General features: G+C 44.6%; 8 protein-coding genes and 1 long non-coding RNA gene across 20 annotated transcripts; 5 read left to right on the top strand and 4 right to left on the bottom strand.

Annotated features, from left to right (window-relative positions):
* Window positions 1–6,062: 6,062 nt before the first annotated feature.
* SELE (selectin E) lies at window positions 6,063–13,813 on the bottom strand. The gene is made up of 14 exons (XM_050307177.1): window positions 13,719–13,813; window positions 13,369–13,447; window positions 12,542–12,928; window positions 11,989–12,096; window positions 11,689–11,874; window positions 10,886–11,071; window positions 10,599–10,778; window positions 9,858–10,043; window positions 9,571–9,750; window positions 9,116–9,301; window positions 8,044–8,151; window positions 7,552–7,573; window positions 7,371–7,442; window positions 6,063–7,009 (listed from the first exon to the last, which is right to left on the bottom strand). Exons 2-13 carry the CDS (start codon window positions 13,403–13,405, stop codon window positions 7,385–7,387), a joined length of 1,824 nt encoding a protein of 607 aa, XP_050163134.1. The 5' UTR covers window positions 13,406–13,447; window positions 13,719–13,813; the 3' UTR covers window positions 6,063–7,009; window positions 7,371–7,384.
* Window positions 13,814–25,908: 12,095 nt separating this feature from the next.
* On the top strand, window positions 25,909–29,103 carry LOC126635713 (14 kDa phosphohistidine phosphatase-like). The gene is made up of 3 exons (XM_050307176.1): window positions 25,909–26,061; window positions 26,460–26,584; window positions 28,911–29,103. Exons 1-3 carry the CDS (start codon window positions 25,932–25,934, stop codon window positions 29,001–29,003), a joined length of 348 nt encoding a protein of 115 aa, XP_050163133.1. The 5' UTR covers window positions 25,909–25,931; the 3' UTR covers window positions 29,004–29,103.
* Window positions 29,104–29,382: 279 nt separating this feature from the next.
* On the top strand, window positions 29,383–51,743 carry FIRRM (FIGNL1 interacting regulator of recombination and mitosis). 5 transcript variants are annotated; one of them, XM_050307156.1, is made up of 24 exons: window positions 29,383–31,033; window positions 35,184–35,219; window positions 35,956–36,044; window positions 37,254–37,358; window positions 37,867–38,007; window positions 38,989–39,151; window positions 39,489–39,573; window positions 40,073–40,211; window positions 40,675–40,755; window positions 41,243–41,307; window positions 42,693–42,841; window positions 43,427–43,535; window positions 44,053–44,239; window positions 44,986–45,068; window positions 45,428–45,479; window positions 45,787–45,876; window positions 46,501–46,686; window positions 47,344–47,466; window positions 48,368–48,463; window positions 48,903–49,016; window positions 49,432–49,536; window positions 49,843–49,923; window positions 50,657–50,770; window positions 51,069–51,743. In XM_050307156.1, the coding sequence occupies exons 3-24, from the start codon at window positions 35,979–35,981 to the stop codon at window positions 51,252–51,254; spliced, it is 2,520 nt and encodes an 839-aa protein (XP_050163113.1). In that variant the 5' UTR covers window positions 29,383–31,033; window positions 35,184–35,219; window positions 35,956–35,978; the 3' UTR covers window positions 51,255–51,743. The 5 variants fall into 5 exon arrangements, with proteins under 5 accessions (XP_050163113.1, XP_050163112.1, XP_050163115.1 ...); XM_050307155.1 differs by lacking the exon at window positions 29,383–31,033 and adding an exon at window positions 34,542–34,682 and having other exon boundaries at window positions 35,180–35,219; XM_050307158.1 differs by lacking the exons at window positions 29,383–31,033; window positions 35,184–35,219; window positions 35,956–36,044; window positions 37,254–37,358; window positions 37,867–38,007 and having other exon boundaries at window positions 39,010–39,144.
* Window positions 31,025–34,487, bottom strand: METTL18 (methyltransferase like 18). Of its 2 annotated transcripts, none has more exons than XM_050307170.1 (2): window positions 34,425–34,487; window positions 31,025–34,009 (listed from the first exon to the last, which is right to left on the bottom strand). In XM_050307170.1, exon 2 carries the CDS (start codon window positions 33,797–33,799, stop codon window positions 32,759–32,761), a length of 1,041 nt encoding a protein of 346 aa, XP_050163127.1. In that variant the 5' UTR covers window positions 33,800–34,009; window positions 34,425–34,487; the 3' UTR covers window positions 31,025–32,758. The 2 variants fall into 2 exon arrangements, with proteins under 2 accessions (XP_050163127.1, XP_050163130.1); XM_050307173.1 differs by having other exon boundaries at window positions 31,025–34,012; window positions 34,425–34,484.
* Window positions 51,744–52,011: 268 nt separating the features above from the next.
* SCYL3 (SCY1 like pseudokinase 3) lies at window positions 52,012–67,502 on the bottom strand. Of its 2 annotated transcripts, none has more exons than XM_050307161.1 (14): window positions 67,446–67,502; window positions 64,449–64,723; window positions 63,478–63,663; window positions 62,706–62,819; window positions 61,892–61,948; window positions 61,096–61,198; window positions 60,421–60,532; window positions 60,001–60,078; window positions 58,466–58,605; window positions 57,536–57,723; window positions 57,056–57,227; window positions 55,091–55,234; window positions 53,783–54,516; window positions 52,012–52,470 (listed from the first exon to the last, which is right to left on the bottom strand). In XM_050307161.1, exons 2-14 carry the CDS (start codon window positions 64,611–64,613, stop codon window positions 52,408–52,410), a joined length of 2,256 nt encoding a protein of 751 aa, XP_050163118.1. In that variant the 5' UTR covers window positions 64,614–64,723; window positions 67,446–67,502; the 3' UTR covers window positions 52,012–52,407. The 2 variants fall into 2 exon arrangements, with proteins under 2 accessions (XP_050163118.1, XP_050163117.1); XM_050307160.1 differs by lacking the exon at window positions 67,446–67,502 and adding an exon at window positions 66,926–66,942.
* Window positions 67,503–73,544: 6,042 nt separating this feature from the next.
* KIFAP3 (kinesin associated protein 3) lies at window positions 73,545–139,329 on the bottom strand. 2 transcript variants are annotated; one of them, XM_050306649.1, is made up of 20 exons: window positions 139,287–139,329; window positions 134,554–134,685; window positions 133,198–133,352; window positions 132,072–132,127; window positions 131,438–131,579; window positions 130,181–130,280; window positions 129,294–129,418; window positions 128,743–128,841; window positions 127,867–128,045; window positions 125,568–125,730; window positions 112,348–112,448; window positions 108,169–108,277; window positions 107,670–107,782; window positions 106,613–106,778; window positions 106,274–106,402; window positions 105,915–106,013; window positions 104,735–104,820; window positions 96,924–97,113; window positions 92,530–92,629; window positions 73,545–73,966 (listed from the first exon to the last, which is right to left on the bottom strand). In XM_050306649.1, the coding sequence occupies exons 1-20, from the start codon at window positions 139,316–139,318 to the stop codon at window positions 73,858–73,860; spliced, it is 2,385 nt and encodes a 794-aa protein (XP_050162606.1). In that variant the 5' UTR covers window positions 139,319–139,329; the 3' UTR covers window positions 73,545–73,857. The 2 variants fall into 2 exon arrangements, with proteins under 2 accessions (XP_050162606.1, XP_050162608.1); XM_050306651.1 differs by having other exon boundaries at window positions 106,274–106,399.
* Window positions 139,330–154,019: 14,690 nt separating this feature from the next.
* Window positions 154,020–171,022, top strand: NTMT2 (N-terminal Xaa-Pro-Lys N-methyltransferase 2). Its single transcript, XM_050306652.1, has 4 exons — window positions 154,020–154,305; window positions 161,412–161,587; window positions 166,981–167,230; window positions 169,696–171,022. Exons 1-4 carry the CDS (start codon window positions 154,152–154,154, stop codon window positions 169,968–169,970), a joined length of 855 nt encoding a protein of 284 aa, XP_050162609.1. The 5' UTR covers window positions 154,020–154,151; the 3' UTR covers window positions 169,971–171,022.
* Window positions 171,023–176,594: 5,572 nt separating this feature from the next.
* On the top strand, window positions 176,595–242,300 carry LOC126635592 (uncharacterized). Its single transcript, XR_007627748.1, has 7 exons — window positions 176,595–176,716; window positions 177,590–177,712; window positions 179,252–179,401; window positions 180,601–180,714; window positions 197,221–197,266; window positions 238,717–238,908; window positions 242,209–242,300. It is a non-coding gene; the product is annotated as an uncharacterized LOC126635592 (long non-coding RNA).
* On the top strand, window positions 242,289–258,124 carry GORAB (golgin, RAB6 interacting). Of its 5 annotated transcripts, XM_050306966.1 has the most exons (6): window positions 242,289–242,313; window positions 242,917–243,014; window positions 249,787–250,138; window positions 251,914–252,015; window positions 253,695–253,835; window positions 256,400–258,124. In XM_050306966.1, exons 2-6 carry the CDS (start codon window positions 242,936–242,938, stop codon window positions 256,860–256,862), a joined length of 1,137 nt encoding a protein of 378 aa, XP_050162923.1. In that variant the 5' UTR covers window positions 242,289–242,313; window positions 242,917–242,935; the 3' UTR covers window positions 256,863–258,124. The 5 variants fall into 5 exon arrangements, with proteins under 5 accessions (XP_050162923.1, XP_050162924.1, XP_050162928.1 ...); XM_050306967.1 differs by lacking the exons at window positions 242,289–242,313; window positions 242,917–243,014 and adding an exon at window positions 249,010–249,081; XM_050306971.1 differs by lacking the exons at window positions 242,289–242,313; window positions 242,917–243,014; window positions 256,400–258,124 and adding an exon at window positions 249,010–249,081 and having other exon boundaries at window positions 253,695–256,392.
* Window positions 258,125–260,865: the final 2,741 nt, after the last annotated feature.

Genomic DNA, 260,865 nt, shown 5'->3' with positions numbered 1-260,865 from the left:
CTCTCTCCAGAGAAGCCTACAGCACCTCTTCAGCAGGGTGAGCTGCACATCTAGGCAGAGGGACCTGCACCCTGGGCCCACCAGATGGATTTTATGAAGATGGTCTGTCCTGCTGGGCCCCTTCTGGGAAGGAAGGAGGTGCTGATAGCATTACTGTGTCTGCTCACTGTCACAGGGACTGGGGCTTGCCTGCACCGGAAACAACACTCTAGGAAAACACACAGACCCTCGTGGAAGCTACAGCAATTAGGTTAATTAAGAGCTGGGGTAGGCCCATATGTTTTCTGATGTGTTGTTTTTTAGGTCCCCTATTGCACCTGTTCCCACAGCATCCAAGCACCCCTAAGGCTTAGATTTTCCCACTCCAGACATGAGAACAGAAGGACGTCTGTCCCACATCAGAGCAAGGCCTGCTTGGCCTCATATCCAGCAGCAGATAGAGAAGCCAGACCTCTGGCTTCTCTGTGTCATGTCATTCCCCTGGTACAGGTGCTCTGCTCTCCCTGGGAAGGTCCCAAAGCTGTTCTCTAAGGAGTCCAGTATCAATCTGACACCATTCCTGGAGGTATTTACAGGATGTGTAGATGTGACACTTAGGGATATGGTTTAGTGAGACTTGGCAGGGTTGAGTTTATGGTTGGACTCAATATTCACAAGGGTCTTTCCCAAACTAAAAGGTGCTATGATTCTATGATTTGCTTTTAGACACGAGGTAGAGGCATGAGTTGCACAGTGCATTTCTCTGAGGCAGAATCACTTTCTGGAGTAACACTTCAATGTTGACATGAAAGCAGAGTATTAGCTGTGTGTAGCCATCTCCATTTCTCCTGCTTATGCAGGAACATGAATAAAGTCCTTTTAAAGTCCGTGGAATCACCATTGCCCATTTCTATCACCAAAAGGCTGACCCGCAAGACTTTCTCCCACTTAGGAAACAGGGAAGGGTGTTGTGAGGCATAATTCACCATTTAATGGGCTGAGAACCAAAATCTGTCCTGTGTGTGTACAAGGAAACAGGAAGGAAAGGTTACAAAAGCATTGACTGATCCATTGTGAGTGTGTGGGTGCATGTGTCTGTTATTAGCTTTGTCTGGCAGCACTTGAAACACTTTTGCCAGCACCTAAAGGAACCAATTCTGAATTTAATGCATCCAAACAGAATGAATTGCAGCCTGGAGAAAATTGGCATCTGTGTCTGACTTCTTGTCAGTGCTTACATGACTTCAGTGAGCTAGATGCTTGTTTATAAGTAATTACAGTTACTTTACCAGAAACTTTATGTTCAGTATGTATTTAAAATGCAGACTTTAAACTCAGTCGTAAGAAAGGCATAGATTTTTTAACATTCTCAATGCCCTCCTCCTAGCATGTCAGCTGGGATTTTACACCAGAAGCAAAACCTTCTGAAGGTAGGCAAAACCTTCTAGAGGCAGGGCAAATCAAACAGGATGCTGAATATTCCTGAAGAAAGAGCTAATAGAGGGAAAGGGAAATGAAACAGCTTGAACTGTACTGCCCTCAGCAGCAATATTCAGCTGTCCCAGTTCAAAAGAGCAGAGTGACAAATGCATTCAGATGAATGGCTGGCCTGCCTTTAGTGCAAATAAACCAGCAGCCTGAGCAAACTCTCTGTGCCTGAGCAGTGCATGCAAAATTCACCCCGGCTTCCCACAGTGCAATCTCCCACAGTGCAAACTGCCACTCTTCTCTCCAAGGGCCTGTGGCAAGGGTCTTTCACCCCCACCCCAAGTGCTGTACCCACCAAAAAGGCCAGAGAGAAAAGCACAAGTGGCAAGTAAGAAGGGTCTTGCAAAACGGAGATGGAGATGTTCTTCCCTGTGGGAAAGGAGGGAGAGCAGTGGGGAACACAGGTTGTCTGCTCCCTCCTGTGTGACTCCATGGCATCTCTGTCAACTGCTCCAGCCAAATCCTCTGCCTTTAGCAGGTTACTGACACAGGTGAATTTTTCTCCACAAGTGCTTTTAACAGAATAGAAGCACCTCAGCTACATCTGGTTGTTTGCAGGGTTTCCATTGGTCAAATACGATTTGCTGTGAAGTGGCAAAGATCTTCATTGTCTGACAATGATCCAGCAGTTCCTTACTCATCTGCAGAGCTTTCCTCTGATGCCTTCAAGGGCCATCCAGATCAGACTTCAGTCTGGGAAGAGCCTGTGACAAACAGCCTACCCTGCTCTCCCCCCAGGGACCAACTTGGGATCCTGTTACCAACAGGGGCAAGGGAGGAGGAGGAAATACAGTGAGGAACAGAGAGGGCCCTTTCTATCTTAGCATATGACTTTTCAGAACTGTTTCTACTGTCTTTCTGCTCAAACTGTACCATTTCCCTATGGGATATCTGGGTTGTTCTTGTGAGCTCAGCACTGCACCATGTCTGATCTTTACGTTATCTGGAGTGCTTGCACTGACTCAGGATGAGGTAAAGGGGGGACATCACTGTTTCATGCTTTGTGGGCTGTGCTATACTTCCCTCTTGGTTTGGGCCAGGCTGGGCTTGATTTTCCAAGATCCCAAAGTGAATACATCCTGCCCAATTGCAGCCCTTCCTTTCCCAGAAATCATCCTATGGAATAAGCCCTGAACAAACCATTTCTTGTATCCCCTTTAACCCTTTTCCTTCCACTCAAGTGCTCCGTGACCCAAGGCCTGCTCCAGAAGGCACAAATTCAGTGCAATTCCCTCGTCCTGCCCACTCAGAGACCGTCAAAAGCCAAAAATGACAGCACTGGAGTGCCAGAAGCAAGCAAGTCACCTGCAATTTCACACCTGCCATCGCTGCTTTCATGGCAGCTGGCGAGGCGAGAAGTTGATGAAGGTCCCACTTGGCCCAGGCTGAAAGTCAAAGCAACTGTTGTGCTTTTCAGGGAATGTCCTTTCCTGAAGTAGGAAGGCAGGTAGAAAACCTGCTGGCAGCTGCCCGGGGGCATCTGCTGCCTGGCTGAGGAGGCATTTGTGCTTTTTGCATGCTGTCCTGTTCTTAGCAGCAGCTTTCCTGAGCTGGAAAAAGTATTAGCCATCATCAGCTGTGGAAACACTTTCTGGGCTGTGGATTTCTTTCTGAGGAGACACAGCTGAACTGTATTGGCCAAGTCTGCCTCCCTTCTAGGTGAGATTTAATAGAGCCAGGTGAGTAGCAAAAACCATCCAGCAGGTTTTGACTCCACTAGTCAAATCTAACCTGCAATTTGGATTGTTTCTCCCTACAGGTGTGCAGAAGAGAGGCCATAAACCAGGCTAGGGAACTCCATAGTACAACTCTGCAAATGTGGTGGCAGGCTGGGCTCTGGTACCTGCTTTTCTGTCCTCCACTCATCTCCTTCTGCCCACTACCAACAGGAGCCTGGCCTGCCTGTCCATGGGCAAGCCCAGGCTGTATTTCTCATTTGATGTGAGAAGTGATCTTGTGGATGCTTCTGTCCCTGGCCAAGAGCTCACAAAACCAATTTTCTCCTCTAAGCCTGTGCACTGAAGACCCCTCACCAAACACCCACCACCAGCGAGCCAGCCCCCCGCAAGAACCAGAGGAATCCATATAGGAGCAAGACTCAGGACAGAAACCAGACTCACAGAGGCTTGAGTATGTTGCATTGCACACAGTCTGGCCTCTTGGCCCTAATATCCTCTGACAGTTCCCAGAGCAGGAGCCAGCAGGTTAGTGACTCGATCACGACGCCAACTCCTGTGGGACCTGCTGCTCCAGAGTCCCCACTGCCAGGCCCCAGCACAGCACGCAAGGAGCTGCAAGGATGGGCAGCCCCTGGGGCCTGGAGCAGTGACTTATCTTCTCGACAGAAGTGCTGACCAAATGCTGGGTCCAGTCCAATCCTTGAAAATTGGAGTTTTGGAAGGCAACTTCAGCCAGGCCCTGGTAAGTGACTGCTTGTTTGATGGCTAATTGCTTATGAAAACAGAAGGCACAAACTCAATCTGTGCAGGTCTTATATCACCAAAGCCCACGGAAATATCCACCTCAAATCAAAAGCTACCTGTCTGAGAGACTTTTAGTAAAATTTTGTTTCCAACTCCCCTTCTGTCAGACTGCAGAAGTGAAAAGCTAAAGCCACCCTGTGTAGCTCAGTTCATCAGGAATGTGTTAAGTTATGCCACAAAACCTCTCCCTTTGCTGCAAAGCAGCAAACACACAGAGTTGTGAAAGGACATGCATGCCTCCCAGTTAATGTCACCTTCACAGCTTCCATAGGTCACAGCACAAGCACATCCGCTCCAAAATAAGATGCCAGGCAAAGCACAGATCCCATTCTGAACAATGCTGTGGGCCCATAGAGAGATGAGAAATTTAAGGGAAGTGGAACAACAGGAAATAAGGAAAGTCCCTCCAGCAAAGACCCTGTGGCCCATCGGTGGTCACTCAGCACTGCATCACACAGAGCAGTGACACAATGGAGTGACTAAAGGACTGCCTGGCAGCCAGCATTCCCATGGCCATTGTTACCAGCACGGGAACTACACAGAGAGCAAACAAGACTGAGTTCCCAGGCACCATGACAGACACATCCACTCCAACAAAATGACTTCCTGAAGCTCCTGAAGGCCTGGACATACCATGCCATCCTAACTGGTAATTCATATCCTGAAGCAGGAAAAACTGTGCCAGGAGGGTATAAAGAGTCAAGCATTCTGGACAGGCACAGGCTGAGGATAGTTGTAACCTGAAAGTCACTGCAAGGAAGAAGACCCCCTTCAGAGAGTCTTTGTCTGGCATAGGGGATATATGGGAGAACTAGAGGACTAATCCCACCCAGTTGTGGTCTCACTCTTGTTGCCTCTAGAAGTAATAAGGGATGTAGGCTTGGAGAAAGAGAGGAGATAATTTTATGGTCTCTTTTCTGGCAATGAAGGAACTGTAAATCCCAGTGAAAACCGCTAGAAGCACCAGCTCTGGTCAGGAAAGGAGAAGCTGGACTGCTTTGGGCATCAGTGTGGGAGCCATGCTGGCCTAAACAACTCTCTGCAGAGGATGTTACATGCAGTCAATGCATGTAGAGGACAACAACAAGGACAGGCTGGGGGACCCATGTGGTGGTTAAGCTCTCAAAACAGCTCCTGCAGGGATTCAGAGCAGGGCGTTCGGGGCTAATCTCTTCGTCCCCTCAGGGAACCTCAGGATTACTGCCCTACATCTGCTCACAGGGTTGGGCCCCACCTTGTCAAGGCAGGGGAGGTGCTGACAGTCACTCTCAGTTCTGTAATCGGTTTGGGATAAGCAGCAATGGGCCCTGTCCACTGTGATGCAGCACCTCTTACAAGTCCCTTGAATCCCTTGCTCACAGCCCCGATTGGCTTCTCTTGAGCCTTGCCTAGGGCAGGAATGCACCTCATGGCTCGTCATCAAGGGCTGGCTCCTGGCAGCAGCTACAGAGAGCCACAGTGCAGCTTCCTTGGCTACCTCACACAGGCTGTCTGGCCATCACTGATACCTACTCAGCATTGGCCCATGGCAGAGTCTTTGGCTACAGCCCCAGCCAGGGTGGGAGTGCAGGTCAGCACTAATCCCCAGAGCTATGCTTTCCCCTGTCAGCCCATGACCCCCACACTCAGCCAACTTCCCAGCAGAAAGGGCTGCAAAAACCTGCATGGGCTGAGGGATTGTACTGTTACTTATACGAGATCACCTACTTGCTTCTCCTGCTCTCCTCTGCCTCCTGAATATGCCTCTCAGAGCTCACTGCTGGACCAGACAACAGCTTCATGGCACACACTGCTGGCCTTTCTTCCTTTCAGGGCTGAGGATGCTGGTTTGGGATCCAGCTCTGGCTGTGCTAGTTCCAGGCACTCAGCTCCATCTGCTGGCTGCTCTGTCGTTGACCACTATGGAAAAATGGAAAGCTCCATAAGGGACAGCCCCACTTTCAGTCAGTCTTCTCCCAGCCCTCACATTCTGCTGTTGAAGCCACAGTCACGCCACTGACCCAAATCACTTAAATGATGCACGTTTCCAAAAAGGGAACATTACATTGAAAATATTTTATTAAATAATGTTACAAACAGGACAATACATATCAGATTAAATCAGAGATTTTTAATTTATAATCATAACTTAAACATAATTTAAGAAAGACTTTCTAGACATACAAATATCAGGCTTCCATTTTATTTGTAAATAATAATCAGACAGGAAATCCATACAAACACCTCCAATTTATTTTGAAATTACTTGGGCCAAGATCAGTGGCCACAGACCTACTCAAGAACAAGTATTTTACATTACAGTTAACAGCACAGAAATATCCTCAGTAAAAGTTAAGAATTAAATACATATGTATATACATGTATTACAGTGCATAATCCCACAGGGATGAGATAATTTCAGATCTACCAGCTGCGTTTAGAAACCAGAGTACCTTGTATAAGCACTATGGTTCCTAGTGCTATTACAAAAAAAAAACCAGAAATAAAAAACAGAGGGACTAAAGTCCCTAAGTTTTTTGGGATATGCAGCAGGAACCCAAATAATTGCCCATATCAGTACAGGCACATTTATTGACTCAGACATCTCCTTAAACTGACTTCCACAAACCAAGATCAGTAGTTTCAAAGCCATTCAATTTTTCATCCTTATTATTCTGTTTCTGCCATCATAACCCATATGACTCCAGAGAAGACACCTCCAGCAGTGTAGTAAGTGATGTGAAATAATGCATGTCTTCACCTCGGTACCTTTGAGTAGAGCAGAGGAGGAACCAGCCTCCTCTTTAGGCAGCAGTGCACTCTTTGCTCACCATCTGGACAGGAGATGGCAAGCTCCCAGTTATCATAACTACATGACTGAATGTAGACAGTATATTGCCAGAAGGCCAGAGTTTTACTCTCTGCTTGTCTTCAGTGGAAATACCCGACAGCTTGAGCTCAAAATTTCTGAGCAAATACACAAGGTCTTTTGTATTGCAAGAGGTAAAAACATCTGGACAGCTGCTGATTTGCATGCAGCTTCATTTTCCAGAAATCTGAGACAAAGGTGGCTTCAATTCCTGCAGAGAGAATAAAATTCCTCCATAAATCAGAAAACTGGCATAGATTTGTATTTGCTCTCATTTCAGAGGAATTTTGTATGCAGCAGGTAGCAAAAAACTGCACAAAAATGTTCCTAATACTATATGCAGCTGGACAGAACCCCAAGCACAATCATCCTTAAGGAGCTGAATAACTATTTCTAATGCAATAAATCCATCAGTCAGCCTTGTTAGGAACGTGCATGCAATGCCAAGATGCATGTTAGGTACCCCAAAGCACATAATGCTGTTTCAGCAATGGTATAGCAATTAGCAGCTCTGATTGCTAGTGTGATACACAGGAAGAGAATTTGGGAGTGCAGCCTTCTCATGCACTTACCTGAAACTCCTGAGTTAGACATTCTGGCCAGCACTTTGGAAAATACCTTCAGTGGCTGTTTCATGCTGGTTACTGTGAAATACAGAATGAAAAGTACTTTAATGACAACAGATTTATATCAAATGGATTTTAGCAAAGTGATGGCACTGTTTTTCATGCAGCTTTTTGAGACACAACTTACCTGAAAGGAATAAATTTCTTTGCTGCAAGAAGAATAAGAAAAGGTATTAGATTTCAAGTCCAAAGCCCTCTCATGCAAACATTTTCTTCTACTAAAGAACTCTGAATATCTAAAAAAAATGTCATTATCTATCAATAAATCTCACAGGTAGTTATTAATGTGTCATTAGCCCCATCTCAAATTCTCATTCACTTTCCCTGGAAGGAGTTACCAATAAATAAAGTGCTGCTTTTTTTCATCTAATTCTTGTTTTCTAAACATTTGGGTTTGACTATTTTTTCCTCTTTTTTAGATGTTCATCCAAAAGCCAGACATGGCACATGTGGGTCCTTGAAAATAAATTTGGAACTTGTCGAAACACAGGAATCGACACTTTTCCAAAAAGCAAGGTATGGGGCTTTGGAGGTTTGGGGGTTTTTTTGATTTCTTTTTCTCCACTGAAAACTTCACAGGAAGGTAAACAGAACCAGTGGCCCCAGACCAAGTGCCCACCTTTTCTCCGGAAGCGTTTCGCCAGCCAAAGGAGGAAGGACGCTGTGGACAACAGGGAGGCAGATGTGGCTGCTATGCCCACAGAGACATAGCTGACCAGTTCAGGAGCTGAAGGGAGGAAAAGGTTTCAGTGAGATCAAGAGGCCAGTGTGGTTTTTGAAACCCTCTCTACTTCTTCCCTTTCCTTGTGCTCTCCAAGAGGAACCAGAATGGCAGCTTGTAACCCATAAGTTTTCTCTTGATGAGACAGGACATATCCTGTGTGTGCACAGGGCAAAAAGCTGCATACTGAAAATTAACCCACCCATTGACAAAGTAACGGCAAGGCAATAAGCTGCCTTCACCAGGGTCTGTCTAACCTCCAGCTTCATATGGCAATTTGTGCTCATATTTTATTTTTCATGTTTCAGTTCATATTTTAACTCCCTGTGTGCTGTCTTCCTCTTTAACCAATAGGGTTGAGATAATGAAATTATTCAAGGACCTAAATTCTGCTCAAGCAAATATAAGTGGAGTTGAGGTTTTAGGACCTCAAGCAAAAGCATTTCAGGCAGACTCAGGGTGTTCTCACTGAGGACAGTGACAGAGCTCTTACTTCCTTGAATGAGAAGGCAAGGCTGAGCCTCCTGTCCTTTGAAACTGCAGCCTGACAGAAAAGCTCTGTGAGGTCTTTTGACTGAGGAGATCATCCAAGAAACTACCACACCAAATTAAAAAACCTGTAAACTTTTCCATGGAGAAACAGATGAATGCAGAGTTTCCCACGAGGTTCTGTTTCTCTAGAAAAGCTTATGCCTTTATTCATATGAAAAAAGCTCAACACGAGAAATATTTTAATGAAAAAACAAACAAAACAACCTGAAATCAGGTTGCAGCTTTTGTTTTTTTGGATAAGAAATCAATATTTTTCACCAAGATCTTTTAGTATTTTTTCCCTCCTCTATTTTTTTCTATTCATGGATTTCACCAGATGTTCTAGCTCACTGGTTGGTATTACCACCACCACCCCTCCCCACCTCATCTGACGAGAAACCCAGTGCCACCTCTCCATGGTTAGTCACAGGTAAAATACCTTCACATGTGGGCAGGCTGGCACTCCAGGTTCCTGAGTGACTGCATTCCAGAACATGGGAGCCATTGAGACTCCATCCTTCAAGACAGCTGAAGTGGCAGGAGGTGTTGTATGTGAACACCCCATCACCGTGTGAGCAATCCATAAAGCCTTTCTCAGGAGAGCTCAGTGGTTCACACTGTACAACTGAAACACAGAAAGAAATGGTTAAGAGTCATTAAGGAATTTCCTGTCTCTGGCACTGTTGTTTGCACTAGTAGATGTACAGTTTATTTTTAAATTCATTTGAGTTTGGGATGGGAGCAGCTCACAGAGCCATGAGCAGGTATTTCTAAGGCAGGGTAACTCACATGGGAGCATAATTTGGTCTGGAGCTGGGACCATAAAAGAATATGGATTTCAATGTGTTCCCCAATGACCAGAAAACTGCCATTTGACAACCCAGTAAGTCTTACCTTTGCATTTTGGTGCTGGCTCTGACCACTGTCCCTGTGCTGTGCACTCAGTGCTGGATGGCCCTTCCAGAATGTAGCCCTCATGGCAGTGGAACTCACAGCGTGAGCCATAGGTGAGATCTGCACGATTACAGGTCACAGAGCCTTCTTCTGGCCACGTTACAGCCTCACACCTCACAGCTGCAACACAAGGATATCAACAGAAATCAGCAGAGAGGCCTCAGGAAAAACACATGCCAGTGCTGAGAGCCCTGAGTGCTCAGGTGAGCAGGGGTAAGGAAAGGTACCTGCACAGGATGGCTGCTGCCTGTCCCAGGTCCCAGAAGACCCACATTGCAGGGTGGCTGGTCCTGTCAGGGTAAAGCCTTCCTCACAGGTGAACTTGCAGATGGAACCCCAGGTGAGCTCCTCAGAGGGAAGGGAGCAGTTCACAGCACCATGGGCAGGCATTTCCAAGGCAGGACAGGTCACAGCTGAAAGGCACAAGAGACAACACAGAGCTTAATTTGGAGTAGGTCAAGATAAACACTCTCCTATGAGCTGACAAGAGCACATGCCCTGCTTGGAACTGTCCCCTACAGAGCCACAGTACCTCCCTTCACACCTAGTGGTGTCTCAGTGATTTCAGCGTGTTACACAGTGCAGCCAGAGCCCCTAGACATGCACCTAAAGCACACAAGCTATCCTGGGAATGGCTCCAGATTATACTCCACAGTGGACTGCATAAACAGACACTGGTTCCCACTTGGGGTTTAGGGAAGAAAGACCTCCTGCCAGAACACTCCACTCCAAAAGACTGTTATCCTGTGTATTGGGGACACCTCTCCCGAGTGTTGTCTCCCTGCACTGCAGTTTCCTCATTAATACAAGAGGTGAAATGACCTTGCCTTTAGATCTGCTTATGAAAAGTGCTCTAGACATGCAGGGATGAATGTTACTCCTTGACTACACTTGAATGAGGAGGTCTCTTCAGATTCCTTGATCTACTCTAAGCCTTAACTGATGGTTTCCAATCCAGTAAGTCTTACCTTTGCATTTTGGTGCTGGCTCTGACCACTGTCCCTGTGCTGTGCACTCAGTGCTGGATGGCCCTTCCAGAATGTAGCCCTCATGGCAGTGGAACTCACAGCGTGAGCCATAGGTGAGATCTGCACGATTACAGGTCACAGAGCCTTCTTCTGGCCACGTTACAGCCTCACACCTCACAGCTGCAACACAAGGATATCAACAGAAATCAGCAGAGAGGCCTCAGGAAAAACACATGCCAGTGCTGAGAGCCCTGAGTGCTCAGGTGAGCAGGGGTAAGGAAAGGTACCTGCACAGGATGGCTGCTGCCTGTCCCAGGTCCCAGAAGACCCACATTGCAGGGTGGCTGGTCCTGTCAGGGTAAAGCCTTCCTCACAGGTGAACTTGCAGATGGAACCCCAGGTGAGCTCCTCAGAGGGAAGGGAGCAGTTCACAGCACCATGGGCAGGCATTTCCAAGGCAGGACAGGTCACAGCTGAAAGGCACAAGAGACAACACAGAGCTTAGCTTGTAACAAATGATAATTTTTTTTCTTTTCTAAAATTTAGCAACATACCCACTAAACAGGAGAAGCTTTAGAATGGGGATCTACTATGGGGATCTACTATGCTGCCATTTCAGAGAACAGATAGGAGGGGCAAGATCTCAAAATGGAAAACTGACTCTTAGGGCAAGTCTGTAAATTCATTTGCAGCTCATAACAGCAACTATTTGCAATCTAAAATCCATTTTGATTCTTGTTTGATGCTTTTATTTGCTTCAAACTGTAGCTTATTCTAAGCCAAGCACTTCAAAAAATAATTCCTACAGTCAGGAGTAACTAGCCTGTTATGAGCAGCCTCACAGGTAGGTCATCTCCATTCCCTGTTCCCACCTAAGAGGTGGAAAAGTCTTTTCCTACAAGCAAACCTAAGCCAGGGCCAAAACATTCATCTTGCCCATTTCATCTCTTCAGGAACAGAGAGACCTGTGTACTGAACAAAAGAGCACCCACACCATGTAATTAGTTACAAAGTAATTGCCCAGTCTTCAATTTGTACCTACTGACAGAGCAAGGAGTTTACAGAGCTGAGTAAAATGCAGAAAGCTCACCTTTGCACGCTGCAAGGGGTGCAGACCAGACCCCAGAGGAGGTGCAGTGTACAGATTGCAGTGCAGTCAGTTCATAGCCTTCCTCACACTGAACTGTGCAGGACGAGTTGTAGCTGAAGTTGCCCAAAGGGTGGTTGCACCTGAGGCTCCCATGATCAGGTTTTTTTAGTGGATCACAACTCTCAACTTCAAAGAAGCACAGGAAGGTGCACAGTCAGGGTCATGAGCAGCTAAATCAACAAGCCAAAATGACCACCAGCCAGCATGAGCTGGTCAAAAAGCAGGATGAAATAATCTTACCAAACTCGCATTCAGGGCCATAGAACCCAGGGTTACAACGGCAGGTGTGACTGTTAATGGTCTCTATACATTCTCCACGGCTACTGCAGAGAGATGGGTTGCAAGAAGCTGAAAAAAATATACAGCAAATTATAAAGGAATCAACAATGGCCACTAAGGAAACATGGCTAGCAATTTGTTTATCTTTCTGACACTAAACAAGCCCTCTGTATAGCAAAATAAAATCAGAGGGTTTTGTACTTAGGATTATCCTGTCTTTTCACAGAAGGGATTATGAAATCCACACTCTTGACAGACTAGTTCACAGTGAAAGGACTCTGCTGCTGGAAACTCCCCAGACCACTTGTTCTCAGGTAGATATTAGCAATATTTAAAATGCAAAAGGAACAATGAATCTAAGTATTAGAACAAGGACAACCTCTACCCTGTAAGCAAGCATAAGTGTACAAGTGCTTACAGGGTCAGGTGGCTAATATGTAAGATTAAACAACTCATCCCACCCACCACCTCATCTCCACAGGGACACACTAGAATGACCTTTATCACACCATACCTGTGTAGCACAAGGCGACCTTCTTTTTCTCACACTGTTCATCATTCCATTTGCCATCATCCTTCCCTCTTTTTATGTAGATTTCCACGCAGTCCTCGTTGTTCCCTTTGCCATTTGGCTCACCTGAAGCCCAGTTTCTTGCTTCTTCTGTCAGTTCTTTGTTAGTTCCAACCCAGGTCCACACATCATTAATTTTTCTGATTCCAATCCAGTAGTAACCCGGGTTATAGGGTAAGAATTTATTGAGATGGTTGATTTCCTCCTTATTCTGAATAGCAACCATGTTAGTATACCTCTTTTTGCACCACTCCTCTGCTTCCCTGTAGGTCATGTTTCTGTCTGAATAATGGTATGTCCAACCATTCACCCCCTGCAGCCCTGTAAGTCCTAGAATGAAAAGATGTCCAAAAGTTGGTGTCTGACTTTTACCTTCCTCTCTCTCTAGAAAAGGGTAAATAAAGCTCTATAAATATTGCAAACTTGTCAATATATGAAACTGAATAAAAAGTAGTGGCAGTTACTTTATAAATAATCAACTGGCAAGTTTCAAACCAGGCATGTCAGCGCCAAGTATAGGGACTTCAGCCTGTGAAACTATGTCTGGCCACCCAAAGCTTTGGGACTTCACAGCAGGCTGGAGGAGCCAAGTATGGATTTGACAGGCAAGCAGGGAAACGTGCCATTGCAGCTAGAGGTGCTTCTGTGGGAATCCAGCTCAGGTTAGTTAGGGCAGGTTCAAAAATTCTGTTTAACGCTGAGCTCAAACAGAACAGTCACATTAATATTACCATCCAAATAGTTTTCTACACAGAGAAATACACACTCACCATAAGTAAGAAGAGATAGGAACCACAAGCAAACCATGTTTGAGCGTTTTCTCTTCTCTATCTTTGAAAGCAGATGGCTCTGAGAGATCAAAGAAACACATTTGTAAAGAACAAACACTGACCTGTTACAATTCAAAATTGCCTATGCAATTTTTTCTACATGCTTTGAAACAATTATTCTAAAAATTTAAATAAAATTTCAATTTTTAGGAAATTATTCATTTTAAAACAGTTCTTAGTATCAAGATATCTTTTAAAAGTGAACAGCTTTAAAGAACACAGACTTGCAGCTGTCCAGCTGTCTTTTAGCTGAGCAGGCAAACAGAACAGCACAGTGCATGTCTACTCACAGGTTGTAGCTGCAGTGTCCCTGGGGCAGAAGTTCGTCTGCAATATTTCTCAGGGGCTCCTTTCCGTGGCTTGGTTGATGAACTCAGACGTGAAGATCAAGTTCAGCTCCAAGTGCCTGGACTCTGTAATCCCATGCCTTTTATTCCCTCAACTAGCCTCTCCTCCACGAGACAGGAAAGACGTTTGGGGAAAAAAAACCTTGGAAAATCCCAGGATCTGGCCCTCCCTCACACTAAAACGGATGTCTTTTCTCCTGACAAATCAACCCTCCAGGAAAAACACCCTGCGCTGACAAATTGCCAAGCGCCACGCGTTACATGCTCTTACTGACAGAAACACACAATTCCAGGATATCAAGGAGGAGGAAGACAGTTCGAGTTGGCTGCATGAATGAGCAGATTCCAGTCTTCCCCCTGGCACAATGGTTTGCACCAAGGAGGTGCCAGTTCTTCCTTATCTCAGCAGGAAAGGCACCGATGCTCAAAGCCGGTTAACTGAGTTTGAGTAAAAGGCGAGCTGCAGCTTTGGGCAAGCCCTTCCTTGTGGACAGCACGCTGTGCAGAGCTCTCATCTGTGGGGAGGTTTGCCAGCCCCAGGATTGTTAATCCTCTTCTACAGTCCTGCTCACAGTACAGGTTCATCAGTCACTTGTAGCAGTCGAGCCTGGAAGGTGGATTTCACTTGGACTATGTGCTCCAGATCTCAATAGAGTTCCAGTTCCTGAACAGGTGCACGTAATATTTCAGGTGGACAAGGCAATACACTGACTACATGCACATTTATTGTGTATAAACTGATTAATTACACTGCTGCATAAAGCTTCACCATTATGGATGAGGTTTAATGAGGCTCAACAGGCAAAGGACTCAACAAGGGTTGTCAGCTGTAGGAGGGCACAGGACAGCACCCAATTCACATCTGTAAGGCATAGTTATAGTTTATACAGCGCATGTTGGAGCTTTTATTTTGGAGCCTCAGCCTCTTCTTACAAAATAAACAACAGTGACTCCTGAATTCCAAGTTAACATCTCAACTGGGACCAATTCCCAGTTTTTTCACAAAAAAAAAAAAAAAAAAAAATTGTCACCTAGCCACATCTTAATAGATCTCTGCCCATCAAAGGAATCCACCTCTAAAAAAGAGCGCCAAATAAAGAGTATATTCCAAAACAGCCTCAGTTACTAACAAAATATGAGACTTAACTGGAACTTGCAAAAAACCCCAAAAAGATCTAGAAAGCAAGTCAAAGTTTGTTACTGAAGTGTGAGGATTAAAACCAAGATACTGCATATTTGTAGGGAGAGGAATACTTCCTAGCAGGTGTGAAGTGGCAAAGCTAGAAACACAAACTGACCATCAGGAAATCCTTGAAATTTGAGGTTAGCTCTTGGCTGGCCTGGGCCAGCCTTGCTTAGAAAAACCAGACTTCCAGAGGCTTCCAGGCAGCATCAGGTCAGGGCTGATACATCTTTAGCCTCTGCTGTAAATTGGGAATGAAAACACTCCCTGTTTGCCAACCCTTCTCTGTTAGGATGGTTTACCATCTGAAGAACGCAGACAGGAGCTGGTGCTTTTACAGTACCTTGTGCAGTAGGGCATAATGTCCCGGGGGTTCTGTAAACATTGTAACACAGACCCATGTTAATGCAGTCTTGATAGGGCAAGCTTTTTTTATTTTCTAAAACACTGATCAGCTGTTGCCACTACAGACATTATACAAAAAAAAAAATTACAGACAACTCAGAACGGTTCTTACCCTCTCAGGAGCCAGAAAACCTTACACTTTTTCCCTGGATATTCCCTTTCCCAAATCATTTAATGAGCTTCCTACTGGTAAGTGCTCATCCTTGTCATGGCAGAAGCTCTGAAGCCGAGCGGGAAAACTTTGGCAGAATTGCTTTGTCAGTGGAATCTCCGGAGGAAGGAAGAGAGTATTTCAGAATTTACAATAGTCTTCCTTCACGTGGGCTGTCTGAGACCTCCTGTCTGCAGCAGATAAAGAACCCCCCCCCAAAAATAACAAAACACCAAAGCCTAAAAGCAATATGCTTGTGAAAATTCCAGACTAAAAAAAGACTGACTCTTTTTGTTGGCAGTATTCCCTTGTACACTGAAATGGGGCTCTTTCTGGTTTTTCCCAGGGAATTCTGCCATTCACCGATTACATTTTTATTTCCTTGCAATATCATGGAAGATGAACACATCCAAAATTTTCAAGGGGAAAAAAAAAAAAAAAAAGCCTGAAAAGTATTTTCCAAAGCACAACAAAGGTTAAAATCTCTTTATTAAAAGGCAAAAGCATTTAAAATTTCAACCCGGTTGTTCAGGAAGGCAGATTCCTCCAAGCTTAAAGCTCATATTGGAAATATGGCATAAGTTATATATCTATTTCAGGAAAAATAACTGTAATACAGTTACTTAGGTTGAACTGTAGATAATCAAGCTGGCAATGCCATGCAGCCTGCCCCTTAATTGCTTTCCATGTTACTGATTTATTCTCTTCTCACAGTTATTTCACATTCATGCTTTTTTCCTCTGTTGCCAATTGATTTGGGAACATAAGAGCCTCATTTCTGGTGCTGCACAGAGCTGGGTGAAGTTGTCCACTGTCCTCTTACATTACATGGGCACAGACACAGTTTCTTAATACAATTCCTCTCTGCCAATAAAAATAGGAGACTCTAAACTTCAGGTAAATTTTTAGAAATGCTGAACAATTTTTTTATACACTCCAGGCTTTCATTTTGACAAGTGAAAGCCCAGCTTTTGATAAGTGAATGGGAATATTCCATATCATCTTTTTCCCTTACAGAGGTGCCTAACAAGGATTATCTAACAGCAACTGATTTTCTAGTTGGAGGGTTTACTTAGCAGGCCACTATGAGTAAAAACAACAAACCCCAGTGGGGTCTGCTATTTAAAGGACAGCGATGGACAGAGGACATGTCAAATGGCATTTCTTTTATACAGAGAAAAGCTGACAGATCCTCACTGCAAAAGTGTTTTGCACCAGGAAAAGAGAACAGGTCAGAGTAGGAAAGACTGAAGACTCTTTATTTTAGTTCCAGGCAATCAAGCTACTGTTTAAGGATCCAAACCCCAGTAAATACCTTTGGGAGGATGGGAAAAGGTGTCAGAGGGCTGGCAAAAACCAAATATTACCCTTCTGTGTCTAGGAAAGGAAGATCGAGGTAATTAGAAGCCGGGTCTTCCACGTGAGCTCCTAGAAAATTACCAGAATAACACTGAAAAAGTGTTAAAGAAAACAACTAAAAAATCAGCAGGCAGCTGCTAAGCTATTCAGAACAGCTGACACTCATAGAGTTGATCTCTTCCTGGCAGATCAATCAAGTTTGTGGCCTAGGCTGAGTCAGGAACAAAGAAACAATAGTGCACTACGGTCTGTTATAATTAAGACTTTTAATAATGTCCCATGAGACATTCCTATGAGGAAACAAGTGAAACAATGTTTAGTTGAAATCACCATAAAATGAGCATATAAGACATGGAATCACTACTCAGAGGGCAGGTTTTCAAAGTTTTTCACCCTCTGTCCAAGGAAACTATTTTATTCCCACCCCACTGTAGAAAAGGGCGATGGAGGAAAGAAATCTTTACCATCTTCTAAAACCTAGAAGTTATTCCCAAGTACTTAGGAGGGATGTGATCAACAATGTTTTATGTCCACTTGGTGCATAACAAGTAGTGGTGGCTTGATTTGTAGTGGCAAAGTTTTAAACGAAAATTTTCCAAAGAAACCATGAAGTGCTAAAACAGGAGTTTTGTAGAGTCTACCTTTCTGTTGGAAATTTTTAAGTCTTGGTTTGAGAAACATTTTTCACTAGCTTTATCAGTAGCTTATGAAAATTCAGTGCAGTGCAAAATTATTTTACACTATCCAAAGTTCTCTGTTGAACTTGCAGAATTCACAAATCCAAGACAAATACAGAATATGGTGGGATCTCAGATAAGCAGAATATGTAGATGTCTATTTGTACATATAAAAAAGGACAAGGATTCATTTTCCATGTCTTCAGAAAAGACTTTTTCTTTACCTACATGGTAAGACTACATCTGCATTTAGGTATTTCTCAGTCTTCCTTTTAAAAACTGTTAATGATGCTGTTATGTCAGCAGACAAAAACCAGAGCATTAAGTACTTCTGAGTAATCCAGTTCCATCTCTCTCCTAGAAGGTAAATTCCTAAATTAAAACACTTGATAACTATTTATATAAAAATGCTTTGTATAATGGGCATTTATCCCATGGCCAAGAGCTGTAGGGCCACTTGAAATTTTGAAGTAATGGAAAAGCCTCCAGCTTCACCCACAGTGACGCTCACTAGAAGAAGGAAAATAAGAGCTTTAGCCAGCCTTGAGGGGAAAAGGAGTTCTGGTGCCAGTAGGGAAGGTGTTTCCTGTTTGGAGAGGAGCTTTCAGTGCTAATTCTTCCGAAATTCAGAGACAAAAGGTTTAAGGCACAAGTTTTCCCTGAGGTCTAGATGGGAAGCAAAGATAATTTCCAAAAACACTCTCATTCCTTCTTAGCCTCTGTGTCTTATTAAGTGTGAATAAGGTGGGCAGTGCAACTGCTATCCAGGCGCTGGAATTTTGCAAGGTTGCCTGAGACAGTCTCCACTCTGTCTGGAGTGGAACCCCAGGAGCCAGAAAATCTCACCTCCCCTTCTTATTTCGGGAACTCTGCTGTGACTCAGAGCTCAATTTCCCCTGAACAGGCAAAAATACCCATTGAAGAATCCAGCCTGAGGCCAGGGATCACTTGCACTGAGCCAGCTGGGATTCAGAGCACTGGAACATGAAAGAGAGCAAAGGAGCAGAGGAAACAACAACTCACACCTTGAGTTAAGATAAAAGCAGGGCTGGCCTTAACATCACACATTGGCTGTCCACGGGTGCAGGTGGAGCTGATCCCATGCAGAACTTGATTATTTCTAATTCCAGTGTTGGAAATCATGGCAGAGAAGGTCTTGGAGCCTTGCCAGCCTTCATGCACACAGGAAAGAATGAGTATATCACACAAGCATTGACCCAGTACTGTGGATTGTAGTGCCCAGCTCTGTTCCACAGCCCCACACTCTCGGCAGGTGAGGTGTCCCACAAGTGGCACTGATGGGAATGCTGGCTCTGAGGAACAGAACAATTACAGCTTGTGGCGAGTGAGAGGAGCGTGGGCAAGTTTCAGGATTAGGAGATTAAGTGGGTGGTTGGTACTGTAAAAACAGTCATCATTTTATATGTTTTTGTTTTGCAGATTCTCTGCATATCTTCTGCCTTGCTCTGTTCCCAAAAACCACTGTTTTGACTTAGAGACCATGTGAACTATGGGCAGCACTGGAGCGCTGACATGACCTTCCATTCTCCATTCGCAGTATTATGAGGGAGAGATTGCAAGAAAGGATGAAGAGGCAGTAGCTTCCCTTCTTTCCTAATACTCCTCACCATTAGTTTACAAATTCCAAGCTTCAAGTCTGTTCTCTTCTGTGATCAAGTCAGTTCGAGGAACATCATTTTTATACATCAATGGACACAGTATTTAACATGTTTGAGTCCATAACTAAAGCAGCATTCAACAACAATTTTTTAGTCATTAAATACAGAAATTTTAATTTCAATGTTATGACTTCTCAGATTTCTCAGTAAGTTTTCAGCCCAAACTGCCCACCCCAAGAGCTGTACTTCTCTAAGGAGGGAGTGTCTACTAAGCAAGCTTCAGTCAAGGACAGTCAGATAAGGTAGTCCTTAATTTTTTTACTGGGAAACAAGTAGTAAACAAACTCTCCAAGTGTTATCTGCAGCAGATCACAAACTAGAGAGCCTCATTTTTTGAAGGACCTAAAAGTTTTGGATCATATATCTAAAAGGTGTTTCAGTGATACTGAGCTCTGTATTTCAAGCCAAGGCCCACAGATTATCATCTCTATCTGATGCCATCTATAAAACCAAGCAGCAGAAAGGTCCATCACCAAAACTGCTGGAATTCTGTGGAATGAGATCTTAATGACTTGGTATCTGAAATCTTCAAGGCAGAAGACCAAAGTACAAGGAACAACTGCACAGGACTGAGAAGTAAAACCCCACTCAGGAACAGCTGGCAAAGGCACATGATTCACACTGCTCCTGATTTTTTACAGAACAGAAGTTCTTGAATTGAGTACTCTTTCAGGAGCACTTTTAGCCACTCCACCGCAAGTTTGCCACAACCACGAATTATTCAAAGTTAGAAATTTATTTCTATCAGCTGGATATGTAATTACTTTTTAGGACAGGCATGTTTAACACAAGGTTATTAGTGGAGAGTACTTCAATTGCTGCAGATAGTTGTTTCAAGAACAAAGGCATCATCACTAACATCGAAAGCAATGGTGTTATATTGCTAAATATTATCACTTCCCAGAGAAAAAAAAAAAAAAAAAAACAAAAAAAAAACCAACCAAAAAACAGCAACATAAGGCTTTTTAAAGTTCCAGTTAACTGGTGTAAAGATAATTAGGACTTTCCTTATTTCCTGAGGCATGAAAACAATACTTTAACTTCCCCAGTGAACATTTTGCTCTTACAATACAATACTTTTAGATTTCTTGACTCATCAGGAAGAAGGGGTGTCACCTGCCCTGAAACTGCTGCACTTCCACTTTTGAGCCTAAAAAGTCAATTTTCTCAAATGCTGAGCATGTACCCCACCCTACAGACCCCATTAATAACCCTTCACCTAAAGGGTTGTCAAGCACTGGCTGCCCAAAGAACTGGTGCAGTCACAATTCCTGGAGACATTTAGGTGCTTAGGGACATGGTTTAGTGGTAGACTTGGTAGTGTTAAGTTTATGGTTGCACTCTGATACTAAGAGTCTTTTCCAAACTAAATGATCCTTCCTGGTGCATATTAGTTGGGGTTTTTTCCCCCTCTCATTTATCAATAGGTATTTACTTATCTTTTATAGCAACACATAATAACAAACAACAGCAGACCCTGATTATTTAGATGACAGAAGTAATAATAAGCTAACTTTCATAATAGGTTTTGGGATCAGCAGGAAGGGAAGGAATTGCCATTTATCATCTATAAAATAATTCTGGGCCTACATGCAACATTCTTATTTAAAGCAGTTAGGAGTTCAGGTTATTTGTACTTCTAAGCAACAAATAAATACAAATACAGAGGGGAAGCTACCCTACTGCCAAAATAAAATGAAAGATCCAGATTATGCTTACTTAAAGATAAGTAAAGTAGTGGTGATGTTGCTCTATACCTTCTACAGTCAAAGACAAAGATTTATTTAAAGGTTAAGTCAAAGGACATAACTTCAGTTTATGTCCAGAATTCTGCAGGTGAGTCTTCACACCATTACATTCCATATTCCTTCATTATGACGTTTTTTCCTAGGAATTGCAGTCCCAACAAAGGAAGAACGTGGCTTCCCTCCAGGCTGAGCACCTCCAGCCCTAAAACCACCGTCCAAACTACCCTCATACCTCTAATCCATGAGTGCAAACACGTGAGTTTAACTTGCAGAAAAGCAGCTGCGAGGCCCTTCTATTCAGGATGCCACAAATCCCACACAAATGAACTCTGATCAATTAAACAACTCATTCACACTGTTTGTCTCTGCAGACCACAGGGTAACAGCTGGGACTCAGGAATCATCACCTGCACACGGCTTCCATCATGCCCCCAACATATGGTGCCAGGCACGGACACGGAGAGCAGGGAAGGACAACCAAAGGACAGCAGAGTCTTGGAAACAAACCCAGTGGGCTGGTTTCACTGAACAGGGGGATTCAAGGCAGGAACACTCCTTCAGTACTTCAAAGACTGACAATCCTGTGACAGGCAGGTGATATTCATGGTTATCTGGAAGGAGAACCAGAAGAATGACACCTCCCGGTAGCAAACTCCAGGCTTTTCAAAGGGTGGTGATATTCCAAGAAGTCCCCTCTGGAGAAATGCTTTTCCAGGTGTCCGTTAGAAATTAGTGTTTAAACCTAGGGAAGAGGGAGCAGCTAGGAAGGCTCAGAAAGGATGCAACAGGCTCAGAAAAGTAAACAAGTTTTCTGTATATAAAGGCATAAGGTTAGTACAAAAAATCCCAAAGGGATACAAACCATCTGTAAATACAGACCAAAAATTAGGGGATGTTTCCAACCAGCAGAGCAATGAGGTTGTAAAACTGCCTTCTATGAGGAGCAGAACAAAAGACTTGTTTTTCATCAGATCTTGTTCAGGTTCTGAAAGGGATCCTAGGAGAGCATTATTCATCAAAGCAAGGCATGAGAGGCCCAGAAGAGGCTCTTCATGCTCCAGCATGCCGGAGGTTGGCTTGGATTCCTAACCTTCAGTGCAGAAGCCAAGCCTCTGGCTCCTGGACTGGCTATATACATACACAGATCCCAAAGATGGTAATACTAAGGCAGATAATGTTATTATCCTGCATTTGTTCCAGCTTCTTCACTAATCTGAGGAGCTGCTAATCAACAGCTGTTGAAGAAAAATCTTTATTCAAATCCTATTAAATTGTGTGACCCAAGCAGGAAAGCAGACCTGTGGTCTTTGATGTCCATGATAATTACAACTTACAACAGTGTGTTTCACTTGCACCAATGTATTAGGCATTCTTCTGCTCCACTCCAGGGTGTAATCCCACTGTGGGATAAAAAAAAATTTGCAAAGTACAGCTGAACGTTGACCCTCATTTTATTTTCTCTGTCGTGTGAGTGTTACATGTGATGGAAATCCCCTACTTCAAAATTCTTTCCTTAATATTTTCCTGTAATACAACCAGGAGCCAAATATATCCCTACGTCTTGTGCACTGCTGTCAAGGAGCTTAATAAAGGGAAAAATTTATACAGCTTTAGTTCAGTGTGATTGCTTCCCTTTTCCTGACTCTGGGAATCTGGATTGGCCGAATGGCTTTAGAGAATCTCGTGTTAAACTTCACTGCAGCACTACATATATTTAACACATGTGCACAGTAATATTCTTTTTCTAGTCACTTGCCATTCGGAGGTTAAATATCAAAATAAATATCAGGATTTTTTGACATTAGGGTACTCCTATTTGCCTATTCTCAAATGAAATGTTACATTTGACCTTGAACTGCAATCCAGCTTGTTTCTTTTAAGATGTCCTACAAATTCACTGGTGTAGTGTCTGGGCACTGAAAGCAAACAAGAAATAGCAGATCTGAGACCCACACAGTAAACTGATCCTGCATTTTGGCAGGATAAGCCCATCAGATCTGAACTCTGAAGGTGACTTCTGCGACCTGAACTTGCCCAATTACAACTGGCTTTGATATCTCCATATGCAGCAGCAGAACAGCCTCACCTTCTCTTCCCCATCCTTCATTTCAATGCAAATTAATAAAATAAGTGAGAGCTGGCAATAATCAATTATAATTTCTTGATAATTCCACTCAAGGCTAAATTAGCTTTTAACTACAGATCAGAGAGTCTCATATGCCATCATAAGGACTACCCCATCTGGGCTTTCAATTCAGGCTTTTGCAGGGATCTTTTCTGTTCCTGGGTTACTCAGAATGGAAGCCAGTGTGTGTTTTCTTTATAACCATCAGTTACTGCATAACTGACTTTTCCCTAAAGTTGTTTCCGTAAAGTTCCTTTAAAAGCAATACAAACATCACAGCCTTAACGCCACCACAAAGCCCAGCAGAAATGCAGTCAAGTGTGACAAGAATGTCTTCGTCCCCCTAAGCAGTTTCCATCACCCAAATAATTTCACCCAATACTCAAGAAAACATTCTCTCAGCAGGCACTCCCAGCGTCTCAGTCCTCCACCTATTTTCATCACACCTGTATGAACATGGTAACGTCGCAGTAGCTAAGTTAACATTCATTAACATTATCAAGAGAAATCATTAAACACAAAGAGCATGGTCACCCTCTCATAAGGGGTACAGTGGAGAACACAAGGCTATAACCTGCTTTATCCTTCTCGAGACGCTCAGGAAGTACTTACAGTAGGTACCAGGACATCACGTACCTTGACAACAATGAACTGGAGTACCTACAATAGTTACACCCAGTTATCAGACCATGCCACACGAACCACAGGTTTTGCTGCTTCTTTTTTATCTTTCCAATTCCTGGAATATGTAGAGAAGTTTGACCATGTTCAGATATGCTAGCTCAACCACTATCTTGGCTGACACAAACCAAAATCAGCCTGACAACGTGTTTTGTTACACCAACAGTTTAATCCACTGCAACACACGTTGCAATATTGTTGCGACCCAAACCAGCGTAAAGAGAGGTGACTTTTCCAAGGTCATATGAATTAAAACAATCGGATAGGAAGGACATAAACAGAGAAATTTTAGTCACTTGGGCCAGTCCAAAACCTGCAAACCATAATGCCAAACAAGCTCTATTTGTAACAGAGAAGAAGTAAAAAATACTGGCCATGCTGACCCTTATGATTTGCCTACAACTATTCAAGAAAAATATCCACTATCTTATCTTATCTTATCATCACATCAGTTCACTGTTACCCAGCTTGTTTACAATACTTTTACTCAGAACAATGGGGTTTAGGACGCCACTGTTAAAAGACAAGATGTCTCTTGGCCAAATAAATAAAAACCCCCTTAATTTTTCAGAAAATAGTGCCAAACTCACAGTTAGTATGAGTAAGTCCAAGACAAAAGGAAAGTCCCTCCATGCAGCTTTGTTGGAAACAGGCTGTCTCTGGTTTAAGACCCCTGTTGCCCCACACCATCCTCTTTGTACCCTCGAGGCCCACAGTGACGCACTCGCACTAACAATTCCCACTAACCGCAGGGAATTTTCACCTAAAAGCTAACAGGAAACTCCTATACCTCAGTGTGGAATGGGAAACTACTTTTGGGTAAGGTGGACACTTGGGAAGATTAAAGCATTAAAGGAAACAGGACAAAGCTCTGCTTTGACTATTGTTAAGTCACCAGCTTATTTACTCAAACTCATGTCAGGTGAAGCCCAATGCCTGTTCTCCTTGTTAAGGGCAAATTCCTTTCAAATTTAGCTTCTGTCTAAGGTATGCCACAAGTATTTCCTTTGCCATCCTTACCATTGTTGTTTGTTGCTAGCCCCTTCCGTGCCTCATAACTGAAACAGGGCAATAAAGCTTTCCACAGCCACGCAAAAGACTTCTAAGCTTGAGGAAATGAAACATTCTATTCCAGTTAAAAATAAAGAGGCAGAGTTATTCAAACAAGCAACCTTCGTAATGCTTTCTTAATAAAAGATAAATAGGAACATGAGATATCAGGCAAGACTGGCAAACAAAATAATGGAGGAATAAGCTGTGTACACAGAAACAATCCAAACAAAAATAGACCTCCTAGGTTACTTGAAAAAAACTAGAAGGATTAATTCTACAGCCTAATTTACTACTGGGTAAAGCAAGCTTGAACAGCCACCCCAGCTCTATAAGGCTCTCTAAGACGTGTGATCCTAAAGGGGACCTCCCCCAGGCACAGATTTTATCACTTTCCCTGTCTACCCTGGAAATCCCAAACAGCTGAGATGGGAGGGTTGATTTCTACTTTAAGCCCTTTACACCTCTTCATCCCCTAAAATTTAGCAAACAAGGATTTAGCTTCCTGGGGCTCTGCTCGTTTTCCTCTCAGCGGTGCTGCTGCTCTGTGCACAGGCAAGGTAACTAACAACAGTCTCTGAAACAACAAAATACTGGACATTTTTATTAGGGATTGTTTTGACCAATACAGGAGTTTAGTAAACAACTCTAATTGTAAAGTATCAAGTCTCAAAATAAGGTCTAACCCCAAATTTGTATTTATCTTTATAGTATCTCTAAATGTGTATTCAGATGAGGCATACTCTTCCTCTGTTTTACCGATGCTTTTAATTAATTACACCTTAATTTATATAGTATGCTGTCTGCATTCAAGTATTAGTTTTAGATTTTAAAACTATTATGGGTGGAGAAATCCATGTCAACAATAATTTACTAATTTTATATATGAAAAGCTGTGGCTGCCCCATCCCTGGAATGTTCAAGGCCGGGTTGGACAGGGCTTGGAGCAACCTGGGACAAAAAGGTCCTCAAAGCGGTGACTAAGCCAAGAGTGATCTGTAGGTTCGCTGCCTCCCAGCTGCCGCCGCTCCATTATTTGCTCGCTGGGCGCTCTGAGGGCCTCTCGCAGCCCCTCCCCGCCCGCAGCCCCGCCCCGCCATGGCGGCCGTGCGGGACGTGGAGATCGACCCCGAGGGCACCTTCAAGTACATCCTGGTGCGGCTGCAGCGCCCGGGCGGCGGGGACCAGCGGGACATCGTCCGCGGCACCGGGGCGGCCGAGTTCCACAGTGCGTGGCAGCCCGCGGCGGGAGGGGCGGGCGGGCAGCGGGGCCCCCGTCCCCGGCGGGGCTGAGGCGGAGCGGGAGCCGCCGTCCCGAGCAGCTCAGAAGCCCCTGTTTCCCCCTGTCTACGTCCCTCGTGTGACATGAAAACTGGGCCCATTTTCCTCTTTCTGCGTCCCTCGTGTGACATGAAAACTGGGCCCATGTCTCTGTCAGGTGCCTTTCTCAAACCCGCTTTAGGAGAACGAGATGCACTAAGTAAAAATCTAAAATAATGAAACTTAACCTGTGAAGAGAAATATCCCCCTCTTGTAGGTGGCAAAAGGTGGAGAAAAATGAGTGGAAAATACAGTACTTGATGCCTAGTGCATATTCTAATGGCTCTCACTGTTCTTCTTGTGCAGATCATATATTTGAAAAAGTGAATCCTGAGATGGAAAAGCTGGGATATGAGTGCAAGTGCCTTGGAGGAGGGAAAATTGATCACAATAGCAAGGACAAGAAAATCAGGGTATTTGGGCTCTCTACAGTAAGTGTGTCACATATTCCTTTAAATCTTTTTGTCTCTGATGTTCTGGGATTTTTATAGCATGGTGGCTTTTGACAATTTTTGTCACAGTATAAATATTAACTGGAAAACCTGCCTCGCTCACTTGTGAGATAGATTAGAAAAACAATAGTTTTAGGGTGGGAGACCAAAAAAATAAAGTTGCTTATTAGTCAGCATTAGGTTCAGTCGTAATCAAGACCAAAAATGAAAGTAGACATCTCTTGATTCAGTCTTTCCATCTTACTGCTAGAGCAGGAATAACCCATTTGTAGCTACAGGGACCTGATCGAGTGATTGTGTGATCTTTATTTGCCAACAAAAATGTTGGTTGGTAGTGACCAGCTAAATCATGTCCGTTATTCTGTGTGTTGGGTGAGAAGAGCAGATCCACGTTAGGTGTGAAGTTTCAGCAGGTGAAGATGTACTAATGCAGTTTGTGGAATAAAAATAGCATTTTAGTTACTTCTTACAATTCCCTGTATGTTCAGTTTCTTTAGGAAAGACTCAATAAGTGGTGAGGATTTCTCTAATGTAGGGAAATGCTTCTGGTGTTGCTAAGTGATGAAGCATAGCTGCTTCTGTAGTAATAACTGTGAGTGAAGATTCTAGGCTTTTAAATTAGACAAGAAGGAAAACAGTTCTATTAAGTTCCTTTAATTTTCTGTAGTAAGTGATGGTTACTTCAAATTCGCTTACCTTAGATGAGCAGTGAAGGTTGGGCCTTGAATGTATCAAGTGGTAGTGATGCTTTTGTTCCAAGATGACTCTTGCCACCTGAATTCATAAGAAAAAAAACCTCTTTAGGACTTGTGTGGGGTGGGAAGGCAATGCTTATTCTAAGTCCTCACCACAACTGTGTTTTTAGGTGAGACTTCACATCTATATTACTGAGCTGCCAAACTGGTGTTAAAGGCAGTGGTCAACTCTTGCCTTTGTTGTCTATGCAAAATACCTTGTTTGTCTGCTTTTGGTACCTTGATGATTACAGAGGAGCGTGATGTAAAAGCAGAGTTTTATTGCCATGAGGGCTTCTGTCAGGCAGAGACCTGGAGGGCCAGATGACCTCAGTTATAGGTCAGAAGTTAATATATTAATTACATTGTTTTAATGCTTCTCTTGACTTGGAAGTTGTCAGATTCTAAAACAGAACTAGCCTGGTGCTTTATGGAAATCAGAGAAATAGTCATTGACTTCTTTTGAAATAGATGTTGTGTTGCTGTTTGCAAGGCTGGATGGGGTCTTTAAAGTGCTTACCAATGTAAGAGTGATCTGTAGCTCTTGCTTTACAATTGGCATGACTACATTATTTGGTATTTCTTAGAAGTGTGACTTCTACAACACATCAATTTTAACCTGTGCAATTTAAATGCAGTTTATTTAAGCTGTTCCTCTTGGGGCTGAGTCAGTGATGAATAAGAGTACATGTTTTGTGTGATAATGCAGTCTTAACTTAGAAGACTGGAAAAAAAATAGCTCAAGTGTTGTATGAAATATTACTGGAAAAAGAAAGTAACCCATAGATCACAGGCTTTAATCAGTACATTGCACTGTTGTGCAGTAAAGGCTTTCTCACAGGGGAAAAAATGCAGTTCTGTTATAAGAAATCAAGATAACACATTCAGTCATGTAAGACAATAATGGAAAGGCAAATTCTACCACAACTGTTTTAAATTTCAGTGGAAGTAACACTGAGCAGTGATTTAAATGAGGGTTAAAAATCACATGGGTTATCTGACCTTGCCTTAGTTTGGAGTTGCAGTGGCATAAGAGCACAGATACTTAAAACTAAGCCATTATGAGCTGAGGCAAAGATTGCAAATAAATAAAACATGAAGACCAGCTTCTTTAGCGGCTAGAAGAATACTCAAATGTTTGCACATGTGGTGGCTTATTCCCTTTTCCTTCAGCTGAGCCAAAACAGATGTTTGTGTGCCCATATGTTAAAGTGGGTCAGTGCAATCTCTGTGGTTTAAAAGAACATTCAGTAAATATGGTGGCTGAGGGGTTTGGAACACTTTAAAACAAGTTTTCCAAAGGAGAAATTATGTGAAAAATGCATCCTCTCACTTCAGATTGCTTGATCCCATCTCATTTATTTTCTAGAACTTGAATTAGGGGAGTGGGTGAGTTGGGGAGTACAATAGAAAAAATATAATAATGCAAGAATAATTCTTTTAGAACCTGCATTTGATTGGTATGTGAATAACTTGAAATTATCAAATCACAACTGGATTATTTTGACAAGAACTGGATGGTTCTGAAGACTTACTGTACATGTCCAATAAGCATTTGTTCTGTCTTGCAGGGCTATGGGAAAGCAGATCACTCAGTAACTGTAGAGATACTGAAGAAAGTCTATACAGACTATGAAATTACATGGTCAGATGACAAGAAATAAACTGTGAACACAATCAGCAGTTCCAAGTGGGTAACTGTGAGCTGTACTTTGATTATAAATAAAAGTTCAATGTGTCTATGTATGTAGGCATAAATCTGGAGTAACTGGACTCTGCTGTAATTTATAATACTGTCAGTAACCCCCAGAGATACTTTGTTTTTCATTCCTTTGTGCAGAATATGTAGTTCTAAGCCTTTTTCCTCTCCTTTTGATGTGCTAATTAAACACTTCCACATCATCTGACCTCCAGTTTGTTTTCATCCAGTCCTGTCTCACTGATAAATTGTAGGATACATCAGGATTTTGCCATCAGCTTAAAACACTGTAGGACCAAACCTGTTCTCTGCTCTTTTGACCACAGGTTTTTTTTTCAGTTTCCTTTAGTTTTCTATTACTTTTTAGGCTTTTCATCATATCCACGTTTACAAAAATTGGGGTGGAGGGTGGGGTTGGCTGTTATGGTTCTTCACCAATGATCTAAACCTTTGATTTATTCCATGGTTTTGAAAATGCAGTATTTGTGTTCCATAAAAGTCATGATCAGCATCTTTGGTGTTCCTGTAAGATCCTTCTGTATAACAGACTGACGGCAATGTCAGATTCTGCCAATGCTCCTTTCCTTCTGATTCCCCTGTATCACTTTTATTCCCCATGAGAATAGTCATGCACCTAAACAGTGTGTGAATTAACTCACCTGCTTCCCGTTGTGGCAGGATGTTGCCCTTTATTTGTTGTGAAATGACTTGCTACAAATTTCACTTTTTTTTGTTTCCTGCCAGTTTTCCTTTAATTCCTTTGTGGATTTCATGGTTTAATTGTTGACTTGCAAGAGGTATTTGTGTATAAATTCTAGTTCTTCTCTTTGCCGTGGTTCCTACTGCACTTATCCACCAGTATCTGGTGGTATAGAGTAGCTTTTTCTTTCCAATGTGCATGTGACTTACAGTAAAAACTATGAAATTTGAGGGGCTTTGGTCCAGTTTCTATCACAAATAAAATCCTGCTGTTACTGCCTTGTTACACTAGTTATCCATCTCATGTCACCTTTCTGTTTTGGTTGGGCAGAGAGGAATTTCCAGTTCTTACCCTCAAACCTTTCAGTCCATTCCTCATTAGAAGAGTTCCAGGTATCTCCATCCCAATAATCACGTGGAGCAGGATCTCCTGAAGCTGGTGCTGCACCACTTCAAATGCCATAATGACTGCAGGCTTGATTTGACTTCAGATTCTGATTTCAGAACATGATTAAATGTCTGTGTGCCTCCTAACCAAGAATAGCATACAGGTCAATAATTTGCAAATTGGGCACTTCCCACTTCCATTCTCATGTGGTTTTTCCCTCCACCCCCAGGCTCTAGTAAAATAACTAATTGCCAGTATACAAACCTGGTTTTTAAATAGCCTCGTTTCCCAAAAGCAGCAAATAGCCTTTAAAGGGAAATCATCAACTAAGGATAGTACCTGTTAAAATAAACAAGCTTTTTAATTTAGTTTCCTGAGCTATTTAATGAGTGATTTTAATCTTTCTCTCCACAACACTTACGGGAAAGACCTAATTTAGACTGGATTTCTTATTGTAATGGCTTGTTCAAAACGTGAGGGGAAAAAAAGCTGATGCTTTATGATGAAACACCAACAGAACAACCAGCCTACAGAACTAAGTATTGAATCCTGCTTCTTCTCAGCATGTATCTACTGAATTTAAAGACCAGAATTCATTTGGAATTACAGAAATCCCAATGCTAATTTTGCTGATCTCACCTGAGAAAAATATCCTTCATTATTTCCCATCTGTAATTCCGAAACAGGAACTTAATGATACTGTGTGGGGTTACCTGTTTTGCAGGTGTGCAGTCACTGAGGTTATGGCTCTAGCAGTCTTCTGCTGCAGTCCTTAAACATCTGATGCTGTGTTTGCACAAACACAGAGTTGTTTGAGCAAGATACTGAGTAAAAGTGTAGTATTTAAACCTAAGACAGCAAGTTTGATCATGGGATATTATCAAGAAGAAACACTGTAGTTGAAGCTTGTAAGTACCTTCTTCCTTTATTCATCAAAAAATACTTGAGATTCTTGTTCTTAACCATATTCTTTGTCATAGTGGTCAACATTTCTTATTATTTCAGGTCTGGTTCTCTGACACAGCACCAGACCTAGCACATGTAGAACAACCTATTCAGTCCCTGTGTGCAAGCCATGATTTGTCTTTGTCAAAACTGAGGTTTGAAAAATAGTAAATGGTAAATCAGTTTGTTTCCAGCTTCCCTGTTTTAACAAAAAAAAAAAGGCTCTTCACAGTAATTTCTTGATCTGCCAAAGCTAAAACTCTTGTTCCTCAGTCTGTAGTCAGCAGTGTCAATAAGTTTCAGAGTCAATGCAGAAAAATTCCAAAGCACAGTGACAGTCATGGTACAGTTGACTGCATTTTCCCTCCCTCTCCTACCCTCTGAAAGGCCAGAGTCAGTAGTTTCCAAAGGACCACTTTAAAATAGTCTGAAACAACTGCAGTTAAGGTTCTTCTGTAAAGTACAGGAAATCCTCTATCACTTTGGCTTAATAGCAACAGGGTCAAAATAGGAATCTTGAGGCTGATGTTCACAGTCTTCAGTGATGGGAACTTTTGTGCAACAATTAAAGTGATTTAGGTCACTGCTGTAATAAGTTTTTCCATCCCCTCACACTGTTGTCTCTTCTCCCCTACACTGAGTATCTCTGCATCCAGTTTACTGCACTGCTTGACTGTCTCTTTTTTCCTGTCTCTTTTTTTTTTTTATATTTCTGCAAGGACTCCCAATAAAACAGTGCGTGATGAGAAGCAGTAGCCTTGATCTACATGTTAGAGCTGTGTAATGGCTTTTTGTCTGTTTTTCGTTAAGATAAAACATGCAATGGACTTTTTTTTTTTTAATTGCTGGTGACACTGAGCACTCAGGATCAGGATTTGTTATGTCTTTGGGTTTGTTTGCATTTTTGGTAAGGCAATTTCTTCAGCACCATCACTGTCTTCAGCCTAGGAAACAGGAGTGCCTTGCACACAGGCTTTTCTGAACGTTTCTGTCCTGCCAAACTGCTGAAGAGATGAAACAAGTGTTGGGTGTTCAGTAGAACCCCAGCAAGTTTTGAAAATGGGGCAGTTAAAAAAAAGGGCAGCAATGTAGTTAAACTGTGCTGTCACAGCAGTTTGTCTCCTTTCCCAGCTGTCACCTAAAGCTCAGTTCTGTCATCCCCCAGTGTTGTACTCATAGGCTTATTGGTTGATTGTTGTAAGGAGCTTCTCTTGTGTCAGGACTTTCAAGTCAGCTTCTGAAACAGAGTTGTTTTATTCAATTCTAAAACAGCATCACTTTTCGCAATTACTTGCTGAAATTTTCTTAGAGTGATATGTCAAAATCTGAATGTGAATACTGACAGCCCACAGTAGTAAATATTCTCTGGTACACTTTTTCAAAGGCTTGAGTAAATCATGTGAGCATTTACACAGGGAAACATTACCAGGATTTCTGAGATGACTGGCAGGGTAGAACACAAGTGATAAATACAATCACATCCCCCTCTGGTGGCAAAGCAGCAGAACTCCATTTTTCTATGCAAAATCAGTGTCAGAGAAGTCTTTTACTTCTAGTCAGACAGATTTTGTCAAACATTTCAATAACCACCATCCTTAATTTGTCAACCAGAATAACAGAGCAAAAGGCAGAGAGATAGGAGGATTAAAACATTTTTAAGCTATTTTTAAAGAACTAATGGTTGAATTTTAACTGGAATCTTTAAAGGCCATTTCCATAATGCATCGCTGAAGTCCCTGATCAATGGTTTTAATTATACTGGTTCTAAACACATTTCTCTCTTCAATGAATTTCTGAAAGAGGTAGATACCACCACCAACCCCAAAATAATGCACTTTGCTTGCCAAATACACACGGCCATTTTTATCTAAGAGCTGAGCCAGTGTATCATGCAAAGCACTGTAATAATCAGGATTATAGATGGTCTCAGATGTGAGAATTATATCATACTTTGAAAAGGGTTTGTTGCTGCTTAACAGGAGCTGGCTGACTTCAGACCACTCTCCAGAAAAAAACCTGCATTTGGTGAGCACATCAGGTGAGCCCTCTGCTTTCTTGGGCCTCTTGGCAAGAGGTTTGCTGGCTTTTCTGTCCTTTCCACTAGTGCTTTCATTTACACAGTTGGCCACCACATTAGGCAAGGTTATTTCCTCAATCACTGTGCTGTTGTAGTCCTGAAAATGAACTCTTTCAGCTTGACACTTTAAGGCAACTATTCCCAGCAGTCCAGCCCCGCAGCCAAGATCCAATACAGTCTTGTTGGTAAACTGTATTTCAGCCTCAGAAAAGTAGTCCATGAGATCAAAGGTGCATTCCCAGATTTTCAGTCCTCCCTCATAGACTCCTGGGATAAGATCAGAGTGAGAAGAGACACTTTTGGACACGATGCCTTCGCTGTCGGCATCACCCGAACATGTCATTTCCAGTGCAGACACCTTTACATGATACAGGTCCAGTACTGTTTCCATTACTTTGTTTTCCAATACTTTGTTGAGATCTCCAGGTATAATGTGCTCCTTGGCAGCTTTCACACAGTGCTTTGTCTTTGGTGCCTCATCCTGGTGCTTTGCAGCACCTGGCCTGGGGCTGGAGTCTGCTCCAGCATCAGCAGTTTTCCTGCTCTGTTCCGTGGGGTCCTGCTTGTGTTTTGGAGAGCCCAGCAGTAAGTAGTGAGTGTCTGCTTCACTGTTCTCATTTTCATCGATAGCAAAATTAAATCGAAAATCCATTTTGGGGAGTAATAGTTTAAAAATGTCAGCTTAATTTATTACAGCCAGAAACACTCATTTAAGAGCAAGGCTGATACAAAGGTGGTCTTCCTTTTCTCTTCTGGCTTTTGTTTTTTGTAGAGGATACTTTTATGTCGGTACTGCTGTGGGAAAGAGTACTTTGTACTTCACAGGTAGAATCAGATGTTTTGCCAACAGCCGGGTGAATTACTGCTGGAAATAGAGTAAATAGTTTTACATATCATCAATATCAGTACAAACAGTCTAATTCCTAGCATCCTGATTTTCATTAAAAGGCTGCCCAGGGAGGTAGTGGAATCTCCCTCTCTGGAGACGTTCCCAAACGCCCTGAACACGTTCTTGTGTCCTCTGCTCCAGGTGACCCTGCCTTGGCAGGAGGAGGGTTGGACAATAATTCTGTGATTAAAAAAACCCCACCCTCTAACCATTTAAATTTGAGAAAAGGCAGCGTTACGGGGACCACATCTGTCACACAATACAAATACAGGCAAGGAAATGACAGAATCACAGAATGAGCACAGCTGGTAACTCCGGTAAAACCCACAGTGCAGAATCCCCCTGCCCCTCCCCGGAGCCCGGCTGAGGCAGCAGCCCCCGTACCCACCGGTTCTCCCTGCCGGTGCCGGTGCCGGTGCCGGTGCCGCCCGGGATCCCCCTCCGCTTCTCCCACGTGGAGCCGCTTCCGCTTCCTGACGCGCGGAGGCTCCTGGGATGGCGGGGGAACTTTCCCGCCGCGCCCGGTCCTGAGGGGAGCGAGCCCAGCATGTCCCAGACGGACCCCGAGCCGCTCCTGCGGGAGCTGGGCGGCTGGGACTGGGAGCTGTGCCGCCGGGAGCTGCCCGCCGTCCTGCCCCGGCTCCTCATATCCTTCCCGCTGGGGTTCTCAGCCTTCAGCCTCCCGCGGTCCGGGCGAGTAAACCTGAGGGGGGGAAGGCGGTGGGACCTTGTGAGGGGCTGGCACGGGAGAGAAAAGCTGAGTGCCGGGGCTTTCGCTGCCAACAGCCCTTCCCTGAAATAAAAGATTGGTTGTAGGAAATAGCGTGGGGTTTATCTAGCGCTATTAACAATTAATTAACAATTCCCTTCACCCCCCCCCAAAAAAAAACCCCCACAAAACCCCACATCACTAAACCCCCCCCCCCCAAAACAAACAAACAAACCACCAAAAACAACCAACCAACCAAAAAAACTCAAGAGCCACTCTGGAATACATTTCAGAAACATTTTTTTTGTATGCGGAATCAACTGCATCCCCTCCATATGAACATGAGACAGGGTGAGAAGTCACTGTGACTTCTGCAAGTGCTTTAAAGATAACCTTTATAGCAGAACAAGTTTGATTTTCTTTAACGTTTTTACTCAGTGTATCAAGAGTGTGAAGACTGGACTGAGCATATTCGTAAGTAGTGGCTAAGAAGTGCCTCTTCCTACAGATCGTTGTATTGCAATTGCCTTATAAGCTCTGCACTACTTAAAAACGCTTTAAACTACAACTAGTGCCTTTCAGAGTCTTCAGCAATCCCGCTGGACCTTGCATGTTCCACAAACTGCATGTTGAATAAACTTTATTAAAGCCCATAAAGAAGCTCTGCCTGTAAGGCTGCTCTTTCCTTCCTGTTACTTCTGATTTTTAAATAAATGAAAGAAGGGTGCATTTTATCTTGCATTTTATTGTCTTTTTGGTTAGTATCTTACAGGTGACAAGGCTCTTGTAATAGCTAATAGTGAAAAGAAAACGAGGCTTATTTGTAACTGTTTAGAAGTCTTGCTAAAATTCACAGTTACTTTGCATATTAGTGCCGACCAGCACATTAAATGTGCAGGTATTTGCAGTTTGGAAGGTGGAAAATGCTAGATCCATAGGCAAACAGTTGTGCTCAGCCTTCAACTAAGTTGAGTCAGATGTGATGCTCTTTTTGATGGTTTTGTGCATGTTGGGGCTGTTACTGTTACTTGATTTTTCAGATGATGCATGTGTATTTTCATGCATTTCAAATAAGGCAAACCTCTCTCAAAATCAAGTACCTGATCTGTTTTTGCTTGATGCAGTTCTGTGTTTCCTCTGGTAGGTTGCTACGTAGTTCTCATAGTCACACATTGTTTTTCCTGTAATGTTTAAATGCTTTTCTTTGCAGGGGTTTTGAGGATCCTGACTGAAATGTTTTTGCCCCATATCAGCCTTGAAGATTTGGAACAAACTTTTTTCTCAAAAGTATTGCCTAAGGTAGGACGGCTTCAATTAACTGTGGAATTGTCAGTTGGTCCAGTGCTAAAAACTGCTTAGAATGCAGTGATTCTTTTTTGAGGTTGCACAATATAATTATTGTATAGGATACAAAATTCAAAATTAAAATTTTACCTTTAAGAGTTTTCATGGTTTTGTGTTGGATTGTTTCTGTGATTGTTCTCATCCTTTACAGCAGGGAGAGAATTAAATATACAATATTCTTTCTTTATTTAGCAAGAGATTTAGAGTTTATTTCTTTTTGAGAAGATTGGCCTTTTTATAAAATGTCCAAGGTGGAGAATTTTTACACGAGGTAGCTTCTCAGGACAAGTAAACTGAAGAACCCAACACTTGTATATCCTGAATAAATGTAGTGAGACTTGTGAATTAATGTAGTGAATAAACTCTTAGATCTTACTGGCCTAACATATGTTCTCTTTTTTGATGAAACAATGGAGATTTTTTTTTTTGCTGTATTTTTATTAAAATTCTTGATTGCTTGCATTTCAAGTGATGTAAAGCAGTGCCAAATTACTGATTTAAGTTTTAGGCCTCAGCTTGTCCACTTTAAGAAGCCGGTAAAAATGGCCACTTGATTTCCATTTCTCTTGCTTCATGTCAAGTAACAAATTTTGGAGATTACAAGAAAAATGTGTCATAATAGGCATATCCTGAACAAGGTTTACTGTACCTGTTTATCCTGTATGTGCCTGGAAGCACCTCACTGTCTTTGCAGTCAAAACAGTAACACTCAACAAATGTCCAAGGACTGAAACTAAAGCACAAATTAATGTTGTTTGTAGATCACAGACCTTTTTTTAACGTATTCAAAACGTTAATGATTGTTCTCAACACATAAACAATTTTTCTGAGACAAAACAGTTTTGTTTTTTTTAATTACGGGGTTTTGACTAAGTTAAAACAATATTTGGTAGAAAGAGGTATATATTAGCTGGGAAGTTTATTTCCTAACATACTTTAGAAAAAGTACCAGCTACTGTAGCTTATGTCTATAATTAAGGAAAACCATACAAGTTGTGCTTTTTGGTACATCGTGTTTTGTGGCTGAAATGCCAGAGAGCCTTAATTTCTCCTGGGACTTCTCTCTGTGGCCTGTGCTTCCATACCAAGGAAACCAGCAGATACAGAACAGTGTTGCTATTTGCATGTGTGCCTTTATAAAATGTTTTTGTTTCCTTTTGACAGACTTTACAGTTCTTTGATAACTTGATGTACGAGTTATCCAGCGAAGCCAAGGGATTAACCAGCCACAGCACAGAGTTATGCAGTACTGTAAGGAATCTGCTGCAGGCAAGTCCTATCACAGGAATGTTTACATCATTCTTTGCCTTTACCTAAACTATTGAGAGGTTTTCAGAATACTTTTGCTGGCTCCTGGTGGTTAAAATGTAATTTAATCTTCCTTTGTAGCTGAAGTGAACGATTTGATTGCATCTATCGTGTGATGCTAATCATAATTTTAAAAAATCATCTCTAATTCTGCTGAAGTTACTAACACAAGTGGCATGTGATTCGCTGTATTTAAAGAGTGAGTGGCACTTGTTTATACAGTCACTTAATTCTGAGTTTTAAAGTTTTTGGAAATGAAGAACAGTTGTCAAAGAAATACAGAGTTTTCTCAGTACATATGGAATAACTCGGTATTATTTTATGGAGCTTCACTCATTTCTAACAAACTACTTATTTATGCCAATAGTGAACTTAAAATCTAAGTGCAATTCAGCAGGGAAAAAAGACACTTTGGAGGTTATTGCAGGAGTGAAAACCATTGATTGCTGTTGTTTATTCTTGCCTGAAGACTGTGGTGCAACTGCTGGAAACCCTGACGGGCTGTGTGCGCTGCGTGTGCTCCGGGCAGGAGTGTGTGCCTCTGGAGAGCATCCGCTCCCTGCCGGCCTCCGTGCTCTGTGTCATAAAGAACACCTTTACACACTGCAGGGTAGGTCTCTGGTGGGAGGAGAAACATCCTTGTGCTCCTTGGGGTTTAGGAAACACCCACTTTGTAAGGAGATCCTATTTTGAAATAATATTATTGTTGAATCCTTTTAATTCAGATTTAGCTGTTAAACAGTTTACTTGTTGTACGAGTACAGAGGTGGTTTTTCAGCTGTGTACCCAGCAAATATCACCTGGTGGTGGGAGGCTCAGACTGTGCTATTTCCATATTTTGCACCAATGTTCACTGAACATTTTGCTCATGGAGTACTCTGTGAGATCTGTGCACTCCTAACAGCTGCAAGATTTTCAGAGCTATCAGTGGTTACCAACATGTTGTGACTTGCCTTATTTCTATGCAAGTTCCAAAGGGGATTGAAAAATGAGATTGGCATCTTTATGCTGGCTACAAGGAACATCTCTCAGTTTCAGATTTGGATTTTCAGATGCAACAGGAATTCCCCTCTAAGCTGTGAAAACCAAGTTATCATAAGGACACGGGAGATTTTGGTTGCCTTTCATTTTCACTTTCAGTCTGTCTGTCTATTTTTACATCAGTTTTCCATGTCAGGATGTAAACTCAGGTGCCACACCTTTATCTAACAATTTTGATTTGAAAGTATTGGGAAGTATTTGGAATGCTACTTCCTTTGTTGCTAACATTGTACTGTGTTGTAAAATATGATCTTAGATTCATCCATGGAAGTTTATCCTATGATCTTAAGTTTACCTGGGGAGGCCTAATCCAGAACCCTCAAAATTCACTAGAGCCAGGCAGACCCCATTAGTTGTCAATGAGGCTGGTCAGGGGGTGGGAGCAGAAACTGCAGCTCTGGTTGTATATTGAGTTAAAGTAAGTACATCTGTGCCTTGTTCTTTTTTTTCCAGGGAAATGTGTGACAAAGCTCTTGGTGTTTTTAGCATGTGAAAAATCAGGCTGTGATTCCTGAACTTCTTTTTAAACCTCGTTTCCCATTTTCTGCAGGACAGTGAATCAGTGTACTGTGGGCACCTACACTTGATTTCTGACCTCCTACAAGCTGTGTTCAAGGAAACTTACTCCCTTCAGAAGCAGCTGATGGAACTCGTTGATATGACTACCTTGGGCTCTGCATCCACTGAAGATAACATCACGGACATGGTGTCAAGTATATGTGGATTTAACACTTTTTCAGTCTTGCTTAGTCATTTTTTTTCTATAGAGTGTATTTGAATTCTTAAAACAGGTTTGTGAGAGTGCTGAGTTCCTGCTGTCCTGACCAGCCTTTCAAAAAGCAGAATTTTGAAGCTCGAAGTATTTCTGTTGTTCTCCTGAGACTTCCTCTGTGGGATGGGGCATGTTGTGTAGGTTTGTAGGGAAGGGGCAGCACCTAAACACTGAGCTATTTTCTCAATTCAGTGTCAGTGTGCTGGTATTCTCTTAGTGCTTGGGATTGCTGTGAACTCAAAAATCTGATTTAACTCTAGTTGTTATTATTTCCTTAGTGATCCACACTGTGCTGGAGATCTGCTCTGTCATTTCCAATATGGACCATGCTCTTCATGCCAATACGTGGAAGTTCATCATCAAGTATGTCACTGAACTGTAATTTTGAATAATGAAGGTTTTAATTGCTTTGTGTTCAGAGTTTCAAATAAAATTGAAATTAGAGAATTCACTTCAGCTGTTTGGGAAGTAAATTTAGAAGTTCAATTTAGAAATTTAGCTAGGAGTGGTATTAAAGCACTGCCAGTGAAAGTAGGTAGGAATGGGTGTGAAAAGTAATAGGAACTTGACTTTTCGTATTGCAACAAAGAAGAACATTTGTAGCACTGTTGGCTGAATAAATAATATTAAGAGGTCTCACCTGCAATTTTGTAGACATTTTTGGCTTGATTGACTGTCTTGTGCTTTCATCCTGCCTCTGCTCTGATCCCTGGCTGTGGAGAAGGTTTTCTCTGAGCTTCTGTTTTCGGTGTGCACAGATATTGCACCAATCAGTGCTGTACAAAAGCCTAAAGAAGTTATTTGGATTTGTAAGAACTCATTGCATGATCACTTCTGACCATTAAATATTCCCACCTTGCAGGCAAAGCCTGAAGCATCACTCCCTGCTGCAGTGCCATCTGAAGCACAGTGACATCCTGGGTGGCCTCTGCAAGGACACTCTTGTGTCTTTTGACTCCTGTTTGCAACTGGCTGAGCAAATGAAGGTGTCAGAGATACAGGTGAGCTCAAAAGCTCCCAAAGCTAACAGTGACCTTGAGGAGGAGAAATTCTTTGTGCTGTATTAGTGCTTGGAGTAGTTTGGGTTTGGTTTTTTGGATTTTCTTTATTTCATGTGGCAGGCAGAATACCTTATTCTTTTGAAACCACATGAAAGTGAGGCCCATCACTTTATTTAGATTGAGGATGTTTTGTGAGACAATTAAGTTTTCACCATACTCTGTGAGAATTTATTTCCTGAACTGACAATGTCCCAAGGTCAATCAAAAGATAACCTTCTAATTCTGAATATTGCTCTAAAAGTGTTGAGGCATAATGAATATTTTTAAAGGTTTTCCCCCTACAGCTGCAGAGTCTGTAGAGAATCAAATGTGAAATAGGTTTTGAACATTGTTAGCAATCTTAACTTTCTTTTTAATTGTATTACTCTGTATATTAACTTTTAGAACTGCTTCTTTTGCACAGGAGGGCACTGATTTAAGGCTGTTTCAGAAGACAGTCAAACTGTGCAGGTTCTTTGCTAATTCCCTTGTACACTACACCAAGGTAGGTTCTGTTCTTGAAGTCTGTGTTAGTATTAAATTCAAGCCTCTGGTTTGCAGATGGAATAATTTTGTACTGCATAATATCTTAACAATTTATGACTATCCCATATGGGCAGTATAATTAACATCCATAATTAACATCCAGTAACCTGCTTGTAGTTCTTTCACCTTTATACACTCACAAGCCTAAGCAGGAATTTCCCAGAAAAACAAGTATAATAAACTGTTTCATGCAATATCACCATGGAGCTGGTAGGAGATGTCCATTTTATGGCCAGAGTGGCCAAGTTTCCAGAATTGTTGGTTGTTTGAACAATTGAATTGGATGTGGCATTAAGAAGAAGAAATGGATACTGTTGTTTATTGTTTGCTCTTGCTTTGTGCTGTGGATTGTTAGAATTTAAACCATTTTTGCAGTTTAGTACTTTAGTGTAATTAACGGTGTATTTTATATTGAAAGCACCATTTAAAATTAATGGCTTTTGCAGGAATTTCTTGCTTACTTCTCTGACTCCTGTTCTCAGTTACATCAGCTCTTTCTTCAGATATACAGGTATGTGAAGTACAAATAATTCATCATTGATAGTATCTTAATGACATCTCTTTACTGCATTTTTAAAGTTACAAGTATTTTGAGATATAGAAATACAGTTCTTGTTCCAAAGCTGTTGTCATCTTTTTTTTTCATGGATAGAAAACGAAAATATTTTTTCATAAATTGGGCATTTTTGTGGGATAGAGTTACCCTAACCCCATTCTTGATCAGTGCTGTGCATGTCCCATATTGACAAACCGTTCACTTTGGTGAAACTACTTCTGTCAGCATTTCTTAACAAAGTATGTGCAGAACATGCAGAAAGAAAAAATCCAACACTAAATACAGGTGTCAGTAGTGACATGTGACAGATTGTTTCTACTTTAAGAGAAAGTATGGAAACATTCATCCTGGAGAAAGAGGGGATCAGAAACAAAGTATCCTGACATTTTTCGTTAGCTTTACTGTGTGTTAATAATCCTGTGAAATCTCACAAGAGGGACTCTGGTTCTCCTGGAAGCAAATGCTCTTTTAATGTTTTGTTCATAAAGCAATGGTCTGCAAGCCATTTATCACTCTTCTTTCACAGGTTTTGTTCTATTTGCTGCAGTGGTGGTCGGGAATAGGGGAACATGGGCTTTCTACTGATCATAGTTTGCCCTCTGAAATCTGAGGCCTGATTCCAGGCATTCATTTGGAATTCAGACCACGTTCTGTGGTGAGATGTGCACCTGAGTTCACTGCATGTTTCACTGCAAGACTGGGTGGGGGGATATGTTTTTATGAGTCTCCTCTTTCAACTTTACTTATCTTGTAGATCTTTCTCAAGTGCAAGGTTGTAAACTTTTATTCACTCAGGGAAACCAGACAGGATTTTCGAGTAGCAAGGTAGCATTTTTACAGTCACTTTATCAGCTGCAAGAGTGGAAGGTTTTCATTTCACAATCTCTTTTGAGTTATTCTCCTCTTGGTTCTTTTTTTCTTTTATTGCCCAAGGTTTTCTCTCCAAAGAAACTGGTACCCTTTTAGTGTCACGTGTTAAATCAGTGCTGTCACATGTATGACCGTCAAATTGTGTATACAGATATTTTGTTGGCTTTTCTTTTTTACTTGACCATTGTGATTTGACGTTTCTTCTGATAGCTGTTATGTATTTTACATGCGTTTTCTGTGTGTAAGGTTTTCTTTCAGTGTTTAGTAAAATATTAGATTGTGATGCCAAATTTAAAAGCTGAATGCAGAGTTGTAGCTCTTGGAAAACAACAGATATTCTAAAATAGGGAGCCTTTTATTTCACTGGAACAAGGAAATAAGAAACTTCTTTGTAGTTCTTTTGGAAAAAAGTAATATTGCTGAAAATGCTACTGAGAATATTTAACTTTTTTTTTTCCATTCCCCCTCAGCAAATTTCCTCCCAGTCTCTATGCTCCAGAGATCTTGGAAGTTCATCAAGAGGAAATATCCCGGGTTTTTCTCGTGGCTCTGGATCCTCTCATCAACCAGCTTCTTCCCTTTAGTCCTTTCATGGAGCAAGTGTTAAGTGAGAAGTTAGGTGGGTTGAAGATACAGCTACCAGTGCTGTGGTACTGTGTAAACATCTGCAAGGGATTGGGACTGATGTTATGACAATATTCTGTACCTGTTTGCTTGTCTGTAGTTCTTGTGTAAGCACTGTGATGTAGGCAGTTCCATGCTGACTTGGATGAATTTTATAGCAGATAGTTCATGTTGTTGCTGAATTCATCTTTTCCAAAAGATTCCCAGTAACTTCAGTATTAATCTGGTTAACAGAAATCCTGTCAATTCTACTCTTTTGCATAATTTCAATCCACTTTTGTCACAAACTTTCAGAGTAAGCTGAAATTTTTCTGCTGTTCTGTTGGTGGGGGAAGACAGCCCTTTTTTCCTAAATAAGTATTTTCTGTGAAAAGCAGAATGCCTTCAAACTGAATAATTACTACCTTTTTGTTCCTACACTCCCTGCTCCCTGATTTCTGCCCAGACCAAGAAGTCATAATTCTGGGATAGCCAAGAGAGTTCATCAATTTGCCTCTACACTTGCTTTAAAAGCCAGTTTACACATGTGATGTATTTACCAGGGCAACCTGCACCACAGTTTAAAACCAAACTTCTGCAGGTCTCCCTCCTGAGCAGCAGCTGCCCCAGCTCCTCCTCCTGGTTACCATCATGGACAAGCTGTCCTCTCAGCCTGAAGAAGTGCAAACTCTCTGGAACACAGGAAAAAGGTACTAAAGAGGTTTTTGTTGCAGTTCTTCCCCACAGCAATCGTTCCATGCAGGCAAACAGAGGGGCTCAGCTGCTGGAGTTCCCCGTGCAACTGAGTAGTAAAATTTGTCAGACTCTATGGATTTACATCCTTCTGCCAAGACAAACAGGATCTGATGTTCAGTGCCTCAGGAGGGAAGGATACAGAGCCAGAGATGTCACTGTTTTTTTCAGGAAAGGAATGGTATTTACAGTACTTCCAGGACAAGAAGAGAGAGAAGTTTTCAATTTGTTGATGCTTCTTTGAGTTAAAATCTCAAACTTTTATGCCTGAACCCTCAAATAACCACCTGGATTTGTAAAAGAGGAAGGCAGTCAGAAATGTAAATTTAGTGTAAAACCACTGAAGTTACTGCCATTGTTCCTTGTCAAAGATTTTTGTAGTACAAAGATTTTATAGTACAGATGTTTCTTGCGGGACTTCGGATTTACTGTAACCCAACTATTTATCTTTTATTTTTTATTTTCCCCTTGCAGCCTGTCTTTGTTTTCGGCTCTCTTCTTCAGTTTCCAGCAATGTCCTGGTGAGCTTTCTCTCCCTGTCTGTTTGCCAGAGGTGATCAGTACTGGCCAGCCAGCAGTTCCCATCACCCTCTATCACTATGTCTGTGTCCACCTGTGCTCCTTCATTGCTTCCACACTCCCATCACACTTCCCTCAGCTGGTAAGATTGGTTTTTGCTTTCTTTTATGCAGTATTCAAATTGTATTAACTTCACCTGTTTTTATTAATCTATACTAAGTTTAGAGTAGATTATATTGTTGGTATTCCAGCTAAAAACATACCATAAAATGGTAACAAGCAACATTTTCTACTTCAGAGGAGTATTCTGAGCTTTGATTAACGTTACATAATGTTTCCGAAGTTTTTCACTTTTACTGCACATAGACAGAAGTACCTCCAGATGAGTGTAAACCTTGATAAAGTTAGGAGCTGTCACAAAAAATTACATCCCTAATTTAGGGGTTTGTTTGTTGTTTTTTTCTGAATGCTGTGTTCCTCTTTGAGGTAAAATTTGTGTTTGTAAAAGAGGAAAATTATTTATTTGGTTTTCAGTAGGTTGCCAATAAAGCTGGAAAGAAAATAGACAATACATTGGTTAGAATTAAATATTTTTTTGGTAAGAGTTGCCTTGCCAAGAAGGGATGACATGATGAAATGTCTCCAAGTGAAGGATCCTCAGGCCATTGAGGTGAATGCACATGGGCATTCAAAGTGTGCAAATCTAAAGGTGTAGCTGCTCATTTGATGGTGTAGCTGAATGTGGAGTACAAAAACAACTTCTTCAAACATTTTAAATTGGATAAGCTTGAAACTCTTCCTAGGCTTTGTACTAATTAGTGAAGTAACAGTAGTAGCAGGCCTGCAGTCAGTTTCTGCATAGCATACATATGTCTGTTTTCTGCTCAGGAATATGCCCTGCTGGACGCAGTGCTGGGCTCCAGCATGATCACATCTCTGCTGGCAATGGACTCGTGGTGCTTCCTTGCCCGGTAAGATTGCAGGTTTTCCAGAGATCCAGTTCATTCTGTTGTTGTACATAATTCCTTGAGAGATTTTTTTTTTTTAAAGACAAAATTTTCCCAGAATGGGATTCTTTTCAGATTTAGAGCACATTTTGAAAATTAGAAGCAGAAGTGGCTTAGTCATTTTTTCATTCATGCAAGTAAGGGGAATATACTTTATTATTTAGTAATTGTTTTTTGGAATGGTTATCTCAAGTAAATTGGGTCTGCTAATCAAGCTGAAATATGTTAGAGGAAATGGCCATTTCTCAGACAAGGTTTACAGAATATATACTGTAAAAGCCTAGGAAATACAGGATCACCAACTTCTGTCTCTCATGTTCCAGGTATGGAACAGCTGAACTGTGTGCTCACCATGTTCATGTGATTGCCCACTTGGTAAGAACCACTGTGTGTTTGCAGCTTGGCACCAGTTTTAATCCAAGTTATACTGGCAAACTTTATAATAATGACCAAAGACAGGAATTTATTTTCTTTTTAAATCCACATTGAGATTGTTTCAGTTCTTCAAATTGGATTAATAATTAGCAAAAGCAATACAGTAAAAATATAAAACAAAATACCTGATATTTCCAACATGATCCCACACAGCAACTCGCAGAACGTTCTGTATAGAATTCATTTGCTTAGTGGTGATTTTTTTCCTTAGTTTAATTGGATGCATTACCCTTTTATGCTAATGCAGCTGAAGGCTTGGCCCAGTGACTGTTACCAGGTCTCTGCCCTGGGTGTCCTGCTGAGGCGTCTGCTGTTCATGATGGCTCCAGATCATCAGGCAAGTACAGCACCAGCATCTTCTGCCTTTACTGGGAGAGATTTGAACCAGTGACCCGTGTTAAAATATCCTCTTTCAGTTCTTCAGAAGTGCCAAGATCAGTGCTCGCTCATTGTCCTTGTTATTGTGGTTGTCATTACTGAGTCATAGTGGATCCCACTTTGTGCAGACTGCACACCTTTCCATGTGTTTGACTGGGCAGCAGTGGAGTCCTTTTCCTGACTGAGGATGAAAACAGCACATCTCCCAGATTTGCTGAAAACTGTGTGTCCTGTCATTGCATCTGTGACTGGTGTTCACGAGTGTTCTCGTGACATCAGGTGTCAAGAGCAGTGTCCTGTCCTGTCTGTGAGAGGCCAAAGCCCTTTATTCTTCTCACTGGGGCCACTGCTTCAAGCAGCTGAAAGAATTAAGTCACTTAATCATTCTGATGTCCTATACGTGCCAAGGGAGGTGGCAGTTCTACAACGTTTTTATATAAAAAGATTAATTTTATTTAGCTGAAATGTTTTACACTCTTTCATGTAATATATCTAAAGCAAACCAGCAGTGGTTTCTCAGCTTTCTGAGAGATTATCAAGTTGTCTTCTGGCCTACTAAGTTTCTGTTACCTTTTGTTTCCAGGTAGAATTCGCTCACAAGTTTCTTCCAGAGGAGGTGGAGAACCTGGCTGTGTGGCAGCACACATCGCTCAGGGCCCTGAACCCCGACCTCAGGAAGCAAGTGGCAGCTCAGCTGTGCGTGGCCGGGCTCGCGCAGTGCCGGCAATGGCTCCACAGCAGGCGCGCCCTGGGAGAGCTCCGACCTGTGGTAAAGGGGATTTGGTTCTCTTTGTAAGAATGTGGGAGCTCTGGATTGCCAAGCTATAAGGGTTCTGTTGCTGTCACCTCAGTTTTTCAGTGTGTTTTCTCCATGCCTAACTGGCATTGGCACGAGCAAGAACTCTTCATGTTAAGGTTTTCTTCTAGCACGCAGCACTTTAGGAGCCTCTACTGTGACAGTGGAGCTCTTGTGGTTCCCAGGTTATTCTAGTTGTTTGCTCTCTGGGTGTGCACATGTATTTTTGTTTAGAGTTTCTGATTTATGCTATACCTTGGGATACAGTTACTTTTGAAGTTTGAAAGTCCTGGCTGGTTTTATGGAGCATCAAATCTGAAAGATGCTCACTGGTCTCCCTGGTGAAGGAGTGTGAGAAAGCAGAGGCTTCCCCATGAAGTGTCTGCTGCCAGACTCCTCCTGCCAGTGCAGCAAATGACTGGAGCACCTGTGAGACTTGCAGGAGTGATGGATGGTTTCCCTGCTTTGGAAGCTTGATTGGCTGGTGGATTAGCTGTGCTGTGCAACTGACACAGCACACTGGGCTTCTTGCCATCTTGTATCATTTTAGATGTTTAACAGGAGTCTGGGGTTTTGGCTGTTCTATGTGTAGGTTTTTTCTGGTCTGCCTTATACATTTTTTCCTCCTAGAACACTGCCCTTTCTGTCCTGTTGGCTGCCTGCAGTTTTGCTGATGACACTCTGGAGGCAGAACTTAAAACATCTGTCTTGGGAGTGCTCAGTCAGTTCTGGACTTTTCTCCAGGCTAAGCAGGTAAGAGAATTTGCTGCTCCAGTGGTGAAAACATGATGTCTTTGAGAGGCCAGTGCTATTTCATCACATTGTTGTGACTAATTTGTTTTCCTTGGACTGTTTCTGTAAACAGTAACTGTGTAACTGTGCTGCCCATCTGCTCTCAGCTGGTTTATGTTTTGGGCCAGCCTGTGCTCTGGGAAGCCCAGTTTGACTTTTGCTGAATGTTACATATGTGGCTCCTTGTGACTCCATCTGTTACTCAGTGTCAGATTCAGACTCGCTCAAGGAGAAATCTGAAATTCCTCATTCTGATTCGCACCAGTGACAAATTTGGTCTGTTTTAAGTGATCATTGGAATGTGAACAAAACTTACAGTGGTTTGATTACTGCACAGCCTGGCACAAGGAAACCCACACCCTCCTCCCAGATCTGAGGGGGTCAGGCAATGCCCTTGCAACCGTGTTACCTGTTCGTGGCTGCAGCTGCATAAAGAAAAGAAAAAAGGATTGCCATGGTTCATGCTTCTGATTAAAAAAAGGAAGTTTGAGAGTGAGGGTGAAGAGGAGCCAACAATGTGCCCCTTCAGAGGTCTCTTCCAACCTCAGCCATTCTGTGAGGACAGTTGGCAACTGAGAAGTGAAAAGAAATAGTTCAGATAACCTTCAGCTGCTTATTTTAGTGAGCGATAGAAGGAGATGAGGGCTAAGAAATATTGTTAATAAAAATCAAAGAAAAGGGTCTTGTAAAATATGACTACCTAGAAGTATTGAATGACTATTGTACTGTGTTCTTCTGCTTACAATGTAGTATTTCAGGTGTGTGAGGTCAGACTCAGAGTTTTGGAACAATACTGTAACTTGAAATTCTTTCTTAAGTAGTTATTCTGTAAGTTAAAATGCAATGTTGTGATCTCCTGAAGGTCTCAGATGAGCCATGTCTCCAGCAGACACTGTGTCTATTACTTCACCTTTTGGAATTTTTCATCCAAGCATTAGATGCTCAACTGATTACTCAGGTAAAAAAAATACCCACAAACCTGTAAACACCTTCTTACGAGTAATTTACTTCATGAAAACCAAGTTCTCTGTGATTTGCTGAAATCTGAAATGAGTTATTTCATGGTCTGGCCGCCTTTTAACACATGAAAGTTTCTAGTTTTACCTCTTGCTTGATTACTTCCCTGGGTTTTAAAGCAAGCATATGGCATTTTGGTTCCCACTGCTTTTGAAAATCTTGGGTTACTCTGTAAGATATTGAGATATGTGGATATGCTGTGTGGAGCCTGCTCATTCCTTTCTAAACTGCGCCTTTATCCTACCCAGTTTTATTTGAGGTGCAGCACACCTCCTTTTGGCTTGAGTCCAGTTTTCTCAGTGCCTGTGGATGTAAAGATGAGGCAGCACCATTTTAACCCAGTCTGTTGATGGAGCTTCACTGGGGTTTGTTTTCCACAGGTATTTGCACTGCAGTCTTCCGTTTTCCAGCTGGATCCCCCAGATCATGTTCGTCTAGCGATGGTGGATTTTCTGTCTTCCATGGGAAAGGTGTTTATACCACAAGAAGCACAGGTAAGTGTAACTGTGGTGTTAGTGAAATCATCTTCAGTCTTTTGATGAAAAGATACACCTTTTATTTAAATATACACTTCATCAAACCCATATAGGAGTGCCAGCACATGATCATCTTGGAGACTTATTAATGGTTTATGTCAGGTTTATTTTTCATGAAGACATGCTGAGTGCATGTAAGATGCTTGATTTATTCACTCTTTTTGCTTCTCACCAGACTGACATTTAAACCTCTAGGAAGAACCAACATGTCACCTCACTGACAGTGGGGTTTTTTTGCCAGACAGGGCAGTAGCACTCTTGCATTTCCCAAACCCGTCCCTTGACCTTAGAGCAATTCTTCAGTAATAAATCCCAATGGTAAGATGTGCACAACTAACTCTTTGGAACTGAGGGGTGTTTGTTCCTCCTGCAGAGGCAGGTTGTGCCCCAGCTGTCGTGTCTCTTCGCTTCTCTGCTGGCTGACCAGACCTGGCTGATTCACCAGCACGTATTGGAGGCGTTCACACGTTTTGCAGAGGTGAGCAGAGCACAGCTCTGGGTGTCTGGCTCTGTTAACTTCTACTCTACAAAAATTCTCCTGTCTTAAATATTTGCTGCTCTTCACTGTGCAGTTTGGGTCTTAGTGTTATAGGTGCTATTGCACATCAAAAGTAATGAGAGCCAATGCAGTTGGAAGGATTTCAGGAGCTGAAGTGAAGGAAGATGAAGCACTGGTTGCTTAGGTTGGTTGTAAGAGGGCAGGGACTGTCACAGAAAGATTTTTTACTTTGTCTATTCCCTTGTTAACATCAATGTACTGATCAACTACTAACATTTCTGGCAGGAAACAAGCCATGAAGATATTGTTCCTCTGTGCCTTAACTCTGAAGAAGCTAAGAACAAAGTTGTTAATTTTCTGGCTAAGGTATGTAAGTTGCTGAACCACTTCATTGCTGAACCACTTCACTGCTTTCTCAGTTGATATTGTACACCCATTATAAGCAGTAAACAGCCTATGTCTATACCTGCATCATCTGCATGGTGATTAAAAGTAAGTTTAAAATAAGGTTTTGTCACTGGGAACTGGTTGAACTTTTCTATTTGCTTTAATTAGCAGAATTAACAACTGCCTTTCCTATGCACAGTGCTCTTTCAGTACTTCCCAACTTTGATTTAAATGCTTTGCTTTTTCCTCCTTAAACAAAAAACTTAATAAATTGCATCATTTGGTTGGTAGGATTTCCTTCCCCATTTCTCTTGGATGAGTTTCTGAAATCTAAATGAACACAAATGAAGCACCTTAGTCCTTTTTGCATATTAGAAGAAATCCTCTCCAGAGTAGGTGGTTTGTGCTGCAGAACACAGATACCGTGGAAGGGGGTGGCTGTTGTGCTGTAACCTAAGGCAGGGCTCTCTGATGAGCAGCTTTTGACAAGCAGATAATTTGCAAAAGAACTGATAACTGCCAGTAATGCTAAACCAGAATTGTAGGTAACTTAAATCTCCTGATCAGAAAAGTGCATGAGAAATACTCTCTTTGAGCTGCTGCATGTTAAAATGTCTCCTTCCCTGCCTTTTGTTCTGGCATATAAATTGAGCCTATGAAGGTTGGTAATGCTGCCTTGGTTTAGTTACCTCTCCTGTGGTTTTCTCCCAAGACAAGGCAGGTAGAAGAGACCAGAGAAGCACGAGCAGAACGCACAAAGCAAGAAAGGATTACGTGGAGTGCACAGGTTTTGAGAGGGGACAGAGAACTGGAGTCAACAGGAGAGGTACGTGTGCTTCCTTAAACTATCTTGCCCCTACTGTCGATTTCTGTCAGTTCTGGAAGTCTCTGAAGAGGCTCAGGATGGCCTTGCTGCCCTCCATCTTCCAAGAAAAAGATCATGAGCACTCCTGGCCCTTAATAAGACCTGAGTGGTCTGTAGTGCCTGCCAGGCAGCAAGAGCTCCCCCAGGACAAGGGCATCTTGCAGCTCTGTTTTGTCTAAGGGTTTTCTTGCACTTGGGTGAGGACTGAGCACTTACACAGAGCACTAAAATAATGTTTCCTGTTTACTGAAATCTGCAGCCCCTGGCCAAAAGAGCCTGTCACCCGCCCTCTGAGGAGCAGTACAAGTCAGCAGTGGGCTCCATGGAGGGGGCAGTGGAGGCTGTGAAGCTGCTGCTGCAGAAAGGGTCCCCCCCAGCCTGGCTGGCAGGGAGGCTGGAGGCCCTGCACGCAGCCATAGCCACCCTCAGGGACAGCGCACGCTGAGGGCTCCTCGGGGCCAGCTCAGCTCCCTGCAGGGAGGGAAGAGGCGCCTTTGTACCACAAGTGCTGGAGAAGAAAACACTGTCTCTCTCCACTGTGCCTGTGCCAAAGTGGACTGAGGGGTGAGATGTCGGCCCGTGTTTCACAGTAAGTGGCTGGAAGGAGTTGATGTATTTTAATGGACACTACTGTGCATCTCAGCTGTCAGTTTGTATACTGCCGATCTTGTATATTTGTTTGTATATTGTTTGGTTTTTTACTATGTGGAGATAAACATTCCATGATACTGTATTCTGAATACTAAGAGGTTGGAATCTGTTGTAAAAGTAACAGTAACTTTGTTCCTGTCACCTACAGGTGACCAGGCAGTAGGTGTTTTTATCTTAATTTTAAAATACACTCAAGAATAACAGCTTAAGGCTCTATACTGTTCTCTGAACATACCTCTGCTGCTGGTTCCACTCCAGGCTAGGGTCATCTTTTAAAAACAATCTTTATTGGTCACAGTTAAGAGCAGAAAGAACATGGTGCTTTAGCAGTTCATGGTCATTCACTGCACGGTTCCTGGCACCACTTGTGCCATCCACTGACAGAACTACATAAACAGAAATAAATAAGTTGAGTAAACTGTACATTCATCTTAAAATCATCTCTTAGCTAAAAAGTTAAAAGGAGCCATTTCTAAGGCCTTGGCTTTTCGGGGGGTAGGGATGGGGGGGAGAAAAAAAATCAAAGGAAAAAGGCACATTAACCAAGGAACTGAGTGTGACTGTCATTTATTGTCAGCAGTTTGTCAGGGCAGGGATGAGTTCTGGAACAATCTCTTACACCACTCTTGGCCTCAAGTAGCACGTTAGCCCCATCCCACCCTTCACCACCATCCCGCCATTCCTGACTCCGGGAGCAGCGGCACAGCACGCACCACAGCTGGGCATATTGCTCGAGTGCAGGCCTCACCCCTGCAGGATTTGGCACAGACTGGGAAGGAGCATCCGTGGCAGGAGCTCAGGTCCCCTTGGATCTCGCTGGCTGTGCAGCCAGTGCCTGCCTTCTGGCAAAAGCAGCACTGAGGTACTTATCCATTGGGCTGGGGAAGCAGCGACTCCTCGCACAGGGTCCAACACACCACAAATCGCCTTTGTCTCCTTCCATCCCGTTACCAGTTTGTATCATCTTCCCAGTTCAACTCCTCTTCTTCGCCCCAGCCTGTAGCTTCAGCCTAGAATCACATTAAATTATCACACATCAAGGCACATGCACTGTACTTGTGTGCTTAGCACAGCTCCAGGAGCCTGTGTGGCTTAGGATTCATCCACAATGCCAAAATGTCAAAAATAAAGTGCCAGTGCAGTTTTTGGTCTTAAAGATCTTTAAACTACATCAGGAAACTCCTTAAAGACAAAAACACATTTAAGGGGGAGAGTCTTAAATTTTTCCCCTAAAATTAAAGCAAGAACTGTTTGTTCCAAAACCACTTCCCATTAACAAAAAGAATACAATAAATTAGATTATTTCTTTCCCCCTAGGAAACAGCCATTTTCCTGCTGTATTCTAACACTGTAAGTTGGATCTCAGCCCCCCCACTGACACAGCACTGACTGCAGTAGTGAGTGACTTTCCTCTCTGCCCCCCAAAATGTGGCTGATATCATGACAGTGCTTCTGTCACAGGACATTGTGCCATTTTCAAATGTTGTAAACAACTTCAGTTTACATCCCAGGCTGCTCTCCTGCTCCCTGCTACACCCCTGAGTACCTCTCTTGAGGCTCAATGAGCAAAACAACTCAAGTCAACACCTGTTCCCTAAGGAAGGGCACACAGTCAGGTGGCAATGTTGGGAGTGTTGCCTCCCCTGCTGGGAAGCAGCAGCAGTCTCTGGAGTCTCCATGAAGGGGCTACAGGGATTTACCTGCTTTCTTAAGAAAACCAAAAATTATAACCCCACTGATTCTCTGAAATAGAGAAATGTTTCAGCTATTCTTTCATGAAAATAGAGCACTTAGAAAACTTTACTGTGGAATCCAGAGGTTCTGCTTTCCTGGTTTTTAATTGGCAATGCTTTTAGGTTTTCCTAGAAGAACCAAGAACACCAGTAAGTCCTGAGCACCCTCTGTGCTTGAAAGCCCCTTCTGCTGGTGCTGGGACCGTGCCTGCTCAGCAGCCAGGATCCAGCCTTGGTCAGACTCTCCCTAATGAAGTGTAGGATTCCTGCATCCAGGATCCAGTAACATAGAGTAAAAGCTGGAGTTAGAACTCCTTAGTCAGTACTTTTAGCAGTGTACAAATTGAGTCTATGCCCTCACTCTTACTCAATACAGCCCTCTTGCTGCTGTATGAATGGCCCACTGAATTCCTTGCTAAGGCAGAGCTCAGCATCCTGCATTCACAGGGAAGGACTCATCTGTGGGGCCTGTGCCCCTCATCCCTGCTCAGGTGTCCACCACCCCACTAAGGGGCTGGCTGGTGCTGTGTGTGCTCTGGGATCCTCTCGAGGGTGCAGTCACTGACACCCCCTGCCTGGAGCCTCTTACCTCAATGCCATCAGCTGCTGCAAATTTGGATGAAAACAGCACGTTCTGGGAGGCACCATCTCTGCTGGACACGCCCCCCAAGGGAGTGGGATCAGCTGCTTCTGTCCTGGCCTCGGGTAAAATGAGGACAGCGGAAGAAGGTTTAATGTCTGGGATCATGTCAGCAAACCAGTCCAGCTCAGGGTCTGGCACGGGTTTCCTCTTCACTTTGATCGTGAACTCTTCTCCCAGGCCATTCTCTGATGAAGACTTTAACCTTTCCTGAAAGGTTGGTTTTGGCAGCACAGTTTGTTCCAGTTGGTCCTGGTGGTCCCACCTGTCATTGCTCCAGCTGTTTCCAGGGCAAGACTTTGTGGGGGGACTCAGTCTGAGGCTTTTGAATTCCTTGCTCAGTTGATGGGTACCTGGCAGAGGCTTCGGCCTTCCAGCTGCATCAGCTTGTGTCACAGTGAGGCAGGTCCCTGAGGGCAGTTTAGGACTGGGGCTCCTGGGCTCAAAGTCATCCCAGGGCTTCTCATCTACATCATGATCAGCAAAATAAGGTTCCACACTGCCCTGCAGCTCTCGGGGCTGAATTTGAATGTTCACAGTTTTCTCAGTGTCTGTCTCCTCTGGCTCACTCCAGTCTGGCCACTCCTCTGCTGGCTTTTCAGAGGTAGTCAGAGAGCTCCTGCTATTCAGTGTAGTCATGTTTCCAGGAATTCCATTCAGGGAGGGCTGAGTGCCTTGCTCACCTGTGGAAGACAAAAAGATGTTACATCCTCATTTCAAGAGAGCAAGTGCAGAAACAGAGTTGTCCCTAAAGCTCCCTGACACCACAGGCAGCACCTGGCATGGGAACCAGCCAGTAACTGGTTGGGAAGAAAGCTTCTCTCCGGTGAGAAAGCCTGGACACCTTCCTGCTTGTAAAGGAGGGATTCACCTCCAAGCCCTGGGGCAATACACTGACAGCTGATGAGCAACAGGTGACTGAGACAAGGCCATGGAAGGAAGCAGAGTTGGCTTTGACTGTCAGAATGAGCCAACTTGTAAATCTGGGGTATTTGCTAAGCTGTGAGAGGGCTGAAAGCACACCACAGAGCCTGCCATAAGGAAACACAAGGCCACACAGCCAGTCTGTGCATCTCTGCTTCCCAGACAGCTATTCCCTAGGATGTCAAGGCTCACACTCGACTTCCATCACTGTTGCCTTCCGTAGTTCACTGAATCTTTCAGATCAGTACATGGGGAAAACTAACATTTTTCAAGCAACACTTCATTTGTGGAACACTTGATTTCCAAGAAGGAAGCACTGGGAGTGGGTTTTACCTGTCTTTAAAGCCAGGGGATTGTCTTGTTGCCCAGAAAGCTTCTTGGCAGGTACATTTCCAGAGATGGGGAACGAGCTGGAACTGCTCTTCATGGGCCGTGAGGTTTGATTTCTCTGATTGCTCACAACATGACTGGGGGAATCTGCCAGGAGAAAAGAAAAGAAAGGAAACAAGTCCTGTCAGTCATAGCTGAAACTGCCCCCAGCATTGGAATGTTCTTATTTACACTGAAGCCTGGCACAGCAATCCGACAGCTGCACCTCCTGATCCACAGATGACACAATACTCCTCTGTTCCTGCTGCCTGCAACTCTTGCCAGTACAAAGTTATGGCAACTGCACATGGCCAGTTTTTGCTGAGATGTTCTTTCAAGAAATACACAATGAACAAAGTGATTACGATCAGAGCAGATGCTTCAGAAATGCTGTCTGCCACCTGGCTGGATCCAGAATCCCAACTGCTGCACTGCATGGCATCACAAATCCCCTGGTACCTGCCTCTTACAAAAGCACTGCACTCAGTCACGACAACTCCAAGCATAACCAAACTCATGAGTCTACACAAAGCCTCTTCCCTGCCTGGGCACAGGCACAGCAGCTCCCAGGAACAAGACTCTCTACCCTGAAGGCTCCCTCCTGTCACACCTGAGGTGAGGGGGGAGTGGGCAGTCAAGGCCACGCTTTGGAGCTGCCCAAGGCATGTGTTTCAGTGACAGCTTGGCAAGCATCCAGCTGCAGTTTGTCCTGGGGAGCTGCAGGGTCTGGTGGTGTCACCTGGGCTATGTGGGGCCCTGCTGCCTCCACCTCAGAGTGGCACAGCTCGGGCCAGCCCTCACCTATCCCACAGGGCTCACCTGTGTTCCCAGCCAGCTGAGCCTGCCTACGCTGGGGATAACCAGTGTCAGTGTCACCAGAGACACGTGGCCATGGCACTAGAAAGGAATGCAAAGGAACAAACAGAACCTCCCCCTCCCCACAGTGCCCTTGATAAAGGGCACATCCTTTGAGGGGCTTAAGCACACAGCTTGTTGAGCCTCACGTGTTCAGCTTCTAGTGCTGCTTTTTGCAGGTCATCACTCACTGCTGAGGACAAAGGTGGGTTTTTTGTTGTTTATCAATAGTTAAAACAGGTCTAATTTTAAATATATTCTGAAAAATAAACCTGGTTTCCACATGCAATCCAAAGGGGTTTATTTACTACAGTCTACTAAAATGATGTAAAGAAACTAATGCAATGAGCCATCCACAGACTTTAATAAAGGGTGGTAGCTATCAGTACACACACAAACAGGAAGCAAACATTTATACTTAAATTGATCTCTGTCGCACATTTCATTTGGTATCTGTATGTCTAAAGTAGCACAAGTGCTGATTCTTCCCTCCAGTTATAAACATCCTTAGTGTTTCAATATCCAGAAAAGCTTTCCCTTAGTACACTTGTTCCAAGTTATCTAGCAGGTGCAGGGGCTACTGTCTTCACTTGGATTAGCTGAAAAGCCTCCAGAGAGCTGATAAAATAGGGAAGTTGGTATTCCTTTTCCAATCTATGAATAGAAATTGGGGGAAGAAGGTGAGATTTACTATTTTTAAAAACAGGAAAGACAAAGGGAATATTAAAACAACTGTCTGTATAAGTCCTTTAGAAGGGCTCTATAGTTTTTCCACCAAAGACACACACTCAAACACTGTATCTCCTTTACTTACAGGGATTCTTAAATGAAGAAGAGATTTAAATTTTCCCCATATATTTCCTATATTTTAAATACTTTTATGTAACCCTTCCTCTGATATCAATTCTGTATCTACAAATAGCACCTAACTTAAAACTGAATTTTGGCTGCAATTTAGTTTTTTTTTGCAATTAACCTGTCACCAGCAATGGATTCATCATCCAAGAAATTCTGCCTACGCTGCTTGGACAGAACAGACAAGAATCCCAAGGACACTCTGACCGTGTCTTTTACCTTCTGGGGAGAGATCAGCAGTTTTCATGAAACTTGGTGCAGAGCTTTTGAAAATCTTGGTTCTTTCTCCACCTACAACCACTTCAGGCCCGAGCAGGGACACGAGCACTGCCAGGCTGTGCAGCGTTATGGCCACGATGGAGTCGCTGGTGTCTCGAAGGCCCAGCAACACCTGCACCAACAACACAGTGATGTCACCAACGACAGAAATCCTGCTTTTCCACCACCTTCCCCTTTAAATGTTACACATTAAACGTAGCACATTTGGTTTCTGATCCCCCCACAGCAATCAGGAGATGGATGTTATACTGTAGCATAAAATCAGCCTTCTACTTCATGCTGCAAGCTAAAGAGGCTGGCTGATTGGAGGATGGGGCTGGACCAGGTGATTTTTGATGTCCCTTCCAGCCCAAACCATTCTGTGATTCTATGAAATCCCATACTCTAGGATATACCACCTATTGGTTTGCTGTGTTTAACCTGTGGCAATATGATGTTTTTCAACTCCTCCCGGGAGAAGAGCTCGGCATAGGCGTGGATGTGGGACAGCAGCACCATCCGGACGTGCTCCTCGTGAACCTCAAACAGCTTCAGCAGCACAGGGATGACGTGGGCCTGGAACAAGGCTGGGGACAGCAGGCAGCTGGTCTGGCTCTCCCCAGTTTGCTCTAGGGAGGAAAGGTGGAGATGGGAAGAAGCTGCTTCAACAAGGAAAGACTCACCCAAAAGCTCCTGACTGACAAAACATCACAGGTGAGGGTGACTGTCACCTCACTGCCAGGTCTGAGGCTGTGTCAGCTGCCAACACAGCTTGCCTGGGATGTCAGAGATGGGAGGCAGGGGAGGCAACAGTGCCACTGTCCATTGCTCCATGGCCCTGGCTCTGAACACAGAAGGTCAAGCACTCTTGAGGGGAGACTTTGCTTGGCTGAAACACCAGTAACTATTTTAAGACTTTAAATAACTTCTAAGTAACTTAAGAGAGGGCAGGAAAAGAATAAGGACAGAGAGAGCTGGGGACAAGACACAGTGAACACCTCTCACAGGGCAAAGGAGAGGACACTGAGTGCCCTTAGAGGTGAACGAGTGCAGGGACAGAAGGATAAGGGGCAGGCAGGGGAAAAGTGAGAAGGGGGACATGCAGTGAGACCCTGGGGTGGCAGGGTGGGGTGACACATAAGCCTGGGAGATAGCCCAGGCCTTTCTTAACTCTCTTCCCAGCATCAGCAGAACAGTGGGAAGTACTGCAAAGGAGGAAGCATAGATAACTGTCCTTTCCAGTTCTGTACGTTGCAGTATTTGTTCTGGTAAAAGAAACACCACTGTTCCCTTGATTCAATGAAACAACCACTCTGAATCCATTCCAAACTTGTCAGTAATGATTGTGATGACAAAGTAGTTAAAGGTCACCTTTCTTTGGACCCAGCAGATGAGGAAGAAAACTCTTGACAGCTACAGGTTCTGCAAACACGAGCTGATTGAGTAGAAGAGGCACCAGCCGTGATGCTATCAGCTCCTCTGACAAGCCAGCCACCCTGTCCAGCAGGAACCTGCATTCCAGGAGACAGCAATTAGTATCAAGGCAGCTTTCCATGCATTTATGCCTGATTCCTTTAATATCACTTCGCCCTTTTTGTGTCTGACTCATCTCCTAGAGACAGTGTCCCAGGGCAGCCTCTCCCTGGCCTGTGCTCTGACCTACACGGACAAGGGTCTGCTCCTGCCTGGGGCTTCAGGCAAAGATAACACAGACCAGGAGCTGGAGCCACATCCTGTCAAACCCCACACCCGGATCACAGCCTGGCACAGGCACATCCAACTGGCACAGGAAGTTGCTGGGGCATCAAACTGCCTCAGAGCTGGCATCTCCCATGAAGAGCTACTGTCAAAACTGCAGCAGGGAGCTTTCCTCTCACCCCACAGCCTGGTGCATCACAAGAATTTTCCTACTGCTTTGGGAAAGGCTGTTCCATCCACCACTCAAGGGAAGCTCCCCCTGCACAAAGGAATCCCATTTTGAAAACAGTTCCATCTGATGCCTTTTAGAGGTGGCCAGAAGAGCGTGGAATGGGTTTATTTATTTATGCCATAGAATTTAATTCTGTGCAACTGCTCCTGCTTGTAGGATTTTTATTTTTAAAGCATCATTAACAGGTACTGCTTTTCTCTAGGCCTGGGGGAGATGAAGAGAAACGTGCACGTGCTGTGAAGGCCCCTCTGCCTGATAAAGGGGCAGCACTGCCCTATCTTGAAGCCAAGTGCTCATTCCCTCCCTAGCAAACACTGCTGACACAGAGATAGTGGGAACCCTTCTGAATGCTCTTGCTGAGATCCCCTTTCTCCTCTTACTTCCTCCATTTAAGCCTCAAACTAGGGAAAAATAAGTGATGGTGGCCACAGAAGTATAAAACAGGCAGGAAGACAGCTCTGTAACAACACCAGGGCTCTTTTATACAGAAAAAGAAGAAAAAATTCAGCTTCTTCCCCTTTCAGGCCCAGATAATGCCATGATTACACAGAAGCTTCCCTTACAGAAAACTTCTTGGGGAGCAGCTGATTTCCTGCAAGATGCTCCACGACTGCAGCCAAGACACCCACTACAGCTTCACCCAGGCAGGGCTGGCACCACAGCATTAATTCATCCAACAAGTCTTGCTGCAGTCGCTCTCCCTGGCAGACATTGCCCAGCAGGTACTCCTCCCAAACACCAAACCATGCACAAAGAACTGGGAAAGGAGGAGGTGAAGAGCTTCCTCTTTGATGCAATTGTTACTTTGCCTGGAGTACCCAAAATGTTACAGAGCAAACAGCGTTCTGCCAAAGCAACCAGAATCTGCCAGCTGAGGAAGTACCTCTGGGCACAAGCCCTCCCAGGTCCCCCCCAGTCCATTTGGCAGAAGTGTGTCTGAAATAAGAAGCTTGCAGATTACAGTTCATTCACTTACTTGAAAAATTCCGTTTTTTCCTCTTCAGACTTTAGTGTTAAGGTCTTCAGAAAATTCACAACTTCCAGAAAATCATTCCTAAACACAAAGACACGTCAAGTGATGCTTAAGCCATCCACAATGAAGTGACTGCAAATCCCCACCATTCATTCAGCAGAGAACTACACAGAGGGATGCAAATCTTGATCTGGTGGATCAAGAATGCCAGCATGGAGGTGAGACCTGAAAGCTGCTGCTCAGCACCTCAGTGGAAAGGCTGGTAACAATTTCTTAATTTAAAGGAGTCTCTTTGTCAAAGATCCCTGCAGGAGACAGGGATTAAATCTGCACTTCCATCCCACACCTTCACCCAGCTCACACCCTGCAAGACAGAAACAGGCAGTGGCAAGACCAAGACAGGCCTCCTGTTCCTGTCCTTACCTGAAGAACTCGTGAGACAACAAGCTGGACAGGGGTGGACGACACTTTGGGTCTGGGTTGAGCAGTGTGCAGTGCAAGGTTTGCTGGAAGCTGGAGAGGATATCTGCTGAAACTGAAATCCAGAGCACCTACAGTTAGATTTCTCTCTCAACACTGAATTAGATACATTAAGGAGTCCCCCACCCTCCCCAAAACTTATTTTTCACTCTAATTTATAGCAAAATTGCAAAATGAAGGGAAAAACAGCACTTGCATTTCTCTTCCTAAGCTGCCTGGCCACTGGGGCTCCAAGGGGTGCTGCTGTCCTCCCAGGAAGCTCCCTGCTCCCTCTCTGCTGGAAGGTGGCAGCCCCTGCTCAGCTGTGGCACACGAGACCCACGTGCCACATCCACAACGCCTGGAAAGGCAGCTGGTGGGGCAGAACTGGAGGTTTGGGAATGCTTGTGGCACATGGGCTGATGACCTCCAGCCACCCCTGACCACGTCCAAATGCAGGAAGAGGGGAATGCAGGAGAAGCCAAGGCCTGCATTTAGCTCAGCAAACACAAAGAACAACACTGGCCCTCGAAGCCATGGCACTCCTGCAGCTGCCACAGAAGGGGAGTGGCTCGGCACACACAAGGAATGAGCCACAGGGGCCTGTCCGCAGCAAAATGAACAGGTGTCATTCCTCACCCTGGTCATTGAGGACTGTCAGGAGATTTTCAACTGTTGTTCCAAAGGCATAGGCATCCCTCGCGTGCCCGTAGCTGCTGGGCAGAATCTTGAAATCTGCAGACTGAAAATAAAACAACAAAAAAATCAGCAAAGCAGGAACTTATGAAGTACTTGGTAATTTCCAAGAGTCTCTATTCCCACCCCCTGCCATATAAAGTCTCCAGTTCTTTTTATAGCACCAAAGCATACCCTGTAAGTAGAATATTATGCTAAAAAAACCCTCCACTGGGGAATTTATAGCCCAAAGGAGCAACTACATCACAATGGAACAACTCCCCAGTGGATGCTGGCAGGCAACAGCTTTCAGCATTTCAATGGAAACAGGTGATAATTAGAGAGTGAAAGAGTGCTCCTTCAGCATAAGCAACTCCAAGGATTCTCAGTGGGTAGGAGGTGACTAATGGGTGGAAAAAAGGCTGTTACAGGAGCTCCACAGCCATGGGACCACAGTGATCTGGGCAACCTCAGCAACTACTCTGTTATTTTTGCGAGGCTTTGGTGACTTAGAAGCATTAAAGCTGCAAAACAAAGTGTTGGGAAAATATCATTGCCTGTGCCCAACACCATTCCCAAACCAGGGATGGGACAGAAGAGGGGAAAAAGGAAACCTCAGATATTATCCAAGAGCCACTTCCATGCTATTCAGGCATAAGAAAATAAAACACATGAATGAAAATATGTATCCTGAACATCAAACTTTGATTTGTTGCCAGCAGGACCTTCCTGGAGCAGGTGCTGTTACTCTGTTACTCACCATCTCCTCTCCGGGGATGCACGACTGGTCTCGCACGGACCTGACCTGACAGAGGAACTGGAAGGAGAAGAAGAGGGACATGAGCTGCCTCCCCCACTCACCTGTGCCAAGCAGCAGAGCAGGATGACCCCATGGGCCCGGGCTCAGGGGTGGAAGGAGCTCTGCCCCTGCCCCTTCTGCTGGCACCCAGGACAGGCTGTGCTGGGCTCTGCCCGAGGGGAGACCCCAGTGTAGCAGGTGGGAAGCACCAAGTGACAGGAAGCAGCTTCAGGGCCTCACAGACAACTCATCAGGAAGGGTTTGCAGATCCTCTGGGAGAAAAGGCAGTGTGCATCTGTGACACAGTGCCAGGCTGCAGCAGGGACTCTGCACAGCAGGAATAAACCAGGAAGTGTTCTGCTAGCATGCAGATAAGATGCCAGCAGCAAAACCTAAGGCGGCATTTAAATTATTTTCCTTATTGATTAATTTCAACCTGGATCTTCCAGCTTCACACTAAAGCTGCTTTTTTTTTTTAATTTGTTTTTAAATAAGTCCAGAGGAGCAGAGACTTCTCACTCTCCAGCTAGCAGTGTGCCTTAGAAAACCATGTGCTTTTTGGCTAATGGGGAATTAATTTGTGTAGACATTGTAGTTTATAGTTATGGTGTCCTTAGAGGAAAGATTCGGGACAGAGCTGGAAGTGAACCAACACACTTAATAGTAAATCCAGCTAAGTGGAAGGACTTGGGCCTTCATGTCCTTAGATGGCAAGTTTCCACAAGCCAGGAATCCTCTCCTGGGCATCCGAGGGTGCCCTTGGCTTGGCTCTTACCTCTGGGGTGGCTTCACTGAAGTTACAAACTGTTTCCATTCCTCCCAGCTTCCAGTGCCCATCCTCACTCACAAACACGGATGATAAACAGACATTGTTATGTGTCAGGTTTCCCTAGAACAGAGAAAAGAAAAAGAATAACAGACTCAGGGGATACATAGAGATGTAAAATCTTAACCAGCACTAAGTAGGTGCTGTGAAGGGCTGAGGGAAAGCCGCCAAAAAGCACAGTTCCAAAGGCCCTCTGGGATTTGGTAGGTGACTAGCAGGTGCCAGGCAGGAGGGCCAGGGTTTTGGAGCAGACAAAGACCTGATTGTCACAGCCCCTGCAACACAACTGTAAATCCAGGGAAGTTCTCCAACTGTGAACACAAAGCCCCAGAGGTACAGTCTGAGCTGGGATTTAACTGCAGTCCTGGACAAACACACAGTCAGGGGAGCAGTGACACCAATCTCTGACACAGGGTGACAGCTGTAAACAAATGCCAAGGCTGAGCAATTCCATCTCCCTAAAGCAAGAAGCACTGCAAGCAGATTCATAAACTGAGAACTGCTTGCTCCCTTCCTTCCAAACCCCACAGCATTTTCAGCTACCCTTCCTCCCACAAAGCAGCCAATGATTTCAGCAGTTTCAGCCTAAAAGAACTGTGAAGCATGTGTCTGCTTTTTGGGAGGAATCAGAAATGACTCACCCAGACAAGCCCAGGTGCTCTCCTGTCCCATTTCATCTGTCTCCCTCCAAAGCCTGCTGGCTGCTGCCAGGCGTACCTACCCTGTCATGCAGGAAGATGAGTGCCAGCAGCACATCATAGATCCCTGCGCAGATCTCAGCAGAAGACAGTGTCTCCAGGACCAGCTCCAAAGGCTTCACCCGCTCCGTAACCAGGTGGATCCCATTTGCTTCCACAGTGCAAGAGAGGAAGCGCAGAAGGCAAGGATGGCGCAAGGTTTTCAGGTGCTTCCAGAAACGAAGGCATCAGTTAGATCCCACCCGGGGCAGCTCCTCTGGCTGCAGAGATCAGTCCTGCACTCTTAGCCACGTTTTCTCAGTGAATTCAGACAGCCCAGCCCTGCTCCTCCCCAGGCACCCAGAACACTCACTCACTGCACAACTTATTATAACATATTGGAATGGAGTCATAGAAAAGCTGGGTTGGAAGGGGCCTTAAAGATCACCTCATGCCACTCCCTGCCATGGGCAGGGACACCTTCCACTATCCCAGGTTGCTCCAAGCCCTGAGCCTGGCCTTGGACACTTCCAGAGATGGGGCAGCCACAGCTTCTCTGGGCAACCTGTGCTAGGGCCTCCCCACCCTCACAGGGAAGAATTTCTTCCCAATATCTAATCTAACCCTGCCCTCTATCAGTTTAAAGCCATTCCCTTGTCCTGTCATTACAGGCTCTTGTAAACAGTTTCTCTGCATCTTTCTTGTCAGTTCCTTTCAGTTACTGGAAGGAAAAAGTCTTACACAGAATAAAAGAAAGTCTCAGTCATAACAGACATAGTATTTTGGGCGGATCCACCCAGGAAAGACTCTCTGACTTACATCTGCAGGAAGAGACCAGCCCTCTGCCGAGGCTCTGCAGCTGCCAACCCCTCCTGCCCCCCTGCGCAGCCACAGTCAGCTCCCACCTCTTCTCCTGCCCTCCCTCCCCAAGGTCTGACCCTTGTGCACCAATTCCCACCCTCCCAATAAAAGCAGGGACAGCTGTGATGAGTCTGTCCCAGGCAGGCCGCAGTACCTTGGCAGCTTTATTAACCTTATCTTCGTTCTCCCGCTTGTACACGAACACGGAGGCGCGTCTGCCATCCTGGAGCACGGCCGGGTACACGGTGTGCCCCGTGGGCAGCGTGAACGGCGGCTCCTCCAGAGTGTAGCTCTTCAGAGCACTGTTCTCCGAGCCCATCCCTTGCACAGGTTCCCTCCTGACCACCAACAGGCCTTTGGGGGAAGGAGGACCTTTGTCAGACAGATTCAGTTCCAGTGGGTGCTGTCCAGTTCACCTTCAGGCATTTTCTGCAACACATGAAAGAGCCATGAAGAGCCTCCTCCTGCCAGTATCCTGTCCTTCAGCTTAAGGACAAGAATAAAATCATCAATGCTTATTTTGAAAAGGAAACCAAATGTCCACAGAAGGGTTCAGGTTCAGATCAGCAGGTGAGTAGCTCTCAGCTCTGGGGCTTGGACTGTGCTGGCACCTGTGCCAGCATCACCACCAGCGCTGACACGCAGTGCAGCATCCACAACTGATCCCTGACCCGGCTGCCAAGCTGAGAACCCACCAAAAGCAGGATCCACAACACTCCCAGTCATGGACACCCACTGCAGGTGCTTAATTCAGATTAAGCAGTTAGGAACTATGACTGCCACCACCTCGGGGCACAAGGAGCCCCTGGCACTCTTAAAAATACCATTCTTCAATTCTCCAAACCAGGGGGGATTCCAGAGAAGGAGGAGGGATTTCAGGAGGTTACCTACAGCCAGGTAACCTCTTCTAGCAGCACATTTTTCTCCCTGATTACCTTTTCTCCATCTGACAAATATTCCATCTGCCTGCCAACCCTTCCTTCCTCCCACAGCCTGTCAGGAAGAGGCTGACACAGATTTTTGTGCTGCTTCCTCGCATACAAAACCAGTAAAACAAACACGCTGATTGCAGAGGCTCTTTTGCAAAACACTGACCAAGCACATGCTCTGTCATCAGGCCATGGGCGAGACCCTGGACTGGTGTGCACACAGGAGTCAGTAAACCTGCGTCAGGAATCAGGAGAGAGCAGCACCTGAGCATTTGGGAAAAGTGAGGGGAAAACTGCCCACTCCCAAGTGTTTTGTCAGGGGTAGATCTGCACCTTTTCAGCACCAATTCCTTTAACAGAATTTTTGTGAATTCCTTGGCACAAAAATATTCCTGCTGCCCCTGGACAGAAGGGTTTCCTCTCCAGTCAGAACCTGGAAGCTCTGCCCTGGCTCCCCCTGGTTAACCTTCCTCACCTGTGTGCAACACCACCAGTGTCTGCTCCTGGGCACAGTCCGGGGCACTTCTCTGCATTCTCTGCTCTTCCCAGTTGTGCCTCATTTGCTTCTTCTACTTCAGTTATTTCTCAGATTTTGCCCAGGACACTTGAAAGTCCTAAAGTATCTGCGTGACCTGCTGCCTCACGTTCCTCCAAACACATATGGACATATTTGACTTCGGAGACACCCACAGAATGTGGGTTCTGTTCAGGCACAAAATCATAGAATGGTTTGGATTGGAAGGGACTTTGAAGATCATCTTGTTCCAACCACCCCTGCCATGGGCAGGGACACCTTCCACTACCCCAGGTTGCTCCAAGCCCCGTCCAACCTGGCCTTGAACACTGCCAGGGATGAGGCAGCCACAGCTTCTCTGGGCAAGCTGTGCCAGGGCCTCACCACCCTCACAGGAAAGAATTTCTTTTATATATCCAACCTAGAGTTCCCTTCTTTCGATTTGTACCCATTCCCCCTTGTCCTATCACTACAGTTCCTGGCAAAGAGTTCCTCTCTGGCTTCCCTGTAGCCACTTCAAATACTGGAAGGTGCTGTGAGATCTCCACACAGCCTTCTCTTCTCCAGGCTGAACAGCCCTAGCTCTCTCAGCCTGCCTCCATAGGGCAGGTGCTGCAGGCTCCTTATCAACTTCATGGGCCTCCTCTGGACTTGCTCCAACAGTTCCATGTCCTTCTTACATTGAATATTATAGCATCAGAGTTATTTCATAACTGATCTCCCTGACTGCTACTCTGTGACAGACGGCTCCAAACACACATCCCCCTCTCCAGACAACCTCCTCTCATGAAGAGTCCAGCAATTCTCAGGATCAAACACAAAGCCAAGTGACAACAGCAGCCTGGTAAACAACAACCCATGTTTTTCTGGCTACTGAAACTCCAGCAGGCAAAAGCATCTGCAAAGGTCAAGCCCAGGTGTGGCTAAAACTGAACACTTGAATGCTGAAGTGAAACATCACTCACACAACCACACTGTGCAAGGACCCGCATTTGCTGTGTGAGTTAAGAGCACTGCCCACATTATAACCCTTTCACATCTTATCTTCAATAAATTGTAAACAGGAGCATTAGATGTAACACACAGCTACACCCAGTAGGGAAAGCCAGAGGGACGGGGAGCTAAGAACCATATGGGTTTGCAATAAAGCTTCTTCATGGGGTGATGACACCTGTGCAGGGTATTCACCTGAAACACACACGAGCCCTCAGAGGGAGGCAGTTCCTGGTTTTCCACAGCCTTTTCCGCCGCCTCCCAGGCTAGCAGAGCCTCCTGGCAGTGCTCTCGAAGGTGCTGGGGGCTTTGCTCCCAGAGGCAGAGGTTTCCCAACGTGACACCTGCCAGTGCCCACCCGGACCCCCCTACACGCAGGGCACGAACACGGGCAGGCGGGCGCTCAGCAGCCCGCGGGGAGGGAGCCCGCCTTTACTGCACCTCCCGAAGGACGGCTGTAGCCAGGAACCGGGAAGAGCACGCGTTTGACACCCGGGAACATCGGGTACCGCCGGTGCGGGAACAGCCAGAGCCGCCACGGCGGGATGTGCTCCCGGCCAGCACCGCGACCTTCAGCCCCGCCGCCCGCCCTGCCCGCGGCTCACACAGCGCGCTCCGGCCGGGCCCGGCGCGGCCCTGCCCCGCTCCCCACCGCCCCCGGCCCGCCAGCCCCGCCGCATCCCCGCCATGCCCCCGCCGTGCCCGCTCCCCGCACCTGCCGGGCCGGCCCGCGGTGCCGGTACCGCTGGGCCGCGGCCGCTCCGCCCGTCCCTGCCGGCAGCGCCCCCCGCGCGCCCCCTCACGGCCGGAGGGCCAAGCGCCGGGGCGGGGCCCGCGAAGCCGCGGCGGCCATTTTGGGTGAGGGCGGGTCTGCCCTGGGAGCCTTTGGAGTCACGGAGTGGTGGAATTGTGGAGCTGTCGGGTTGGGACGGGCCTTTCGGACCGTCCGGTCCAGCCGTTCACCCGGCACTGCCACTGTAGCCCCTAAAGCACTAAACCACATCGCCCAGCGATAGATCCAGACGCCTCTTAAACAGCTCCAGGGATGGTGACTCCACCCCCCTTGGCAGCCTATTCCAATGTCTGGCCACCCGAACAGGAAAAAAAACTTTTTCTAATATCTAATCTGAATCTCACCTTGATGCCATTTCCTCTTGTCCTCTCAGTGCAGACCCCGTAGAAGAACCTGGCCCCCACCTCTCTCCACCCTCCTGCCAGGGAGCTGTAGAGAGCGCTGAGCCTCCATAAGACTAAAACATCCCCAGCTCCCTCAGATATTCCTTACCAGACGTGTTTTCTAGAACTTTCAGGAGCCTTGTTGCCCTTCGCTGGACACGCTGCAGCACTACAATGTCCTTTTCAAAGGACAGTTTTAAATGTCCCCGTGCCCTGCCCGGCCGTGTCCTGGGCTGATCTCCCACCACAGCTCCACGTGGCTCCCACAGGGCACCCAGAGCCTCCCTCCCCAGCCCGAGTACCGGGGCCGGCAGGGTGGGAGCGAGGCAGGTGGTCTGTCTGACACAGTCGGCAATGCACCTCCTGCGTGAGGAGATCCATTTAATGCCATTAAAACTAATTGCTCTCCACACTGGAGTGTAAAATGACTCCAGGGAGAGATTTCATGTGAGTGTTTTGGACAGCGGAGTGAAGGTTGAAAGAAATTACTCCAGAGTGGTGGGAGGTCTGGGCTTTTCACACACTATTTTCGTATCGCTGGTGTTATTCCAGTTTCCTGCAGCACCAGGACGTGAGGATGTGGTTTGCTCAGTCACTCTGAACCAGCGGCACAGCCCATACCCGTGGCCTCGTCTAGACACAGAGTTAATGGCCAGGGCAGCGTGTTTAACACAGGTGGTCTGGGCTGTGCGAATACCTTGGCTTTCTTTAGTAACTCAACTCCACGGGTTTAACCTGCACTAAGTTCTGTGCTGTCAAATCCAGCGTGAACTTTCTACACTTCAGCAGTACGTTTTCCCCACTCCCCCTTTCTGGTGAAGCCTTCCTGTCCATGGACAGTCTGGATGATCCAAGACATGGGGCTGCTGCCCAATGGCTCATCCATGCCAGAGTCCCTTCAGCAACAACAAAGCCACAGCACCTGGACAGGAAAAGGGATTCCCTCAGATCCACACCCAAACTCCACTCAGTAGAGCCTCACCATCTGTTCAGATGAGCAAGGAGGATGGACTTCTCCTATGCCTGTGTATGGGGAGGGCTATAAGCTGGCATGTCAAGGTTAACATGGGGACACAGTGCTAGGACGAGTCCACTTCTCTGGCACAGGCATATGCTGGCAGATGGATGATCTGGGTCTTTAAATAAAGCAGAAGATGATGGGTGGAGGAGGGTGCAGGAAAGTAAAATGGGTCATACACAGTATGACGTACAGTACATCACATGTTAAGGGGTAATATAATGTACACAGGAACAGAAACTAAGTAAAATTCAGGTACACCACCTCCCTCTTTAAAGGCAGGGAAGATCTAGTCTTTGGCTCAAATGGGACAGTCATGCCAAAAGACCCTGGACCCAAAGTGAAAAATAAGGGGAAACTCTGGACATTTCTCACCACAGTTTATTCAAGGCCTAAGTGGGGATTTGTATGTCCTCTGTATGTGTTTGTGGCAGGGCAAAGGCAGAGGGTCAGAAGATCTGAACAACTTAAAGATAAAAAATTAATAAGCAACACCCGATTTCTACTCCCAGTACTTGGCTCCAGACCCAGGCTGTGGTGTGATTCATGTGGCTGTCAGGAAGAAAAGGCAAACTTTTACTGCTCTGCGTCATTTATGGTGTATTTCCTTTGCTGGACAGCCTCTGTGGAGAAGCATTCCTTGCCTTTACCTGCTTTTCCTGTGTGAGTCGATTGTTCCACACAGACTGAAGGCACCAAGGTGTGTGTCCTATTTAGGACCCTGTTACACCAGGTGCTCCACAAACACCCAGCTGGGCTTTGTCCACAAACTTCCTTTGCCTTTCCTAAAACCAGCCAATGCTGGGCTCCTCCAGAGAACCACCCAGGAGCTGAGGAACCCCCATACCCTTATCTTTCAGGCTCAGAGGGAACGAGCAGGATTACAGAGCTCATAGCAAGTGCCTCATTAGGTTTTTAACTACTTATTTAAGTTGATTGGGCAAGAAAAGATGAACATAGTGGAGAGACAGCCAGCCAGTGACTGTAGGAAAGGACAGGGCAAAAAGCACATCTATGGAATAGAGTCTTTAAGGTCTAAAGGGACATCTCGGGAGAAATGTTGTAGAATCCCAGAATGGTTTGGGTTGGAAGGGACCTTAAAGATCATCTTGTTCTAAACCCTCAGCCATGGGCAGGGACTCCTTTCACCAGACCAGGTTGCTCAGAGCTCCATCCAGCCTGGCCTTGGACACTTGCAGGGACAGGACATCCACAGCTCCAGTCTGTCCAGCAGACCCTGGTGCAGTCGCTCTCTGTGCTGCAGAAATGTTTTCCAGCTCTTCCTCTTCCAGGCCGTGGGAAACACGGCTGCAGTGCTGCTCCCAGCTGATGCCTTTTCCCATGATGTCCTGTTCCCACATAGTCAGGTTAGTTCCAACTACAGCACAGCAGCTTAGTCTGCTAATATTTCTCAACTGCTTAATAAGCAGAAGTGGGTTTCTCTCTTTAGGGACAGGGACCCCAATGTACTTTGTCCATTTTTTATTCGAGTGGGTGGTTGCAAATGTCACCTTGTGCCTGTGAAGCACGCCCAGGGCAGTGCTGTCCCCCCTTGTCTGTGTAGCTCCAGCACCTCTCCTAGTGCCTCAGAGCTCCCTAAGGAGAAAACCTCAAAACCTTAACCTTGAGGAAAAACTGAGCGCATCGCAACAACTTCAGGGGCTGACAGCTGCCCCATGAGCTGCCCCAGTAAGTCAGCTTCAGTTTTCCATGTTTTTTGAGGATGGTCACAGCAGGGATGGAGGTTGTTGCTGTTCTCAGCCTCCTGGCATGACAACAGGACATCTGAGCTTACCAGTGCCCTTATTACAGGAATTCCACCAAAGAACCTGCCAGAGGGGCCTGAAATCTCTTGTATCTAAACAGAGCTTGTCCTGCTTATTCCAGAAGAAGATACATCTTGTTCCTGTTTCATTTAATCCAGAATGGATTAAACTAAACAGAATCATGGCAGTCTGATTTCAGAATGAAATGCACATGTTAAACTGTCAGCAGATGGCTCCACACCTCCCTGGATATTTAAAAGACCTTGAATCAGGTCCTCCATGAGCTCTCAGGGATGAGGATATTTGTTTACTTTTGCTTTCCCCACCCTGTTGCCCTGGTAAGCTCCCAGATACTCGTGTAGTACAACTAATAATTTAGCACACGACGTGAGGCAGCTGCTTTGAGCCCGCTGCTCACGGAAACGAGCCCGTACATCTGCACAAAGCCTCTGTAATCGCTACCAGACCTACGAGCTTCTCAGCCCATGCTTGTTTCATTGTGCTATTTAACTTTACAGCCTAATTATATCTAAAACACTTGCCTAACCAAACTCATTAATTAATTAGCAGCAGGCTGGGAAAGAGGATACTCCTGGGATGGTTCAGGATTGCTCCTGCAGGGAAAGAAAAGAGGAGCCTTACAAAGTTAGGGAGAGAAACCAGGAAAAAAAGGAAAGAACAAAAGTTGTAGAAGTTGCTAAAAGAAAGCAGATCCCTCCTCGCCCCATTTTATACAGGATACAGTACCCAGGGACCAAATCCATAAATACATATAATTAAACAGGTCAGACTCTCCAGGCTCCCTCCAACACCCACAGGAAATGTGATATAGATTGAAAAATCTATGTGCTCCTATCTTTTTTTCTCCCTTTCTGGCTCAGGACTGTAATTAAGGGGAAAAATCAGCCTCTCTCCTGCCTTAAGAGTGCAGTGGCACAGCTGTTTTTCATCTTGGCTAGCAGGCTCTGTCCTCAGGCTACTAAGTGCTGAGTAATTTTTACCAAGCTCTGCTTGCAGATAAATGATGTTCTTCTCTTAGCTGCTGCCAGGCAAAGCTACAAATACTTGATCTTTTATTCTTTTCTCATAAACTCCTAACACTGAATACTAAAAATGCAGCCAGAGATTTTTCCACTGCCATTTATTCTCAGCATGGTCACAACTGTAATACAATTACAGACACCCACCCCTTCGCTGGAGCTCGACTGCAGCTCCTCGTTAACCTGAAGCTTGCAATTAAAGGCTCCTTCAGTTTCATTGATAGTTTGCATATACTCCAAGGACCCACTTCATTTTGTTTTTCCCCCAAAACACATTCCATGAGAAGGGCAACTGCTTTAAATAACTTCACACTAATTTTCTGGAAAAGCCTGAGGAGCGAGCGCCAGCCTCAGAAGAAAAGCCTGAGTCTGAGTGTGCAGTTTGGGGAATTTCTCTCACAGCTATAACCATAAAAGTACCTGAAAGCTTTTGACTAAATGTGGCACAACCACTGGGCAAATCCAGCGTGGCCTCAGAACAAAGGAAAGGATCTAGAGAGGTACAGCACTGGAAACCCATTAGTTTAATTCAAGTTTTCTGCCATGTTTCTAGTGAGATCTTATGTGTTCTAAGAAATTGCGTAAAAATTACTTTAAAATGGTAGAGAAAATAATTTTTAAAAATACTAGTTAATCTTGGCAATGCTCTTCCACCTACCTCCAGTGAGTAAAGCAATGAACAAGAAGCCAGCACAGGGAAGAGGCTGAAAACTGGTAAGAAATACCATGGCTAATTTTAGCCTTGTTTCCAGTCATGCAGCATGAAACAGAGGGAGTAATGCTGCTTACAAAAGTATCTGCACACCTTTTAAAGATAAAACAAGGTTTCAAAACACTCTTGATTTCAAAGGTATTTTTGAAGTATATGACTAATAGTCTGTCAGCTTCCTAAACAAGCCTGTGCCTTTGAAGATCACCTTCCCAGCACAGACCCCAGTCTTACGGGATTATGGCAACAGGTTCCGTAGGATCAGCCCCCAAGAGCAAGCCAGCTTTCTGTTTATAAGCCACAGAGGAGGGAGAAAAGAGCAGAGGAACAATTCTGCAAATTAAAAGCCATTAATGAAAGAAAAAAAGTTGAGGTAGAGGTAGCTTTTCTTTTAAAAAGTGAGGATTTGAACTGCCTCGATGGTTGTGGCAGAAGAGGGCATTTCCCTCACTTGTTTGTTTCTGTTGGCTGGGGGTTCACAGCTAAAGAGCAGTTTCAGCCTGAACTCCGTTTGCACGTTGTGTATTTTAAAACCCGGCTTTAAGCAATCCCCACCCGTGAGCCCAACGGGAAGGTGTCTTGGCCTGTCTGTGCTGCTCAGTGATCCGTGTTGAGATCCAACTTCAGTCCCGTGAACGAGCAGGACAAAATGGATTTGTATTTCCAGATGTGGAAGCTGGGGAAAAGGCTCTGCATCTGGATTCTGAACCAAGGTAGAGTGTTCTTCTCTTGCTGGCCCTCAGGATGTGGCTGTCTTCTCTCAGCCCACAGAGCTCTGCTTAAACACTATGGTGAAGGTATTCTGTTGTAGTGTAGTTTCTAATTTTAAGTGTTCTCAAGCACTTTAACCAGATTGTAAATGTCTGAAGCTCCAGGGAGCGAATCTGTGCCATCTTTCCATTATTAAAGTGTTCAGACCCAGGGCTAGACTTTGGTCCAAACTACGTGTCAGGGCAGTGCCAGGAGATGCTGGGGCTTAACAATGTTCCTGTGACCAAAGTGTGAGAGGGAAACAGTCCATGTTAAACACAGTGCACACGGAGCACTCGTCTTAAATGTCTTGTAAAACACACGAAACATTGCTTAGAAACACATTCACCACTGCTGACCACACAGGTTTTTATGTTTAATAGAAATTAAATTAGTAGCTTGATATACATAATGTGACACTTTCCAGTCCAGTAGTTTCCAACTCCTGCTTTCAAGTCACAGAGTGAATACTGTACAAAAATAATAACAAAGAGCAACCGAAGAATAAACACTGTCACTAACACACTGGACCCAGAAAGGCTACATTTATCTGGAGCTACACATGCCAAAGGATACAGAGTGACGGCCCCACGGAGGTACAGTCATGCATTACCAAGGGACAGGTCTGTGCTGGCCAGGCACGCCCTGCTTCTCCAGGATGGGCGGGCTCACCGTGCTCCGTAGCCGTAGTAATACGGTTCGTCCGGGCGGTATCCGTAGGCAGTGGCTGGGCGGCCCGGAACCCCTGGGGACTGACCGAATCCATCAACTCCGATGCTACAAAATAACAAGGAGAGAGAAACTGCAGGTTTTTGTATGGCACAGAAGGCACCCTAAGGCTGGTGTCTCCAACTCCTCCTGCCACAGAGAAGTTTTGTGAGGCAACTTTGCAAGCCATGTTCATGTTCCCCTTCTGGCCAGCACTGCTCTGTCTCCTCTTCCCTGGTGGGAAAAGAAATGCTGCAGAGAAATCAACACAACTCCTATTGAGGAAAGGCTTTCTGGTCCAAGGGAGATCCCCGAAGAGACAGAAATCTTCTCTTCCATCCTTGTATGGACTTAGTGGCCAAGAACTTCACTCCTGTGACTAGATTTCTCCCTCTGTGCATGGGAGTCAACATGTCATCCAGGAAAGGCTTCGTGAAGGCTTCTGGCAAAGCCCACTGTAACCCTGCCCTACACAGCACCTCTGAACAGTCTCAGTCCCTGCCTTCAGTACATTTCTGAAGTGCCAGGGAAAACACCAGTGAGAAGGGAGAAAGTGAGAAGATCTGGCACAGCAACATAGTTCAGTATGGATGGTGTTTCAGGTGGGATACAAGATTGGCAGTCAAATGGCAGAATGCATTCATCATATACTGAAAGGCTTTGTACTAATGAGACAGAATAATTAATTTTCATATCAAATAGCACCTACAGTCTCCCTTAAGAGAAATCCCTTACACCTAAAGAGTACCACAGCCATGAATTAGATATTAAAACACAAGAACTGCGTAAGGAAAAGTGGCACATTTTTCATGCTCCACAGTAACTCTCATGGAGGAGGTAGAGGAAAAATGAACATTGCTTAAGACATTGGACTTCTGCCTGTTCATAGTTATGTCACTTCTTAACTTCCACTTCAGTAGAGGGACAAATGAAAAAGGATCCTGATTTATTTTCTGACTAAAGATGCATTGAAAGGAGCTGAACTTCCCCTCTGAAGACTGTCAAAACACAAAGAACCAAAGTGCCTTTGGAGTGGGGAAAAGCTGAACCTCATTACTGCTAATTATCCATATGGAACATGGGTTATGCAACAGTCAAGGCTGGGAAAGAATGACCCCTCCAGAAGATGTACAATGGGTGGGCCCCAGGCCCTGGCTCAGCAAGAAGCTGGCACTGCTGAATCAGTTGGACTGAAAGGGCTGAGCTGCAGTGGGGGACCATGTCCATCACTGTCCTCACAAAGACACTTTCCCCGGCTTGTGTCTCAGTGAAGTCCTAGAAAAGGATCCTTGGTGCCTGGCTTCTCAGCAAACTAGTTCACTCAGAGGATGTTCTCATAATCAGGTGAAGGTGGAAAGTCTGAGGCTGAGATTTGTCCTCTGAGAGGAAAGGGACACAATCAACAGCCAAGCTGCAGAGAAAATCATTCTGGTTTACCTGAAAATATCTTGAGAAATGTCGTGTCCTGGAAGTGCTTTGCATTTCCATGTCTGCCTGTGTTTCTGTGAATGGACAATGCCCCTGTCCCCAACTCCTCCACAGAGCCAGCAGTCTGAGTAGGCCCTTCATCAGAGCAGAGAGCAGCAGAGTGGCTGTGGTGTATCCTGCAGGGGTGCACTCCTCTGGCTCCACACCTGCTTCTGACCACCAGTTCTTTCTTGTATCCACTCTAAAGTCCTGTTACTTTTTTTCAAGCTCATTAGGAAATGAGCTGGTGACCTCTGAGGCACCTTCCCCAGCTGCCTCCTTTGTACCTGGCAAACAACAGCTTTCTCATTATGAAGCTTGAAGCTTTGAAAGAGGGGATTAAGAGAAATCCTGTTACTTTGTGTTTAACTCTCATCTCCAGAAACCCCAAACCGTGCACTCACCTTAGCCAGAGAATGGTCCCTGCTCCTGATTTCCAGCACGCAAAGGATTGACAGACAGACCTGGCATGGGCTGCCCGTGGGGGCCCCTGTGTCAACACAGACCCCAAAGCTCTTCCAAACAAGCCATCAAGGACAAGCACAAAGCTGAGCAGTTTGTTTGGCAGTTCAAAAAACAAACCAATTGAAGAACTACTATAAACCATCAGTTCTTTAATAAGAGTTCTTCTTAAGTTGGAAGTGCAGGGTCGGGTTCTGTTGTGTTTCTACAAGTGCCCAGTTACATGTGTAACACTGAAGAGAAGCAGGACCCTTTAAGGCTACCTTCAAACTCAGAAACTCCATTGTTGTCTTCCAAAGATCCTTAAAATATCTATATTTGATTTATAATGAAAAGCTATTTTAACAGAAAGTGCTTTTCTGGGTTTATCTTTCAATGTTGTTTTTTTTTTTACTATAACAATGTTAGTTGTGGTAAGTTGTTTTCATTATTAGTGTGGTAAATAGGGGCTTTTTGCATTTCTGCTCCCTGCTGAAAAGCTCATTCTGGAATGATGTTTAGGTAAGTGAGGAGACTGAGGGTGCCCGAGGCTGCTGACTGCAAGTCAAGCTCATCGGGGACATGCCTTGGCTCACAGGAGAGACAGAAGGAGCCATCCTGGGGTTTACCGTGGCAGAGAGGCACACAACAAAGACAGGAGGTGGAGACCTGTCCTGAGCTTCTTTTAGTCCCTCCATTATACACCCCAAACTAAACCACCACTGACTTTCTGGGGTGAGGTGTAGTAACGCCCTGAGCCACGTGGTGGCAATGGGCCTCTATCCCTGCAGGCTGAGCTCTTCCAGCCACTTCCAGCTCAGTAATCCTTATTCAAAGAACTTCTAAATGTATTTAAATTGATAACAAGAGCAGGGAAAATATGGTTTCAATCACATTCTCAGCAAATCATTTTTTTATTTTTTTTTTTATAAACGTGTAAGTAATTAGGTAAAGATCCCTAGAGTTTAAACTTTGAGGAGTATCAGTTATTTCCAAATGGTTCAGACATATGTTAGTGTCCTGAAGAAAACTGGAAGAGATGGATCAGCTGATAACTGCTTTGGACAGCTAAAAAAAAAAAAAAAAAAAAAAAGGATCAGAAAATCACATTAAAACACCTTGATCAAATCACTACTCTCTCCTATCTAAATATTTCTCTTAAGTAAATGAAGGTTTAGCCATGCTTGAAAAAAATTGGCATCATTTTTACACATTAGTGCTCTTGAAGCACACCAGCTTTGCCTGTGGGACTGAGTGCCCTGGCAGAGCCTGTAGCAGTTGAAGGGAAGGCTCCCGAGCCCAGAAGGTAACGGAGGGGAAGGACAATCAGCAGCCAACACACGCCTGGAGACTGAGTGTGGAGTCTGGCAGGCTCAGGAGGCTGGCAGGCCAAGGGCATAACCCACCAAGGTGGAGACTGGTTTAAAAACCAAGTCCTGATGAATCCTTGTCCCTTCTGCCAAGAATAGCAGAAGGGGAGACCCAGGAGAGATGGTAGTTGTGCGGCTGTAAACACTTGTTGGGTAACGACTGGCCTGAGATCATGATTTGTGCCATGTGTGCTCAGATTTATACCAGCAATCAAGTTCAAAACTTGCTCCTAGCAAAAAATATGTTGTTGGCCTTATGATACAGCATCTACCGGGAAACTCGGTGCTCAGCAGAGCAAGCATCAGCCTGTCTTCCCAAAAAGCTAGGGACATGTAATTATGCCATTTAGGGCAACAATACTCATCCCAGAATTAGTGTTTTTTCCTCCCAATACTCACCCCTATTCACTTAGGTACCCTAGCAGAGGTGCATGCATGCCTGCAGCTGCAGAACAGATATGAATCGTACAACACCACACCAAACCCCTCAGATAAATGGCTCACTCTGCGAGTGATTTCAGGCAGTTCTGTCTCGCAGCATCGCGCGCCTGCGCAGAGAGATCCGCGCCTTCAACCCACGGGCACAGCCCAGCTGTGTGCTTGTGCAAACTTCACCCCACGCCTGGAGCTGATGGAGTTAAACAGTGAACAGCCCAGCTAATTACTATGTACCGCTAACCTCAGTTGCTGGTTCATTTTGAGACTCTTTAAAATATGAACTGTGTATTTTACCCCTATGCACTCTCTTAATGATTTGTTTTTTTTAGACTGAAATCACTTCCAGCCATCAGTTATACTCGAGGTCTCTACACATGCACTTCTCCAAGCACAAATATTTCTTTTTCCTATTGGTCTGCCAGCCCCTGTCAGAGCAAATTTCACTTTAAACTAAATGCTATGATACTTAAAACCTCTTGGATTACTCAGGCTGCTAGTGTGATCTATGACCTTCCCCAAATGACAGCTGAACTTTCCAATTTGCTTGTACTGCTGGGGAACTGAAGAACACATGCCCAAGAGGAAAATGTTCCTGATGTGCATGAGTGAGGAGAGATTTCTTAACAGCTCTGCTTATTGATGCTTGCTCTGATTCATAACATCCAAATTAATACGCCCATGTAGGATCCTGGGTGCTCGCACATCATTTAAGATGTAAGGAACAACTGCGTCCCCCCCCACCCCAAAGGAAACGCCAGCCAGTGTCCCACTGTACACACAACATCCTTCCTTTCCTTAACTCCCTCCTGCCCCCGGAGCCCCAGGGACTAGACAGGTTTTGTGGAATGTCTGGAAGACCTGCCAGGCTCCGACAGGGAGCATTCCACTAGGAATCCTCTGCTGGGGTTTCCCTGCAGGTACCTGTGCTGCTCCCCAGAGCTCTCACTGGGTCATTAGCACCCGGGTGCAGAGTGACCACAGAGCTCCCCGTGATCTCTCCTGAGCCACAGACACCTGGGCCTGTCCACACCAGTGTTCACACTGGTGCCTGTGCTGCTGCTGACAGGGTGCTCTAAAATTGGATCCTAATTCCAAGGTACTAATTCCTCTGCCATAAGCAGGGCCTCACAAAGGCAAGTCCAGTGTCACTGAGGAAATTCTTGGTCATGAGTAACCCCTTAAAGTCCAAGTGAAACCCCCCCAGTAGGATCTGTGGATCTTAGAGTGATCCCAGCAAAAAAAACATTGTTTGGGAAACAGGCCTGCACAGTCAGAGGCCCGAACAACCACAGCAATGATTGTACCAGAGTGTGCAGTGAAAGGCTGGGACTGCCCGTGCAGGTGAAGGCAGCCCAGGAAAAGCCTTCAAGGGTGAAGTACCAATTTAGGAGCTCACACTTTATGGTCGAAGTTTCATCCTTTTCTGCCCCAAATTAAAGCACCCTGGAATCACTGCACACTGAAAATGGAACTTCAAGCTAAACACATACAGTGCTTCCACCAGAGCTAAGGTTTCAGCTACGTTTTTTTTCATCTTAAACCTGTTATAAAACCCTGTCAATCCTTCCTCCTTAGTCTGCATCAACAATACCTCATGGCACAGAGGCTCTCAGCTACTCACCAGTGATATAAGCTTTATAATTTTATTAAAAATAAAAACCATTATAATTTAAAAAACATCTGTAAACTTATAATTCCCTAGATCTTCTGACCTTGCTAAGACCAACCAAACATTACTTGCAGCTCTCGACTCCTCAGCAAGTCTACCAAGTCCAAATGAAGGAATCCCACCCAAAGTTCTTGTTCTCCAAGGAGGTGCTCAGAGGGTTTAGTGCAGGTGTGAACAGGCAGCCTCTGCTGACACACATGGCACTCTTTTTCCTGCCACTGACCACACCTGCAGCTTTTCAAAACTCCTCCTTGAGTATCAGAAAATGGGGGTTGAACCAGAAGGTTTCTGAGCATCTTTCAGAAACGTGATACAAGTGCAGTTCACAGCAACCTGTTTCCTCTCTACCTTCTCCCTCTAACACCAGGTATTGTTGTTTCTAAAAAGCACTGTCTTCACTCTCAAGTCATCCCTCCCCTCACCCCAGGCAGCCATTCAGAGCTCCAGCAGTGCATCCCAGAAGTCCTAAAGTTTCCCGTCTGTGAATCTACTCGTGTGTGACAGCACTGTTGGTACCACACAGTACAGTTACCATCCTGCACTCCCTTATAAACTCCCATGCCATAAACCCCCATATTCCACAAAAAGACATTCTATTCAGATGAATACCAAAGGCTGTATTTTTCCCTTAGGAGGTGCCTAAGCCATAGGAGTGGCAGGCCAGTCTCTGATCTCCAGACAAGCACAGCATTATAATCTGTACAAATGAGATGCAGTTTACTGATTATAATACTTGTCAACAAGAGACACAGGAGTTTGCCAGCAGCAAAGTCCATATTTTTTCTCTCATCTCAGTGTGTGTTTTTGTTTGTTTGTTCATTTGAAGTGTTGATGAGAGGTGCTGGAGTGCAGGTCTGAGACAAGGACTGCAGTGCAGGGCAGTGTAATCGTGTATGGGATGTGATAGTCCTGCCAGCCCAATGAGCTGGGTAGTGAAGGCTGCAGCTCCCTCCCTCCATCCACAGGTTTCCTCTGCACAGAAACCAGGGTACGGAAAAGCAGGGGAGCTGGGAGCATCCAGGCCTCGACCCATGGGACAGTGAGGATTCAAGCACCGTGTGCATCCAAGTACAGGAGGCAGGAAATGGGTTTGAATTCCACAGAACACACACCCCCCCTCCAGCTTCTACTGTTATCTTTAGGTAAGAAACATTTAGTTAGTCCTTTGCAGCTACCAGTGAACCACCACACCTAAGCCAAGGCTCAGAGCCTGTGAAGCCCACGGACTCTGCGGCCCTTCTGCTGATATTCCCTGTCAGCTAAGCTGGGGATGGGATGGGACCCCCTTCTCCTACCACCCATCATGAAAGAGCAGAGGGCATCACAAAGGGGCACAAGGCCCATTGCTTTTTCCCTTCCTTAGAATCTAGCAGCTAAGAAGATGATCCTATTTACTCCTACGTGCCAGCTACCTCTGGTTTTCCTTCACTGACCATAAATTTTCCGTATTTCAGAGTAAGAGCACAAGCCATGGGTTATGGAGAAAGCATACAACTGAGGAAGCCTTAGGAAAAAAACAATGTTTCTTTGTATAATGTCCTGTAACTATAGATTCTCCCACTACTGGTAATGACGTTAAACTATAAACCACAAGTCTCTTAAATTCTGCCTCTTATGGCCTCAACTTTTTCTCCCATATCTGTGAAGCCTTTTTTCCATGCTTTCTAGCCCTCAAGCACAAGGGGAGTTTTGAGGCAGGGACAGTGTCTATGCACACTGCACCAAGTACCAAGTCCATCTCTACATTAGCATTGAAATTAATGTTCCTTAACCAGTAATGATGTAATTGCTCACAAGACAGAAAGTGTCCAAATTAACCTGGGCAATACTTTAGCTCCCTTGTGCATCATGATATAGCTTTGATTATGTCTCTCCTTCCATGTGATCCAGCTTTCTTCAGTGCACTTAATGACTTAAAGTTTCCAATTGCTTCTGGACTTGGTGCCCAGTTGTAGCTCAGCACAATACTGCTGTTTTTCCCATTTAATTATAAACAAATGCAAAGCTGACAATGGTGGAGAAATGAGCACTGTGTCTTCTGTGTCAGGCTCCAGCTATGCACCAAGCAACAACCACGTCAAAATCCACTGGGGGAGGGAAACATTAAAAAAAAAAGTTTCCAAACTGAATAGTAAGAAAGCACCGAACCAAAGCCAAATGACCTTGCTCAGCCAAAAGCAGTGGAGCTTTGCTTGGGAGCTGCAGCCCTGGCCATCCCTGCTCTGTGAACACTGCCTGGGACCTGGGCTGGGGTTCTTGCTCTGGCAGTTACCTGCTGTGTGATCCTGCACAAGCTGTGCCTTTTCTCCATGACCTCAGCTTCCCATTGGAGTATTGGAAGAGAAAACACCCCAGACATTAAAGACAGCCAAATGACAAACTACAGTAACAAGAAGGCTCTAATTAGACTGACATAGACAGAAAAGACTTTTGCTTATTCTGTAAAACTCCTTAGGAAAAAAAAAGGGTATTTCTGCTCTGTTAGAAAAGCAACCAATCCACAATATAACTGGGGGCAAAACAGCAGCTCAGAGACTCCAGTTGTTCACAGAGCTATCTTGTCTCTTTGCAGGGCATCGGGATGGCTCCTGTAGCGTCCCTTCAGCCAGGCTCACAGCCCTGCCACACAGACAGCGAGTTTATCAGCCCTTCTCTACAGGATTTCTTAAAAGGTCAAGTGCACAGTCAGAGCTGGAACAGAAACCAAGGGCTCTGGCTTTCCATTATAAACCTGACAGAAACATCTTCTGTGCTCTTGGCTCAACAACTGGCCAAACCCTCTGATTAGATACATCCATTTCTTAAAAATTAATTAAGAACTAAAACAAATAAAAAAGCCCTGAGGAGCAGGCAATAAAAAGTAAGATGTCCTTTCTTCCCCCTCTCTCCTTGCACAGTCCAAAGTATATCTGTCAAGTCCACAAACTGAAGAGTACATTACCTTAATCTAAACTAGCAATAGGTCTGGCTTGGGAAGGTTTGACGCCTCTCCAGCAAGCTCAGTGTTAAGTTGGGTACTAAGAAGCTTCAGGAACAGCCTGAGCAGAACAGGATCCTGAAGTGGCAATTTCCTAGAGGTGACTGGTGCCACTGGCGAGCTCAGCTCAGGATCTGGTGCATGCCTTCCACTACCCTTCCCATTTCCATATGGGAAATGTTTCTTGGTTTCTGTGCCACATTACAGAGCAGGTCACTGTGAAAACGTACTCTGGGAAAAGCAGTTGAAGCAAACCCGCAACTTTTTGGTACCCTGCAGTGAAGGGCTCTTAGTTGGAGAATGAATTCATTTAAATATTTATACAAACTCCTCAAGCCCAAGCACTGCCACTCAGCTCTGTGCTTTGACACAAATGGGGGCAAAAGTTCCCTCTTGTGCACAAATGCCTGGAGAAGCCACAGCGACAGTCACGCTGCCTGTGGGGCTCAGCACTAAGAACTGGGCAACTCAGTGGGGATGATAATCCAGATTCTGTAGAGAGGGAGGGAGGGAGGCAGAGTCAACAAATCTGTTCTGCTCTGCCTTCCAGCTGCAGCCAATAAAAGCTTTCAAAGCCTTCTCTGGAAGTTAACATGGCTGGGGGATTTGCAGCACTCGCTTGAGTGCGCACGGCAAATGCAGTCAGAGCGTTATTACTGATGAATAAACTTGAAATAGTTTTTACCACCACAGATGATCATCCAGATTTCAACCACTTCTGTTTATCAACACAGGGCCCTGGTGAAATTTGGTCAAAATTTATCCCAAATCAGCAATGATTTTAGTGTATACAAAGATGAAAGTAAATGCCTGTCTCATACTGGCTTTTTTTCTTAGGGATAACGCTGGATAAACAAGGTAGATACAATTACAGAGAAGGAACGTTTTCTTGGGAGATCTATACCTTGGATTACCATTATTATGAAAAAAAATCAATTTTAATTAAATGAATAATAAAATGTTTCAAGATGATAAGGTTGGCTAGGGAGTCTTAAAAAAATCCCCAACAACAAAAAACCAAAAGTTACAAAAACAAAACAACTTACAAAACTTACAAAAAACAAAAGTTACAAAGCTTAAAGCCCATAAGGCAAATAAACTCTATAAACTTATTTATTATTTTATTTAAATCTTATGATTATAAAAACATCACCTTGTTTACCAGAGGAAAGATAAAAGGTGGTTCGGTCACTGGAGCTGGATGGCTGAAACTGATAAATGCAAAACCAGAATAAGATTTTAGAATCAAAACAATTTAAAGTATTTGGCAAAGAAATTAATTTGCTATATTAATTTTTATGCTAGAGACTTGTTCGCAGCACGTGTTCAGTTCAGATAATAACCACAAGAAATATCCCACTGATATATGGGACTTTTTAAAACTCCTCACTGTAGGTTTAATTTTGAATCCTGTGACCATGCTTATACCCAGCATAAAAACACCCTTCACTTTAATACAGTTCTAAATCTTTCTTCCAGATCTGGCCCTGCAACCACTTGTCTTGATAAAATAGGTCACTTGAAAAAGAAAAGCTCAATAAAATGAATTACAAAACCAACAAGATTAAACTGATTGTGCTGTTTTTGTACAGTGCGGCTGAATTCTGCAAATATGCTGCTGGCTGTGGTTTGGCATTTAACAGCATGCGATCAGTGAGAAGGAGGAAATTTTATTCTCATTAACTGTTGCAGATTTACTGCAGTGAAAAAGGGCTATGTAACCTGAGAAGTGACAGAATGGAAAGATCAAAGCAGCAGTCTGGAAACTAAATAAACCTTCTGGCTACTTCCTGCAAGGAAAATTCACTCTGGCAATGTAAAACAGAGTCCAGTTAAAAACTACTCTCAGTTTTATGAGCTGTCACAGCAGCTTGAGTGGTTTGGACCAGTCAAGTTTAGAACATTATATTTCCTTGTTTTTGTCTCAGATACTTCTGTAAGCAGTTTTATAGTTTCTTTTTCTTTTTTTTTTTAATTTTTTAAAGAGAAAAATAAAATTCTTCTCTTTTGGTTGAAATCGAGAAGGTCACAGCTAAAATCATTAAAAACAAGCAGGTCTTCATTTGCACATTCCATTCCCCTTTACTACATTTTAATATTTTACTTTGAGATTTATAAGCAATGTACATTTGCTTTAATAACTCTTCCGCATTCTGTTCACTTATTGTTTAATATAAGTGCAAATCAGTTTACAGAGCCCAGATGGCTTGTAACCAGGGAGCCAGTCTATTCCTAGTAGCACATCTGGAGGGACTAAGAGCAGCAGACAGAACGTGGGAATTAATTAATGTTACATTTCAGAAGAGACAGAGCCAAGTTTGGGGGATTTTTTGGTAAGACATTCCAAAGGACTTGAGCTAACTGCCACAGCATTTTGGTATTCTTTTAAAGTTCTTAATAGTCACCTAAACCATGACGGTTAAACGAGGCCAACTGCAGGTGGAATAGAGTAAAATAAAAAGCAACTAAAAAAAAAAATGTAAAAGAAGTGACTGCAAGTGAAAGAGGCCCAAGTATCCTGTATTCCAAAAGAGCTGAAGTGCACTAAAACCTCAACGCTAACTCTCTTCCCAAACGGCATCTGCAGCTTGCTGAAAAAACTGAACCTTTAAAATATTCCCCAGCAAGCCATTTCATCTCTCAGCATACTGGTGTAATTGTTGGGAGCAATTAAACTACTCTTACAGTAAATGAAACAAGTGCAACACGATCCTTCCTGACTCCAGACCACACACCTTGGCGAGGTGGTGTGGTCTGGTCACCCGGGCACTGCGGGAGCACTTGGAGAGCCCTGCTCTGCTCTGCCACCTGACTTGGGATGGGTAACTTCCCTTCTCCTCACCTTTGGATCCCTGCCTGCCTCGGTATCAGCTCCTTGGGGCAAGGACTGTGTGTTGCACTGTGGGGGGCATACACAGAGAGCTGCTTGGGAGCTTCTCCTGATACTGGCTAAGAACAATGACAACAAAGAAGTGCCCAAGTACATTAAAAAGTTGCTGTATATTGAACATTAGATGTGCACAGTATGTTCCTTATAGGGATGCTCCACAATTATGGGCAGTGCTGGGCCCTAATCCTTCACTGGTGCAGTATGCACAGAACTCATTGATCAATATAGGGTACAGAGCAAAATCTTCGCCCTCTGGAATAATCAGGCTCCTGGTCTTCAAAAATGCTACAGTGACACTGCACATAATAACAGCAGAATTGGGTCAGATACACACCAGTGACACCTAAACTGGATTACAGTATGATCAGGCTGCAGTATTTCTATAAACAAGGCTTTGAGAAGACAGTATGAAAAAACTAATCAACCAGCAGCTAGAAGGAATATGACCACTACCCCCAAAATATGGGAAAAGGACAAAGAAAAATTATTGCAAGACACAAATAAATTCAAGCTCCCATTCAAAAGCTCTTACTGATGAAGCACTCCTGTTCTGGAAGCACTTCTCTCAAATTTAAGTATTAAAGGAGAACAACTGCACAGTGAATTTTGACTTAAGCCATGATCCAGGTAGGACCTGAAGCACTCAAGTGAAGGCTTTGAATGAGCTCACCCCAGACTGTGACCAAAACGATCCAAAAGGCAGTAGTTCCCACTCTCTTATTACTATCTTTTAGTTGCAAGATCTCAACTCCAGTGTAGGTACCACAACAGGAAGCTTCCCTTCCTGGTTCCCAGGGTGCTTTATTTCAAGTCATATAGATCCTTTCTATACAATTAGTGACACTTTCCTGACCATGTTCAGTTTAACTTCTATAAAAGTAAACATGGAGGCAGTTAGGACAACAGAGTATGACAAGAAAGGTGATTTGTGAGACTGAAAAAAAAAATAAAAAAAGGCACAAAACAACCAAAATAAACTCCCTTATTTGTGTCCAGGAACTTCATTGGTTCCGAGCTTTTCTTTAAGGCCCTTTTGAATTCGTTTCAGTGGGATTTACAATTTGCTAATACTGATGTGTGATAAACTAATAAAACCTGCCTACAAGGTTATAGGCCCAATTTACTAATAAAACCTAATTCAATTCTCCTGGGAAATGCAAATTAAATAGTGTCCAAATGGCAGAAGCTGAGTACAACTCTGCTGAACATATTGCAAAGGCAAACAAGTTGGGTATTGTTTTTAAAATAAAGTTTAATTATGGAAAAGAAAAGCAATGCACCGAGCTGGCAGAAACATCACTGTGGTAAAATAGTTGAAAGTAGAATCATATTGTAATATTAATTTATATTCTATTAGCTTTTCTTTCCACTAAAAGATTTTATACTCACTACATGTCACCTCTAAGACAGGAAAGTACAACTGCCTCTGTTCAAATGAGGAGGGCAGAGAGATGTGGGTAGTCTCAATCCTACTGCAGCATGGACTCCACATGAGAACATCTATACTGACCTTCCTGAGGACCACGAAACAGTTTCTTCTGCCACTGATAGCTGTGAAGGGTGGCCTAAGGCAGCTCACTGCTACGGTCTGCTAATGGACTAGTTTTCAACTTCAGAGACAGCCTGCAAGATGGCACTCACATCCTGAATGGCTGGGAAGGGATTGTTCCAACTTCTAAATAAACTGTGCTGAATGTTACTGAAAATACAAGATGGATGAGACACTCCTTAGCAGGGTCACCAACTCCTCCAGTCCTTTCCTTCAGCAAATCTAATTGAAGATGAGGATCTATATGGAATACAGCTATAAATGTCATTGTAGAACATAAGCTACATGTAACATCACTTAAAAACATTTTGCTAATCATTCACAAAGTGCACATTTGCCAGCACCAGAGGTAGTTCCTGTACCAGACCTGTTCAGCTGTGATTCATGACTCATAGTTACCACCACACCACAGGAGTCAACAGGAATGGAAGGCTAGAGGCCTCAGTTGTTCCTCCATGACAATTCCCATCTGATTTTCATGAGGGTATTCAAACAAAAAAAGCCTGTGGATATGACCATTCCTGCCATTCAGTGTGGACTTCTAGCACATGCAGACATGACGTGGTTAACTCAGCTAGAGACAAGCTAAGTCACGGTAACATCTTCCCTGTGCTCCCACCAGGACCTACGGCCAGGTATTAAGTTACTGCATCCACATCACTGTGGTTTCCATCAACCCAAGACACCACAGCTTGGCTGTGCATGTTGGCACTTGCCAACATCAGCCACAGCTCCACTGAAGCCAGTGTAGAGCAGCCTGCAAGGGCCTGGCTCCAGACACTGAGCTCACGAAGTATCACAATGACCTGCCATGGTAAAAAGAAAAATGCGGTTACAGTTTTGGGCTGTAAATCCAGGCAGAAGGAAAGATGTTCCACCAAGGAGAGAGACAGACAGTCACCCCATAAAACTGTTTGTGTTTGACATGCCAAACCTCACTGCTTCCTGGGAAGAAGCTCCAGTCACATGTCTGTTGAGAAGAGATGTGAGCACACATAGAAATGCCTTGTCTCAGTGAAAACTGGGATTGTGTGATGGCAGCTCTGCTGCGTTTTATAACGAGGTTAAAGGATCCTGTACTGGAGAAAACTTACTGGGGAAGAAAAAAAAGTTCTGGCTGGCTGTAGCATTCCTAACTATTAACCTTTTCAAAGCTATAGACTGAGAACATTTGAGAACTCTGATGAAGATATTAACCAAAAATTGGTTTTCGCACTCAAAGTTTGTACCAGTTATAGTTGGGAAAGGTTAAATAGTGGTGTCTTCCCCGAAGGGCAAGAAAAATACTGTGGCTATCTCTATTATAAGATATTTAGCCATCACTATTATGTTTGTGTCTTTAGAGAATAATTAGTCTCCAGAAGGTGATTAAAATTTGATAAATGACCATGGATTCTTGAAGGCTTCTTTCAGCTGGTCTTTATCCCCTCCAGCTCAGACACTAAGCTGTCATCACATCAGCCAAAGGTGAGGGATTTTTTGTTTGCCACAGTCATAAAACTTTCACTCAATATTAAGAGTTATCAGAACCAGGAGCCTTGAATTCAGATTTTAATAACAGATGAAAATTTCAAGTATATGCCTAATGCCCATCTGCTTCTGAGAGACAGTAAGATGATTCAAAGCTGGTAATCTAATCACAAAAGTCTTTTCCTAGCCAATGAAAAAAACCTGGATACAAGCTGTCAAAACAACCTCCTCAGCCACGTGTTTTCTGCTGAATGGAAAACATACCTTACAATCTGTTTGCATTCTGCTCCAAACCTTTGAGGAAAAGAAGAGATGCTGTTTATGGACTTTATCACCGCTTCTGTGGATGTTAAGATTCTGAAATAATTCTATTTATAGGCATCGTACATAACAGTACAACTCCAATAAGAATATAGGTCAAAAATAAGAGCTGTAAACTAAAGTCCTTTGTAAAACACACAAGCTAAACTATCAGAAACAAAGCATTTCTATTTCTGACAGTGCCTTGGGTTGCTAAAATTAGGGGGGTAGTATTAAAAATATGGCAGCTTTCCAGGTCTTCACTTATGTGCTGCTTCTCCTTCATGAGGACAAGTAACAGAAACAACAATTATCAGGACGTGGACATGTCCAGAATAACAAGCATGCAAGCAAATCTACAAAATTAATTCCGGGCTAGATATTTTTACAGTTCCTTTTGAAGCTGTTCTGTACTTCACAGTGCAGGAACTGATCCTGTGAGGTGGCATTCCCAACTCCTGAGAGTAATAGTACTCCAGGTTTCAAAGTCCAAGAAACCCTGTGAAGGGAAGGCAGTGTCTTTGAAAAGCAGCTTCTAAGGTTCTCCACCTAATTCCCCAGATCAACAGATGTTCTACCGTTACTTCACTTTTCCCTCTTAAGAAATTAGGAGGGAAAGCAGCCCCAGTGTGGTACCCAGTGAGTGCAGATGCCTACACAGTTTAACTTTTTTAACTCCTGTTTTACTCAGCTTCAACAAAGCACTTCTCTATCTGCCTAAGACTGTGCAGCAGGTCTAGGTATGTGGGTCCAATGTCTCCTGGCACAGGGACTCCACGAGGGATGGTTGTGGTATCCCTGCTGGGTTACAGGAGAGTCAACCACTCCAGTAACTGCACCTTTGGGTAGAACCACTGCTCCAGTTCCCCAATGTACCCCGGTGGAACTGCAATGGCAGAGAACCAGCACCCCCAGCCAAGGAAGGCCGTGGTTCTCACTGGCTGTCAGTGCACAATAACAATAGGATTGAGGGCAGGTGGTGTGGGCTGAGCTCCTTGCACAGTGTAACCAAACACCACTTACAGTGAAAAACCTTCAGGACAACTGCAGTTTGGTTGTGGTCCTTGACAACCTCTTCTCATAGAACCATTTCTTTGGCTCCAAAAAGTGGAGTCTGTGATCAGAACACACACAGTTAAGCCCTGGTAATGCACTGGGGGCACCAGCTCAACACTAACTCAGCTTCTCAGCATTAAAAAGGTGGGACTTCCTGGCTGACTTGTTCGGCCCTCCTGGAGGCAAGGGGAAGTCCTGATCCATTCTGACCACATTGCAAGGACAGGAAATAGCCTCAGAGAAATTAAAGAGGTAACATATCCTCATTCTTCCTCAGAGGAATGCAGAAAGGAGAAGAAAGGATTAGATTATTCAAGGTTGAGTAGCAAGAACTCAGCTCATGGTTGTCACCTACCTCAAAATTCACAGGGTGATCTTACATGACAAAGAGACTTCAGAATTTAGCAAACAACTGTTTTTGTTACAGAATTAAAAAGCCTAATATAAAAGGTAAAGACCAGAAGACACAGGCACAACAAATAAATGTACAACAAATAAAAAAAGTACATCAAATGAAAAGAACAAAAGTTGTATCTACTCATTATTAGGCCATCTCTCTTTGAACTCTCAAACACATAATTGTTAACTGACTTGTTAATTGTCTATGAAAACTGTAACTCACTTTTCTTGACAAGTTTCTGAAAACATATTCAAATATTAATAACAGAAAAATGACCCATTTTTATAACAAAAATCTTGATTTATTAAAAGCTGGAACTGGTTAAAAATAAATCCTTGGCATAAGGTTCTTGTTAGCTTTAAACTGTAAGCATAAAAATACCCTCGAATTATGTTTTGGTATGGCTGAAATGTACACTATATAACACATAAAAAGCGCCTTGACTTACTGCTATTATTTTTAATTAGGCTCTCCAGCACGTATGGTTTTACCTTCCAACACCAGTTCAAATTTGGGAAAAGGGAGGGTCTTACTCTCCAAACTCATGGGACTGGCAATTCCGTGGGCTCATGCCTTGGAGCACTAATGCATTTTACATTAGGTCTAAGCATCAGGAAATCCTGGCTTCTGGCGCCAAGCAGTTGGGAAAGATAATGACACACATCTGAAAACGAGGATTCGCCGTTCAACTGCCAGTATCTATTCTATCAAACAATTCACTCCTGCTTTCCTACAAATAGGACAGAACATTTGCAGCAGTCCACACTGTTTCCAATTAGACTGTGTGTCTGGACTGCAGATAAATCCATGGAGCAATCATATTGAAAGAAGCCTTCCTAGAAAACAGAATTCTAGTGAGAAATTCGAGTATTTCCAGAGGCAACCATCAATGGGCAATTACTAAGTCTGCTCTGAGCCAAAGTGCAGTTTCTCTGTTTCCTTGAGGTGAGCCTGCAAAATGCCTCAAAACACACAAGAAAATTCTACAAATACTTAATGTAAGTGGGTATACCAGATGTATTTTGTTACTCATTTTAGTTGGAACACAATCCAATTAAAAAGCAGCTTGCTAATGTAGGTCTCTGATAAGGGACTGGAATTTGAGGCTGTGGCTAACCTAACTTTTAACCAAGGACACTCAAGATTTTCTTTGACCCAGCTGAAAGCTTTCTGGCAAAACAAGAGTATCTTGACTGGGGTTTTATCTAAGTTTACTGGAAATAAAGGGGTCTGCAAGCTCCACACCTCCAGAGGGGCATGAAGCCTGCTGGGAGCAGGTTACCCCACAACGTTCTGGTTAACAACAATCTGTCACCTCCTGGTTTAGGTGTCTATTCTGAAGTTGAAAATGGTTAAGTCACATACTGAGACTGCAGGAGGAGCACACAGCTTATACTTCCCTCAGTTTCTCTGTCACCTGCATGCTCTGGTTGTGTATTTGACCAATGAGTGCCAGCATCCCCTTTCCAAAAACAGGTTCCATGCAAAGGGTTGCACACTAGTCTCAACTTTCTGCTTACTGAATAGAAATACTTACTTGTTCCTAGAGGATCCATCCCAATCCTGCTTTTTTTCCTGAGCATGTTACTTATTTTAATTTGTCCTTAAAAATTAATTCCACCCTTGCTCAATGATCAGCTTTCTGGTGCATCACAGGTAGAATAAAACAACAAGAGTAACTGTCCATTGTCCTTGAACAATTATAAGAAGCCAAAGTAAGGGAGAAAAATCTCTTTTGCTTCAGCTGCACATGTTGTAAATTACTTACATTTTACAAACGGCGACTAACGTTGTTAATGGTGAAAATAACATTCTTCCTTTGGAAAGGAACCTTTTCAGCCACAGGGCTGGGTGTGTCCAGAGAGCATCCTGTTAAAGTGAATTCTGTACCTTGACTAACAAGTGTTTGAAATATTTGCTGCTAATGAATGCACATAATTCACGTTCTATAAAAGGCTTTTCCTAAATGTTACAGGATCCATGAAGATTTCACTTGTGGAAATGAGCCTTTTTTATTTTGAAGTCATGGGAGAAGTCTGCTCAAAAATTCAAACTGGAACAGCTTGCCTACATTCAGAGAAGGAGAAGTCATTGGCCAGAGGGGGAATTCAGAGAAATATCTCCTGAAAGTCAAGCCAATGTCTTTTGCTCTCCTAGCAAATTTTCCAAGTGCCCTCAGTAGGAGACACAGGTTAAGGGAAAAACCAAAAAAACTGAAACCCACAGAAGTTGTTTTGGTACCTGAGAAACTTATTTTACATTTAGGAATATTGGAAACAAGCACCTTTTAGATATTCAGCATCTTAAGTCTTTCTGAAGAGCATCTGACTAATCGTCATAACGGGTCATTATGACAGTCAGTTGTGTGTTCTAGGATTACTGTTCTATTCTACAGCTTTTGGAAAGCTATGATGCATTACAACACAAATGTTAACATATTAAAATAAACACGTGATCCAGACAACAGAGTAGAACTGCTTTTTCAGGGTAAACCATTCCTACTGCTACGGGGGCAAAAATTACTGAATACCTCAAATGAAGCCCTATAAAGAAACTTGCACAGAGGTTGGTGGATGATACACGTTCTTTACAAAGAGCAACTTACGTGCCAGAGAAGGGATGCTGCCCGACCAGGTCTCCATTCTGGAGATGGTAATCCCCAAAGACATCCGGACTCACCGCGCCGTCGGGGCCTATCAGGCCATCTGTGAAAAGAGGAGAGACACAGCGGCTGCGGGAAGGACCATGACTTCAGGGCAAGTGGCCAACACAACCTGTCCTGGTCTGTCTTAGGGATTCATTAGCAACTTACAGTACTTCTGTGAGGACCACCAATCAACAATAATACAGAAAACCAGCAGCTTCAAGCACCAGAAATCCCTACTGGGACTCCAAGGAGCTCAGCCTATGGCCCTGAGAAATGCTGTACCAAAGAAATGTTCCCTTAGCCCTTCTCCCTTAAGCCTGTAGAAGTTATTTCAAGACAGATCTTGTCTTTCCCATCATCAAAGTAAGCCCAGAGAAAAAGTAATTAAAAGGGCCAAACATTAATCTGGGCCACCAGCATAAAAGTAAAAAAGCAGCAGCAGTTCAGACTCTACCCTGCACCAACGTATCCTTTCAAACTCATTAAGAAAAACAGGAAAGCAACTTCCAACCTATTTCTTTTATCTTGCCCATCTTTTAATGTCTCAGAGGTCTTTTTTAAAAGGGTAGTCTTTTCACATATCCTCTCAAAACACAAGTTACAGTTTCCTTGTGCTTCCTTTACATTATAACATGGGCATATGAAGATACAGACACTTGTAAAGCCAGCAGTGTTCCTTAAAGGCTTGAGTCTCTGCTTGCTTTATGAGGAAAAGAAGAAAATCAGGAGCTAACATTTTCCTTCTGTTACATCAGTGTAAATCCAGAGTGCCTTTGAAGTAAAGTCAGTGAACTGACCCCAGCTGAATAAGAGCCCTGCTTAACTCTTTCCTGTTCCCATTCACAAAACACATTCCTTGTTAATATTAAGGGCACAGTTCTTACTTGGTAATTAGTATTAGGCTCTAATCAGATAAAAACCAAACCATTTAATTAAAACAGACCCTACATCAGTTTGTCTCCATTACTGTATGAAACTCCAGCCCTGGATTGCAGAAAGCACTCCCATAAAAACAGGGCAGAAACAGGTACATTCAGACTGATACGTTAACAGTTTAAGAAGAGGGAAGAGAGAAATTTCTAATGACTAGGAAGTTACAAATGCCATTCCACTTTGAAGAAAGAGAGATAAGGTCCAGGGAGTCACAGGCCACTTAGCTTAACCTCTGTGGTTTCAAAACTCCTAAAACTGCCTGCACAGGAAGGGGTGGAAAGTTACTTACAGACACAAGGGCTTAGAGATGACGACTCTGGCAATCACACAAATCTCCCTGTGCTTTATGAATTCACCTGATGTTTTTTTGAAGATAATATAGTGACAAGTGATAAAAGGAATAGAATTGACACATCTAGATTTCTAACAGACATTTGATGAGGTGCTGCAGAGATTCATTTAGAAGATAGTACCTCATGGGAAAGTGAGTGAACACCACACAGCAGATCACAAATGAAAACTGCCAGCCATGATCAGACCACATTTGAGCAGCATAAGATTGCTGTACAGGGCTATGTTCTAATTGCAGACATGTGTATATAGTATGGGAAGGAGTATTACTTGACAGGCCAGTGATCTGGCACAGACTGATATTGCTGCCTCTCAGCATGATCAGTGAGACACTGGTGCTCTGTGCTATCATACAAATAGAACATGTCCAAACGAGAGAAAGGACAGTTGAAACGGCTTTTACTTACACTCATACCAAGTTTGCCTATCTCACCACCTGTTTGTATTTTTTACTGAGAAATGAAGAGGAACATTATGGCTTTTATACCTGCAGCACTTCAGATCAAACCCAATCAATTTAAATTACTATGCATTTTAAATAGTCAAGTTCAGTTAAAACTTATTTGAGAGCAGGGAGACTTAAAAATAACATCTGTCCTTACATTAGCAAAGCAAGCAGTACGTTTTAACTCTGAGGCTAGAGCTACCACTACTTAAAGTGTCTTCAATCAAGAGTGTTAACAGTCAAACCATAACACTCAGAGTTATGGCTCACATGAATTTATAGGAAAACGAAAGCACATGGAGAGCATCAGCTGCATATAATGTGATTACACAGTTAAAGGACATCTGTTGTTATGTACATTTCAACATAAATTAGGTTATGTACTTTCAGAGCAAGAGAGACACTGAGCTCAAGAAGGCAGCTCCAGAGATTCTGCCACGTTCTCCCTGTAGGTTTAAATTACTGTGCGGGAGAGCGATGGGTCTGTCGGTGCAATACGGAACTCATCTCGCCACGACTGAGCTCCAAACTACTTATGGCTCAAGTGGGACTGTAACTGAGTGTCAGCCATTAGTGCAGGTCACTTCCAAAATTATCAAATTGAAATGCAAGGACTTCATTTCTTCCTATATGAAGATCTGTAGTTTTCTTGGGTTTTTTAACTTCGTCCTTCGGAAACCCAAATACCTGCTCCAATTGGTAGAATAATCCGTAGCCTTTTCACAGGAATATTGGGTCCCTTTCAAGACGCCACATGGCAAAAATCTAAGTCCAGCAGATTTCAGAAGCACACCATTACTGACACTTGCTGGAATGAATCTGAGAAGTGAACCTGTATTTTTGAATATAATCACCTACTCTTTAAAAAAGGGCAATCTTTAAAAAGAAGGCACTTTTCAAACATCTGCAGAACATATCACTGGCAATCTGCCTCTCCTTCCCGGTCAAATATCAATTCCAACACGAAAAAAAATAACATTAAGCCTGTAACAAATGATTAAAAGCCAGTAAATTCAGTGTTACTGGTGCCACTCCATTTCTAGCTCCCACTATTGGGAAAAGTCCCTATGAAATAAGCAATTAAGATCTGTAAAGGGGAGACTACAACAGGCAGGCTGGCACACCTCTACCTTAGAAAGCCCAGTGGAGACTTGATGTAAAAAAAGACCCTGAGGGTACAACACCAGCTCCCACTGCTAAACTGGGGGTCTAATAGAGCAAGATAAAGCCACAGGATTCAAAGTAGAAAAAATATTACACTAACGAGGCAAGTTGTTATGCCTGACATATGTCATCAAAAGTAGAAGAGAAACCTTAAGTTCTGACATCCTATGAGAACAATTTTTGAGATGCTACTGAGATCTTGCACAATTATTTTCTTGCAACAACTACAAGTGAAGACTATTGGGTTTAGTGGTTTTGTTTTTCTAATTACTCTTCCTGCAAAATCATCTCGAGTCACAGAGCTTTGTGACTTTTGTGACTCATGCTTCATGGCAAAGGACTGGACATTTCTGTGGAAAACAGAAAACACAGTCTCAAACCCAGCAATTAAAAAAAAAACACCTATGCATACACACAATCATCCAGGAGTTTGAACAGGATCTAAAGCCACAAGTTCGAGAGGATAAGCCAACTCCTAGTTATGAAAAGTTATGAAGGCATTTATCCAGTGGGCAAATTATTTCATGATTGTCCCCTGCAAAGTTTTTCAAACCTTTCTCTGAAACAGCTGGCAACACTGGACTAGATGAACCAGTATCTTAATCCATTGGGGCAATTTCTATTTTCTGAATAACCACAAAATCTTCACATGAGGAGAGAGACAGAGCAGATTCCACTTGAGGTGCCCAGAACTGTGCCACTGAGCACTACTAATAGGATTAGCCAAATGACAAGAAATGTCTTTTTCTTTTCTTTAGAAAACCTATTAGGGTTCATCTCAAATAAAAACATGAGTCTTCCTAACAGTAATTTGGGTATTTTTTAAAGTTTCTTTACACTGTCAAGTAATAAAAGTTTTTCATACAAGGAACAAAAAAAAATTCCAAAATGTAGGTATTTACATAAGAGACTCGCACCCTTCCCTAGATCCCAGAGATACAAGAGCAAAAATCATACAGATTAAAGTCATAGAATGATGCCATCTGCTAAGGAGTCTACAAGTCTGATGTGGCTCAACTGAAGTCTTTCATTAGTATCTGTAATAAAAATTCCATTACAGAACTAGCACATTAGGCAGAACAAAATGCAGCATAAATCCCATAGCTGTGAATTTAACAGGGATGAGAGAAGGTTTGTGTTTGCAAATAAGCCACGGACACAAAAAAATAGGTGTGAAGAACAGGGTTGGGCCACCTTTACTCAAATCAATCATCATGGTCCACCAGCTCCCTGAGACAGGGCTACTCATATTTCTTAAGATCATGGATATAGTCATCAGTCCATCACTAACATCCTAACAAGGTCAAGCCCATCCCTGGCAGGCACCAGCACTGCTCCAGTGACACAAAAGGGAACTGTCCTGCTGGGCTGAGTCCTTTCAGTCAGCCCCAGGTGAAGCTCCTACTCCCAACACAGAAGAGGCAATCCCAGTGCTGAACACCACCAGCTGCTGCCTTACCTGCATTATAATAGAGGTCAGGTCTTTCCAGAATATCCCCTTCATGGATGTAGGGCTCGATAGGATCGTCACCATACAGATACTGCTCACTGTCATCCATCTGCCGACTCTCCACCATCTCCAGCCACTGAGAGTTGTGCCATCGGAATTTCTCAGTCTGGATTTTTTTAGCCCATTCCTCATCGTATTCCTGTCAAAAATCACCACATGGTATTTTAGGATGAAGTACAGATGAAGCTGTTTGGTTTAACAGGAAATGGCAGAGGAATTCAGTATCAGCAAAAGATGTAGGTTCAGGGCCCAGTGACTTAAATCCTCTCTTCAGTTCCATGTCCTTTGAGCAAAGAAGGTATTTTGCAAGCACTGGGCATTATTCTGGTTTGTACCTGCAGCAGAACAATCTTTCCCTTAGTGGTTTGTAACTTTACACCATCAGGAAAAAACTCCTGCTTTGAACAGAGCAGTTCCATCATCAGTCTCCTCATTTGGTTTAATTAAAAAGAGCCAATTACTGCCAATCTTCAGGGGGTTTTCAGCAATTAATTACTTAAACTGGCCAAATACCCTGCACATCTTCATTAGATGAGCATTCACTAGGACAATTAGTTACTAAAAAATACAACAAAAAAGGCTATGGTAAAACCAATAAATTTCTATTTTATGAACTCCAGTATGAATTTAATTTTCAACTTCATGTCAAATGTCATGTTTAATACTGAACACCCACAAAAATGGTACACAACTAAAATCTGAGAGGCACTTCTCCAGAAAGCTGAGTAAACCAGAATACAGGCTCCCATTATTAAGGAAAAAAACTGTAGGCATGAAATTTTGATCTGGATTACAGCCTAATTATACTCAAGTGATGTGATACTTGATATAAAGGAGCATCAGAATGAAGTGACACAGCCTTTGGTCACTGCAATCAGCTGTTCAGAGAAGGATCTTCTAAACAGACCAGACTATGTGGGCTGGTGATTCCAATCAAGGGAACACTGACCTGTGGATGACACTCACTTTCTCAATCCCACTGGGAAGACAGGGCACATCTAAGGATAGGAAACCCATCATCACATGAAATCTGCAGATGGTATCAATTTGGGAATGCTCACAAATAATGCACCACAATTAGAACTTCTTTAGACCAAAATACTGTGAACAAGAGTAACTAAATTCCTAACTAAAATGTTTCTGCTTGTGGGAAGAAATATCCTCGGCAAACAGGCCTCACTCCATTGCCTTCTAAACTAACTACAGAGGAGAGAAAAACTGAAAATCATCTCCTCACTCTCACAATGGTTAACACAGGATCTAGACAAGCTTTCCTTGGAGATCTACCTGGAGTTGTTTAAGGCTTTAAAAATCTGTTTTACTTAGCCCCATATGGGAAGAAGAAACACAATGCCTTGGTTGTGGAAGTGGCAATTTCTCAAACTGTTCCTGCCAGAGATGCCAAGGGAGATCTGTCCATAACCAGAGGTCAGAAACAAGCTGAGAAGGTTGAACAAGCTGGCTTAGTAGCTCAGGTTAAGCTTCTGAAAGCCCTGTAAGCTGAACTTGAGCTTTTAAATTAACTTCATTTTCAATCAACCTTTTCTTCTCTGCTATCATATGTGTTACACAGGTAACACACTCCCTACCCTGTGTCTTCTGACTGGTGGATAACTACTACTCTTAGAAAAAGTAGTACAAAACAAGAGTCTCCCTGGAAAAAAGCAAGCTCATCACTGAGATTTATAAAATGATCAATTTAAAAAAAAAAAAAAAAGACAGGGCATGACTTCCAATTATGACATCTGACCAGCACCTTGGAAACATCTCCTTTGCTGCATCTGCCAGAGCTGAATCATGGGCTATCTATTATGTCAGCCTCCAGCAGCTGGGAATTACTTAAAAGCTTTAGAGGAACTCTTGTAACTGCCAGAGATCACACTGTAGGCTGAAAAAAAACTATTCCCAGAAATCACGATTGCAAAGAAGCAGAGGAAAATAAACAAATTTAACAAACAGCAAATTAGACTAATTTGTGGGAAAGCTGAATCCCTGTTACATTACCTTATTTACCTTTAGAAGTTCTCAAAAGGCCAGCAGCTAAATCACCTAATTCACATTTACCAGAAGTGCACATTGAAAACACTTGAATATTCCCAAAGTTCCAACCCTAAATGAATCCCACTTGCCCAGCATCACTGCTCCATTCCACACCACTGTCTGAACATGCTGAGGGGTTGTCAGAAACAGACATCAACTTCTATCCTTTTTTAAACTCAGCTAACATGCCTCAGATCCTAACAGATTTTCCCCTTAGATGATGACAGAAGGGCAGAATATTCCTATCTATTGTACATTTCCCATCCTACATTAAAAGTCCCAGGTATTTTTCCTCAATTTTTCATCTAAATTTCGGAAAATGGGATTAGCAACTGAATGGCAAATTAGCAGTTGTAAAATTGACCATATGTACACATTATTTAAAAACCACAATTGGTCTGTTCAAGTAATTTGGCAAGTTTGTTCTTGTTGCTCCTTCCCAGTGAAACACAAGGTACAAACGTTACAAAGAAGTGACCACTCAATAATCAGATCCATGATCAGTTTTTCAAGAGTTTCACTCTGGCAACCATCCCAGAAAAGGATGATTTGCAATAATCTAGAACAATTTATATAACCTCAGCACAAAAAAGTTCATTTAAGTACTGCTAGATCAAGAATATGTCTGTAGATTTTCCACAGAAATGTGCAGAACCACCAACTGGGTAAATGATTAATGGAATAACACCAGAATGGAAGAAAAGCTGTAAATGCAGGACTACAGCCAAAAGGCACAACAAAACTAAATTAAAGACGTTTAGAGCAAAACAATTCCCTTAAACACTGCAAGTCTTCCAGTAATTATATTTTGAGCTATTAAAACCTCTTTTTTTTTTTTATCTTGTGTGGGGTATTTTTGTTTTGGTTGGGTTTTGGTATTTAAACACATGAAGCACCCCTTCTTTAGTAAGGAATTCCTGCAAAAAATGAAACCAGAAAACATCATGGAGATACAGCCATAGTTTTGAGTCCTCCAGCTCTTTTAAATGTTAGGCTACTGGAAAAGTGCCGGATGGGAGAGGAAGAAAGTGAACAGAATGTGCCTATTCTCCAACACCCCCCTCAAATGCTGCACGTTCAGAAAACATAAAAGGAGGAATTCTGAAGGTTGATTTTATTCTCCTTGGAGCTCCCTGACATCACTGTTTTTAACATTCGGTTTCCATAAATCCCAAAGTGTCATAGAAGATGTATGGCTTAACTCTGTGAGGAATGTGCCATCCTTTTTGAAGTTCTACTTCCAACTTTGTTTACTACTGAACCATTGAAATATTATGAAGCGTTAACTGGCCCATTATCAGAGCGTGTCTGTTCCCTATCAGGGTCCCCTTTGTCACTGGCTTCCGTCACACCTTGTATCTGATTAACACACTATAGGATAACACAGAGCTACACAGATCTGCTTTGTGTTCTCTCACAGCTGATGAAAAACAGATTTTCCTTTTTGCTTTAATGTGGTTGCCCTTTAATTGGGTCTGTAATAGGGTTCATTTGATGTGATTCTCATACTGAGCTGAAACCACTATACAGTAAGTAGATGCTCATTATGTTCAAGGCTCTACTTGATATGTTATATTCTTCATTATTTAACCATTCATAGAACGCACATTTTACATGAAAGCTTAAATTAACCATTTATTAAGAAAGAAAAGATTTAACTTGCCTACCTATCCAAAAGTTAGGCATGTGATTTCAACTATGTGCCTCTATAAACCAAAGAGAGAAACAGATGTTAAGGATCACCTTCTGCAGGTGTCTGCCACACCTACCTTAGGGCAAGTACCACCTGTGGGCCATTCCTTCAGAGGAAAAAAAAACCTCCTTCTACCACCTACACCTGTGCAACCCAGGGTCACTGCCTGCAATCAGGTTCATGCTAAATATATTCTGACAGGAAGCTACAGAAACCTGTGAGATGAAACCAATGGCAAGGCAAAGAAAAGAGTAACCATTCATGCCCTGGAAATTTAGGTGCCTACATACAATGCACAGCATCCACCAAGTTCCCATCTTGCCAGTAGCAAACTGCAGAAGCTTTTTTCCTCCCTCTGTTTTGGAGGAATGTAAGGAATCTCACTGGCAACCTGTCATGTAACTAACAGATTGGTGGCTTAGCTCACCTTCCTAATCTCACAACTCCAAAGAGCAAGCACCAGTGCTGGAAGGGAAGGTGTCCCAGACAGGTTTATGTGAACACAAAGACAACCAGGACGCTCCTGAGCTGTCTGATGCTGTAGTGTGGTTTTATTCTCCTGCAGGCAGAGCCCTTCCTGCTGGGTAATGTTCATTGCCTCAAAAGGCTACCAGCACCAAAGCGGACTGATGGCACATTTACCAATGAAGCTGAACAGAGAAAACACTTCAGCAGCTCAGCCTGCAGCCCCACTCCCTCACTGCCCTCTGCCCACCCCTCTGTACTTGGGTTTGCTACAGGACAGTGGGGAACAAGGGGCACCACAGAAAGGGCATCTTGACAAGTGAAGGGAGAACCTTTTTTCCTGGAGTGACTACAGCACTCTTCATGGAAAGAGGACACCAAGCTGGAGTCAAAGGTTATCTATTTTCAGAGCATGCTGCCTATTCAAATGAAGCTCACACCAAATCCCCGTGGTCTGCTCTTCTCTGATTCTGAGAGCTGGCCAACATCTCGCACAGCTGGCCCCAAATCCCAGAGCACTGAGGGTTCACAGCACATTCCTGCTTCTTATGTGAAATTCCAGCACCCCCAACATGGAGGACTTGTATCAGGGAGCTGAGCTAAAAGGGAAAGACGCAAGCTGTTCATTAACAATGCCTTCCATACAGGGCAAACATTATTTGGCATTCATTACAAATACCTGGCCAAAGAATAAAAGCTGGACATGGCATGAGGCCCTTCCCAAATCACAAGGACAATGCTGTAGCTATCTACAAGATGTTTTACTTCTGCAGAATAATGATCCACTCTTGATCATAAGGGAAACAAGATGGTACAGCAGGTTTGCTTTCTGAGTTGTAAAGATACTGAATAGGAAAGTGGGGGGACACGATGGAGGGTCAGACGAGAGTCCAAGGATCTGGTAATGGTTAATTAAATTTGAATAAATGAGGAAAATAATTTGACTGCAATAAAACAGAGGTAGGAGCAGAAAAAGAATAAGAAACCTGAGAGATTAGTAGCCCCCTTGACTCTTGATGTTGCCCAAGGTGAACAGAGTAAAACCATCTCAAATAAGCTGACATCTTTCTTCACAAGCTTAGAGTTGCAGGTGTTCAGGCTTCTGAGGCAAAGGAAAAGGGAACTCAATTTGCTTGAGACTCCTATACCAGCTGTTGATTCCAGGCTTTCAGCTAAGCTGTAAGACCTGTCCCACCTTAGGGGTACAAGCACACTAAACTACCTCCCTGGTGTCAAAACTCGGCCAATGACACAGGACTGAAGCATTCCTAAATCATCAACACAGATCTACTTTCTGACAAAAGAAATCAGTCTCGGTGCAAAGTCTCGTGTGCAAGACTCAGTGCAAAGCTGAGACTCCCCAGTACATACTGTGCTAAAGCAGCACATCTGTTTCAGTTCATCAATGGTAGAGTCCAGCCAAGTTATATTAAACAAATCATCACTAGTGTAACATTCCCATAATTTCTGTGACAATTACTTTACTACATTTCTCCCCTAAGGCTTATAAGGCATCTCATTTTCTTCAGTGTTATTTCAATCACACTATATAGAGCTCACTGATGAGTGAAAGAAGCATTTGTCTCCCCGAGAAGAAATTATTTTCAAATCTATTCTCCAACATTTATTTTCTGATTTCCATCATCAGAGGACCTAATCCTGTCAGCATGTATGGAACAAGATGACTGAAAACTGAAGGTTTTCTTGGTGGGGATTTAGCACAGATAAGAAGTTCCACCAATCTTGGAGCCAATTTCTGTTCAGACACCTCAGCAGGCCCTGGTTGTGTAAAACTGACACACAAGCAAACACCTCTGTGTTTCCAGGCTGCTTTAACATTCCTCAGAGCTGAATGGCGAAATACCTATCAGGATCAGAGGTTCTGATAATCTACAGTCTCCTCGCACTGCTCATTGACTCAGGATCAGCATAAAGATTATCTCTTCTTAGGAAGGGAAAAAAAGCCAAGTACATTTTACTCAGGTGGTAATACTGAATATGAAGCCATGTCTTTACATATTTATTCTTCTAGATCCTATAAAATACATTTTGCTTCATAATATGACTAACAAATTTTCAGTAACTAGATACTACTATGCACCACATTGTAAAGCTTCCCCATGTGAACACATCAACCCATGAGTCACTTGGAAGCTGCACTGGCCCCAAGGCAAACCAAGTGTTGGATGCACTCAGATTGTCCAGCCTCACCCAGAAGAGAAAAAAAGTCCTTCTACAGCTTCCCCTGGAGATGTCCCTGGAAATAACTCATCTTAGTAAGCCGAACACAATGCCCATCTTAAATAACTACTAAGTGCAAATTCAGCTGAGTTTAAATCTTGCCCTTAATCAATGTCATCAGCAACTCTGCCATTAACTAGTGGAGCACAATTTTCATTCCATACCTCCATGAAGCAAAGACAGAGCAGATGAAAAGAATTCCAGCACAGCAAATGTTACGTCATCTCACTATTTTTAAGGGGAATATTAAATTAGAAGATGTTACTAATGAGTATAACAGAAAAAGGCAAACTAGTCTATAGTATCATGCTGTGTAAGTTCAGTCTCACACTATATTAAACTTTTCAGAGAACAAGCTGCAACATGCGTAATTCAGCTGAAGAGGAAACCATGTAGGTGACTGGAAAAGCATTAAGGTGGTCAAAGACACCGCTGCTCTTGACTCAGTTCAGTTCTCTCTGGCTGCAGGATTCAATTTCTACATCCAAAAGGAGGTACAGTCAGTGCAATCCTAAGACACCACAGAATGCTGCAATTCTGTTTGCCCGTGGAAGTCGAGTCAACGGAACAGGCCAGGAGGCATTTTAACAGTGTCATACAGCTTTTTAGTAGCATCAGTTTCACCATGTATTTACCTCAATGAAGAACACCCTAGAGAATATTAATGCTTCTGCAGGCAAGGATCCCCAGAGGCAGAGTACACACACTGCAAGAGCTCAGAAAGCAACAGCACTTCGTAATTCAGCGTTCTTTGTTTCAAGCTAGCAGTTTAATACTACTGTGCCACAAGTTCATTGTGATCCACGGATAGTTGGACAAACTAAGTTATGTACTTGAAAGAACCCTATCCAAGGGCTGAAGACAGTACTGCAGGGACTGTAGCCCCAGCAGGAAACAGGCAGTTTCAGGATCACAGCCACATTCTCCTTCTGAAACAAATACTGGCATCAGGCAATGTAGAGAAGCTGAATAGAAGTCGCTGGGGTAACAAGAGCCATTTGTTTGGAGAACTTAGAAATAATGAAGGCTTGACATACTTATATAATGTGATTAATTTATTTAAGTCTAAAAGCACTCTTTAGAAGTGTCTGCACTGCAAAGCTAACTGGTGTGAATTTTCAAGTACATATGCACTTTTTGGAAGTTTGATATATAGTCTAATGATTGTCATCGTGCCCTGAAAACTCACCTTTTACCTACGTGATTACAAAGTTGCACATGACACATTCTCAATTTGCAAGTTCTTGTTACTTAGTTACTTTAGAATTCTCATGTCAAGAGGCTCTGGAAGGACAGAAGATTAAAAAAAAGTCAGACTCACCGCTATAATATCCAGAGTGTTGTCACACACTTTGCGGATCTCGGCGTTCTTGTCGTGCATCAGGTCTATCAGATATGCTGGGGCTTCTGCAAAGAAACTGTTAAGGATAAAAGCAACTTCTTTTTTTCCCCTCCCACAACCCCCTTGGTTCTTCAAACTGCAAGTTTCATTCAGAACCAGAGTCAGGAATTTTTCATCACACGTGGAGTTCAGCAGCCTTACCCCAACCACCTTTTTTTCTTAAATCCTATTTTAAGATACCCAAAGAGTCCTCAAAACTGCTGAAGAAAAAAAATTACATGCCCCTTACAAAGAAAATACATTCTGCTCTGTTACAGGAAATCCATGCACCCAAGGTGTCAGTCCACAAGGCACAGATTCTCTGTAATGGTTTGATCTTTTGAGATCTTTGTAGTTTTTAGGGAGTCTGCTTGTTTCCAATGTATGTGCCTAAAAAATACTGAAGATTATTGTGCAAATGAGAGCATTAATACTTGCTCAATCTGAGCAAGAAAAACGTTGTCCAAACGCTGGTGCTTTATCATTACAGACGTAGGAAGAGATGCAACTTTTTATTTTCTTAAAGCCAGCAACCTAGGGGTCCAAACAGGAGACAGAGAACAACATCTTAAACGGCTTCTCAGATATTGCTCAGGAAAAAGAACATTAGGAAGCATTCCCTGTATTGTTAGCAAAGTAATCACTAGCTTGCTCTCCCTACAGGGCTCCATTCAACCCAATCTGTTCTCTCAACTGAATTGAACATTCAGTCAAGGCCCACAAACTTCAGACTATGTACATGAATGCATAATGTTGCAATGCAAGATGTTTGTCTACGTCCTATGTAAGTTTTTCAATGAAGTTTGAATTTCACTATGATTTGCAAAACAAATTCATACAGTAAATCAGACTGGATTGCAACTAATAAGCCATCTGGTTCAGCGATCCCCTCCTACACCCCTCCCTGTTGCAAAGCAAACTAACTTTTAATCTTTACTATCAATCTTGCAGTCCCCTCTACATGCCAAGACTGACTGGGTTTTTTCATTCATCTGAAATAAACCATTTACAAAGAAATCTCTGAGATGATGAGGTTACTGCAAGAGAAATGTAAGCCAAACAAGCAGCGATGGCAAATTAAGTGCTGCAATTCTAGATGTTTAACCATTAAAAAGGATACGGGTTTCCTTGATAATGACATCTCTGGTGGCTTGGTGGAAGACCATCTGATAAAACACATAGATGATCTGGCAGACAAACTCGTCATCTTCCTGCTGAGCTGCAAGGATTAAAAAAACCCACCACAATTTCAAGTCTCACAAATAGAAGCTCTTGATGCTTAGAGAGCGGTGAAGCTGTGGGAAAACCCAAATCTATTAGATCACTAATCAGAAGCTATCAGTAATGGAGTCACTGCTCCTCCTTCCACACACAAACACCTAACCCTGCCTTGCAAGGATGGTGCACTCAGTTACAGCACAGCTGCACCAACTACAGCTCTTGCTTTTCAGAAGACTCAAGTGAAACATGACAATGTACCATTGAGAAGCTCGATGAGTGCAGGGATGATTCCAGATTTGGCCAGAAGAGCGGCGCAAGAGTCATCCATGGAAACAGTGCCGATCATTATCACCACTTCCAAAACCAGGTCATCTTCCGCGGAACCTGCTAAGTCAGAAGGCAGGAAGTGTTACCTCTCAGGAATTCTTCATCTCCTGGCAGTTGTGTATTTATCTGTAGACATGATTCTGTTCTTCAGTGTTATGTTTTCCTTAGCAATCACAAATTATAAAGGGAAACAGACTTGACTCCGAGCACTCTAAATATCCTTCAAGAGACTCTGTCTGCTTTGAAAGACAAACCAAACTTTGTACAGACCTGGTTTTAGTTTATCCTTGAGGTATGGGACCAGTTTGTATTCTTTCAGCACAAGTTCCCAGTCCAGATCTGGTAAGGTCAAATTTGCAAGTGTTCCCAGGCATTCAATCACAAATTCCTCTTCCTCATCATTCGATACTTGAGCTGCTAAATCACCAACATAATCCTAAAGAAAATACAGCAACAACCATTACAGATGGATAATCTGGAGTTCTGAAGAACTCACCTCAGGCAAACTAAAGCTAGTTCTCAAAAGAACACTAAGGAGGCTTTGCTCCTGAAATGGGGACTAACAAGGCAGGTTCAATTTCAGTCAATGAATAATCCAAGAAAGCATTTCAGCTTTCTTCCCTCTCCATCCTTTCACTTTCAAGAGATGTAGATAATTTGTTCAAATGTTCCAAAAGTGGTTACTACACACACAATTTAAAGAGTTGTTAGAAATTAAGGAAAGAAGATACTGCATTAGGGGCAGTAATGGAGTCCTCTTCCTAAAAATTTTAGTAAATAACTACAAGATTTTTCAGAGGGCATAAACAGGAGAATAACGGATTCTACTTACTAGTTCCATACAATGTTATTGTCAATCCTCATTACCAGTATGATTAGAATGTTGATTTTCCTCCTTTCTTTTGAAAGAGTGGCTTTACATGCTTAATATTTAAATATTAAGTATATAAAATTTTAAAATACCTACATATACAAAACACAGCGAAGAAAACCCCCACTTTATTTTGTTCTCTAGGTCTAAAAGCAAAAATTTAGGAGAACATAATTGTTATGATGTTCACCCCAGCAGCTGGGGTTTTGTTTGTTTGCTTGTGTTTGGTTTGTGTGTTTGTTTTGAAACCTACTGGATAGGACTTAAGATCTGTTTTCCCCATGGGGGGATCTAAACCCTGATCTACCAACTGAGATAGCCTTAAAAACAAAACACAAATCAAGCCATGACAGACAAGAAAGCAAACTGGACACCCTGCAAAGACAAACCACAGCAGCTCTACAAAGCCAGTCTGTTCCAGTAGGAAAAAAATCAAAGATCACATTAGGTACTTACAATAAACTGGCTTTTAGTTGGCCCATCGTGTTGTGAAATATTTCTGATCATCTTCATTAACAATGGGTCCTTAAATTTCAAAGCCCGCTTCATTAGCATTTTCAAACCATTTCCTGAAAAGAAACAAATACTTAGGAAACCCTCCAATAAAAAAATGAGGGAAGCATTGGCTGGTCAAAAATCAACATGCACACACACACAAAAAAAACAACTTGAACTTTTAGAAGTTTAAAAGGAAAGAGTGAAAAATCTAGAAAGAATAAAATCCTGTTGTCCATACAGCCATAGTTTTCCACAGAGATGTCATCAGTCTGTTTTTCAGATCTCCATGGACATATGAGAGATGTGGCCCTGCGTGGCTACTCAGTGTCATTCCTGTCACCAAGACCAACTCTGAGGAGTAGATGGCCATTTGCTTCCAGTCATTACCCAATCAGATGTATTTTCTTTCTAAAAATACACATTTCTAACTCACTTAAATACACCTCAGTTCACTTACCTTCACAGATAAGCTGCACATTTCTTTTGTTAGCAGCGAGGTTAATACAGAAAGAAATAAGTTCCAGGTCAACTCGCTCATCAGGGCATTCAAAAAGCATCTTCATTAACTGCCAACAAACACAAGCACACTTAAGTCATTAGTCTTTCCAAAGCATTAGAAAAGCAATGCTATGATCCCAACTACAGTACCTTTCTAAAGTTAATACTCAGCATTTCTACAGGAACAGTAAAAATCACAAAGGTCCAAGGCACAAGATGTATAGTTCCATTATTTAGGGATAACAATGCTTGAAAAGTGCCAAAAATGGCAGCCACTCATCACCTTAAATTAACTTGGCTTAAGTTACATTTTATTGCTACCACTGAAATTTTTATTTTTACTGTTTTTTTACAATTGTGATAAATTGGATATATTTGTTTTGAAAGCTTAGGTAGACTTAATATAGGAAAAAACCACAATGTAGTTCCACAGAAATAGGTTGTTTATTAAAAATATAACTCTAACCAGATACTTAATCGTAGAATAATTCCACTACTATTTTACTACATTGCTAGGTAAATTAGCTGTATCTGCAGCAATGTGCTTTATCTTTGCAGCTTCCATGGCTGGAGCTGATCACTGCCACAGAGTAAAGACTGGTTCCACATGAATCTTTATTGAAATGGCATTTTGGATACCCCACCATGACTCAAATACACCCTTTTCTTCTGCCTCTGTTTCCAATCCTGGCAGACAAGTTGCAAGACTTCAGGGCTGCAGGACATCGCCCTGCTTGCCTCTCAAATCCCCTCAGTTCATAAGACATGTTTCGATTATAATGTAAAGCAGTGGGATAACAAGACCAAGATTACTGGAAGAAGCAACTAAACCTAAATAAGAGGGACACAAGGTACAAAAAATGTAGCTCAGCTTGTGTCAGAAAGGGGTAGGGAGAGAAGAAAGCAACAACTAATCATTACATTGAATGATTAACTGATCATTAAATATTTGTGTGCTTGCCCCCTGGTGGAAAGACAAGTTTGTAATGCATTAAAAACTAGAGAAAGTGGGTGAACAACCCATTTAGAGAGGAAAATAAGAACAACAGGATTGCAGGAATTTCACTCCAAAGTATTTTACTCTGACCATTTTGTATGTTAATCTATTGCCAGATAGAAGGTTAAACCCATTCATTACCCAAATGAACCCAAGTAAAATAAAATACTAAACTATGTTACAACATAGCTATTTCTCTTTTTCTGAGACTTTCATGTAGTGATTTTAAAAATATCATTGATTTCTTCCTCCCTTTCTTAAAGAGGTAGAATCAGATTTCTCTAAGTTGTTTTAAGAACTTATAAAATCCCTAGGTTATTAAATCCATAAGCCTGACAGTCACAGAAGAGTAAATTAACAGAGAAGAAAGTTGCCACTTAACAAGTAGAACATGAGCATTCAAAAATCACCCCCTGCAACTCTTCTGTTACAAAACCTTTAAAAACAGATTTTTAAAACCCTTCAAATAATTTGAAGGGAAACATTCTCATTACTTACACAATACAAAATCTGTGGAAATTAGATGTTTAACAAGATGGGATTACACTGTTAATTACTGAACTACTTCTCTATAAAAAGAAAAAATATATCCAGTTTCAATTAAAGCCGTTCAAATTTTAAAATAATAGTTTCATATGAGTTCCATGTTTCCCATTATGTCTTCATTTAATGTGATTGCTTCTTGTGCCACTTCAAAAGGAAGAGTAATTGCTGCCAAATAGGAAATATTAAAATTAAATTTGTTCCGCTTTTACTATGTCCATTGTCATCTTTTACTGATTTAGCAGGAAGGCAGTAAAAAGACTGCAGCATGTGCAATGAAGAGGCAGTAGTGTTCAATCAGACAAGTCCCATATTGAGTATCAGATACCACAGACCAGGACTGAAATCACTGTGTCTAGACTCTCTGGCACCTGCCTTCACTTATTTACCAGTGACCAGAGGCCAACCCCCACAGCTCTCTGTTCACATACACCTCTGTCCAACCCCCTCCCCAAGCCCAGCTCCAACATCTTTGAATGATTATGCCAGAACTGCATGCCTCAGGAATCTCTCCTGACCGGCTACTCCCCAACTCCGCTGTTTGAAGTGATGCTCTGGTTTCTGAACTTCAGCAGATAATGGCGGACAGGAGCAAAGGGGGCTGTCAAGAGAGGACGTTTACCAGCATTAAGCTGAAAAGAAGCTTAGAGATCAAAGAGGGGCCAAACAGGACAACTGTGGTGGAAAACATGTGGGGAGCTGCGGAGAACCTCGCACACCGCTCTGCAGTGAAATATTAAATATCCCCATGACATCACTGCCCAACCATGCCCTTTGATTGGCCACGTTATTACCAATAAAGGCTTTTATAAGCATCTGGATGGCATTTGCACCTATTTAAACAAAACACGCATTGCTGAGGTCTAAACAAGAATGAACTGTTAATACTCACTTTTAACTGTTACTAGAATAGCACCCACTAACTCCTGCCATCCGCCAGGACGGGTACCTGGGACAGCATGCGCGAGCCCTCGGCCAGCCCTGCGCGCTCTCCAAATTACAGCACGGCTCTGATTCTTCCAAACACTTTCTACAACAGCTAAACATTCATTATTGAATATTTGCCAGCTTAGATGAACACCTCCGAAAGAAACAAACCCACAGAAGGGCGCACACTGCTACTGAAAAGAGGTTTGGATTTTCCAAGGTAAAATCAGAGAGCAGAGAGTCCCTTTAAAACTGGAATTTTCTTTTCCTGATGCCTTATCCACTTCCTATGCTTTCTGCTACCTCTGTTCTCCTTAATAACCACCCTAATTTTGAATATTCAGTAATGAAATTTAAGCTTTAGCTGTCCAGGTTCTTTTTGAACAGTTGGCAGGAGAGATCCCTGAGGCATTAATAGCCCCAGGTACCCTCCCATCTTGTTGCTTAGTTCACCAAAAGTCCAGTGAAGGCAGTATGCTTGTTTCCTGAGCCACTAGCCTTTAGATACTCGGTGTTTACAGAGCTGTATCCAAAAGTCATGCCAAGATTCCCTGAAAGCACATCACAAGTGAGCCAGGACACACAGTGCAGGAATTCTAGCCTGGCTGATAACTGCTCAGAACAAGGCAGGTCCCCTGTACCATGAAAAGGTCTTCACATACAGCTGCTTCTTGCAGTAGAAAAAAAGGAAGATGTTTAAAAGACCACTTTGTAACATATACTAGTTATTCCCAGCAGTTCTCCCCTCTCTATTATCCAAAATCCTCTTGTACGTGGAAAAGCTTCACCAATTTTGTCATGAGATAATGACCAGAAACATTCTGAAAACTTTCCATGACAACTTCCCATTCTGGATGTATTTGATGTTAAAAACACACTTGGCAGGAAAGAAGATACTGTGGTGCAATTCTGAAAAAGCTACCAGAGAGCTTTTATACTTATGCAGCACAGGTTTTCTCAAATCCAGTCTCATCAGGGCTGCAAAAAAGATCAGTAAAAGAGATTTGACACTTTAGAAAAAAACCCAAAAAAAAAACCCAAAAAAACAAAACCCAGCTAGAAACAACAAAACACAAAAACGCAAACATAGACAGAAAACCCAAAACCCATGATACTGTGTCTGTGCTTGGATCAATGAGTTATGTAACAAAATGTAGTCTGAAAGACCAGTGAAGAGCCTTCCGCAGCCTTCCAAATCTCCCTTGTTCTACATGCCTACAGTTGGAAAAGGAATTGTCATGTAGCACCACAACCCTGCCTGGTTGGTTTCCAGTTCATATCCTGTAATACTGGAGACGTTGAAATTTTGATACCCAATGGGATCAGAAAAGAATGCCTTCTAAAACTGTAAAGGAAATACTTTCCACAAGGTTCCCTAAGGACCTGCTGTACACAAGCTTTAATCTGTTTCAAGCATTCCCGATCTTCTGCAGAAATCCATCAGGTCACCTGTGTTTGCAGCACTGACAGAGAACGGGTCACCTCTCCTTTTCCTGGGACCATGAAAAGCCGGGAAGAGCAGTTACTGCCTGATCAGAGGTGGCTCACTGCGAGCAGCACCGCGGCTGTTCCCCCCGTCACCTGCGGGGGTCACTGCGAGCTCTGCCATGAGCAAGGCACCGACTGCACAAACAGGGATTTTGTCACCTCATCACATACAAAAGCACCTACCTGCGGGATACAGTCTGTGTAGGCAAACATGGATTTGAAGCAATCGTCCATGCTTATGTGGTACAGAATACAGATCGCTACTTTTTTGTTGTTTTCGTTTCCTAGAAGGAGGGGAAAAAAAAAAAAGTATTACTAGAAGTATTTTTAGTTAAACACTTAAAAAGAGAAAACGAAAAGCAGAGAAACGTTGGTTAATAGAGGGAACATTTAAATCAGAAGTGACACATTAATGAAAGCGTCTTGCCTGGCCTGTGCTAATGAACCACACATTTGTGCAAAAAGGGAACAAGGGCAATTGGTAACTATTCCCTCTTCCCAGCATCTCAAAACACTTCCTTATCCCCACTTCGCAAGGAACACATTTTGTGAAGGAATGTTTAATAATGATAGTCCACACAGAGAAAGCCTTCCTCAGTTTGCAGCTAGGAAATTAAGATTCAGCTGTGGATATTCCTATGCAAGTAACAAGCTTGTCTCAAGGTGAAATTATGAAGAATGTACCAATGTCAGGGAGAAAAATAAAATACAACACTAAAAAGTGTTGTAGAAGGAATCCACTGCCTTTCAAGCAAGTCACATACTGATTGTTTTACTATTCTAAATTATATTATCCCGTGGGTGCCTTTTGTGTTTCATCCATTTCAAAAATGACATTAGTACATTTTCACATTAACACTTAGCAAAGAGAAAAGACTCTCAAGAAAAATTGGAGCAGTTAATGTGAGTAGGCCATGAAGCATTTAACTGAAAGGTCCTATAAAATCATCTTAGACAAACACAGAAATGCTTAAGAACAACACAGGTGAATTTGACTGTGACTCACTGCTGAAATCCAGGCTGAGCAATGCCCTGGAGTTCTCCTCTAGCCCTGTATTAGCAGGATCCTGACTGTATATGGGATAAAACATTCATCTAAATGTTTACATTAGTTAGACCGGGATGTAATAAGGTCACCAACTCCAAATTCATTCACAACTGATCAGCAATATCCTACCTCCCACCTCTATTCAAGCCAAGTTAGAAAAATATCCATTTAACACGTTGGCAAAGCATCAAAACCTCAAAAGCAAGCAACACAGTTAAATTTTTCTTCTGCATACATCACTGGGAGCTGGAATTTCCTCTAAGCAGCCAAGGATATGATGCCTTTATCCTGACAATGAGCATTCGTGCCTTTTTTCAAAACTGAATTATCAAAGGAGACCCACGAAACCCTTGTGGCAGCTGCCATACAGACTGAAGTGTTCTCAGCCATGTCAAACCTAAAATCACAGCTGACCTTTCAGATCCTTCTGGATTCTTACCTGCTTGAAAAAAACCCTAACTGGTACAATCTTCCATTTAACAGCTAGGGAAAGGACACTGCCAAAATGTGAAAGCTACTGTGGTTATTATTAAATTAAAAGCACAGACTGTACTATAGTTGCTAAAGTATACAAGTTTAAGCAAACAAGTTGAAGTGTTTGTTATTTTTTGTGCTTCTCTTGTGCCTGGTCATCCTACCTACCTATTCACTTCTATTAACATTGTGAAAACAATAATTTCTTACATATACAGCAAAAATTCTTACATATACAGCTAAAGGGTTCTCCTATACAAATACAGAAGTTTATAGAGTAAATTGTTCCTTCAAGTTTCATGGGTCCAGGGGAAAAAAAAAAAAATCTGTTTACACTGCTTTCAACATTTCACTCCATGCCTCTGTTTTAAAGACTTGAACATCAAGACTGAAATTACAAATACACTTAGCTGGGTAATCCAGGGAACGCTTTGTGAAGTAAAAGGTAAGACAGTACAAAAGGAGAAAAGCTGCCCACAACAGTAACAAGGAAAACAAACTGGAGTGAAGCTGGACCAGGCCTTCAGCACATATGAACTGGCAGACCACCAGCAGGAATGATGTTAAATTTTACCTGTTTAACCTCTGTCCTTCATGGGGTTTTTTCCTTCCTTATTTTTGCAAGTTTCATTTGTGCTAAGATCAAGCATCTGCTAAGATACGGTCTCACATTTGGTAGCAATAGCAGCTTCCTGATATTTGGCAATATTGGTGGCTTACTTTCAAATATAATAGTCTGTTCTAGCAGGAAAGGCCTTTGGGTTTTTTAGAAAAAAAACTCTCTGCATAGTTTTCTCTCTTTTTTCCACAGGTCCAGCCTGTCACAGAAATCTTTCTGATGCCTGGACAACACCTTGGGTATCAGTGAATGACAGCACTGCTTCAGTTTCTAAACTACCAAAAATAATCAAAACCACCCAGATAATCAACCTCAAGAACATCTAGAATTCAAATACATTTATTTTATCTGAATGAGTTGATTTTTAATGACTGGCACTTAAATCATTCTAAGTTATGTTCCATAAAGCAGAATTCATGACACACAAAAGGCAAAGACGGTTATAGTTTCAAAGAGAAGAGTTGAATTTAAATTCCTTCTTGCTGTGCAGTTATCTGAATCATTTTCCCTGAGTTCCCCTGTCCTCCTGTCAATAAAGGGCATAGAGAAGGGTTTAAAGCATTTTAAGCCACAGTTATTACACACACTCATCAAGGAAGTATTTCTCAGTTGTAAGTAAACAGGAAAAAACCCAACTGAACTGTACTAAACTGATGAATAAAAGCTACAGAACTAAAGCTAAAAGACAACAGTGTGCAACTAAACTAAACTAATGGTATTTGCATCTTAAGTTTCATTTCAACTTTCCAGAAAGGAAAGAACTTCAGGCTGATGTTTAGAAGTTTCACTGTTCTACTTTCCCTGTGGAAGCACTTTGCTGGAGGAAAAGCAGAATCTCCTGACTTTTTCCAGTTCTCATGTAAAACAGCAGCAACTCATGATCCAAAGAATCTCCACGAAAACCAAGAGGAGGTGGTTGTTTCTAAGCACAGTCAGCATGATTTAACACAACTGATGATCTTGTGCTCCATTAGGAAGCACACAGCCTGTTGGAAAGCTGACTGGAAACCACGCAGAACGAGTTTGTTGAAGGTTAGGAAGGGAACAGATTCAACAGCTAAAGAGTTTTAAACACTAAGCATCACCTTGCAGGCTGAAGAACAGACAAAAGAGTAAAAAGTGACAGACTCTAAAAAATCTACCAAGCCAACTGTCATCCTTTTCCATAGGTACTTCACTCCCAAAAATATCAGCTGGCAGCTACTGGTTATTATTGTGAACATGCCAGAACCAAGCTTACTTTTTCTAATTATTTTATACTCATCTGAATGCTAACGAATAAACCCCTGAGTCAAGCATTGCAGAGAGACTTGGCTGTAAAAATGTCAAACCCTGCCCAGTACCTGGCTGGAGAACAGCTTTCCAAAGCATGGAAATGACACCTTTTTTGCTATTTTTGACCACTACTTAAGGCCACACATGAAAAAGCAGACACTGCAAGGAAGACTTGCTTATGACTTGGTACAGTAGGCATCAATTATCCCCCTAACTAGAAAAGGCAAGAGGAAGAACAGAAAAAAACAGATTTCTGCCAAACGTGTTCATAAAAAAAAATCACCAAAGATCTGGTGTGGTGCCAGAAAGCTGTGGCTACAAATGCTGGTAGTTTTGAGCATCAAGCTTTTTACGACTGAAGGTGGAATAGCCAAATGGCCTAAAGCAGAAAGGGCAGCCCTGGAAAATAATGGCCTAGTCATTATGGATTCTTCTGGTATTTAGGGCAATAAAACATGAATCATAATGAACTCACTGGATATTAAATGTGAGCGTCACAAGCACTTTGATAGGATTTCCACAAGAATTTACCATTAATTAACCAAATAATTATTTGAAAGTGTTACTGAATTAGACTTAGTTCTTATACAGCCATTCCAGAGAAATTGGTCATTCCCAGCTGAGTGCAGCTAATGCCTTAACAAACCAGTCATTAACTGCAGTTACTGATTTTGTGGGAATTACTGTGTTATAAAATACACTCAACAGTTTATAGAAACAATACTTAGATTTTTTTTTTGCAGCTGTAGTTCAGCTGGAGCAGCTGGGATGGAAAAATATCAGGTCCCTCGGGCTGTTTTCACAACTAGTTTTCTGCAAATTAGAGAGGGAAATAAATACATGATGGGTTCTGAGTTCAAAATGGCTTCAGATTTTTAGCCTTTGAACATTAATAAGAAGCCATGTGCCAGTTCTGGGGACCAGCGCCCGAATCCCACGTTTAGTTCTTACTAAGGTTAAAGATGTAAATGGCATTAATAGCAGAAGCTATAGGAAAAAAAAGATTTCTTGATCACAAGATTGGGTCCTACATTTTGGTTGACTTTGTGAGCTTAAAATAAAAAAATCCTCCATTAGCTCCATGACAACAAAAGTGAAACCCTAAAGCTGTAAAAATGAAATGCCAGTCTGAGTTGCAGCAGCAGCATTCAGCTTTCAAATGCTAAAGTAAAAATGAGAATGTAAAGTATGGATTAAATTATTTAAATGTAACACCATCAGTAAATCAAGAAGCCATCATTTCTAATAGAATCATCAATGTTTCCATATTAGGTATGAAATATGCCCTATCCCACTCATGTGCAAAACATTAATGACACTAAATCAAAACCAGAACACAAATGAAGGTAAATAACCTATCCAAATGGCAAAGTGGATCTTCAGTTTCAAACTCTGATACCCTAAAGTCAAATCTGCTGCAGAATCAGAAATCTAGATGGGTAAGACTGTCACAAACTGAGTATCGGGTGTCCAAAACAGCTTAGTCAAGACTTTATTCACATGTATCGTAATTAATAGTGATCTTAGGAAAAAAGGGATAGAAAGGCATCTGTGCTTACCTCTATCTGTATCATTCCTCACAAGCAGCTCTGAAACAGTTGGACTAAGTCAGTCCATGTGTGCTTCAGACACATATTGCTTTGATTTACATATGTAAATATAAATCGTATTGGATGTATCAGTTTATTTTATCAGGAGAACCTGAAAGAGTTTTCAAATCTGCTCATACTCAAGGAGACTAGACATTGTAAATAAAACATTATGATATTAATTACATACTAATTACCCCTCTAGTGCCACCTTTATGTTATTTGAAGCTGGTTTCATACCACAGGCCTAACTTTAAACCTCGATATTGCTGTGGTTGGGTCTGGTTTTTGGGTTTTTCCCTTCACTTAAAGAACTAAGTATATGCTTCATCTAAGCATGGATACAATTTTGTTTCTAGGAAACAAAGAAGGAATTATAATGATGAATCTTAAGTAAAAGAACTAATAACTGACTAATTAAGGTTGAGTTATTTAATGTTACAGCACAAGATAAAAATGAAGCTGCACATCTGGAGCCTCAGGCTCCATTTCTTTGACTGGAACTTCATGCAAGACAGACTGAAAAACAGACAGTAAACACCTGACTGAAACATGGCTACTTATAAGAGACAGCAAAGTACAGCCCCTGGGAAATCAACATACTCCTAACTTTAGGCATGTCCTTTTCTGAGGTTTGCTCTCCCCACAGCAAAATACACCCATTTTTGTTCCTTACAATGAGCCAATCATACTTGGACTCACGTGACTTCACACAGATGTGAAGTCCACATCACCTGGAAGCTGAGGAGCTGCAATATCCCATTTACTGCCCAAAGCAGAGATAAATCAATTAGAAGTTCAGATTGGAGAGAAATCAGGAGGCAGTAGGATTATCTCTGAAGGAAGAAAGTGAACCTACTTCTCTTTTCTCCACAAAAGAATTATGTTTTGGGTCAGGCTCTGACCAAGGAAGGAAGCAAGCAGTATAAAAAATAATTAACTACAAGAAACTAGAAATTAGAAGAGGTTCTTAGTTTGATTCAGCTTCAAAAGCACATGCTTCCAAAGTAGGTGGAAAAAATTCCAAGCAAAGCTCTTGCTCTACAAGTCTCCACCAAGCTACATAGACTGAAAGGAAATGTATAGGACATGCAGAATTTTTGCCATATCTGCACTGTATTTCATTAAACTACACCAACTGCTCCAATTACAATTACTAGAAAATATTCAGACTTTTATGATCGAAACACACTCTTCTGATCTTCTTGTTTGGAATTCAGTGGGAAAGGAAATAGGTGGAGGTTTTTTCCTGCTCCTGGCTGTGCAGGTCTCCAGCTCCAGAGCAGAGCTCTGAGTGGGTGGTACAGCTGTATTCCAACATGCTCCTGCCTGAAGGAGAACAACCTCCATGCAGGATGCAGCCTTTCACCTTGAGAAAGGGATGATTCACCACATGGAAACACAAGAACTGGTTTTACCCTTGTGTTGAAGATGCTGAAGTACAAAGCTGAAGTTCAAACTTACTAAGCCCAAAAAGTGGAGTTAAATACTGGGTGAGCCCTTGAGTCTCCCAGATAGCAAGAATTAAGTCCCATATTATTCAAGAGACACTGTTCCTGTGCAGGAGCTCAAAGGGTTTGAAGGTGATATTATCAAATTGTTCCACAAGGCCATCCCTCTGCCTGCAGCCTTCACAAGGGCTCTGCAAATGGTGCTCCTCTCTCTTTGCCCTTGGCCCTCACAGAGGTTTTATGAAGATGTTACCACAGACCAGGAAGATTAGCAAAAATCATCTTCTTTATGGAGATTATCCAAGATACTAGAACTAGTTGTTTCTGTTCTGTCATGCTTTAGGTATCCAAGCTGTGCTTTGTAAAGCTTTCAGATGTCAACGGTTCACCTACAAGACTCGATTTACTTTTTACTGTTAAGTATTAATTTGCTCTTGCAATATGCAAAGAAACAATTAAAAGCACTGAATTAATCAGTCACATATTGTAAGCTCCACGGTCGAAATAGTGGCTCAGGGATCCTTCCCATTCATTAGTTTAGTAAATTCCAGCAACCTGGTTCCCTCAACTCCTGTCCTTGCTGCTGCCACAAGCATTTTGATTTCCAGTCAACACACGTGAAGTTAGTTTCTTTTGTTACACCAGAGTTATCCTCTTCATTAAAAAAGCTAAACACACACATGCACTTGTGACCAGCACACCACAGCAATGAGCTGGCACTCACCTGAACAGTCAGAGCCTGAGTGTTCAGATTAGCAAGGCTCCACCTGTAAGAGCTACAAAATGAAAAAACACTGTTTCCAATTTTGGACAGTGTTAGGGGAAGCAGAAAAAATTAGATAACAGATTTCAAAAACTTGTAAGTTTATACAAAAGTATGTTATGAATTTCAGTTCTTCTTTCTGGATAAATCACTACAACTTATCAGGAGCAGAAAGTCATACAGTGAAGGCTTTTACCTGAAAGTTAGTTGGGATTCTATTTCTGCTTCAAACACAGTATTAGCAATCCTGATGTGTCCCTATTTTGAGTTTTATAGTTCTCAAAATGAGAAATCAAATTTTCTTTAAAGTTTGCTGTCTAATCCACAGTGAAGGTATCGAAGTAAGTGCTGGGCTTTAAGACACATTGTGTACCCAACACTCTCCTTAAGTCACTCAGACATGCCAGGCCCATCTGCACTTCTAATGAGGATTTAGAAGTTGAATGATAAGAGACGTTTTTGGTTTGTGTTTCTTTTGGTGTCAGGGGATTTTTTTGTTTGTTTGTTTTTTGAGGGTTTTTCTAAGCCTTGGCCATACTCACCACAAATGATAAAAAAACTACCATTAAAATAAATCCCTTAATAATTACTGCTTTCCAACAGACTGGTCCCTGTAGCTGAACTGTTACTTAATGTGCTTCAGCCAGCCTCTACTATAAAGGAATGGAGACACCCCAGGCAATATTCACACAAGTAGTATTGGAACCAGCTGCTGCAGAGCCACCTTAGGAAAAAAAGGTTTCTCAATTTAATTGGGAAAACAGGAGGAAGCATAAATTTTACTGCCATTAATAACTTCAAGCAATCCCGATATGACTTTACCTCACCCTGATGGCTGGACATGTGCTTTTTGTTAGGGTCTTTGCCACATCTGACCCTTATTGTTTGCTCACTTGATCAGGTAAGAAAATGTATGTTTCTTTATAGGATAAACGAGGCCTATTAAAGTCAGAAAAAAACACTGCAGTAGCCTATAAGAAGCTCCATTTTTCAACAGATGTGTGAAGCTCCATAATAAGTTCATTACAAAAAGGCCAAGTGAACTCATAAAGAGAACACATCTACTTAAAGCCTTCTTAAAAGAAACTTTCATAAAAGGCACAGAACATTAAAAACACACAGCACTCCGTTAATTAGAGAGCAAAGTACTACTTGGCTTTTTAAACAGCAGTCAACATATAATCCAGCTTGGCTGCACACCATATCAAGACTTGGTTGTTAAGAAGCCCAACATGTAACTGTTTGACAATTCTTTGATTGCTCATTAAACCTAACCTGTAAAGAATGGAAAAATATCAGAGGAATTTGAGCAGTTCTCAGAAAAGATTCTACCAATGAACCCAGTAAAGACAGACTGCTCAGTGAGGACTAACTCAGATTATCAAATTTACTCTCTGCTCTGCACATCTCCAGTTTAATTAATGAACTGAGAGAAGTTTGACCTACTTTGGAGTTTGAAAACTATTGCACAGCCCTTGGATTTCTATGTAGGATCAGGTGGCTACTGCTTCTTAGTGTGCTGATATTAAGTCTTGGAACACCAAGAAATTAAGACCAACCATCAGGCCAGGGTGCTCAAATGAATAAAGCACAACGGCTGGGTACATGCTGAGACTGGCAAAGCTATGCTGTTGCTACCTGGGACTGACCACCCTGTATTTCAGTGTTGTGTAACAAACACTCATCTGCTTGGCTAAACACAAACCCACAAAGCCAATTTTCTTTCAGCCACTATAATCTGTACTGGAGAACACAACCTAAGGTGTTCCTCACCACCTAAAATCTTTTTGAGACTGACCACCTTGGCACTGGGTGGCACTTTCACAGCCAAAGGCACAGCCCTTCTGCACTTGGGCACGATTCACAACCAGTACTGTTCTGCGACCCACCCACTTTTCAGCTCACCCGTATCTGTGCTCACTCAGCCTCTCATTTTTAAAAACAGTTGGTAATTTCAAGCAATCAAAAAGAGACACTCGAGTCAAACTTCCAAACATAATGGGGTTTCAGTCTTTCAGCATGGCTTGCACTGGAAGTGAACGAGAAGAAAGTGGCATTTCAAGACAATATGCACTCAGTACACCTAAGAACTGTCCAGCAGCTCAGAGAGATGAACACACACATTATAGAAATGATTGTTCCCTGCATGGAACCAAACCTACTCCTTTTGGTCTTGGAGCAGCAGCACAGTACTATTGTAAGAGCTTTTGCAATGTTCCCTGCCACTTCCAGCTGTTTGTGAGGGATGAGTGACTGATGAGTGGACACAAACACGAGTTCTGCCCACCACACATGTGCTGCAGGAGCTGCTTCTGCACTGGGGTCCCCCAGGAAGAGTTTGCAGCCTGCCATGGCACACACAGCAGCACTCAGCTGGCTCTGCTGGACAAACTGCCTGCTGTTCTCATGGAGAACCGGCAACCATTTGTGTTGCTTCACAAAGGCTAAGAAACCACTCAGACACAGCACAAAACAGTACCCTTATTAGAAGAATGTGGATCACAAGCTGCGCATATATTTAAGAGAACAGTACTAAAAAAATTTGTATTTGGTTTGGCCACTTAACTGAAAAACTAAGTGGAGTTGGTCCAAACGAGAGGTTTTTTATTCTTCCTTGCAGACAATGTTTTCTTCTGTTTGCTGCCAGGGCATTACTTTAGAAACCAATCACACATCCAGGGAAAGAATAATGAAAAAGGGTAACATTTCCCTTATGTCCAACACTGGAAGAGCATTTCCAGGGATGAAGAAAACAGATTCACATCCTTCTTCTAAGTTCAGCTTTATGTTTCCCCATTTGAGTGAGAATATTTTCAATAAGCAGATACACTAACCACCAAACTCTTATCATATTTGGAGCAAGTGACTCCTCTAGACAACTTCACGTGAATTAGGCCATGCAAAGCAAAATAAGAGTACTATGAAAGTGAAGCAAATCCCCACTGAAGAGTCCATAACATCCTGCTTTGGTTTCTCCTTCCCAGGTGATGACTGGAAGGCACTGAATCTGTGTTTTCCACATTTCAAGCAAATGTCTAGTTTAAACCACTTGGTGAATTCACTTGAATTCTCACCTTAATCCACTAAAGCCATGCTTCACATATACTGGCACATAAAGCATTCACATGGAGTATGTATAAAAAGGAGAGATCATTCTGTAAACACAATTTCTAAGTATTAAAATAAAGCTATAGCACAAAGACCATTCTCTGCAAGGCCCTGGTGATTCAACACTTACAAGGTTTTCTCAAAGAACTGAAGTCACACAAACCAACAAAATCTCTTTCCATACCTCCTCAAGCAGCTTCTCAAGGAAGAACCTGAATCCAGCAGATTGCATCTCACAGGCCTCCAAAGCTCTGCTCCAGCTAAGTCTGAAGTCAAATTTCCCTCAGCTGCACAAAGCTCTTTGAGATTCAGAGCATAACAAAGATCAGCTGCAGCTGATTAATTTGGGTGCCTGGAGGATGCAAGAGGAGTCTTGTCACATACAATACTTCAGACTTGTGAAGAGAAGCCATGAAAACTAGCAAGTGGTGTTGACTGGCAAAGCTACATGGGGAAGCAGGCATTGGCACTGTTAAAAAGAAAAAGCTAATTAAAATAGAAACCACGACTAAGCAGAATTTCTCATGTCCATCCTTTCAACAGCAGCCTCAACACTTTGGAGTGCGATGGAAAGAAAGAGGATGGTCCTTTTCCATTATATCCGTGGCATTCCTGAGAGCTCAGCTGCAGCCAGTCCATCCCCTCAGCCTCAGAATCCACCTACATTTAGGGCCTTCCTGCTCCCAAGCATTTAAGTGTCCCTTGGGAAAGCAGCACATCTTCCAGAACTGCAGCCACCTCAGTGCTGAGCTCTAAACCATTGCCTGACAAATCCTGACCTTCAGTCTTTGTGATCTCATTTCTCCCCTTAAACACCCACTACACTTAATTTATACTCATCTCAAACCCCAGTAATAAAGACTCAAAGGCCAAGCTTGCCAGAATTTCAGTAGGCTGAGTCAACAAACTTGACCTCTTGGCATTAGGAGCTGAATGGTAACTTGTCAGCAGCTGTTGTGCTGTGTTTAGCACTTCGAGATGACCTGCAAATGTGAGCCGATTGTATTGACCTGAATAATGGGTGTTCAAGACCCAAGAAACCTGTATAAACGGGGCATCTGGCACATGACTTTCTTAGCATTAAGGTTGCAGACCTCCCTGAGACAGGACATCAAACTGGTGCATTTGAGAATTGCCTGAATCGCTGTAGCAAGAAAAGTTTCACAAATCACACAGATGGCTTAAAGAAACAAGTCATAGACAATATTTCTACCTACATTTTCTTAGCACACCACAAAATAAGTATCAAGCAATTCTACAGGGAGAAGCTGGGGTGGACCGCACATGCCTCTGTGCAAGAAAAAAAAAAAAAAAAAAAAAGGATGAAAGACTTCCAAGTCAAGGAAAGAAAAAAAACAAGCAGTGCATCTTGTGGAGGTATCAGTGGAACTTGCTGTAGATTACTCCAACAACCACTTCAGGAACAGATGCAATTTTGGCAGCTGGTTCTTCTGAGCTGAACAGCCTTCCACAAAGGCCTACTTACAACTCCAGGAGAATAGCATTTGAAAAGCAACTCTCCCCATTAGAAACAAGTAATAGGAAGCAGATATTTAACTGATGAATTCAAACTGACTCTGATATTAAATGGGGAATTTTTGGGAGCAGGAACTTCAGTGATTTGTGTCCTGCCATTCCCAGGGTGACCAGCACCCAGAAGCCCCAGCCTTAGACCACAGCACTGGCTACCATGGGAAAAAAAGAAAGGGACAAATTCCTGCTCCAAGAAGCTTACAACCCATGGTGAACCAAATGACCCAGTCAGATCCTCTCCTAAATGAGGGAAAATACATTTCCTCATCAGCTTCCACTTAGTTCACTTTAACCAAATAACACTGTCTTGAGGATAAAAAGCATTAAGAAGAGGGATTCCAAATGCCAATTTTCAACCTCCTAGCTCAGCCCAGAGGGGGATATCAAGTGCAAACATGGTTGTAGGGCAGAAAACATAAAAAGATGTGAGGCATTTCAGGATGTATCAGGTAGGGGTTGTATTAATCGCCAACAGAAGTAAGGCTTCCAAAGCAGCGTAAGATTTCATGGTATTCACTGAACAGCAATAAGGCCATGTTGAGGTTGAAGGTAGAATTGAGGAGGCAAACAATTTTAAAAGATTATACCTAGCTATGGGAGAAAGCTCATCATAAACTCACTGTCGCATTCCCCTTGTTCCAAACAATATCTGGATACACCACCTGCACTGGGTTTAGCACATCCCAAGCCCAACATATTTCAGAAAACCTTAGCAATGTCTTGCATCAGTGTTTCACACATTTAGGGCTCCAGAAAACAAGATCCTCTCTTCCCACTCAGCAACCCTCAGAGCCAAATCCTGCTGAACATTTAGTCAATCTACCAGAGTGGCTTCTAGGCAGGATCAGCCAAAGAACACACAAGGAGCAATAAAAACTCCCTCCTGGGAATTCCAGCATACAACAATGATCAAACTGGACTACGCTCTGCTTTTTCCAAACTCCTTACTGACCCCATGGCTTTCCCCTACAGACAACTGCAAGTTTCACTTGTAACCAATGGAATCACATGATCTTAACACAAGTTACAGACTGTCAAGCTGAAAGTCTAAAAATCAGTAGTGCCCAGAGTTGAATCTGATAAGGCTGGGAAAGTTCGGATTTGTCCAGACAATTAAAATTACAAGTATCAAGCTTCATTAAAAATATTATATATATATATACACACACACATATGTATATACAGTTTGTATCTCTATCAGCTAAGCCCCATGAAGGTGTTGCCTATTTTTCCTAGGTGCTCCTCCAAAATTACAAACACCACGAAGTTTTCAGGGAGCCACTGAAGTTATTTTTAAAGACCAGAAGACTCATTCAAGAGTTTAAGAGAACCTAGGAATAGATCTACTGGAAACCACATTATTTTAAACTTCCCTTTAATCCTGGATGTGACAAGATGATGAGATTACTAAAAAGTTGGGATTAGAGAGGAAGTGCCTCGGCAGACAAATGTGATGTAACAACTTTCAGGCACAGCACGTCATGATGTAAACAGCTTCACTGCCCCTGCTGAAATGTCTGTGTTAGATCAAAAGAAAACATACCTAGAAGTGCAGTGAGTTTGGGAAGCAAACCAACATGTACCATTTTACTTCTCAGGCCTGTGTCAAAGGAGAGGTTTAGTAAGAGTCGAAGAGTGATGTTCAGCAGGTCTTCATGTTCACAAGGTACCATTTTCACAAGTTTTTCAACAATATCCATTTCAACCTGTGTATCAAGAAAAAAAATCCATAATCCATCCAAACTCTGTCTTCAGTGGACTCTCAGTGTATTATATATTCACAAGCATGTGTATGCAAATACAAATCCAATTTGTAGCCATAATAGTGACTGTCAATGCATTTTCATCTGAAGTAGTTTTGCTTATGCCTTTGTGGTTGAAGTCTTCTAGATTGGGTTACTGGGAAATGTTGATTTAAAAAAGTTTTTTCAACCAAGCAGTTCAGATGTCTTGGAAATATTCCTCACAGTTGGAATACTGCAAGAATGTGGTGAAGACATCACTTGCAAAACTAGATTGGGGTGGGAGAACTCATTTAAATTTAAACACAAGCAACCCTGGAGAAACTGCCATTAGAGTCAAAGAGAGACCCAACTAAGAAAGACAGAAAATTGGCATCCAAAGAGAACTTGAGACTTTTCATTATGAATTTCAAATGAACCCCCAGACAGAAGTTTGCATGTGCTCTCAGAAGAGGCATGTCGCCCTGTATGTTAATTTAATAAAGGCATGACAGTCATCTTGAAACACGTATCACTCTCAAATTAAAAAGTGGAATCCAGGAACTGAGATGTGGTATCAGTTCCTGAGATCATGTTCACTTTACCAGCCAGAAAAGACATCTGAGCATTGACTGGCAAGACTTCAGAAGGTTTTTATCGTGTTCTAAACAACATTTCTCTGTTTTTATTTGACACGATCTTTAAATGCATTCATTTTTTGTTTCCCAGATCCTTCTTTGGCCAGAAGGAGGCACATAAAATTACTTTGCTTTCTTCAGACTTCTGCACGTATGTAACTGGTCTTCTACTTATAAACACACACAGAATGAACACTAAGAAAAGAAACTCAGCTCTCCCCACACAGCATAGTGCAATAACCAAACAACTGACTGGATGGCTTTGATCAAAGACAATCAGATAGCAACAACTCCTACCTCACTGCTTTGAATTTAATATGGCACTTGAATACCACAGGAAAGAATGTGCTATAAATACACATGGATTATTCAGTTTTACTCAGAATCAGGTGCTGCACAACTAATCTGTGTACATTTTTGCCTTTGACATCTTTGTATTATTGTCCAATATAAATACCAGAACACCTTCTCCTTCACTGATAGCTTTCCTTAATAATACTGTGGAGAAAAATGTATCAGTAAGGAATGCTCAGACAGCTGATCTAGAACATACAAACCTTTTCAAAACTATTAAAGGTCTCTGCAATAAAATAAATTCAGTGGAATGTAGAGAGTGTGCCAGCAAATCAGAGGGCTGCAGAGCTAATTCTTATTTTCCTAATACAGTCTCACATGTAAATAAGGGAGATACCTCTTGTCTGCAGTGTTCAGTACGCATGCATGCAAAGGACAGTTCCAGCAACAAAGATACAATTAATTCACTATTCCTTTTACACAGATCTTTTCATCTCACAGTCTACATGTACCACTAATCTCAGACTACCTCTTGGAGAAGGAAAATTTATTATTTTCATATAACACGTTGGCATAAAGGTACAGGAGTGAAATCGTGTATCTATTAAAAGATCAGTAAAGGAGACACTTGGTTAGAGCCTAAAGTCACAAAAAAAATCATGCTACAGTTTCAGAAGTGCAAGACTTCTCTAAAAGAAGGCTTCAGAAGAATACCACTGCCTCTGTTCTCAGGAATTACTGGTAGTATGAAGGAACAGTTGTGAGGGTGCCTTAAAAACCAAACTCACCCAGGAAACAAGTGAACTCATCTAGCAAGCTCCATAAGGATAACCACCTTCTTTCCAAGACAACACACAGAAGAGACAATAATATGTTGTCAAAAAAACGTAATTTGAGGGCAGGATCACTGGCATCACCACAAGTGGGGGTATTACAAGACTTTGGGGTGTTGGCTTCAAAATTTGGAATTTCAGTATCATATTCTGTGTTTGGGATGACAGTTCCTCAGAAATGTTTGCAGTATGATATGACTGGATGTTGTGCTCCTTTTATTCATTTTACTTGTAACAAAATAGGATAATCAGTGCTGGAGATAATTAGGGTGAAGACAGGGATGTCTCCCTCTTCCCCCCAGCCAAAAGAAGCTTTCAGAACCCCAACGTTTGCAGCAGAGAGCTCCAAGCCTTACCATATCATTTTTGTTCTCCATAAAAATGCTGAGTTTCTTCAGGAAAGTCACGACGAGGATAAGCAGCTCAAAATTATCCCGATCCAGTGCTTTCACCAACATGTGGACAATGTTCTTGTTCCTCATCTTCAGCTCAATGCGAGTGTCCTCAGCAAGGTTTAGCAGCAGGTAAATGGCAACTAACAAAGGTCAATATGAATCATACCAAGAGATCAAAGACAACAAAAGTAAATGAGTCTGTATACACAGTGAGTGCTGAAAACAAGCCCCTTCAGCAGCATTCTGCTCCCTTCCCCATGTATTTTCAAGGACACTGCCCATGAATGCTTTTTATTCCTGTTTAAAAAGCATTAATTCTAATAGTGGCTTTGAAAAAAAATAAAAATTATGAACACTAGAAGCTTTCTATATTTTTTTTTAAATTACAGTTTCAATAGGAATCATTAAAAAGCCCTTCTCAGGCAAGGATTGCCACTCAGATAATTTCAATCCTAAATTAAGTGTATTTTACTACAAAAACTGAGAATGAAATCTATTCAACTTGAGTCAGACACAGGCTAAGTCAAAAAAAACCCAAATCAAACATACAAAACCAAAACACACAACTCCTGCCAAAACACCATGATGAGTACAGAAGAGCTGAGTGGATCACTTTTGCTATTCTCCCTCTAAAACTGACAGTCACTTTTAAAATTGTGAGCACAGTGTCAAACAATCTGATTTAGTACTCATCTTCTCCCTGTTCCTTGGCAATGCTCTTTCACATTCATCCCCACATTCAGTATGTTTAAGGAACCCTGTTTATAACAAGAATCCAACAGAATCCATTATCACGTTTACCCAAAAATAAAATAACTTGCTATTTGGATTTGGTACCTCTGAGGAGCTGTTCCTGCTTGACAACCAGCCCTTTGTATTTCTTAAAAGTTTTCTCATAGTCCTTTTTCAGGGTCTGATTTTCAGGATCTTCATCAAGTGAATTGCAGAAGTTAAGGAGTTTAAAGAGAAGTCCAGATGACCAATGTCCTCTGAAGTGTGACTGAATCAAGTAAAAAGCAAGAGATCTATGCAAGAGCCAGTGTCAAGACATCACCTCAGCAACACCTGTAATCCAGGGCATGATTTTTCTTTCCTTGTAGTCCTGGCTGTATTACATCCTAATAGGCAGCACAAATGTTCCTAAGACATACAGCTGGTAAAATAAAACTTTATTTGTCTTGTGTTGCTTTTGTAACTTCAGCTTAACCTCTTCAGCATGCCAAACTCCTCACTCCTGGTCTTTTTCACATCTGCATTTCTATGTTGCACTTTCTAGTAAATTCTACAGCTTTTACAGAAATTGCTGTATACTCATCTCATATAACCCAATAACGGTAATCAAGACAAGTTAGAAGCCATCAGACTACCCCAGAACATCAAAAGGATATCAGCTTTCTTCTTTTTAGCAAGTTCTTCCTGCCAAAGTTCATGTCTCTTCAATTCATGGTCTATGATATTCATACACAGAGCTCCAATTTTGTAGTGTGTGATAATTCCATGAAACTGAGAAAAACTGTATTGAAGAAATAATACTTCTAAGGAATAAAAGCAAACAATTCCATACCTGTTTTAACATCTATGGTAGCAATGACCCAACACTGCAGCACATGAAATATTAAAAAAGGCATTTACTGCATGCCCCGCTATACCACTTCTCTATTGGAAAATTATTTCAAAACAAGAACAATTCCTGAAAACACCAGTATTTTTTCAGACTTGTAGAAGGGCAAGGAACAGTTTGTTGTTCCAAGTCAAAATAAAAACACATTCCAATTTTCATGCGTAAAGGAAAATGTTTTCCAATCAGCCCTGCTTTCCACACTGTAAGTGCTTCAGAGCACCCTCTGCTCACCAGAGCTATAGCAGAGATCTAAAATCAAGTTGCAATGCAAATTTCATTTGAATTATTTCTAGTCAGGATATGCTGAAACACTGGCATAGCTACATAGGCGCAAGGACTCACTTTGGTTTTGAATCCCATTTCTTCCTTGTATGAATGCTGATGGAAATCACAGGTGGCAGCTCAGCCACCTTTGATTTCTGACAGAAAGCCATGGGTCAGAATCCTTACTAGTTTCTTCCCAGCTCCCATACATGCTTCCTGACCGTGAGGGTTCTTTTTGTTGGAAGTGATAAAATTGAGGCACGAGTGTGTTTCTGACTCAGCAAATTTTTTCCCTGTTTCAGTGAAGTTTTGCAGCACAAAAAACAAATAAAAAGCCACTAAGCAGAGCTCAGTTCCTTATGTCCCTGTATACAGGGACTCTGCACTCACCTTGAGAAGCAGAAGAAAATATAAATTATATTGGTAGCCAGTTCGATGCTTTGTTTCCAGTCTTCTCTCAGCACTCTGGCCAATGCACCCAGGGCAGTTTCTGAAGTGAAACAAGATTTAGATGAGCATCAGCGTTTCACCTCCCTCTTTTGTCTCGTGAGCCTCAGAATTTGAATACACCTTATTCCACACCTATCGGTTTTCTAAGGGAAGATTTTCACAGGTATCTCACTTTACCATGTACCACTGCTCGCAAGTTCTGTTTGGAGACAGTATGAAAACAGGGAGTACCCTGGCTGGTGATCCTGTCACAAACCCTGAGAGACGGCAACAGGCAAGGAAACTGCAACCAAACAGTGAAGTCATCTTAGAGATACCACCAACCTTCAGATCTTGTGGCCTCTGCCAGCTGTCTGTTCCATACTACATTGTATCCCCTGTTTGAAACGCAATTTTGAGCTTCAAATCCCCTTTACATTCTATCTTGACAGACAGTATTTCTTATTCATCTTTCTATTTATTTTCCCCCCTGAATCACCTTCACATTATTTAGTAATTTGGTTTATATTTCTTCTTGCCTTATTTCATCTCACTTTTCCATTCAGCTTCCCCTATCCAGTCCCTCTTCACACACACCACGTTACGTGATCAGAATGAGAAAAGCAGCGACTGGGAACGTTAAGCACTAAAATATTTGCAACAACTCATGGGGACAAGCCATTATTTGATGGCTCACCATTCCCCTCCCATTCCATCTTGCTTGCTGACACTGCAGGATGGGTATGTACTGAAGTCATAATTTACTTGAGGAATGTGAGGGTATAAGGGCTCAGCAAAAGAGACAAAAGGGGTAAGGAAAAAAGAATTACAAAATTAACTTATGTCAGCAAGCAAATCCCCTTTTCAAAGCAAGTTTTCTGATCTACAGGATATAACAATACAGCCTCATCTCCAGCAGTAGTGCCAGCTGAAGTTAATTTAGCATCAAAATAACTAAGATGAGAAAAACCAGCTGAAGTTTATTGAGGGCAGGAAGACCTCAGTGTTAGGCCCATCTAAGAACAATCTGAGCAGCACCCGTTTGTAGAGATCCAACTGGGCTTTGACAGCCACCTTATCATGTAAGGAGAAACAGAGCTTTTCAAACTAGAGAAAATCCAAACTAGCGGTGAACTACTTTTCCCTTGAAAAGAAAGAAAGCACCACAAAATTAACAGCACAATATTAAGAGAAGTTACCACTGGGTTTGAAAATTACCATTTATGAGCAGCTCTTCCAAATTATCAGGATTCCTGGCCAGCTGCAGGATGAGGGCAGAGCCACGCACCTTGTCAGGGATGTCCTCATACAGTAGCTCAATGTACTCATCCATGTCATTGATATTGGCAACTTCATCAATCTGAAAGCAGTCAGAAGCAAGGGATTCACAGAGAGAGATGGCAATTCAACACCATCAATCACAACGTTACTCAATCGTGAGACAAAAGAGCACATAGCTTGGAGTTAAGATCTTAGGAAAAAATAAAACACAAGTTTAAAAAAACTCAACCATCCAGAATCACTGCCAATGAACACCAGGAAATCTGAGAAGATTTAATTACTAAAAACAAAGGATGCTCAGACACGACTCCTTGAGTCCTGTCCGATGTTCCAGACCCCCCTTGCTGTCCTGCTGAGCGCTATACTTGGAGGGGCCACTATGCAAGTCAAATATTTTACCCTTTATGGAGATAATTTTTTTCCATTGTGCATTATTTCCAAACCAAGCTCTTTGTTTAAAAAACAAGAAACAAAAAAAACCCCAAGAATTCAGCATTTCCTCTCCCCTTTTATAACTGCTTACTGAAGCAGTAAATGGAGTTTGCATTTCTCTTTTAACACCACTATTTACCTCTGTTCCTTCAAATGGGGGTGGATCTTTTGGCTTACTGGACTTCTCTTTCTTTTCTATAAAGAAAAAGACATGGGTGCAGTTATGTTACAACATTCACAGATGAAAAACATACAGTGTTCTTGTAGTAAACATCCTGGTTAAATCAAGGTCAAAGCCCTTTTGAGTCGGGCTGACCTGTCAGACTAACACAGGTATGTCAGGTTGCTGAAGCTGAACAGCCCACAGGGAGCAAAGCAGACCCTCAGATGCCTTTTGACAACTCTGTCTAAAGGATCACTTAGAACCCCATCAGCTGGGGGGACCAAGGGTAATAAACCTCAGTGCAAGCCCAGAGTGACAACACAGTTCCACAGAGATACCTTGGCAGCTTTGATTCTGCTTGTACCCAAGACACCAAAACATAGAGACAGAATAAAAGAGGGTAAACCACCCAAATAAGTTACAATCAAACCATACATATAACATTAATATTTCTTTTAAACTTGTCTCATAAACATAAGAACTTGAGAACAAAGCTTACCATTTCATGGTTGCAAGAAACCTTGATAACCACAAGGTTGTGCAGGATCTGATGTTAAATATGAAATTGCCCCCTGAGCAGAAAGTTTAAGGTATAAATAGGACCACCAAGATGCCAGGAACTTAAGACGACAACATGAGAGAAATACCCTAAGCTGTCTGCTACACTGTACCAAAGCTTTTCAGGCTCTGAAACTCTTCTCTCCAGCTTTACAGAAACTCCAAATTCAGCCCAGGAATCCAATCTACCCTCGCAAGAGGTGTTGACAAGAGTTCTTTCAAGAAGATCCTCAAATAGTCTTTTGATGTCACTGGGAGTGCAGATTCAATATGAAGAAGCTGCACCAAATAGCAGCACCTGAACCTCTGAAGTCCTGCTAAGGCACAAGGCAGCCTGTAAGAACCATCAGTACTAAGTTTAACAAAAACAATTAGCTGGTAATTTTTCCAAGTGTGATAAAACTATACATCTTCCTCACGGTCACTGTCCCCAGAGAACTCAAACATCAAGCAAGTCAGGATCTCAGCTAGAAGAACCCCACCCAGCAGTTGTTCAAGGCTGATGCACCCCAGCCCCAAGCTACTTTGTTCTGGTGGTATTTACCTTTCCCTGCTGAGGCATCTCTGCGGTTCTGCAGGTAGTACAGCAGCTGTTCCACTTCCCCAAGTTTGGAGGGGTGAATGAGCTTGCACTCTTCAACCACCTTTCGAGCCAGGGAACCAATGTCAGTGTTTGCATTAAGACTCTTCAGCCGAATGCTGCAACACAGACAGAAAAAATTAAGAACTGAAAAGAGACTTATCTTCAGTTCTTTGGTTATGTTTACACAGTCCTGAATTTCTTGAAGCAAAAAGGATCCTGATACACCCAATGCCTGTGCCTGTCAGTGGTGGCTCTCTGAACTCCAAATGGTAACCAACTGTCAAACAGATTTGACAGAGCATAACTGTCCATCAGCCTTCCAGCTGCAACATTAAATGCAGCTGTAAGAACAGATCCCTTACAACCATCTCAGACACTAAAGATAGTAACTGATTTGCAATACACCCAAAAACAGCACACAGGACCACAAAGGAGCACTGTACACACAAAAAAAGTCCAAAATGAGAAACAGTTCTGGGTGTTGACTGCACAGGAAGTTTCTTTTGCAGTGCCTGGAACCTCCCATAGCTCTGGCAGATCTGCAGCCAGGCCCACGAGCAATGAGCAGTAAGAAATCTCTGTGGGCACTAACAATAGGATGGATCAAAAATGGAATTCCACCACATCACAGATGCAAGTTATGCTGATCCATCTGAAAACAGATCAACACTTCCAGGACCTTTAAAAATCTGAGACAACTTAAGGATTCTCTTCTTTTCTTCAATTATTCTTCTTCTGTGCACATACACAGGGTCTTGTCCAACCTTAATGATTCTCTGATTCTAGAAAAAGTCCAAACTTGCTGCTTGGAAACAAGTTACAATAATTCTCTGGGCTTTTTGCATGGAAATGTTTTAATGCTCTTAAAAGAAAATACCAGGCAAAAATAAAATGCAGCTACTGTAGTGAATTCATTGGGGGGGAGGGGCGCAGATCAAAACAACAGGAGAGCAAACAGCTGGAGCATAAGGCTGTCAGGAGGTTCAACAGGATTACTTGCTCCAACAGGAACTACCATTTGAGCAGGAACCAATCACTTCACTTTTCTCTATCTCGAGTGCCCATCACATAAAATGGGAGTAATCCCTTTTCTTTACAAAACACCTTAAATTGTGTGGATGAAAACCAGTGTTCAGCATGTGCTTCAGATGTTACCATTCCCAGGCACATGCCTGGCTCTGAAACCCTCTGCTAACCCAGCACTAAGTTTTATAAAGATTAAGACCTACTATTTCTTAAAGGCAGTTGATAGTTTAAGTTATCGAATCCACGACTATGAAACCCAGAAAAAACTATCAGATCTTGCTATGACCTTACATTTTCTGGCATTCCTTGCGTTCCCCCAGCATGGGGTCTCCCAACTCTCCTAGAATTGTTGCTTCCACTTCATAGTGGACAATGAGGGCTTTCTCAGATGGGTGCACATCTATGTTGCCTCCTTTTACCTTCCTGCCATAAAGAAAAAGAGAAGATTAGATTAAATTAAAAGCTCAGAAAACACACCAGAAATCAGTAACAATGACCTGTGTCCTGTTCTATTCAGACCCTAAACTCAAGCCCTGCTCTCCTTCCACGCTGTATTTCATTTCACACAGCAGTACCAAAGCCTAGTGCCAGTGGCAGAGTGCCTCTAGTACATACTGACACATCCAAGTCACTGGTCAAGCCTTAGTCACAGAAATCAAGTAAGAAAATAAATCAAAGGTTTAACCTGTTTCACGTTGCTCAGCTCTCTTAAGGAATTACAGTGAGGACAAAGATGCATTTCATCGGGCAGGTGAATTTCCCAGTAGATTCCCCATTACCTTGTCAGTATTGACAAATCTTTGTCTAATGGTATTGATTTAGTGCAGTCATTTAAAAATGGAATTTTTTGTCACTCTCTTGGCTAACTCTTAACAGTTGAAAATCTACCAAGATTGAATTCCAAACAATTCCAATCTCAAATTAACTGTTCTCTCCTGAAGCACAATCCTCTTTGCTCCTGTTCTTCACCTTATTGTGTCTTTGCCAGGCTTGGATACAAGATCAACAGCTGCCATCAACAGGTATAAATCAGGCATGTCTACCTGCCTTTCTAGAGCTACAGATATCTTGAAAAAGTATTCTCTAGGATATCCATGGGTATGTCAATGCTAAAAGGGCCTGTCCTGCTCTCTCCTCCTTTGTGCCAGCAACTCTGTGTCCAAACAGAGACACAAGAGCACTGAGGACAAAGCATGGATAAAAGGCCACAAAGATATACGTTATTCCTGTATTCCAGCAATGGTAGAATCACATCCAGAGAATACCGTTACCAACCTCTTCTTTGGTAATAACATTGATAATTGTCCCTTTTCCACTTGGTACTGCCACTCGAGTCTATTCAGTCATGCCATAAACCAGGCTGCTAAAACACTCTAGAATAAAAACACCTCTAAAACGCAGGACTGGTTTTTGGAGTGGGGGGAGGGGGGAGTGTTTGTTTGCTTTGGGGTTTTGTTGGGTGTTTGGGTTTTTTAGATAGAGCATGTCAATAAACAGAATTACAGGTGGCTTCACCAGTAGTTGCATCAGCATCCATGGGATAGCAGCTGGATGTGGCACAAATGATACAGCAGCAAGCTACGGGATTGGGTCAATTAGATCAGGGAAAACTACTTCAACCTCAAAGAGCTGGAAATGTCAGCAAATCCAGATGCAGCCTGTGGTGTAACCACTCTCATCAGACAATGTTTGAAACGTGTGTCTCCATCTAGCCAGCTACTAAGGAGGCCACTTTCCCTTGCGCAGAAGACAACTGTCTTGAGATACAGCTGCCCAAAAACCATAGAAAGGTCTGCTGTGGGAAATGAAGAGTCCAGTTCAACTGCAAGGACATAAAGTTACAGGGCAAACAAACACATCTCACTGCTAAAGAGCAACATCTTCCACGAGATTGCAGCAAAACTTCATTATGACCTGAGATATTTTGAAGAACTGATTTTTTTTTCCCTTTGGCACTACCTTGAAGCAGATGCCTCATTACAGTATGTTTTCTGTTTTCATGAGGTCCAAACTTGCATGGCAGAAAACTTACAGCAAATTCATATCAAAAGAATCCAGCTCTCACTCCACACTCCCGAATGTATTTCTGACATATTCAGACCTACCATGAGATCCCAACTGCAACCACTCCTCCTGACAGTCCAATCTCTGGGAAGTGACAGCTTAGCAATATTTACAGATATAAAGAAAAGGATGGGTAGAGAATAAGTAGGCCTGAAGGAGCCTGGTAGAGTTTTACAATAATGAAGCTGAGCCAAGAGCTCATCACTCCCAAAAGGATTAGATCTTCCCATGATTCCCCTGCTCTTGAGAGTCACCTTGGGTTTCAGCATGAGGACTTGTCAAACCCTTTCAGACAATTCCAGTAATCCAACAGCAAACTCTTCATGTTTTGGGCAGAAGTTTTTCAATGTGCGACAATGCTTTATAGAAAAGGAATAATATTTCTTATCTATGATAAGGGATATAGAGGAGGGAGTGAAACCTTCTCTTTTTGGCACCAGTAAACCACTGATGAGCTTAGCAAGGAGCAGAGCCTTAGCCTAAGACTGCTTAAACGGTTTTAGCATTTCCCATATTTAATTTTTTCCTTAAGAGGGACAGATGGATAAGCTGAAGAACTTACAGCTGCAGAGATTTTCTGCCCTCTCACACTGACAAACACCCTCACTGCTCGAGCTATTTCTGAGCTAATGAAGTCACAAATCAATACACACTCGAGTTCCCTCTCCGAAAAATCTTACTTTGTGAAATGCTTGAGGACCTACACTAAAATACACTACCCAGCCACTGAAGTTGTTTTTCATTTGGAAAACACCCCATTTAGATTGTTAGCATCACAAAAAACATCTTTATTTATAGAAACAACCCCTCCTCCCCCTCAAATCAACAAACATTTACTTCACTGATTTTTTGCACCTCCTGAGTCTGTAAGTCACTTCATAAAACATTTCCAAATGCAGACACTACTATAACTGGTAGAAGCAGCACTGCACCAGGGAGCTTTCATGCATATCAGCCCATCCTTTCACTTCACTGCTTGCTTTGTCAACAAGAACCCAGCTCTGTTCAAGGTTTAAAACAGAAAAGCCTTTTCAACAGACAAAAGCTGGGTTAGCTGAGCTCACAGAACCAAAGATCAAGCATTAATATCCTTTATTAACTAATTCCTTCAGAAGGAAAAAGCAAACCCAAACTATCCTAATTAAAGGTGGGACAAATTGCACACGTGGGTAACACTGAAAATCCAATAACAAATCCCAGCAAGTCACACTTGGTGGGAGGGGGAGTGCTCATGGAGGATGACAAAGGGAAATAGGGATCAGAGGAGGACCAGACTTGCACACCAGCCCAGTCACAGCAGATATTTTTTGTTTGTGCTCCCAGAAAAGAGAGAAAACTACACTTGTTGCAGGGATGATTACAAAACAAAGATTCCTCCAAAATCACATAAGATGGCACAAACATGCAAGGCTAAAAACAGGCACTAAAGTTACATCTATTTACTTAATTAAAGGTGGGCATTTGACTTCTCATTACGGCAAACAAATGACAGAACTAATGTTCAAAGATTATCAGGAGGGCTTTTTGCCCCCATAGTTTCTAATTTTGTATTTTAATATGTGGCTTATGGGGGGGGGAAGCAAAACCTAGACAGTCTAAACAGCAACTTCTGCAAATACTAATAACTGGAAAGCAAGTGTGGAAAAAAAAAAAAAAAAAAAAAGAGAAGACTGGGAACTCCACAGGATTGAAGATGTGATGGATAAAATCACCTGCATGATCACAGGAAGTGACACTGTTCACACATCACCTCTGAACAGAGGCCTACATGGTCTGACATCTTTTGGGATTAATTCACTTTTGCTCTGAAACAACTGACAGATCTAACAGTTGGCAGCTCAGGCCCTGTTACTTAGGCTGACTGGTCTCACTGCCAAATAGACAGATAAAGGCACCATTCATTCATCACATCTTTAGCCTCAAACCCAGATCATACACTTTATATACCATAACTACCTCTCAGTTCCATCCCAATTCTCAAACTATTCTATTCATCCCACCCTGTCCCTCCCAATCTGCCTTGCCATGCTCTAACATCTCCTCCACATCAGTTAATCTCTCCCAGCTGCTCCCTGAACCCGGCCTTACTGCCTATTATCCCACCCCTGATCCCCAAATCAGCCAACTGCCCCATCCCAACCCCTAATATCCACAAACCCTCCCCACTCATCTTCCAATAGCATCTGTTCTCCTCTCGACTTGCTGCCACCTTAGAACATCCCAAATGTACAGCATGAAATGCCACCACAGCCTTTCTCAAACCAGAGCATCCCTTCAAATTACCACCTTCCCTCAACCAGGACCCGTCCCACCTCTCCGCCTACCCTCCCTTTATAAACTTCACTCATCCCTAACACAGCCTCCCAGTCCTCATCCGAGTCTCCTGCCCACCACACTGGGGCAGGTTGAGGGGGGGTTGCCTAAACAAATCTATCTCCCATTCCCAAACCGAACACCTTAAACCCCACACCACAACCTCCAGCCAGTTTACAAAACAGCCACTCTTTACCCCAGGAACCTCCACTCACCTCATGACCTTCCCTCTCAAAACACATTTCATGCTCACCCCCTCACCTATAACCTCCCATCCATCATCCAAGCCAGACCCCAGTACCATCAGCAACACCTGCCACACAGGCCATCACCTGCGCACAGCCCAGCTCCTCACTAAGCCCCCACCAAACAGCCTCAGCCCCACACACTATCACACTCCCCCCCCCAAAGCCCCTTCTTGCCCCCCACTCACCCCACAGGCTAAAATATCTTCAGCCCCACACCCCCAACCCCCAACCCCAACCTCCCCTCACCCCCTCGCAACACTCCTGCAGCACCTGCGTCTCCCACCCCACCACCTCACATCCCCTACCCGCACCGTACATCGCCCCCTCCCAGCCCAACCTGAGCTCCCACGACCCTCTTTCCGCCCCCGTGCGCACACCGCGCCCCTCCTGCGCGGTTACCTCTTGAGGTAGCGGGCATCCTCGCCCTGCATGGCGGCGGTGGGGCGCGGTGAGGGCGGTGAGGCCGTGAGGGCGGGCAGGCGCGGCCCGCGCGCGGTGCTCGTTACCAGGGAGAGCGCGAGCCCCGCCCCGGCGCGCGCGCACGCTCTGAGCACGCGCCACCGGCCCCGCGCGCACGCGCGCCGCTCCCCTCCCTTTCTCCGCCCCTCGCGCGTTAGCGCCCCCTGCAGGCGCGGGGGAGGCGCTGCCCCCTCAGGGTCTCCCCTCCGTGCGGGCGGCGCGGGGGAACGGGAGGGACTGTTTTCCCCCAAAATACGCACGAGAGTTAAGTTTCTAAACTCGGAACGTGAATGTCTGGGCATCAATATGATCAGCTGTCGTTCAAGCTGGTAGAGACTTGGCCGAGAGCAGGAACTGACCCGAACTCAGGGTACACGGAGGCCCGTGGGTTGGTGACTTTTTTTCCCGGATGAGCCTTTTCTCCTCACAAATGTAATCATTCTCAAGGCTGTTGCCCTTGTTTTTGGTCTTAATTTATATGCAGTTTATGAGCCGGTTTTTTGTACTGGGTAAGGGCATGTGGTCTTGGAGCATTTCAAGTTTTCCAGGATTTGGGGTTTATTGCTGCTGGGAGGAGGCTGAACAGGATCACAGAATGTGCTGGGTTGGAAGGAACCCCACAGGGCTCGTCCAGCCCAACTCCTGGCCCTGCACGGCGCTTTCAGAACAGCCCTCCTTCATTCGGTTTTCTGTATTTATTTAATGCTTATTATTTTGACGTTGATATGCATCAGTGCCATTTCCTGACAAGTTATGAAATGGGCTTTCAATTAATCAGTGTGTTGTTTTTGTTGAGAGTGATCCTTCTTGATTGTGTTAGTTTTCTTGACATGTATGTCTTCCTTCAGTAATAGATATTTATATTAATATGAAATTAATATTAGAGAAATATTAAAATTGATAAAATTATAGAAAACCAAGAATTGCAGCAAAGTATTACGGATCAGTACTTAATACCTACTGATCCTCTGGAAGACTGAAAACTTTATATTTCATAACCTGTAACCAAGCAGAATAAAATATTTTGTGGTATCCACAGTATACCCTGCCTTTGTTTGAACAGAAAATGGAAAAAGATAATCCCCTGTGAAATATAAAGTGCTACCTCAGAGCAATGCATTTATAAAACATTGCTAGAACATAACACCTTTGTTACTGTCCTTATTCTACTTTTTATCACAGTAATATTTTCTATTAATGACTGTCATAAAGAAAAAAAATATATATAACTACCTGATCAGAGCGATAATTCTTCAGTGGTTTCAGCAGCTCTCCAGATAAGCATAAGCCAAACATTAAACTTTGAAGCCATATAAATAGTCTGATATTTCCTGAGTCCTACGTACCTGACAATCTCTATTTATTTCACTTAGAATTTATCTTAATTATCTGCTTACATATGCCTGCGAATGGAGAATAGTTTTAGACACCTATGGAACGCAGGTCAAAAAATTAACAAGATGAGAATGATCCCAAAGAATGTGAGACCTGAAAAATACGAGAAAAGGAACATTTGTTGCAGTGAAGTGTGCTCCGATGTTTTGGGCTAAAACTGGCTGTTTGTCAGGGCCTGGGAGGACGGCAGAGCCTGTCTCAGCCTGCCAGAGTCCAAGTGAAATGCTGCGGGGACTGAGTCACCAGCACTGCCAAGAGCAGATCATCTTGTCGGTGGGTGACAACCAGCTGATGCTGGGTTTAGAAAACCACATGGCATAAACACCAAAACCCACGTATTGCATGGTAGGTTCTTTTAAAATTAAATTGCAGGACAAATCCTGCCTGAGGTCTTGTCGTGCAGCCTTGCCCTGGGCTGGTGATGCAGCTTTGAACGGCTTCTTATGGCCCTTTCCTTACAGTGGGATGAGGTTTATGGGGTGGGACCCTGGAGATCCCCTGACCTGCAGGTTGGAAATATATGTGAGGAGAAAAAAAGAGAGGGTGGTATTTGAGGCAGAAGGTGATTGAGTCGAAAAGAGAAACCGGAATGTGCAGGATTTCTGTGCTTCTCCTTTTTTCTTTTGTTGGGGTGGTCTGGGCGTGGGTTTGTTTGTTTTTTTTCTTAGAGCAGTTGTAAGAAATACTGTTCTGGAGTCAGGTAAAAGAAAATACTTTTTTTTTTTTGTGAGGCAATATAAAGAAGGGTGGAAAAGAGAATGGGAGTTGCAGAGTAGAGCAGAATAGGAAGAGAACAGTAGAGGAAGTTGGGTGAGAGAAGTGAAGCAGGTGGGTAAAAAACAAGAGGAAAGACAGAACTGTGGAGTATTCTCAATTTAAATATACAGTAGAATAAGTGTAGATGAAAATATTAACATTTCTTTGTTTTCATTAAAAAAGTGAAGACCCTTTTTAATGTCAATGACAAAGCACACTTTCATGCAAAAAATTTTTTTTTTTTGGTTGAGGTGCAGACAGATGTTCTTAACCAGGTGGTCAGAATACACTGTGACAGCAGAACAACACCCACCATTACTGTCTCACAGTAACTTGGTTTTATTTCTTCCCATTTGTTCTCTTATGACTGAAAGTACTGATGCTAATGCTGATTTTGAAGTTTTCATTGTCTTCAATGAGCCTTTGATGTCTAACAAGACTGCATGTTGAAAATGCATGTTGAAAGTGCTTTTACATGACTGAAATCAGAATTCAAACAAAATAGCCAACACTGGTTTTCTATAGCAGATGGAATTGTTACAATGTAATAGGCCAACCTCTGTCTGGTGGAATTAAGAAATCAAAGCAACCCTGAGATTTGTAATCTCTCCATCCGACATTGCATCCTGGCTCTCAGGAAAAAAAGAATTGGGTGGTTTTGAAGAGAAAAATGGTGAATATGGGATATTTTTCTAAAAATCGTAAAATGAACTGTGCATAAAACTCCTTAGGGCCTTTTATTAGCTAAAATAAAGTACAGCAATCTGAAAGGATGACTTTCAGGGAAAGATGTTGGTTGATTAGACTGTGCTGCTCAGTGGGGGATGGAGATGATGTTGTTCTGATGTGCTGTCACACGGTAAGTGATTGAGGGATGGAGGTAATAAACCCTGGGCTTAAAAGTTTATGTTGGAAGGAAGGAGTGAGACGAGGCAGAGCAAAATCTGATTTGCAAAGGGGAAGTCTGGCTAAACTCTTCTGGATAAAATTAATCTTGGACACAGACCAAGATGGTTCTTGAATGCCTTTCTGATCAGCAGTGACAGGGACATGTGCACAAGAGAAGGGCGTTTCCAGTCCGACACGTGATCGTGTTGGTAAATCCTGGGTGCTTCATTTATCCTCGGACACAAGACTTCACAAAAATTAAAACAGGAGTCTCTGTGGAGAACAGGGCAGGAATACAGTACCCAAACTCAGCTGCAGCTGGGGATGTGACAAACAAACCGTCTACACAGACTTTCAGTGCCTGACTTGAGACTTGAGGGTTGCAACTTACGGGCAAAATACCAGTCTACTCACGGCCTAACCAAGGCTGCTCTAAGAAATGTGGAGAGATATAAAATGTACCCTAACAGTGCTACATTACGTGTTTTTTCCCTTAAAGGATCAAACCTATAAGAGGGAATTTTTCTGGGAGGAACACAGAAGAGCATGTTGTATATTTTCATAGAATCACAGAATCATTTAAGTTTGAAAAGATCTTTAAGATCATGGAGTCCAACGGTAAACCTAACACTGCCAAGTCCACCACATAAGTGCCACACACAGCCATCAGCACGTTCTCTGTGTGTATGTTCAGTATGTGTGGTACACTAGAATTTGCATACTTGGTTTCAGCTCATTTTCTGGCAAAAAACAACCTGAAAAGATTAAATAAAAAGTGTCCATACCAGAGCGATCAGATGGGCTCTCTCTGCTCCTACCATCTTGTGACCCCCGGTGACAATGCTGGAGATTTCTTGTGCAAAATCCTGATGCTGCTGAAGGCAAGGAGAGTTTTACCATTGAGCCCACTGGGGACAAAATTTCACCTCTTAATGTTTATTAGATGCAGCAGGCAGAAACCAGACTTGTAGCTATAAAGGCTATGACATTTTATGGTTCTGACTCTGCAACCACTCAAGCACATGCCTAATTTTGCCACAGTAATAAAGTTAAGCACCAGCTTAAGTGTTTTCAAGGAGGGGTCTCCTTTACACTTGAACAAGTCTATATTTGATCATAAATCAGGAATTCCTCCCCTTCCTCATCTCTCCCCTTCAAAAGAAAAGGATTCTGCATGTGATCATCAAATTCCTTCTACTTTGCACAAAAATAATTGCCTTTTTTCAGTTTTTGTCAAAAAAAGCTAAGGGAGAGTAAGGAACGAGTACCTCAGCTGAAGTGGTGTCACTAAAGTGACATTTGACTTACATCAAGTCGGTCATTTCAAACAGATTAAAAAGGGAAATTTTCATTTCTCAACAATTTATTCTAAATATCCCAGTCAGTGGCTGTTTCCTTCAAAAAAATAAAGAAGATTTTGCACAATGCTTTATGACCAAAATAGTTTTCATTGCATTCTTGAACTATCCTGAACAATGCTAGCCTTGTTCTTCGTATCCATGCAAATCCTACTCCTCTTGCAGGCTGCAGCATTTGTGTCTTTGTTCCCACTTACTTTTAACCAAATCACATAAGAAATGCAGCAGAGTGACAGACAAGGAGAGGCATTTAAGCTGGATGAATTTAGACCTGAAATCAATCATAAAATTTTAGTGGGATAGCATTTAACACACGGAATAACCTTAGGATTTACAAGCTTATGCTTCTCCATTATTACCAGTCTTTGCATCAGGAGTTTAAGAAAGAGAATGTGGATGAGTGTACAGTAAATTCTTTCAAAGGTTAAGTTCTAATGCTAATTTGCTTTATTTACGTGTTGGAAGTGCTCCACTAGATAGGGGGGATGATAAGTCAGTTTTAGACTCACTGGGAACCCAAGCTGTACTTCTGTTTGATTTCATGCACTTGCCCCTTCACCCTGCTTGGTCTTCCCAGAACCATCTGAGGCAACATGTCTGGAGTGGAAACTGGGAAAATGTGCCTAACAGATAAAATGTGAGTTATGTGCCAGTCAGCTGGGAGCAGGTGACAAGATGGATGCAGGGGTGAGGGCTCATCATGGGGGCAGTGGATTTCCCTCACAGTGAGCAAAACTTTAAGGCTGTGCTTGCTTGCTGCTTAGAGCCCACCTCCCACTCCACCTAGGCCATCAGTTCTGGGTGGAATTGCTTTTTCCTGAGGAGCTTTCCAAGTTATCCCTGACAAGACTGGATGTGACCTGCAGACAGCCTGACTCTGGAGCAGAGTGTTCCAGGTGTTGTCCTGGTGTCCCAGCACAGGAACAGGCAGAGGGATTGCTGGCTGTGAAACACGGTGAAGGAACGGCAGGAGAGCGGATGGGGCGCCTGGAAGAGACGGTGTCTGAAGGGGATAGGGATGTTCAAAATCAGGTGTACGGGGCAGGAGACCCAAGGGCTGGAAGGGGACCTTTCTTCACCCTTCCAGCTGTACTTTCCAGGAGTCTGGAAGGCACTGGGGGAAGAAAGCATTGGAGGCTGATCTAGCTGGCCCATGGGTAAGAAAATATGAGGGCCCAGGAGTTCAGCTCTGGTAATTACTGGTTCTCAGGAGCTTCTGAGTTACAATAATGGAAGTTTTACAGCGCTGTTGAGCTGTGTGTTGCAAAAACAATCCTTCAGCTTTCAACTAATTCAGTTACCATCTGTAAGCTGTTTAAGCAATTCCCCTTATTTCACTTTCCCCATTTAATTTTGCTATGTATGCTTTTTCTTCATTACACCTCTTCCACATGCATCTGTACAGACACACAGGTATGGAACTCAGGATTGTCCATAGGACTGGAAAACACAGTAGTCACTGATGTGCTTTGTGGGCAGACCAGGGTAATGCTACATTACGGTAGCCCATCCCCAGATTGGAGGCATTTTGCTGGGGGGACCTGTGGTCTCTTCCTACACCAGGGTATTTCACACAGACCCAGAAAGAGTGGAATACATAAATAAAGAAGTGATTTGTCCTGTGAAACACCAACATTGGTGTTTGTGTAGATGTCTTGATTTTTATGCTGTACAAAACTCGATTTTCTGCTAGATTTCACATTTCAGATTTACATATTAAAGTTGTCCTTAGTTCACCCAGCTCTGGCTAAGTGCTGCTTCTCACATGGTTCATAAGATTTCCCTGGAACCCAGGGGCATATCAGTTGTCGTGGCAAGAGGTGAGTTAATTAGTAGCATTCCAACATATCCTGGGCTTTATTGGCTAGTTGTGAAGAATCCCAGAAGAAGGAAAGAACTGTAAGTGTGCCAGATCCATCCTGTATTTCTTATAGTTTCATTCTTGAATTTTTTTCATATATATTGTCTCAGTGCCAGTGCTCATGGTCTCTGAAATTAAAAGCGTTTCTCATAAAGGGGATTATGAGATTAAAAATATTGCTCATAAAGAACACATTGATCCTCACTGGGAAGATGATAGACATAAAACCATCAAATTACTGATGTCAGCAAATAAAACTAATTTAGGAGATAACAGTGCATTTTTAAACAAATAGTGGGGATGAATTAGATTTACAAACTGCAAGAGCTTTCCTTCCCGGTATGCTCATTCTTCATTTATCATAATAAGAAAACCCCTTAAACTTAGTCTCATACAAATGTCACTTGCTAGCTTTCTTGCTAATCCAGAGGAAATATTATCCTAGTGGTCCCTGAGGTCCAATGTCTAGGTGTTGGATACATGATAAACTTACTTGAAGCTTTCTTAGTGAGATATAGTCCTCTAGAGACAGCTGTGGATTTAATTTTTCAAGCTTTAGTACAACCTAACCTCTTAAAAATAAGATTTAAGTTTCCCTTGTCAGGTCACTTAAGAGTTTCTTCCTTTATTTTACTTTTTTTTTTTTTTATTTCCCTCCTCTGCTACTTGCCCAGACTGCTAATCCCCAGTCTCTGGAGGAAACACTTAACCATCTCGAACTTTTCATGTCTTGATTATTTTTTTGATTCCCAAAGACAACACACATACATTTGGCTTTTGAATGGTTCTAGTCTGAGAGCTCAGATAGAAAATGTCAATAAAAAGCAAATAGTTTCCAGTCTTGATCATTTCATTTTCTGCTTCAGTTCTGAGCAAAGGTGGGTTTTGCAAATTTGGAGCCACTCCTCGGAGTAAGAGCAATATTTCACAAGAAGAGGCGTGTTTATAGTCTCTGCAATCCAAGTTCCTGTGTGTTTATGCTGTCCAGGAGTTGAGTTTAATCTGGTTTTCTTGCCCCTTGATACTTACTACTTATTTTTTCAGACACTGAGTTTAGTGTTCCGAGGCGTGCTCAGGATTTAACTGCTGAGCTCCTGATCCTGTGAAACTCCACCCAGCTCAGAGACAGGTTGAGGATGGAGACCGACCAAGCCACCAGTGTCACACTGTATCTGGAATGCAGGAGGTATTATACTCCTGATACTTGTACTGATCCACAAAAAATGCTGTTTACAGCTCCTGAACCTCTCTCATTTCCCTGCTGTGCACACACACACCCAGGTTCTGCCAGACCGTTCCTCCTCAGGAGCTAAAGGTGCGAGAAGTCTTTTAAGGTCCCTTGTCAGATTTGTTCCCTACAGTCAGCTTGTCTTTTTTCCTTTCAGCTCATTTGGCTTCCTCAGGAGATTAGTTTTATCTTGCCTTACCTATCCATGCATTCATCAGGTCTCTTCTCCCTCTCTCTGATAACTTCATGACATGTTGGTCGGGTGCAGTCACCACTGAAAGATGTGCAGAGTCTGAAAGTTAATTAAGTTTCTAGAGGTTTGTGTGTTCTGGCTGCCAGGTAGATGAGAGAGAGAGACCTGTGTTAGGGACTGTGCTGAGGGAGAGTTAAGCAGAGTTCAGCTCTTTGGCAGCAGTGCGAGGTCAGTCCCTCTGTGCATACTCACCAGACAGACAGACAGACAGACAGCACAGATGAACGGGCTGGCCAGGCTGGCCCAGAGCAGCTCCAGACTGGCTGCAGCACAGGCAGTTTTTTGTCCAGTGTGGATCTTCCAGAATAGATGGCAAGTGAGAGGAGGCATGGGCCTTGTTTTAGGTGGAAGCAGTAAGGCACAAATCTAAAAGAAAAATCATGGGTGGCTTTAAGAACAGCACATTTTCCAGTTCATTTTGAAGTGTCCTAACAAAACGGGTGTTCACCACCAGTCCCATGTGTGAAATGTGCTGCTGTACCAGATCAGGGAAATGCCAGTCTGATGTTTGACCTCCGAGCCAACAGCAGGCAGGGATCCACAGAGCTCCAGATCTGAAAGTCTGGATCTTAACATCTCAGCCTCTCTAAAAGGACAGGCATAATGCAGAAGGGGAAATTACCTCTCCAGTGCCTACAGCTCTTCTTTCTACAGATCTGTTGTTACCCATTTTGCTCTCTTCTTGGTCAGGTTGGAGTTTCTCTTTTGTCATGATGTTCACACTCTGCAGAAAGGCTGTTCCCTCCTGGCGTCACCACTGCCACGTCACATCACTGGCATGTGCCCTGCTATTCCCAGGATGGGAGGCTTCATGCCTGTGCCTTCCAAGAGCTCAGGAAAATACCTGGTCTGGCTCTGTGCAGGAGCAGTATGAAGTGCTAAGAGCCAGCCAAAGCACATTTCCTAGCTAATGGATTTAGGCTGGTCCCTAGGCACTGCTGCCAGTGGCTGTCAGACACAGGATGACTGGCCAGTAGCTCTTTGGTCTGAGCAGATGGGTCAGTCATATGCCTTAGGTAGGAAGGATCCAGCTGAGAGGAAGTAGAAAGGCATGTTTTTTCTGGCAGTGTTGTGTGCAGAAGGAGCTTTGATGGTGTGGGTTGCCATCTTTCTTTTGCTTTGGAATTGAAAATAAAGCCTTGAGAGACCTTTCACCAAAGCATTTCTGGCATTTGCATGCCAGAGCTGAAAGACATTAATGCTAACTTATCTCCCACTTGCCCAGTTCTCCCACAGGCTTTACTGTATTGCTTTTTGTGCTGTTTCCTGAGCGTGCAACATCCTCCTTATCCCGGCCCACCAAACCACTATCCCCTCCAGCCACTCCTTAAAACTCTCATCTCCTGGGCAGTGACAATGGCTGAGACAGCCAGTTTCCAGTCCCTCTTCCTCCTTGGTGAGGGCTGTACCTGCATTTGAAGCAGAGCTGTGAGGGATATGAACTATGCACACACGCACACACAAGGCTACAGCTGACTTGATCCTGCATTTCCCAAAACCCACAAGCCCTGCCAGTCAGCCAGAAGGAGATTTTTGTTAGCTTTCACCTCGAAAGGGAGCTTTATCCTGTGCTTGAGCCAACAGAGGGCAATAGACTCAAAATTCAATATTGAGAAGAAATGCTTTTGAAAGATGCCTCTGAGCAGCCCAGCCCTTGCTGTATCTGGAGTCACATATCACAGTGAAAGGCAGCATTCCATGCTGGACCTAAAACCTTCTCAGGCTCCATCAATTAAACCACCACATATGGGGTGGAAGAGACTCAGCAAGGAACTCTCACTAGGGTTCAATGAAAACCAGATGTTGTGGGCACAGCTGTCATGCTTCTTATCAAGAACAACAGAGCAGCTCCTGCTGCAGTTTCATCAGGAACCCTGCCCTTCTTTGCCTTCAGCCCCAGCACTACTGGGAGTCCCTAACCAGAACCAAACAAAATGCTCGTGGCCAGAGCATGCAGGAGTCCTCCCCAAATATTGCTATTTACCTTGGCGTGCTGTTTGTGGATCTCCATGTCAGGGTCCTGCTGTGACTGTTGCTGAGCTTCGGACATGAGGAGACAGGCTCCTTCTCCTACCTAAGAGCGGCTTCTCTCACTCCCTTTAAAAGGTAATTTAGTGTTGGCACCAGAGCTGGAAGGATTAGAGGAAAAGTGTGTATTCCCTCCATAGGGACAGAGCTCTGGCCAGTTTCGTTTACATGAATTATAATGTATTTACCCATAGGGCTCACATGCTGTCTTTTGTTGCTTTAGATGGAATTCCAGATTGCTAAATTCCAACTGTGTAAACGATAACAGATTGCTGCTGTGACTGCACCCATGAAAGCGCCTGGGAATTGGGCAGGATATGCCCTGAGGGGTGTGAGTCATCCTGACCTACAGGCAGTGAACTCTGCTTTGGAAATGTGATTCAAAGAAAGGATTTCTCCTGAGACATCAGCAGTCTATCCCAAGGTTGGGTCTTTGCCTAAGGACCTGTTTTGCTCTGCATTTCCTCGGGTCATTTTCACAGAGTGATTTTGCAAGAATGATCATTGTGCTGGTGACAACAACATTATTCTTGTTTGCACTTGTAAATGAGGGGCGGAAACTAAATTTACCTTAATTTGATTACAAACAATCAAAAATTTGAAGAAGGGAAATAGCTCGGCAAACAAACCAAAACATTTTGTTTGGCCTGACACAGAAATTTTTTTTCGGGTGAGAAAAGGGAAATATTTCAGTTTCTCATCAACCCAAACCACTATTTTTTGTCAATTCCACAGTCAACTCAAAACCAAATTACTTTCACAGTAATACTTTTGAAAACTGCTAAGTCTAGTTGGACCCATGAGTGGAGTTTAGGTGGGCGAGGGTTGTGACTAAGAAAGTCAGACCATTAGTGCATCTGTTGTCATATTAGTGCTTTCCAGCCTGACACCCAGACCTGGGCGTTCCCTGTTGCTCTGAATAAGCCACCGCAGCTACAGCAGAACAATCCAGGCAGCAGCAGTCAGTTGTAAAGGTTACCACCTGCCACCCAACCTGCAGCTGTTCTTCTCTGCCCTCACAACTGCATGTGTGCTCTCTGCCCATGCCTCTTCTGTCAACAGCATCCGGTGGTTCCCAGGAACTTTTAAAAACTTGTTGTCAAAGATAAAACAAAAATTACTTGCTTTAACCACATCTATTCCTGACAGCATATGCCAGGCATGAGTGTGAGGGAGAAGAATTAACAGAGGCCTTTTTGAGGTAAGGAGACATCTTACAGCAGTTCTGATGGTTTGTCCATGTGGAAATTGGATTGCATACCAGGTGTTTTGTAAGCAGAACACAGTAATTTAAAGGCAAAATTGACCCTTTGTGATCTGTGTGATATGTTGAGCTGGTGCACATGGTTTTGTTTTTCATTGCTGTGCAGCTGCAATGTGTTTCAGAAGTAGCGTGTACAGCTCAGACCTGCACAGACATGTGGTTACCTACTAATGTAAAGGCCAGTACAACTTCTCTTTAAATACCCCGATGCTCTAACAGCCAGATCCACCTTGGATCCTGCACGACTCATCATAAGCCATCTGATACCTTATTTTAAACCTGCTTCTCTCAGGCAGGGATCAGCTGCAGGTGTTTTAACAAGAAGCTGCTCTAGCTGATCTTCATTTTAATCTGTGTTAAACCTCTTGTCCTAGAAGGGCCTGATCTCACGGGGAGGGAGACACACAGAGGAACTATTTGCTTACCCACATAAATACAAGCACATTCCTATTTTAGACCAAAAGCTGTTCAAGCCAAGGACTGTCATGCATTATGGATGTGTAGACTGTTATTTTAGCATAGGGCTTCAGTTTGTCCAGAGATCCAGATTCTCCACTGTCCCTATTACCAAGAGGAAGGCTGGCTAGCTGACTTCCACTTCACGAAAAGCTAAATAGCTGTTTTAGAGAGGTAAATAAGCTGTTCAGTAGTGATCCCACAAGTAGTATTGGTGCCATCGTGCCCATGCTCAAGCCCCACAGTTCTTGTTAATGTAAATGTGGGGTATGTTGTAGTGCTGGAATTGTTCACAGTTTCTGTGAACTAATCCTGGTTTTTTCAGAATTGGGTTTTTTTGACACATTTGTGTTGGGTGGTTGAGAATGGTACCATGGAAAGACAAGTGTGGATGTTCCCAACCATCCTATGGGTTTTATGGTGTCCCATAAGAGCAAAGCTCACCTTGCTGAGTGACACCAGCATAAGGCCTGTCTCTGTACCTCATCTACAGTTTTGATGCAATCTTTGAAATAGTTGTGGCATCTGTTTGAGACAGAGAGGTTTAAATGTTGATTGGTGGTGGAGTAGTAAAAGTCAGTGACAGAGACATACGTAACATGGTTGTTATGCTGTTTTCCTAAGGAAAGTGAACTAGGAGAAGTGTATTATGAGAAGATCACTAGCAGGGCATTAAAATGATAGAGAATGTGCTTTTTTGCCTTCATGCTTCCCATCCTCCTGGCACACATAAAAGCTGAGGCCCATGTGGACTTCCTGACTGTCAGAGCTGTGGGGAGTCCTGGGGCTGTGGTCCCAGAACCCTCCACAGTCCTGTCCCAGCATTTGACTCCACTAGGACACGTCAGGGCTTAGGTTTCCTGCTTGGAGTTGCTGCTGTCTCTGAATAGAGGGGTCACTTTGCTACACAATGGGCATTACCAAAACTACAGCCATGACAGATGTGAAACACGGTGTCAAATGCTGAACAAGTGGGTCCTGACACTTGTAGGGGTGTCTTTTGTAAGCTTGCTTTCCAAAGCATTAACATGCTGTCTTCACACATCCATTCCTGGCACACTGACTGGCGAGTGGCTGAAAATAGATAAGCAAAGAGAAAGGGTCAGATCTGTGAGAAAACCAAGACATACACCAGGATTGTGTCTGGGCCCAGATATTTCAGGATTAGTTGGAGAGAGCCTGGTTTCTCTGATAGATACATTAACTGGGAGGAATTTTGAGGCTGAGTTATTTCAAGGGAATTTCTAAGGCTGCATGGAGAACATCGCCCTGTGCTCAAGAAAGGGCTCAGACTCTGGTGCAGTGGCACTAGAGCTGGTGTAACCACTGCCATGATCCCACTCTCTCCATCCCATCCTCAGCTGCACATTTCTGCCTCCCCTCTTGCATTTTCCCGGCAGTTGTGAGCTCTGCACTGAGCTTGTTCATAGTGCTAACCAGACAACAAAAAGGCCTGAAATGTCTCAGCAGACACCTCAACGAGGGGAATATGCAAGCAGGAAAGAGTGGAAAGGTAGAAACATCTTCCAGTACTTAAATCACCTTTGGCTGTTGTGGAACCCTCTGGGGCACACCTCTATGACAGGATGAAGCAGGGAGATCTGCATTATTGATAAGGCCACTGCATATTGTTGGATGCTCCCTCCTCCACACTGCTATCCCAAGTGGCTGTTCCAGCCCCCATAGTGCAGCACATGACAAATTCCCTTGTGTCAGCTGTGGGCTGGGGAACTGATCCCATTTGAAAGAAAAATAAGTATATTTTTCTGAATAATATTTATTCATTGATCTGTTCACCAGCACGTTTGCACAATCACATGGACTGGAGCAGCTGGGGGAGCACATGCCAGTGCAGTTAGGTGAAAATCAGTAGTACAGGATGGTAGTTTAAGGAAACCAAAAAGGCCAGGGATGGTTTTGCCCCTAAATACTTTGAATAAGTAATATCGAGGCAGAGAAACAGAGATTGATTGCTCCAATAGGAAAATAATGTTGAAAAATAATGTTGAAAAATAGGCTTTAATTGATGCATTGCTAAAGCATCATCTGTAGCCAAATTGCTAGTGATTTTTTTTTTGGTAAAGGCTGGGTCATATTTGTGCTGCTCTTAGAAGCTTGATCAGATATTAGTCAGGAGGTTGCAGTACTGCTCAGGACATGTGGCAGCCCTTTTGTATTGGAAACATCCAACTTCCTGACTCTGTGTTGCTGTTTGCTTACACTGCAGACAGCTGGAATAAGCAGCCTGCAACAGGGAAGCGCTCCTGGGCACACCATGTGGAGGTCAGTGCAGTCAGAACAAAGTCCCGATACCCTTGCCAGATACCTTTGCAACTCCAGAGTCTTGAGGCTGTCCTACACCAGGAGCCTGAACTGCCAAGGGACAAACAAGGTTTTGAAGCAGTACTTGTCTCTTCTTGTCCCTTGGGGGCCCGAATCTCCTCTGGGATGGGACATACTTGTGGTGTACAGCCCCCTTTATGCAGTGGCCTGAACCTGCTCTTTTCCAGACAATAAATTTGTCTGCATTTGTTAACAAGTTTATCTCCTTTTGTTCTTCTGTGTATTTTGTTAACTGAAGCAAAAAGCTCTTATCCTTCCCTGACTTTACCATTCCTGTGTTGCCAGAAAGCAATTCTTTCCAGCTAGTCCCTGCTGATGAGGTAGTCTACATGATTTAGCCAGATTAAATGAGCCCAGGCAGATTGTAGAAAGTAGTTTGCCCTGTCACACACAGTGACAAAGCCTGAAGCTGAATCTGTTACTTTCTCTTTGGTTGCTCTAATCAGAGTTTATTAGGACACATGGTTTGTGTGGAGACACACATCCATGTTCTGTCTTCTGGCCTTCCTGTTGGGTGCCCTGGACTGAAGAACTAATAGTGAAGGAGACACGCAGAAACAAAACCACCCTGTGAGATATGAAAGAGGGAGATCCTGGATAATGTCTGAGTTCCTTTGAAGTGAAGGATGAATAGATTAGGAAAAGTGTAATTGAATTAAAGCTACTCTCTCCTGGAGTAGATATACTTTTACCCTGGCTAAGCAATTTCCTGGGTGATTTTTATTTCCACTTTCCAGCACCTGCTTGTCTCAGAGGGTGACACTCCAGAGCCTGCTGTGAGCCAGTGCCAAGAGCCAGCATTTCTCACTCCCCTTGCTGCCCCCGCCCCCTGCGCCGCTCTCGGCACACACCCCGATATAGAATGACAGCACATTGCCACAATTTAAATGACACTGCCTCTGCCTCTGCGGCAGGACGGGTGCTGCAGAGAGCACCAGCCACAGCAGCTGTCCACCCTCACAGAACATCTTCATCATGGCCTATAAAGCAGCACATTTGGCCTTCAAGTCACGCTGGCACAAGACGGACGAAGAGCTCTGTCGGCACAGTATGTCCTTTGTCTTGCACAAGGCGATCCAAAATGACTTCTTTAAGTGTTACCTTTACCTGCTGGAGAAGCTTCCCCTGGGTGAGTAGCCGGTGGGCAGGAGTGCCTGTGTGTGTGTGACCGTGCTCTGGGAAGGAGTATCATGTTCTGTGTAGAGGGCAGACACATCAATGACAGCAAGTGTAGTAGTTCAGAGAAGCCTGGCTGGAGAGACTACAGTGCTCACTAAATCATTTGACTTTCTCTCTCTCAGCTCCCTCTAATTTAGTACCCTGTTGTTTTACCTAAATACTCCAGGAATTGTTAGAAGAGGGCAAGGGAAAGACCAGAGTGAAAGCAAGGTCTGGTTTCTGGCTGACGGTTCCTTATTTTGTCACCATTTGAGTAAAACACTCTTTGACCTGTTTGGAACTTGGAAGGACAAATGCAAAACTAGCAGAACTGACAGGCCTTGCTTTCTGTTGCCTGATACATGTTTTGTCATCATTCCGGGTGTCCTTAGCCCTGTTGTTTGTATTGTTTTGGACAAGTGCTTGAAAGGTAATGATTTAAATTTTTTTTTTCAAGAGTCTTCTTTACCCTAATCTCTGCAGCAGGCTGTCTAGAGAGGAAAATGCTTCCAAAACATTTGTTTATAGGCAAATTCCAGTAATAGCTTCTGGTACAGAATACCAAGACATCTTTTTTTTTTTTTTTAGATGCAGAAAATGAATGTTCACTTCTTATGAAAATTTGACCCTGAATAAGAAAGAAAATTTCCATAGTAAAATATAGCTAAAAAGTAGATTTGACTTGAGCCTGTATTACATTAGCAAGTCATGTTTTAAGCAAAATTATTTAGCCTACACTCAGTGTCAGAATTGTAGGAATTTCAAGATGGAAAGGATGAGTCTGTGCAATCTGTTAAACCACTCTTCACAGTGAATTCTTGAGAGCTCCTTCCTAAAGGACTGATCCATTTAGGTGAGAGGATTATCTTACCTGGTTGTGTGAACTATACAGATGCCAGTGAGAACTCTGCTCAGGAGGGTAGAACTCAAGTCCTGTAAAGAGAAAAAGCATTTCTGTTTATTACCGTAGTATTTTGGAGTGGCTTTTTAAATGCAGCAATATTTGCAGCTATTTGAAATGAAACATGGAAGATAAATAGTTCTATACCTAGTGGTAGGTAGCTGTGAATGATGGAATGGAAGGAAAGATGTAATGGAAGGGAAGTCAATTACAGGTTGATGAAACTTCATGAAGTCTATGAAAATGTTATTCTTTCATTGTTTTGAAAATAAACACAACATATTAGAAACTGAGCAGGGTTTTCTATCTTGTTAACTGTTAGTGTAAGTACCAATAGATCATTTTCAGGTTAGAAAGTACCATTATGACCATCTAGCTTAATATGTCATGTAAAAGTTCTGCATTCAGCTTGTAACTTGTGTCTGGGTCACAGTATGTATTTGTGAAAACAAAAATATCTTGGTTTAAGGGCTTCAAATAGCTGAGAATCCATCAGTCACCATTAAGTTGTTTCCAGGCCTAATTGCTTCACTCTTGTAAAGCTATATTTTATTTCTTGTCTGAATTTTATTTGAATTTCCATTCCCAGCCAACAAGATTTGTAAAATGTTCCTATCAGACTAAAGATCCCCTCTGCCCGGCTTTTCATGACCTGACTCATTAAAACTTCACTAAAGAGCTTAAAAGCCTATTGCCAGCTTATCCAAATTGCTTTGACTCCATGGAAAATGGAGTGTGAGCCCAGGCTTCCTGTGAACATGCCATATGTCTGTTATTCCATGGTTATTGTCCGGAGGGAAAAGTGGGCATGAGGACACTGCAGGGTAGCTCATGAACTGTGAATACACATCCAGGGAACTTCACAACATGTCAGGACTGCCATGCAGAGGCACCTAAATAGGCTGGAGGAAGAAGCCAGTGGGAAACTGGTACCATTCACATTCCCTGAAATTCAAAGCCAGATGCCAGGTTGTGTACCTGGAAAGAGAAAAACCTTTGGCAGCAATGCCACAGGCTGGGCAGGGACTGGCTGGGGAGCAGCCCCACTGGGAGGGTCTTGCTGGGCAGCAGCTGAAGGTGAAGCAGCAGCGTGTCCTGGCAGCAGAGCCAGCCAGCAGTATCCTGGGATGTTATAACCAAGGCATGGCTGGCAGATGGAGGGAAGTGGTTATCCCCTTCTCTGCAGCAGTCATTAGACCACATTTGTGGAATCTCGAATCCCCGATGCAGGAAGTGACCTGGAGTGAGTTGGGTGCCCTCCAGGGTGGTGAGGGAACTGGAGCTCATGCCCTGTGAAGACAGATTGAGGGAATGAGGAATGTTCATCCAGAGGGGAGACCAAATACCTACCCCAGAAGATCATAAGCAGATGAAGCTGAGCTCTGCACAGTGGTGTGAAGCAGGAGGACAAGAGACAGTGGCCACAAATCAAAACAAAACTAGTGCAGAGTGGGTGTAAGGAAAAACTCTTTCCCCAAGAGGACAGTCAGTCAGTGGAACAGGTTGCTTGGTGAAGTTGTGCAATTCTCTGTCACTGGAGGCTTCCTAAGTCTTGCTGAATAAAGTCCTGGGGAACCTCATCTGCTGTCATGTCTGTCCCTGCTTTCAGCATAAATTTGGATTAGGCCTCCTTAGGTGCCTTCCAGCCTGGATTATCCTGTGATTCAGTGCTGCAAGGGAAAGCACAGAATGTGGCAGGTCTGAACATCTCTGCAGAATGACATTTTCCAGTTCAGTTCAGAGCAGATCTGAGCAGAATTGAACTGAACTTCTCAAGCTTCAAGACTAGATCCAGATATCTCTGTGTAAACAATATTAAACAACTAAAGCAACACTAAGACTGTGACCCAGCAGAGTAGTTAAGCATGTCCTTAACCCTAAGCATGAATAATAATGCTGAAATCAAGCCTCCTGTTGAATCTTGCAGTGCTGCCCAAGGTCAGCAAGGTACAAAGCTTCCTTCAAGCTATGCTAACTCTACACTCCCCCCACTCCACTGCCAGGTTCAGTGGTGGAGCACTTTTGGTCATGTTTACTTAGGAGCTGAGCATATCTGGTATCACAGCCTGTTAAGAGAAACATGTCACTTTTACAGACCAGGGTAACATTTATAAATAAAAGACATGAGTAACTTTAGGCCCTGGTCCAACAATGTACTTAAAAGTGTGTGAGTGCCCTTAAGCCCAGTGGACTTTAATTGGAGCTACTCAGATGCTGGAAATTGTGCACATGTTTACATGGGCTGTGGGTCTCGGTGCCAGTGGGGTGAGATCTGCAGTGGAAAACTTAGATGATCCATCCCTGGAGACAAATATTCCTGTGTGTGAGGCACGTGTCTGTAAGTAGAATCTGTTCTGGGGGTGGGATGATGTTCATCCTCTATAAAACAGAATTTACATGGTTCTTAGACCACAGCAGAGAGGTGAATTCTACCCTGCACACCGATAACTATTTTTCAACTGAGGCACAAAGCAGATGTTGCATTTAGAAGGGAATACTCAGCCAAACTGGAATTAGTTCAGTATCTTGCAGAAAGCAGTTGGAGCCACAAAATAATGTTCAGAAATAAAAACTTCAGAAAAATTTCTTGCAACATTTACTTCTGCCAGGGAAATTTAGCTGAGTAAAGCCTGCAAACAAGAACTGTAAGACAGTGTACTGCAGGTTGGGATTGCACACAGAATTGTGTATTAAGGGATCAGTTTCTTTAGAGGTTTAGACCAGATGCACTGAAAAACAACATTTTTAACTGATCCATAAGAAAACATTAGAGATAATGTTTTTGGACTTTGCAGGGCAGAAGGCTCAGGTGGATCGTGTCTGTCTAGTCCCCGGGTTGGCATTCAGCTGTAGATCACCACTCTGCATCCAGACTGTGTTTGCAGTGACTGAAAATTATTAATGTCTCATGACTGGAGTGACCTTTAGGGAGCCATTCCTGCCCTCAGCCTGATTTTGCAGTGGGTTTGCTTTAACTGTCTCCACTTGGGGGACCTGCCAGCAGATTCAGCCGAGGGACAACTGTGCCATGGAAAAGTTTATTCTTAATTTACTGGAAACACATTTCTAACGTTAAATCTTACAAGTTACCTGCCTTAACACAGGAAAGCTCATGTATTAGACAGCTACCCACTCTGTAATGTCTGAGAGCCTCCATCGTCCCATCCTGCCCATGCCCTACTTTACAGAGTTCATTGAGCTCAGGCTGTGTATCTGCAACAGGCCCCACAAGTATTTCATTTCCTGATGCACAGGATAGTCCCACATGGGTCATGGAAAGGGAGGTGCCTCTGGCTGGATAGACCCTGTGATGAGGGGGAGGCATGCTGGAGCAGGGCTGCAGCACTGAGTGCCACCAAGGACTTGTATGCCTCCATGCACTTCTCCTTTGGGGTAGATTCCTGCAAGCTGCAAAGCTCCCTCTCCCTGTGGATCTGCTGCTGGAGCTACATGCCAGGCACAGCTGCAAGGCAGACCAGAGGTGAGGTTGATTGGCTGTGTCTGGAAAATTGGGCTGTGCACTGGGAGGCTTGGCAGTGCTGCAAATTCCTGAGAGGGAGGAGTAACACCGAGGGAGCAAGAGGTGAAAATCACCTTTAGAGATCTCACGCTGCGTGAGTGAGACTGTGGGTCCACAGGAGAAACTTTGGGTACAATGCCAGTCTTTATGTTAGCCTGTGTCCTTGCATGCCCTTGGGTGGGAGACATGCATAAAAAGATCCTTGCACAGTTTGATGCGTGGAGAAGCTCCTGTGGATGCTGACCCAGAGCTGGTTTGGAATGCCAGCACGGAAGGCAGGGCTGTGGGGCTCCAGCTGGCCCAGGAGGAGCTGCAGTCAGCTGGTGTGTGCATGCAAGTCCCGGCAGGAATTCTGCAAGCCTGATACTGGTTCTGAGTGAGAAATCTGAGAGCACACACTACAGATCTGCTATCTGGAACAGCATATCGTCCCCATGTGTTGCCTCAGGTCAGGCTCATGTTTTGAGTAGAGGGACTCTGAATATTTGTTGTTCATGCTGTCCTGTTGTGCAGACAGCCTGTAAATGCCTTTCCCTTCAATTTAACAAAATGGGATAAATCACTGTCCCTTGACAGGTCCATTAAACAAGCCCTGGAATCGTCACTGGACTCTTATATGGAAGATCTTCCAAAGCCACCATGCAGGGATTCAGTTCTGTTCACCAGACAGGCTGGCCTCTGAAATGGAGCAAAAGGAGACACAAGAGAAGACGAGATATTGCCACTCCTGGGGAAAGATGGAGATCACTTACTGGAAGAATCACAGCTGCCAGTGGAGTCTTTTTTCCAGGCTCTGGGAACCACCCTGGCCAAGTTGTGCTGGGGATTGGCTGCTGCCCCCTTTGTGTTAATTTCTTCAGCTAAATGGTTTCTTCTGAGTATGTGAATATAATCATCAGAGTGTGTAAAACTCACAGATTTGACCCTTGCTGGGCTCAGCGCTTCTTGTGGTATAAATTTCTCAGGCATAACATAAATGTGTAATGGATTAAAGCTTTAATAGTATCCGTTCAGCAGTTGACTTAAGCAGGTGATGACAAGAGGGGCTGTAATGCTGCTTTTGTTGGATGAAGGATATGCCGGGCATGCTGCTTATGCGTAATCCAATAGCACTATTCTGTTCCGAGTGGTCCTTGGTGGTAATTATTCCCCATCCTACTTCCTTTGTCCCCCCCCCCTCCTCATTTGCCTCCAAAATGTCATTCTCCTGCTGAGGATGGGCAGGCACACACTTATCATTCCCTGCTGAGCATGCTTGCCCTCAATAAATACATTCCAGGCTTATATTCAGGGCCTCTGGCCTAACTCTCCTCCTCGGTGTGGAGGGCATAATTCCTGCTCCCCAGCCGGCATAAGCACAGCATGGCCTGTGCAGACCCTTCCCAGCAGCGACTGGCAGTGCTCCCGGGGAAGTTTAAAGATGCAGTGACCAAGCACTGCTCCCTGGCCCTGCTGTGTGTGCAGTGGCAGGGAGCTCTCCCTTCCTGTTGTTATTAACCCAAAGGATGTTTGCTGCTGGATCATTTCCAGTTCCCTGAGCGCACAGGGAACCTGCAGCAGAGCTGGTCTCACACTGCAAGGTGGAGCTCACAAGGGATTGTTCCCACTGTGACTCCATCCCTCCTTATTGCTTGGCTTTCTCTGTCAGGCTTGCAGTTGTGTTTGTGTTGGAAGGTCTGTCACACACACAGGAAAATGCCTGGGCACTTGTATGTGCACATGGGATAGTCAGAGGGGATGGCTTCTGAGCAAATTTTATAGCCTGCCTTAATCCAAACTTCTGAGCTGCAAAACACAACTGCTTTGGATATGCTGATGCACATCAGATAGAGGGGAACCCAGGATGCAGAGCATAGACCTCAGCTTTTTAAAAGATAGAGGGAAATAGTCCTTTACCCACCAAAACTCACTGGTTTTAATAAAACAAACTTCAAACTACTGATTGCTTTATATTATCAGCAAAGCAGTCAAGCAGTGAAAAGAAACATCCAAGCCTCTGGCACACAGGAACCTTCCAGTATATCACCCACTGATTACCTTGCTCCTCGATCTGTGACAGATGACAATTTAGGACTGCCTCTCCTAAGTTGCCTCTCCCCATCTAGGCTTGAGACTACCACCTGTACCTTGGTTCAGCTTACTTGCAGTGCCACAGGCTGTACAGTACCACTAAAAATAGACCAGAGCAAGTGCCTCATTCATCCACTCTCCTCTTGGTGCACTGTCTGTGCAGCTGTCAATGGCTGGAAAGCATATCTGGAAATCTGCACAACAGTGAGGTTTGTGATTACAGAAGTGGTGACTCTGCATAGCAAGAAATGCCACCCACAGCTTTTCTGGGAAAATTCAGGCACCTTGCTCTCTTTGGTGTGTGGGTTCACTTCAAACTTGAAATGATCTTGCACTGACATGAAAACATAGTGGCATGACAAAAATGACCTCTGAGCCTGGGAGGCACCGAATTTGCCCAAGGAGGACTGTATCCCTTCAAGGTCTCCTGGGATTAAATCCAACAGCTTTCCTTCCACCATTGCTTCAGAAACAGGTTTGCTGGTTTGAAGGCTCAACTTCAGTTCATATATCTTTGTCATTATGCCATTAACTAAACCAGAAATATCTGTCATTAACAATAAAATAGTGATTTATCTGCTTGCAGTGAAACTTTATGCTTTGACAAGTCAAGTCATCAACGGGGAGATGCAGTTCTACGCCAGGGCCAAGCACTTCTACCGGGATGTGCCAGCCACGGAAGAGGGAATGATGGGAGACTACATCGAGCTCTCCAACACAGATGTTGAATCCTCCAGGGAATTTCTCAGGAAGTTTGTTGGGGTGAGTCATCTAATCTCATCTTCTGCAAGAAGCAATGGTGATGTGTCAAAATGACATGCAGGGTGCCCAGTCACATCTGTTTTAAATGGCTCCGAACACACATTTTGCCACGGCTTACATCATTATTTACCTGGTTTACATCCTTTTGTTACTCTCCAAAGCTGCAGAGAGGATTGTGCTAGGAGTCCTTAGAGCTGTTTTTGAACAGAGGATTAATTCTCAGTGCAGAAATGGGACCTTTCATGATAAAACCCTTGCTAGCTTCAGTGGCAGGTTTGCCTGTGTAAAATCCTGCAGTCCACCTGGGAAAGTAGCTGAGACTAAATGCCAAGTTTCTGGTTTGACTATTTGTAGATATTTCTGAGAATGCTGCAACAAAACCCAGCCCTCCCTCCCCATTTGAAATATATAGAATATATAGAATAAACTACACATTAGCAAAATATTTTTTCTTGAACATTCTAGTGTCACTGAGGACTATTTCAGGGAGATTATTAAAGGTCTGTAAATACCTTCAAAGGTCTGCTTTGACTGAGTTGCAGAGAGATGCCAAGTGGGATTTTAAGACCCATATTACTTTGATCCTTAGGTGTCTAAAAATCTTGTTCTTTCCTAACTATGTCTTTGAAAATCTAAAATTCTTTAGAAGTGTGGCCTGATGGTTTTCTAACTGCTCTTCCTTCTTCACAGGGGAAGAGCCCACTAAATTAGCTCAACAACAGCATTAGACACTAAATAATCCACAAAATTACAGGAAAACAATTTTTTTAAGTTCTCTTGCTGACCAAATGACTAGTTCTGTATAATGCACCATAGATCTTTAATTTTCTGCTCCAGTGTACAAATTTGGCATAGCCAGATGACCTTTTTTTAGCCTTAACGATCCGCTGTGGAAAAAAAACATTGAATAGGTTGATTAGATGTTGTGTATGGAAAAAATAATGGGTACATTTGAAATGGCTTGGATGGAAAATGAGTGTGGCTTAACACCAGATAGAAATCCTGCGTAGCAATGAAGGGCAAGTGATGGCAAAGTTTGCTGTACCTGGTGGATGGAGGCTTTTGGGGCCGTGAGCCAGCGGAGCACAGGTGAGCAGCTACACTTTTTAAATTAACAGTCATTTGTGTTGATGCCAATGCAAAAAAAAGGCTTTTCAGAGCCTCACCGTATCCTGCTTTCCATATCCCCAAAATGGGATAGAAAGGAGGTTCAGTGAGGAGCTGAACCCGATGGTGACATTTCTGAACGACATTTCTGAAAATGGCATTTGCAGAAAAAAATGAAATGCAGTTGAGGCACGTGCTTTAAATTTTGTACAAGAGTTGTTTTAAAGACATTTTTGGAATTCAAGGGGTGCGTTACTGTGTGCTCAGGGAAGGATCTCACACTTCCCAGACATCACATGGACTCGGCTCCCTGAGCGGCAGGTTTGTATCACACTCTTACACTTTTCCCGTCTCCAAGACCCAAAAAGGAAAGAAGTACAGTCTGCAGTAGAGTTTCACATGCCAAAGAGAAGTCATACCCAATGCATCAGGTGTGATGACAGATGCAGAATGCTCCGGAGCAGAGTTCCTACTCCTATAATTAGGCAGGGGTAGAAAGGATACTCTGAATGGCCAAGATCAAACAAGGAAAAAAAAAGAAACAGGAGTCTGCACATTTTGCTAATTTTGCTGATTTAATTTGCTAAAGCTTGTCCCCTGTTGAGATGCAAGTCAATTGATTCTGTGATTTATGGTTTATTTTACTTTCTTACTGCTGGAATTTGAATTCTACTCCACCAGATACAGATATTTACTGGCTTTCTGTAGCAGTGACTTTATCCTAATCTGATTTATTTCTTACCAAGTTTATGGCTCTATGAATAGGTGTTTTATCCAATAAGGTGATCAAGACAGAAAAAAACCAATCTTCTGCTTCACCCTAATATAAACTATAATTTCTTGTTTAAGAGAAGTTTAACAAAATCAGAAAATAGGAAAATTAATTTCAGATCAGCTAAACAATTTTTTTATTGTTTTACCCTCTGAAGAACTTTTCCCTTTGTTTTCGAGAGTTTGAGCCAGTTCCAAAATAAAAAATGCTCTTTAGAAACAAAAAGTTGACAAGTTTGGTTTCTTTTTTCCTTGAAAGTCATGAAAAAGAAGCCTTCTGACATTTTCAACATTCTTTCCCAGGTTCTTTTGGCTATAACTATTCTCTAGATTTGAAATAACAGTTTTATTCTTCAAAACCTTTATATTCTGGCAAAACTAGTGCTCCTTGAAAAACAGTTGCCCGGTTCCGCTCAAATTACCCCTCTTGAGTCAGTTTGGCTGGTGTGGAAATGCCACACAGTGACATTTCCCTTCCATGACTGATGTTGCATACCTTCAGGTATGGCATTTCTTAGCATGATTCTTTGCACCACTGTAAACTGAGCTACAGAGTTCTTTACCATTGGAGAATTTATCTTGCCTGGGCACATGGAAGGAATTACAGGAAGGACTGAGGACTTCACTTATATTTTAGCCTGTCTCCCTCCCAGGCGAGGCAAACGGAGTTGAAAGTGCCACTGTGCTCAAGTTAAGAGGTTTTATGTGTGTGTGGGCAGAACTCAAACCAAGAGCAACACACCTTGAGCCAAGAGTGCTGTGCAGACAAGCTCCAGGCTGTCTCAGGTACAGCCCTATGTGAAGGGTTATCAGCAGAGCTGCAGCCCTGAATATTTATGGCAGTGTGTTAATGCCAGGTAAAGCCCTGATGTCCACACAGACACTGTGTTTTCAAGTGCCTAATCCGGAGGTGAGTAAAAAAGGAAATAAAGAAAACAAAGAAACCATTAATTGAGGAACAGTTGTGAGCTATAGGTGTGTAAAATAATACAGACAGAGGCTGTGTTGACTTTATAGCTCCCTTTCTGTCCTAAACCCTTTCTCCCTTTCTAGCCTGCAGTTCATCTGCCTCATTGGTTACTTGATGAGTGAAAAGCTTCTTGAAAGTGATTTTTCTCCTGTTTGATCAGGAAAATGGAAGAGATGTTGTTGAAAACATGCTTTTTTGTTTTAATTTAGCAAGAAAACTCCTGTGATTTTTATCTATTTCTTGAACTCTGATTTCCTTTTTATCCTACATACCTACATTTCCTTTCAAGACCTGAAGTAGCATCAGGAACATATTCCACAGCTCTTTTATCCCTAAGGAAATTTTTGAGTGCTGTATTTAGCTTTACAGAAGAATTTGTGGGTGAATATGTGTCCTAAAGGGTGGTGATTCTGTGGGGAAGCAGGCAGTCAGAGGAGCTGTCGGTCTTAAATTTTGAAGCCTGTTCTGGCTTACAGTTTTCACTTATACTATTTTTTAATAAGGAGTCTGATTTTCAACTCAATTCGACTTTTGGGAAAATGATTGCCTTCCAAAGAAAATGTTAATACTCTGTCAAAGCCCTGAGCACTTCCAAACTGAAAATATATTAACTGAACATGGAATTATGTCAACATTTTCATTACAAGCGGAGCCGTGGTTTTTCACAAGGCTTCTCAACTGACTGCCCGATGCTCTCACTCCCTTTCAGCAAAGTGTGGGATCAAGCTTTGTCTCCCATGAGTGTTCCCTTTCCTTCCTCTTGATGGCCAACAGGGATGTGTCATCAGAGGTCCTTGCCGTGACATATCATGGGAGATGAATTCCCAATTCTGAGCGAGCTGCTGGGACTGTAGATTCTCTGAATCACAGATGTTGAAGGAGTTACGTGGCTTTTTGTTGGTGGTTGTTTTGGTAAATCCTCCCAGTTTTCTCACCAGCTTTCTCAGAGACTTTTACTTAATCAGATCAACATAGACCAGCGTGTGCCTGCTGGCAAACAGTATTGAAAACCACCTTGTAGAGATCCAAGACATAGTTCCTTCTCCTTTCCTGAGCTCCTTGTTACAGTTTAGTCTGGCCCTCAGGAAAAGCCACGTGCTCCAAAGTGCAGCCTGTGGATGAGCAATGGCTCCCATTTTCTGGCTAACTACAAACAGGGAGTCTCCAGAGTCCTGTAGGGTTGCAGACTTGTGGACTCTTGCACACATCAGGAGATTAATCTTCCTGGTGTACAAATTGGGACCAGCAGCCCTGGGGACTGGTGAGAGCCCTTGAGGGCCGTGTGCTCTTTCTACAGTTACTCCATGTAATCAGATGCTCAGCTGGGCTATTCATAGTCATGTCATTGACAGTGCTGTCCTTTGACCTTAATAATCTACTGAATTACCCACTGAAGCAAGGCCAGAAAAGTGTGAGTTACATGATTTATGCTTGATCATTACAGAGGGGAATCTCCCAATAAGTGGGAAGAGCAAGACTTTTCCTGGGCTTCTATCCTTTCAGAGCGATGAAGTTGCAGCAGGGACTTTGGCCCATAGCTTTCACTTCAGCTCTGTTCCAGGGGACAGGGAAAAGGTGTTTACATTTGCTTTTAATGTATTTGTTCAACAGATAACTTTGGCCAGGGGAGCCCCAATCTCACACTCAGTGCTTGTGCAGACTTAGAATTTCTGTTTTACAGAAGAATAACAGGCTCTTAAGAGCCTTTTTATAGCTCGAATGGAAGCTTTAGGGGTGAAATACAGCTTTCATTATAAAGCTCTTTTTACAGCACCTCATTATTTTCTCATCACCTTAGCCTTTGTACCATGTTTTTTCATGTCTGATCTCTGTCCAAAGATGACATTTATGAAGAAAAAAGGAACAGTTAAGCAAAATCTATTCAATCATCTTTCTTGTCGCTGTGCCTAAAAGACATTCTGTATATGCTCCAGCCCAAACTTTGTGAGCTGTCACACGTTACCTGCCACTCCAAGATCTTCGTTCAAACAGAACTTCATTCGCTTGTTTTGAGAACTGCATCCCTGATCCCAGGGATTATGTGTATCTGCAGAGATGTCCGTGGGAACCTTGGGAGTTCTGTGCTGCAGAAGTCACTGCTTGCATGCACTATTTGGGATATGCTTCCTTTTCTGTCAGGCCTTTACAGGGCACAGAATGAGGCTTATCTAGCCGTGTAGTCGGCCGTGAGGTGTGAATATTTGAAGTTGCAAGGACTTTACAAGGAGCAGTGGATCCTCTGAGAATGATAGGAGCTTCTGAAAGACTTTTTCTCTTCTTGTTCCAAGCAAAAACTTACTGCACAGCAGTAAATCCAGTAAGGAAGTCCCCTCAGCAGCAGGCTGGGAATGGGGTAGCCCAGCTTGGCTCACACAGTGGTACCCAGGGGTGGATTGATTCTTACCAATCTTGCAGCAGCTCTGCAGAAATAAGGAGACAAGACAATAGATTTGGTGGGCTAAGGACCATAGTGGATAACACAGTCACTATGATCTTTCAGGTGTGGCATTTTTCAGATTTCAGGTTCTTTTCTTGTGTCCCACAGGGGGTGGGGAAGGCCGGCACCAACCGCGCGCTGGACTGCGGCTCTGGGATAGGCCGGATCAGCAAGCACGTCCTGCTGCCGGTGTTCAAGAGCGTGGAGCTGGTGGATATGATGGAGAATTTCCTGGCCGAGGTCCCAAACTACCTGCAGGGCAAGGGGGACAGAGTAGAGATGTATTATTGCAAGAGCCTCCAGGAATTCACTCCAGCCCCACAGAGATACGACGTCATCTGGATTCAGTGGGTTTCAGGTTAGTTCGGCACCATTCACCCAGCCCCACATCTCAGAGAATATACAGCCTGTGCTCAAGTTTATGTTCAAGAATGGTGCAGCTGTAAAGGGAGGTTCTCAGACCTTTGGGATTGCTTCCTAAAATATCACAAGTGGCTTCTGAGGGTTCCCCCAAGCCACGTGCACAGTGGGTACAGATTAAGTGGTTTTTTTCAGGTTGTGGACTGGAGGAAGGTACCTGTTCCTGGAAAGCAGCCTGCATGCTGAGGTGCAGCTGAGGAGGAGGCCTTGTATATGGGTTTTCTTGAGGAGGAATCCTGCTTCTTACTTGCCCTTGCTGCAGACAGATGCACCAATGCCTGTAAATCAGATGGTGTCTTATACATGCACTGATACTTATTAAACAGGTTCCCTTAGCTATGTCCCACAGCAGACCCTCCTATAAAAAATATCTGCTGCTTCTCCTGCAGTCCAACAGACTGGCTATCAGATAATGTGGACTATGTTTCTTACATGTGTAAGAAACAAAATCATTTTTTCTAGAAAACTTGCTGCAGAAAGAAGGTTTTCTTCTTATCTGTTAACCTGTGTCCATGGTGCATTTGCAGCTGGCAAAAGGCATTACTTTAAATTATTTTGAAGCATAAGAGGAGGTCTGAACAACTCCTTTTATCCAAAACACTGGAGACAGTTTCTTGCTAGGCGAAATGAAAGATAAAGGTAGAGAGATTAGCACGGGAGATGGTTTTATTCAGAAACACTTGTCCTTTGCACACAGTCTTAATGAGTAATAAAACTGAGCTCCTTAGAACTCTAAGCCTTTACAGCTGTACAAGCAAACCAGTATCATTTTCCTTTGTGTTTTTGCTTTTCTGGAATAACGAGTCATTGCAGTAAATGTAGCTCCTGCCTCATCTTTTGAGCAAATCTGAGTCAATGCGAGGATGAATGAACTCAGACCTGTCCCACGCTCTGCTGGTCAGCTTTGTGGCTGCTGTCAAAGGCAGTGTGTGCCTTTTCTTTGGCATAGACACATATCTGAATCTTCTTTCTCCATCAGTTTCAAAGAAATAATTAATCAAACTTCTACCCCATCTTGAATTTGGCTGAAACGTGCCAACAGGTTCATTTGGTGGAGTGAGAGCAGGACTGTCTGCTAGAGAGCAATGCCTTGAAGATCTCATTTCCTTAGAAAACTGCACTAAAAGTTAATAAGTTCCAAATCAGTGTTTAAAAGCTTCAGTGAATCTTGCCATTGCCATCTTGATTCGTCTTATGCATGCATAAGTATGTGAGCCCAAGCAGTTATTTAATTAAAAAAAGAAAGTTTACATGTCATATAGAAATTACCATTTTCCTTCCACTTGAAAGGTATTCAGCTTTAGGTTTGGGGGCTTTTTCTTTTTCCTTTTTTTGGAGGGGTGGTTAAAGAAACTTGTCATGCCCTGTCAAAATGTTGTCTTAAAATGACAACTTCCAGTTATTAAAGTTTAAATCTTCCATCAACAAAACTAAATATTTGACAAGAAAATACAAATTATCTTTTCTTTCAAGTTTTTCACTCAGTTTCTGATCACCTGTCCTTGTTAATTCACGTTAGATGTTTCACACATCTCATTTTTATCTTCCCTACACCACTGTCCTCAGCGTAACAGAAGTCCTGATTTTTGAGAGGGAAGGATAAAAACCAGAATCTCAAAAACATATTGAATAAAGTACTACTTTTAAGTGTGTAACTATATGCAAAAATCCCAGAAGTATGGAGTAACACAAAGAGTCCAATTAGCAGTGTAGAAGGTCTTGCATTCCTCGTTGCATCTTTGATCCAGAGCCCCTTTGAAGGGGTTATGTAATGTTACACATGTTACACAAAGTTATAGAGATTTTTAGTTTTAAAAGACAGAATGGTCTAGTTATTACCTAATTAGACTGTCTAGATTATCTGTTAGATTGTCTAGTTTGATCTACTCTATATCACAAGCTATTATATTCGTTCCTTTAGCCTTGTACTGAGTCAGTAGTTTTTGTTCAATTTAAACATATCTTGAGAAATTCAGCCACTTGATTTGAGGACTTCAGAATGTGGTAAACACCACTTCTGTTGGTAGTTTCCAGTGGGTAATTGCTTACACTTAAGCAGTTGTCACTTATTCCCAATATGAATTTGTTTGGCTCCAGATTCCTGCCACTGATTCTTATTATGACTTTAACTACCAGATTAAAGAACCCTTCAGCACCCAGTATTTTCTCCTCACTGGCTTCTGTCCACATCTGCTGCTACTACGAACATGGTTCCTAAATCTTGATTTGAGTTTATATCTGTTGATCTCATTGATTTGCCCAAGATTTCATAATTAAATCTGTCAGGACTAGAACTTCTGCAAGGAGCAGGGTGTGGAGACTCAGATCAAGGTGCCATTCTGATGTGTGCAGGGGGGGTCTGGATGGTTACCGGTGATCTATTTTCCATCTTTTCATCTGTAGGGTATCTGACAGATAAAGATCTCCTGGAGTTTCTCATCCGGTGCCAGAATGGCTTGAAGGATAACGGTGTTATCATTCTCAAGGACAATGTAGCCAGGGAGGGCTGCACCCTGGATTGTCTGGACAGCAGCGTGATCCGAGACCTGAACATCCTGCACAGCCTCATTGAAATGAGCGGACTCACCATCCTGCGAGAGGAGAGGCAGGAGGGCTTCCCGGAGCAGTGTGTCCCTGTGTGGATGCTGGCCATGCAGAAAGGCCCTGGCCAGTCCTAATTGCCCAGGGGGACTGCAGAGACTGGGCTGTGGATGAACCACTGCACTGGGAAGGAAGAAAGCATCTATTGGAACACTCCTAACCATGCACTGCTACTACTGCAGCTCTAGGGCAGCAACTCCTAAAGGGTCAGGAGAGAATTACAATGGAGTCGGCTTCTCCAGGGAATAGTCTGCTTCTAAATCCTGCCTGCCTCATCATTCTTCCAATTTTTAAAAGCCTTTCTAACAGCTCCTTGTTGGATCTCTCTTTCATTAAGGAGTCAACACTGGATAAAACTTAACCAATAGAAAATAATTAGGTGAATGAATGAAATGAATGAAATGAATTTTCTGTAGTTGCTAATACAATTTGGAGTGTTCTGTACAAGGTGTTAACAAATAAGCCTGGTTTTTAGTATGGCACTTAAATCTTCTTGGAATTTAAGAAGGATGTGTTGGATTACTGCAGCAGGAAATTCAAATAACTTCTTGGAAAACTGAACCCAAATTTTGACTGTTCTCACAATCTGTACTTCAAAATATTTAAACCAAAAATCTAAGGGAAGTTTTATCTTTTTATTGGCATCAGCTGTGCAGTTTATTTATTTTCTTTCATTTCTGTCAATTTGGACAATAAACCAACCTGGTTAATTTTCCTTTTTTAGGCACTACTTCATCTTCCTGATGTTTCTGCCACAGAACAATAGCAGTACATAAGGGATTTCACACTCTGGGGGAGAACTTAGCTGACAAATCTATGCATGTTTGCATTGAAATTTTGTGAAAAGTTTGCCCCACAAATTGCATTCTGGAAAATATTTTTTTTTCAAAATGTTCACAGTGGAAACCACTTGAAAGCTTCTCTTTATTATTCATACCACTGTGCCTTTCTTTCTTTCCCACATTGGGAACAAGTCTGGCACCATATGCAGAGCTAATGGGATTTCATGGGATGTTAATAGTAAGACTATAAGAAGAACTAATACAGTATTGTATTAATTAACAGCTGTGCTAAACTGCAGAGGGTGTTAGTGCAACCAAAAGCTTCTGTGATTTATACTCAGACAACAGCTGTATAAGCCTGGATTTGAAAGGACTAACACGCACCCCATCTCCTTCAGGCTCACAGAAATTATACATTAAACCTCTTGTCCTCTTCACACAGGCACAGGAAATGCTGTGGAAGGACAGAAGTTCATTTTGCAAACAAATTCAGAATTTGAAATTCTGTTTTCATTCTGAATGGAGACAGGGAGGAAGAATTTTGAAATTCCTTATGAGGGAAAACCACACAACCACAGTTTTCCAAGCAGATTGATTTTTTTATTATTATTCTGGCAAAATAATGTTTCTTTTGAATGGAAGTTTTAAAATAAATTGCACTTAAAATGTTATTAAGACTTGTTCAAAATGTTAGGAGTTAATGGTGATGTTAGAGAGGACTGTTCTGACTGTCAGAATTTTTATCATGTCTTACTCCCCTGAAATGCAACTCCGGCAAAGCTTTTTAGACTTTTTAAAGAGTTGCATAATAACAAACCTCCGTGTTCTGATAGACGTGAGTTCTATAAAACATCCTTCACATGACTGCAGGCACAACTGGCTGTGTCAAACACTGTCAGCTGTGTTAGATTAACTAAAAGAGAAGCCTGAAGATAACGAGATCAGGGAACCTCTCAGCTGGATTTTAGTACACATAGCCATCCTTTGATAACAGATCTCCAGTTTTGATTTTAATTGCATAAGTCATCTTCTCTAGCAATATGGTTGCACATGCTGAGAATTTCCAGTTTATGGCAGAGGGCTTTCTGCCATCAAATCTTATCCTGTAACTCTTCTGTTTATGTTCCACTACTAATTGTAGCATTAAGGAAAACCACCCTGTGATTTGGTGAATATTCTTGTGTGTCTTAGAGCCTAGAAACCCATAACACAGATGCTTCTGGGATGTTTTGGCTGATTCTTCCATTCTGTTTAACTGGTAATGGACACAAATTTAGCATGTAACATTGTTAGAAACCTCAGGTGAACACTTGCATTCTGGAACTGGCCTCAGAACTAAGGGCTTCACGTTCCCTTTAAGCCACTTACATTGCTTTCATTCTGCCAGGGCTGCCACAAACTGATGTGGACTTTGTGTGAATAGGAGTACATGCAGATACTTGAAAGAGTCTTAGAATCATTGAATATCCTGAGTTGGAAGTGACCCACAAGGATCATCAAAGTCCAACTCCTGGACCCCCCAAGAATCCCACCATGTACCTGAGAGCATTGTCCAAACGCTTCTTGAGCTCTGTGAGGCTTGGTCATTTGTTTTTCCAGGAAAGAGGTATCAGTCCTAAAATTAGTAACAGTGGTTAGCAGTAAGAGGAGAATATTTAAAAGGCCTTTACATGGATCACAAATTAATTTGTCCTTCCCCCTCTTTTCTTCCATCCAGAGGCATCTGCCATGGTGCAGAATACTTGGACTGCAGGAGATCCTTGTACAGTGTTTGTGCCAGGCATTCCTGAGTGGTACTGGTCCCTGCAATGGTGAGAGAACAGCATTGTGGAAATAGGGGAGTAAAGAATTTTATACAGATCTAAACAGCTGCCACATTTCACAGGGCACAATATATCAACTGGTCATGTACACACCAGAGTGGTTGCAGTTCGTTAATGAAAGATGTGGTTCCAAGATGGATATAGAAGTCAAAGTGGTTTAGGATGAAAAGCAGAATATAAATGACTGGTTTGGTTACCAGTGAAATACATTTTTCAGGGTGGAAATGTTCTTCCTGTGTTTTGTATATCTTTCCTATTTGAATTTCCAGAATGCATATACATAAACATATAATGAAAATTCGTTCCCTTAACTATGTGAGAAGAGAGAAAAGTGAAATCTTAATTTAGTAGAAAAACCCATATTTCATGGTTTCCACATTCCTGGAAATTAATGTTTCATGGCTGTATTGCTTCCACAGTGAAATAGTAAAGCTTTTCTGGTGACATAATGAACCTCAAGAGTAAAGAAACACAAGCCCTTCAGGAGCTTAAATGCATGAGATTGCTGCAGACTGAATAATATTTTGATTTCCTCCTTTTCCAAGCTATATTTTAATTCAAGATCTCCAATTCAACTAGCTTGGACCATCTTTAAATTTTCCTTAATTTGGGTAAGGACCATTCTTGCCTTAAAAGTTCGGGCTCTCTGCACTTTACTATAGTATTTAAAAATTATTCACAAATTTCAAAGAGAAGATCTTGCTTAGAAATCACCTATGTATCAGTCACTTTTTGATGCTCTGCCTCAACTTCCAGGCTATTTAAACCATTAATTTAAAGAATGATCATCTGATTGCAGAGGGAGTTTCAATCCCATTTGCTTGGTGCTCATTTAAGACTTGTTCCCGATCTTGATGTCACCAGAAATTTAACCCAAGATCAAGCCCCTGTCTGAGACGAGGTTCACAGAACACTGAAGGTCCTTCAAGCTCAAGTGCTCATCCACCACCAACAGGTGATGAGGGAAATACCCAATCTGTCCTTCCGTCAGACGTTTCTCCCAGGCCACCACTACTCAAGCAAAAGCTTGGCCAAAGCACAGTAAATCCTGATTCTGCTGTGCCACCACAGTATGGTGTCCCCAGGTCAGGTCCATTGCTCCTGCTTACCTTTGTTAACGACTAAAGCCTCCCTGCAAAAGAGATGCAACCCCCAAATGCTACTGCAACCCAGCAAATGTAGGGAAGCAGTTGCAGCATTCTGAGGAGCCATCCCAGCTGTGCAGCTCCAGCAACCACCAAAGCTCAAGCTGTTTGTGTTCCTGAGGCAACTCAGGTGTTCCAAATGGACTGACACAAGAGCCTCCTCTCTCTCCAGTGGCTGTGCAATGACAGTGCATCCCTGTTACGACCAATTCAGCATCTTCACTGTTAAACAGGAATTCAGTGCGATCTGAGCAGATCAAAACTGGAAGAAGGCATGGACTTGGATAACCAAACAGCCACTAAAAATCAGAGTCAGAGTAGCAGGACACTGCATTGATGGGAGCAATATATCCCTGCCTAATGCCAGCTGGCAAAGACTTTACCAGTCATTCCACTGAATGCCCTGAGTACCTTTGTGCCATCCACTTGTTTTTCCCATTCTCTTAATCCAGGCTCCCCAGAGCATTTACAATGGCATATCAGCCAGTAGGGCTGTCTAGAGGAACTTGACTCTTACATGTAATTAAAACCAGTGGTGCTGCATCCCATCCTTCTTCTCTTCCTTTGATGCTCCTTCCTATTAGCCAAGAAAATCCTACCTCCACTTGCCAAAAGTGATTTGTTCTCTGTGGACATCACCACATCTTGCTGAAGTAAAACAGATTACCTTTGATTTTAAGAGGAGGTAATTCTGTTTGTCTGAGAGCAATAACAACATGCTGTATTTCAGACATAGAGGTTAATACCTGTCTTTTCCAAATGATGTCAAGTAGGCACTTCCAGGCCATTGCACCAAACAAAGCTCACGTTCTCATCATCACCATAAATAGCAATATTTATATCACACTATACATCCCTAGGCCTTGAAACATGGTTTTCATTTTGTTCAGGATAAGGAAACGGAGGCAGAGAAGGGTGATCTGGGCAGCATTACCAAGTGGTGACTGTGAGTGATTAACACCTGTACAAACCAGGCCACTAAAGGAACTACAGAATGTTTTTCAGGCAGACATAAACTGATGCTGGTTGTGCTTGGAGCAGATTGAAACAGCACAGTCATGGTTAGCCTGCTTACCAGGCCAACATGGAATGTTGTGCAGAGAGGGCTCAGGCTCATGAACATAAACAGCTTCTGGTCCTTTCAAAGCATTGGAAGAACAGCCCAGTGTGTGCCTGCAGCAAAAATAAAGACAGAAAACTGGTGAAAAGCCTCTCTTCCCTGTATCCTTCTTCCATGAAATGTTGAGTTTGCAGGTGTTTCAGCCTGTTGTTGGTATTTTCAGGCTCCTGAGACGAAGGTTTTTAGAGGCATTTGAAGATGCAGGAGTCCTGTAGGTTCACTGTGGTTTAGCAGATACCTGCTGGTGTCTTTGGATGCCTGTAAGTCTGTGAAGGTCTCGTGTGCAGGAAGCTCAGCTTCACACAAAACTGCACTTTCAAAATTTTCCAGGAGACCAGATTTGAAGGCAGTTAAGTGCCTGCCAGTGGGGGTGGGCATTTCTGAAGCATTTGGCCAGTTCAGTCAAAGTTTACCACTCGCATGTCTTTGCAAACCCTGCAGGGGAATGTAGGCATCTTAGGTACAAATAATCTCCCTTGATTTAGGACACCTAAATATAGATGGCTCATCTAAGGTAATTGTCTAGGCTCTCTTTGCAGTGAGTGAAGAAGAACTCGCCCATGCAGGAGACATGGCAGGTCCACACATTCATCCCATTCTGAACAGATGTATTAAAAGATCCAAGCAATAAAAAAGTCCTCCTGAAAGCTCCATTTGACTGTGCCGCTTCACGGGGACTTGATCTGATTTGTAGGTACATTATGCCTGATTGTGCCCCTCTCCCTTAACCTCTGCCAAGGCCCTGCGAACTTAAAGTCCTGATTCAGAGGCTGCCACTTCCAGATCTGTAGCAGAGATTCACAGTGTCACACATGCCACAAGTGCTGCCAAGCCTCTGCCAAGTGGTAGCCAACGCTTTCTGAGTAGCCTTCTGTGTGCAGGTGCAGCCTGACACTGCTGAGAGCAGCTTCAGTTCCTGCTGCCGTGGCTGCTGGGGCAACACTACAGCGTGCAGGTCCTCCCACACTCCTCCAATGACAGAATAACACACAGCATCATCAAGTCAAAAATCAAAGGTCTAGGTTCAAAACCTTAGTTTGGAAGACTCCCCTCTGGGTGTACATACGTGGTTAACTCTTTTACATATGTCTGCACATACATGTGGAATATATGCAGTTTGTATGGGCCAAGGTGACCTGTGGGCCGTGGAATATGTGTGGCTTGCCAGCTTTTCACAAGGTATCTGCTACAGTGGAACAGGGACAGCTGTGTAATCTGGATCCCCAGCCACACAAAGAAACTGTTTGCCAAGGGAACTGTTGCTGGATCAGCACTGGATGTCATCTGCTCAACCTGGCTCCAACCCAGGGCTCCATGGCAAATCCCTTGGGTGACACCTGACATGTCTCCCTTGTACAACCCTCTCAGATCTGTCCCAGCCTCTTTGAATTAATGCTGCTTGTATCTTAAGCCTCTTAATCATGTGAGGATTTTGTAATGTGCTACACAGGATCATCTAAATGACCTAAGGACCTTGTGGCTCCCTTCTCTCTGGCTGTACATGATCACAGGGCACTCTGGGGCTGAGATGCTTCTTGCCTAATTTGGACATCTGAGAGATACTTGTCTGAGCTTAAGGTAATTGTCAAGACTTCCCATGATTGTCAGTGGGGAGAGATCAGCTCCTCCCAGAAGGCTTCTTCCCTCCTGCAATGGTTATCCCACATACTCAACTGTAGAAGAAGCCTACAGGACTGTCTTAGGTCCAGACAAGTAATACGTAGGTGTTTAAAGGAGGGGAGATGAATTTCAGCTCCAGTGTGTGGGAATTCCTGGACCCTGTTGTGAGACCAGTCTTCAGTGCCTTGTGTTCTTTCTCCCACAGATGCAGAACTCGGAACTGCAGCCCCAGCTGTAAAAATCTTACAACTCTGAAAGCCTCTTCAGAGGTCCGAAGTTAAGGTTGTTGGCAATGACTCCATCTTGGATCTTTTAGCATTTTCCTTTCAGAAGGTATGGGGACCGAAACTCCTGAGAACTCTGTGGAGTACAAAATCACACTGGTATTTGGCTGGTACCTCCCTCAGATAGACATGATGAGTTTCCCAAGGGGTGTGCTTTTTGCACTCTGGATTGATCAGTTTACCAATGAACCAGGGCTGACCTTCTGTTGGGTCTTATTAAATAACACTCTGGTTTTATTTATGGATCAGTATGTGAGTGCATTGCTAAATAAACAAGTGACTTCTCCTAAAATGAGGGTACCATTGGCCAACTCTTAAAAATCCAACCCATAAAATAAACAGACTCCAGGAGTTACCTGTTACTCCCGGCACTGCAGTAACTTCAAGGTAACAAGAAGTCAATAAACCCCCATCAACAAAATCCCCACTGGGATCCAGGCAACTGAGACTCTGAAGCAGCACTCATCAAGAGAAACTAAGTGATTCAGTAAAACATTAAAGTTCCCAGAGGAACAGTATTTGGGCTGCCTTGATTTGGTGAGAGAGGAAGCCCTGACCACTTAGCAAAGGCAAAATGAGGGCCATTGAGGAGCCTCCTGTTGGATGGTGTCTGTAGAGCCACTCTGCCATCTGACATGCTCACAGCCTGTGATTATAGCCTGTGTTTCATCCCTGACTGCCTGGGTGCCAAGGCAGAAGGACCCTGAGCAGAGAGTATGTTCTCACCCTAATCCAAGTCATTTCACTGCTCAGGTAGGATTCTCTGCTCTTCTCAGACTTGCAGATCCCCAGCTGATGTCTGGTAATGTCTTCAGTTTGCAGCAGGCAGCAATTCTGATCTCCATAAGCAGAGCAAACCCTGCCTTGGCCCTAATGTAGATGAGACCAGGAATTAATTATCTCTTTTTTTGGGCTCTTTCAGCACAGGCAGCTTTATCCTGTCTCCATCCACAGACTGCAACCTCTACAGCAAGGACAGAAATACCACCTGACAAAAGATGGCTGAGCATGTCGTGGTGATCCAAACCAGCCATACAACTGCCAGGTACATACAACTGCATGTACCAAACAGAAAGAATTTGGGAACCAGTGGACTACTTTTCATTACTACCTTCTCAGGTAGACATATCTGCTTACAGTCCGGCTTTTATGTCCTCCAGCATTTCAGCATCAGAGCAGGCTGTAGTAATTAATGTACATGGATCCTTTCCACCCCACTGGCAGCTGGGGAAGGACTAGGTAGCTCCATTGCATCTATGGGAACCCCAAAAAGCAGAGTGCATTCATCTTGTCTTACTTCAGCTGTTTAGTCCAGTGGGCTGTTACAGCTGCCTAATAATCAGGGAGGCAAGGCCAGTACCTCTGTAAGACTGATCCATACACCCGGTGCTATTGGACAAATCTGACATTAGGAATATCCTGTCTTCCACTGCTGATGAGTGATCTGGCCTTCAGCTGGGACCAATATTAAATGAGTTGGATCTCATGTTGAGGGAAGAGGGCCCTTAGAGTGTTGTCTGTGTTAAAACAGGGAACAAACCCAGCTCTCCTGTGCTCAGGCCACTGAGCTGTTTTCTCTCTTATTTGTGTGTTTGGAATTTGGGTTTCCAGCGTGGTAAACAAGGATTTAACTACTTCCTCCCTTCTCTCAAATAACTTTCCCTGAAATTAACATGGTAAACAGAGCCCCTGCTCTGTAAAAAGCCTTTCTCCTGGGTGTTGTTTTTGTAACTGATCCTCTGCTGGAAAACAAGCAACTCACATTTCTGCTGAAAACAACCCAAGGGAACATCTAAATAAGAACATTACAAGCAGTTTTATATCCTGCTTTACTGAGTCTTGTAACAAAAGAGTAGACACCCACCCATGGATGGGTTTGTAATCCTGTGGGATAGAGAACCTGTGGGGTAGCTGGCAGCACACAGCAGCATGGAGTGCCTCGCTCCCATCCAGCTTTGTCCCCTGCCTGGATGTCAAGACTGGACAGAACAGCCTCTGGCTCCTGGGAGCAGGAGCCAGAAAGAAGACGTGGCCTCATGCTGGGCATGTGTGAAATGCAAATGTGGTGGTGTAGGAAGCAGGAGAGTTGACAGGCTGGACTATTTTCATCCTCAAACACCCTATTGTAATAGCGGTTTTCAAATAATGACATTTTAGGAAATAATCATCTTGTGGTTTCAGTTAATACCCTTTAAGGTTTAATTCCACTGTGGAGGATTAGAAAACTTTTCTTTCAAAATGAAAATTCTCACATAACTCAAGAATGCAGAAGTGGGTCTAACTGGCCTTTGCAGATTGTCCTTCCTTTCTGACCCCTAACAGTGAGTGCACACAAACAACCTGATGTATCCATGGAAGCACAGTGGCTGGCAGAAAACAAAGATCAAGGCAAAGGTGAGGAAGAGGCAGAGTCACAGATAAGAGAAAACCAGGGATTGTGCTACTCCTTTTGCCTGGAGAATAGCAAGAAACCTGCTGCCTATCGCATGGTCTAGGAATATGACTTGGAACTGTGCCTTCTAAATGGCTTTACTTAAGGTAAGACCTAAAAGCACAAAGCAGCTTACAGCACTTTCATTCACAGGTCTCAAAGGGTGCAGTGCAGAGAGAAGCAAAAGTGTGGGAGGGAAAACAATGGTCCAGAGCACCACGTCACTGAGTAGCCAAGTTGGGAATCCCTCCTGAATCAATCCTGCCTCCGGACAAAGCTGCTCCTTCCTTGTGTGTACAACAGGTACGTTTTTCATAGGCTAGGGCTATGTTTTCTTGGCATGCTGTGCTGCTTTCCTTCACAAAGGAGCTGACAATGACAGCAGGCAACCAGCAGGGCCTCACTGCTGCTGGAGGCAGAGCAGGGCCTGCAAGGAGAGTCTCTTGGTATGGTAGGACAGGAGTTCCAGCCAGAACAGCTGAGGTGAAAATCCTGCACAAATCCATATGAGACACCCTTGCAGCTCAAGACATCCATCAGCTAATCCTCCCTTTGGCAATCTCCCTACTTACCCCTTCCATCAAAGGAGCTTGGATTACAACGGCTGCTGTCCTAATGAGTGAGAGACTCTGAGGAGGATGCTTTCTCCAGGACAAAAAATAAAGTACTTTGCACTGTCTTGGTCACGTTGCCTCTTAAGAGAACCAGGCACTTAAAAAAGTGTTACTGAGCCCCAGGAGGGAGGCGAGTACTCACCCAGGGAGCTGCGCACACACCCGAGCTGGGGCTGAGGGAAGCAAAGTGCCCTGTCTCGTGCTTCAAAGTAATCCTGACCTGAACTGGGCACAGAATGTTTATGTCCCATCTTGCAGATTTTTGAGCAGATTGTGAGGCCTGGCCCTGGTCATGCACCATCACTACAGACCTAGTGGTGTTCCTTGGCAGAGGGAAGGTGTTAACTCACGTTTCTTGGCCACACTTCAAATTTGGCTGACTGTATTTTTGCTTTCCTAAATTCCTGCCCCACCCAACCAACCAGTTTGGATGATTTCCTGATTCCCCACATTGCTTATTCCTTGTGGCATGGCCCCTCTTTCACCCTGGACTTCACTGCATTGTGCTGTATACATGGTCTCAGGTTGTGAGGTTATCTACTGATACATTCCCTGCTCTGGAGAAGCCCGCTTGCAAGATGGGTTTCCCCCATTTTTTTCCAACTCTTGGAAGTGTGTCTGTCACAAGAAGGATGGTGGAGTAGGGCAGTCTCATGTGCTGTCACAGAGCTGATGTGCATAGAGAGGGATTTCCAGTTTCTCATTTCTTCTCACTGCTTTTTCCTCTGTAACTGTTGGAACAAACTGCCCATGCCCCTCTCATCAAAGAAATGTGAAGTTAACAAGAGGCCCCAAATACGTTTCCTGGCAACAAGACAAAAGTAAGTCTACTGAGAAGGTTTTGCAAAGAGAATATTTCTGATGTATACAGTTGTGTCTTGTTCTCAGATGCCCACACCAAAGTAATTACCATCTGGGAGATGCTGACTGGCTGGAAGAACCTGTTCATTCTGGGTCTGTAATGGAGTCTGTGAGGAGCTCAGCTTCCTGGTGTGGAAGAAGGTAAGTGTGTGTGAGGAAGGGAGGCTGGGCCGTGTTTATTTGGGAGGGCAACCTTTCTGGGCTGGGAGCCTACTTTTTAATTTATTTGGTGGTCCAGGAAAATTCGTCACATCACATTCTTCAGCTCCTATTTCCACTGAGGTGGTTACATCACCCCAGAGCCTTTGCTGGCTAACAGGGATGCAGCTGGAAAAAGTGCAGGCTGGCTGTCTCATGATGGCAGAAATGTGGTTTGTCCCTAAGACAAACAGAGTTGCACAGGAGAGGTAGAAGTTTGGGTCCAGCCAGTGAATTTAAGATTCAAGGCCAACTCTGAACTTAGAGCCAACTCACAGTTGGTTTTTTCCATGTCTGCTTTTACCCCATTCATGGGCTCCTCATATCAGATCTAGAGACACATTTTGGCCCCTATGTTCCTGCAAGCACAATGGTGGCAGTTTTTGGGAGAAGTGCTCAGGACCAGTACCAAGGGTTTTCCAGTGATAACTCAAATGGTCTGAGAAACATTTGGATGGTCTGGAGTTGCAGGGAATCTTGACTTCAGCGCTGTATTTCGCAAAACAAGAGCGAGGGATCAAGGCCTGCAGGAGCTGGGGCAAACACTGAGGCACAGGGTTGTGGAAAAGTGCTGAGGCCTGAGGAGAGTAGAGAGTCCTGGAATGGGGGGTAAAGAATCAGTGGCTCTCCTATCACATACTCGCTTTTTGGTGTTCTCTCATGTGCCAGTGTGAAATACAGAACACTTGGTGTTCTTGGGTCACAAGCCCTTGCTCTGGCATGCCTGGGTTCAGACCCTCAGTGTTCAAAGGGATGTTGGTGTATTTACTCCTGGAGTCTCACAGCACCTCTGAGAGGTGTCCGAGTGGAAAAGCAGTGCCGGGAATCACCTTTCACAGCAGAGAGTGCAGCAGAGTCAAAGGAGAACCCTTGGGGCTGCCTGGTGCTCAGCCCGCTGTGTTCTCCTGCACGTGCTGCTGTTTGCTTTGCAGAATGCTGCAGCTGCTTCTGTCTCATGTTTCTAGTCTATCTTTACACCAAAATCTTAACAGCAGTGTAAACTGGCATAATTGGTTTTGATAAAATGCACCTCCAAGCTTTTGCAGGCCTGGATTCTGCTTCCAAAAGCTGAACTGTTCCTCTTGCCTTGCAAATCAACCATACTCTCAGAGAGTTCATAAATTCATGCGTGCTCTTTAAAAGAAGAAATCAGGAGGATTTTTTAGACATTTTTAGGCAAAGGTTCTCCTTTTTTCCTTTTTTTCTTTTTTCCATGCAGCCTCCTTGGTAACCAGTTAAAACAAATTCCTCCAGACTGTAAACTAGAGATAATGGAGTTCGCCTTTAATCTCAGCCCGCTGCAGATCAAGTTACCTCTTAGAAATTACTTATCCTGGCCAAGTAAATGAATTGGAATTGATGTTCTTAATTGTTTTCTAAATTGCTGTTCCCCACTCCCTTCCTCCCCTTCTCTCCACAGCTGTTTCGCATCAGAGTCTAGTCTAATGGGTACTGTCACTCACACAGGGGGTGAAGTCATGTGGTCATAAAAGAGAAAGATTGGGGGGAAGAGAGGGAAATACCACCCAGTGCATTATCTGGCTGTGACACACATAAACTGAATAGAAATAATTCCTCCTAGGGGGCTAGTCCCAACAATAGACACAGTTCTGTCTTGGGCTAGGAAAATGTAGAGGCTCACTCCGCTCTCTGATACTTGGTTCTCTGTCACAGAGAGGGAAGATGGTTCAAGTGCTAGTTTGGGACACAGGAAACCTGAGTTGAAACTGCTGACTCTGCAGCAACCTCCTTTGTCTGGTTTTCTGCAAGTTGCTTTGTTTATGCTTTAGTGGCTGCATTTGTAATAATAATAATACAATTCCCTTCTTTTCTCCTCGGGGCACCAGTGGTCTTTCATTAGCTGTATCTTACAAAACAGCTTAACATGCGCTGCATCTCCAAAAAGTGCCCCAGCACTCTGTGTTTATGTATATGAGTCTCCAGCTCACTCAGAACTTGCACTGCAAAGTCTTTGGGCTCTGAGATCATCAGGCCAGGACTAACACCAGACTCCCATCCCTCCACATCCTCTAAAGTGGGCACAGATCTCAAGTCTTAAGTAGGCACAGATCTCAAGTCTTAAGTAGGACCCATCCCCTGAAGACCTTTTGCTCATATAAAAATCATTCCTGCATGTGAAACGTGTGCAAACAAGCTATTCCACCGACTTCCTTGTCCTGCCACTGTGTTCCTTTCCAACCTAGAAATGACCGATAATCCCACTTTTGCTGCCAGCAGTTTTCCAGCACTCAGCTGTTCCCTTATAGACCTTATAATTCCATGGACTGGCAACTGTTTTTGGCTCATCAGTCCATTCAGAGTAGAACCTACAAGAGCAGAGGTTATCCTCTTAACCTCTCCCAGAAGGTCCTTCTTGATAAACAACAGTCTATCACTTACTCTCATTACAATGTCGAGTCAGTTTTCTGAAGAAGACCAGGGATTCAGAGAATTTGCTGCTCACATAACATTCTCTGAAGTGCCTGCTGGAAGAGCACCAGACTCTTGGATACCTGTTTGTAATATCTGAGAGCAATGTGTAGAATAAGTCCAAGAAAAAATGGCAGGAAAGGAGGAGTTTCATACAGAGTCAGTTAAAAAAAACATGCTAACTGATGGTAATGGTGAGGAGAGCTGACTGTTACAAGGGTGGGGATTTTCTGCCTCCTTTTCAGTAAGGAAAATATGGAATGCTTGGGTTCATAGCAGCACTGCACACAACTATCAGGTACCAGACTATTGTTGACACTAGAAAAATTCACATGCCTTTATTCTACACCTGCTGGCCTGTGCGAGCTGCATGTTTAGTGTTCTTCACAACTGCAGAGAGACTCTGACACTGTCTTGTCTGTCCTTACAGTCACAGCCACACTGTTTAGGCAGCCTTGTTTCTCGGGAGGTGTAGTGCAAATAGTTATGGTGATCCACATTAACATCACAGTGCAAATCTACCTGTGACAAACATCAGTCCCATGACTGGGAGGTGTCCTGGTGTGGTTATGGTGTTAGAATCCAGAGGGGATGGATTTTGTTTTGCTTTGCTCTCCTGCATCTTTGAAACAGGCAGGGCCGAAAGCTGGGGACTGTCCTGGGAGGGAGAGAATGAAATGTGCAGGTGTTGGGTGTTATCAGTGAGGTTTTCAAAAGTGTGAGTGTGAGTTAGGACCATTCACACTTCCAAGTTGTGTGAATCAGGTATACCTAATTAATTGTCTAAATCTGGGATTCATTCATCTTTCCAACAGCCCAAGTGTCCAGTCCAAAGCTAGTTTTCAGAGATGTCTCAGAGCTCAGGGTAGCGAGACATGAGGCTGATACATCCTGCCTATCGCAGGCACTACTCTGGGAGGTCATTTGCCTCCTTCACCAGTCACAGGAGTTGTCCCTTACCTGGTTCTGTCAAAGTAATCCAAAAGAGCAGATTTGGTATTGAGAGTGACTGAGTTTGACTGTGGCTCACAGGAGAATCGCCTGTAGGAAGGGGTGGCCACAAGAAGGTGTTGGTAGGCAGTGGAGTCCTTCTTCTTCCTTCATGTGTGGGCACTATTTTGCAGTCTGGGAGGGAAAGCAGACAAAAGGTGTTTAGAGAAATGCTCAGGAAGGAACTGACCTCATCACAGCTTCCTTTTATCACAGAAGGATTTTTCTAGCTCTTGGACCTACAAGCGGAGCTCCTGTAATTTGCAGTAAGGAGCAATCTGCAACCAGCATTTTGCTGAAGAGGTGCCAGGAAGAAAGGAACCCAATGTGCTTTTTCTGTAGCAGTGTGTGCTAATAGCAGGAAGGAGAAAAAATTCATTTATGCCAAGGAAGCAAACAGATGTGACCCTTAGATGGTGCTACCCTTGCTGATGTGAAGTACTTGCTGACTCCTTCAATAGCCCCATTCAAATCAATGTAACTGCTCTTGGAGTAAGGCTCTGCTCAGTGTTAATGAAGATGTCAGAATCTGGCCCACAGGGAATAAATGCATTGGGCAAGAAGGGACTCTTTTATAACCTCCTTCCTAGAACATGTTTGGAGACCTCAATTTGCAGCTGGTTCCTATCTCAAAACCAGGCCAAAACAAACCCCCCCTCACCAGAAGATGCAAGCGTGCCCAGACTTTTGGAAGTTCAGCTCCAGATCCAAAAGTAGGCCTGATCCAAAGCTGATAGACTCCCACTGACCTAAACAGACATTTGGCTTCAGTCTCCACGACTTGGGCCCATCCCGACACAAACAAATGCACCACACACCAACACTACTGGCGTGTCTGGGCCCATGTCTGTATAAATATGATCCCTTTCCCCTTTTTTTTCCCTCTTGCTTTAACATTTTTTTAGGGAAGGAATTGGTCTCAGGGAGGCATAAACTCCCTTCTTTTCCATCCCTGACTGAGTATCAAACTCCTCCGCTGAGATTTCTCCATGGAGACATTGGGTTTTCCTGGCAGGCAGGGTTGCAAACTACTCAGCGGAATGTCTACAGCTCTGCAGCTCGAGAGGAGCCAGCAGGCTGGGCATCCCAGCCAAGGGAAATACTGCTGTCGTCCCAAGAACACTTTCATGGAGACTGAGGTGCATACTGGATTAGAGGCGGCTAAGCTGGCTTCTTGTGTTTTTCTGTTGGTTTCCTTCTTCCCTTTTCAAAAATGTAAAGCCCAGGGAAGAGAAATCCACAGACAAGAAATCGGAGGGATCCTTGTGGATGTTGAAAAATGCGGTTTGTTAATGGATCTTTTTACTTCTGGTACTTCTGGCTTGTTCAACACATACACACACAAACACACATACAGAGAATAACTTGGCAAGCTCGTGTTTTCGTGGCACAGCACCAGGAAATGGGAGTTCCCCTCCCAGCAGAGAAGATCAGGGCAATGAGGCAAAGGTGGGGAATCAAACCCAGCCTGAGTCTCAGTGGAGCGCTGGCCTGGACAACTCTTACACAAATAAGCTCCAGGAGCTCTGAACCCGTGTTTCATTGTGGACACAGACAGTGCTGTAAGAAAAACAGACTGAAATTGCTTCTCTTTCATGGCATCTGTAGTGTAAAAACGGTTTTCGTCCAAGACATTTGTGGTTGGAAAATCCTGACACCTCATAAATTATCTTAGAGGCGCAACAAAGCTTCAAAAAGATGAAACTCAATGCTGAGGTCAGCAGGAATTTTTTTGCATCTTTCTGCAGTGGAGGAGCGTTTTCAGTCTCAGGAAAACCACCACAAAAAGAAGCAGCAAGAAGTGAGAATATTTCTTGGCACGAGAGCCTCGGTGCTCAGGGGAGCGAGGCATCTTCTGTTATTTATTTCTGGCCACCTCTGTGTTCACACATATTCAGATCATGATCCAAGCGACCAGGGGCAGCCTGACAGTGAGGTGGCTGCTGCACTTAGGTGACACTTCCAGGTCCACCCAAACACTCAGCCTAATTACCTGAGCATAGTGCTGGGGGCTGATGGGTCGAGCACCTTCCAGTCTGACAGCACTTCATAGGTGAGGTGGGTGTGGGATGGGGCTGAAGTGCTGCAAAACCACAGTCAGTGTCAGTGTGAGGCTACAGAGAGTGTGGAACTGTGTTGTGAGGAGTGGTTTATGGTCTCTAGCAGCTCATACCCACAAGCAGTCAATTGGCATTTTTTAAAACTGTTTTCCTATTCCTCCTGACTACAAATGCAAACCCACTGCTGGAGCTCTGGCTACCCTGCTGTGTGAGGCTAAACAGGCTGCTTAATCCCTCACACCTTCCCAAACTATGGCTACTCCAAATGAGGACAACTGCCTAGTATTTTCCTTTCCTCCCTGCTTGAATATTTCTTCTTTGTTACACAGAGGAGTTTCCTTCTTCCAGACAAGAACAAGGTGGAGAAAGAGGACTCTGAGGGCAATGTCATACACAGCCTTTTTCAACACGAGAACCTCTGCAGATATTTAGTCACCACTTGCGGTATTGGGGTGGCACCAAGTGTCGTCTGCAGCACCTTAAATTCCGTGTTGCTCAAAACAGGAAGATTGAAGTGGTGTTGGAAAAGAGAACCAAAACTTGATGTCCAGGATGGCCTGTGGTTCCCCTGTTGTGGTGTGTGGCAGGAAGGATGTAGCCAAAGCCAGTTAGTTCAGGAAAGAAAGGCTTTTTCTGCAGGGTGAGAAGTGGAAAAGATGTTTCTAAGAAGGCAGAGACTCTTGTCTCTGTCAGGAAGCAATCATCTGTCCTATAGCAGTGCGTGTTGCTGCTCCTAACTCTGCTGTCCTAATCCATGGCTGGCCTTGCCCTGCAGTGCTCCTGGCAGGAGGTCTGGTGTGCTGCAGGGTGCTGGAGTTGTGCCTCGTGAGGGCTGCCTGGGAAAGGCAATGCCCGGGATGTGACAGCCAGCCCTCCTGCAGGGTCCCAAAGCGAGGGGAGAGCTCCCAATGTAAAGCCAGTTCTGCAGGCAGGGAAGTCAGTGAGGTTTTGGGTCATTATTTATCCCTTTTACTGAGTAGTCATCAGATTAAATGGCTCCGTTTAATCTGTAGAATTTTACGCATCTTATTTTGGCAAGTGAAGTTATAGGGTAAGATGTGAACTGCTCTCCCTTTCTGTGGGTGGACAAAACTTTCAGATTTAAAACTTCTCTCCATATGTTGAGTTCTCCAAGTACCTAGCAGGATCTGACCTCCCTGCCCACTTAGTAAATCAGTGTTTTCCAAGGCATGTAGAACTGATTTTATGGCAGCAAGATTCATTTCACTAGATTTATGTTATTAAACTGGAGGGGGGGAAGCCTCCTTTTATTTGGGGCAGTCCTTGAGTTTTACAGGCTTGTTTGAGTAAGTAATTATTTTGGTAATGCTGGGGCCTCCTTTATTGAATCGTAAATGCATCCTGAACAGCTCTCGGAATAACAAGCAGACCTTTCCCTGAAAGGCTATGGATTGCCCTGATTAGCAAATCTGAACATTAGTTTACTTTGTGATTAGCTTTGCTGCTGAGAGCTGCCTTGGTTCACTTCTCTGGGACTACTCACAGGATTAAGCCTTGTGTGTAAATGTTTGCAAGATCAGTGCCACAAAGGGGGGAAAAAAACAACCCAAAAACCGTTTCTTTGGAAACATCCTCTCTGACCATGTTAGGAAAAAGGATCAGATAATTGGGATCTTTATGATGCTTATTATAAAAAATGTTTTGGAACTAGTTCAAGCACCAATCAGAAACCACATTGTTCCACTAAATCACTTTCAGATGCCATTTCAGATACAGAATACAATTACTCCTAGTTTAAAAATATAAATGTTCCCTTCATAAAACACACACACACACAAGTATTTTAATTTCTTTTATTTTTATCTGTCTTGGCTGGAGTTCAGGCCTTCCACAGATGATCTATCAACAGATTTTGTGCCATTTCTTTCTGCCAGGCCTTGTGCAGAGCCCACCATATGCTACAGAAATGGACGTGGACATGAGGGCTTTACATGCAAAAGAGCTCTTGCACAAGCCAGGGGGCTGGAGGCCCAGGCTTGGATGTCTATGTGCTTAAGAAATAAACTCCAGGCAAAACCTGGAACAAAGATTCTGCCTGAATGCTGCATTAAAAACCCACCAGAGATGCCTGGAGGGGTTCCTGCCCTGTCACTTGTTGTTATGGGATAGCTGTGGGGTTTTGGGAAGCAGACTCCCTTCCCTACGAAGTGGCCGCCGCCCACATGCTCTCCTTGCTGCTAGGGGAGCGTGGGGACCATCTGGGATGAGCTCAAACTGTGGTTCTGGTCCTGTTGGGAATGGGGACCCACCCACCCTCCATGCAGTTCATGTGCCAGCACACGCTGAGGTGCCAGCTCTCTGGGAGGCAGGAAAAGCTGTTACACTGTGGGCTGGAGGGGCCAGGCACCCTCTGATCACCTGGGGTCAGCACAGCCCCTGGATAAGACATAGTGTTGGCAGACACAAGCACGTCCTTCCTTCTGAACCTGCAGATGGCACCTCCACAGAGCTCCTCAGCCTCTCTGTAAGGTGTGACTCATTTCCTAGGAGGGAGCATCCCTGCAGGGAGGTGTGGAGGGAGCCAGAATAACAACAGCCAACCCCAGGCCCTGGGGAGGCAGAGGGTTGGAAAGGGTCCCAATCCGCCCAGCAACAACCCTGGGGGAGGTTCCTGAGCCTTGAGCTCCCACGGTGTAGCTGCTGGGCTGCACCGAGGACTTTGCCACCTCTCCAGAACGCCACATGAACTCCAGGATGGGACTGTCTGGGACATTGCTAATGGAAATCTTTCCTTGTTGTCAGGAAGTCCTTCATTGTTGCTGAAGTCCTCAGGAGTGGTTCTGCTTTGGTGAGCCCAGCCACGAGTCTGCGGGAGCGCAGCCTGTGCTCCTGCCAGGCAGCTGCCGGCTTTGCCGGAGCTCGGGGCCCCTGTGCTGTGCTCAGTCCTGCTGTGGGACAGGAAGCCCACAGACACTCGGAGTGTTGCCCCCAGAATACAGACAAACCCCCCAGAGATGCTAGACCCCCAACAACCTGGCAAGAAGCCCTGGGAACCTGGGATCAAAACAAGGATAACAAGGTTTAGGGATGCTTGAGGATGTTGCCATCTTTCAAACACTCTGCGGGCCGTCCTTTTCTTTTGCTATTTCTGTGGAAAGCGAGGGGATTTCTCAGCATCAGGGCAACATGAGGATCCTGAGGGCTGCATTTTGGAAAAAATATATGGAAACATTATCATACTTTCCAAAACAAAAGATGCTGAGGGGTTTGTTACTAAGGGAAAATTCCTCCGCTGGTTTTGGAAAGGCTGAGATTTCTGGGTTTCCTTAGTGCCACTCGTGGCTTCTTTAGGAAGGCTTTAGTCCTGACACTGAGAGGAATGGCATTTGAACTCAGTGGCAGCTCAAATCCAGTGTGTGAAATCCTGGCCCCACGGAAAGCAGTGGACTCTAGTGACTTGCGCCAGTGAGTGAGATCAGGAATTCGGACATGCTGTGTTAGCTGACGTGCTGGGGCCTTGTGGTGCAGCAAAGGATCTGCTGTGAGCCAAACTCTTGGCAGGCTTGACCAAAGACCACTTGGCTTCCATGTCTGCAATGGCTGGGAGACAAAGTTTGAATGGAGAACAAAGTCATTTCTGAAGAAGGGATGTTTAGGCTGATGTACAAGTTGTGTGTGATTGTGCAAACCTCTCAGGTTTTCAAGATTATATTCCATGTCCATCTGATTACAGAAAAGTTTCTAGCACAGCGAGTCAACTGCACCTGAAAGCTTAACAAAACCTAGAGAAACAGTAAAATTGTCACATTTCTTGTTCCTTTTTCTCTTTTCCTTTCTTTTCTTCCATTTTGTGCCTGCCTCCTGATTTCAATAGTGAGGTTTGGAGGCACAGAAAACTGCAGTGGGAAGAAAGCCAATATTGTTTGGGCAGATGGACTTAAGCTACAGTATCAAAGGTGCAGCCTTGGAATGACCAGAATTCATTTTCCATTCACTCTGATGGTTGAGCTTGAGCTCTTCTGTACAACAAAGAAAACTCAATTCACCTCTTTGGAGGTGTGGAAAACCAAGTGTCAGTAGTTATTAGCAGCAGCAGGACAAGTGCCATATTTCTAGGTGTGTGCCTCTTCTGGGGCTCACTCCTCATTCCACGGCAACATTGAAAATGCCAGAGGAAGCAGGAGCAGCGGGAGCAGAGCTAATGGGCTCCGAATGGTGCCAGAATGCCACGGGTGAGCTTCCTTGCAAGCTGCCCGTGGAGAGGGCCCGTCAGCACACACCAACAGAGCCATATTTCATCTGCACATGAGAACCTGGGGTTGTCCTGGGAGGCTGCCTAAGAAATGAGGCTCCATGGTCGGTGCAAAACCAATAACAAATAACAGCGTTCCCTCCTAGCACAAGGTTGGAGCTGAGGGGGAGGAGAGCTGGGACAGGCACAGAACAGCAAAGGATGTTTGTTAGTTCTTCACTGTGTCTCTTACCAAGCGTAACCAGCCTCACCACCATCAGTAGGGATTGTGATCATGGAATGAACCCACCTCTGGGACCTACTGGCCATTTTTCATTAGGAGATTTTTAAACAAGACATGTTATTTATTTTTTTTTTGGTGCAAACATTAAAAAGTACCTGTTTTGAATATTTTTTCTGGAGAAAAGAAAAGCAAAGAAAACCCAGTCTTTCCCCAAAATGAAACATTTTCCTAACGTGAGAAAGTTCTGTTTCCACAGCTTTCAAGTGTTCTGAAATTTCATATTGTCCAATATGAAATGTATTTGGTTATATTTTTTTGATGTGTCAGGAAATCAGTGTCAAAGTGGAACATGTGCTCATATATCTGTCAATACAGTTTGATTATGAGAAGTGGTTTTTTTTAAAAGCTACTTTATCACCAATATGAAATGTTTTTATCCGCTCTTTAAGAGCAAAGGAATTCAAAATCATAGAAAAAGCTCATGATCTGGAGGACAAGAAAGAAAAGGAGGGCAGATGGCAATGAAGAGAAACAGAGAAGACTTTAGGATGGAAACAGAGGTCATTCAGTGAAAATTCACCAAGGACAAAAATGAAGAAAAGCAGGATGAAGCTCTTTGCAGAAGAGATTCCCTGGTGTGGAGAAGTCCTGCCTGGGAGGACGGCTCTGGATAGTTCACAGTCCTTGATCCAAATTCAAAAGGTTGTGCAAGGATGGTGATGGCAAGGAGGACAGGGATGAGCTCAACACTGTATTGCTTTTTTTGGATCTTACAGTTTTATGCAACCTACCGTAAAAAGTAGCAGTGCTAAAGATTTTTTCAAAACCTACGTGTCCTGGGCTTAGACTGCCATGTGCCACTGAAGAGGTGATCCCTAACTGCTCCTATGGGGCTGCAGGAGTGGGGATATGTGTGCCTTCATTAGTAGCATGAGCAAGACACAGAGGCCTGGAGGTCTGGTTTCCATGGGATGGTATCAAAGCTCCCAGGTTCAGGATGTGCAGGGAGGGCTCCCGGAGCAGGAAGCACTGTAGGCTTGGGAAACCTAAGGATCACTGTTCCTGTGCACTGCTGGGAGCCTGGAGATCATCCAGAGCAGGGGCAGAATCTGTCTTGCAGCACAATGACTTCTCCGCAGCCGAATACCAGACAGAGGAGGAGGATGAAGATGACTTGCTTTACTCCCTGCACCCCTCCTGCCCCGGCAGGCAAACCTGTCCCCAGGGGCAAATTGTGCAGAGGCAGCTGCAGCCACCCCCTCTGCAAACCATCCACAGTGTGGGGCTTCAGGCACTTGAAACCCACCTCTTGGGTGTGCTCCAGTCTTGAGTAAACACTTCAAGGACACCGAGGAGGTCCCCTGCCTCCCAGGCAACATGAGCCAAAGTGATAAAAATTGAAATAAAACTCCCAAAACAAAGGCAGAGGAAAGAGGAGGAAAATGCTGTGAGGCCCAGAGGGCTAAGGATGTGGGTACTGCTGCGCTTAGTTGTCTTCTTCCTTGCCCTGCAAGGAGGACTGTTGCTGGGACAGCAGTGCTGTCTTTTGGATTGTTACTGCTTGGGTTTTTTAATAATATTGTTTTCTTCCCATTAAGCCAACAGGCAAGTAACATAAGGCAAGTGGAATTGCAGCTCTGAAGCCAGGAAAGTCGGAGATGATCCCTGGCTGAAAAATCCAGATCCGGTTTTGAACTCCCAGTGTAGCACAAGGCCGTGGAGGCTTTCAGCTGGGATGGGTCTCCTGTGTGCAGAGGGGGAGAGTGGCAAACTTCAGAGTCAGGTCCAGGTTTGGATTCAGAAGCACACCTCCCTCACGGAAAGTTTGGGATCATTCCCAGAGGCTCAGGAGGGAAGAGTCAATTCCAGCCCTTCTCCTCTAACAATTCATCTGGGCACTAATGAGGAAAGCCGTCTTCTTTGTGATGACAGTTAAATATGTGCTCAGGCTCATTCCTCAGTCAAAGGTCTACATTATATTGGGTTTAAATTATTTTTTTGCTGTGGTTGTACCCTAATTTCACAAACCTTGCAGGCTAATCTGGATTGGAACACGGGGAGAACTTCTAAAGACTGTTGAGTCAAAGCAGGTAGATGTCTTCTCACAACCTGCAGCATTGTTTCTGTTTTCAGCCTTGAACCCGCACTGTTGACTTGTCTACAGGGACATGAGGGGGCTGGAAACATCTGGGAAGGACACATAAAACCTTTGAGCTCCAACAATCACAGCAAATCTGTGACTGATCCTTGTTTTGAAAGCTGGAATTCTCCCCAAACCCATGGGCTGAGTGGACCATCCATCAGGTTGTTGGAAAGGAAGCAGTTAGGATTTGATCAATATTTCAGGCAAATCAGGGAGGTCGATTAAAGTGAACCCTTAGAGCGTGTTCACGCCGTGGGTTCTCTGCAAAGGAGATTGCTCCAAGCTCTTGAGCCAGGAGGAAGCATTCCAAGTCAGTTGTGACTCCTCATCCTCATGGCTTCCACAGGCACAAATCTGAAGGGCATTTCAAGGAGATGGAGCTGGTACACACAGAGTAGTCCCAGAGCCTGTGGTTGACTCAGGTCGGTGAAAGGAGTGCAGTTACCGGGTAGGAAACAGGGTCCATGAAGCTTGCAGGGATTTCAGACACTGGGATTTTTTGCAACATTTATTGGAACAGACAGGCTAAGAGCACTGAGGGATAAAGGATCCCAAATCAAACAGCCTAATTGGTCTCAAATGGAGTGACTAAGGAACTCTCTCCATTCCAAAATGGGTCAAGTTGCATTTTAGAAGGAGATCTCTGAAATTTGAGTGGGAGGCCTGGATAGGAAAACGAATGGATGAACTCATAATTGACATGGATTCCATTATGGCTAATACCTGTGTCAGAGCTGCCACCGAATATGGCCTGCAAATCCAGTCTGGGGAAATTCGCTTTAGAGATGTGACCCAGGTGAAGCAGACTATTTGCCATGAGCCTGGGAGGAACTGAGACTTTAATTGCAAACATATGGCTGGGTAACTTTCCAGCAAGTGAAAACTGGGGGATAGATAGAGACCTGTTCTGAAACAGATGATCCAAGAAGGCTTTCACTGTCTCTAGTGATGGGTTTCTGTGCTCTCATATCCCTTTATATTGAACAGAAAATTGCAAAGAAAGGAAACATGATGCCAAAATACAATGTTGGCACAAAGAGCCCCGTGATTTTAGGAAGAATGATGGTGAAATTAAGTTCCCTGTGATTTTACTTTGACACATTTCCCTGTTTGTGTCTTTTAAAAGGCAGCAGGATGATCTCCAGCTTTCTCCTGACCTGGAGAATCATAGAATCATAGAATCAGATGGGTTGGAAATGACCTCTGAGATCATAAGTCCAACCCTTGATCCACTATCACCACAGTTACTACACTATGGCACTAAGTGCCACATCCAGTCTCTTTTTAAACACCTCCAAGGACAGAGAATCTACCACCTCCCTGGACAGCCCATTCCAATGTCTGATTACCCTCTCCGTAAAGAATTTCTTCCTAACATCTAAGCTAAACCTCCCCTGGCAGAGAGCTTGAGAACATGTGTCATGAGCAGTTGTGCCTGGGGTCAGTTCCAATCTGAGAAGGTGTCCTGAAGAACAAGATCATCACTCATTTGTGATAGGAACCAGTGTGCTTGAATTGCCTGTCCTGGTGTCCAGCAGGCAGGGGGAGTGCTCTGCAGCAAGGCCATGGACACCGGCTCCTGGATCTGATTGTGTCCACGGACAATAGGGAACACCTCTCCCCACATCCAGGATCAGGATCAGCAGGGTGTATGAGCACAGGTCATACAGGACCAAGAGCCCCAACTCAAAGCCAGTTCCCATGGGAAGTGGGGCAGGGCCCTGTAAAGGCTGCTCTCCAGTATTTCCCATGGTTTTCCACAGCAGTGTGATCCCAGTACCCCGTGTCAGAGCTGGCTGTAGCACAGGCAGCCAAACCCCAAGGAGAGGGGAGAGGCTGCAGAGTTCCCAGTGCACCCAAGGCCTTGGGACTGCAGACTGAGTGTCTCATCTGTTGCTCTCTCTCCTGACTGTCCTGAAGGTTTTCCATGCTTTGCAGAATGTCTTTAATACGAGGAAACGCATGTGTGTTCATCTGGGACCTGGAAGTTTTATGCATAATGAGGGGTGAAGAACTATTGTCTGTGTGATTGGGAAGGAGAGGAGGGGAACATGGGCTGGCATCAATCCCAAAAACAGAAGGAGTGAGCTCAAGGGAGTTTTCTTTTCTAAAAGTGTTTTTGTTTGTCAGGTGACCTTGAGAGAAAAAGAACTTAGCAAGGCAAAGAGTTCCTTGGTGGCTGGACAGGAACGAGCTGGGTCAGTGGAGTTTTGTGAGGTTGCACAGCATCTTCTGAGTCCTGGCATGGGAGGAGCAGCTCCTTTGTGTTGCAGACAGACTGTCCATGGAGACCTTGGGTTTTTGCAGCACTGGAAGAGTTCGACTCCTGAGTTTTGGAGGCTTAAGTTCTGGAGGGAATTGAGGAAGGCCTGTACTTGCTGTGGAGAAGGGATTTCTCCTTCCTTGAGCAGGCACCCAGGTAGGGTAAGCAACACCTCAAATGTCAGCGGGGAGGTTGGCTTTTGGAAGAGGATCAAAGATGAGTTTGAACAAATATGGCAGCCTGGTTTTGTGTCCACAACTGCACTTTTCCATGTGACCTAAATGTTAAGGTTTGAGGAGGCAAAGATTGTAAGTAACTTACAGAGTAATTGCTGCTTTGTGATGCTGTTTAGCAGTTCACACGGGCCAAAGCACCAATTTTGGTCAGAATAATTTTTTTAAAAGCAGTGTCTGGAACATCTGTGACAAAGGCTCTGGTTGTGCCGTGTAGTCCTGAGAATGAAACCAAGAAAAGTTGGGTCTGCAAAAACTGAGGCATTTCACAGTAAATATTCCCTAAACCAGTGACCACTTGTCTGAAGAGGAAGATTTATGCAAAATGGGAAGTTTCATAACAGCACTCTGTAATAAAATAACAACAGTGACGTATGCACACATGGACACACACACTCGTTCCAGATAAGATCAAATATCCAACACTCCAAAGCTGAAACACTTCTATTTATTTTTCTCCTTAAGACTATGATATATAATTTTTCCTGGACTGACAGTTCCAGGTGGAAGTGCTGTAGACAATTCTTTTAGCCACTGCTGGGGGAGAGCTCTCTACTTTGCCTATACTAGTGGATGTACCCAAGGTCTTTTCTGCCTCTAACTCTTCTTGCATATCCCAGTCCTCCCTTCCCTCAAGTCCTGCTCTCTCTGCTTGATGCATCCCTTTCCAGGACACTGGAATGCATCTCCACTTAGATGTTCTGTTGTCAGTGATTTTAACAGATAACATAGAGGCAGAGATTGGAACAGAGCCATCAGAGCAATATCAGGATCTGTTGGAAGGGAGGAAATGTAGAAAGGAGAGAGAAAAGGAGGCAAAAAGATAGAATTGGAAAGGAGGAGAAGTGAAAAGGGGAAGGTGAAGAAGGAAAAGAGAGCAAGGATCCGAAAGAATGACAGATTACTCCTCTGAGCTATGTTATATACTGCATAATTTAGAGTAAATTGAAATATTGTTAATCTATAAAGGCTGTATTGTTCTCTTTTTCTCTTGGCCAACTACTGCTGACGTAAGCAGCTCTGGGCTGAAGAAGTGGAGAGCCTTGAAGAGAGCCTGGTGCCCAGACTGGAGCTGGAAATGGGATTTGACCTCTGCTACATGAAGAACTTTGAGGACTCAGGCTTAGAGAAACCCAGGGAATGTGAGATTATTGGGCAAGCTTCAGGAGCTTTTTAGTTAGTGCTTCTTCTACAAAAGCTAATAAAAATGCATCTTTAAATCTTGTCCAGGAAGATCTCAGAGCTCTCCTGCAGAGTTAATACCCCTAACAGAGACAGCTTAGTCATTACAGGATAAGGCATAGCTGTGCTAGGAGTTCATATATCCTGCAGGCTTACTCCATGATATGTGTAAATGTATGTGTGTGGTTGTGTGTGTGTGTGTGTGTGACTGTGTATAAGCTTATGCAGGTATCTGTTTTCTCCCAATAATTCAGTAACTCTGCCTGCAGCTTTGCAGACTCCAGGATCCTGGCCAGCCAGAGCAGGAGAGGCTGCCAAGTCCGTCAGGTTGATGGAGCCAGCAGGCTGCTCCACCTGACTGTCTGGAAGCATTCTTTTGCTCTCTTGGGAGGTTCCCAGCACATCTCCATTTCCTCTGAAAGAAGGTTCACCCATGACTGCCAGCATCCATGTCAGGGCTTCTTTCCATGGGTGCTGCAGCTGCAAAACCCAGGGACCTGTGCTCCTTCTTAGCACTGTTGTAGCCATCTCCCAGTGGCACAAGTCCTGAAAATTTCCAAAGTGTAGCTCATTAAGCAGGTGAAAAACCACAGGTTCTTGGCTTGTTCATAGCTTCTTTGTAGGGATAGAGGGGGTGGTCTTATTAAGAATTCTGTGTATCTTACAACCTGGTGAAGACAGTAACAAAACATATCTTTCTGTTCTTTTAAAGGAGAACTTCCTTATCAACAACTGAGAAGATTCTGAAGAACTCCAAGGTATGTGAGGAGGTAACAAGAGGACAGCTAAAATGTGTGTTATTGTTATGTTTCTGTGCTAATCTCAGGAGTGATTGTACTGAGAAGGTAAATCCTTTGCTCACAAATCTCTGGTATTCAGGTGCCCAGCGGGAGCAATGCAGAGACACAGGAAAGATTTTCACCACTTGATCTCAGCATGTGGCTCTCGTCGGGTGCTGTGCTCTGTCTGCTCCTTGTCTGGGACAAGCGGGGTTTTCAAAAGTGATCGGTATAGGGGAGAATGAACACGTTCCACTAGAGACAGTTTTCCTTCCTGCCCAGACTGAGCAGATTTCTCCAGCTGCACCTGCCCTTCTGAGTCCTCCTTCCAAGTAGAGGGGAAGGATGGCTTTTCACAAGAGTTGGAAGCAGAGGCTTGCACAGCACCTGCATTGACAGGTCTGTAGTCATGCCCTGCTGTTTCACTGCCCAATGGATCGTGTTGTCTCTCCCTGTGTTTGAGGCTCATTTTACACCTGGAAGTGCCATCCTAAGTGCATGCACAGCATGAGGTGGAGCCCCGAAATGGGAGTGATGGACAGCAGAGAGGTGGAACAAAGCACCATCAACCAGCCCCAGGATGTTCAGTGAATCCATGAACAGGTACCCTCAGCATGTGCTTGTGAAAAGGGCAGTGCAATAGCAGAGTAGCCTCAGTGGTTCTCAGACAGGTTCACTGGCTCACTCAGACAGGTCTCTTCTACCTGTCATTCATGTGTGAGGTGTTCACCCTGCTCAGGAAGCCCAGCACTTTTTGTTCAGCTCACTGTAGCTTGTTATGCAGAAAAAGACATGCAAGCCATGCTCTTCTGCTCTTCCTTAACAAAGAGGCTCCCAAACCATGGCAAAGAACCTGACAACCTTCTTTATGCCTTTTGGAGCACTCACACTTGTATTGTTTAGCTTTGAATAGAGAGTTTTCAAAAATAGTTGCTTCACTAGACCAACTACAGACTTTTATAACCTTGCCAGCCAGCCATGGATCAAGGGTGGGAAGTGCTGTTTTGGCCAAAAAGGTGTCAATTTTTATTATTTTCTCTCTGAGTTTCTTTTTTTAGTTATAACAAGAATTCAGGTAAAGAGGAACTTGCATGTAAAAAGGAGGTGAGGATTAGTGAAGAGGCAAATGGGAGATTTTTTGTTTGCTTATGTGGAAAGGGAGAAAAATAAAACAGCTGCTTGTGGAAACATGGAAGGTCTTCAGTGTAATGAATAAGAAGAAGAAGAAGAAGAAGAAGAATGAATAATAAGAATAATTTCAAACACATTTTCTGAGACCTTTGCATTTATATGCAAATGCCATCTCAGAAGGTAGTGGAAAAAAATCAGTTTTCCTAACATTGGTGGGGAAACAAAATTTGCAGTTCTGGAAGACTTGCCATTTCCATAGGAACCAGATGAGATGAAGTAGAAAGACTTAACAGAGGTGATTAAAAAGTATTTTATACTGAAAACAAACTTTCTAGCTGAATGACATAAATTGCATTTAAGGGACCAAATGTCTTTCTAGCAAGTTTAAAAAAAACATGCCAGTGTATCTGCCCTGTGGTAACTGTGTGTTAGAAAGCCTTGGAGAGCAACGAGCTCAGCTGCAGAGCACAACCTTGGAGGAACCCCATCTTTGGGTGGCACACTGAGCTGGTGTAAATCTAGTTTATGCTACCAGAATTCTGGGGTTCTGTAAATATTTAAATACATGCAAAAAAACCCAAACAAAACCAAAACCCTGCTGTGCTGCATAAATCAAGAAAGGACCTTCACTATTTTACCTTGTTCTGAACAGAGGTTGGAGGTGAGTGACGTGGGCAGACTGCTTCTTCCCAGTGTTTGGTGTTTGGGCATTTTAACAAGATAAATAATTATGGATGATATCCTACATGAAAGGTTTGCCTAATTGTGCGTTTTGTTTTGGTTATTTTAGCAGTAATAATTCTGTGGTTTCTGTACTCACCTTCCCAAAGATGGAGCCATCATAAACAAATGAGCTGCTTCCTCTGCAGTGCTATTCCTGTTTGGATTTATTAGTGAGTAAAAAACAGCTTTGATCTACCCTCCAGCTTGATATGTTATGAGATATTTTCATCAAACTCTGCCCTCGATTGAACTCATAATAATCTGGGTAAAATTAATGCAGATACAAGTTCTTAGAGGTTTCTGGACAGTCAGATGGGATCTTGCAGTTAGATCTCTCTGGTTCAGTGGACATCACTGCAGGGACAGAGATCTTCCTATAGAAAATCCTTTGCAGGATGGGAGCGTACGAGCAAATGCCTTTGGCTTGAAACACAATTAATGCGTGGCTAAAGTTTGCCTGTATGTGTTGGTCCTTCTCCCATTGATGGCAAAACTCCCATGGAATTCAGCAAAGTGGGATGGAATCTATACAGAAATTATTTTTCCCAGAACAACTTTGCAATAACCAGTGGATTTGCGAACTCCTTGCTCTGACACATTGAAATAATTTGGGACTTTCATTCCATTTTGCTTTAATTGGACTTACACTACATCTGACTCTTCCTAAGTGGGTTGCTATGCCTAAAATATGTGCAGGCATGTTTGCACTCTCTGAGGGAACATGGAGGTTAAACTGGAAGGCGAGGTTATGTTAGCAAGGATATTTTCTTTTTATACTGCTTCCAAAGGCAACCCTGTTTTGGGCTCACCGCTCTGCCTTGACCGCTCTGTGCCTCTCCGGACCAAATCATGCTGGGATTTGATGATAAAGCACATCCTCTTTCCAGGACCCAAGCCAAGCCCTACATCCTAACTCACTGGTGTTCTGGTACCTTAGGCACTTTGTGGTTAGAAGGCAGACTGCAAATGTGGGTATGTCCAAACCCTCTGGAGGAAGGGAAGAAACTTCCTACAGAGTTGCTGTTGCCCATTTGATTCCCAGTTCCTTTGTTTTAATGTTTCTCTGGCTGTGCCAGCTGAGACAGCTCTTAGCTGGAGACCAGCACTTGCAGGGCCCGATTTGGTTCACATCGTCTATAAAAGTTTTCCATCTCTGACCAAGGCATTTCACATCAGGGTAAAAATGTGAGTAAATCAGAGCTGGCATCTATCCCAGACATATCAATTCCCTTAATTCCCTTTTTCCTGTGGCTTTGGGACAATCAAAATAGGGAATGTTTCCATTGCTATACCTTTATGAAAGTACAATATGTGAACACCATATCCTCAGTCCATCCAGCCTGTTCCCTCCCCTTGGTCGTTACCAACTGCGCAGCTTTCCCTGGCAATTATGTGAAACGGAGCACTGCAGTGGAGTAAATCTTTTGGCAGGGCTTAGCTCCAGGGAAGATCAAAACCCCCAACGTGACAGCTAATGAAACAAGGAGAAAGAAGATGGAAGCCATCAGTCCCAGGCGGCCAACACTAACACGGGCCGAAGGCGGTGGGAGGTGCCAAGGTGTCTGCTTGCGAAATTTGGAGACAGCTGGGGGAGTTGGAGAGAGGGCTGCACTGGGGCCAGTTTTCCTGGCAGGAAAAGCCATTTACGACAACAGAGGAGCAGTGGAGACAACTCATCCTCTCTGAGAGGACACATACTGTCTATTTTAAGATACAGGACAAACTGGCATTATTCTGCATCCCTGGGGCAATGGTGCTTTGCCGCGGACCTGACCTGGGTGGAGTGCACGGAGCATGGCCTGGATCCAGGAGGATGCACTGAATGCACGAGAATTGCCAGGACAGGGTGGCATGAAAGGAGCTGTGCAGAGCACCTGGTCCCCCGTGGGTAAAGGAGTTAAAATCAGAACATCTGCTGCAGCTCGAGCCAGAAGGCAGAGCAGAGAGTCAGGGCTGCCTATAATGAGCTTATTTATCTCCAAAGAAGTGTTTCTCAGACTCTGATCTGCAGGCCTGTGGTGATCAATAAAACATCCAGCAGTGGCTCATGAAACAATAGTAAACCCTGTCTCCTCCCCTCCGACAACCACAGAAGCAAGCATGCAAACAAAATGGGAGGAAATAAGAGCTACTATAGATTAACTTTGATTCTGTGAACTTTCAAATTTTAGTCTTTTGTTTATTTGATTTGATATATGAAAAATATACAAGTTGGTCTTTGGATTATTTTTATTTTTTTCTGAAAAAAGGTTAATCCTTGGACTTGAGAAGTTTAAGAAATGTGGCTCTGAGAGTGCTATTTTTGGAGCCAATTACAACAGCATTGAAATGTTGAAAGATTCCTTTTGTTTGTTGAAAGATTAGGCTGAAGCCCTTCAGTCTATAAAAGAATAATAAACCCTAGCAGGATAAAATCCTTCATTGCAATGAGGATACAAAAGCCACCTCAGAGTGATACGTGGCCTGGGCAGAGGCACAGGGCTGACAGGGCTGGCACTGATAATTACTAGAGCTATCAGTGCCCAGAAAAAAAGCCCGTGAGAGCTCTTGCTTCCTTCAGTTTATACAACCTCATCCTCCACCTCCTGCCATCACCTAGAGCTGGTTCAGTAGCATTTGCAAAATGAGGAGTATTTACACAGAATGCCCAGGCCCTGGTAGTGTCCTGCAGTCTTGTATAATCTGCTCTGAAGTGAGCTGTTAGAATGGAAGGATTGGCAAATTCACATCTCCTGAAATTCTGGAGTGAAAAGGAGCTTTAAGTGACCTTTTCTGCCTTGCCAGTATTGTCATCTGGGCTGTCTCGAACTTGAGGACCAGGCAGCATTTGTCTTGCAGTGGAGTAGAGTTTGCTTTTCAGATAATCCCACTTTGGCAAGCGTAGTTTCTGGATTATTAGTAAACCACCTTGAGACTCATCAACAGTTAGGGTTATGTCACTGTGCCTGCCTCTGATTTCGTGCATATCCTGCACGTGCAGGAGGGTGTGGATGAGCTGTGGAGCTTTCCAAGGGAATGGTAGGATTGAGGAGAGGTAGGCAGTCCAAGGTGCAGAGACTAACTGGGACAATAAAGCTGCAGGTAAAGACCAGGCATGCCTTTGTCTTGTCTGCCTGAGGCAACACAAATTCAGGAGTGGGAACAGCAAAAAGCACCTGTCAAGGGGTGTCAAGTGTCAAGGGGTAAGGGTGTGTGACACAAACAGCAGATGACAGCAGTGTCCTGGGTTATGGGCTGAGAGCCACTTGTCCCTGCAGTCACAAGGAGCAAGAACTTCTCAACCAGTGAACCAGTCTGAGGCTTGATGGGCAGCAGTGGGTCGTGTCCAGCAATCTCAGCCACACTGTTGCTTTTGGAAGTTCTGTCCAGCCCTTTCCCTCCCTAGCTGAGTACTGCTCCTGCCACCCCAGCCCATTCCCCTGGGATGCTGCATTACCTGTCATGCTGGGGTATGAGTGGAACACTAACAGAGCCTGATAAAAATCACATGGTGCCTTTCACTGTTGTCTTAGCCAAGTTTGAGTGTGATTAATCACACTATTCCTGCCTAAAGTTCCCCTCATTCACCACGATTTTAACTCCTTTCATTTCTGCCTGGTGTGTTCTGTGGAACAGCGCTGTTCTCATCTGTTAAATGCCTCAGTTTCACCCCAGAAAGCGCCCCCTCTCCATAGCAAATGAGGTGATTCCCCTGTGTCTCTTATTTCCTCCCAGGACCATGGTGAGGATTAATAAGCAGGCATTTGCAAAGCGCTCTGTGATCCTCTGAGTGAAGGGTTTAGACAAGGGTGAGGAGTTGTCCTTAACAGAGCTGGGGTGTGTGACCAGGTCAGCCCACAGCTGTACGAGCCTTTAGGGCTGTCAGCGAGCACGGCATGTCATGGGCACAGAGAGGGGAAGCTCTCTTCATTCCCCAGCCTCAACCCATGAATATCTCACGTATCCTTGGCATCAAAGCTTGGCTTGGCATGCTGACAGGGATGAATATCCCTCAACACTCAGGCAGGGTGACAGACAGCTGGAGTCCATGGCATGTTCAGGTCTTAAGAAATCAGCCTCACTGGGGTTTGTGAGGTGGAAGGAAATCTGCCTGCCCTTGGGTCTGTGAATTCAATGGCAGAGTGGAGGGGCTTTTGGGCAATGGGGAAGAAAACGAAACTCTAAAGAAAATTATTTCTACCCCATGTAGCAATTCCAACAGAAATGGAAAACAAGTCGAATCAGAAAGACCCCTCAAAACCAAAAAAACTGAAGCCATGACCAGCTCCTGCTCATGTGCTGTCTCTGCCTAATGTTTGCAAGGCTGTTTAGGGCAGTTGTTCCTGCCTGATGTAGCCATCCCCTTCTCACCAAAAGGCTGATGACAAACTGAAGCTAAGCAGGTGATGTTTGGATGGCTGCAGTTCTGTGGACAGGTCCTGCTTTTATCAGGGTGTAAGGGTGGTGCTCCAGGAGCACTGGAGTCACTTGTCTAACTGACCTTTCAGATTTAGAGGATATAGGATTTCAAAGTGGTCTGATGAATCAGAGCAGACTGTAACTTCCTGCCACCTCTCCTCCTGGTGCCAGCTCAGCACATGGAATCACACACACCAAGGCAGAGATGTAAGGCCAGGGTTGTCTGATCTGCGCTCTTGAAGGCAGCAAAGCACAGCCCTCCCTGGTGACGAAGTCAATCACCTCAGCAAGGAGGAGCCGTGGCCAGAGAGATGAGGGATGAGTCAGACACTTTGCCAGGGACTGGGAAATCAGAGCGGAAGGCAGGGGTTTCCAGGACTCAGATTGATTGCAGGGAGGGGGCTTTCATGGAAGAAGGAGAGGTCAGTTACGCTGGATAATGCCTTGGCTTCAACTTTTCTAGGAAGCTGCAGCCCAGAAGATGTCTTTTCCCTGCCAAGTGAGGGCCAGTACAATGACACCCTTCCCCCCGGCCTCCACCCTCTGCAATGCAATCATTAAAAGGAAGATTATTTTTTCTATGCCACACATTAACACTGCAGCTGCTGGAGAGGTGCTCTTGTGCTGGATCTGTGCTGCCATGGCAGATCAGCAGTGCCGTGGGGGAATGTGCCTGCAGCCTCGGCTCTGCTCCCAGCTATGGGAGTGCAGGGTTGAGTGAATGGGGAAGCACCATGTTGGACCCAAAAACTGCTGTTCTGGATGCAGCAGCAAAGGGTGGGAGCTGCCACTGCACAGCTCACATCCCTGTCCCCTTAGCTCATAGCTCTTGAGCTCTGCCTCTTCCACTGGGCTCTTTGCTCCTCTGTAGCCTTCCCTGTCCTTTTTATCACTGCAGTGGGTGCAGGCTGGATGGATCAGACTGGGAATCTGCTCAGAGTTGACACCACTGCATGGATGCTGCAGCTCAACCCCTGGCAGAGTCAGGCTTGCAGAGCAGCGAGGTTTGAGTTTCAATCTTACGGGACTTCCAAAGGTGTGAGCCAAGCCCAGCTACCAATAACCAGCCAAGGGCTCCCGCCAGAAGATGTCAGATTCACCCCCAAGGACTGAAACCCGGCAGGGGGCTCTTCAGAGAAGCCCACTCTCCTCCTGCCAGAGGGAAGCTAGGGGAGAAGGTACCTCTCAAAGCATCGCTTGATGACCCCATGTGTCTTGAATTTCTCCACTCTGTCCCGACACTCTTTTTATGGAGCCCAGAAGGAGTGTATGGCTGGGTGGATAATACTGTCCCCTAAAAGAGCAGCTGTGCTTGCTGATCCCCATGTTTCATTTCAAGGCAAGGTCCTCCCCAGGGCACATGAAAATGCCCTAAAGCCTGGTAGCTATGGCAAAGCACTACATGGCTACTGTGCAAGGCCTCCACAAAGAGAAGAGATTCACCCCTGACCACTGGCCCTGTGGGGAGCTCCTGGAAACACTACCAGCCTTGCATCAGTACCTCTGAGGGGAAGCAGCTACCATTGTTCACCCTGTGCCCAGAGGTCCCTGGGCAGCATCTGCACAGCCCAAGTGCTGCCCATTTTGTCATGTGCCATCCATCATGCTGGAGGGATGGGCAGTAATGTCATTGTGGACACCCCTGGTGTGTCACAGCCACTCCTTCCATGTGGTTTCTTGGGACCCACTGCAAGATGGGCAAGGGTGGGAGCCAACTACACAGCTGCTTGTGGCAAATGATGCTACTTTCATCATTAAAGCAGGACCTCTGACAGCGTGTGTGGGGATCAGCGACAGATCCTCTGCTTGGACCAGCAACTTCATGGCCTCCCACCTCCGTCCCATCACCTTCACCAGCCGTGTCTGCCTGAGCTGTGCTGTGCTTCCCCAGAATGAAGCAGGGTCACTACAGGCTTCCTGGGCACAGCCACTAGAACACACAAGGGGATGAGGACCCCATTCCTCATCTCCAAGCGGGACAAGGCAGCGGTGCGAAAGGGTTAAGCCGTGTTGTTGATTGTCACATGGTGCTGGGAATGCAAAGGGAGCTAGAGAGGCAGCGGCACATCTTGACTGCACATGTGGCCTCTACCACAAACACTTCAAAGTGCTTCCCTCAGACTGACGGAACAGCCTGACGCCGACTGTAAATGCCCTTGACACGCAGAGTGGAAAATATCAAACGCTCCGGCGTTCCCCCCGAAACACGGCCTGTTTTCGCTGGGGAAGCCGTAATGAACCTGCGCGGGAGAGGAGGAGGGAGGACAGGAGGTGTTACGGGTGGTTCTCATTTAGTCCATGTATGGGTACACGCCAGCCTGGGCAACTGGACTTAATCTGAGGCAAATCCAAGTGCTCAAGGACATTTTAAAAGAGGCTGGGACATCAGCTTGAGGCGGCTCTATGTCAAGATCCCACCACACCTTTTCCTCCCCCAACCCTGCTGCCTGCCCCAAATTGTGCCAGGAGGAACAAAGGGGTTTCCAGTCTGGAGGTTTCTCTCTTTCTTTTTCTCAAGGAACCCCCATCTCCTCCCATCCTGAAATGCCCACCCCAATCAAGTGCTTTTGAGGCACTGAAATCCTCCCCAAACTTGACCTAGAGAAAATGCCAGACAGAACCTCACTGTGGCCACATCCCTCTCCTGGGGCTGTGAAGTGGAGCAGACCTCTTTGTTCCAGCTGCTCTGAGCAGGACAAGCCTCTCCTGGGACACAGTCCTGCCCTGATGGGGAGGAAAAGCCTTGGGGATTTCAAGGACAGATCTCAATCCCCGATAGCATCATGGAGTCACTGGGGGCTGTCTGTTGTAACCCTGCCTGGGGCATCATCTTGGTCACCCTTGACAGGCCAGGACTTGCAGTCCTGACTGGGGATCTGAACTGGTGGCTCTGCTGCTGTGGCTGGGCAGATATCAGCCAGCAGTGCAAGGGAGCAAGGCCCCAGAGCTTTGAGGCCTTTTCTCCAGGATGGGAGCCAAACAGGGACTCTGATGCAGGGAGAAATCACCACGTTCCCCTTGCTGTATGGAAACCTGCAGGCAGAGGGCAAGGCACTGCCTGTGCTGGTAGAGATGACATGTAGGACCAAAGCATGGCCAAGATGACCAACACTTCTTGACCCTGAACCAGCAGCAGAAAGACACAAACAGGTTCTGATGGCCTCTTCTGACTGTGACCCCCACAGACTTCAGGGGGAGTGTGAGCACAAGTGATGGCAGGGGAGTGAATGTGCTCAGACAGACACAAAATTCCTGCCCAGCCAGATGCAGAAAAGGGGGACAGAAAGACGACAGGCCCGTGTGCGGTCTCCTTGGCTCCAGCACAACACACATCACCGAGAGGCAGAGCAGGGCTCTGATGGCTGTAGGCAGGGATCCATTGGTTATGACACATTTGGCATGAAGGAAATTGCCTCATAAAATACTTCTCAGATCAGCAAGAACTTGAGGGATCTCAGGAGGGAATTGAAGGAGAGGAAAGTTCAGACGATCGGAGGCAAGACCCCTCCTTGCATCTTGGAAGCAAAAGCAGACAGAGGAAGGAGACCACCAAGGGGCAAAACGTGTAAAATGGAGGTGTTTCAGGTCATGGAGCATTGGGTCCGCTTCCTGAGGGACCATATGAGCTGGACCACCTCCATCTCTCTGGGAGAGCAACCAATTTTCTGGATAACAAACAAGGTAGAGCAGTTAAGAGGGTTTTAATGGAACATCTTTGGGGAACAATATTAAGAGGATAAACAGAAGACGTAGGCGCCACCATCAACTGCTGAGTCCTGGCAGTACAAACATTAAAAAGCAAACCCAGAAGCCTGGGCAGTAAACAACAGGAGGTGGAAGTCGCCACCGATGGCACAAGAAGTGAATAGCTTGGGATTTCTGAAACGTTCTGGGTGGGTTTAGCCACCAGTGAGCTGTCAGGGTACCCTTCGTTTGGTAAAGACGCTGTTGCCTTCTTTAGTGTTGTTGGCTTTTCGGAAGGGCAGGAGGTGGAGTGCTCGCTCTCTGGTGGATCATGGGAGGAGACCTCAAGGGTGGCTCGGTTGCCTGCGGAACACGCCAGGGAGTGCGAGGGGATGGTGCCTGAGACAGTGGGAACCTGCTCCGGGGGAGCAGGCAGTGAGCGGGATTGGGTCCAGCACTGGGGATCTTCCCGGTGCCACCAGAGCCGGCGGGGAACGGCAGCCTGGCACAGCCGGGGCCCTCCTGCACCGGTCCCCGCTGACAGATAAAGATGGATTGATCGCTGAGTTACGTATGGATTGATGGCTGCTGTCAGCTGGTGGCCTGCCTCGCCAGCCAGGGAACGGAAGCAGACTCCATGCCCAGTCCCTTTAAAGGCTTTTTGCCTCAGGATATGATTTATTGTTAGAAAACAAAGGATGTTTAAGGAAGAAAAAAAAGCCAACACAAAATAAAACATCTCGATGAAAGCTGTCTTTGGTCCCCAGTGGCTCTTTCCCCTCTTGTGAGGCTGGGAGCAGAGGAGGGATACATCCCCCTGCCAAGTAACACCAAACCAGCTTCCTCTGCCTTTTAGGTATGCAACACTCTGGTCTCGTGATGGGCAGGGACACCATAACCTATTCCCAGGCTGTCCCCCTGCCAGCGAGCATGACACTGTGTGCAAACACAGCAAAGCTCTGACCAGAGCTATTTATATGGGATGAGGGACTGGCTTTTTAAAAGCACAGAGGTGCCCAGCTCTAGCCCCTGGTTCTGGAAAAAGAACAGCTTCCCTGGGCTAAAAATAATTAGGAGTACAATTAAGGAGTGGAAGGAATTATTTAAAGAAAATTGAACAGATGATAATCGGGGAGTGTTTGAGGCTGTTTTGTGAGATGCTGTAAAATCAGTGCTGTTCTGGAAGCCTGAATGCTGTTTTGCAGAAGCCAGCCCAGCTAAGAGGGAGGGTGGAAACAGGGGTGTTGTGGGTTTAGCATAATATATATACATAGATAAATAGCATTGTGGGCATAAATATGTGGAACTGATGTGCATGTTAATGTTAATGGTAAATAAAAAAGGAGGAATCTGGTAGTGGTGAGAACCTGGGAAGAGAAACTAAGGGTAGGAGTGAAAATCCTCTTGCCACTAGGGTTCATGATGATTGTCTAAATGTATCAAGAAAAGCCAAATCGTATAATGACATCCCAGACAATAATGGGAAAATATTCATCCTATGTGTAGGAGAAATGAGGTTATTTGTCCACATTTATTTTGCTCTTTGGAAAGAAGTAGGATGACACGTCCATACTTTACAGAGATAATGAAACAGTTTGTATTCTACCAGTGATGAAGCCGAATGTTAAACAGCAGTGATTAAAGTTAGACATTCTGCAGAATCAGATAACTTGCATCAAAGGATAAACAAATTGGCTCGAGAGCTCTATGAACCATTAGTGTCGATTTTTAAACAAATCTGGGAACTCTGGGGAAGTTCCAGAGGACTGGGGGAAAAATCTAACACCAGACTAATAAGGCAGTAAATAAGATGGGCCATGAAAACAAGTGGTGTTTGGCAGGACATGGATCCAGAAAGACTGATCATAAGAAAACCTTTATGGAGCACAGCCCATATGGACTCGTATGTTGCATAATTAACGTCAATCAGCTGCAGTTTGCAGAAAATAAAGACTTTTTGCTGTTTGTGAGGGGGTAATTACCTTAATTGACAAGGTGGCATCATCCGTGTAGGGTTTTTTGTGATGCTTGGCATCTCAAGAAAAAAAAAGGAAAAACATGATCCCTGTACAAAACCAGTTCCACTGGGATTTGGTTTTATGGCTTTGTAACCGAGTCAGTTGGAAATTTGGAGATATTGTCTGGTGGGGTTGTTCCTTATGGGACCAGGCAGGGCTCTGATTAATAAGAGTATTGCTCATTGCTGGAGGAGTGGGCAGACAGTCAGGAGAGGGGTGAAGCTCAGCATGGGCAGGCAGGTCCCTGAGCTCTGTCTCTGCTAACCAGTCCTGGTGTCCTTGTCCCCAGCCCCCGCAGGGGAGGGAGCTGTTGCAATGCGCCAGCATTCCCATCTGGGTTTCCTCTGTCTGCAGACTGAGGCTCTGGGGTTGCTGGTACATACCCAATGTGGAGCTGGGACGCAGCCAAAGCATGCCTCCAGATCTGAGATTTGGGAAGCATTCTGGGATAACCTCATCTAGGCACAGCTTGGGTCCCTTGGCCAGGAGGACTCCCCTCAACAGTATGTGTCCTAACCCAGCTGCACTTGGGGTCTGCTGTAGCTGGAAAGATTGACCTGCTGGGACCAGCTCAGATCCTCAGAGCAGCGCAGCTCCTGCAACCTCTTGGGCTCATGAGCTACAGGATCTGTCATCCAGAGCAGAGGTGTGTGCGATAGCGAGCTCTGTCCATCTTTCCTGGGGCTGCCCTGCAGTTCCAAGCCAGATGTTCCCAGTCATACCCGTTTATTCTTTCAAGTCGTGATAACGATCGTCTCGGTTCCAGTGCCTGTGACAGTCTGTCTACTCCCTTCAGCCAAGTTTCCACAACAGTGGTATTTACAATCAAGTGCTCACACCCAGAAACAGGCTAAAATGCTGAGACAAATGCTCATGGAAGCTGAGAGCTCAGTTATTCCAGCTCTGTTGTTTTCAACCTACTGTGTTTTATTGGAATCCTGAATCTTTTTCTTGAGGGTTAAAGACCCCCTTTAGAAATTTCTAATCTGTATGTGATTGCTGAGTATATATGAGCTCTCATTCCTTATTCACTGTAGAAGTAGCTTGCAGTGTCTTGACTCGGTGATGGGGCACAGGTCACAGCCCCTGGTTTAAAACAGGGAATTGCTGATCCTGCAGGGCACAGAGAAGATCAGGCTATGAAACAGCTCAGATTTTACACAGTGCCTTTGAGCCTGGGAGCTTTCAGTGGTCTGATGCAGAGACAGCACTCTACATACAGACATCGTTGGGGCACATCTGCCCACTCTGAGGAGCAAATGCAAGGGGAAAGTTGGATCAGCAGGCAACTAACCCAGCACAGCATCTCCCTGGGGGAGACCTCCTTTCCCTAGGGAAGGGCCTGGCCCAGAGCAGTGTCATTTCTGGGGGGCGGTGACAAAGACTCTGGCCCATTTGCGGGGTCAGCAGGACAGGAAACCAAATTTCATTTCCCTTGGCAAGCTGTGTGCTCCATAACTCAGGAATGTGAACCACCACGTGTTTGGCTGAAAAATGATCATCCTTAGGAAGGGAACAGGTCTCTCATGGTAAAGGAAGGGAACAACTCAAAGCATGACATGCAGAAATGACACCTCAGGGCTTCAGATTTGTTCCCTGTCAATGCAGAGGAAGACAACTGACCTAGATGCCTCTGAGGTTGACAGGTCTTAAATTTATTCTGCTTTAAAGGCAAGACATGACCCTGTTCTTGTGTGCTGCAAGGCTGCAGCTGTTTTACCCATCGGCTTTTCCTACTCTCTGGCCACCTCACAACCTCTCCAGCAGAGCAGAGTAGTATTCCTGCCTGTGCATCAACAGTTAAATGTGGGCTTCAGTTGGGACTCTCTGGACTGAAACCCAGCCCCAAGAGGGGACTGTTGCCAGAGGATGCTGTTCCTTCCAGGGCTTGGCTTCTCCCTGTTGCACAGGAGCCTGTCTCTCTCTGCACAGGAGCCTCTCCAAGCACTGCGCTTTCCTGCCCAGCCATCACAGAGGTACAGCAGAGCCCCTCCGTTCACTGCTGAGCCCCTCCAGAAGAAGTCTTGTTGAGCTGGGTTTTTTCAGAGCCCTCCCTTCACCCTTCCTCGAGGCAGGCACATTTCTTCCTGTTTCATTTTCCTGGAGCCCCAAGCTGCAGGTTTATGGGTTGGTTTGTCTGCTGTTGCTGCATTTGCCTTTTTCTCTCTGTTACACATCATTGGGCAATTCTAATTTCAGACCATGGTTGCTGCAGCCAAAGCTAGACTCTCAGTCTGTTGGGAGCCATCCCAGGGGTTCTGACCCCATGGTCCTGGGGGATTATTGCACTAAGTCTGTATGATGCTTAGGGACCTGGATTATGGTCCCATGGGGCCCCACAGTTACTGCAGGGGTGAAGAGTACCTGGATCATACTGCAGCCACTGGAATAATGAAGGGGTTTTTTAGTTTTACCGGTGGAGCCAAAGCCTCGAGGAAGAAAAGGCCCTGCCAAGCCAACAGAACACATCCATCTTCCTGGTGAAGAGAACAAAAAAGGGTTTCAGGTTAATCGATCTGCCCCAAACAAAGTGTTTTGGTTTGGCCTTCCCCATCTCCTTCTCTGTTCCCCTATTGCAACTGTTTGGAGCTAGGATCTGCTGGATTCAACCCAAAGCCACAGAGGAGTCCAGTCCACTTTAATCAGTGCTTCCAAGCAAAAAAAACCCCTATCTGAAAACTTAACATGTGCTTTCAGGTTCAACTGCTTCCCCTATCACAAATTCCCTCCTTCGGCCTTGGTCCAAATACTTGAGCTCTGCGGGACCTTTGTTTATTTGCACAAGATGCTCTTGTCTTTCAGCACCGATTGTTCGTCAAGGCAAGGACTATATTTAAGCCGTGCCCTGTGTTTACACAGTTGGCCGATGTGTTGTTGTGAAACCGTTGATTGAGGCCTGTTGGAAGGCGGGGAGCGCTCAGCGCGGACGGACTTTGTGATTCATCCGTCCGCCAAACACCAACCAGCCTCTGCTGTTTCAGAGACTCGTGATCCGACCGACTCCGGGCACTGTCATGGGGATGGAGAAAGGCCCGTCTTCTCACTCAAGGGACACCTCTTGCCAAGCCTGGAGGCGGTGCTGCTTCCCAGTAAAATGGTTGTAATAATGTTTTAACATGGGCAAAAGAAAAAAAAAATAAAGAAAGAAAAGACCTCCCTAAACCTTGTTCAAAGGGCTGGTGGAAATGGAGTCATGGAATTTTTTGACAAATACAAAACAAAACACAGCCCAAGGCAGAAACCCAGCATGGAAAATTGGAGCCCAGTTACAGTCTGGCAAAATTGTAAGTGGAGAAACTTCTATTCTCTTCTATTCTATTCCAGTCCTAAAAAGCTGCCTGATGTCCCTTGTCAGCCGAGAGGTGAGAGTAGGTATGTGATGGGTACTCACCTCGAAACACAACTGAAAGATGTTTGCATTCATCATGGGAATGAGGATACAAGAGCCCTGGAGAACAGGAGAGCGTGGGATGTTCTGCAGGGCTCAGAGGCCTCATGGAGGAAGCAGGAAATGAAGAAATGCAAAGTCCCAGCTCTGGTTCAGCCATTGATCCTGTGGTACCAAGGGAAACATCAGAATTCCCCTTTCTGCCTTCCATCCTGACTGTCCTTTGGGCATGAACCAAGGAAAGGACCTTCCTACCTTCTTGGGCTGGTTTGCAGTTCCAGTGGGCAGGTGTGGTGAGAGGGGCTTTCAAGAGTGGCCGCAGCCCCACGTGTTTCCATGTCCTCATGCAAAATGTGCACTCTGTCCCCCAGCACATCAAGAAGGGGAGGTGGGGGCAGCATACTGTGTAAGGGTGGTGCTAGAGGGGATCTGCTTAATAAAGCCAGGAGGAAATGTGATTGATAACTATAGGGAGATTGAGGGGCCAATAATTTTCCCTTGTGGGATCTCTGTCTGGGCATTGCCGTGTGCTCATGGTGAGTGGGGAGGGCTGCAAGTTGTGCCTTGCTGACACTGGCAGGATCACCTACTTGCCCCAGGCCAGGCTGGCCACGTCCTGCTCTCTCCATCTGGGACATCCCCAGCCAGTGACTCAGGCCCTCATGGATGCATGTCTGAGCCACTTCCCTTTGGCCATCTGGAGAGCATCCTCTCCCAACAAGTCCTCCTCGTGGGCCAGAATATCCCACTTGCTTTGCCATCAGTGGACCTTGACAGCTCTGCTTCAGGCACATCCACACTTGGTATCCTTGCTGTCCCCATGGCTGTGTCCAGAGCAGGGGACCCCCAAAACTGCCTGGACTGAGGAAGGTGAGGCAGCAGATAAGGCATGGCTCCTGTGAATGGATGCACAAATAGGTCAGAGGAACTGGCCAACTCTTGCTGCAAGGGGCCAAAGTGAACGCAGCTGGGGCTCATATAAAACTTGGTGGAGGCCATTTCATGCACTGCTTGGGTTTGTGTCTTGTGTTTGGATAAATCTGGATTGGAGCCAGCATGTTGCCATTTGAGCTACTTCAAATGCTGCAGCAAATGAAGATGAAAATGAGTTATTCGTCTCCTGGCTGTTCAGGCCCTGAGAATAGCAAGTTTTTGGAAAATAAAAGTAGGAGCCTTACTTGCAGTCTCTCCTTTTTTGGGTACCATTGTCCAGCTCCACAAGCACATGTTAGAAGTCCATCTCCTGTGAGAGACTTTGTGGACTCCCTTGATTCCAAAATAAGCTCCTCCTTCTTTTTTTTTTTTGCTTAGAATGTTTGTTCAGCATTGTCCCATCCAGCCATGAGGAATGGGCCCTTTCTTGGTACTTTCTTGACAAAACCATCATTTAGTCTCAGGTACCTCCATACCACTGGTATGAAGACAGTGGGGTCTGAGTGCAGACATACCAGAAGTGGTCTGCTTCTACCTGGTCTGGATGGAAAGGGACAGACTGCCAGCTACAGGGCCTGGACAGACTCACTGTGGTTAGAGCAGTCTTGATTTTCAGATGGCAACAGTATTAAATATGTGTAAAGCAGACAGACTGGTGCTAAAGTACTTACTAGGAACATTAATACACCATGGACCACCCTTCCTCATCATATGATGTGGTTCTGTCTATAGGCAAGATATGTAAAAACAATTTAAAATTAATTTAGCTTTTAAACCTTTTAAAAACATATAAACCCCCCAACCTTTTGATATAGGATTGGGCTGTTTTTCCAAGTGGGAAAATGTTCACATCAGGATTGATTTAATTTTTTTTTCCCTTTTAAATCATAAACAGTCCTGGTACAAGAAACAGTAGCTGTTATTGATTAAAAGTTCATTTGCCTTGTCTTTGCTGATGATTGATATTTGGGAAGGAAGGATAGAAGAAGGGAAGGGTGTTGTACTTTGGAGAGAAAAAAGAAAATGTGTCACATGTTACCTGCATCTTAGAATAATGTTAGTGTTGGAGGGCACATTATCCTGAAGAATAATAGTTGTTTTAAGGTTCAGTAGAGCCTGGTCCTTTTTACATGTGTGCGTGTGCTTTAATGTGTCGGACACGCCCTCTTTAAATAGCAGTGGGATGCAGGAGGGGAGTGAGGCAACTGCAGTTCCAAATGGGATTTTTATGGCCAGTTGAAGGAAAGCAGCTACCCATGGGATAACACCGCTCTGCCTCCAGGGGCAGATTGTAAAGGCTTCCTTTTGGGAGCACCGTGTGCTGCGCTGCCGAGCAGGCGGGAGGTGCCGCAGCACCGCGGGATGCTCAGGAGCTGCGAGGTTTTGCCCGGACACCTCGGAATTTTTATTGGAGACCTCAAACCCCCAAAACTGGTGTGACAAGCTGGGGGTGCAGGATACAGCTGGTGAGCTGCCCAGTCACAAGCCGGGAAGGGATGGGATGGGGAGATTGTGGCATTGGTTCCTTGTCCCAGAGAAGGGGGCATGGGTGCTCCCATTGCCCTGGGTGCAGCTCCGCAGGTGATAAGCGGATGTTCCACAGGTTTAAGAAAATCTTTGATCTTCTGGGAATCTCTGGTTTCAGAGATGGAAACCACACCAGGCTGCTGGAGGTAGAAGAGCCCTTTGCTCTAAGGCATTCAGAGGACTTAGACTCAATGGGGCACAAAAGGCATTTCTTGGTCAAAACATTTTCCAGACAAAGGGGATTGGATTCAGAGAAGGTGAAATTCTGTGAATTCATCTCCATTCCCCAAATTGTTGAACTGGGGAAGAGGAGAAAAGGGAAATGTTTTACTGAGACGTTTTCAAAGCAGAATGTTTCTGAGGTTTTTTTGTCTTGGCCCAGTCCTTGATTCCAGGACCTCCTTCAGTTTCAGTAAAAATATAAAATTCCAAAAAAAAATATTTAAAACATCTGTCAAAACACCAACTTCTCAGTAGAACCGAAACCTGCTTTTTCCAAGACTTTATAATTTGCTGAAAATATTTGTGGCAAATTTTCTTCCCAGCTTGTTCCCAGTGCTAAATGCCTGTGAACTGGCAGGGCATGAGCACGCCGTGATTTGCAGAGCTCCTGGGCAGCTTTTCCCAGCACTTGTCTGAAGGTGCCTCAATGTGTGAAGAAACTTGTGGCAAAAAAACCCAAACAATAAAAAACAAACCAATCAAAACCCAACAAACAACAAGTTTTCCAGTAAAGGAGCTCTGGGTTTTCATCACATGTACTTTCAGGCTGATTTAATGGAAATTTATTGATTATAAATAGATGCGTGATATGATGGGAAAGTGAGACTTGTCTCTATCAGCTTGACTTGCTTAAAAGTTACAGGCTTCATGGAGATGCTGCTGTCTCAAGTGTTCCTGCCTACCCTGGTGGTCACGTTTAAGGGGTTTGGGGTGACTTGCTGCTCTCTCCCATGGCAGCAGGGAGCAGACTCTGGATGATATTCGGGGGCACGGCTCTGTGATGACCCAGACCTGCAGTGCCCCTGTCATTAGCACTGATTTACACCTCAGCACAGTGAATGCTGACCCTATTCTCATGACAAGCAGTGAGTAGCCCAGAGGGAGGCTTTAACCTAAAAGGGCAGAGTTAAGGGTATTTACAGCATTATGTGAAGGTAACTTTGACTTGAGCTGATTCATTACACCTTGTCTAAAAATTATTATGTCCATAATGGAGAGGCATCTGACATTTTATTGCATTTTCCTATGTTTTGAATTTATTTCAAAGGAGAAGGGGAAGGCACTCCTCTGTCTGATATGCATGGATATCTTCTGGCCCTCTACCTGGTTTCTGTATATCCTCCTGATTTTACTGCTAACTTTCCTATACACAATGTGCCCTGCTACTGTTCCCTTGTCCTGGGAACCCTGTCCTGCTCTTCTGAAGCAGTTTACAGTGTCAAGAAGCAGAAACCCAAATGAGCCCCAAATCCAGAGACAGGGTCCCTCCAGGGACCAGGCCTGCCCTCCCACCGGTGGTATCAGATGAGGGGGCAGATCCTCTGCTGCTAAAATTGATTACTGACAGCAACACAGCCTCACTTCTTTGCGGGAGAGGGGGCTTGGCCACATCTGTTCCCAGGCCTGAACCTCTCCCAGTTTATTTAGATGATGCAAAATCCCAGCCCGCAGGGCTCCAGGGTCTGGGATTTTTCAAAGTAGGACAAGTTGGACCAGAAGGGCTTGGGAATACCCCTCCCCTCCAGTTCATTAATGACTTGTGTTGATTACCAATAACCCTTTGCTTGGCCTGGAATCACCCCCAGTGCCTTTCATCCCACAACACCAGGACTGTGTCCCCAGCGCAGTGTCCCTCTGCATCCAGGACTGAATCCTTTGTGTCCACCTATCCAGCCACTCCCACAAAGACAAAGCAAAGCAAGGATGAGAGATCTCACCTGGCAAAGCAGTCTCAGTCCTACAGGCAGGCACGGGATCTGGGCACGAGTGACGGGGGACAAGTGACACAGGCAAGCCACCTCCCTCTGCAAGGCATCACCCCATCCCTGCCCTGCACCCGAGGGGCTGGCACTAACCCTGACCTGCAGGGACATCACCCCCCAGCTCCTTCCCTCTTCCTTCTCTGGAGGAGATGGAGTTCCAGGCTCTGCAGCTCACCCACCCTGACCAACCCTCTCCAATGCACGCGTTCCCAATCATGCATAAATACGGCAGTGGATATGGCCGTCTGTGTTGCTCCAGAGAGAGCCTTTGATCCTGGATTGAGAGCTCATGTTTCAGGTGTTTGGGCAAATCAAAAGTACAAAATAGAAACTCCAAATTGCCTTGTAATTTTTAAGAGGCAGATCAGGAAGACACTGCTTGCTGGATGGGGAACAGATGTCTCCCTGACAACTTCACCGCTGTCCAGAGCTGGGAGGGAGCACAGCTCCCTTTCTGTGGGTGCCTGAGAGCAGAGAGGGTGGGGGTTTGGGGAACATATCTCAAAGACTTATGGATCCTCTCTGGGGAGGGGACAAATCTGTCTCTCTCGGTTCAAACCCCAGCTTCAGTCCAGTGCTAGCCCTGCCCTCCTCCTTTTCACGTATGGTTTTTTGGGACTGCAGCCTATCAGCAACACTGCAGGCCCTTTCCCCAGGGGCTTCACCTGAGAATCAAGTCCACCTGGGGAGTAAATCAACTCCCCATGAAGCAGGTGGGGTTGTCAGCAGGATGGTCCCTGAGCCAGACAGCAGGGAGAGGCTGATGGAGCCACCTGAGGGATGCTATAAAAGGGGAGGGAGGAGGACTTGTTCTCCTTTAGCTAGAGCAGCGCTGGGAGCTGGCAGAGGGTGGAGTGAGGAGGGCTATAGCCAGCATCCCCAGGGAGGGCAGCATCACCTTTAGGGAGCTTATGGCTTATTTCTATAATGTGTCATATTGTAGGCTTTGCCCCTCTGGAAGAGGATACATTTTTTGTAAGCTTCCTCTGCCAGCCACAGGGGACACATAAAGGGCACTGCCCTGTGGCTGCAGATATGAGAAGTGAGGGTGCACTAAAAAGGTAAGCTGGCTGCACTGGAGGCAGAAAGTGAATGAGGTGATGTATCTGGGCCCTATTACAGTTTGGTGATTGTCCTTCATGCCAGCTGGTGACACAAGCTGGTCTCTGGATGGTGCCCAAGAGCTGAGCCCGCTGAGCCTCCTGGGGCGAGCCCGAGGCTGGCAGCCAGGCTGGATACTCCAGTGAGCATGGTGCCTGATTCCCTGTGCTTTGGTGCCTTGGCTGGATCTCCAAACCACTTGAAAGGCAGTGGGGCTGGTGCTCATCGCTGCCTGAGTCAGCGGAGCAGGCACGCGGGAGCCTTGAGGTTGGGGCAGAGCCTGTGAGTCACAGCAGCTGGAGCCACTGGGGCAGCACCACGTGCCAAGAGGACTTCTGACAGAAAAGAGCAAAAACTGCATTTGGCATTGACAGTAAACCTGAGCAGGGCCAGGCCAAGAGGCTGCTTAGGAGTTGTGTTCTTTCCTGAAGGCTGGTGACCAAGAGAGGTCTTGGTGCCTGGACAGTCCTGAGCTGCCTTAGTGTTGGTGTGGCTTCCTCATCTTCTTCCTCCCCACTGAGGTACTGCCTTGGGCAGGTGGATGCATGGGGGCCTGCTGTATCCATGGGGCTGGCCCTTCCCAGGCACAGTAAGCCAGTGTTTTGGAGAGAAATGGGATGTGGGGGAAGATTTTTCCAGCAGTAGTGGTTATTTTCCTCCCTTTGCCTGAGGCTCTTGGCTGTGCCATGAAAAGCCCAGGTAATTCCACGAGACATGAGATGCACTGAATAACCCAGCACAGAGCAATGGTGCCTGACAGCTGGGACTGGCCCTCCTGGTGCCAGTGCTGATGCTGTGGGGGGCTAGGAAAGTCTGTGGGGAGGCAGTTCAGGGCCACGCAGGGGGCAAAGATCTTCTCTGCTGGGGTTGGATTGTGGACAGGGTAAAGGGGGAAATCAGGTCCTTGGATTGGTGGACTCTGGGAGAACTGGTGTCCATCAACACTGGGGTCCCTGAACGGCTTTTAAGGATGTGTTGGGAAGCCAGTGGTGGAGGCTGATCCCAAAATATTCCTGATTATATCAAAAGGATTTTGGGGGAGATTCCTAAGCTAGGCTGGAGAGGAGCACCATCAGGCCCAAGTGTGGTACCCGCTGCTTGGTGTGTTGGAGAACTTGGGCCCATCTTGCCAAACCATGGAATGGTGAGAGACCCTCTCTTCCTGCTGCCCTCCAACCTCCCAGCCAAAAGAAGTGTTGTGCTGTCTGCAACCCTTGGAGCACAGGATGGATCTGCTCATGCTTTGGCCTTCAGCATCTGTGACTTATGCTCTGGGCAGGAGGTCTGTCACCGAGAGCACAGCTTGGCCGTGATCCCCGGGCTGGGAGCAGACAGAGCATCTCAGCCATGCCGAGTCTGACCTCAGGCTGATGGCTGCCAGCTCCAGCACTGTGTTTGAGACTTCAGCCATGTTCCCCTAAATCGTCCCAAGAGTGGGGAGGGGGGGCTGGGATGTGATGGGACAGCTGCTGTCAATTAGTCCTCTCTGCTAAATTGCGTCTGAGCCCACCCCCTCCCCGAAAGGCAAGCTGCAAACCCCTCTGAGTTTATGATCTGTGAGTTCACGCAGCCTCCATTAATTTTATGAGTAGATTTTCCTATATCTACTCTCATATATCAGCCCCAGGAGCAGGAGGTGGTGGCGGCGGGGGAGATGACGTCAGCCCGCTCTGACACACAGCACTGCTGGAGGGAGGTGTGTGAGCACCAGTCCTGCCTCTGTCAGTCTCCCCCCTTGTCCCATGGCTGCAGGGAGGCTTTGGGTCTCCCCATGCAGAAGGGGACACTTCTGAAGTCCCTGTGGAGGAAGAGCAGCTTGTTGTCTGAGGAGCACTGGGAAGGGGCACTTGATGCTATTGGGGTAAGAGTGCTCCTCTCTGGTGTCCCCATCCTGCAGGAGGAGGGACTATGGAAAACTCTGTCCCTGTTCAAATCTGGATGAGAAATGGGAAAAGACCATAAATTGCTCAGAAAAGCAATAGAATTGAGAACCCAGAAGGCACCAATTCCCAGAGAACAGATCACTGAACTAAGCCCCCTCTGAGCAGGGCCATATTTTGCTCAGCTAAAGCAGTGACTTGTCCACATTGTGTCCATGGGGCTTTAAAAAGATTGAGGTACAGTGGGAAGCTAGGATGTTGTGTTGAGACTGGGCTGTCTGCAGGAGAGGCGAGCTGGGGACTTGCCATGGGAGCCAGATGGGTGGCACAGGCTGGTTTACCTTCCTTGGAAAACCTTGAGACCCTTCCCAGTGGATGATAAGAAGGGGCTGGGAAAAAATGCCCCTTTTCTGCTTTAATTTCCCTAGTCCAAGCATTGTGGGTGCCCCTGGCATGCAGGGAGTGTTAACCATGCCCAGAGCCCCCAGGGGCAATGGGCTGCCTGGGAAGAATGGAAGAGGGATGTAAACTCCCAGAGCTCCCTATAAATTTGTGGGGTAATTGGCAGCACTGCACTTGCAATGAAACCCAAGAAGGAGCTAAGCCCTCAGACAGGGCAGAGCTTTGGGAGGAGGGTGCAAGGGAGCCTGTTGGAAACCCTGGTTGCATTTCAAGCTTGAATTCTCTTTTGTTTTCCCCTGGGGACCAGCTGCTTGTGTGGCTCCAGCCCAGGTGGGATTTGTTTCCTGTCCCGGGGAGGAGCAGCCAGAGATGCAGGTGTGGGGACCCTCAATGTGGGTCCTATGCCCTGGAAACTGCCAAAAAAAGCCTTTGTCTGAAGCTTTGATTTCTCAAATCACTCTATGTCTGAGCAGGTTAATCCATTAGTGAACACAGTTTAAAGTTTTAGGGCAGTATTTTGTGCTGGCCAAGGGGACTGTCACACCCTGGGTTTGCCAGGAGCCTGGGCTGGGCAGTGGGGCATCCTATGGGGCTTTTTTCCTGGTCTTTGCCCAGGCCAGCTCCAAGGTGGTGCAGCTGAAGTTAAGTCTGGCAGTGGCCTGGGGCTGTCAGAATTTTTCCAGCAGTGCTTTGTTTCCAATGGTTACCAGGGTCACTTTCAGCGACATTTTTTGATGATCTGGTCATTCTCATTGAACAAAACCTGACCATTTTTGTTCATCTTGCCAGTGCTTTGTATCTGTTTCCCAGTTGGCAACACTTGGGAATTCTTTAGCAGTTTTCTGTTGAAAGACTTTGGGGATTTTCCCCCCCCACCCAGGATCAATTTTGCAGTGGAAAAATCCCATTTTTCAGCTACCTCTGTGCATTGACTCTGACAGAGCACCCTCTCCCAAACCAACAGTAACCAGACCACAAAAATTGTTCTCAAAGAAGCAATTAAAAGGAAAGGAAAAAAAGGCAGCGACCAGGACCTCTTTTTCTTTCTATATTCTGAGAAAGCATGTGAATTACCCTGCTTCCAATTCTTCCCAGAACATCGTAGTAATGTTACAAATTTAGCCATAAAGCTGCGGTTGAATTATAGTTATCATTGTAAAACAATAATAACTATGCAGATACTTATTACGGGGCATTAAGTTACAGTGATAGTAAATCTGTCATAATAACCATGGCAACTCTCTCAGCCGCGCAGTCGGGACCCGCCACGTTATTGATAAAATCTGCTGAACTCTGCTGTCTTACCCTCCGCAGAGCCGCTGCACCGTTTTATTGGGAACGGGGATTAAGTGATGCAAACCATATCTCCCCGGGCACTCGTTTGTTCCCTTCGTGTTTGTGAAGCCCCGGAGACGAGGCGTTAAACGCTCTGTCACGGGGGACCGGCGCTAACTGCGGACCCCGGGTGAGACACTCGCCGCTCCGGGAGAGCGGTTTGGAGGATGGGTTCAGGCTGAAAGGAATGGGGCAAGGGCTGGGTTTGGTTTGCTGACGGCTTTTTTGGGAATGGCTGGCGTTTGGCTGGGCTGCACGGGATCTCGGGTGTCTTGGCTGTTTTGGGTGCTGGCGTGGGCTCTGGGGCCGGCTGCTGGCCTAGGGGTGGCCTTGTTGGGGGTCCGTACCTGAAAGCAGAGGGTGTGCCCCAAACCAGCACAAGTGCCAGAGTTTTGGAAGATGGTGAGCCCTCCCTCGGGCTGGAAGTGGTTAATGGCACTGTGCTGCCCAGGCCGGAGCTGGGAGTGTGCCGGAGGCAGGTCGGTGGCAATGGGCTGACTCAGGCTGTGGTTGGGCTGGAGCACCCAGTGCATAGAACTTGCATAGTGTGGCTGCTGCTCTGACATGTTTTATGGCCTTGTGTCATCTTACTCTTGGTCCTGTCCAGCCTCACCACTGCCAGAATAACCCACAAGAAAGGCTGTTCTCTTGAATTTCCCTGACTTGTTTGGGGGTGAGGGAAGATCACACTTTTTTGGATGCCTCTGGGAGCCAAACCACAGCAGCTCCTTCCGAGTTTCCATCGACCTCATGCATGTGCAATCTTTCACAAACATATGGGGCAATGCCAGGCAGGGGCACCAGTTTGCCCAGGCAGGGATGTGTGTACAGGCATCAACAGCTTCCAGCACATCCTGGTCCCATTTGTCCAGGCTGTGACAGCTTGGAGAGACCCACCTGTTGGCTCTCCCCCTCTGTTCCACGACAAAGTGAGGCATTTTCTCTTACAACAGACTTTGGGTTCATTAACCCGGTTCCCCAAGGGCTGTGTGGACAGTTGCTCTTTGAGGCTTGTTTCAGGTAAGCATGGCAGAGGGTGCCTCCCCCATCTCTGCCAACTGCAGCAAGTTTCTGGGGTGATGGGAGACTGCCTTCATGCAGGGTAAGGGGCTCCTGAGCCCAGCTCAGCTATATCAGCCAGCAGAGAAGCCACATGACTGCTGGGCTCTGCTTGAGCTGGCAATAGGCTCGGGGGAGCACTGGCACGTGCTGGCTGCTGTGGCCGTGGGTGACATGGCCTGCCTGGGGCTGAGGACCCACGGCTGAGAGTTCACTGGGGAAGAGCCACCCTGCCTGCTGGGCTGGTTCTTGCTCCTTCACCCCCTCCCCTTCCCTGCCAAGTGCTGCCAAAAATGGGCATGTTTCTCCTTTTGTCATTTTTCCATTGTAAGGTTTCCTGCTGGGTTAGGAATAAAGGCTAATAATTTGTCACTGCAGTACGGATTTTCTGACCGAAGAAAAGCCCATTAAGGTCTTGCTGAGTATAGAAACCCAAGTTTTGTTGGGAGTGTTTATATTTTCTAATTACTCACAGATGACTTTGATTGTGCCAGTGTGCAGCTGGGTATTGGGCTGTAAGTGCTGGCTGGTCTCTGCCTCACTGGTTTACTGGCTACTCTGTGCAAGTTTGCCACTGTTAGAGAGTCAAAGAGTTTATTTGGAAAGTGGGGGAAGATGCTGTGAGGCACCAGCCTTACCTGCACAGTGATCCTGCAGGATGCTTTTGGTGTTTGCTCCTCTCCAGCCACGCTCTTTGTCCCAGGATGGGACTGCCCAGGATCTGCTGCTCTCTCAGTGCTCCTGCTGTAGGTCAGTGAAGCTGCACTGACTGACGTGAGGTAACCCCAGCTCTTGCCAGGGCCCTTTTGAGGAACATTTACTCTTTAAAATACAGCAGTCAAAAATTCCTTGAGGAAGATGGTTTATTCATTTTTGCACCCCAGGTATTGACCCAAACTCCCCCTAGGCTTGCAAATAGTTCTGGTGGGGCTTTTCCAGTGCTTCAGTGATTTTATTTAAATATTATTTTGCGTGAAATGTGTCTCAGTGTAAGACAGCCTTCTCCATCCTCTTACTGGAAAATTTCCCAGCCCTATGGGAAATCCATCTGGATCCCCACATGTGTCAGCTTCCAGAATGAAGGGAATAGCTGGAATGGTCTCATCTGAGCATCATGCCTGCTGCTGTTCATGCAGGTGAGTGGGTTCAAGAGGTTGGCAGAAGCCCTGTGGAGCAGAGGTAAGGGCTGGCAAAGGATGGTCCAGCAGGATGTTCACTGTTCCTGTGACCATCTTCCCTTCTGAGTCACACTGTGCTTTGCTCCCAAAGAGCCTTGGACTGCTGGGATCATTTCCATTTCGTGTAAGGATCTGTGGACATATTTTGTTTGTTGCCGATTGGAAACTTATCAGTATAATGACACAAACACATGTTTTATGGGTTGCATCTTAACACTGTTAAGTGGAAATCTGGTATTTACTAAAGGTTATATTAACTGTTAGTGATGACTATTACAGCAAATGCTGACATAATTATTGAACAAGGGCCATTTTAAATTGCAGGCTCCCTGTATATGCCACTGTGCAATACTCCTCTCTAGTGCTGAACTGAGAAAAGGGACTTTAAGTATCCAGGCCCCTTGATGTATTTATGTGGCCAAAGGCATGATGGATTTCATATGTTGCAAGATCTGGGCTTTCATTTAAACATAATAACTGGACTCTCCAGGTTGCCAGCTCTACTCAGTGCCCTCATTCCCCCTTTCCTTGATCATCAGGAAAGCCCCAGTAGCCAACACACCTTTCACAGTGCCTGATTGCAACTTTTATTGAGTGGTTTAGGGTTTTTTTGTTTGTTTTGTTTTGCCCACGTCTGCAGACACTGTCACAAGGGCTTTCAGCTCTCAAGGCAGCTTTCCACTGCAAGGGCTCAGAGCCACGTGCCATGGACAAGCGATATTGTCACAGAGTGTGACGGCCTCCTTCTGGTGTCACCATGGGACTGTTTTAAGGTTGGGATCATCCTCGGGTTAAATGTGTGAAAGTGGGGTTGCTGTAGCACTCTCTGTCGTGGTACTCTTGGAGCAGCCCCAGTGAGATGCTGCTTTCCAGTAGGTCTGATGGGGAGGGAGGTGAGGAAAGCTGGAAAGGTTTGGTATGTCAGGAGAGCAGACATTGGGGAGCTTGTTAAATTGGGGAAGGAGGGAAGAATATTGGTTTTATAAAAAGGAACTCTAAATGACTCAGGATGCAATAAAAGCTCCATTTCCAGCTGAGTAGATTGGGTTACAGTTTGGATTGTGGAGTTAGGGGGGAAAATAATCCTGTGCTGGGTGTGTGTGCTGGGATGTCTCTGTAAAGATGGGGCATGACCTTCTCCTGGGCTCACAAAGGCTTAGAGGGAGATGAGACCTGGGGTTGGGAGCTGGTCTCAGAATCTCACCTGCTCCATCCATGTCCAGGATGGCACAGAGCAGCCTCTAATGGCTGCTTATTAAGGAATGTGCCTTTGATGGTGTAGGGCACCTGGGAGCACTAAATAATAACTTATAATGGCCCAGATAAAAATAAAGACTCATTTTGTTCTGGCTGTGGCTCACAAATGGAAGTTATCATCTCTCTGGCTCTCCAGAGGGGCTGGAAAGCCTTTGCTGTCTTAGCAGTATGAAACCTTGGGGTGCAGGATGGGAAATGAGGAAGGGGCTCAGGTCTTGTATGCTGGGGCTTCAGAATCTCTGTTTTGAAAAACTTCCTCCCTTGGTGGCTCTCTTGGGGAGAGAGCCATCAAGATCAAGATGGATCTTGATGAAGATCCTGAACTCTGTGCTGAAGTTGCTCCTCAGGGACCTGTGGTGGGACAGCCACTGTGGGTACCTCAGTCAGAGCTGCAGTAGCTGTGAGGGGCTGCTCTGCTGGGGAGCTTGGGAAAGCAGCTTCTCCCCATGGTTTTTCTGGCTGTGGGATAGAGCAGGTGACTGAGCCAAAGCACCATCTGTCCGAGCAGCCCATCCATTAGGACACCTTGCCCAAAAGTGATGTGGAGGTTAAGGCTTTGCTGGGCTGTGTACACACCTTTCCTGGGGGAAATGTCTTCTTCAGGCGGCCATGACAACTGGCTCTGGGTGTCCTTGGCCAGCCAGAGAGAAAAGGGCTGCCTGGAGCAGCAGCTCAGGGTGGGGAGGTAGTAGTGGAGCAGCCCTTGGCACCAAAGGAAGGCATTGTTGCTTCACTGGCTTGGGAAATCCTCTCAGACCAAATGAGCCACAAAGGGGGAAGGTCCAGCACAGCAGTGTCCTTACAGTGTCCTTATCCTAGCCCAGGGAAGGAGCATCCAGCTCCTGCTACCCCTAAGGTACCTCCAGGATGCATTTAAACCACAGCTCACTGTGTGCATGCCAGTGCTGTAAACTCATAACTCACTGTGCTTATTGTGCTTCTAGTCCGCTTTCCCAGGAAAATGAGTCCTGCCAACAGCTCTCTGCCTGTTCTTCCCTTTTCCACCCCATAATTTTGTTTCCAGATTTGACTCAGCTGACAGTAAGGTGACAAAGGTGACAAAAAAACATATTTGTGAGAAACAGGAGGCAGTGAGCAGGGTGAAGCTGGGGATGTCCCCACCAAGGACAGGCTGGTGTGGGAGCTTGGTGGCCATCAAACACCAAAGCCCAGAAACCTGTGCCCTGGGTTTCAGTCCCTGGGTGTTCTTGGGGCTGGGAAGGGAATCTGGGCTGCTCTGCTTCTGCAAAACATAGCCTGGGGCATCCACATAAGCACAGGCAGGTGCTGTTTGCTCTCGAGGTGGAAATAACGTTAGTAAATCAAGGGTTCTTTACTGCCTTTAAGGAAAAGCTCCTTCCCTCTCCCTGCACCTTCCCCTCTGGAGAAGCATTAAGGTGTAGGGAGCAGAGCTGCAGGAGAAGAGGACCTGCTGGCTGGGCTGCAGGGTTAGGCACTGCCTGCCAGCCCTGATGGCTTGCTGATTTAATATTTCTTACATCTAATGGGAGCAAAAAAAGGCAAATAGTCCATGAGGAGAGTCCCACAGCATAACCTATTGGAATAACAGATGGAAATATTATATTTTTTGAAACATTCTTGCTGCAGAGCCTCCTCTTTGAAGTGTGTTTGAGCAGAACACACCGTGCCAAGAACAGGGGGAAAATTATTCGTGTCAGCAGAGCTGGGAGCTCAGGTGTCCCAGATGCTGCAGAGCCCCAGCTCTCTGGGCCACTCACCCTTGCAAGGCAGGAGATGAGGGTCTGGCAGGACCTGTCCACTGCAGGCAACTCCACCAGCTGTGCCCAGGTGAGATGGTGAATAAGGGATTTTCCAGAGCTATTATTCCCCAAGAGTGGTGCCAATGCCCTGTGCTCACTCGCAGCACTGCCCAACTGCATTTGCACTTACCCTTTATCCTCACGAACGATAAATGATTTTGGGGAGGGGAAGAGGATCAAAGGTTTATGGAATCTTTCTCTGAAAACATACAAGCATAGTTTTTCCTTCCACCTGATGCTCTTGTTCTTGGAATGAAAAATTTCATTCATTCAATGCCTGAGGATATGTGGCATTAAAGCAGAGGCTGGGAGGAAGAGGTGAACAAAATGGTGGTGAAGGCAGACTGCAATAATCCAGCAGCACTAAGGGAATAAGCAGAGAGCTCCTCAGCTGGGGAAGTGTCCCATTGTCTGGCTGCCACTGGGGTGGCTCTGCAGGGCTGGGGACACCCAGGCTCAGAGCAGAGGAGCCCCATCTCACTGGGCACCAAGGGCACAGCTCGGTCTGCCCAGTTAGCAGGGAGAGGTTTGAGTTGGAAGAAGCTTCCCCCAAAACATGCAAGAAGGATAAAACAAGGTGTGTCAAAGCTCTCAGCTCTGTTTAAGAGGTGCCCTTGGGTCAGGAAATACCACTGTGATCTGCAGATGCTGTTTCTGAGCCCTGGCTGTGGAAGAAGGTGGTTCTTGGTGCTGGGCTGGTGAGTTTGCTCCTGAGTGCTGGTGGAGGGCTGCAGCACACCTGGGTGCTTCCACGGGCCTGGAAACAGTGTCCTGGGAGGACTGTGCCATGAACACAGTGTCCTCCTGCTCACAGCTGTGTGCCTGGTGCCTGCTGTCCTGGGCATGGCTGGCAGAAGAGTGGCTGTGTCCCCTGCACCACGTGAGTAGGAAAATGGGGTCCCTGGGTGGGAGAGGAACAGGGCAGTGCCTTTTCTTGGGCATCGTGAGCAGGGAGGGTGATTGTGCTGGGTGCAGGGAAGCTGCATTGCTCTGGCTTGTCCCCAGCTCAGCCTGGCCAAGCAGGGCATTGGCACTCCCCAGAAATGTTTTTCTGCCTCTGAGCAGACGGATGTGACTGTTCTTAGAGCTGTTGTGTGCTATGGGTAAGTGGAAGTGTGTAGATCCCAAAGGATGCTGTGCCTCCAAGGGATTAGCAGGAGAAGCTGGCTTTGCGCTGGTGGATTTCCTGAGTTGGTCTGGCTGCACAACATCAGGATGAGCATATGTGGGTCCTCTCCATCACGCAGCTTCAACATGTTTTCTGCTCACAGCATGGAGCAGCACTAGCTGCTGGGGGCCGTCCTGTGACAGCAGGCTGCAATGCCAGCCCGTACCTGTTTGATCTCGTGGTGCAAAGACGTGTGTGTTATGAGCTTGTGATAAAGTTCCTGTGATAAAGCAGTGAAGATGTGACAGCTCCAGACAGGCCCCCGCCCCATCCGCGCTCTGGGATACAGATGTTGGCCGTGCCACTCCACACGCTGCTGGTGGATGTTCTCGGCAGAGCTGCTCCAAGAAGAGCATTTAGGATTTGCAGGGTTATTTGGAGACTTGTTTCCATTCCTCTGGGAAGTGAAGTTTGTGGTGCTGTAGGGCTCTCACTGAAAGGAATCAGGGCATGAGAACTGCTTGCTGAGTTGTCCCAGCGTGGCAGCCACACATCCTGGGTCCCCCTTTCTCCTTCCAGGGAGTAGACAGAAGAGCCTGAGGAGTGTGGACAGATTTCCATTCCTGGCCTGGGCTATGGTGCTTGTTAGCAAAGGCTCTGCTACTTCAGCAAGGGAATTTGATTTGGATGAGGCTGCAGAATGGGTGTTTACTCAGGGCTTTTCCTTCCACCTCTGACTCGCATTCCCTCTAAGGGATGGGGAAACTGAGGCACTTAGACTTGCCAGGGTCCCTGCATTGCCAGTGGACAAGGTCTCCAGTGTCCTGCCCTTGGTTCAGTGCAAAGAAGTGGCTGGACACAGCTCCATGAGCTCCATGAGCTTCCCATGTGCTCCATGAGCTCTTGGGCAGCCGGAGCCGTCTCTGCTTCTACTGGCCTGATGGCAGTTCCGCTCCTAATAAGTTAATCTGATGGGTTTTGTCATGAGCAAAACAAGAAATCACGTTTTTAATAATAAAAAAAGGGTCCTGCATCTTGTTAACATCTGGAGTTCAATCATTTCTGTGCTCAAAACTGTGGAATGCTTCAGCACAATATAAATCTTGCCACTTGCTGTACATGGGCTCCAGATGCGGAGGGAGAGTTCATGTTCACTTGTAATCCAGATGGGTGCTGGTGGCTCTGACTGGAGCTGCCACGGTGTGTGGATCTCCTGGTCCTGTGCTGGGTGATGTTGGTGAAGCCCCCAGATGGGATCTGACAGCGTTCAGTGGTGGGTGTTTGCATCTGGCACGGCAGGGTGGTGTAGTGTTGCTCTTGTACCCATGGTGCCCACCTGGAGAGGGTGAGGCCTCCCCACGGCCCCAAAGCTTGTGATGCTGGGAGGCTTCTCAGCACCATGGAGTGATGGAGTCACAGCCAGACGCTCCCATGGGACCAAAGCAAAGACCAGGCTGGGCATCTCCAGTGGGTGATGCACAAACTGCTCCCAAAAGCCAGTGGCAAGGCAGGAGCCGTGTGTCCCCTGACGGCCCATGGCTGTGGTGATGCGACCCTGAGCCCCAGTGGGCTTGTCTGTGCAAGCATTCCCACTTTGTTTTGCACCCAGATCACAGATAAATATATTAAATCCTGGAGCAGAGCTGTGGGATGCCTGGCTGTGACCCTAACATCAGGCTGAGAATGAAGCATTTATCCTTGCTCCACTCCTTTGCCAGGCTCTAACCCGGATCAGTTCCTTCCCTTTTGCACAGCAGCTAATTTCCTTAATAATCTCTTGAGGTGGAGTTTTCTAAAAATTGGAGTGTACCCATGACACCAGGAACATTTTTGATGAAAGCAAATGAATCTACTCTCTCTGGAAGCTTAATTTTCACTAAAAAGAAACTTATATTGCATTTTTGTTCAAAACCAAGATTTTTGCAGCTTGAGACCAAAATTCAATGTGTTTTTTTCCTAGGTTTTTTGATATTTCAGACAAGTCAGGCAAATTTCCACAAAAATGTTCAGGGTTTGTTTTTTTTTTTTTTTAAACAAAAAAGCTGCCTTTGACTGAAAAATGACCTGCTACAAACTGTTTAGACGGAAATTTTTCAAGCAGCCATAGTCAGGGTATTGATGTGAGAAAGGCAGTGGTAGAGCTGCAGGCAGGAATAGGAAATGTGTGCTTGGAGAGTTGGGGAAGGGTTGCACTGCCTGTGGGTTTGTCGGTGTTATAGGTGAGGTGCAGCGGTTCGGCTTCGCTGCGTTTTTAGGGATTTTTGGGAATGTCTACAGTGGAGACATCCTGATGTATCACAGAGGTTGGTTTTCTGTGATAACATGAAGGTTTACAAACCCTGATGCACAACGTGTGTGTCCCAGTCTCTTCAGGAAAGCCACCAGCAATGTGGTTTTTTTAAGGCACGTGTGCACTTCAAGACCCTGCCCACAGAAGTTCTTGAGCTCTTCGTTTCCATTAAAAAGTGTTTGCCTAAATACTTTCTGAGGGTCTGGGTTTGGCCAACTGGTCTCTAGGTCTTATCTGTTCCTTCAGGCATTTAGGTATCTTTAAGCTGCCTGGCTCTCAGTTCCCGGTGGCTTCAGAGGAGAGTAGGGATGTGCCTGCTGGCTTTCCTAAATAGAGATGCTTTCCTGGATGAGGGCTAGAGCAGTGTGCTTGGTGTGGCTTTGATGGATTACCTACAATCCTGACAACTCCCTTCCCCCAAGTTTCCATCACTGTCTTATTTATGGGGAAATTGAGTCCAAGCATATGAAAATCATTTTTCATTTTTATCAGTTTGGCTGGAAAACTCGATCTGCTCCTATGTGAGGGCTGGTGCAAATTCAGTGCTGCTCGTAGGCAGCTCTTGGTCAAGAGGTGAAATGAGGGGCTTGAGGCTGGATTACTGCAGAGAATCTTAGAATATCTCATGTTGGAAGGGATCCCACAAGGATCAACCAACCTCCCTCCCTGGTCCTCTCAGGACTTCCTAAAACTGGTGTGCTCCATCCTGCTGGATGTGACTTGCTGTGTTTTTCAGAGGGTCCACAGAGTGTTTTGGGATCTACGTGAACTGAGATCACTCGTGGGTTTCTAAGCAGTTTCCCTGTGTCAGAGTAAGTCTGCAGAGGAAGTTTTTGAGATCTGCTTTGACAAGTGTTGATTAATGCCAGGGTGATGGTAAGGAGGGTATGTGTGTCCCTGCCACATGGAGGGAGGGTGCCAGCACCTTGGGGTGAGCCTAGCAGAGGTGACTCTGGAGATGCACGAGCAGGCAGATGTTGGTTGCCAACACAGCCAGACTGGTACACTGGTCAAACCTCACCCTTCAAAACTCCCTTTTCCACCCCAGAAGGCTTGACCTGTGGCAAAATGAATGCTTCCACAAAAAATGTCAGGCCTCTTTTTGAAAAAAGCTCCAGCTTTAACTGAAAAACCCAACAGAACCAAACTGGAAATGAAAATATTTGGGCTGGACAACATTCGTTTCCCAGAATTTTTTTTTAAAAAAAGGAAAAAAAAATTAGGCTGAATTGTTTTGCTTCACAGCATTGTGTTTGTTTGTTTGTTTGTTTCCCCTGGCAAACCATCTACCCCTTCATTTGACAGAGGAAGAAGGAGGCAGGCAAAATAAATCTGTGGCAATCTCAGCCAAGCTGATCTGGGGGGGATATTCCTTCCTGACCTTACAATCAGACCTCTGGTAGCCCCAAGTACTTATAGGATGCTCACCCAGCTACTGGGGTGCTTTCCCAGCACCCCAGGACTCCCCCCAAACTGCTTTAACCACCTTAGCTGTGAGGGAAAAGGGAGAGGATGGATTGGAAGTCATCTCCTCAGGATCAAAGTGACTTGAGGCTTAAGAAGCAGGGGTTAAAGTTTTACCCATGGCTGTCCCGGTGTGGCTTTGATGCTGACCAGGCTGTGGCTCTTTCATGCTCTGATAACCCAGTGAGGAGGAAGGGTCCTGTTTTCTTCTTCAGCTCTTCTAATGGAGATATAAAAGGCAACTGCCTTGGTTTGCTTTTCCCCTTGTCCATGGTTGAATATCTGTAGATGCTGTTTGCTAAACAAGAGCGCCGGTGGCAGAGGAATTAGAAGAAATCCCTTCTTAATTGGAAACAGTGAGTCTGTGTATTTTTTCAGTTGTCTATTTTGGGCCTTGTAAAATTAAAGTTATTAACTGTAATGCAGCGGTTTCCAGATTCCCACAGCCCTTTACAATAGTGGGGAAATTCATCCCAGGTCACTGGGAGCCTTTAATGAATACATTAAGGCTTATTATTAAAATAAAGTACTTGCAGCTTTATGGGAGACATCTGGCAAGGATGCTTGTCTCTCTGAAGGCTCCCTGAGTGTCCTCTCCCGGCGTGCACTGCATCTGTCCCGGCAGAGGCTTTCAGGAGCTGTTCCCCACACAAGGATTCCCACGGGAGGCTCTGGGAGGCAGAGAGGGCCTTTGCTGGATGTGATGGAGAGTGGTTGGGCCAGACCTGTCCCTGTAATCGCTCCGTCGATGTTTCTGGAGCCAACCAGCCCCTTGCTGGTGCTACAGGTACCAGTGTGAGCGCTGCTGGGGATGCTCCTGCTCAGCAGAGCAGATGCATCGAGGTAAAGCTGCCTCATTCACTGGGGTGTTGTGCAGGCAGAGCCGAGACTGGGTTTATCCCAGGCGGGGGGAGAAGAGACTGGGCACAGCCAGCTGACCTGGTCCAGGCAGGGTCAGCTTGGAGCCAGCTGCTGGCCAGCTGTGCTCCCCAAAGCGCTGAGCCGGCAGGGTGCTGCGGCTGATAAGGGACTTCGGATCGCCTCGGGTGAGCTCACCGGTGTGGCTGCACCCAGGCAGCGCTGCGTAGTTACATCATAAAACAAACTCCTTGGTGTTGCACAGAAAGCTGGGAGCCAAATCCTCGGGGTTTAGGGCCAGAAAGCTCCCCAGACTCCCTGGGCTGGCATCGATGGGTAACTTGCAGCCAGCGTGTTCGCGTGCCGATGAGAGCGAACCGCGGCCAGCGGGGCTGCGAAGGGGTCTGGAATGGCTGTGATCTTATCGCTGCTTTATCTCTATCCAGGCTTGATCCCGGCAGAAAGCGGGGCCACGTGGCAGTAATTGTGTTAGGAAAACAAACTAATCTCCAAAGGGACAGAGAGCAGCTGTTGGGCTCTTGGTGCTATCAAGGAAATGGATGTGGCCTGCCAGCTTGCAGCGCTGTTCTGCTGGAGCAGGGGCCAGGCAGGGGATGGAGGGGGCAAGAAAGGGATTAGAAGGAAGTTTGGGCTGCCAGGCGAGACTGAAGAGTGTTTGTTGTGGCATAAGCTGTCCAGTGTTACCTGCCCTGCTTTGCCAAGAAGCCCTTTGCTTGCCAGAATGTTTGAGAGGTGTGGTCTGGCAGATCAGGTGTGGGAGTGGGGAGAGCCAGGTTTAATGTACTGGCTTAGCCAGAGCCAGGTTTAACCTTAGCAGATCCCTTATCACCATCTGCCTGATGTCTCCTTTGTGCTCCCTGTCTAGTTGGGCAGCAGGTTTGCAGAACTTTCTCTCAGTGTTCTCCATACAGGACTTGCCCTGTGCCCCGGGCACCCCAAACCCTGGTGCTGACTGCAGCTGAGCTGCTGCTCCTCCCTCCCCACCCCACTCCCACCACCACTTCAGCCTGCTCTGGGAGCTCACAAATCTAGCTTGGCAAGGCATCATTGCAGGCTTGAGGACCTGGAAAGATGGAAAAAACTCTTGGAGATACCTCTAGAGATTGGGCTGCAGCAGGAGGAGCCCTCCCAAAGGAGGAGCCTTTGCCCAAATTTGCAGGGGAGAGGAAACACGCAGTGGTCAGTGTGGTTTGGAGCTGGTTATCTGCTGCAAAGCCATAGGCAAGAAATTAATTACAATGATCCTACAACTGCTGTGCTTGGCCCTCCCCACACCACTCCTCTGTGACTGTGCCCATCCCAGGAGCTCAGGTAGGAAAACACAAGCTTCCCCCCCACCCAAATCCTGAGTGTGAGTACCTTTGGGGTGGTGGAAGACAGGGAGGAAAGCAAATGGCAGAGGCAGGTCAGCCCCATGGGTTACACGTGAGCTCCCCTCCCAAAAAAGCTAAATCAAGCCCCTGGCTTTGAATAACCCCAAATTTGGGGAAGGTTAAAATCTACCTCTGAAGTGTCTGGCTGCAACCCAACACAAACTTTATTGTTGTTTCTGGATTATGTAGTTGAACAGAAAACAAAATCCTATCATTAAGTAACACCAGTAAGATATACACTTGTGTCTTGTATTTAGTCTGTCCTATGTGCTCTGCTAAGGCTCCAATTGAGATGGACTTGAAAAATCAAAAAGGCACAGAATTACACAGCTCCCAAAAGTTTTCCTGAAAATAAATTCTTGCCATGTTCTGCCCCAGCAGTTAATTAAGACTTCTATTAAATGCTGACAGGAGCTTGATAATGTAATATGTTGCAGCAGGCTCTGTTCGTGGTGTTATAATTATTGCAGTAAAACAGTTTCCATTATAGCCCTTCTTTTCATAAGCTCATAACTTTTGAAAACATTCACTTTTCAGGTTGAAATTTTTGCATGCCTGGCCCTTACCCACTGGGGATTTTTTTTTTTTTTTTTTTTAAACTCCAAGGAAAAAACAAAAATCCATGTAGTCTTTTTTGAATCATGGGGGAGAAAATATGAGCTTTTTTCAGCTGGAATATAGGTGAGGGGGGGAAAAGGTAATGACATAATTTTTCTAAATAGATGGATAATAAAAGCATGTGATACCTGATGCTGGCTTTGGAAATGGATAGGCTGGGCTTTGCAGAGTGCCTGGGGCATGTCCCATCCAAAACAAAAAAAAAATCCTACCTCTGACTTAAAAGCCTTGATGAAGGCAATGACAGAGCCTCGAGAGAATCCAGTTGTCACCCATGAGAAGTGACTCTTGCTTGCAGGTTAAAAATAGAGGTTGATAATTAATAACTCTTCCCTTCTGGCAGCATTTTTGAGGCACTGACAGTATTTCTCATCTCTCCTGGGGATGAGGAGTCAGTTCTGAAAAATTTTGTGAACTAGAAAACCAAAGGGTAAGATCTTTAAGGTCAATGAAAATATTTTTCTTTGATAATTTCCTGTTTTGATAGGGTTTTTTTTTTCCCTAGAAACAGCTTAATTCTGAAGAGAGAAGACCTTTTAAACTAAAACCCTGGGATGTCACTGAAGGAAATGTAAAAGCCAAACATTTGGACAATTTGGAAACAGATTTGAGGGGTTTTTTTCCAAGTTGAAATAACTGTCTGAACTACCCTCACCTGCAAAAAGTTAAATGGGTATTTTCCCACCAGCCCCTTCCCCTTCCCAAGGCCATTGCACAGGGCCAGCTGGCCTGTGTTAGGTGGTGGATAGATGTAGAGATGGGGGGGCAAATGAGGTGGAGCCTCATTGGCAGGAGCAGCCTGAACCACTGTGAGACTTCACTGGACTTGTGATTTCAACTGTCCCAGGGCACAAGCCCTGTTTGGCTCTGGGATTTCATCCTTCTTCCCAGCCACCACCATCATGGTCCCTCGGGAGGTGCTTCAAAGGCACGTAGGTCCTGTGGGACACTGAAGATACAGATGAGCTTCTATTATGGCCTTCAGAAGCAGCTGGGATGATTAACAGCCTGCCTCCTGATGGGGCCTTTAACCACATGGAAAGTGGGATTTCAGCTCTCAAGTTGTTTCTGTGCTTTTGAAATAGGTTTGTTGTCTTTGTTGGGGCTGGTTCTTCTCGGTTGCTGGCCGTGGTCAGGAAAGGACATGGGAGTGGAGTCAGGCAGGAGCAGGGCTAGAGGGCGGTGCCTTTCCATCATCATGGCCCTTGGTGGCACTGAGTTGTTTTCAGGCAGAACTAAGAGAAAAGGTGTCCTGGAGAAGGATGTAGAGGATGAATGGAGGCACAGACCTGCCCCTGAGAGGTGGTAAATACACTTTGGCAACGTGAATAACTGATAAATCAGAAGTAGGCTGGCTACTCTCAAGCCCCTTGTCCTCAGCAGCACTAAACTCAGTACTTATGGTTTTTTCCTCCTCTCTGAAGCAGGGCACTGACTGCTCAGTTTGGTCACATGTTTGTGTGGCTGCACCTTCCCCAGCCAGGGCTGCAGTTTCCAAAGCCCAGCTGGGTTTTCTGCATCTCCTCTCCCAACCCGCTGCAGAAGAGACGAGTGGGTAGGACTGTGTGCGTGGCATAGGGGTGGGTCTGCAGGCTGTGCTGCCCCAGTGAGAGGGACCAATGCCCTTCCCACAGTGCTGTGCACAGCCCCTGGCTGGCCTGGCTGCTTTCTTTGGCATGCCAGGAGCTCTGCTTTGGCTCTGGCAAAAGCTGTCTTGCCCCTGATGTAATCGAAATGCAGCTATCACTGGGGGAAGCTTATCTGCAAACGTGCCCAGCCCTGGAGCCAGCACCCCCAGCACAAGCCCACTGCCCCAGGGCTGTATGGCTGGTGTTAAGTCAGCTCACAGTGATGGTGTGTAGGCATGCTGCCAAGGCTTGGAAAGGAGATTAGGGCTGGAAAAATCTGCCTTGACTGTCAGACCCAAGGGTCTTTGCTGACCTGGAGCCTTTGTGTTTAGATTTTGTTCCCTGGAGCGTTCCCAGAGGGCTTCCCTGTCGAGGTAGGGGTAGCAAGAGGGATGTGTGACCCAAGTCCTGCCCAAATACCCTCTCTGGTTTGGCTCCAGTGACTCCAAGGAGCCCCAAAGATAGAGGCACTGGAAAGCTTGCTCTAGGGAGCAGACCCAATTTGTATCCTTAATTGGAGCCAAGGGGGAATGTAGGCTTTTGGGTAGGATCGAGGCCAAATGTACATACCAGAAACAAGAGAAAAATTCTCCATTGATTAAAAAAAAACAAAAAACAAAAACAAAAAACACAAAACCACAAAACTTTAAATGCTCAAAACTTGCTCATGGTATTGAGTTGGACAAAAATGGGATGAGCAAAGAGGGATCAGAAGGTAGGAAATTACACCAGCACTGCACATGTTGAGAAAGAGGTTTAGTCCACAGAGTGAGTTGTTCAAAAGGTTTGTGAGCACCTTTGGTAAAAAATACTGCAGTCATGGTATGGTGGAAAGGAGCTGCAAAAGGAAGAATGTCAGAGATGTTACATGAGGTTCAATCAAAAGTCTCTGGTGGCCATCCAGAGGCAGCAGTGACTCCCTGGGGGTGGAGCACATGGCATGGAGCGTGGATGCTGTAATCTTTAGAGCCAAGAGTTGCACCTGGCCTGGAGTTTCCAGACAGTTCCCAACAGACCAGCCTTTTTTAAGTGTGAATCCGTTCTTCCTCAATCCCTCCACACCATCCTCTGGTGTCAGATCCAGCAGGACCCTGTAGCAGGCAGTCTCTGGCTTTTGTGTCACTGGCAGTGGCATGGTGCTAATTTTCAACTCATCCCAAATTTCCAACAGGAGGGGAAGAAACTTCAGCCAATGCTGCTCTAAGTGGGTCCATGCACCAATCTCACTGCAATTTTAGGGGGTTTGTCACTGGGTGTTTCCCCTCATGGTATCAGGCTGCTTACAAGGAACTTGCTGGTTTTGTCTTATGTGCTGGTGCTGCACCTCGTGGTTGGGCTCAGACTTCCCTGCTCTCCCACTAACCTGCTCCCTCCACCCCAATTGTTTTTCCAGACTGCATCAATAATAGAATGTACAGAGGCAGCAGGGCACGGATCTATGTCTGAGCCCTGCTCACATTCAGTACCCCGGGAGGGAAGAGAAGAAGTGGGGGGAAGGCTTTTATCCTCTCTTAAAAAGCAGGAACATGGGATGTGCATTAGGCTTTCTTCTTCGGAGAGTATTCCTGCCTTTCTCCTCTCGCAGCTGTCCCTGGACGCGCGCACCCTGCGCCCCTCCCCGCGCATTCCTGCACAAACCCCTTTTGTTCGCTGCCCTCAGCCAATATCCAGGCAGCAACAGCAGCCCAGATGTTCCCTATCAAACTCCGAGCCATGCCAACAAACTTTGGCACACATGAAAGTGCGCTGAGGAATGGGCCTCCGCAAATACCATTTCTTTTTTCTTCCCCCCACCCCTCCGTTCCTGTAAGTATTTTTAAATGTTAATGGCTTCCACGCCGGGGCAGCCGGCGGGGGGGCTGCCAAGCCGGGCTCGGGGGCGTCTGGCAAATTAGTGGTTCAGGTATCCCCGGCGCCTCGGCGGGGCTGTGCTGACCCCGAGCCCTCGCTGTGTTTTCCCCAGAGGCTTTCCAAGGACGGGGCCGAGCCGGTGCTGTGTTCCCGTGGGCTGTGCTGTTTGGAGGCGGTGACCCGCAGCCCAGCCCGCAGTGGGGAATGCAGGCAGTGCCTGGGGGGGATTTGCTCTGAGTCTGTTTTCTCCTCGTATTGTCAGGGCTGGTTTGTGACGGCCTAGAAAAGCGTAGTTCAAGATGCTGCGGGAGCTGAGTGGCCCCTTTAGGCTTGGCTTTGCCACAATTCCAGTGCTTGGTGGGTGTGGAAGTGAGCTGGGTTTTTGGTTGGTGTGGGATGTAGTTTTTCCTCATCTCTTTCTCAACATCTTCCCTGCAGGCAATTCCTGCTGCTGTCATTCAGCTGTGAGCCCTGAGTCATGGCGCAGATGGGGCCACTGTGCTGACCAGAAGCACTGTGGGCACCACGAGCTGGCAGAGATGACCAGGAGGAGCAGGAGCTGAAGAACAACGTGGACAGGACTCAACTCTATAAACCAGAACCGAGCTGGCTTTGGCCATGGGCGGATGGGTGAGTGCACAAGGGAAAATTTTCCTCTGCCCACGTGAGTAGAAAATCTACTTCTGCTGAGTAAAACACAATCCTGAGTCTCTGCACGGATATGCTTCAATGGAAGCACCCTGATGTGTAGATGTGGTTAAAACCTGCTGCAGGTAGGAGCTGCCACCCCTTTATGCTCCCATGCAGGCTCAGCTCTGCCCTTTGCTATAGATGTTTCTCTTGCCACCTCAAACAGCAGAGCCATGTCCCACCCCTCCATCTCCACCACTGAATCCCATGGGATCAGTGCCAGATTTGGTGCCAACCACCGTAACTGTGGAGAGACAGCCTTGGAGAGGAGGCAGCTGAACAAAGCAAAGGTCATTTCTGGCAGAAGATCCGTTCTTACCTAATTTAAACATTTGTTTCAGCACCAAGGCTCTTCAAAGACTACCTGAACTCCTTTTTACCCATGCACTATAATGGCAGCAATGTATTTTTTCACTCCTCTCTCACACTGAGAATTGAAGCATTTTTGCCCAAAGTTAAGAATTCCAATCTGGATGAAGACCAGGGCTAGCAAAGTTTCCAGGGAGGATGGTGAACCTCTCTCCCTGGCAGTGGGCTTATCTGAGATCATCTCCTCATACTCCCCTTCAGGGAGGGTTTTGCACAAGAAGAGATGGCACAAGCCATTGTCTGCCTCCTCCTCAGCCAAATTCACTACAAGGGCCCAGGAGAGGGAGAACAGCTCAGTTCCAGCCTGGAGCTGAATGGAGAGGAAGCAATGATTTCGGAGAGGTTCAGAGGAACAATCAGATGTGCACTCGATAGCCAGGACTGCAGGAGGGAGAGGAAAGGGGATTGCACAATCCAAGCACTGGAGGCAGCTCTGGCTCCAAGGACATGCCCTGATGGGCAGCAGTGAGCTCCTGTGAAGGGCCTGATTGGGTGAACTGGGTGAACTGGAGTGGTTGAGGGCAGGAGACACTTCCAGAGACATCCTCCCCACCCCCAGGTTTGTGTCTCTTGCAGTGGTGACAGAGATCCTCAAAGGACAATGTCAGCTGCACCCTCTGTATCCTTGTCCTAGCCGTGGACCTCAGAAAATAAATGCAACCTTTGAGAAAAGGTTAAGATAAAGAGGTGGTGGAAGAAAAATGGTCTGAGCCGATGAAAACCCCTGCTCTGGAGGGAGGGAGAGAGAGAGAGAACGGGAAAAATACTGTGGTTATTTTTTTTTTACAAAGGATTTGCAGAGACTATTTCTAGAAAGTGGGAGAAAGTGAGCACCAGTCTCTGGTTCCCTTCATTAAGGAGGGAAGGCAGCACCACTGAATTTGCTATTAAAATAGTGGTAATAATCATAATAAAAAACATGGCCCCTAAATTATCCTATTTAAAAATAAAATAAAATATAAAATCAAGAGGTAGTTGCCATTTCACATGTGGTCTGGTTTAAATCCTGGGAGCAACGTGGCCCCTGAGGTCTAACCTGTTGGAGTAGATTCCCGCTGTGTTCAAAGGCAATGGCGAACCCTTGAATTTGCTTTCAAACTTGGGCTGTGGCTGCTAAGATTTTTTTTTTTTAAGCTCTCAGCAAGTCAGGGAAGATCTCTCTTCATGATCAAGCATTCTGTGGGAAAAATATATTGGTAGGCTTGCATGGAGGGAAGGGTTTGGGATGTGAGGCAAGTCTCTCTCCAGATGCTCCCTGGATTGTTTTGTGGCTTACACAAAAAGTCTGCAATCTTTGAGGCTTCATATAAAACCTGGAGGACAAAGGTCTTTCCTGTAAGCACAGACAGAGTCAGATTCCCCAAATGAGGCCAATTTCAGCAGTTGATCTTCATTTAACACTCCCAAGCCGGATGAAAAATTGCAGACTGAATCTGACCATGTGTACTTCGGAGGTTTTCTAGTTGCTGGTGCACAGGTGTTGCTCCAGGGAGGATGCAGACGTACCCTGGCTCAATAATCCTACTTTTCTGAGCTGGACAGTCTGTATTGAATTCAAAGGCAATGCTGGCTTAGTCTCAAAACTCGGGATATCTGTTTGTCCTCCCCAGTTCATCTTCAGTTCCTCTGTTTGTGTGAGCGCATTGCTACACTGAGCACGTGGACAGAGATTGCAGAGCCTTTTCTCCTGCTAGGAGAGGGATCTGGAAACAATTACAAGCTGCTCATGCTTAATCACTCGGGTAAATCTTAAATGCCTGTCTTAATATTTTGCAGGACTGAAGATGGCATCTGAATTTTTGTGGTGTGCAGGTTACACAGCAGAGCACACAGACTTTGACAGTTTTGCTCTGTGCGTGTTTCAGGGGTCCTGAGGACCCCACAGCTTCTCTGAAATTCGGGAACAATTTCAAAGGCAAACTAAAATACAAAGGGGGGAAAAAAAGACCCCAAAGTGTTTGCCTGATATTTGTACAAATTGTCACCTCAGTCACGTTCTTATGAACCTTTGATGAACCTGACCATTTGTACCTCAAACTGAACAAGAAGAGAGTATTAAATGAGTATAAAAAAAAATAAAAATAAAAAATGAAATCCCCTGTGAAAATGAAGGCAACCAAAATAACTCACAAATCTAGGCTGAAGTCACTCAATGACAAGACAAAACAATAGAATTCCTTCTTTCCTTCCTAAATATTGAAATGCTTCACTTCAGCGTTTTCAGGCTGAAGCAGATTACTTTATGGAACATCACTTAGTTTGAAGCTTTCTTTTATGTTTTCATTTTCAATGGACCTAAATTTAAAAGGAAGTGAATTGTGTGTTTTAGCTTGACTTTTAAAAAACATTAAATAGTCTCCAAGCAAACCAGAACATTTTGTTACTGGTCAAGCAAAATGTTTTTGGTTGACCCAAAATGAATTGAGATGTTCTCATTATATTAAGTCTTTCCTCTTCAGCTCAGCTCCAAACCCAGAATTTTCCACCACCAGAAGAAACCAGTCATCCTTGTTTTCACCTTCCTGCTGCAGCAGTAAAGGTCTAATTTTGGTTGCTCCTGTTTTAATCAGAGTTTGCTTTATTAACCTCTTCATTTACTGCAGGCAGAGGTCTGTGATAGCAGTGTTTGTAGGCAGGGTGTGGTACAGATCTATCTCCAACTATCTCAGATACCTCACCAAGGAGCTGCTAAGCCTCCCTGGCCATCAGCCTGCTTATTTACAGGCTTTATAGCTATGTTTCAAACCCTGCCAGTGGCACCAACACTTGGAAATCATCATTAGTGTGTGGTGTTAGTAAGCCAGGGTGTGTCAGCTGGGTGTGCAGTCATGGCAGTATTCAAAAACTAAAGAAAACACTCTCCTCCCACAGAAACCGCTGAAAAACAACTTCTACACAAACATTGTGAAAGGCAGCAACTGGCTGATGGGGAGGACTTTCCAAAGCCACGGAAGGAAGTCACCTACTAAAGCCTCGGTAAGAGCCAAGCACTCTAACTCGGCAATCCTTTGAAAGCCTCCTCCCAGATCCAGCCTCAGCGAGGATCCTGTCACTAAGATCACTGATAAACACGCGGGGGGTTATATCTCTTTTGTGTGCTTGTTACAGGGAGAAAGCATCGACGTTTTGTGAACTTTATTGCCGGAAAGACACAACGTTTCATCTTAAAATTGTCTCAGGCGTTGTGTGTGGGGTGGCCAGGGCTGCAGGTGGAAGCAGCTCATGCCTCGGAGCTCCCTGAGTGTCACCCGAAGCGCAGGCCCTCCAGACATGGGGCACCACAGGTGGTGATGTTCAGGGTGACACTGGAGTGTCAAAGCTGCACCCAAAGTTGGCCATGCTGTCTCAGAGCTCCTGTTTGTGGTGCTGAGAATAACCTGCCTGAACTTGGGCTCCCTTCACTTCTCTGGCAGCTGAGGGGATGGTGAGGTCCTAACCCTGCACATCTGCCTGTTGTAGCTTAAGCGTTTGCAGGATGGGGAGGGGAATTAAGATAATGTGTGTCCTGCAGCTTGCTGGTCTCCAAATGGGCTCCTTGGTTGTTCTTTTTTATATTTCTTTTTTATATTTGCATTACAGACACCTCCAGGGACTCTGAATGAGGAGGAGGTGGCTGTGCTGTGGACAAGACTCCACGGAGAAATATCTGGTATCTTACTACAAGGATACAGGAAAAGGTGAGGGAGGGGATGGCTTGGCTTGCACATAGGTAGGTGTTGTCACACATCCTTCTGTGGCACTGAACACGTGGCCTGACCTGGTGTCCCTTCAGCCACCCGGGCTGAAAACGAGCCAAACCAGCGTGCACGGATTCCATGCTGTGCCTTCCCACAAACAACAGCATTTCTGGGGTGCCCTGTGGGAATGCAGCAGGATGGGAGCAGCATCCCACACCGCTCCCAGCATTTCACTTGCAGAAGGGGGTTGTGTCAGCCCAGTGTGCTGTGTTGCAGTGGTGCAGAGCTGGGAGAGGGGAGAGGACAACATCCCGCAGCACGAGGCTTGTGAAGCTGGAGGGAGAGCCGTGAACTGGCCAACACACGCTGGGCTCGGCTGTCACACTGGTGCTGACTGGCACTTTATGGTAGGAAAGTGATTTTCACATCATGTAATACTCTACTGCAAATACATATTACAAGCCGTTCTGGCTCTTGGGTTTGGCAGCCATCTGTCCCTCTGTCTTGCCATGAAAAGACAAGGATTTCCCACAGAGACTCCTGCAGGGGTGGCAGGAGCTGCACAGCTGATGGCACTGAAAGTGGTGCAGCTGGTGGTGCAGATGTGCGTGCCAAGGGGAGGGTGATGGGGCTGTGACAGCAGCAGGAAGAGGTGGGAATGGCTTGGGAAGTACCACTGCCATGGGAACAAGGCTGGGAGAGGTGTCAGGAGCTGGCCAGTTCTCAGCTGGCAGCAGCACACCCCGAGGGATGTGGGTTGTCTCTAATGGGACAGCATAAATGATGCAGCAGGGCAAGGTCAAAAATGTTGCTCAGCAGCCTGAACTCACGAGGGGCCTGGGGGTCTCCCCATCTCCTCTGGAGCCTGTGTGGGGATCCACACACCCAGAATCTCCAAAACCTGCATCTCGCTGTCCCAGGGCTGCACTGACCTTTCCTCTGCCTTGCCCAGCATACATTTGTTGTTAAAAATACCTGAATGGAGACTCTGTGAGGGTCTTGAGTCAATTCTCTCCACGTTCTGCTGCCCTGGCTCATCTCTAGCCTGAGTCTCACTTTCTCCTTCACCTATCCACCAGGGGCACTGAGAACACATTTCCCCTGTCTCTTTACAGCTGTGTTTTATATATTTAAAGGCTACTATCATGTCTTCTCCCCTACACTTCTTTCCCATCCAGACTAAACAACCTCAGCTCGTTCTCTTGAGCGTGTAACAACAATAAGTTTGTTTGATGAAAACTCAATTTGTTTAGTGCAGTGGTTCTAATCACTCAAACTATGCCAAAGATAACAAACATTAGGCAAATTTCTCTTCAAATCTTTAATTTTATCAATTGTTTTGACAGTTAGATTACGATTTTTACACAAAGGGTTAGAATGAAAGCAATTCCTTTGTAGTTTTTCTGTATAAAGATTTGAATTACGACTTTTACATTAGGCAATGCAATTAAAAGCATTATAGAACTGTCATGAAGTATTTAACTTGGGGTTATAAAAGCATTATTTTAATTATATTTCAAAACTATTTAGAAAGTATCTTTTTAAAGTCATTAGCTACAACAATATTTCTTTAGCTATACCAAAACATGTATCAATAATTACTCATTTCCATTTCTTTTACTGCTCAGTTCTGGTTTTCCCAGCCAAAATGGTAAATTTATAATCTTTAGGATATTTCTGGTAGTAATAATTTTATTATTATTTATTTTACCAGCTTTTTTAAAAATTGCTTTTAATTACCAAGCTTTTAATCCTGTTTAGATTTTTTGTCTTGCAAACAATCTGAGGAGTTACTACAGAATATTTTTGTCTCTGTGGAAAAATGAGGTGAGAAAGACTCCAAAAATGCCAGTAGGAATGTTAATTTTTTTATAATTTTTTTAAAGAAAACATTTATATTGCATGCTGAGCTTTCTGCCAGTTCAGATGTGATTTTCTGAAAGCCGAACTTGTCTTAAGGGAAAAGCTCAGAAGTTGAAACAAGAAAACGTGGGGTGGGGGCCTTAAAAGCTGCGATGTTTGGAGGCTCCGTTTCAAAGCAAACACATCACTGTAATGAGAAGTGTCCTGGACAAACACGCTGCTCTCCCCACCCAGCTCTGCTGGTCCCCAGCCCTGTGTGGTGTGGGGTCCCTGTGGGAACAGCTCACCCCAGTTTGGCTGCTGACAGCCCCGGGTACCCTTGGGAAGGGACAAGCGGTATCTGCAGGTTTGGATGGGGAATTCACAGCCTGCTGGAGTCCGTGGCAAAAATCAGATGATTTCTGCAGCCCTGTTCTGTCCTCCTGTTCCATCCCCCTGGCTGTAGTGGGACTTTGGTGCCACAGGTGCCACGGACAGCCCTGCGACATCTGCCGGGAGCACTGCTAGGACATGTCCCCTCTTTCCCTGGGAACTGAGGAGCAAAATGTGGACCTTTTAAAGTAAAACAGCTGTGGGTTCAAACCACACCCTTAGACCAGGAGTCAGGACCTTACCCTTAAGGTCTCTGTGAAAGGTAACTCGGAGGAAGCAAAGCCACAGACTTAAACTTGCTAAGTCTGCCTCTTCACTAGAAAATGTGCACAGAGCCACAAATCAAAAGATGCTGAAAACCTTTGGTTTCTGATGTAGTTTTTTTCACTCAGTACCTCTTTATGTAAGTGGATTTTTGTTTCCTTCTATGAAGTTCTTACAAACCAAAAGACTGCCTTGCTCCCAGAACTGACTTAATCCCACTTACCAGGCAGCTGAAGGGAACAGAAACTGAGGAGGAGGAATTGTGCTGTATTTTTTTTTAATTCAGTTTTTTCGCCTTACTCCAGAATGAGAATAATTCATTTTACAGCAGAAAGACTGCTTGAATTAGATGTACCTGCATTTTTGCATAACTCCTCAAGCCAGCCCCTTGCAGTAGGCACTGGATAACGCTAGGTTTGCATTCTTGAAGTGTTTCTGGGGTTTGAATCACTGGTACACAATGCCATGGCTCATCTGGACGTGATGGTTCTTCCCAAGCTAGCCTGTATTATGATCTGGTAAAAGATGGGATAAGATACAGTGGATGGATATAGTTTGGATGGATACAATGGATACAAATTTGATAGTACAAGTTAGGAAGAGGACTAAATCGATTTAGGAATTTTTAGCTGTGTTATTTTCACAATGTTTTTGACCCCATGTCTCTTTAATTAGATGTCACAGTCCTTGGAAGCTCATTATAGGGTCTGAAACAGAAGCAGAAAGGAAACTTCCCCATACAAGTCTCACATGAGGGCTCAGTCCTCTCCTGGGAAACTGTTGCCTTGTGTGTTAGTGTGACAGTGTGAAGAGCAGTGCAAGAATCGAGTTAAAAATATATTATCTAAGTCAGGGAGCCCCTTGATGGAGGAGCTTGATTGGCTCTTAAAAACCCCCAAAGTTTTCAGTCTGAAACCGATGCAAATTGAAGTTATGTCCTGGTACAAATTGCATCTGTCCCAGGTTGAAATGTCATCTGAGGTCTGACCCTGAGGTCTGACCTGGGGAGCCCAATTTGCCAGCCTGTGATGACATTTCCACGCTGATTTGGGAATTGCATGAGCAAAGATGTTTCTGTGATCTGCTGGTGCTCCCTGCTTCTGGAATCAGCAGACTCCAGGCCAATTAGACCACAAGAAAACTGATGCAGCAGTCATGAGGGTCTCCAGGTCTGTTAGTGAGGGAGCAGCTCTTGAAGCTTGAAGTTTGTGTTGTTCCTGGGGATATTGGTCCAGGAGAGATAAAAGTTTTCTATTTTCCCCTCTTCTTGCCTTGTCCAGCCTGCATTTTAGCAACATTTGCTTGGAAAACACTTTATTCCTAGGTGGCAAATGTTCAGTGCCATGTTTTGCTCACAGGACTTTAAACAGACAGAGAACACGGTCAGCCTGCGTTTTCTAAACCTGCTGTTGGTAAATGCTCCATGAAATGACTTCACTGGGCTGTAATTGTTCCTGGAGCAAGCTGGCCCAAAGGCCAGCAATTAAACCTTTGGCTGATGGAAGCTGTTAGAATGCATTGCTGCTTTGCCTATAGCATTCTAGTTAACAACTCTGAAGTCTTTATACTTTTCCTATAAAACACGCTCTGGGCCTGGAATAGATATTTACTGGCAGTAAAGTGAACATGGTGCTTCACTTCTGTTCATAGCACTAAAGCTTGGAAGAGAAGAAAGAACTAAAGTTCAAAAAGTACATTTTTGTACTTCATGAAGCACATGCAGTTGGTATCTGTGGGTTTGGTGCGGCCCCTTTCTGTGACTTAGATATCAGAAACAGGTTTAGATTTGTGACTCTTATATGGGCATCTAAAAGGGAATGAGGTGCCCACACCTTGTTGTAAGCCAACACTGTTCCATTGTAAAATTCAAGCTGACACCTGGTTCTGCCATCTGGACTCCCTGGAGTCTGAGAGCGTTTGAGTCAAAGCTGGATCATGGCTCTCATTCAGATCTCTCCTGTGCTCAGTCAGGTTTCCCAGAGGAAACTTCCTGCCTGAAGGGCCACTCAGCATCCCTCTGCCCCAGGCTCATCCAGGAAGGATTTCCTGGGTGAGATAACCATGTTCTCCTCCTCCTCCAGTGGATGCCTGCAAGGCCTCTGCTTGGCATCAAGGCCTCCAGCCGAGCTGCAGGTGAAAAAGGGTGGCACTTGTGTTATCCAAAGGCACTCACTGGGCCAAATCCCATCAGAAACACTTAACGCCTGCCAATTCAGGGCCTCTCCCCCCTGTCAGGGGCTGGTATTTATGGGATGTGTTAGTCATGCAGGAGCTGCTGGAAGTGCTGCCGCGGTAAATTGCAGTGTCATCCATGGCCGTCAAGTTATGGGCTTGCTTGGGGAGCTCCAGAGCTTGACTAATCCCTTACAGATTGGAGTTGGGGAGGGATGTGGTGAGGCACTGGAAATGTCCCTGTTTTGCTGCTGATGATGTATTATTGCAGCCCACAGCCCCTGGGCTGCTGCAGCTAAGCTGGGGGCTCGTGCCTTTATGCTCCCAGTGGGAGGGGAGCTCATCCACAGGGCCTCTGACAGCAGCCACCAGAGTCTGGGATGGAAGGGAAAACTCTTCTTTTCGTGGATACTGAGGGATACTGCTGTTTGTTGTGGGATCTTCTCAGTTTATACCGAAGGATGGGAGCGTGTGTGTGCAACCTGGTGCACAATGGTCAGAGCAGACTTTCAGAAACATCAGCGTGGGCAAAATAATACTCTTCCTTGCTGGCCTTCCAGTACTTAAAGGCAGTTTGTAAGAAAAGAGAGAGAGCAACTTTTTACACGGACAGGTTGTGACAGGGCAAGGAGGAATGGTTTTAAATAGAAAGAGATTTAGATATTAGGAAAAAACTTGTCCTGGTGAGGGTGGGCAGGCCCTGGCACAGGTTGCCCAGAGAAGCTGTGGCTGCCCCATCCCTGGAAGTGTCCAAGGCCAGGTTGGACAGGGCTTGGAGCAACCTGGGATAGTGGAAGGTGTCCCTGCCCATGGCAGGGGGTTGGAATGAGATGAGCTTTAATGTCCCTTCCAACCCAAACCACTCTGTGATTCCCATGATTTCCTCACAGTGTCACTGGAACTTCAACCAGACATACTGGAGCAGGACCTCACCTGCTCTTCTTACATTAATTACAGATTATAAGTGACCGGGGGTGGGGTGGGGTGGTGGAGCGTGTATTGCTCCTTAAAGTTTGCTGTATTCAGGTGCGGCTTCCCCTCTCCATTCAAGCCTCATTAGCCCTGTTCGGTCACAGGTCAGACTCGATCATCTCAGAGTTCTTTTCCAACCTCGTTGATTCTGTGCTTCTTTACGGCACTGTGTTCCCAGGAGCCCCGGGGCCGTGCCCACAGCAGCTTTCCCCGGAGCACGGACCATCCGCGGCGCTCACGGTCCTTCCCTCCCCCTCCCGCCCCTCACGCCGCCACCTCTCCCGCCCGCCCCGCCCCGCGGCGCAGAGCGAGGCCCCGGCCGGGCTGTCCGTGGCGTTCGCCGGCGGCGGAGGGAGCGCCATGGCCGAGGCCTGGGCCGGCTTCTCGCAGGAGGAGCTGCGGCGGCTGCGGGGGCAGCGCCCAGGTACGCACCGGGCAGCGGGGGAGCCCCCCGGCCTCGGCACCGCCGCGGCTGTACCTGCCTTCCCTCGCCCCTCAGCCCCTCCGTCCGCAGCTCCTCCGAGCCCTCAGCTCAGGGCATGCTGTCCCCGCATCAAACGCCTGCGCTGCCCCGGGCAGACCCCCGACCCCTCCCGTCCAGCCCCATCTCTCACCCTTCCCCTCATCCAGCCCCTCTTTCTGTTCCCCCACAACCTCTCGGTCGCGTTTCCAGTCTCTGCAGGCCCTTGCCCTGCTTCCAGATCCCTGCCCACTGCCCCGTTCGTGTTCCCGGCCTCCTCTTTGCCCTCGTGTCACCTTGTTCTTCCCCGTTCTCCACTTTATGTCCTCAATTTGCCCATCAGGCTGCCTGGGACCCTTCCTCAGCCCTAGATCTACCTCCATAATTATCCCAAGAGTTGCCTCACTCCTATCATTCTTCCTTTAGTCCTGCAGTCCAGGCCCCTTATTCCTCCCTCTCCTCATTTAGGGATGCTCATATCCTTTAAAACTCCAGATCCTTATGATAGCAAAACTTTTCCAGCTTCCCGGGTTTTCCCCCACATCGCCGTCCAGTGCCACCCTGGTTGCCTCATCCTTATGTTGATTGTGCAGCAGTTGCTTGTCCAGAAAAATTAATTCACAGATTCTTTGACGCTGAGATTTGTTTCTAATCCCTCTCCACTGATAGAGCTGTACGAGCCCTCGGAGCTACAGCAGCAGCAGCAGCCTCGCCCCCACCCTGGGAACAAGCCTCGGAAGCAGTTGCAGCGGGAAAAAGCCCTCCAGCAGCAATGCCAGAGGCTGGGACTGCAGGGTGGGGCAGCCCCTGTCACTCCGGAGCAGTTGCTCTCTGCACCAAAGCACAAGCCCTGTCACCCTCAGCAGCCAGTGACAACTCCTCATCCTCCTCCTGCTGGAGGTCAAAGGCGAAGTGACAGCCAGGATCAGCAGGAGGAGGTGACACCTTGCAATGGCAGGGCCGGTGCCCAGCCCCGCCCTGCACAGCCCAGCACCCAAGTGGAGACAAAGAAAGTGGAATTGTTAGTAAGTCAGTAAAATCTGGGGTGGGGGATATTGCTCTGCATTGATTCATTCTTTCATTACGAAGTAAAGTGAACTTTTCTGTGTCTAATTGGAAGGTTTGAGAGATCAAATCATTCCCTCTCCTGCAAGGAAAGGCTGAGAGAATTGGGATTGTTCAGCCTGGAAAAGGGAAGGCTTTGGGGTAATTGTGGCCTGAAAGGAGCCCACAAGAAAGGTGGAGAAAGACTATTTACAAGAGCATGTAGTGACAGAACAGGGGGGAGGGGCTTCATACTGACAGAGAATAGGTGTAGATTAGGTCTTAGGAAAAAAATCTTACCTACGAGGACAGTGAAGCACTGGCACGGGTTCCCCAGAGAAGCTGTGGCTGCCCCATCCCTGGAAGTGTTCAAAGCCAGATTGGTCAGGGCTCGGAGCAACGTGGTCTAGAGGAAGATGTCCCTGCTTGTGGCAGGGGGTTGGAATGTGGTCATTGTTAAGGTCCTTTCCAGCACAAACCATTCTGTGATTCTGTGACCATATTGCTCTGCATTGGAGCTTTGGTTTTAATTTCTGGTTGGGTTAAACCTGATTGAGGACCAAATTCTGCAGTGTACTCTGTGCAGAGATGCAGTGCTGTTTTCAGATAATTCCTTGTGGCAGTGACACTGCTCATTATAAAGTGCCTGAGATGTCTTAGTGGTTTATGAAGGCTGGCCTCCAAACTTCCATGCATCATTTGTATTCCCCAGGCAGGGATCAGCAGCTTTCCAGGTGTGGTGAGCCAGGCATCGTTCAACTCCTTTTTGGTGGGGAAAACTGTTTGGGGAGAAAACACCTGGAGCTTTGCAGAGAAGTTTTTCACGCTGTGGTGGCAAATGACATTTTGCTGCAACAGCCACCTCCTGGATCTGCTGGACTCCTCTCAGCCTGGGCACTTGAATCTACATCCTACTGCAAATATTTCTCTGCATGAGGTGTTAGGGATGGGGTGATGAGGAGAAATCTGAAGAGATGTTCTTGTGCAGAAACGGTTGTTAATAGCTGAGTTATTTGGGTATTTTTAAGCCGAGGGTTCTTCAGGGAGTGCATGAAGAACACAATGGAGTGGAAAAGCAGCAAAGCAGTTTTTTGTTTCTCCTAAATCCTGCCAGTTGTGCTGTCCCCCCTCACCTGGATCCCATCCTCTGGGCTGGTTGTATTTCTTAGTAGATGTAGCCTAGGAAAGGGAATCAATATTCTTTCCCTGGTGTAAAAGTGAATTCTTGTTCTTCCTTGTTACGACTTTTATCAGCCTTTCATTTGTATCAGTTTAATTATTTGGGGGCTGGATTGTGAAGCAGGCCTGTGAAAGAATCTGTTTTATGCAAAAAAACATTTCCCCAAAAGAGGCTGTGTTGGCAGACTAAACGGATGGCAACTTGTAGCAGCCAGTAAGAAACTTGAAACTGCTTCTACCTAGTGGGGAAGCACATCCTTTAAATGAAAAATTCCATCCATTTCTGGAAGAGTGCTCCATGCTCTTTCTTCCAGCAAAGCTGGATTAAGCAGTGGCCTATCTGGTTGTGCAGATTTTTGTGATGATCAGCGGATTTCATAGGAAAATGTTTTTATTGCTCTGAACGACTTCTTGCAGGTGATGCTTCTTTCCTTAGAATCGAAACCTCTTTATTGTTCCTTTGACATTTTAAGGGTTTCCTCTAGGAAGTATGATGATGAATATTTATGTTATTTGGAGAACAGGGAGAGAAACGAACTTTCTGTTAATTTTGATCTTCTTTTCCATGAGCAGGCAGGAGAAATCCCGATGGGAAATCCTCCAGCAGGAGCAGCGGCTGATAGAGGAGAAGAATAAGCGCAAGAAGGCTCTGCTGGCCAGAGCTATTGCTGAGAGGTAACAGACTGTGCTGCACGGGCTGAGCACGGGCAAGGGGTTACTTTTCATCTGCAGATCTTGATTTAAATGTCACTTCTTCCTCCTCTCTGTGCTCTGTGTGTGCTGCTCCACAAGTGAGCAGCTGTGAGCGACGTCTCCCTTTGATGACAAGTACTGGCTAAGAAGTTGTGACTAAGCTTTTCACACTTCCAAAGCTGCAGCTCTGTGTGCAGATGGAAAAGTTATTACACAACTTGAGAATTAGCTAAGTCCTTGAATTTGTTAGTGAGATCATGTTTGGAAGTTGGGATGCTTGGGTGCGTATCCCTGTTTTGTTCCTGAGTTGTTTTTGCTGGATTTAGGGAAAGTTCATTTGATTCCTAAATTATGATAAGAAACTGTTTGAGCTTTTGACTCTTATGAGTATGTGAAGAGTATTGAAAAGAGAAGATGATCAACTTTAATTTGAAGAAGATACCATTTTACCACTGGCTGATTAGAAATGATAGAAATTCACGTGTTCTCATTTGTTGGCTCTTGCTCCTCAGGGGACCAGACTTTAAGGCATTGTACAGTGAAATAGTTTAAGACTACACAGAAAGCAAGGTTTGTAGGGAAGGATGCTGGAACAGCTCATAGCACTGGATCAAGGAAAGTGATGTGAAGCTTTCAGGTTTGTCCCAGACATGTTGTGTTCTGCCCATCAGCCCATACTGTGCAGAGGATTCTCTTTAAAGTCCTGAAAATGATGTTTTCCTTTGCCAGGCAAAGAGAAAACACCAGTACATTTGTTGTGAGTCACTGCAGGACAGCAAATATGGGTGTGACCACCAGGCTGGGTTCTTCCTCCTGGAAACAAAGCCTGAGGAGAGAGGGGAGGACGTGGAAAGTGATACCTAGGGAATTACTTCAGACATTCACAGCCCTTCCTCAGGCTTTCAGCAATATCACAGGTGTCCTTCCCCTCCATGTGCATCAGCTGGTCTAATGAGAGATGCCTGTACTAGTCTTGGTGTCAGATACCTACTTGGGGTGTAAAGCAGTGGCTGGAAAGTGTGAATTTGCTGATGGTGATGAAAGTGACTCCACTTGCTTGGGAGTGAAATCCATCAAAGTTTGCTGCCCTTACCAACGTTTAGTTTTCAGGACTAGGGAATGAATAGGCTGAGTTGAAAAAGGTTACATGAGGCTTGATTGAAATCTTTTGTGTTTGATGTAAAACTTTCCATTCGCTTCATGGGGATTTGGCTGGGCCTTTTGGGAATAATTTTGCAAAATGGAAATCAAACTTAGGTTAGGTGACTTTTTGGCCCCTACTAACTGAGCTTCTTTGAAAGAGGATATTTGCAGGGCTAAATGCCCTTCCCCCTCTCACTTCCTCCCCAAGCCATTTCCTGTTTCCTTACACTGGGAACTACTTGGATACAGCAGCTTCTTGTGTGTTTCCACAGTGAAGAAACACAATCCATTTTAGGCACTTTGATTATAGTCATTACGTAATTTTGCCATAGTCCTTTAATAGCAGGCATTTTAGATCCCTGTGGATACTGAAAAAGATCAAAAGCCCTAAACCATAAAGGAGAAACCTTCTGAGCTGATCCTAAAGAAGTTGATTGCTCTGCAGATGAAATGGGGCCTGGTATGTCAAGAAGAGAGGCTTGAAAAGGGGGGTAAAAGTAAGCATCTTCCTTTTGCAGATCCAAAAGAACTCAAGCTGAAACAGTGAAACTCAAAAGGATTCAGAAGGAGCTGCAGGCTCTGGATGACATGGTGTCTGCTGACATTGGCATCCTGAGGAACCGCATCGACCAGGCCAGCCTGGAATACTCCCATGCCCGGTAAGTGACGGACAGGGAGGAGGGAACAGGGAATAGGGAATAGCTCTGCCTGAGAGCAGGGAGAAAATGCTGTTTCCTGTCACCAAAGCAGTAATGAAGTCATGTCATTGTAATAACGTGTAGTTAAAGCAGTCACAGTCTGGGGGGCTTTCAAACCTTGAGGTAAAAGAGTGCTTTTTATTTCCTAATTTTTCCCTTGGAGTCTGGAAACTGAAGCAGGTTTTCTGACTGCGGAGTGTGCTGTCATGAGACGTGAGTAGTGCTTTAACTGTGCAGTTGTCCATAAGCCCTGCTTTATTGTTTCAAGGTTGTTTATTTCTTCTCAGGGGGAAAGAGGTTTTCCTTGAAAAGTCCTAAAATGAAAGTCCTTTTCAGGGAAACTCGCTTGTTGATGACAGCTCTGGTCCTTTTGGAATCAATGGGACTAATTAAGCTTAAAACATGTAATACTGCTGAAGTGCTTTTGGAACTAGGACCAAAAACTGAAGGGAAAAGCAAGCTTTCACCCTTCACAATGTGCCTTTAATCACTCTGGTTCTGATGAGTTCCTTAAATGCAAGAAATTAATTGGAAAACCCCATTAGTTGTGGGTAAGCCACAACATCAGTAGATAAACATCAGCATGTTTGTGCAGCCATTTCATAAAACAGAAATGTTTGGTTGCGGTTTTTGGTTCACAATTCAATGTGTTAAATGTGCATTTCTGCTCTTGACTTTTGCTATACATTGACCACAGGCCGATAAACATGATAATTAGTCTTTAAAAAATAACAGTGGTAGCTAAAAAAAAAAATTAACATTTCTTTAGTGTAATTATAATTCAAAATATCTAAGATTAACTGTAGTTAGAGTGGCTGATTGCATATGAATACAGAAATTCATGTCCTCAAGTGGAAAAACATTTCAGTGTTTCATCTGGTTTCTGAAACCATGACATGTTCCTGAAATTCTCCATACCCAAGTTTTGTAATAATGTGTCTACTTGAAATGCTTACTGGCAAAAGAGCACAGAACACGAAGGGCTCTGACATTTGGAAAGCAGTTTTTGATGACAAGAACAAAAGGAGGTGCTGGTAGGACAAGTGGATAAAATTTACCAAATTCTTAATGACTTTTATGAACTGAGTCTTTTTGTGAGGGAGGGATTTGGAAATGCAAGTTAGATACTTCCAGTGTTGTAGTTTTTATGTATTATGAGCCAAAGCCAATTTAGTTTTAAATGGTGTCTTTTAAAGCAAATTTTTAGTTCTCACCTTGTGTTTTAGGGCTAAAATAAAAATCACTTCGTTGGGTCAAAAAGCACAATTTTTAATAGTTCCTGAGCACATACATAGTTAGGGGCATTTGACAATTGCTATGGAATCGTATTTTCATAAATATGATGTGAATAATTTGTGTAAATTCAGCCCAAAGGTTTAACTGTGCAGATGTTTCCAGCATAGTATTATTAGTTTTTCCATTTCAGGTGTCTGACCCAGAGAAATCTTGACTTTCCTGAGAATGTGAATGGGCATCTTCTGCCCACTGCAGACACAGCCTTTACATCTGAGTCAAAGTTTTGTGATGATTACATAAAATAACATATTTGGGAAGGCTTTTCTATGTCTTGTTTCCTTCTGTTTCACTAAGCAAAGGATCCTGTCTTTCTGTTGCCTTGTTTAGACAGATTCTGGTTTTATAAAAGAGCTGGATTCTTTATTCAACCCCCTTCCTTCCATTAGTTTTGTCAGTGCTCTGTCAGGTGCATCCTGTAGCCTTCTTCAGGAACCTTTTCCTGATGAGCAAGATTGCATCTATCTTTCTGTTAATTAGAATGAATACACTGATTTACTGATGCAGGGGTACAAGCATCACTAATGCAGACACCAGCCATTAAAGTGCTGGATGGTCTCTGTGTGTCAACCTCCCTAAGTATTTAGAATATTTCCTTTTTGCTGTATTTATCATGACAGGAAGTGCACATTGGCAGGAGGTGAGTGTCGGGGGGATGCTCGCAATAAAATTCTACATCTGTCGCCACACGGAAGTTGTGATCACTTTTGATGTCACGTGCTGTGTCAGTCTGGGCTGCTCCTGATTTTCTCAGCATGTCTCTGGGTGGCCAGAAGAGCACACGATCCCAGTGTCCATGTGTATCCACGCTGGGCTCCTTTGAGCATCTGTATCTGTTGGGGGGGTGGTTGGGTTAAAGGAGCCCCGAACTGCTGTGCAGTGTCTCGGTTCGCTGGGTGGGTGTTCCTTACAAGTGTCAAAACACTGCGATTTCTGGTGATTTCTTTCTGCATCCTTTCAAACAGGCAGCAAAAGTGCATGTTTGTGATTCAATGTATAGATTGCAGATGAGCAAGTTAACTCTTGGAGTACACAGCAGCAGAGCCCAAAGTGTCCAGAGAAGTTTTGATCAATTCACACTTATTTTCTTCCCTTTTGCTAACGGAGCAGTGTGTCATGAACAGCTGGCGTAATGCACGTTGCATTTCAGGGGTATTTGAAGTGTCTGTCCGTGTGTCAGACTGTGGAGTGCTTTGAGAATTAACCCACTAGAAATGATGATGATTTTGCAGGAAGCGGTACGAGAAGGCGGAGTCAGAGTACGTGGCGGCCAAGCTGGACCTGCAGCACAAGACAGAGCTGAAGGAGCAGCTCACGGAGCACCTGTGCACCATCATCCAGCAGAACGAGCTCCGCAAGGCCAGGAAGCTGGAGGAGTTAATGCAGCAGCTGGATGTGGAGGCAGATGAGGAAAATCTGGAACTCGAGATTGAGGTGGAGCGGATGCTGCAGCAGCAGGAGGCAGAAGCAGGGGGACGAGGCAGCCAGTCACACAGTCACGCTGGGACAGCGAAGGAGAGCCCCACTGCCAGTGGTGCAGGGCGGGAGGGCGAGCATGCCAACCGTGCTGCTGCTTCTCCTGCTGTTTCTGAACAGTCTCAAAACTCGGGCACTAAATCCCTCTCCAGTATGGACAGACAAACTCAAGCAGTAGATGTGACTTTGGAAAGCTCCCCAGCTTGTTCTGCTACATGACTGCTGGATGCAGATGAGCCACTGGTTACTGATGATGTACTCTCTGCAGGCTTGTAGGTTATATCTGGGCTTTGGCAGTGCCAGTCGTGTGCACTTCATTTCCCTTTTCCTTTAATATTGTTTTCAAATTTTAAAGGTGCTCTTTTTTTCATGAGACTCTCATTTGGGGTTCACCATCTGTCATCATCTCTTCTGGTTTGCATTCATGTTCTAATGCCCAGCTCTTCATGGGCTTTTATACCTTCCTGAAACAGGACACTTGCAAGGGAACAGTAGGGTTTTTCCAAAGATTTTCAGCCTGTTGGTGTCACAGATACCTGTTCTGAGCAGGATGCAAGAGATAGATATCTACAGGAGAAAACACACCTTGATCTGCTTCAGAATGCATTCTGTCCCCTGACATCTGCAATAGGATGTTTGTCTTCCTTTGTGTCCATAAGGGATTAGTTTTCAACGGTTTCTAATGCCGTGAAACCCAAGTGCTTACTTTAATTGCCTTTGTAGATGATACTTCTTCCTCATGTAAAGGAAATTTGCATATCAGGGCAAATTGCAAAGTCAGTTGTAATACCTCGTATTTATCACTTTGCCTGTTTGTTTCAGCTGATGCTGAATCATTGCCAACCTGTACATGGATAGATCTGTTATCTATGGAATCACACCAGCTATGCTTTAACAAAAATTGTGGGTTACAGTTTAAAACCTTGCAGAATGCAGAAGTAGAAACACACAAGAGAGTGTGTTACATTTAAAGCTGTTCCATTGCAAACATTTTCTCCGTTGTAGTTGCCCCAAAGTGCCAATAATTAGCCAGGGTTCTTGTAATAAATAATCTCCACTGTATGTTGGAAATGAGCCTATTTTTGTATAACATTCAGTGCATTTTCTTGCTGGAAAAGCAGTTTTTTACCCCACAAAAAGTTCAGCTGGTTCACTGTTGCTGTTGAAAGGCTTTAAAGAGCTATTCCAGGTGGAGAAAGTCTCAGGAATTAGAAGAGGACGTAGGAAAATCTCCCATAGACTGATTGCAGCTGCAAACTGTGGGGACTTGCACTCAGAGTTATCCGCTCTGTAACGTGGAAGTGTGGGAATGGTTCCTGGAATACCTGACCCGAACGTGTCGCTCAGAGTTTATGAATGAGTTGCAGAGTGACGCCACCGAGTATATAAATGGGACACTGATTGTCTCCATGGCTTTAACAGTGGAAAAACCTGTCACTACATTTCATTTTTATTCTATTAATAAATCAGTGCATCTTGTACGCAGTGTGTTTGCTTTCAGTTGTGATATCTGAGACTAACACAGTGTATCCCAGGCTGTTTTTCCACAGGAGGTGATAAAAGGCAGAGTCAGATACATCCTTTGGCAACTCTCCGCTCTGTCAAAGTACAACCTTCAAAAAAGGCTGTTCCAAAATATGGAAATGTATGAAGCAAAGCCATGGCAGGATACGGCTTGGCAGGAATCTCTTCAGCTAACTGGCCCAGGACAACAGTGGAAAATCTTTACTGGTGTTCCATACACAGGAGAAAGTGTCTTCTAGAGAAACCACTCATAATTGGGGTTTATTAAAGTTAGAGAACTCCAAAATAGCGTTTGAAATATGTATGAAGCATTGCTCTGTTGTTGCTGGTTTACTGCATTCCCTGTTATTAATAATAATATTATTGCTGGACGACCTGAAGCAGAGGATTTGATTTTATTATGAGAAAATTGTGAGTGACTTCCTTTGCTCTGTCTGCATTTGCAGGACAGCTTGTAGCCACCTGATGATGGTTTTCAGAGCTGGCAACCAGCAAGTGCAGTAATAATTTAATTGTACCATTCTTGTTTCCATCCTCTGCAGCTGTCCCCAGTTGTTCCTCAAGAGGTTGAAAGTCCTGTTCCTCATTACAGTTGTGTTAAGCTCGTTGGGGACACAGCAGAGCTTCTGACAGAAGAGTTGAGTTGCAGTGTTATTCACTAGGATCACATGCACTCCATTTTGCATTTAATTTGTGGTTCTCTAGTAGGCTAAAATGTGGTTAAATTAGTCCTACTCATTGCACCTCGTTGTCACAGGTAAGATTATTGTTTGAACTCTGAAAATGGCAAAAAATTACAAGTCCAAAGATCTTTTTTGACAACTGCTTAAGAATATGAGTTGCCTAGAATGGAGTAAGTTTATATCCAGCAAAATTGCTTAAAAGCTGAAAAATTCTTCTGTACCATCCTGATAGCGCTGGTGCTGTTTCTGCCTGAGAGGGAAGATACTGTTAGAATCAGCAGGTTCTGTTCTCTGGCAAGTCCCTCGTTGAAGTTCTGGCCAGTTCTATCTGCCTTTAACTCTGAGCTTCCAAAATGGAGTGAGCTGGCTGGGAGCCCCATGGAACAGCCGTATGGGAGAACGGCAGCAGCCTAACTTTTGGTTGTTCTCACTGGACAGGGAGCTCAGGAGTTAAATTGTTTGATCTAAGTTATGAAGCCTTTCTGTGACGTGTGATACAAACCACTGCCGTGGTGTCAGTTCCACTTTGGAAGTGCTCAAATGTTTTGATGGGTGCCAGTGTGCCGGTTTAACATTCCCCCTGTGCCGGAGCCAGGGAGTCCAGTCGTAATTGTAACAGCATGTGTGCTGGTCAGAAATGCCAGGAGATGATTTTGGGGCAACAGGAGGTTTGGGTTTTTTGACTTATTTTTCCTTGAAGGAAAGAGAACCATTGGAATGGAGGCTCTCCAAGCAGAAGCCATTTCTCCCTTCGTAGTAGCTGCTGTGTCCTACAGTGTTTGGGTTTGCTGCCCCTGGAGTGCACTGAGGGCAAGTGTGCTCTCCACTCCATTGATGTGTTGTATCTCTTCAGAAGAATGGAAAAATAAGAAGTTCAGCATGGATCAGGAATGAATGGGCAGATCTTTAGTGAGGAACAGTTGCACAGCTAGGGGGAGAAGTCTGAGTGTGAAGCGCGCTGGGACTGAACACCCCAGCAGGGAAAACAGAGCAAGGTGTGATGTCTGACAGTAACACTGCAGGGCTTGTCACAGGGGACTTGCATTCTCCTGTGGCATCGTGGCCATTTCTGTGTTGGACCACCACATTACTATGATGGGAAGAACTGGAAAACACCAATGTACACCCCTGTGAGAATGTTACAAAGCACAGAATAATTGTCCATGTTGTGTTTTGGCCAGGATTTCAGGATTAGCACTCCCTCCTCTGTCAAGGAATGTTTAAATGAGCACAGATGGTCATGACTCAGCCTGGGGTTCCCATGGATGTCTGCTGCGTGGTGTAAAACACTTGGACAACCCCCAATCTGATTGTATATCCAGCCAGATGAAGCTGGGCTCTCAAGAGGTTTGAGCTTGGGGTAGCTGTGTGGGGAGGGACTCAAGTTCTCCATCAACCATTTGTCTTCCTAATACCTTTTGTGAAGCATGGAGTCTTTCCTTTGAGCCTGGATCCCGCATGAGCTGAATGAGGAAAAACCAGTAAGAAGGAAATGTAGTAACTGCCATAGTGGTTGGGGGTACTTTGTTTACTGACCAGCTGCACTAAGAACATGCTAAAGAGGGTTGCTCATGGAACAGTTAACCTTGGGCAGTTCAGGAGCCAAAGAAAGGGGCAGAGCACCACTGAATTCCCTCTCTTGCTGGGATTCCCTCTGTGTTCTGTATTTCTGCTTAGGACAGTAGGCTCTATAGGCTTTCTGTTCCTATCACCCTTTTGTCAAGGTTCAGATTTGGATTAGACCCTTGTGATATGGCTTGTCCCAGCCTGAGGACTGGAGTTACCCCACCTTTTGTGGGATCTTTGAGCATCTGTGGGTCCTGGGCCGAGTTTGGTACTTTTGTGTGACTCTTTGTAGACACAGTGTCTTGGGTCTCTGTGCTCTGCTCTTGCACGTGCCATGACTGTGTACAAGGGTTCCTGCAGTTACTGAGAGAGAGCTAAAATTTTTCTGCAGGCCTGATCCAACCCAGAAATCTATGCTCAACACTTTGGCATTATATCATGATCCCTTT

This window comes from Myiozetetes cayanensis, unplaced genomic scaffold, assembly GCF_022539395.1.
Source record: "Myiozetetes cayanensis isolate MyiCay16 unplaced genomic scaffold, myiCay2020 scf12, whole genome shotgun sequence".
Classification (NCBI taxonomy): domain Eukaryota; kingdom Metazoa; phylum Chordata; class Aves; order Passeriformes; family Tyrannidae; genus Myiozetetes; species Myiozetetes cayanensis.
The sequence above is the reverse complement of the archived record's forward strand: the minus strand, read 5'-3'. Positions and strand labels throughout refer to the sequence as shown.

Excerpts from the sequence above, each read along its gene's own strand:
- SELE (XM_050307177.1), bottom strand. The coding sequence starts at position 13,405 with ATGGTTTGCTTGTGGTTCCTATCTCTTCTTACTTATG. Across the intron at positions 10,044-10,598 it reads GCCAGCACCAAAATGCAAAG|CTGTGACCTGTCCTGCCTTG; the intron begins GTAAGACTTACT and ends TGTGCCTTTCAG. Across the intron at positions 8,152-9,115 it reads CAGCCTGCCCACATGTGAAG|CTCCTGAACTGGTCAGCTAT; the intron begins GTATTTTACCTG and ends TCCTCCCTTCAG.
- LOC126635713 (XM_050307176.1), top strand. The coding sequence starts at position 25,932 with ATGGCGGCCGTGCGGGACGTGGAGATCGACCCCGAGGGCACCTTCAAG. Across the intron at positions 26,062-26,459 it reads CGGGGCGGCCGAGTTCCACA|ATCATATATTTGAAAAAGTG; the intron begins GTGCGTGGCAGC and ends CTTCTTGTGCAG. Across the intron at positions 26,585-28,910 it reads GGGTATTTGGGCTCTCTACA|GGCTATGGGAAAGCAGATCA; the intron begins GTAAGTGTGTCA and ends TCTGTCTTGCAG.
- METTL18 (XM_050307170.1), bottom strand. The coding sequence starts at position 33,799 with ATGGATTTTCGATTTAATTTTGCTATCGATGAAAATGAGAACAGTGAA.
- FIRRM (XM_050307155.1), top strand. The coding sequence starts at position 34,584 with ATGTCCCAGACGGACCCCGAGCCGCTCCTGCGGGAGCTGGGCGGCTGG. Across the intron at positions 35,220-35,955 it reads AGACTGGACTGAGCATATTC|GGGTTTTGAGGATCCTGACT; the intron begins GTAAGTAGTGGC and ends TTTTCTTTGCAG. Across the intron at positions 39,152-39,488 it reads CATCACGGACATGGTGTCAA|TGATCCACACTGTGCTGGAG; the intron begins GTATATGTGGAT and ends TTATTTCCTTAG.
- SCYL3 (XM_050307161.1), bottom strand. The coding sequence starts at position 64,613 with ATGGGCTCGGAGAACAGTGCTCTGAAGAGCTACACTCTGGAGGAGCCG. Across the intron at positions 61,949-62,705 it reads TCAGTGAAGCCACCCCAGAG|TTCCTCTGTCAGGTCAGGTC; the intron begins GTAAGAGCCAAG and ends TTCTCCTTCCAG. Across the intron at positions 58,606-60,000 it reads GAAAAAACGGAATTTTTCAA|GTTCCTGCTGGACAGGGTGG; the intron begins GTAAGTGAATGA and ends CCTGGAATGCAG.
- KIFAP3 (XM_050306649.1), bottom strand. The coding sequence starts at position 139,318 with ATGCAGGGCGAGGATGCCCGCTACCTCAAGAG. Across the intron at positions 134,686-139,286 it reads GATGCCCGCTACCTCAAGAG|GAAGGTAAAAGGAGGCAACA; the intron begins GTAACCGCGCAG and ends TCTTTATGGCAG. Across the intron at positions 130,281-131,437 it reads GGAAGAGCTGCTCATAAATG|AAACTGCCCTGGGTGCATTG; the intron begins GTAATTTTCAAA and ends GTTTCACTTCAG.
- NTMT2 (XM_050306652.1), top strand. The coding sequence starts at position 154,152 with ATGGCCTATAAAGCAGCACATTTGGCCTTCAAGTCACGCTGGCACAAG. Across the intron at positions 154,306-161,411 it reads GCTGGAGAAGCTTCCCCTGG|TGAAACTTTATGCTTTGACA; the intron begins GTGAGTAGCCGG and ends ATCTGCTTGCAG. Across the intron at positions 161,588-166,980 it reads TTCTCAGGAAGTTTGTTGGG|GGGGTGGGGAAGGCCGGCAC; the intron begins GTGAGTCATCTA and ends TGTGTCCCACAG.
- GORAB (XM_050306966.1), top strand. The coding sequence starts at position 242,936 with ATGAGGAGGAGGTGGCTGTGCTGTGGACAAGACTCCACGGAGAAATAT. Across the intron at positions 243,015-249,786 it reads CTACAAGGATACAGGAAAAG|AGCTGTACGAGCCCTCGGAG; the intron begins GTGAGGGAGGGG and ends CTCCACTGATAG. Across the intron at positions 253,836-256,399 it reads CTGGAATACTCCCATGCCCG|GAAGCGGTACGAGAAGGCGG; the intron begins GTAAGTGACGGA and ends ATGATTTTGCAG.